Raw genomic sequence first — 274,591 nt, 5'->3', positions numbered from 1 at the left:
CCTGGTGGGACTTCACAGGCACATTCATGTACCCATAGCGGTGCTCATTGCACACGTGGACCGAGACTCCTGCAGAGAGAGGCTGGGTGAGTGCCAGGGGCAGGGCTCTCAGAACCCAGTCCTGCCAGGGTCCCAGTGCGAGTCCTCCCTGGGACTCAGTGTCCCCACCTGTGGGATTGGAAAGGACTTGGCTCAAAAAAAAAAAAAAAAATCTGAGGGAGGTTTCTGCTGAGGTGGTTTACTCATTTAGATGGTGTTTCTGGAACACCTGCTGGTTGCCAGGGCAATGGCGGTGAGCAAGACAGACAGCGTCTGTACCCTCAGGGGCCAGGAGCAGGCCAACTCCGTGCCTACAGCAGCGATACAGCCATGGGAGACCACGTGGGGGAGCCACGGCTTCATGTCCTAACTCTGCCTCTGCCCAGATCCAGCCCAGATCCAGCACCTTTGACCCAGATCCCTGCCCTTAAACCCACACCCTCTCTTGCTCCCTTCAAGCTGTCCTCCACTGGCCGCCTTTTTATTTCTTCAAGACTTGCCACCTTTATTATAATCACTATTTACTCTTTATCCTCTATAGACTGTGAACTCCTCAGGGGCAGGGGCACGGTATCCCGTGGCTCAGTGGTTGAGCATCAACCCATGAACCAGGAGATGACGGTTCGATTCCCGGTCAGGGCACGTGCCTGGGTTGTGGGCTCGATCCCCAGTGCGGGGCGTGCAGGAGACACCCGATCAATGGTTCTCTCTCATTATTGATGTTCCTATCTCTTTCTCCCTCTCCCTTCCTCTCTGAAGTCAATAAAAATATATAAAAACAAAGAAACAAACAAAACCACTGTTCACTAAACTCCTTCAAACTACTGGCCAATGAACCATGGCTCATAATCAAAGTAGTGGTAGCAATGAAAAAAGACATTTGCTTTTTCTCCATACATTTGTCTCTCACTTTTTACAAGTGACTTTTTTCCTTCCTGCATGTCTGCACCACAGATGTGGGCAACACCTCCTGCACACAAAAACCCCTGACAACGCTCCCCTCTCTGAACTGTAGAGTGGGAAGGGCATGCAAAGCAGAGGGAACAGCATGTGCGAAGGCCTAGAGGCTTCCAAGGAAGGACCAAGGAGAGCTGTCCTCACCAGCAGCCTGGCAGGAGTAGGCGAAGACGATGATGTCATCAAAGGGCCAGGTGTAGTTGGGGTGAGGGGGGTAGAAGGCAAGCTGGGCCGCCCCCTCCGCCCGCAGGGATACCAGGAAGGTGGAGTGGACCATGGGGACCCGGAAGCAGCCCCGGCGCTGGCGGTTCTTTGTGGGGAAGTACTCAGCTGTGCGGCGGTAGTAGCCCTGGGGAAGGGGGTGCTCTGGGCAGTGAGAGGGACCCTCCATCCCAAGAACACTGCTCCCTGCCAAGGCACACAGACCTCCAGGCCTCCAGGCCCTCTAGTCTCGGGGTCCCTCCTCCCAGGACCTCCAGCTTCCTGAGGTCCCACCCCCAGCCTCACCTGCGGAGTAATGCCGCACCAGAAATTGGAGTAGTAGGTCTGCGAGTCCAGCATTGGAGCCGCCACGGGCAGCCCCTGCTCAACCAGAAGCCGCAGTGTCTGGTTGTTGGTCAGAATGTTGTCTGTGTCTGCAAACTGTGAGGAGGGGGTGTCACTGACCCCAGCCTTGCCTGGGCTGCAGCCCCCAGAGATTCGCTGAGTGGGAGCCCTCCAGACGGCCAGACTCCCAGAAGTGGCTCTCAGAACCCAGTGGGGTTCCCTTAGAGAGGCCTAACTACAAACTAGTAGATCTCTTTCTGGACCAAGGATCTAGTCTGGAGCGCTGGCTCAGAGTTTGGGTCCAGAGATAAGAACTGAGTTGCTCGCCCAGACAGTGTGGCTCAGTGGTTGAGTGTCCATCCAGGAACCAAGAGGTCACTGTTTGAGTCCAGGTCAGGGCACATGCCTGGGTTGCCCGCTAGGTCCCCAGTAGGGGGCGTGCAGGAGGCAGCCGATTGGTGATTCTCTCTCATTGCTGTTTCTATCCCTCCCTCCCTTCTCTCTCTGAAAATAATACAAACATAAAATTAAAAAAAAAAAAAAGAACTGAGTTGCTGATCTAAGAACTTTCTCAGAGATCTGACTTGGGGAGTAGATACAAAGGCCTATTCTGAGCCCTAGTTCGGGGAACTAGACTCAGTATATACCCTGGAATCTGTCTCAGGAATCCAGGCTTAATATCTAGTCTGAGTTCAAGCACAGGGATCCAAGCTCAGGATCTGATTTCTGACCCAGGTTGCAAAGCCTACAGGAGGTGGTCACACCAGAACTTCTGTCAGAAACACATCCCAGTCGTAGGCCAGGCTTTCTTACCAGGATATAGTCTGCCCTCGAGTCCCTGGCAAAGGTCAGGGCTTCCTGCTTCAGCTCCATCAGAAACTGGTGCCTTTCTTTGGTCCAGTGCTTGGGACCCTCTTCGTCTGGGTAGGGCCTGAGGGGTAAAGAGATGAGATGTCCCAGGGGGTAGGCGCCTTCTCCTGCAGGACAGTGGACGGAGCCCTGGCTGGGAGCCTGTGGCTTGGGCTGTCCCTTTTTCTCTCGGGGCGGCAGCTATGCCCATCTCCCCCACCCTCCCCGTTCACCACCTGGACTCCCCCTCAGGCCTCCAGACCACAGCTGCATAGTCATCGCCCACAGCGGCCAGCCACTCCTGCAGCATCTCCGTGGTGTTGTCCACGTTGTGGTCCGTGGCACACCTGGGGACACAGGAGGAAGAAGGGTGAAGGCGGTGCAGCCACAGAAGAACCAAACCCCGAGGCAGCCTTGACCCCCGCAGCAACACCACCTGCGAGGCTGGCTTCTCCTGGGAGCGTGGCGGTAGGTAAGCTACAGAGGAGGGGCTGAAGGCAGGCAGCCAGGTGCCCATCACAGGTCAGTGACCCACGGTGTGACCGAAGGCAAGGCCCGCCCCTCTCTGGGCCTCACTTTCTTCCTCTCTAACTATACGATGACCCAGCAGGCCGAGGTAACAGCTGGAGTGCGTTTCGAAAGATGGAAAGTACCTCGGCGTTGAAGAACACACCTGCCACACACCTGGCTACCTTCCTGCCTTGCTGTGTGACCACAGTCAGCCCCTCCCCGGGTCGGGACTGGACAGAAGAGCTGATGCTTCTCTCTGCTGGAAAGCTGTAATAAGGCTCACACCACACTGAGTGTCCTGGGAAGAGCGGACGGGCCCAAGCTCGGCTGACACAGAACACGCTTCTCCCCGCCTGTGGAAGGGGCTCCCATGGCTGAGTCGGGGTAGGGGGCTTCGTGAAAAGCCAGGTTTTAGGTGACACTGTCCCTTTAAGCCAATTCCCCAGAAATGAAGACTAACTACGTGTCAAGTCCCCGCAGGGGTGGGAACTATGAGCTCCCAAACTGTGGTAATTGTGGGCGGCCTCCCCAGGCCACGGCTCCACCCCCGGCCCAAGTTTGGTGTGTTGTGAGGGGTAGTTTGTCGTTTCCCTCCATTTATCCCCAACCTCAGCGTGGGGCTCCTCCCTGTTCTGTTGCCACAGACTGTGGCCTCTAATCCAGTGCCTTGTGGGGACCCTGGGGGTGGGATAGCAGAGGGGGCACAGCCATCAGCTGGCAGGACCAGCCCTCTACAGTCTGGAACCAGCCCAGCGGGAGGGGGAGCAGGTCTGACTCCCCTGCAGAGCAGTCTGGAGCCCAGGGCTGACGGCACCCCCACTGCTACCCAGGAACCCCCAGTCCTGCTGATGCCTGCCACCTCGGGCCCCAAAGGGATGTCTGCTATTCCTGTCTGCTCCCTCCAAGTCAAGCAACCACAGGTTCCCCCGGGTTGAGTGTGGGCACTGACAGCAAGAGGGGCCCAGCCCAACTTACACCCAGAGGAGGTGGCAAGAGGAGGCGCAGGGGCCAGAGTGGGTGTCCTAGGTCAACCTACGGCCTCGGAGGTCAGTCTGCAGGGCCAGGGGGACGGGGTCCCGCCTGGGGCTAGGGGCTGAAGAGGGCCTGTCTGCCCGGGGAGGAGCCTGCCTGGGTGGTGTCTGGACTGGGCGCAGATGGCCTCATCTGGAGCTGGGGGGGGGAAGATGCCCAGTGGGTGCCAACGCCCGGGTCTCTCACCAGAGGGTCAGCCGGGCCCGGGGGTAGTCCAGCCGCTCCAGCGCGCCCAGGTAGTGGGGTAGCGAGTGCTCGGCATTGCGGGCCAGGATGGCAAGGACCACGGCGGGCGGCGGCTCCGCAAGGCCCGTGACCTGGAGCCGCGGCCCCAGCAGGAGCAGCAGCGAGAGCAGCGGGGCGGCGCGGGCAGGGCGCATGGCGAGCGCTCCGGCGGCGGCGGCGGCCCCCAGGGCTCCGGGCCCGGCCGAGGGGAGTGGGCGGCGCGCCTGGGCCGGGGCGGGGCCCGGGCCCGGGCCCCGGGTGGGGCCGTGGCGGCCCAGAAGGGAATGGGGGTAGCGTACCCCCCGCAAAGTGGGGTCCCACTCCCCACCCCTATACGGGGATTTTCAAGTGTCCTCTCCTCGGCCAGCGGGACGAAGGATCAGGGCCCAGAGAGCCGCCCCAGACGCGCCCCGGGAGCAGCCCCCTCCCGGCTGGACGCCCGAGGGGGGCCTAGGGGGAGAGGGGCGGGTCAGGGGTGACGGCATCCGAGCCTTCCCGGCGTCTGCGAACGCTCCTCTCCAAATCCCTGAGATGCAACCCCCGAAATCCGGCTTCGCCGAATTCCCGACGCCCCTAACCCGGATTCCTTGGCCCAACGTCCGACCCACGGACCTCAGCCACCCACCCACGGGACAGGACCAACTCCGCGCGGCCCGCCCCGGGCTCCCGGCCCCGCCCCCGCTGCGCGCCCCGGGCGCCCTCTGGCGGGCGCCGACGGAACTCCGCAGAGCCCGAGGCAGCGCGTGGGCCTGGAGCGAGTCCCGCTCCAGCGGCGCGAAGGGGTCCTCCTGACCTGGTCGCGCCGTCCCGCGGCGGTCGGAGCCTGGCGTCTCCCGCGCGTCATCGCCCTGGCCTCTGTCGCCGGCACCGGCGCTGCTTCGATCCTTTAAGAGAGCAAAGTTCACTCTTAGACGGAGTGCAGAGCTAGGAGGCACCACACAGCCCCTGGGAATACAGCCTTCCCTGGGGCAGAGTTGGGTTCTTAGGCTCCGCTGAGATGGAAAGGGGTCTCCAGGCTCTCTCTCTCTCTTTTTAAAAAAATATATTTTATTGATTTTTTACAGAGATGAAAGGAGAGGGATAGAGAGTTAGAAACATCAATGAGAGCCCTAACCGGTTTGGCTCAGTGGACAGAGCTTCCGCCTGTGGACTGAAGGGTCCCACGTTCGATTCCGGTCAAGGGCATGTACCTTGGTTGCGGGCACATCCCCAGTAGGAGGTGTGCAGGAGGCACCTGATCAATGTTTCTCTCTCATCGATGTTTCTACTCTCTCTCCCTCTCCCTTCCTCTCTGTAAAAAAACAAATAAAATATTTAAAAAGAAAAAAAAAAGAAACATCGATGAGAGAGAAACATTGATCAGCTGCCTCCTGCACACCTCCTACTGGGGATGTGCCCGCAACCAAGGTACATGCCCTTGACCGGAATCGAACCTGGGACCCTTCAGTCCACAGGCCGACGCTCTATCCACTGAGCCAAACCGGCCAGGGCTCTCTCTCTCTTTTTAAAAAATATTTTTATTGATTTCAGAGAGGAAGGGAGAGGGAGAGAAAGAAACCTCAATGATGAGAGACAGTCATTGACTGGCTGCCTCCTGCACGCCCCCTACTGGGTATGGAGCCCGCAACCCGGGCATGTGCCCTTGGCCGGGATTGAACCTGGGGTCCTTCAGTCCACAGGCCAAGGCTCTATCCACTGGGCTAGGGCTCCAGGCTCTCTTGAGATGAGCTGGAAGATAGGACTGGAGAGGAAGCCAGGTTTCCCTTCCATTCACCACCCCCGCCCACCCCACCCACCAGGAAAGCCTGCTTTCCTAGGACACCTTTGGGTCTCCCTTCAGCCTCTTCCCAGGGTCAGGGAGGAGGGCTAAGCCTGTGCACACTACGTCCACCGAGAGGCGAAGGGCTGGGGGCCCAGCAGGGAATGGGCTTGCCTAGCGATGGGCAGGATGTGGGGGCACTGAGCCCTGGAGCCAGGTCTCAGCCTGGCTGCAAAGCCTCCCCAGGGCAGTGGAAGCTTCCTCCAGGTGGGGCCACTCCCAGCCAGGGGCCCTGCGATGGAAGGCAGGAGGCCTCTCCCTCCTCCTACTTTTTGGAGAAAAGAGAAGCCGTCACCTGGGAACTCTCATTTCCAGCCTCCAAACCTTGCGCCTCCCGCCCCTAAGCCAGCCTCTGCTCTCACCGCCCGGTACGATGGAATAGGCACTCTTTCCTCATGACGGAACCAGCCCTGGGCTCCAAATGCCATCCCCTTGCCCTTCCTGGATCGCAAACCTCCCTCTCTTCTGGACTCTCCCTTCGACTTTCCAAAGGGCTTCGATCCCCCACTTAGAATACAGAGCACCAAGCTGCCTGCTGGCCCCAGCTGCAGCCCTGCCTCTCCTCCCAAACTTCTTTTTTTTTTTTTTAATATATTTTATTGATTTTTTACAGAGAGGAAGGGAGAGGAATAGAGAGTTAGAAACATCAATCAGCTGCCTCTTGCACACCTCCTACTGGGGATGTGCCCGCAACCAAGGTACATGCCCTTGACCGGAATCGAACCTGGGACCCTTCAGTCTGCATGCTGACACTCTATCCACTGAGCCAAACCGGTCAGGGCACCTCCCAAACCTCTTGGAGGGACTCTCTGCCTTGCTCCCTGTCTTGCTTCCTCATCCCCATTCAGGACTTACATAGGCCAAGGCTGCTCCTGCCAAGACCAGCCTCCTCCTGGCCACTCCCCCCAGTGGGCACCTCTTCCCCACCAAGAGGGCTCTCCTCAGCAGCCGATCTCATGGAGCAGCTACTAACTCCCTGTTTCTGGAAAACTGCCCACCGAGACCCAAATTCCATCTGACCAAACAGAACCTCAGCTGTTTCCCCAAACCTGCTCCCCCTCTGGCGGCCTCCCAACTCTAGCGAATGGCACCTCCACCCACCCAGTCCCGCAACTGCAGCCCTGGTGTCACTGATAACAAGCCCCCCCTCGGCCTGATCCCTCACCCCACCCTGGTAAGACCACCTCCCCAATGTCTCCTGCACGTGGCCACTCGCCTGGCTCAGGGCATCAGCACCACTCCCCTGGCCCCTGCGCCTCCCAGCTCTCCCCACCCCCTGGCCTTCTCCCTGGAAGCCACTCTGCACCCAATGGCCTGTTCTAAAATGCCTGACATTAACATTTATGATGGGGGAGGAGGGGTGCCCACTGCCCTCAGCAAAGAGCTCAAACCCCTCAAGGAGCAACAAGGCCCTGCATGGCCTCCTGACTTATCTAACTCCTCTGACCTCTCCTCCCACCCAATTTCTGCTCCAGCCACATTGGACTATGTACAGTTTCCAGAACACTCCATGCTTTAGGACCGTCTCACATCCTTTTTAGTTGTTCCTCTGCATGAACTGGTCTTTCTGGCCAACTCCTACAGGCCCTCCAATCTCAGCTTAAACTTCCCTCCTCTGGAACGTCTTCCCCAATGTCATGTCTAAGGGACATAGCCCTACATGGCGTCCCATATAGCCCCATTCATTCAGCAAGTACTTATGGAACCCATGCTAGGTTCAAGCAGAGGTACTGGGGCACATAAGACATTCTGCGGAGAGGAGATAGACAGGAAACACAGATGATCAATTAGTAGATCGTTTCAAAGAGCAGTAATGCTATGAACAAAACAAAACGGGTTCCTAAGAACAGAGAGCCGCTGGGGGTGGGAGGTAACGCTGAGTCGAGGTGTCAGTGAAAACATCGCAGAGCCTAGGGAGAGCCAGGGGTTCTGGGGGAACAGTGTTCCATGGAGAGGGAGCAGGTGGGGTCACTGTCCTGTGGTGGGAACAAGCTAGGGAAGTGAGCCAGGGGAGTGTGGTGAGAGGAGAGGACCACCTAGGCCAGCGGTTCTCAACCTTCCTAAGGCCGCGACCCTTTAATACCGTTCCTCATGTTGTGGTGACCCCCAACCATAAAATTATTTTCTTTTTCTTTTTTTAAATATATTTTATTGATTTTTTACAGAGAGGAAAGGGAGAGGATAGATAGCTAGAAACATCGATGAGAGAGATACATCGATCAGCTGCCTCCTGCACACCCCCCACTGGGGATGTGCCCGCAACCAAGGTACATGCCCTTGACCGGAATCGAACCTGGGACCTTTCAGTCCGCAGGCCGACGCTCTATCCACTGAGCCAAACCGGTTCTGGCTAAAATTATTTTCGTTGCTACTTCATAACTATAATTTTGCTACTGTTAATGAATTGTAATGTAAATATCTGTGTTTTCCAATGGTCTTAGGCTCTACAGCAGCGGTTCTCAACCTGTGGGGTCACCTAAGACCATCGGAAAACACAGATATTTACATTACGATTCATAACAGTAGCAAAATGACAGTTATGAAGTAGCAACGAAAATAATTTTATGGTTGGGGGTCACCACAACATGAGGAACTGTATTAAAGGGTGGCAGCATTAGAAAGGTTGAGAACCACTGGCCTAGGCCTTTTTAAAAACTGCAATGAGCCCTAACCAGTTTGGTTCAGTGGATAGAGCGTCAGCCTGCGGACTGAAGGGTCCCAGGTTCGATTCTGGTCAAGGGCATGCACCTTGGTTGTGGGCACATCCCCAGTGGGAGGTGTGCAGGAGGCATCTGATCGATGTTTCTCTCTCATCGATGTTTCTAGCTCTCTATCCCTCTCCCTTCCTCTCTGTAAAAAATCAATAAAATATATTTTTTTAAAAGTGCAATGAAGCCAAAACCGGTTTGGCTCAGTGGATGGAGCGTCGGCCCGCGGACTGAAGGGTCCCGGGTTCGATTCCGGTCAAGGGCATGTACATTAGTTGCGGGCACATCCCCAGTAGGAGGTGTGCAGGAGGCAGCTGATCGATGTTTCTCTCTCATCGATGTTTCTAGCTCTCTATCCCTCTCCCTTCCTCTCTGTAAAAAATCAATAAAATATATATATTTTTAAAGTGCAACGAAAAGACATTGGAAGCGATAACCAAAGGAGTGAGATGATTTGTCTTTTAAAAGATTGCTCTCACCCTGGCCAGTTTGCTCATGGTCAGAGCGTCAACTCCCTGTCAAGAGCATGTACCTCAGTTGCAGGCTTGATCCCCTTCCTGACGGTGCATGTGGGAGGCAAACAATCCATGTGTCTCTCTCACAACAATGTTTCTCTTTCTCTCTTTCTCCCTCCTCCCTCCCCTTCACTCTCTCTAAAAAAAATCAATGGAAAAAAATATCCTCAGGTGAGAATTAAGGAAGAAAAAAAAAAAGATCGCTCTGGCTGCAGCTCAGAGGGTGGCCAAGGGGGGCAGGGATGGAAGCCGGGAGACCCTGGCACAGGGAGAGAAGTGTGGGGGGCGGGGGACGGGGGAGGCTGAGGTGTGTAACCAGATTAGATGTGGAGATGGAGCAAGGAATCAGGATGAGCCACAGGGTTTACAACTGGGCTGGACGGTGGACTAGTTCCTGAATGGGGAAGACCCGAGAAGGCGGAATATATAGGGTGTACCGGTTAATAATGCGGATTTTTTTCAATAGATGGAGTTACACATATGTTGATATATATGCGATTTGATATGTATGCTATTTTGTTGTATTGACAGCAAGCTTCAAAACTTTGTATGTCAAATTTGCTGAAGGTGTTAACATCATAGGTATTTTTACGCTTAAAAATGTTGAATTTCGTGTCAAAAAAAGAGCATTTGCGGAAAGTTTTAATTCATTACTTTATTTTGAAGAAAAGTGCTGCTGAAAGTTATTGTATACTTTGGGAAGCTTATGGTGAACATGCTCCATCTCAAGATACTTGTGAACGCTGGTTTAAACGCTTTAAAAGTGATGATTTTGATGTGAAAGACAAAGAACGTCCAGGTCAACCGAAAAAGTTTGAAGACCAACAATTACAAGGGTTATTGGATAAAGATACGTGTCAAACTCAAAAACAACTTGCAGAAAGATTAAACGTTGCTCAGCAAACAATTTCCGATTGTTTACAAGCGATGGGAAAGATCTTAAAGGAAGGAAAATGGGTGCCACATCAACTGAATGAAAGACAAATGGAAAATCGAAAAGTCATCAGTAAAATGTTGCTTCAACGGCACGAAAGAAAGTCTTTTTTGCATCGAATTGTGACTGGTGATGAAAAGTGGATTTATTTTGAGAATCCCAAACGCACAAAATCATGGGTTGATCCAAGTCAACCATCAACATCAACTGCAAGGCCAAATCGCTTCGGAAAGAAGACAATGCTCTGCGTTTGGTGGGATCAGGAAGGTGTGGTGTGTTATGAGCTTCTAAAACCAGGTGAAACCATTAATACTGATTCCTACCGACAACAAATAATCACATTTTGATCCTAAAACAACCAGAATGTGCCAGAAGACACAGCAAAGTAATTTTGCTTCATGATGATGCACCATCACACACTTCAAAACCAGTTAAAGACACGTTAAAAGATCTTGCCTGGGAAGTATTAACCCACCCGCCGTATTCCCCAGACCTTGCTCCTTCAGATTACCACTTGTTCCGATCGATGGCACACGCACTTTCTGAGCAGCACTTCAAAACGTACAAAGAAGTGGAAAATTGGGTCTCTGAATGGTTTGCCTCAAAACAAGAAAAGTTCTATTGGGACGGTATCCACAAATTACCTGAAAGATGTGGGAAATGTGTAGCTAGCGATGGACATTACTCTGAATAAAGCACTTTTGATGTTTCTCTTGAAATTATTGTGTTTTCTTTGATTACAAAGTCCGCATTATTGACCGGTACAGCTGTATATTAGGTCCTGCTTGAGGCCTTGTTTTGAACTGACGTTTAGACTTCCGGGTGCAAAGATCAAACACCAGACCTGCCTGGCTGTGAGTTCTGAGGCAGGACCTGTTTGCCTTCAGCACCCTTTCATCCCCAGCCCCAGAACAAGGCCCGCCGGGCAATAGAGAGACGATGGGGACACTGTGTAGGTAGCTGATCAAGCACCTGTAACCCCACGTCCAAGCTTTCCCCCGCCCTCCAAAACAGAATAATAAGACATACTCTATGAAGGCAGCATTGGGCCACATTCACAGCATGACTAAAGCAGTGCTTCTCAAACGATGGTCCCTGATCAGCCAGCAGCAGCCTCACCTGGCAACTGTTAGAAATGCAAATTCCTAAGTCCCTCCCCATTGCTACTGGATCACAAACTCTGGGAGTGGAGGTTTAACCAGTGAGCTTCCTGGTGATTTTGAAGGCGGCTAATGTTTGAAGCTGCTGTTCCGTGGGGCCTAGACCTCGTTCTCCAGGTCAGGTAGGAGACATACCTGGGAAAATACTGGGCCCATCTGTCTGAATAGGACAGCGGCCCTCCTGGACGAACATCTGGCTGAGCTCAGGGTTTCTCCCCACCACAGCATCTTCACGCCTGTTCCTCGGCCACTGCAGTGCTGCCCAAGGCCAGCTGGTGGCGCCAGAGCCTTAGGCTCCACTCTGGCATCAGGAACTAGAGACCCCAGAGCTGCCCCCCTCCCCAGGGCCTTCTCCCCGCTGGGAGCCTCAGCTGCCAGGCCTGCCCACCGGCCCAGGCTCTGCAGGCTGGCCTTCACGGGCAGAGGAGCGCTGAGGTTGGCACACACAAGTGGGGACCACCCCCCTCCTCCTGGAGGTTAGGAAGGTGGGCTAGAGGACACCCCTTGGTCGGAGAGAAATGACGGGTGTCTAGTCTGTGGGACTTCGGGGTCAAGAGCCCAGGCAGGCGACTCCGGTCCAGTGGACTCTGGCCACACTCCCATTAACTCTCTGCCTACCCTGCCCAACCTCATGTGAGGTCTCAGGTGCCGCTTCCCTGCCCGTGGGTGGGGGCAGCCTGGAGGTACTCCATCCAGTGCCCAGACAGCTCAAGGGTTGGGGGTCCCAAGCAGGCTGGGAACAGGGCCCACAGCTGAGGGATGCTCGGATGGAGCTCTCTCTTACCAGCTGCCAGCTTCATGCCGCCTGGGTTGGGGGCTCTCTGGGCCGCTGTCCTGCTTTGTGGCCAGAGCAGCCCGCACCCCACTTCTGGTTCTGGTGCAGCTCAGCAGATAGGAGTCTAGGAGCCCCGCCTGGGCTCCCTCCCCCTCGGGTCCGAGCTCAGTTCCCAGAGGACCCAGGGCTGAGCACAGGCTTGCCCCCATCTGCTCCCCTGCCCGTCCTCTTCCCTATTTGAGGGGAGACCAGAGCCCCCAGTCCTGCTGGAGTCACCCTGTCCACTCCGGCTTAGACCTAGCATACCTTGGCCTCTGCTCCAGAATCTGCCTCCGCGCCCTCATCTCCTAGTCCCACCCAACACCCACACCCACTCAAAGGACTCCCTCCTGGCCAGGCCTTCCGCTCCCAGGCCCGAGATGAGGAGCTGTCCTCGGAGGCTGCCTCCGTCCTCAGGAGGCTGGGGCCAGGCCAGCTGTTTCCCCGGGCAGCCAGCTGTTTTGCCCATCAGGAAGCAGCCCTGGCTCCGGCTAAAACCGTTGCTGCAGCGTGGCAGCCTGGCTGGGCCAGGGCCTGGAGCTGTTAACTCCTCTGGGCCCAGGCATCCCCCTCCCCGCCCGGCCCATCCCTCTGGCCGCCCCTGACCCCCGGCCTGCAGGAGTATCCAGTCACATGACTTCTAGAGACCCCAAGAAAACCAAGCATTGCTATCCCCACCCCCATCAACAACTGCCAACTCCCCGCACCCCCTCAACAGAGCCTCGTCCTCAGGCGACCCCAGGTGAGAGGAAGGTTCAAAAGGATAAATGTTACCCCATTTGGAACAATAGTAATAACAGCTACCATTAAGTGACTGCTGTGTGCCAGGCACGGTGCTAAGGATTTAAATGTATCATCTGATTTAAATTTCACAAAAACCCTGAGGAGTAGGGAATATCTCCATATTAAGGATGAGGAAGCAGAAGTGTGGGACTCTCAGTTAGCCAAGCCCACACAGAGTTGGGGTTTGAAGCGGGGCTGCCTGCCTCTCTCTGGCTGACCCTGGTGGCTACAGTATCCCTGTTGGTGTTGCTATTTAAGTTTCCCCAAGCTCCTCACCCCAGACTATTTTTCCCTGGCCTGGGTCTCAGTAGCACCATCTGTGAAATGGGAACATGGAGGGATGGAATGGACACCATCAGCAGCTCCCACAGGCTGAATCTGCAGCTTTGCCAGGCTCTGCCTTCAACACCTTCCAAGTATTTATTAGCAGATCATTCCTCTCGGCGGCGGCGGTCAGCCTGGGCTAGGATCCCGGCTCTGTTGCTTCCTGGCAGCCTGACTTTGGGCAAGAGACTTTACCTCTCAGAGCCTCGGTGTCCAAAGCTGGAAAACAGATATAAGAACCAAGAACCATACCTACTGCATCCTCAGTTTTGTTGTGAAAAGAATGAGATAACGCGGAGAAAGTGGGTGGGAATGTTAACCCCTTACTATTACGTCCATTAACCACACTCGGCAAGGACAGAGTGGCGCACCCACCACTGAGCCCAGCCCGGAGCGGGCATATAGGAGGGCTGTGATTACCTGGTGAATGAATGAGTCCTGGTACAATGGTACCTACATGGGACAGACTTGCCCAAGAGCATAGTGACCAGGTGGACGTGTGGGGATCCCAAGGCGCCCTGCTCTTAACTCCTGCACCCCCATGGCCTTCCTTCCTGCACCCCCTTAACTCCTGCACCCCCATGGCCTTCCTTCCTGCACCCCCTTAACTCCTGCACCCCCATGGCCTTCCTTCCTGCACCCCCTTAACTCCTGCACCCCCACGGCCTTCCTTCCTGAGGCTGGACCCTGGCCTGGGGGAAAGGGAGGAGGGAACTGGGACAAACCCAGGACGCAGACAGCCCAGAAGGTGACTGGCCGTGGGTGGGTGGGATCTCAGGGTCTGGGAATGACCCCTCAGGATGCAGTGACCCGTGCTCCCCTCCTTTGTCCCCTCCCCCTGCCCACCATGGGTCAGCTCCCTGGTCCCAGCCTAGACATCTGGAACTGGGGCAGACAAAGGGCTGCAGGGAGGGACAATAACCTTCTGTCCATTTTCAGATGCCGGGGCCGGGTCTGGCCAGGGCTGGGGGCCGGAGCCCCGGCGAGGCGGTGCCAGGCCCCCCGTGGGCAGCGGACAATGTTGGCAGTGATGGAGAGGAGGCATTTCAAAGCGTTTTGTTCCCGCTGACCCCCTCCTCGCCACATCTCGACCTAGCTCAGGGTGAGGCCCCAGCCCCACCCCCAGCCACCCAGGCCCCTGCTCCGGGGCGGCTTGGGGACTGGCCACATTCTTGACCTCAGGGGAAAAGTTTAGACTCTTTGCGCCCTGGGCAACAATAACAGTGTCACAGACCTGATTTAGGAGCGGCACTTACCATCACAAAGCCACACACAAAGAGCCAGGGCTGAGAAGGCAGCCGGGGCTCCGAGCCCACTGCTCCGAGCTCCGCTCGCTCTCTCGCTGCTCTCCCGGGCAGGGCTCTGCCCGGTGGATGGGTGCCAAGGCCTGACCCTGGGCACACCAGAGGAGGACTAGAGGTGGGAAAGGAGCGAAGGAGCAGAGATGGGGATCCAAGTGGGAATTGGGGGAGCGGGGGAGAGCTGCTTCCTGCTCCACCACCAATTTGCAAGTTCCCCGTTCTGGACCTCAGTTTCCCTATCGGTAACAAGGAAGCTAAACGATCAGGCCCAAAGCTGCAGGCTCTGACCTTGCAGGCAGAAGTGGGTCGATGCTGATGGTGGAGATGGATGATGGAGATGAGTATTCACTGCTTCATCCTGAGCATGTCACAGGCACCAGGCACTCATCACTGACCCTTTTCCGGCCCTCATCCTTTTTACACTTCGATGGAGACCACTCACATGGCATCTCCCCCCTCTCACTCTCCCACAGGAAGAGGGGAACGATGACCTGTCCATGGCAAATGACGGGCAGAAGCAACGCCAAGAGCCAGCCTCACACTCAGGCGAGAAAGAACCCTGTGCCTCCTCCTCGCGGTTGCCGCGCTCTACACGTTCAGAGAAATTCTCCAGGAACAAGCTAGATAGCAATGACTCCTGGCAGTGCAGTCTTCTCTTTCCTTCTTCTTTTTTGTTAATCCTCACCCGAGGACTTTTTTTTCCCCCATTGATTTTTAGAGAGCGAGAGGGAGGGGGAGAGACACAGAGAGAGAAACATCGACTGGTTGCCTCCTGGACGTGCCCCAACCAGGGCCAGGGTAAACATATAAATAGGAAAGACTTCCACCATACTGGGCCCCAGAATTTGAGAAGCAAGATTTCCTTTGGGCCCGCTAGTGCTAGCGAAATGAAAAGGACTCCAAATAAATGTGGCTTATCGATTAAGGCGTCTTTTGATTTACAGTATCACGCACGTGCCCTTGACCAGAATCGAACCAGGGACCCTTCAGTCCTCAGGCTGACTCCCTATCCGCTGAGCAAACCAGCTAGGGCAGTAGAGTCTTCTTATCCCCCCCCCCCTTTTTTTTTTTTAAATATATTTTATTGGTATTTTACAGAGAGGAAAGGAGAGGGATAGAAAGCTAGAAACATCGATCAGCTGCCTCCTGCACACCTCCCACTGGGGATGTGCCCGCAACCAAGGCACATGCCCTTGACCGGAATCGAACCCGGGACCCTTCAGTCCGCAGGCCGACGCTCTATCCACTGAGCCAAACCGGTTTCGGCTTCTTATCCCCTTTTAACAATCAATCCTCATCAACCTCACAAAGCTGGTGTATCATTAACCCCCGTTCACAGTTGGTCGCTGAGGCTCAGAGAAGCTGAGTCACTTCCCAGGCGCACACAGCTGGAGGGTGTGGAGCCCAGCACGGGCCAGGCTGGTTCGCTTCAGTGGGGAGGAGCGAGAGGTGAGGAGGCAGCTGGACGCTGCTGAGTTCTGGGTGGGAGGGCCTCTTCCCCCAGCCAGAAGGCTATGAATACATAAATGTCTGATTACCCCCAGGGGGAATCCACCCTTGGAGCAGGTGCCTTTAAAGACGAGATTGATTCTTTGTGAGCAGAGGTGGGCCTGCCAGACACCCAGATGCAGGGGACGGACGGGGCACAATGACCTCTAGTGGAGACCTCTCAGGCATCAGAGCCAGGGTAGACAGCATTTAAGGACTCCGGCTCTGGGCTCGAAAGCCAATTCGATTTTTCTGGGGAGTGTGTCCTGAACAAGTTATCTCAACATTCTGTGCCTGTTTTCCGATCTGTACGACTGACCCCACCTTGTAGGGGGTGGTGACCATCAGCGAGGCACCTGGAAGGCCTTAGAACAGCACCGGCCTCCGTGAGGGTGGCCCGGTTTATTGGGCAAGGCCCTCCCAGCCGGTCCCACGGCCAGGACACCTCAAGGTGGGCACAGGGGACGCTGTGCAGACAGTCAGCTGTTGACCTTGCTTTCCAGGAAGGGCTGGGCTTTGATTACAGCAGGAGGGACTATGGTTAGACGCTGAGGGCAGAGGGGGCCTGTTCTTTGGGATCCATAGGCAGAGGCCACCCGTGGCTTCTCGTGGCTTCCCTGGGGCCTGAGCAGGAATGCTCGCCCTGCACATGGGCCTGGAGGGAGGACAGACAGAGAAGGAGGCCCTGGGAGGTGCTGTCCAGAGCCTGCCCGGCCCTCAAATCCAGAGGGACCAAGCTGTACGCGCAGAGGCAAGGAGCAGGGGCCAAGCACGGCATCCACTGCACACACTGTGCTGCCCTCGGGGTCTTAAGGGGGCCTGGTGGGTTCAAGTCCCAGCTCTGCCAACGGGCTGGGTCACCCAGGAAGAGAGGCTAACCCCCTTGACTTCACTCCAGAAGTCTTTTAGAATCTAAAGTGCTCAAAGGGACCATCACGGGACTCTCTGGGGTTCTACAAGTCTAGTCTGAAGGTTGGCTTGGAATCCAGAGTCCTGCTCTCCAGACTCCAGTCCCTCCTGCCTCCCCTCACCCCAATTTTACCTCCAGCTTCTCGAACCATCTCTTTGGCTCCCTCATCAAACTGCAAGAATCACATGTACCCCAGACAGACTGCAAGACAGTCCAGTGGAAAATATCCCAGATTCTCTGGGACTCAAAGAGGGTGCGGGGGTCCCTGGGAGCCCCAATAAGGACAGCCTCCCCTCCCTCACTGCCTGCCTGTGGGGCCAGTGTAGCACTCACCTGCGCAGAGCACCTTGGGGTCCCCCTTGTCCCGGGGAGGTGGATGGCACTGCTGGACCCGTCTCTGGCACAAGGTGACTTCCCCATCTAGTTCCTGCTGCTAAGAAGGCCCTCAGGTGCCAGACAGCCCTTCCTGGGCACAGACTTTCCTGGCATCTGGTGGGCAAGAAGGCTGGGGGTGGAGCAGAGGGGCAGGGAACGGGCGAAGGTGTCTCTTACAGAACTTGTCCCCAGCCCTTAAACCCACTCCCTTTCTGGACACTGTGGGGCAACAGTCCAGGAAGCCATGGGCCCTCAGGGCCCAGGAGAGGGGTGACCCAGGAAGGCTGAGATGCGCCAGGCCTCTGTCCCAGCCTGTCCCCCCCACCCCACCCCCACCCCCCACCCCGCCCCAACAGGCCAGCGTGGCCCAGGCTGCGGTGTTTGCTTTTCCTGTCTCCACACTGACTCCATTCAGAGCAGCCTTTCTCCACCCCCAGCCTGTGGCCAGTGAGCCAGGGCACCAGGGAGAGAGATCACCACCCCCACCCTCCCCCCTTCACAACCCCTCCCCTAGCTTCAAGGGCTTCCTAGTTTTTGTTTGTGTGTTTGTTTGTTCTGGGGGTACACAGAAGTAGGAGGACCGGGACAGAGGGGGCCCACCCCAGAGGAGAAGCGGGAAAGAGGGAAACCAAATGGAGAAGGGGGTGGTGGGGGAAGAGGAGCATGAGGTGAGGGGGGAGGAGACAGGGGATGTAGAAGGGGCTGGTGGAGACAGGCCTCCTAATGGAGAAGGCTCCAGGTAGAGGCGGGCAGGGCAGCCGGGGCACTGAATGGAGAGCCACGGGGCAGAGGCTGGCACAGGAGGCAGGGAGCGCCTTTCCAGGCTGACCTGGGCCCCAGCCTGGCTCTGCGCCGTCAAAGCAGGCAGGGCCTGAGGTGGACCCTGAGGCGGGGGCTGCTGGCTCCCCTCTGAAAACCAGCCTCCTCCTCCTTGTCCCTCACAGGGTCCAGGCAGGGCTGTGACCTGGTCTGGGGCCAGGGGGGAGGCGGGTGAAACGTTTCCCCGAGTCAGAAGGCCACGGGGGAGGCATCTCAAGGGGTCCTGCTCTTTGCTCTCTCTGACTGTCAGGTTGGTACATAAAGGGGGTAGAAAGGTCAGATGCGGCCTTTCAGGCCCGTGGGAAAAACTCTGCCCATTTCCCTAATCCATATTTATTGGGGTGAGACACTGGGGGGGGAGGAAGCCCCCGCCCCCGCCCGCCAGCCCAGCCAGGCCAGGTTAGCACTAAGAACAGGCTCCATGTCACCCAAATCCTACTCTTTGTCTCCAGATTGGCTCCAGAGTCCTCCCCCTTCCCTCCTCCCCTTTGCTCCCCCCACCCTCCTTTGGGGTTGCCAAGCAACTGTGGAAGGGTAGCTGAAATATTTTCTTTATTACAAGCAAAAGCAAGACAGCATCGTGGCCCCAGGAGGAGAGCAGGGTGGGGGCTGGGGAGAGGGCACCCTGTGCTCGGGGGAACCTGATGCCTCAGGGTGCCCGGGCACGGGCAGTGTGAGGACAGGGCCTCCAGGCCCAGGGAAGGCAGGAGATGGGACAGAGTGGTGATGGTGATGGGAGGGGGGGGGCACGGACACTGACCGTCTGCCTAATGCTGAAAGGAAAAGCAGTGCCAGGAGACCAGGCCCAGGCCCTCACCTGTCACCCACCTGCTGTGCATTCTGGGCCACGTCCCTCCCCTCCTCTGGGCCCGGTTTCCTCCTGGATCAAACGGGGAGCAAGGCGTGTATTATCTCATTTAATGTTCACACGAACCCCGGGAGGCATTTCTTTTTCCCATTTCACAGTTAGAAAGCCGAGTCTGGGAGACGTGAAGTAATGGGTCCAGCAGGTAAGTGGCAGAGGTGAGAGCCTTGAACCTGAACTCTCTTTTTTTTTTAATGTATTTTTATTGATTTCAGAGAGGAAGGGAGAGGGAGTGAGATAGAAACATCAACGATAAGAGAGAACTATTGATTGGCTGCCTCCTGCACGCCCCCCACTAGGGATTGAGCCCACACACTGGGCATGTGCCCTGACTGGAATCGAACCCGGGACCCTCCAGTCCACAGGCTGACGCTCTGTCCACTGAGTCAAACCAGTCAGGGCAAGAACTCTTTTTTTTTAAATATCGGCTTTACTGAAATGTAATTCACATACCATACAATTTACCCATTTAAAATGGACAATTTAAGCCCTAGCGGGTTTGGCTCAGTGGACAGAGCGTCAGACGCCCATGGGTCCCGGGTTCGATTCCAGTCAAGGGCATGTACATTTGTTGCAGGCTGGATCCCCAGCCCGGGGTCAGGAATTGATGTGTCCCTCTCACATCGCTATTTCTCTCTATCTCCCTCCCTCCCTTACACTCTCTCTAAAAATCAATGAAAACATATCCTCAGGTGAGGATTAACAACAACAAAAAATGGAGCTAAAATAAAGACATTTACAAATAAAATGGGCAATCTAATGGTTTTTAGTGTATTAGTATTCACAGAGTTGTGCGACCATTGCCACAATCAGTTTTAGGACATTTTTCATCACCCCCCGAAGAAAGCCTGTACTCATTAGCCTTCACTCATTTCTCCCACTTGCCCTCCCTCCAGCCCCTGGCAACCACTAATCTGCTTTCTGTCTCTATAGATTTTCCTCTTCTGGATGTTTCCACAAACGGGACCAGACAAAATGTCTGAGTCCCAACTCCTAACTTCCCGTGGTTCCGACCTCACTGGGTGCTGGGGTAACCTAGTGAGGTGTCAGCTGGTGGCCTGGTTAAGGACGAGGGCTTTGCTGTCTAAGCCCTGGGCGTCACTCAGTAGCTCTGTTCCTCTCTGAGCCTCAGGTCCCTGGTCTGCAGAATCAGGAGGATGCAGGCATTTCTCACCAAGCTGTAGTGATCCATCCAAGTGCTAGCCCTTGCCCAGTGCCTACCAGGGGTCCTCAAACTTTTTAAACAGGGGGCCAGTTCACTGTCCCTCAGACCGTTGGAGGGCCGGACTATAGTTTAAAAAAAAAACTATGAACAAATTCCTATGCACACTGCGGGCCAGGGATGAGTTGGCCTCTAAGCAGGACAGGCAGCGGCAGCCGGCAGGCCGGATAAATGTCCTCGGCGGGCCGCATGTGGCCCGCGGGCCGTAGTTTGAGGACGCCTGGAGACGGTATTGTTAACTGGGTCACAGTGCTCCACGTAGCTGCCTGTCTGCTTGTCTCTGCGCCCAGGCACTTGATAAAAGTTAGCCCCTTCTAAGGGTCAGGCATTGTTCTCGCTGCTGGGGATACAGCAATGGACGGGACGAGATCCCTGTCCACGCAGGGCTGACATTCTGGTGGAGAGACAAGTATGTCAGCCGGTCAGAGGCTTTCGGGGAGTGATGCGTGCAATGGAGACAATAGCACAGCATCAAGGGATGAAGCCGCCCAGGTGGGTGGGGGTGGCTGCTTCAGTTTGAAAGCTGCCCGCCCCTGCCTCACCTATCTCATGGAGAGGACCATCTTTTTTTTTTTTTTTTTAAATATATTTTATTGATATTTTACAGAGAGGAAGGGAGAAGGATAGAGAGCTAGAAACATCGATGAGAGAGAAACATCGATCAGCTGCCTCCTGCACACTCCCCACTGGGGATGTGCCCGCAACCGAGTTATGTGCCCTTGACCGGAATCGAACCCGGGTCCCTTCAGTCCGCAGGCCGATGCTCCATCCACTGAGCCAAACCGGTTTCGGCAAGAGAGGACCATCTTTATACACTGAAACACGTGTTGCAGGGCAGAGGGTTCTTAGGATCCCCTCTGCGTGAAGACAATGGCCTGGCTTTGTCATCTCCTGAGACTGGGGACGTGTCAGATTGTCCATTCACCTCTGAAGGCAGGCCATGCAGCTGGCCACCATGTAAGAGCACTGGCTACTCTTAGAGAACTTAGTACCACTGGGCGACTGGAGCCCGGGGCAGGCAGGCCTGGCCTGAGTGGTGGCAGAGTCTTTCTGCTACCACAGCTGTGTGTGTGTGGATAAGGATACAATTTGACTGCCGGCTTCAGCGAACCCGGATTGATGGGAACATTTGGGACAGGGCTCCGGGGTTGGAAATACCTGGCACGGTCTGACCGACCTGTGGCCACAGCTGCTCCCTGGGCACCTGCCTGCCGTGCTTTGGGCCCTGGGCCTGCCTTTGGAGCACAGAATTGAAGCTACAGCAAGAAGGAAGTCCCCTTTTCACCCCTCCAACGAGCCCTACCCACAGCAATGCCTCTAGTTCCACACCTAGAACCTCAGCTGATTGGCTGCATTCATGCACCCAGCAATTCTTTATTCATTCATCTTTCACTCAGGTTTCTCTACGTCTGTTTTTTTTCATCTATCCGTCTGTCTGTCCATCCACCCATTCACTTAGTTATTACTCCATAAGGCATTCATTCATTCATTTGTGCTGGGCACCGTGTTTGGTCAAATGCCAGCTCTAGGGGGCTGGGTGGAGGGAGGCACAGAGGGGAGAATGGGGGACATCTGTAATACCTTCAACAATAATAATAATAAATAAATAAGCCAGGTCTGGGAGGAAGAACATGCTTCACGGGCAGTGTGGACAACGCTGCTACCTTCTTCCTGAGACTTGGTGTGAGGAAGGGATAGTGGAGAGAGCAGAGCATGCATGAGTCTGAACGGGTATCTGCGTGTGTGTGCGTGGGCGTGTAGATGACACAACTTTACTGCAAGCCAACGCAAGGTGTGTTTGGATCCTCCTAATACCACAACCGTCTCTAGGGAGGCAGGACCGGCATAATGGCCCCATTGCACAGAGGCGGTAACTAAGGTTCAGTCTATTGGAGTCCACCTGCCCTGGAAGCCCAAGGCAATGCTGCCTCTTCCAGAAGTTTTCCCACGGTGCGCCTGTTGGAACAGATCGCTGACCTTCTGTAATCCCAGAGGACTATGCTAACACTTCAGTTATAGTGTTTTCCTGTGGCTCTGCTTCTTTTAAGTTTTTTTTTTTATTAATTTTATTGATATTTTACAGATAGGAAGGGAGAGGGATAGAGAGCTAGAAACATCGATGAGAGAGAAACATCAATCAGCTGCCTCCTGCACACCTCGCACTGGGGATGTGCCCACAACCAAGGTTCATGCCCTTAACCGGAATCGAACCCGGGACCCTTGAGTCCGCAGGCCGATGCTCTATCCACTGAGCCAAACCGGTTTCGGCTGGCTCTGCTTCTTTCATTGGCACTGGCTGTGTATTTGTGTGTCTGCTTGCCCAAGGGATGGATACTTCTAGAGAGGCAATATCAGACTCGTCATCTTTCCTTTCCCCCTCCCTCTCCCCTCAGCCTCCAACATACACACAATGCACCTCAGGTGCTCACTAAATGTTACTCATGGCCAAGTGGCCTGCCTAAGGCCACCAGGACTGTTAAGAATAGTTTTGGCCCTAGCCGGTTTGGCTCAATGGATAAGAGTGTTGGCCTGTGAACTGAAGAGTCCTGGGTTTGATTCCAGTAAAGGGCATGTACCGTGGCTGCAGGCTTGATCCCTGGCCTGGGTCAGGACATGTGCAGGAGGCAACCAATCGATGTGTCTCACTCACATTGATGTTTCTCTCTCTGTCTGTCTCTCCCCCTCCCATCCATTCTCTCTAAAAATCAATGGGAAAATATCCTCAGGTGAAGATTAACAAAAGAACAGCTTTGAACCCTGCTCTGCCATCACTTAAACCCAGGCCACCATCAGCTCTCACCTGCAAACCAGTCGTCCCCATTTTTAAGACTCCTATAGTCCAGCTTGCCCAACCCCCCTCGCCAATTCTTTATACATTATCCCTAGCAAACCTTTAAAAATGTAAATCTGGCCCCACCAGCATGGCTCAGTGGCTGAGTGTCAACTTATGAACCAGATCACGGTTCGATCCCTGGTCAGGGCACATGCCTGGGTTGTGGGCTCAATCCCTAGGAGGGGGCTTGCAGGAGGCAGCTGATCAATGTTTCTCTCTCTCTCTCCCTCTCCCTTCCTCTCTCTGAAATAAATAAAAACATTTTTTTTTTAATGTGAATCTGAACTTGGCAGACCCTTTAGGATCCCCACTGGGTTAGGAGAAAATCACCAAGTGTCCTATAGGGTCAGGCAGGGTCACTCTAGCATTACTGAAACTTCCTCTTCCTCTCTGTGCCCTAGCCCCGCCAGATTTTTCTTTCCCAGAACTCACCAAGTTCTTTTTTGCTCATTAGCTCTTGGGGCTGTTCCCTCAGCCTAGAACAGTGCCAGTGTCAGCGCCCCGCCCACTGTCACCTAACTCCCCACTTCTCAGGGTGGCTCCCCCCACCTCGTGTCCTGCCTCCCCTGTGCATCTCCTTTTGGGGACCTCTGCTGAGTCCCCCACTACTAGCACACAGTAGGTATTCTATACGTATTTGTTCAATAACTAGCAATAGGACCCCTCTTGTTTCCGAGGGTGAGAGTGAGTGAATGAGCCCTTTTCTGCCCAGGACTGATGGCTTTAAAGAGCCCTGACACTCCCCGGAGGCTGAGGAGCCCTCCTTCTGGGATGCAGCTGACCAACAGGGCCTGGGGCTTCCCCACTCATGCAGAGACCACCCTGGCCACTCCGACAAGGTGTGGTGCTGCCAGGCCAGGGCAAGACTAATTTATAAGGAGACACTGGGCGTTCTCCTGGGTCTGGAGCTCCTCCGCCCCCCGTTTTCCTTTTCTTTTTTGGGGTGGCATGGGTTCTGGAGTTTTGAGTATGAATTTACATTAGTCCCCTCTGTATCTGTGGAGTAAAGGCTGGCAAACTGTAGTGTGCAGCGGGTTCCAGAGACCTGGGTTCCAACTCTGCCTCCATCATCACCTGCCAGTTGCGTGGACTAGGAACTTAACTGCCACCAATCTCCGTTTCTTCATCTGCAAAATGGGACTGATAATGGTACCCACTTCCCAGAGCTGTGGGACTCAGCAGGCTACCACTGCCTTCAAGCACACTGCCTAAAGCATCGAGGGCATTGTTATTATCAGCCGACGGACAGATCCCCAGGTGAGGACCCGGTTAGCAGGGCGCCCTCTCTAAAAGCCCTCACTTCAAGAGTTACTCCCCAGAAGCCATATGTCTTCCACTTTTGTAATAAACTTCCAGAGGTTTGTGTGGTTCATTTTTAAGTCACCAATGGATATTCAATGACTGATTGAAGGGAGGGCACCATACTAGGCTCTGGGGGCGCAAAGATCAATAGGACCCACTTCCTGTCTCGGTGAGAATAGACACACCGATAATGACAACTCAGCGGGGGCACGTGTTGAGGCGGCCCACAGACTGTGAGGAAAGAGGATTGTAGGGCAGGGGTGCTTTGGGGTCTTGGGGAACCCTGGGGTGGATGGAGGGCAGGAGGTATGGAAAGGATGGCCACACACTCCCCTTCAGGGCGTGAATTCCCCGGGAAAGCGAGGCTGAGCTCTGCGGAAGACTAACTGGGTATGTATCCCTAGTAGACTGAGAGCCGTCTCCTGGCAGAGATGGGGTGAAGAGCGCCTCTGAGCCAGACACAGCCCCTGCCTCCTGGACGGACGGGTGGGTTGTCCAGTGGAAGAGACAGGACAGCAATGCTAGATTCCACGCCCCTCTTCCTCCCCTGCTCCATCCCCCCAACCCCCTCTGCGAGAGCTGAGGTACCTAGGAGCCTGCAGGAGGTGTCTTGGGAATCAAGCCTGGGTCCCTGCAGTCTGCGATTCCTAGTGGGGGTGTGGTCACTGGAGATGGCATCTTCAGCCTGGGGGTCGGGGCTGCATCCCCTCCCTTATGCTTCAGCAGAGCCTTTTAAGGGGGTGATCCTCTGACCTCCAGACTGTTCCCCCTCACCTCACCCTCCAGCTAGAAGCCCTTGGGGCAGGAGCTTAAGGAAGGAGGGCTCCAGAGGCCTCAGTTTAGATGCAGATAGGAGGCCAGGGTTGGTTGGGCATTGAGACTCTAGGGTCCCCTGGGCAGGCGAGGAAAGCTCAGTCAAGGCCAGGAGCCTGAGTCAGGTCCATGGGAGTGCAGGGCAGAGATGCGGGTGCCTAGCCCAGGAGGAGGGAGGGGGGCGGTGGGCAAAGGGTTCAGCGGAGGGAGCAGGCGGGGCACTGAGAGTCTAGGACACAGGGTGGGGGTGGGAGGGCGAGGGGTCCGGCCAGCGCAGGGGGGGCGCCCCGGGGAGGGGCACGCTATGTCTTTAAGAGCTGCCTGAGCGCAGGTTGCAGCTGCCTGGCCAGCCCGAGAGACAGCGGAGATTCATTACCCGCCGACACAATGACCATTGATGGCCCCGTGGCGTTATTCAAATCCAGTACCAATTGCAGCCGAGCCCCTTTCTCCGCGCCAGGCCCGTATTGTTGGAGCGGCCCACTAAAAGCCCGCCCCGGCCCCGAGCCGCCAGAGGCGCCCGCTCGGGTTCAGCCCTGCGCCTCGCCAGCCCGCCGGCTCCCAGCCCGGCTCACCGGGCAAGACAGGTGACCCGGCGGTGCATTCCAGCGCTCCCTGCCGCCACCGGCGCCCCGGCCGCGACTCAGCCACAGGGAAGCGGAGAGCACCCAAGCCGGTGCGTGCGCGGGGATGGCGGGGGCGGGGGCCCCACGAGTCCAGCAGTCCGACCCCGGCTCGGAAACGCCACCCGGCCTCGGCCCCCGCTCCCGCTCCCCGGATTCCTGGCGATCCCGGGAAGCCCAGGCTGGGGGCGGGGAGAGGGGAGTCGGGGTTCCCCGGGCCTGACGGAGGAGATTCCCCTAACCTGGGGCAGCGCAGAGACCCAACATGGGCCACTCTAGGGACCCCGGGCCGCGATCGAAGGAGACACACGCCTGGGGCGATGGGGATGCCCCACGCAGGGTCGGGATCCGCGTGTTTGCTGTCCACCTTACCGCGGCATGGGCCGAGACCGCCGAGCGTCTGCGAGGTAGTTGGACGCGCAGCGCCGGAGACCTCCTGGTCTGTTCCTCGTTAAGGAGCGAAGCGGAGCCCCGCCGGAGACCGGGGCTCTGAACTCAGGGGCTTCGCCACTGATTGTCCAAACGCAATTCTTGTACGAGTCTGCGGCCAACCGAGAATTGTGGCTGGACATCTGTGGCTGAGCTCCGGGCGCAACAGGGGCGGGAGCCGCAGGGACCGAGCTCGTGAGGGCGAGACCCTCGCTCGAGCGGCGGCTGGCTGGCCCCAGCGCCGGGATCGCGGCCGCCCAGCCGCCAAGGAGGGATGCCGGTTCCTGCTGCCAGCGCCGCCATCCTCATCCTTGTCGTCCTCCTTCTCCTCTGCGGGTGACCAGTCCTGGCTGAGGGGGTCCTCCAGTCGATCGCGTCGTTTCCCCTTTTTCAAATTCCGGCCGGAATGAAGCTGGCACGCGGCAGTGGGACGAATGTGGTCCCGGGAGCCCGCTGTTGGCGGGCCAGCCGCAGGAAGTCGGAGCGAAAGATGCCGATGCCGGCAGAATGCACTGACTCGTTTTGAATTGGTTCTCATCGATCCCCCACCAATATCCCAATACAAAAAAAGTCTCAACCGACCCCTAAATTCCCAATAAACCGACCCCTCCCGCCAGGCCCTCCAGAGGGATGGATGGGCTGAGCCTGCTCCAGCCGCTGCCAGAGTCGAAGTGTGGGGAGTGATGCGCCCCAGCCCGGCAATTGCATGGGCTTTGGAAACCGAACTTGGGTAAACGAATCCTTTTCATTAAAGACAAATCTTCGGAGATAGTGGGGCTTATTCGTTTATTTCCTCATAGGTGGGAGCCAGGAGATGCCTGGGGAAAGAGGCAGTTGGGCACGGCTGGGGCTGAGGTCAGGTAACCTGACCCCTCTCAGAGGCAGGACTGAAAATGACCCAAAATGCGGTGGACCCTGGCTCCGAGCTGGCATCCCTCGCTGTCTCCCTCCGAGGACGTGGTTTTCCCAGCGGGTCCTTCTGCCTTACTCCTCCTCCTCACCATTCACTGGGGTGCGTGGAGGAAGGGATATCCCGTATCTACCCCCCTCAGCCAGTCAAGGTGCGAAAGGAATCCTCACCCAGATTCCAGGACTTAAGAATCCTGGGTGGGACAACGGGCCACTCCATCAGGGCTGGAGGCAGGGAAAGACCTCCAGGTTACAGGGATCAGGCTGATCCTCTAAAGTTGAGGCTGTGGGGGGCCATTTCAAGTCCCTTGCTCTGTTCCCTACCATGGAGACCCTGACATCAGCACCTAGTGTGGGCTGTCGAACAGCCTCTCTAGACAGCACTTTGGACCCCGACACTGGCCTTCATGTGCACCCAGACCAGCTCCTACCAATAACCCCAATATGGCTGCCTCCACCCACACAGGTCCAGAGGCCCTCCACCTGCAGAGTGGAGGGGGCGTGGGTCCCTTATGCCTTGAGAGTGATGCAAGCACGTTCCCCACAACTCCAGCACCCTGCTGGGACAACCAACTGGCATTTCACCCCCATAGAGTGAGAGAAGTTTCACCATAAATTACTGCATTTAGTATTTGGGGCAGGATGATGTTACTGCCCTCGTATTTATTTATTTATTTATTTAAGATCTCCCTCCAGCAACCAAAGCTTTTCTCCAGGTCTTGGGAAGGAGGGGCTCAGCAGTCTTATCTATGCCACCCCCCATTCTGGGTTCTGGGGCTGCTGGCTGCAGCTGGTGGGACAAAGCCCGGCCTCAGACAGACATGTGAGGAAGTGTGCTTCCTGGGACCCAGACTGGTCAGCACAGACTGGCTCTGCCACCCCTTCTCCAGATGGCCTGTCAAGTCACCCCTGCAAGACAGGCTGGGTAGTCTGGGTTTCAACCCCTGTCCTCTTTTCGGGTGAAGGGCAGCTCTGAAAGCCCTGGGTGGGGGCAGAGAGGCTGGACCAGAGACCATGGCCAAGGGGTTGCGGGGTGCCATTGGTTTCTACGGATAAAGCTCCAGGCAAGGCTAGTAAACAACTTAGTCTTTTATTTGCCCAAGGCCAGCTGTTGCAGGCACTGAGGCCCCAAGACTTCCAGAAGGGATGGAGGGAGGAGGGGTGAGCCACCCTGCCTACCAGGTGCTGCCTGCCCCCATCCTGCTTCTTGCAGGCGGTGGGAAGGGAGAGAAAGTCTACATTTGTGACACCGGTATCAGCCCTGTTTTCTGGTACTATAATTATTCAGTTGTTGTTGAGGAGGAAACTGAGGCACGCTGACCCTTTCAGGCCTCTATTTGCTAGTCCAAGGTTAACCCTCCTCCCTCCTCCCCAGAATGAGCTGCAGGCAGCCTTTTGCTGGGGGAGGGTCTCAGGAGCCCATCTGGTGGCCTGTGGGGGGAGGAAGGCCAGCCAGGGTCAAGGGCTGTGGATGGGGGGGAGCAGAAGGAGGGGTGTGGTTGGAAGAGCAGCTGCTGGGTGGGGGGGAGGGGGGTTAGCTTTGAATAGGGGACCCCAGCTGGGGTTCCATAATGATATCGGTGGGGGACAGGCAGAGCCCTCTGCTGTCCAGATGGGGAAACTGAGGCGGGGACTCCTCCAATGTCTGAGAAGGGAGGGGCCTGCCACCAGCTATTAAGGCCATTCATCTTCCCCATGAAGACACTGTGACCTGGCGCTGGAGCACCTTGTCAGTGGTCACTCAGTGCTTAGACTGAGACACAGGAGTGGAAGGCAGCTGGGTCACCTGGCCCCAGAGCCCCTCTCTCCTCTTGACAAACCAGAGGGCACCCTCCCCCACCTCAGCTGCTGGGAGAGGGAGTGCTGGGCTCAGGCACCTGCCTGCCTGCCTGCCCCTGCTCACGTGCCTGCCTGCGAAAGGCTCATTTTAGCACCTGGCCTCTTTTCCCTGCATGGAGGGAACCCAGGGGACAGACAGATCAGGGAAGAAAGCAACGAAGGGGGATAGGGAGATCTGGAAGCAGGGTCCAAGGGCATGTCTGATTGTTCTCTTCTCCCCACTCCAAGGGGCCCAGCAGAGAGGGGTCCTTAGCCACCGTGCAGAGTGGATATGAAGAGGACGCTGTCCTGGTCCTGAAGCTGGTAGTCCAGCTCACCCTGGTCCAGGAGAGAAATGAGGAGACCATCAGGGCCACTTTCCCAGTTTCTCCCCGGGTGTCGGGAGGGCCAGGGGGAGGGTGTGTGTGTGTGTGTTGCTTTGGGATAGAATGTACCAGAAAACCAGATACCCTGTACTTCACTTTGCAAATATCCAGGATGGAGGACAGCTCACCATGTCCCCCAGCTACCCTTTTCTTCCTCTCTTGGGGTGGGAGACTGGAGTAGCCTCTGTTTGGAGGCTACAGTGGACAGAGGATTCTTCAATCACCCTATTTGGGCCTCATGAAAGGCCCCCCGCGTGCCCACTAAAACAGTGAGGGGAAGGGGTGGGGGAGGGATGTCCCGAGGTACTGACCAGCAGTTCCCAATCTGCATCGTTAATCAGCACCAGAATTCCCGGCCTCCTGTGGGAAAGATGGTGGTGAATAGCAGGGAAGGAAGGGCAGGGGGCAGCCAGTAGCAAGGACAGAGAGGCTTAGACATTTGGGCTGCAGGAGAGTGTGGGGGAGCCTTTCCTCCTGATGCTCCTGTTGAAGATCTCCCAGGAAGTAGAGGTGACAGTCTGAATCTAATGGCAACAGGGTCAGACAGTCACAGCCTTGGGGCCGCATGGAAATCCCAGCACCACCTCCCAGATCTCAGGCAGGGCATTTTGTTTCTCTGAGCGTCAGTTTCCTCTGCTGAGCATGGGGCAAATGACAGTGCCTTCCCCACGAGGCCTGTGCGAGGCTGAACTGGGATGATGTGTGAGGTGCCTCTCGCCTGAGCCTGTGGTGGTGCCCACTGGCAGCAGCCTGTTTCCAAGGGTCTGTCTCAGTCTTCCAAGCCAGGGAAGGCCAACAGTGGCTCCGAGCACCTGAAGGCCTACGGGCAGCCCTGCCTGGTGTAAGGCAGGGTAGGTTGATGCTTGAAAAGGTACCTTGCCTGGCTCCTGCTGGCAGTGGCCCAAAGAGCATTGTTGGCCTTGAGGGTCCACCCAGATCATTCTCCATGACTCCCGGACCATGATCTGAGCCAGGGGCTGCATGCCCCAGGACCTGCTGGTGACCTCTGCTTCAGGGCAGATGAACGAGTCCCACAAGCACCCTGCTCACCGCTTTTACACCTGAGGCTGGCCTGTTGCAGAAGTGACTTCTGTGCACTTGGAACCTGGCTCCTTGCCTAGGAGGCTGAGCTGGGCCTGGCGCAGGTATAGGAGCTGTGGGCTGAGGGTAGGGGTGTCTTCAGTGGGCACAAATGTGTGTGTGTTTGTGTGTGCACGTGCACTGAGTGACCCCCTAGAATCCTAGACCTCTGCCGCCCAATATGGTATCTATTAGCCATGTTTAAATTTAAATTACCATGAAATAAATGAATATTTAGTTCCTCAGTCACACTCGCCACATTTCCAGGGCTCAATAGGCTCACGTGCCCAGCAGCTACCCTATTGGACAGCACAGATATAGAACACTTCCATCATCGCAGAAAATTCTAGACTGTCAAGGAATGAAAGGGACCCTGGGCAGCTTCTTTTCCTCAGTACTTCTGAACAGAGCGCAGCCAAGGCCTGGAGAAGTGAAGCAACTTGCCTGAGGTTCCACAGCAAGTTTGTGGCAACCGGAAGGAGGTTTGTGACCAGGAGAAATTTATCAGTGTCCTGACCTGGGTGTTTAAAAAGTCCCCAACCATCGTGGGGTAACAAGAAAGTGAAAGCTCTTTCCTCAGAGGGTCAGGGGATGACAAAGCAGACAAGAGGAATGGAGAAGGCGGTGGCTGAACACACAGCGAGGGGCTCAGACCTCCTTCCCTCTGCCCACCCTCTCAGGGAAGGGAAGAAAGGGACTCACACACTGTCTCCCTGGATGAACAGCTCTGGCCGCTCTTTTAGCAAATTCTTCTTGATCCAGACAAGGAGGTTCCGGATGTCCCCTGGAGAGGAAGGCACAGAACAAACTACTGTCAAACCCAAATTACCCCTGCTGCCCGGGGCCTGGCCCGCACCAGAAGGGAGGGAACACGGGCTGTCCTAGGGCAGGCTGTCATGCCCCTGAACTCGTGGATTCCCAAGGTGAGGGAGAGGGTTAGCAGAGGCCAGCGACCTGCCAGGAAGGGCTCCAGAGAAAGTGTCACCTAGCTTACGGAAGGCTTGAAGGGGCAATGGGGACTCAGGGCAGGCAGCAGGAGGAACTGTCACATCTGAAGGGTTGGGAGACAGAGCCCCACCCACGAGTCCCGGAAACTGGTCTGAAGCTGCCACAGACCGGCTTCTGAGAGGGCCCCGAAGAGCCCCCTCCACCTTCCTCTGCCCAGCCAGTCCCAGGGGGGAGGAGTCCGCTTTGCTCCTGGAGGGGTCTGCATATATTTCCCTTTGTGAGGGGAGAAAAACAATTGCTGAGCTGATACCATCAGTTAATTTCCTCCAGCAGAGGGAGAGAAGGATCCTTCACCAGCAGAAGCTGACAAATCACTGCCCCCCAACTCCCCTTCACAGAGCCCTCCCCTCCCTGGGCTGTGGGCAGCACCCTGAAGAGGCAAGAGATTCAGGGCCGAATGGGCCTCTCCTGCTCCTCGGGACACGGACATCTGCCGCTTGTTGTTGTGGGACGGCCACCTAGCTCTTTGCACATTATGTGGAGGCTCAGGGCCACTATCCCCAGGTCACCTCTCCTTTCCTAGCACACGGAAACCTGGCTCTATAAGCTCCTCGGGTGCCATGGCTCTCAACTACCACTCCTCAACGGACTGTCTCCTGAGGCTGCAGGAGCTCCTTCTCTCCCAGAGACAACGCTAGGACTGCAGGCCAAGGAGACACCTAGTGTTGGAGAAGCCAGTGGAGGGCTTGGGGCTGCTAGTCACCCCCACCCTGAGTCAATGTCTCAGGCCAAGCTGGAGAAGGGCCCAGGCAATGGCTTGGTTTCTGCGCCTAGAGTCAGTCCTGGCACTTTGGTGAGGGAAAGGCTGCTGGGGCAAGGTAGGCCCAGCAGCATGTCACACACACAGGACAAGCGTTGCTCGGGGTTGTAAGACACTCTCAATGGCCTGCCTACCACCCTCCCTGGAAGCAGACAGGCTGCACACTGGTCCGACTGGCTCACTCTGCTCCATGCCAACTTCCCTGGATCATATGCCAGAAGAGCACGGGACCATGGGCAAAGTGTCCATGGACTGAGACTGCCACCTTAAAAATTCCTTTCAAACAAAGCAGACTGGAGTCCTCATGGTCCTCGGAGTGAGCAGGGGACGGGACGTTGCCTCCAACTAACTGCAGTCCATTTGGCTGTCTGGCTGTGCTCCCCTGAGGCCTGAGCTTCAGAGGTTTCCCCTTGGCCTCCATCTTGGCACTGTCTGGTGGGCCGCCAGCCCATACATCTTGTGGCCGCTCGATAGAGCCGCCGGAGTCTGACACATCCATCAGCCAGCCCTGGCGGCAGGGTTCTGCCTGTGTGTGCAGAGGCACTAAGAGGGACTGGGCAGTGCCTGGCCTGAGGGCCACCAGCTGCACCTCCACAACCTGGCCGTCCTGTACAGAACCAGCCCCAGTTGTGTAAAAGGAAGGGGCTTCTATTTCACTCTGGAGATGCTGGGGTGTGTGTGTGGGGGTGGCTAGTAGTCATGTCGGGGTCATCAGAGTGATGGCACCATCCTGGAGTCCCAGAGGGGTGGGCTCGGGGTGAGTCTGCTGCCGGTGCTGGCTCATTTATCATGATGCTCCTCTTTGCTGAGGTCATTCCCTCCCTCCACTGCACCCCTCAGGCCTGCCCACATTCTTGATAACCTGTTACCATGGTGAGGCCACCGCATCACCATTCTTATTGTTCCCCCATGCCTGGATTTGGGGGTGGGGGAGAGATGGGACTCAGAGCAGGCTGCAAGGGCCACTAGGCCTGGCCTCAAACACCCCCCCAGGGACATCTTGCTAGGCTTGCTGAGGCCCAGACAATATGCAAATGGCCTCCAAGCCAGATGGTCGGCTTCCAGAGGCACCCAGGGGAGGAGGAAGGGTTAAGCAGAGTCAGGGGCTGGTGGCTTGAGGACGGCTCTGGGGAATCTCACTTTTACCTTCCCGCTGTGCCCTCCTGCCTTCCCACTGCTGCAGAGGGTGTTTTTCCTGCTGGGATCCCGTGCAATCATTCTCAAGATAAATATTTACTGAGCAACTAGTAGTGCCAGGTGCTAGGGAGATGGCGGCGAGCAAGACAGACACGGCCTACCCTCATGGAGCTGACAGGCCAGCAGGGAAGCCAGACATTACTTATTTAATGAGTTATGACAAATGCTCCTTTGTGCAGGACTGGGGAACACTTTTCTGAGGATGTTAACATTGAAGCTGAGGCCTGAAGAATGAGTAGGGTAGGATGGGGGAGCAGAAGGAAGAACATATGGGAACTCCTGAGGCAGGAGGGAATTGGCAGGTTCAAGGTAACAGAACAGAGAAGGCAAGGAGATTGGCATGAGCAGCGTCAGGGGCCAGATCTGGAAGAGCCTTCACTCTCCCCGTGAACCCCAGGGGTATTCACCAAATCTCTGCTCCGAGGGCACAGAACCCACGCTGCCTGGAACTGTGTTCCGTGTTTCTCTGCCTTGACACACGTAGCAAGATTCAGCTCAAATGTACAGTCACCAGTACTAGAGTGTTCTGAGGACCCAGCACTGGCCATAGCACACAGCACAGAAGCTTACGAACAGCCCTGGACTCCATCACTTCCTAGTTATGTGACCTTGGGTAAAGATCTCACGAGCCTCAGCTTCCTTCTATGCAAAATGGGATTGGTAAGAGTCTCTTAGGGCTGTTGTGAGGATCGAATGAGATGATTCATATAAAGCCCTTGGCACTGTGCCTGGCATATCAATGCTGTAATTCTTCTATGATTCAGAAGAACCTGTACCTTTTGCCCTTCTTGATGCCCTGAGCTTCCACACGCTGCCCGGGGGTCTAGCACCCTGGGGATATGTTCAGACCACTTTAAAGAGTGGGGCACAGTCAGCCAACCATTAATCAGACAGTGCTGGGACTAGCTGGGATTTTTTTGTGCGATTCACTACCTTTCTTTTTTTAAATCCTCACCCAAGGATATGCTTTTATTGATTTTAAAGAGAGAGCAACATCAATGGGTTGCCTACCATACACATGCCTGAACTGGGGATTGAACTGCAACCTAGGTATGTGCCCTGAACCAGGAATCGAACCCACAACCTTTTGGTGTACGGGACGATACTCCAACCGAAACCCCCTCACCCCCCGGGGAGGATTCACTAACTTGGAGAGTGGTGACGGAGCCCACGACCCTGGCCTTCTCTCTATTTTAGATGTTCAGACCCCTGTGATGCTGCCAGGACAACCGGCTAAGGAACCACATGCCGAGGCCCTGCGTGCTAGAGGCCAGACTGCCCCTAGGCACGCAGCCCCAGAAGGAGAGGGCACCCTAATACAAGGCTGCCAGTGCAGGAGGCCTGGACCCGGCCTGCCCCCCTGGGGAAAAGCAGCGATAAGTGACGGGGGCTGCTTGCTGCTCTGTGGCGGAGTGGTTAAAGATTTGGTTTCTGGAGCCGGGAAGTGTGTGCTAGATGGCCTTGGGTAGGAAGTCACTTTACCCCTCTAAGTGTCATGTCATCCTCTGACGATTTGGGATAATAATGCAACCATCAAAGAGTTGCTGTGAGGACTCAGGCATAAAGGCTAGCAGCAGGCCAACACAGCATCACACACACAGGACAAATGGACATTTGCCCAGTGAGTTAGGAATCCTTATCCTCTGGGCGACCAGAACCTCCTAAAAGCTGCTGGCAATAGGGCACCATGCATGCCCCTTAGAGAGCACCTAAAAAGGCTCCCACCCGAATCCCTCACCCTGGTGGACTTGTCCTTGTCTGGGAACACTGGCCACCCACTGTGACAGCGCACCCCCCCCCCCCCCCCATAGTGTCAAGCCTAGATTCTCAGGCTGAAAGAGAACAATCTCAAGGTCTTATCAGATATTGAATCCTGGCTGCAACAGACCCTCATCCAGCCTCTCTGAACGCTTCAGGGAGAGTTTCCCCCAACCAGAAATCTATCTTCCTGTCACTCCCACTGAGCCTGGCTGGTCCACGGGGACCATGCCAACAAATGTGTCCCCTCATCCCCATGCCTGCCCTGCAGATTTGGGAGAGATGATCCTGGCTCCCCTGAGTTTTCTCTTCCACAGGTTAAACCACTCAAGTCCCCACCAAGTCCACTGGGCTCCACGACAAGGCTCTCCTGGGAGCCCACCCCAGGCCTTAGTTGAAAAGGGCAAAGAATGAGCTGGGATGGGGGGAATAAAAGAGAAGAGAGGGTAGAGGGAACATCAGAGGGTCCATTTACAAGTGAAAGGGGGTAAGAAAGGAGCAGTTTGTGGGCTAAACTGGCCTCAGAAGGAGGTTTACAGATGTGCAAAGGGACGCTCCTCATTGTTTAATTAAGCAGAAAGTGGATCTTTTCAAAAGCAATTTTGCACAGGGACTTGGGGGGGAGGGTGGTGGGGGAAGAGGATGGCAGTGGGGAGGGGATCTGCAAACAGGCTGAGAGCAAAGAAAGGAACAGCTGGCCCAGAGAGGCTGTGAAATGCATAATAAGCAGTTTAAAGCCCAGGGAGCTCTCTCCAGCTCCTACCCTCCCTAGTCAGCCAGCCTTTAATACAATGGCAGGACAGAGGAAGAGGGGCAGCGAAAGGTGAGGCCAACACGTCTCCTCGTGGGGGTCAGGGCAGGTAATGCCCCTGGTGAGGCAGCCTGTCCACTGATGTTTTGGGTTTGCTCCAGGCCACTGACCACCATGCATAGGCTGGAAGCCTTGAGTTGAAGGGATCCTTGAAACATAAAAGCCAGCCCCCAGCGGCCACAATGCCCAAAGCTGGTGGGTGCCCAGATGACCTGTTCCATGGAAATGGCTATGAAGATGTCCCCCTACAACAGTGGTGGGGAACCTTTTTTTAAAAAAAATATATTTTATTGATTTTTTACAGAGAGGAAGAGAGGGGGATAGAGAGTTAGAAACATCGATGAGAGCGAAACATCGATCAGCTGCCTCCTGCACACCTCCTACTGGGGATGTGCCCGCAACCAAGGTACATGCCCTTGACTGGAATCAAACCTGGGACCTTTCAGTCCGCAGGCCGACGCTCTATCCCCTGAGCCAAACCGGTCAGGGCTGGGGAACCTTTTTTTCTGCCAAAGGCCATTGGTATATTTACAACATCATTTGTGGGCCACACAAATTTATCAACTTAAAATTTACCTCTTATATTTGGTCAAACATTTAATTAACTCACTCCTAATGCCTTGGCAGGACCAGACTGAATGATTTCCTGGACCCTACATGGCCCACAGGCCAGGTGTTCCCCGCCCCTGCTTCCCAGAATTGTATACTTGCTTTGAAAGTAATGTTTCCAAAACGCAGGTGTCCAATAGATAACCAAGTCAATGCAGAGGAAACTAGCCCAGCCTCCATCTCACAGGTGGGAGCCAGGCTCCCGGAAAGCAGTGACTTGCTACTGTGCAGCGCCAGGGCTACTCTCTTGCAGTTTCACCCACGTTGGCTTTGCCCATCCTCTTCTCCCAAACTGGCCGCTGGGTTGGAAGCTGTCCCCTGGCCCAAGACCCAGGGCCCTGGAGTTCCCTTGTTTGTGAGACTTGTCACAACCCATAAACTTATGGCTGCTATTTTCTCTGCTGGAGTCTCCAGGACCTACTTGGCCAAGTGGCAGCCCCTGGGCTGGGAAGGCTGCCAGACAACAGATCTGGGCACGGGCCTGGGAGAAGAGTAAGACTCTCCCAGTGGCAACTGCTGGGCTCCCGTGTGCCAGGGTAAGGCCTGGCCGCTGCCAACCAGCTCTGTGGCTGCGATGTGACCCAAGCCTCTGGGCACAGCAGGGCAAAAATGGGAACCAGAAGTAGAGTAACAGCCAAGGGCTCAAAGACTGAGGAAAGGGACCGTTTCCGCTTCCCTCCCGTCTCCTTTTCTTTCGTTCCAGAGAGGGGAGGCGAGGCCCCACCTGCCCTGTAAGCAGCAAATGGAGGATGAGGGATCAAAAACCTGGTTAGCCCACCCTCCCTACTTGAGTAACTCTGGACAGGTCTCCTTTCTCTTGGTTTGGTTTCCTTGATGATGGATAATATTTACTGGGGTCATTATGAGAATCAGAATAAGTAGCTGTTGAAAGCATGAATATAAACGAATGAAAGTGTAAAAACTGGAAAGTACACTGCAGGTGTGAGATGTTATGTGAGTCAGGGAGCCTCTTAGGGTAAATGATGATGAGTTAGAGGCACTATGCAAGGACTCTGGGGACATTGAAATCTGGTTCTGAATCCCAGCTCTGCCATTTAAATAACTGTATGGCCGAAACCGGTTTGGCTCAGTGGATAGAGCGTCGACCTGTGGACTGAAGGGTCCCGGGTTCGATTCCGGTCAAGGGCATGTGCCTTGGTTGCGGGCACATCCCCAGTGGGTGGTGTGCAGGAGGCAGCTGATCGTTGTTTCTCTCTCATCGATGTTTCTGACTATCTATCCCTCTCCCTTCCTCTCTGTAAAAAATCAATAAAATATATTTTAAAATAAATAAATAAATAAATAAATAACTGTATGACTTGGAGTAAGACACGTGAAACCTGAGTTTGGGAGGCCACTTTTAAAAATGGAATGACAGCTACCGCCTAGGAATCTGTGACAATTATTTGCACAACCAACTGGGGCTTTGCCACCACGCCAAACTCAGCACGTGCCCCTCATGGCACTGGACTTCTTTCCGTTCCTTGACCATTCTGAGGCCTTTCCCCAGGGGGTCTTCCCAAGTGCTATCTGCTTTGCTTGAAGCAGGCCCCAGATCCTCTGCTGTCCCTCCCATCTATTGGGCTGGCTCCTTTTCATCCTTCAGGACTTAGCCTCCGGGTCACCTCTTTAAAGTGGCCTTCCCTGACCACCTGTTGTCTAATTCAAAGCACCCTTTTGCTCTCATGCCCGTGACAACCACTTGTACAGTTATACATGTATGTATTTACTTATTTATTGCCTGGCACCACTTCCGTAAGCTCCATTATTAGGACAAGAACCTTATCTGTTTCACTAGCACCGAATACCCAGTAACTAGTACTATGCCTGGCACAAAGGGGGCACTCAAAATAATACATGCCAACTACAGGAAAGAATAAAGTACCAGCATTCGGTGAACATTTGGCCAATGAATGAATAAAAAGGGCTGGAATTATTAAACTTGGGGACATTCGTGCCATGCAAATGCAGAGGAAAATAAATAATCATTTGTGGTATTTTAATCACTGCCCAGCCAGGTCTTTAAGGGTTCTTCTGAAAGCCTCTTCTTCCCTCCCAAAGTTGCATGGCCATCTGTCAAACTAAGAAACAGTCACCTTCATCACCCTGGCTCTTTCCCTACCAAGGACACACACAATCCCACAACCCTGACATTTAACCCCAGCCTCATACCTACCACCAGCTGCAAGGGGGCAGTGCCCTGTTCTTTGGTGAGTGTTCCCCAACCTCTGAATGTGGCACATAGACCTACCTTGTGCCACTGCTCTCAGACCCGAAGGATCAGAGATAGCCTTGGCAGCCAGGGATTTTGGGGAATAATTGTTTGATTCCTGGCAGATGAACATCCAGTTCCAGAAGAATCCTGTCAAACCTCACTGACCTTTTCCTCTGCCTGCCTCCAGGAACTTCATTCCCCTGCCTCCTAATGACTGATTTCCTCTTCTCCCCTGAAGCGCCTCGGCCCTAGGTAAAATGGGCTCTCAGTCCTGAGCATTCTTCTCTGGCGAGGACCCACTGCTAGGAATGTGGTGTATCTCCACGGTGATACCACCCTGCCTCTAGGCTACACTGATATTTACCCAGCTGGACCTCTTCACGCCCCCCCCCCCCCCCCCCGCCCGAGTTTGAAGGCAGGGACTGGCTCTCATTCATGGCTGTCTCCCCAGTGCCTGGTACACGGTCTGCCACACAGGAAGTGCTCAGTATATGTTTGTTAAAGAAAGATGAACAAGTATTTAAATGGACAAATGAAAAAAGCCCATTGTCTCCCTCAGTCATCCTCCCTCCTCCAGCCTCCTTTTTGGCTGGGTATCTTCTTCTCATCTAAATCCTCTTACCATAATGAGAGCCCATGTGCATTTTCCCATTGTTGGTGAAGATTACCCACCTTCATGAGAACATTTCTCTGCTGCCATATCTATACTAATAAAAGGGTAATATGCTAATTAGACCGGGTCGACCAGATATCTTCCTGGATGTCCGACTTCCTTCTGGACAGTTATGGGGCAACCAGGCTGGCAGTGGGGCAGTTATGGGGCAACCAGGCCGGCAGGGGGGCAGTTATGGGGCAACCAGGCCGGCAAGGGGGCAGTTATGGGGCGACCAAGCCGGCAAGGGGGCAGTTAGGGGGCGATCAGGCCGGCAAGCAGAGGCAGTTAGGGGCGATCAGGCAGGCAGTGAGTGGTTAGGGGTGATCAGGCAGGCAGGCAGGCGAGCGATTAGGAGCCAGCAGTCCCGGATTGCAAGAGGGATCCCGAATTGGAGAGGGTGAAGGCTGGGCTGAGGGACCCCTCCCCCCGCATGAATTTTGTGCACTGGGCCTCTAGTAATAATAATAAAGATGCTCCTTTAGCCCTGGCCAAGTAGCTTGGCTGGTTAAAGCATTATCCTGATACACCAAGATTGCGGGTTTAATTCCTGGTCAGGGCACATACAAGATGCAACAAATGAATGCATTAAGTAAGTGTAACAACAAATCGATGTTTCTCTCCTCCTTCCTCTCTGTCTCAAATCAATAAAGGAAATATTTTAAAAATTAAATTAATAGAGATGCTCCCTTTAGCAACTGTGAGAGCTAGAGATTACCATGCCCACTTCACAGATAACAATAAATCTAAGAGAGGTGAGGGCACTGGCCTAAGGTCCTACGGGGATACACACTTAACCTACATTCATAAAGATGTAGATAGCCGAAACCGGTTTGGCTCAGTGGATAGAGCGTCGGCCTGCGGACTGAAGGGTCCCGGGTTCGATTCCGGTCAGGGGCATGTACCTTGGTTGCGGGCACGTCCCCAGTGGGGGGTGTGCAGGAGGCAGCTGATCGATGTTTCTCTCTCATTGATGTTTCTGACTCTCTATCCCTCTCCCTTCCTCTCTGTGAAAAATCAATAAAATATATTTAAAAAAAAAAAAAAGATGTAGATATGCCACCACCCTTCTGCAAAGCTGGCTGGTCTGAGAGAGGATGGCGAAGGGTACTCTGGTGATCTCTCTTCCTCCTTCCCTGTGGCCAGGAAATCTGACCTATTCCCACTTGAACGGGGTTGAATGACCCTGTAGACGCTTGCCCCGTGTACCCCAAGAGGGGCTCAGATACCCATACTCACAGGGCTCCTCCTGTCCAGGCAAGGTGACCTGATGTTTTTTTACACCGTCGAACAGGAGCTCCGCGCCACCTCTGTAAAGGAGGGCCAGAGAAAGACAGCCAGGTCAGTTCCTGCAAACACCTAGCTGAGAATAAAAACTGAGGAGGGGGCTGGCACCGAAGCCCACGAGATGCCGAGATCCAAGGTTCAGGAACACCTTGGGTACCAGTGACTGATTTCTCAAATGTGACTTCCTGATGTGGTAAAGTAGGATGTAAATCATTTTTACCAATAACCAAGTATCCAATTTGCAGACTCTTGTTTTTACTCCTCTGCTTTCTCAAGAGGCAGCTTAGCATACAGGTTCAGGTTGGGTGCTTTCCGCCTCGAGATGGAGACCAGCCTCCACCCCTGCCTGACACCCAGACCCCGGCATGTGACTCCATGTCCTCAAGCCTTAGCCTTTCCATCTACAAAAATGATGAGAAGCCACCATGAGTCACACTGCAGACCCTGTGTGCTGAGGGGTTCCCTCTGGCCAGGTGAGGGTTTGAAATGTCCCTGCTGTGCCAACCATTGCTGGCCTGGTGGCACACCACAGTGCCAGAGGGTAAGAGATTTCACCAGGCTTAGCAATTTACAAGACCATTCTTCATCTCATTTCATCCTCAGGGCATGGCAGGGAAGGAAGAAGGGAGGCAGACATTATTAACGCCATCCAATGGAGAAGCAGAAGCCTGAAGAAGTTAAGAGACTTGTCTAAAGTCACAGAGGCAGTGGCTGAACTAGGCTTTGAAGTTTAACTGGTTTCTGCTTAGCTCTGGCAGCCTTAGCAGAAAAAAAACCAAGACCCCCCCAAAGGTCAGAAAGCCCCTTGAGGGCAGAATTTGGTTCACCTCTGTGTACCAGCACCAGACAAGGGAAGGCTGGTTCAGCAGAGATGCTCAGAGACAACTCCAGGAGCCTGGGCTGATGATGTGGACACCAGGACTCTTCCGGTGCCCCACACTGCTCTCCCCCTGGGTCTCCTGATTCCATCGCAGACTTCATGTGGATCTTAACCGAGAAGGCCTTAACAGGCCTCTGACAAGATGCAAGGCCTCCCACCCTACCACTCTTTCCCAATTTCAGAGAACAGAGATGTCCTGAGACATTCCGCTGAGAGGCAAAGGCAAGGCAAGCATTGTCATGGGGGAAACATGGGGCGACTGTCATCCAAACAAGGTTATGCTTTGTTGATGCAGAAATGTGGAGGGGGAGAAGAGGCCCATCTGTGGCCGCGCGCAGGGCCATTTCAGCTGCAAGCCTGCACAGAGCCTCCATTTATCCCCTTCCAAGAGCCTCGTTCTCTCCTGGGTGGGGGCTGGCACATGCAGCAGCTGGGGTGGGGGAGGGCCACAGGCAAGGGGCTTGGAAATTGGGGGGTCAGAGAAAAGGGGTGGGAGCTGGAGACATTGGGACCCAGGCAAACAACCAAGAATGGCCAAACCTGGTGGTGCCAGGCTCAGAGGCTGCGTCTGTTTTTCCCTTTACAAGCAGATGAAGAGAGAACCAGAGGGTGACCTGTCACCGCTGGGTTCACTAGCTCACCAAGAGGGGTTTCTGCTGTCAGCACACCTGGAAGGGAATAAGGTGTGTGCCCAGCCCCTGGAGTGATACAGAGAGGCAGGCAAGAGACCTGTTTTGGCCCCATTAGAGAACCAAAGCCAGACTCTTTTCAGTCTGACAGGGTTTGCTCTTCAGAGTCAATTAAGGAATTGTATCTTAAGACACCTCATCTTTCTTCCACTCCCCAATTCTTGGTGGGAGTGTTTCTTGGTACCAGTGACTGGTATAGACATTCCCAAAATTGCCTTCACTTTTTCTAGCTTATCATCTTCTTATCATACACACACACACACACACACACAAATATACATATATGAACATGTTTTTATTGATTTCAGAAAGGAAGAGAGATGGAGATAGAAACATCGATGAGAGAGAATCATTGATCAGCTGCCTCCTGCACCCTCCTACTGGGGATCGAGCCTGCAACCCGGGCATGTGCCCTGACCAGGAATCGAACCATGACCTCCTGGTTCATAGGTTGATGCTCAACTACTGAGCCACACCAGCTGGGCTTATCTTATATTTTTTAAATTTTATTTCCCCTCTACCAGTTGGAATGCAAACTCTGCCTAAAACAAGGCCTGACACACAATAGGCACTCAGTTTGCCATGAGTGAAAATGCCCATTTCTCCCACTTATTCTCTAACTCCGTTCCCTCCTTTTGTCAATACCTCCAGACTCAAGAAGGAGGAAAAGAGAAGAGGAGGGAATCTCACATCTGCACCCTAGGAACAAAACACACCTACACTACAGACTGTGAATCCTGTGTGACCGAAGAAAATGGTCTGCTAAGGACAGTTCAGGAGGGAAGACAAAGGATGGCAGAACTGGTAAGAGTGAGAAACGTATGAGTGGTCTTCTGGATCAGAGCTGGTGGGACTGGGAGGACATCTGCCCAAGGGGGAGAGGCCAAGTCCTCACCCAGACTCTTCAAGGATCACAGTGGCAGCTTCTAAGCAAATCTGCTAAGGTTCAGAGTGAAGGGTGAAGGGAGTCTGCTAAGAAATGTAGAAAATTAAAGAAAGGCCAGGGACAAAACCAGGCACTGAGAAAAGAACGAAGAGAGAAGGTATCTGGGTTTGGTATGCATCTTGGGCATTCCTGCTTTCCTGAGAGGCTGTGATTCTCATGGGACACTGTGGTGGTGGATGGAGGTGTTAGGAGGTGGGTAAAAGGGTGCAGGAATGTTGTCCTGCCTTTGGGGCTCACTGTTGCTCTTGGGGATAAGGGAGGCTGAGGCTAGACATAGTCCGGCCAGAAAAGAGGTAATTGAGCTAGTCTATAAGCTCTGGAGGGCAAGGACCATATCTTCTTCACAGGAATTCCCTACTGCTGACAGACAGAAGACATTTTTGATCAACAAATACCATGTCTGACTCAGTGAGACTGAAAGGTTAGGTTGGCTGTAGATAACCCTTAAATTAACATTGGCAGTTGGCAGCTTTCCCATTTTCAGCTCTGCTAAGGCCTGTCGAAGCAGTAGGGATCTCCTAGAACCATGCTGTGGGGGCCATAGCTGGGCCAAGGGTCGGTGAAGCAAAATAGTCAGGAGTCCAAACCAGTGTGGTTCTAACTGGATCCAAGGGACTAGACAACATCATCAATTAAAATGCATTTAACATTCATGAGACTCCCTCCTCCTAAGGGACAGAAATGCTGAACACTGGAGAACATGGACAGAGTTCTATTTATCTTTGTATCCGCAGTGTCTGGCTCACTGCCTGGCACATGGTAGGCACTCAATAAATGACTAGTGAATAAACTACCCAATGAAGGGAAAGCAGGAAAGACACTGGGGATCTCCAATATAAGAAAAGGCATTTAGGGACAGAGGTTTTAGATTCCCATTTCAGACTTTTCCTTTCACATAAGCCTTGGCTTGTTTACAGCCCCCCTACCCACCCCCACAGCTTCCATATGACTGGAAATTACACCACCCATCTCTTTGGGTCTCAGTTCCTTTGCCTTCTAAGCTCTGCAGTTTCTCTGAGCTCTGAAATCATATATAGAGGACAGAAAATAGTGGTTTGAGGAGACATCCTCCCTGATCAGTGTTTCTTCAGCTATTGTTATGCATACTCCAATTCCTGTACTTTTCATCTGTGCATACTGTACTGTCAGGGTTAGTCTTCTCCACTGCACTACCATATCCCTATATCTCCACCTGACTGCAGACAGACTCAGTAAATTTAGTGAACGTCCTAAAAGGGGCTCAGGTATGTTTAGCTCCCCAAATCTTGCGAAAGAGAAGGAGTCTCGTCTTGGCCACACATCCCACGAGAATCAAGGCTTCAAGAACCGTGTAAGTGGACTTGCTGCCAGAAAAAAAGAATGCAGGAGTATAGGGTAGTCCTTCTCGGCTCTAGATCAGGTGCCAGACACATGGGCCTGGTCCAAAACGGGACTGGCAAAGAAGGTGGGGAGCCCGCCTGCTAACCATCACGCCTTTTGAGTCCGGCAGGGTAGAGGGCTCTGAAGAGTGTTCGGAGCGCACCTCCACGCCCGGACGTGCGCCTCTATTCCCGGACTTACGGCCTCGTCGCCAAAGGAGACCGAGCCTTTCAGACCCTCCGAGGCGGATGGCGTAGCTCAAAGAACGCGCCAGAAACCTCAGAGATTCGGTCATGACAGGCCCCAAAGCAGAGGGAGAGGAGTTCTGGGCCTGAAGACTTCAATCCATCCCCACGGCGCCCCCAACTCTGTGACTCACCCGAACTCCACCTCCACTGATAAGGGCGCTGCCATGTTGAGGAAGCCGAGGTCGCAGGAAACTCCCTTCAACTTCCGGCGCTCCCGCCACACTTCCGGTTCCGCGGACGGAAGAGGCGGTGCCCAGGGAGCCGTTGTCCCCAGCTATTGGAGAAAGGCCCGGAGTGGGCGGGGAAGGTCACGGGGGCCGGGGCAGGGGGTGGTCCTTTGAGTTGGTCCCTCTCTGTCTTTTAGGGAAGGGGCTCAGACCCCCAAGGTGGACAGCGACCTGTGAGCCACAGCCAGGCGGAAGAGAGCCCGCCGCATATTTGCGCAGCGACTGTGAGCCACGTTACTGTTTATCTTGGGATTATTTACAAATATCTTGTCCGCACACCGCTTGGGCGAGCCCGTCCACTCTTCTGAATAAGTGACCCCTCCAATCTTTATTTACAGCCCAGAAATCTCTCTCCTGGGCTATCGACTCGCCATCCAACCACCTCCTTCGCTGTCGAGTTGGATTTAACTCAATCTCCAGATATTTATTGCACGTCCTCTGTGGACCAGGCATCTTGGTGGGTGCTGTGGGTGGGGTGGTGAACCGGATGGACAAGATTCCTGCAATGGCGCACTCACAGTTTAGTGGGGGAAACTAAGGCTGATCATATAAACATATCAGCCTTCCTAGTAAATGTAAAATCTCAAAGAAGTGACTCAGAGTTTGTGCTGAGCTTTAAAGCCTGAGGAGAATTATCGAGGTGGATGTCAGGGGAGAGAAACCTCCGAAAACATTCCAGTGTGGAGAACAGAAGGTGCAAAGGCTGTGGGTGGGAGAGCATGCTGGATCAACAAGACAGGAAGGTGCAAATTGGGGAACATCGGACCTGATAAGAGATGAGGCTAGCCCTAACCGGTTTTGCTCAGTGGATAGAGCGTCGGCCTGCAGACTGGAAGGTCCCAGGTTCGATTCCTGTCAAGGGCATGTACCTTGGTTGCCTGCACATCCCCAGCAGGAGGCAGCTGATCGATGTATCTCTCTCATCGATGTTTCTAACTCTCCCCCTCCCTTCCTCTCTGTAAAAAAATCAATAAAATATATTTTTTAAAAAAGAGATGAGGCTAGAAAAGTGGACAGGGACCAAATCATGCCCTGTGAGCCAGGTAAGAATTTCAGTCTCTATTCTAAGAACAATGGGTGGCCTTTGAAGAGTTTTAAGAGGGGGCGACATTAGAACTGTTGTAAAATATCCTTTCTGGCTGCAGTGTGGAGAATGGTTTGGAGAGGAATAAGGAAGAAGATAGGGAGACCACTGGAGCCTATTACAAAAGCTCCGGGCACAAATGGAGTGAAGTGGCTGTCTCAGGGTATGTAAACCACAACACTTCCAAAATCGAACTCAGCATTGGTAGAGTAGGGTGGTGTAGTCTGCTGGTTAAGGGCAGAATGATGTAATGGTTAAAGGTTGAGTTCAACTGCCAGCTTAATATCTAGGTCCCACCACAGATTCCTAGCTGTATCTTTGGGCAAGTCCCTAAACAGTTTCCTAGTCTGTAAAATGGGGATAAGAACAGCCCCTACTTCATGGGGTTTTAGTGAGGACTAAATGAGTTTTTGGCTCAGAGCCTCTTTCCCTAAAAAGGCTCTCGTAGCCAAAGCCGGTTTGGCTCAGTGGATGGAGCGTCGGCCTGCGGACTGAAAGGTCCCGGGTTCGATTCCGGTCAAGGGCATGTAACTTGGTTGCGGGCACATCCCCAGTAGGAGGTGTGCAGGAGGCAGCTGATCGATGTTTCTCTCTCATCGATGTTTCTGACTCTCTGTCCCTCTTCCTTCCTCCCTGTAAAAAATCAATAAAATATATTTTTTTTAAAAAAAAGGCTCTCGCTTGTGTTCCCCATCTCAAATATGCCACTGCCCCCCACTGAACCACTCAAACAACAAACCTTGGACATTGTTCTTTTTTTTTTTTTTTGAAATCTGACTGCATTCTTGCTGATTTCTTTCTTTTTCTTTTCTTTTTTTTAAAATATATTTTATTGATATTTTACAGAGAGGAAGGGAGAGGGATAGAGAGCTAGAAACATCGATGAGAGAGAAACATCGATCAGCTGCCTCCTGCACACCTCCCACCGGGGATGTGCCCGCAACCAAGGTACATGCCCTTGACCGGAATCGAACCTGGGACCCTTCAGTCCGCAGGCCTACGCTCTATCCACTGAGCCAAACCGGTTTCGGCCTTGGACATTGTTCTTAATCCTCTCCTACATCCAGTCACCAAATTTGGACAAATGAGACACAGCCCTGGTTCTCACACAGTGCAAAGGAATCCTATGGTAAATGGAGAGGCCCCTCATTCACCATGCTGGATATAGGTCACTTCTCCTCTCTGGAACTCAGTTTCCCCAATCTGTAAAAAAGATTTAGGACCAAAGGATCTTAAAGTCCTTTCCACAAAAATATTATTCTAAGATTATTTCACTGGATCCAACTCCCCCAGGGTACAGACCTTGCCTGATTCATCTTTGATCCCTAGCTCATGGTACTTATACTGCACATTGTTTGGTGTCTGGTAAGTGCTTGATGACTGAATGAATGAATGAATGAATGAATGAACGAACACATATCACACCCCTGCTCAAAATCATTTAATGGGCTTCTCTTTGCTAACAAGACAAGGGCCTTCCCAGAAGTCATTCAAGAGCCCTTTGAGCCTCTGACCCCAGCCTACCTCTGAGTTGAAGATCCTCTGACCCTGGGAACTCCCACCGCTTGGACTGGAGAGTTGAGGAGCATTTGAAGGGCTTCATCCATTTCACAAACATTCACTGAGCACCCATTAAGTGCCAGGCCCAGTGCTGGTGCTGGGAATACAATGGTGAACAGAACCAGTGGGGTCCCTGCCCTCAAGGGCTGATGTTCTAGGACAGCGGTCGCCAACCGGTGGTCCGCAGACCACTGGTGGTCCGTGAGGTCCGAAAGCTTGGCAACCACTGTTCTAGGAGACACAGATGAAAAAATGTATAAAATGGCCCTGGCTGGTTGCTTAGTGGTTAGAGCACCGGCCCAGGGACCAAAGGGTCAAGGGCATGTACCTCAGTTACAGGTTCCCCAGCCCCTGTATGGACACGTGCAGGAGGCAACCAATTGATTTGTCACTCTCACTTTGATGTTTCTCTCTCTTTCTCCCCCTCCTCCTTCCCTTCTACTCTAGAAATCAATGGAAAAAATATCCTCAGGTGAGGATTAAAAAAACCCACACACACAAAAAACCCCAGACTCAGTTGTTGAGCATCAACCTATGAACCAGGAGGTCACGGTTCGATTCCGATCATTGGGGACACATGCCTGGGTTGCAGCTCGATTCCCAGTAGGGGACATACAGGAGGCAGTTGAGCAATGATTCTCATCATTGATATTTCTATCTCTCTTTCCTTTCCCTTCCTCTCTGAAATCAATAAAAATATATTTAAAAAAACCAGAAACGGACCACACAGTGCAATCAGTGTCATGAAGGAGGAACACGAGGTGGGGGGGACACTGTAGGAGCAGGAGGAGGCCCCTAATCCAGCCCCGGAGGTCACTTCTTTTTAAAAAAAATATATATTTTATTTATTTTTTACAGAGAAGAAGGGAGAGGGATAGAGAGTTAGAAACATCGATGAGAGAGAAACATCGATCAGCTGCCTCCTGCACACCTCCCACTGGGGATGTGCCCCCAACCAAGGTACATGCCCTTGACCGGAATCAAACCTGGGACCTTTCAGTCCGCAGGCTGATGTTCTATCCACTGAGCCAAACCGGTTTCAGCCGGAGGTCACTTCTAAACCCAAATCCAAAGGAATTGTGGGAGGTGGGGGTGGGGAGGGAGAAGGTGCTGGGAAAGCCAGAGGCATTCCTTCCCTCCCTCCTGGAGGATGGGAACCCTTCCCACATCTCCACAGGCAGGGCTCCACCAGTTTCTCCCGGCATAGCCCCAGCACGGGGAGCTACCTCCTGGGTAAATCAGCCATCCTGTGAGTGCCTGGGACTCATTCTGCTCCTGAGCCTACGCCACTCCATGCCCACTTTGCACCTGCCAGGTGCTTTACGTGAATTACCAGGTTGCTTTCTCCCAGGGACTATTATCCCCATTTTCGAAAAAAAATTTATTGATTTTAGCAAGAGGAAGGAGGAAACAAACATTGATTTGTTGTTCTACTTATGCGTTCACTAGTTGAATCCTGCATGCGCCTTCATGGGAGATCAAACCCAAAACCTAGGCGTGTAGGGACGATGCTCTAACTGAGCTACCTGGCCGGGCAATCCCCATTTTTCAAATGAGAAAAGCTGAGGCTCAGAACCAGTGGCTTGCCCCTGGGACCCCTAAATGTCGGGCCTCATCCCAGGCTGCTGTGCTTCAGGATTCCTGCCCTTACTCCCTGAACCTCTCTCTGGTTGGGCCCAGCTCACCCAAGGGCCTTCCCCTGGGATCCCACAGAAGAAAGCTTCCATTGGACCCAGCTCCCCCAGGGCCCCATCCCCAGTCCTCTCCAGCAAGCCGGCCAGCCCGGGCGTCGGCCTCCATCCCTTCAGAAGCTGCTAGAGAGACAATGGCGGGGTCTGCGGGGGAGGCGAGGGCGCGGGTGCCCCCTGCCCGCTGCCCTTTGTCTTCCCGCCTGCTCCCCTCGTGCGACCGGGGAGGCTGGGAGGCGCCTCTCGCAGGCTTCCTCCTCCCATTCTTGTGCTAATTGGGTGTCAAGCTGAGATCAGTGAGAAAGAAATCCACCCCGGCTCGGGTTAAACTGCCGCCAAAGACCAGGGCTGAGCCAGAATATCATTAGGCGGGGAGGAAGCAGGGCCCCTCCTCGGGGGGAGGGGCCAGCCGCTCATTCAGATCCCTTTGAAAGTCACTCGGTTGCCCCCTCCTTTGCCGCCGCTTCAATGGGCCCCTCGGAGGTATTTAACCTTCTTCCCAGGGATTGAAAGCGATAGGCCATGCACTGGCTTGGGCGGCCACTTGCCTGTCCCGAGGGCGGTAGGACCTCCGGGATCGCTCGAGGCAGGCCTCCCGGGCGCAGGCTGCAGATGGGAACACTGAGGCTCCCAGAATGGGGCCTTGCCTCCCAGCGCCACCCTTCACCGGCTCTGTAGTTAATGGAGAGACTTTGACTCTCTGAGCATCAAAATAGCAGCTGCTTTGTTACGGATTTAATGAAGTAACGCACAGGAAGCACTATGCACAATTCCTGGCACTTAGGAAGAGTTCCCCACGTGCTGGCTATTAGCAAGTCTAAGGAAGCGTTTGCACACTAGGATCTCCTGGCGGGCTCTGGAGGTGTGCAATTACAAGTGCCCACAAGGCACTCATTTTCAGATCTTGCCTCAACTCTACCCACTCCCCCCCCCCCCCCCCCCCCCCGGTAGCCAGACTGCACTTCTTTAATCTGCTCTTCCCTCCAGTCTTTACATTTTACTGCTCTTTCTGTTCAGAACACACTTCCCCTCTGATTCTTGGAGCTCTTTGAAAAGTCTCTCTGACCTGGAAACACGACCCCCCCCCCCCTTGTGCTGTCAGGAAGCCAGATGAGGTTAGCTCAGCACATACCCTTTGCTGCTTTACTGCCAGCCTCCTCTGCCTTCCCCAGATAAATCTAGGGCCTGGGTCTCTATCTTGCTCACCCTGGGCTCCCTCACCCCCATTCTACCCCCTGCACAAACTCCTTTAGAATCTGTTCCATAGATGAAATTACTTGGTGCTCTGTAAACTGTGAAACACTATATAAATGTCAGGAAATGCCCCATAGACACTGCCATTAACTTCACAAGCACCTACTGTGTGCATGGAGACATCTCACACAGCCATGTGTGCATGAGGCTGCAAGGCCCAGAGGCCCACCAGTCCCACCCCTTCATGGAGGGGCTGATATGGAAGTGGGAAACTTAGGCCTAGGCTGGGGTCTTAACACCTGAACATATATCCCTTTTTAACTATCATATTCTGAGCAGATATTAGCACCAGACCCCATGCTAAGAGATTTCCATGCATGATCTTATTGCATGTTCACAAAGACAGCAATGTAGATTCCTACAGGAGAGGAAACAGGCTGAACCTGACTAACCAACTGGACTTGAACGTAGGCCTGTCTGACTCCCGAGCTGGAGCTGCCACCACTCCAAACTGCCTTTGGTGTCTGTGTTCAATCTGGAGAAAGGCTTACGCTCCTTCCCATTGGAGAGCACGCATTGCTGAGGGTTAAAGATACAAGGCCACATAGTCCTGTACACTGAAAGGTTTTGGGTTCGATTCCCTGTCAGGGCATATACCAGGTTGTGGGTTTGACCCCTGATTGGGGTGCGTATGAGAGGCAACCAATAGATGTTTCTCACAAATCAATAAAAAATAAATACACATATATATGAAAAGAAAAAAAGATACACGGGCGTGCTCTCAGGCAAGCCCAGCTCCTTGGAAGCCTCGAAAGCCCACCGCAGGGTCTTCTGGGATGGGTACCTGCCCGGGGATGAGAGGACTCAATCCCTGCTTCCTACTTGCATGGGTGAGGGCCTGGAGGGATTCTGCAGTCTCTGCACGCCCCCTGCTGGTCACATTAGGGCACTGCAGCCATGCCTGCCACAGCCCGCACGCCCCCTCCCAACACCACTTAGCATCGCTTTCCACCGGGCCAACTGCCACCCAGCCCCCACCCCATTTGCCCCCAAGAGAAGCACCAGACTCCTCTTCAAAGGTCACTTCCCCAGAAGGCAACCCATATTCTCCTGGCCACCCTCCCCCTGAACTGTCAGCTGCTGGCCTAGGGCGTGGCCCATAGTCTGCTCGCTCCACAGGCATGTGTGGAATGGGAGTGCTTCTGGCTTCCCTGTTGTCTTCTGCACCCGGCGGTGGGTGGAGCAGTGGGAAGGGCCCCCTGGCCTGGGGTTTACATTCCAGCCCCCACTATTTGCTATGTGACCTCAGCCAAGTGACACAGTGAAGACAAAAACCAGGGATGCAGTGCCTAATGCTCTGGGCTGGGTCGGACTCCTTTCCCATCAGGCCTTGCGTTCCTAGCCTGGGTGTAACTCCAGTGATGGGGCCAAGGGCATTGCTGACTCTGAAGCCCCAGTAAGACTGCTCCAGGGAGCTTTCCTGAACTCTGCTAGAACTGGTTAGGCAACCCTGCTCTGCCTCAGCAGGGCCTGCAAACCCCTAGGGAAACGCACCCCAGGAAAAGGGAACAGCATGAGCAAAGGTCTGGAGGTGGGACCCTGCTCTGGGTTAGGTTTTCTCTTTCCACGGCTGAGCAGCCCTTTCCTCATAATGGCTACCTTCAGTTCTCTGAATCCTCCTTATTCCCATTTCACTGATAAGACCGAGTCACTTGCCCAAGACTCAGGTGGGAGCTGAAATGGGGGGCTGTGACATCTCACCTGCCCTAAGTCCAAATGAGTGAGTAGATTGGTGCTTGAGTGAAGGGGCCAGAGGGGCAGCAGGTGGGGCCTGAGTAGGCTGGGGATAGCTCAGGTGGCATGCACACAGGCTGGGGGGAGTCAAGGCAGAGTTTATTGGCCCTTGAGTGCCCCCACCCCTCCTCTCAAAGCCAGGTCAGGACTGAGATGGAGGTGACATGGACAGACCCAGACAGAACGGCCCTGCCTGAGGGACAGCCAGGCAGCCACCCACCAGGGAGAGGGTAGGAGGGAGGATGCGCAGTCGGGCGGCCTGCTGCAGGTCGGGGTCCTCTCCCATCCTCCTGGAGGCGCAGGCAGAGCAGAGACTCACACTAGAGCAGCGCCAGGGCAGGATCCTCTTCGACCAGCTGATCGACGGGCACTTCTGCCTCTGCCCACTCTACTGGCTTTTTGAGTCTGGGGGCTATGCCCTGGTCCCATTTACAAACTCCCTGGCTCTTTGAGGAGCGCTTGGCGACCCTCACCTCCCCCTGACCTGACCCAAGACATCATCCTGAGGGGCCCAGTCAGTCTCAGCCCGGAGCCCTGCCTGGCCTCGAAGACATAGGGACATGAGGCTTTCACAGAAAGCCACTGGGGAGGGGAGAGGCGGCAGTGAGTCACTTGGCAGTTTGAAGGGGGAGGGGGTCAGCACCTCACAGTTGAGGTGCTGGGCCCTGCTTGCTTTGGTCTGGCATTACCCAGGACCCCTTTGGGGTGTGAGCTGGGGCTCTGGATCCAGTATCTGCTGGCCCTGAGAGGAACTCAGGGCAAATCACAGCTTCTCCTCGCCAGCCTGGATTCGGGTGTAGGCCTCTTGGTCCAGCGGTAGGTAGCGGCCCTTCCGGGCATCCAGGTAGAACAGCGGGTCTTTCACGACTGCAGGGTTAAAGCCCTCCTTCCGCAGCTCTGTCTTCTGTAACTTAAACGTCCCTAAGGGAGCAGATGACGGGGAAGGAGAATCAGAGGGTGCAGGCAGGGGCTGAGCTCCCGGGAACCCACCCACTGACAGAGGAAGACCAGAGAGACATAGGAAAGGGCACATGTGGGGCAGCAGATCCCTTTCTAGTTTGCAAAGAAGGCTCCATCCACCTCATTATGTACATTTCTCAGAGCAGCCCTGCATTACCCACCCCCTTTTTACAAAAGGAGAAACTGAGACCCAACTAGGGAAGCTATTTGTCCACAGCCACATACTGAGTGACGGCAGAGGTAGCAGAACTTGGGTCTCTGTGATGGCTTTGATCTGAGTACCTCCCAGGTACAGGTGCAATGGCATTTAATCTGCTCATCAACCCGAGTGTTCATCCGTCTTCTATGGATTTTAAGATGCACATGTTTTCAGATTTTAACACCTCTGAAATAGTGTAAGTGGCAGTGGCTTTTTTTTTTTTTTAAAGTAATGTGATATTCTTTTTTTTTTTTTTTTTAAATATATTTTATTGATTTTTTACAGAGAGGAAGGGAGAGGGAGAGAGAGTTAGAAACATCGATGAGAGAGAAACATCCATCAGCTGCCTCCTGCACACCCCTTACTGGGGATGTGCCCGCAACCAAGGTACATGCCCTTGACCAGAATCGAACCTGGGACCTTTCAGTCCGCAGGCCGACGCTCTATCCACTGAGCCAAACCGGTTAGGGCGGCAGTGGCTTTTTTAATAGTATCAAGCAGGGCTGACATGATAACCCTGTGGGAGGTGACCAGGCAAGTGAGACCGGAGGCTGAGCAGCCAGGGAAGGGCCGAGAAGTGGGGAGAGTCAGGGCAGGGCAGCGGGGACCGAGGAGAGCAGGGTGGGGGTCTGGTCATGGATTTCCTGCCCACCAGGTAACTCCTGAGTCGTCAGTGTACCAACGACAGAAGAATGGCACCACCCTGTCACGCCATGGTAGACCCACAACTCATCTTTTCCCGGATGACGACCACGCACTCATTTCCCCACGCCCCGCCCTGGCTGCCTGCTACCCCCGCCCCCCCGCTCCATGCAGCAGCAAGAGGGCCTTGCAGAACATGAATCTGACCAGCTACTACCCTGCTCAAACAATTCTGTGGCTCCCTACTGCCCCCACCCCAGCCCACAAGGCTCTGGGCTTCCAGCCCTGCTAGCCTCGCTTCGCCCACTCATGCCACTGCCCACCCCTCTCACGGACTCCAACTTTGGGGGCCTCCTTTTACTCCTCTAGTGTCCAAGGTCTTCCTGCCTCAGGCTTCACACGTGCTGTTCCCAGAGCCCAGAATGCCTCCCACACTCACACAGGCCTCCTTCTCCTTCAGGTCTCAGCTTAAACGTCGCCGCCTCAGGGAAGTCTCCTCGTCCTCCGAAAGCCCTTCATTCTCTTTTCTGTCAGTTTGATCTGAATTCCGTTCTTAATCTTGGAATTCCCTGTCCTAAGGCTGTCTCCGCTACTGCTCTAGAAGCTCCAAGAAAGCACAGGTCCTATCAGACACCGTTACGTAGGCCCCCAAGGCCTAGCACAGTGCCTGGCACACAGTTGGTACTCAACATTTCCTCCATTAATGAATGGATGAACCTGCTCTCTCTGAAGGCTCCACCTGCTCACTTGTATACAGGGAGGTCAGCTTATCAACTACCTGGCTAAGCTATGGGTGAAGTTCAAGGGACAGCCACCCGGGTCTCTCAAGAAGGAACCGGGAAAGAGCCTAGGCCTGCAACTGCACGTTGGAGCAGGGGAGGAGACAGACCTGTTTTGTGAAGCTCAGGCATGAGGCGCAGGAAGATGGGACGGGCATAGAGGGGCAGCTCTTTCTCCAGCAGCTGTGCAAAGTGCTCCAGGTCGCAACTGCCAGTGGGGTTGGCCACAGCAGCCATTCCGGCTCTGCCCTCGGTTCCTGAGGGGAGTGGAGTGAACAGTGAGCGGCTGGCAGTGCCCCCTGGTGGCACCTCCCCACACATACCTGGTACTTCCCACCTGCCCATAAAAGATACCTGGCACCTCGACACCATATACTGCCACATCGGCCATGTCTAGCAGGCGGCTAAGTGTGCCCTCCACCTCCGTGGTGGACACATTCTCGCCTTTCCAGCGGAACGTGTCCCCCGTGCGGTCTCGGAAATACAGGTAGCCCAGCTCATCCATCACCAGTACATCACCTAGGAAGGGGATGTGAGGTAGGGCTTAGGCCAGGTAGTCCTCGCTGGATCCCAAGAATTTGCTTGGCTGTAGGGGATGGGATTGGGGAATCCTGGGGAGGTGTCCTCTGAAGGTGGGAAAGACCCCTTCATATCTCTCCATCCCTACCCTCTGATGGGGCTGTGAAGGGCTAGGGAGAGGTGCCCACTCACCGGTGAGGTAAGCCTGGTCCCCCTTTTTGAAGACATCCTTGGCGATCTTCTTATTGTTGGCACCCTGGTTGAGGTAGCCATCGAAGCGCCGCAGAGGGTCTTGCTGAATGATGCGGCCCACCAACTGGCCCGGCTCACCTGGGGGTGGGAAGGCGGGGCCAGATTTGCCATGGTGGCCTCTTCTACTGGTCCCCCTGCCCCCAAATGCACCCTACATGCTGATCTGACCCCTGGTCATACTACTTCCCACAGAAATTCCATCCCCCCCCCCAAGTCCAATCCCCCAAGGCAGGAGCTTCTCTTGGCAGGTCTGACACACGTAGGCACTCAGTGATATCTCATCAACTGAGCCGAAGGAAAGATGGACAAATAGATGAAAGGGTGGCTGAACTCTACACGGACAGTCTGGCCACAGCAGCATTCCCTGGGCTCCTGGCTCAGCTCAAAGAGCTTCATGTTCTGCACCACATGATCCTCCGGGCCACCCCATGAGGCAGTGCTGCCATCAGCCCCGTTGCAAGGTGGGGGACTCGGGCCCAGAGCTACAGGGCTGAGCTAGGCGGCCTGGACCCAGGGTCCTCAACACAAAAGAGAAGAGATCAGTGGTCGGCAAACTCATTAGTCAACAGAGCCAAATATCAACAGTACAATGATTGAAGTTTCTTTTGAGAGCCGAAAACCGACTTCTGCGCATGGGCCACGAAGTTTCAATTGCACTGTACGTGCGCGCCCGCATGTGGTATTTTGTGGAAGAGCCACACTCAAGGGGCCAAAGAGCCACATGTGGCTCGCGAGCCGCAGTTTGCCGACCACTGGAATAGATGATCTAAGGGAATAAACGACTAAGAACTGACTGATGGCCACTGGTCAGAACAGGGTTACCTCCCACCCACCCTGTCCTGTTCTCCTCCTGGGCCACTCCCTCCCCTCTGACCCCCAATTCCAACCCCAGGACAGACCTGGTTGGCACGGAAGGCAGACACCATTGGGCCCCCGGATCAGCTCCATGGTGTCCTCGTTGACACGTACTAGCCGGATTGGGTACACGAAGGACAGGATGCGGCTGTTGAAGCCACAGGCTCCCACCTGCAAAGGCCAAGACTTGGGCCTGGGCTCCCCCGATGCGCCCCAAACTGGGCAATGTGTGCGGGAGGACACTCCAGCACCCTCTCTCCCTTGCTGGAACTCTGCCCTCCCTTCTGCTGCCAGTGCCTTCCGTGACCCATCCATGTCCCCAGCCTGAGTAGTACCTGGCTGTCAAAGTTGCCCAGGCTGCAATTGCACTCAGTGGCCCCGTAGAACTCAGCCACCTGGGGGATGTTGAAGCGACCAGAAAATTCGGTCCATATGGACTGTCGGAGGCCGTTGCCCAGCGCCATGCGCACCCGGTGCCGGTTTTCCACCTCCCGGGGCGGCTGGTTCAGGAGGTAGCGGCACAGCTCGCCGATATACTGCACAATCTGGAGGTGGACTTGGGGTGAGTTTGGGTCCCTGAGGTTGCTCTCACCTCCCGCCTCCCAGCTAGCTCTGTCCCTCCCCACCCGGCAATCCTTTTCCTCTCTGGGCCTCAGTCTCTCCACCTGAACAATGAACAACTGGCTGCCTTAGCTGTAAGACAGGAGTCCCCGAGGGGGGCTAGTGGGAGGGTCACCAGGGGACAGGGATGGCTCATCTCCTTCCCTCTCACTCACTGTGCAGTTGTACTTGATACAATCATCCCAGAAGCGAGAGGCTGAGAACTTCTTCCGGATAACCACTGTCATGCCATGGAGCAGGCACTGCCCGATTCCCACGATGTTTCCTGAGGCAGAGTGAGCCCCGGACGTCAGTGAGATGGGACACCCTTCCCTCCAGAGCCTTGTCTTACCCAGCCCAAAGGTCCTCTCCCTCCAACACTAATGATAATCACTCCCCTAGTCAGACATCTTCCATGGCTTCCCTGTGCCTATTGGGTCAATTACATGTTCCCCCAGAGCCTGCAGAGCTGACCCCAAGTTCCTGTTCTGATAACCGTAATGATGCCCTTCAACTGGGGGGACCAAGTTAGCCCGCCTGGCTTCTGCACCGCACATCTGCCTGCATTGAATACACCTCTTCCAAGAAGCCTTCTAGGCCAGACCAAGCTCTTCCCTTGAGCTGAGCTCCTGTTCCCTGGCCCTCCCGTACTCACCATGCTATTTCTTGTATCATGTAAGGTAGGCTTCCATCATTCATCCTGCCCCAACACACACCCAACTCTAAGCACCTTGAGGACAGGAACTATATTTATTCCATCCCTGTCTTCCCCTAAGACCAAGCAGCAAGGCCACGTATATCCACGGGAACAAACTGAAGTCAGACCAGCCCAGGTGCCCTGTGGGACACGGCCATACAAGCAATCAGACTGGAGTGGCCATCTCGTTTTTGTTGTTTATTTTATTTTTTGGCCATCCTTGTTCAGAGCTCCAGTCAATGGCCACATCTGGATTTGAACCCTGATTTCACTCGAAAGCTCATGTGTTTCAACTGCAACCTGCTGCCTGCCAAGAGGGACAGGGTTCCTGAGGCCCTAGGGCAGCCGTGGGCAAACTATGGCCCGTGGGCCGGATCCGGCTGTTCTATCCGGTTCTCTTGCTCTCCCCTCCGCTCCTTTACTTTGAATTTATATTAGTTCACACAAACACTCCATCCATGCTTTTGTTCCGGCCCTCTGGTCCAGTTTAAGAACCCATTGTGGCCCTCGAGTCAAAAAGTTTGCCCACCCCTGGTCTAGGGGTTCTGGAGACGGAGGAGCGGCCCACGTTACCGGCAGAGTGGTAGAGTGGGAGGCAGTCATAGACAATGTCATCGGGACGCATGCGAAATCCGTAGTACACCAGGGCAGCCATGCGGTAGTACCTGGGAGGGCAGAGGGCGGAGAGCTCAGTGGGCCCCTGGGAAGGCAGAAGGGGAGGCTCCTGGGCCCTGTCACCCCGGCTCTCCCCCCAGGCACCTGTCCCTTACCTGCTGTGCACTACGATGGCAGCTTTGGGCAGCCCCGTGGTGCCCGATGTGTAGATGTAGAAGAGCTTATCTGAAGAAAACAGACACATAAGCATCTGTGAGAGGGCAGCAGAGGGCCGAGTACAGAGTCAGACGGACACCTGTGTGTGTGTATCATTCAGTGCCTATTCCCATCACACCTCCTCCAGAAGGCCCACTCTGATGACCCCAGACACCTCTCTCTGCTCTAATGCCTGCGTCTGTTCCATCAACAACCTTTTTCTGGGCCCTCCCTCTGTGCCAGACCCAGAGAGACATCGGTGACCAAGAGGAGTACAGGCTCTGCCCTGGTGGAGACTGCAGCCATGGGAGACAGGCAGATGCAGACCGGCATTCCAACATGAGTCCAAACGGAAGCACAGGGCCGGTCAAAGCCCAGTGGCAGCACCTGACCCGGGCTTCAGGGAGGGGAGGGGGCCACAGGGAGGGTTTCCCAAGTCTTAGAGCGTGAGGAGGCACTGAGCTGCAGGAAGCAGGGTGCTGAGGTCGCTCCTGCAGCACTGGTCATTTCTTTTTCCCACCCTGCAGCCCCGTCCAGGGACCGTCACATTATGGTTTCTGTATGAGGCTCAGCGCCCCCAGGCTGGAGGCTCCAGGAAGTCCGGAACACCATGGGGTGACTGCATGTTCCTTATCGACCATCTCCTGCTCTCGTGGGCCTGCCGTATGCCAGCCTAGGCTGCACACCGTGAGGGCAACAGGCTGAACCAGCCCGGGTCCCTGCCCTCAAGTGGCTTACAAAAGCACCAGGAGATAAGATCCGTATATGACAGATTAAATGACTGTAATGAGGACAATGACCTGTTACTGAGCCCTTCCTGCCACACCCTAGCTTCCCAGTGCATCTCTTTCAATCCTTAGTCACTACACAAAATAGGTTCTGTTACCACCCCCAAGTTTATGGCTGTAGGAACCCAGGGCTCAGAGGGGCACCTCAGGTGTTCAGGGTCACACAAGGGAAGCAGCAACAGAGCCAGAATATGAACTAGTCCAAGCTCTAAGCCACCAGGATACACAGCAAGCTCTGGGCTCCACAAGGCAGTATAGAAGAGAGGCAAAAGAGTCTAGGGGGCTGCCTGGAGGAGGGGAGGTGGAGACAGACAGCCCAGTACAGGTGCTGGATGAATATTTAAAGGGCCCCTGGCCCAACTCCAAACAAAACTTAGAAACAGCAGGATCCTGGGCTCCGCATGACCCTACACATGTTAGGCATCCATGAAGTCTTGTTCAACAAATCAGAATCAGATTTTGTGAGCTCCTATGTACTCAACACCATGCCTAACACTTTCCTACATACCAGCTCATTTAACCTGCACAGTAACCCCAGAGTTACTGTACCCATTTTCCCAGATGGAAAAGGGAGGTGACATGACTCACTCCAGGTCACACAGCAAGTATGCAGAACACAGGCCTCTGGCCATAAGGCCAGTGATCTGTCCTTGGCCACCTTAGGGTTCCTCTGTGGGGGGTGGGGGACTCACCTGTGAAGCCCTTGTCAGGGCAACTGGGCAGGTGCTTGGGGGCATCTTCCAGCAAGGGGTCCAGGTGCTCTGTGCTGGCAGGCACTAGGCTGGGCTCCCACGGACCAGAGCAGAAGAGGCTGATTGAAGGGTCCAAGTTGGCATGGATCTCAAAGACAGCTGCGGGGGAGACAGGGCAGATCCCAGGAACTCTGCTCATGTCAGGGCTGGGCATGCTGTCAGGGGAGGCTGGCTGGGTAGGTGGAGAGAGAAGCAACCTGGACCTCATAATAAGAAAGATGCTGATAGGAGCAACAGCTCCTATTAGCTTCTGGCTAACTACACAGTGGGCTCTTTATATGCATTCTCCTGCTCACACACCCTAGGACGTAGGTACCAATATTAGCCCATTTTACAGATGAGGAAATTGAGGCTCTGAGAATAAGAGGGACTTGCTCACAGCCAGAACATGCTAAAGCTGGGAATTGAAGCCAGCTCTATCTCACATGAAGGTTTACTCTCTTACCCACTGTACTAGGCTAGTCTGTGGGGGTCTGGTTAGAAGGGAGGAGTGGGGCTCAGAGGTTAGCAGCCCTCCAGCCTCTTCAGACAGTGGGAACCTTCTCAGGCTCCCCCATGCATTACAGATGTCCACCTGCCCTAGGCATGGGCCAGTCCTGGCCCACTTGGCCCCATTTCCTCTGGCTTCCTCTTTTTTGTCCAAACACCTCCACTCTCCCTGCTCAATCTGTCCTCTTCCCCTTTCAACTTCTCAATAACCTTCCCTGTCCATTACTCCACAAACCACAGCAGTGTGGGGAGAAAGAACAGGAACACTGTGGCCAAGCCCAGATCAAATCTGGGTTCCACCACTTACCAGGTGCATGAGTTCCTCACACCACTATGAACCTCAGTCTCATCTACAAAGCTGATGACAGTCCCTTCCTCAGCAGGCTTCGTGAAGGTTAGAGCTGCACTTGTAAAGTACCATGCTCAGCACCCAGTTAGTACCCAATGTGGCAGCCAAAAACTGTAAGCTCTGCAGGACAGCAGAGAATGGACTCTTGTTCCATTTTTACAGATGAAGAAATGAGGCCTAATTAGTCACAAGAATGGCTACCAATTTAATCTGAGAACTCACCTAGCATCAACCACTTTGTTAGTGCTTCAGGTGAGGTATTACCTTGAAAACAGTATAGTGAGGAAACTGAGGCACAGAGCATTCTGGTCTCTTACTCAGGATCACCAGCTTCCCAGTGGCAGAGCCCAGGCTGTCTGACTCTAAGGCTCATGCTCTTAACCTCTGAGCTACACAGCTTCCCCAGGGCTGGAAGAGGTCTGTGCAAGGTCCCATGAGACTTCCTGCCTGTCCCTGCCTCTTCGGGGCTCACCTGGGGCCATCTCACTGCCAAAGATGAGGGCCCGGGCCCGGGAGGTGGTCAGGCAGTGGCGCAGGGCATCCCGCCGGAGGTTGGTGTTGATCAGGGCCGCCTCCACACCCAGCTTGGCCATGCCCAGCCACAGGCCCACGAACTCATTGCGGTTCTCCATGAAGAGGGCAGCCACATCGCCGGAGGCCAGGCCCCGGGCTTGCAGGAAGTTGGCCACACTGCTCGAGTAGTCATCCAGCTGACGGAAGGTCCAGTGTGTGTCTGTGCCCTCAAAGATCAGGGCTGTCTTGTTAGGGTGGCGCTGTACCGTAGAGGCAAACAAAATGGGCACTGTCCGCCGCTGCCGCAGGTACCGCCGGACCTTCGCCTTCACCTTCAGGAGCACTATGCCGCCACTGTGTGGGAGCCAGCAAGGGAGCTGTGACTGCTGGGCTGCGAGTGGGGTTCCCTGCACCCTGGCCCAGGGTGCTGCCCCATGGGCCTCAGGCTCCTAAGCCCCATCACTTACAACACTCCCCTTGTCCAGCGCCTGTATGCTGGGCACCGTTACACACACCAGTTTGCTAATGTCCTACAGGGACCAGGGCAATTACTCCCTCCCCTGTACAGAGGCGGAAACTAAGGCTCTGCCAGCAGATGGCTTGCCCTGGCTTCATAGGTAAAGATCTGAAGCCCAGTCCTCTCTGGCTCCAGAGTTCAACCCAGGGGTGGGCAAACTTTTTGACTCGAGGGCCACAATGGGTTCTTAAACTGGACCGGAGGGCCGGAACAAAAGCATGGATGGAGTGTTTGTGTGAACTAATATAAATTCAAAGTAAAGGAGCGGAGGGGAGAGCAAGAGAACCCTCCGCTCTTTCGGCTCTGCGGAACAGCCGAAAGGGCCGGATCCGGCCCGCGGGCCGTAGTTTGCCCACGGCTGGTTCAACCCCTACTACCATCCCTGTCTACACTGAGTCTGCTGCTCCGTCAGAGCATTCTGGGACTCCAGGGCCCAAGTCAAGATCTCTTTCGGGGCCTCCCACAATGCCATATCATACCTCCCCCCACAATGCCCCAATAAAGGATGAGTTTGCGATTTGTCCAGTCTTCCTCTCTGTGAGCCCAGCAAGGAGAGGGCTCCATCCCAGTCACCACCTTGTCCTCTGGGCCCTGCTCAGTGCCAGGCAGAGATGTTCAGCACGTTTTGTGGAATCGCTGGCCACACCCCCCTCTCCTGCCCTGCCCCTGCCACCTGACCCCTGAACTGTCTCAGCTTCCCAGCCTCTATGCCTTTGGTGATGCTGTGCCCTCTGGCTGGAATCCCTTGATCTCACCACCTTGAGGTATCTCTCAAGAACAACTACTTTGGCCCTAGCCTGTTTGGCTCAGTGGATAGAGCATTAGCCTGCGTCCTGGGTTTGATTCCGGTCAAGGGTACATGACTGGATCCCCAGTGGGGGGCATGCTGGATGCAGTCAATCAATGATTCTCTTTCATCATTGATGTTTCTATCTCTCTCACCCTCTACCTTCCTCTCTGAAATCAATAAAAATAAATTTTTTTTTTAAAAAAAAAGAAAGAACTACTTTGCCTCCAGAAGGCCTTCTCTGATTCCCTGAGGCCCTGGCCTAAGCCATCTCTCCCTGCCCCGCTCCCACAGCTCTCTGCTGCTACCACCCTTCTTGCAGTGGCCACTCTATACTTCCTTTTGAAATCAACTCAGACTGACAAATGCTGAGCTGCCTGTTCTGGGTGTGAGTCACTGTGTTGGGCACTGGGACACTACTGTGAGCAAGACTGCCAGGGTCACCCTAACAGGTTTGGCTCAGTGGACAGAGCGTCGGCCTGCGGACTGAAGGGTCCCAGGTTTGATTCCGGTCAAGGGCATGTACCTTGGTTGCGGGCACATCTCCAGTGGGGAGTGTGCAGGAGGCAGCTGATCGATGTTTCTAACTATCTATCTCTCCCTTCCTCTCTATAAAAAATCAATAAAATATATTAAAAAAAAAAAAAAAAGACTGCCAGGGTCTCTGTCCACATGGCACTGCCAGCTTAGGGGTTTACTGTATCCCCTAAATATCTCCCAGACCAGGCCAAGCGTGGCCCGGGACTGGGTCTGCCTTCCTCCTCTCTGGGCTCCAGAGCCTCGCACCTGGCACAGAGACGGCAACAGCAGGTGTTTCTGGTCCAGGAAACCCTGTGGAACACACCTGACATTCTCTGGGGAGGTTTTCCCAGATGTCTGACTCGGGGCCCTGTCAGACGCATGCCAACCCAAGGACAAGGCCTTTGCCACAGGATTCTTATTACCACCTACAGACCCCTTTCAGATGGCTCCTCAGCACCTCTCCCTAACTTAGTGTTCCATGCTATGTCCCAGGCCCCCAAGTTGGCCCCAGGCTAAGGAGCACCAAGTCAGGGAGATTCCCCAGGAGGAGACTGTGGCCTTGGAGGTGGAGGTACTAGTGCCAGGGAAAGGGTGTGGAGAAGAGGCTGCTGCTTTGGGGCCCAGCTGCCCTGTGCTGGTAGAGGCCCCGGGTCTGTTCTGGGGAAGTTTTGTGGACTAGGCGCCCAGAGAGGTGTGGGAGACTCCAGGCAGGGCTAAACCAAGTACTCACAAAACATCGCGCCTGATGGTCTTGATGAAGATCCGGACAAAGCGCCAGCCACCAGATCCCAGATAGAGGAACAGCAGGGAAAACACCACCTGAGTCCAGGGCAGTTTCAGCACCAGCTTGGAGAATAGCAACACTCCCAGGAGAGACGCCCCGAGCAGCATTGTGGCCTGTGAGCACAGGGTCGTCAGTGGATTCAGATGTCCAAGTTCTCCACTTCCTGGCCCAGGCAGCCAGGCCACTATGATCCCATGGGGTCAACCTGTAGTGTGTCTTGGCAATACCGAGTGAGGTGGCCACTGACGGGTTCCCGTTCCAGGGCTGTCTGGAAGGGGCAGGCTAGGGGCATTGGAGGAGAGGTGAGGAGTTCCAGAGGTGACAGGCAGGAGGCTAGGTTCTAGGGCCCTTGTCCCATCTCTGCCCACAATTCTCCGAGTGACCTTGGGCAAGTCCCTTTCCTACTTTAGGACTTAGTTTCCTCCTCCGTGCGATGGGTGTAGTGAGACTTGCTCTCAGAAACCTTTCCAGCCAAAATAGGATAGTCCACTCTCCTGACATCTAGGGTCCCTAACCAAAATGGCTTGGGGAGGGGTACTAACGTAAGCACCTCTGGCTCCACCCCATACCCAAAGACCTGGGCAGGCTGTGTGGATGACCAGGCCAAACCACAACACCCCAAGGGGCAGCTTCCTGGGAAGGGGCCCTAGCCCGGTCCCTGCCCAGAGGCTCCCGCAGCGCCATGGCTCTGCTGGCCCATAGGGGGCGACAGAGCAAACCGGGTAGAGTCCGGCGGTGCCTGAGAGGTGATAGCCCGAAAAGAAAAGATGACTGAGAGGAAGAGGGCCTTGAAAGCACCGCCACAAACACACTCAGCGAGCCACTCGGATGAATATTTGGGGATTGGGCTCAGGGGGAGGGGAAAAACTGGCTGGGCTGAGATTAGAGCACTTGGGTTCTATTCCTGGCTCTTCACGGATTTGCTCAAGAGGGCGGCAGGTAGAGCTGAGTTTTTCTTCAGGTCCTATTCCTGGGGAGGGGGTGAAGGTCATGGCTGTAATGTAGCCGGAGAGCCTCCAAGCCAGAATGAGGACATGGTCTGGACCACAGGGAGCCCTGTAGACCATCTCCCGCTCCTTCACGCGGAAAGGAAAAGCCGGTAGTACTGAACTAGCGACCCCAACTCCAAAGCCAGGATCTATCTCCAAGGTCCTCAGACCTCTGGCCTTCCAGAGCCGCCAGAGCAAAGGGTAGGAGCCCGTCCCGGAAGGCTGGGAGATGGAATGTGGAGGGAAGAGGATGCCTAGTTCCTTCGGGACCCTATCTCAGGTCGGTCACTGCATACAGCCCTGGCCCCTAAAGAGCCAGGGTAGCAGCAGAGCAGCCGGCAAGGAGACAGCAGCAGGGCGCGCCTCTCACCCAAGGCCGGCACCGTCACACCTGCCTCCGACGGGCCGGGCACATTCCCCGCCCAGGGACCCACTCGCCTGGTCTATGCTCACCCAGCGTCGGCCCCGCCGCGCGGCGCCCCTTCCAGATACGGCCTGGCAGCGGAGTGGAGAGCGCGAGGGGCGTCAGCCGCCCCTGGGCGCGCAGAGCCGGGTCTCAGGAACCCTTCGCCAGCTCTGCGCCCTGCATGGCCCGGACAGTCCCTCCCGCCGCTCAGCACCGCCCGCCCGTGGCGCTCCTCCCCCCGCCTGCCTCCAGCAGCCCAAACCGGCTGCGCCGGCCGGCAACAACGCGAGCCGCAGAGCAAGAGGCGCAGGGCAGTGCCAGCACGCTCGACGCCACCTGGCCCAGCCCGCTCTGCGCGCGCGACGGCCTGAGGCGACGCTTCCCGTGGCATTCTGGGAATTGTAGTCCGTGCCGCAGAGACCCGTGCTTTCTTCTCCCCCTACCCCCCCCACCCCGCCCTTTCCGACCCGATCCCGCCTCTCCCCCCTCCCCTCCGCACCCAGTACGGTTAAGAGACTGGCGGGCTCTGCCTGGGCCCCGAACTCCCAATCCTCCGGCATTCGGATCTGTGGGAGAGCACCCCCCACCTGCCACATTGGCGGAGAATTGGAGTCCGCGTTTAGACCCGGCAGAATTCGGCAAAGGCCCAGCACCACACCTGTAAGAGAGCTAGAAGTGTGGTTTCAGACAGAGAAGTCTAGTAAAGGTTCTGCGGCAAAATGGCTAGCGCATTGGACTTCTATTTGAATTTGGAATGGTTATTCTAAAGTTTTGAATTCGAGGTCCTCCCTCAATTCCATTTGTGGTTGTTTTTTTTATGTTCTATATATTTTTTTTCTTTAATGATTAAGGTATTACATATGTGTCCTTATCCTCCCATTACCCCGCCCCTCTCCCCCCCGCCCCCAGCTCGTGCCCTCACCCCCCTAGAGTCTGTGTCCATTGGTTATGCTTATATGCATGAACACAAGTCCTTTGGTTGATCTCTCCCTGGGTATTTTTTTTTTTTTTTTTTTATGGACACAGTACCTTTAGAAGGTTCAGAAGACCTGCAGATTTGAGCACCTCTCACCTCTGCTTCTGGGACAATAAACTTGGTGCCCGGATTACTGAGTAGGAATCCTTTCTCATCCATGGTAGTATCTTGTAAGCAATCTGGCACACCTGATGGTACAAAGGGCACAGATCTGGAGACCTAACTTTGGCTTCTAATCACTGAACCCTGCAGGAAATGAACCTCCAAGTCAGTGACCATATTTGTCATGCCACCTGCTGCTAAGCCCTGGGCCATTGGCCAGCTTCCCAGCCCTGTGCAGCTCTGGGCCTCTGAAAACTTGGTTCCTTGATAATCAAAACATGTTGGTCATCCACAGTTGCCATCTGTCTTTGAATAGATCCCTTAATCTCTTAATCTAGTAGAAGTCCTTAAAAAGGGGGTAGGGGCAGTTTTCAGGGTATATTCATAGGGATTAAAAATGAAAATTTGGTCTGATAAGTATTTGGACCTATTTCTTCCAGAGTATAGGGTGCATCCTTTTGGGGGAGCTAGGTAAATTGAAGCACCTCCTTCCCCATGGGTGTTACAATCAGGAGGCAGTGTTGCACTGGGTGCTTATGGGTGTGGACATCCAACAGACTTGGGTTAACTCAATTGAAAGTCAAAGTCTCCATTTCTTCTTATATGTAAAAATGAGAACATACTAATAGTGATTATCTCACAGGGTTTGGGCGGAGAGTCATGGGGAGTTTTTGAATTAGCACTTGACATACTTGCTTTTGTAGTTTACAGGCTCATTGACCACAAAGCTCCCACAAAATCTAGGCATGAAGATGATCTCTGATTGTATCCACAGGGCTTAGTAAATAACAGAAGCTTGATAAATGTTTGATAGGGAGAGTGATTTGGAGCACTGATCTTATCCACACCAGGATCCAGGGAAATAATTATGATTATTTCCACGTCAACTGCTGAGGTCATATGCAAATAAGGCAAATGAGAATTTGAAGGAGGGTGGTGGTGACCAGCCCCCCTGTTCTCCTCCACCCAGGCAGGTCACGTTGGTGAAGCCAAAGCAGTCAGCCCACAGCCATGGGGCCAGGCCTGAGGGGTAAGGTGCAAGGGGACACAGAGGCAACAAGACAACCTGCCTTCAAGTTGCTTATAGTCTAGTTGACACACAGAGAGGGCAGGTGGAGATTAAATCACTAGACTAGATTGCTCACTGCGCTTCTGTAATACCCTTTACACATTATTGTGATGTCTTCTTTGCTTTGTAGTCAGATGCATCTGGGTTGCACTTCCATCCCCAACTATGAGACACTGAGCAAATCACCTCTCCCCATGGAGCCTCAGTGTCCTCATCTGTAGAATGGGAATCCAGCCATCAGGCCCCTGCTTCGTGGGGCTGGGTACTGATTCAATGAGATATGCATGTCAAGCTGTCAGCCCAGGGCTGGCACATGGAAGGCCTCAGCTGCCATAAAGTTGCTCATCCAAGAGGGTGGGGATGCAGCTGTCTTGAGCACTGAGAACCCCCAGCAATCAGCAAACACTTAGAAGACACTGGTGGGCCCTAGCCGGTCTGGCTCAGTGGATAGAGCATCAGCCTGTGGACTGAAGGGTCCCGGGTTCGATTCCGGTCAAGGGCACATGCCTGGGTTTCAGGCTCAATCCCCAAGAGGGGGTGTGCAGGAGGCAGCCAATCAATGATTCTCTCTCATCATTGATGTTTCTATCTCTCTCTCCCTCTCCCTTCCTCTGAAATCAATAAAAATATATTTTAAAAAAAAGAAGAAGAAGACACTCGTGGGCTTTTGCATCAGGGTGCATGGGCAGGGAAGGCCACGTGGTGGGAAGGGATTGGAAAGGCCTTGGTGTGCCAGGCTGAGGTTTGTCCTGGTGCGGTGAAGAGGCAATGCAGGTTCTTAGGAAGGGCAGAAGCTGTACGCTGTCATTTGTGGGACAGGCTCAGCCTAGGCCAGTGGTCGGCAAACTCATTAGTCAACAGAGCGGCAAACCGTGGCTCGCAAGCCGCAGTTTGCCGACCACTGGCTTAGGCTGACCTCACATTGGGCTCCTTTCCACAGACATGACCCCCATCTGCCCTGCATTAGGGAACATCAGCACTTAAATCTCTAGATTTACCAGAGCCTCACATTTGGACTCACTTGAATTAAACCTCTCTAGAGTGGAGTGGTTTGACCCCTGGCACCCAGCAGGCACTTACCCCACAGATATCCAGTTGTGTGGTGTTAGTGACCTCTGAGTTGTGTAAGTCCACCCACTCTGGCTGTGTGCAAAATAAACACCTCTGGTTTCTTTGTACATGATGACCTCAGAGGCCTCCAAGGGCCTTCCTGGCAAATGACAGCTTCCACTTCCTAAGTGTTTACTATGTGCTAAACTGCATGAGCACATGGCCCTGTTGTGGGACAGGCATGTTACTCTCCCTCCCTATTTTACAGAGAAGAAAACAGAGGCTCCAAGGGGTGCCCTAGTCAGGGGCAGAGCTGGTCAGTGGCGAGTCGGGTCTGTCTTTAGCGCCTGGGCCCCAAACACTGCTCTGGATCAGCTGCATGTGGCTTTTGTGGGGCAGAGGGAAAGGGAGCTCCCCTCGGCTTCTGGGAGAGGACTCAGACCTGTGCGTCCTGAGACAAGCTCCACCACCCCCCGGCGTGGGACCCAGGACACTCTCTGAACCTGAGACCCAGGGTCTTCACCATGAAGCGAGGCTGTGGTGGGGGCTGAATAAGGTCTTGCATGTGGGGTGCTCAGCATGGAGCTTGACATCCATTCCTTCCACAACGTGTGTGTGTGTGCCAAGCACTGTTCCCAGCAGTGAAAGAATAGGGTCCCTGCCCTCCTGGAGCAGACATGGAACTTGTAAGTCAATAAACAAAATAATTTCAGAGTGCTCTGGCCCGGTAGCTCAGTTGGTTAGGGCATCGTCCCCATTCATCAAGGTTGCAGGTTCGATCTCTGGTCAGGACACATACAAGAAGCAACCAATGAATGCATAAATAAGTGGAATGTCAAATCAGTGTTTCTCTCCCTTCCTCTCTCTCTCTCTGAAAAATAAAAGTAAAAATAAATAAAAAGTTGAAAACAATGATTTCTGAGTGGTAAGCACTCTAACAAGGTGATGCGGAGTAAAGGGGAGGGGGCTGTTTCAGATGGCATGGTCAGGGCAAGCCCCTCTTGAGGTGACATCTGAGCACAGGTGTGAATATCAAGAAGCTGACTATGTAATGACTTGGGGACAAAGACAGGAAAAAGGTCAACATGGTTTATTAAGGTGAATATAAGTTTTTAGGCAGAAGTTGACAGGGCCTCATGGCCCGTGGTAAGAACTCAGTACGTGGTAGCTATAGCCAGTATAATTTTCCTCCAGCTGGTGACAAAAATGCCACCCTATGATCTGGAAAGAGGACTCTGCCTGGTACCCAGCGCCCATCTCTTGCGTGCTGCAGAGGCCCAGGGTTGTGCAGGCACCAAGAGGCTGGAGCAGGTGAGCTACCAGGCTGGGCAGAGGCCATCTCGAGTCTGACCTTTCTCCCCTGATCTTGGCACTGTTGACTTTTACTGCTCTAGGGACAGTGCATGGGACCCTGGGAAGCCATGGAAACAGCTGGCAGGTCTGGAAAGGCCTATCCTGCAAAGACCGATGAGGTCTGAGGCGCTCCCTCCAACCTCCTCCTCTTTCTGCAGAAACTCCAAGAGCTCAGGAAAAGACTTCCCTCTTGAAAAGACGATGGCTCCGAGGTCAGCCTCCAGCCTCCCATGTCCTCCCTCTGCCACTGGGAGCCCTAGACTGGGATGTGGTGGGCACAAGGCCGACACACAGGCATGGCAGTGCTGAGCAGGTCTTCTGACAACCCCCGTTCCAGCCCCAGCTCTGTTCCTGTGGCCTCATTAGGAAAATACAATAAATAGTACCACTCCCCCCATGATTGTTGGTGTCAATGTGATAATCTACAGAAGTGTTTGGTACTGCTTAGCACACAGTACAGTTATAACTACACTGTAGTTGTTATTATCCATAGGGAAACTGAGGCACAGGAAAGCCAAGCAGGAGGCCTTGCAACCTGTGTTCCAGTTACTCCAGCCAAGTCCTTGCCCGTTCTGGGCCTTTGCTGCCCTGGCCACACAATGAGGAACTAGTCCCTCAAAACTCTAAAGGCTCTGCCATTCTCGCAGAGTATCTGGTTCTAAATCCAAAGCCAGGGCCACGTACTCTTCCACGATCCCTTTTACTTGTCTGTCCCCACTCCGTGGCTCTGACCCAAGGACAATGCCTGGTTGCTGCTCTAAGAAGAGCCTGGAGTCTCGCAGCTGCTCCTCCACCTGCGCACACAGTGACGCAATCGCTCCTGCCTCTCGGTCCTTTCCCGGATGCTCTCTGAAGCATCACCTCATGAAACCTCCGCAATGACCAGAGGAGGTGCTGTGTTCATTCCCTTCACTGATGAAATGGGCCGAGGGGAAGGGTTTGCCTAGGCCCTCTGCTAGAAAACCCTAGAGGAGTTAGGAGCTTGAACCTGGCCAACCTCAGGCCAGAGGTGGGCCAAGCGGCTGAAGCGCAGACTGGAGAGGGTGTTTCCTCTCGGGGCTCAAAGGCCCAAGGCTGCCAGTCAGCCAGCACTGGGCGAAGGCAGGGAAGCAGGCGCTCGACCTGATGGAGCCTTTCTTCAGACACTGGAGACTCCCTTCCCCTCTGCCTCCCTCTTCTCTGGCCGTTGGGATGGGGTCGCATCCTCACTCCTGGGAGGACACCCAGCCTGGCACCCAGAAAGCCCTGGCTGGCAGGGAGGGGTCTAGAACGGGTGTGGACCAGCGCGAGTCCAGATGGCTGGTTCCTGTCCACGTGTGGTTCTCTTCGGGCAGCTCCAGGCTCCCTGGGAGCCGCACTGCACTGCCTGCTCCCGCCTGGGCTGGCCCTGAGAGCCACTCAGCAGTGTTACGACAAATTCTGATAAGTAATATCCAAGGGTCAATGTTCAAAGAAAAGGATATCCAAGGGTCAATGTTCAAAAGGAACAAAGGTAGTGGCCACGGAGCCTTCTGCCTCCAGGAAGTGGGTGGGGTGAGGGTGAGGAGGGCCTAGGCCTTGATGTGCATGGGGGGGTCCGTGATGCCCAACTCCTCCCGCAGAGCCTTCAGGGGCTGCTCCCAGCGCCGCTCGTAGTACAGATTGAGGACACACGGGGCCCTGCGCCCGTTCTGAACTGCCCATGGGACCAGCTCCGAGACCAGCACTTGCAGTTGCCTGTGGGGCAGCAAAGGGAGAAAACAGAGGGTCCTGACAGTGTGCCCAGCAGTCCACGTGCATTTTCTCAGTTGATCCTCACACAGACCCAAGACGAAGTAGTTATTATCACCAATTTTCCAATGAGGAAGCAGAAGCTCAGCGAGGTTAGAATCCCGTGTCCGGAGCCACACATCCTGACCGCGCCAAGCCCAGGTTTAAATTGAGGGCTACCTGGCTCCAGAAACTAATGCTAGATTGCCCCCAGACGCAACTGCATCATTCTGCCCTGGCACCGAGGCCGGCCCAAGAGCCTTAGGGTCCCATGAACTGTCCAGGCTTCATTTATTGCCCTGGAGGCCCTGGGCCAGGCCCCATTCTTTCCACCCTGGCTTCCTGGAGGACCACCGAGGCTGCTTAGGAAGGCTGCATGCTCTTCCTTTTCTGGAGCCTTGGCCCCTTTGACATCTCCCTTGACCCCTCACCCCTTGAGAACTTACTGGGCACTGAGTCGGATCGGTCCAAAGAGCGCGCCCAGGATGCACATGGGCAAGCCAGTCTGGACAGCCTCAAACCACTTCACCACGATCTCCCCTGCGGGACAGGGTAGGGATGGAGGTGGGAGGTGAGGAGGGGCCAGGAAGAGAGGCCGGGGATGCTCATGGCAGGGAACAGTGAGGTGTCTGCTCCTCTCTAAGGTGTCTCTTCTCTACAAGGGGTCAGCCATACTCAGTCTGGTCTGTGCTGTGCCAGGCACTTGGCTTGGTGGGAAGGACAGGGCCCAAGAAAGAGCCAGAGGAAAGAAGGGCTGGAGAGGAAGTTCGGGGTCGGAATGCAGAGGACTTGACAGCCAGGCTAGTTCCTACAGGCCTTAGGGAGCTCCTGAGGGTGTCGGGAGAGGGAGCCTGCTGCTTGGATGCTGCTCTATCTGTGTAGGAGCCATGAGAGGTACTGGGGATGGCACAGAGGCTACCAAGATGTTCGGATAAAGCAAAAAATGAGGCACTATGTCAGCTAGTTGGTGGGTGGCAGAGAGCGGCGAGCCCTGCCCCGGCCCTAAACACAGACCCTGATGGACAGGCTTGCTGGAGCATCCCGCCCTGCCCAACCCCCACTCTCAAGGCAGCTGGCACTCACCCAGGATGTTGGTGGGCATCCCCAGCAAGGTGTGGAGCATGTCATGCACCTCCCGGTACCGCTGGATCACGTACGCTAGCTCCTCATCGTCCACGAATCGGGTGGGTGCCCGGGTATCTGGGGAGACCCTCTGACAACCATGAGCCTCCCCTAGACCCCTTTCCCACAGTTCCCAAGGCCCTACTGCCAGCCTCTCCTTGACTCTGTCAACCACTCCCACCAAACTCATACCCTCAAGACTCTCCGGGGCCTTTGCTTCTATCTATACCGGCTGACAGGGGAATTCTTCGTGGTATTGGCAACCCCTCAGCCTATGCCAATTCACACATAAGATATGTAACCTGTTGGAATGTATGGTAAAAAAGCCCCAGGGAGAGGGGGAAGCAGGATTTTAATGGGGATAGAATTTCAGTTGGACAAGAAGAAAAAGCTCTGGAGGTTGGTTTTATAACAATGTGAGTATACTTAACAGTACTGAGCTGTCCAGTTAGAGATAGATAAGATGGGAACATTTGAAAAATTTTCTTTATTGATTGATTCATGTTAGAGAGCGGGGAGAGAAACATGATTTGTTGTTCTACTTATTGATGCATTTATTGGCTGATTCTTGCAGGTACCCTGACCGGGGATCAAACCTGAAACCCTGGCATATCAGGACAATACTCTAAGTACCAAATGAGCCTGGCCAGGAAAAATGGGAAATTTTATGTGTGTGTGTTTTACCACAATTAGAAATTGAGGCGGGGGGGGGGGGGGGGAGGGGAGGTCCTTAGCATGAGCTAAGGATCCTAGCCTGTTCTCTCCCACCACCCTCATCTTCACCTTGATAATTCCTGCTCATCCTTTATGACCCCGCTTAAGTGTCCCCTCCAAGGGCAGAGTGTTCCTGACCTTCAGACTGATCAGGCCCACAGTATGGTCTCTTGTAGCATGCTGTACCTCCCTATGGCACTTGACATGATTGTGGCTTTATCCTGTTTAACGCAGGTGCTTTTTGTTTTTAATGCATGTGCTTGTTAATGTCTCTTTTCCTAGACCTGGCTGTCCCACACAGCACCACTTGCCACAAGTGGCCAATGAGCTGGCAAGTTCCAGCTGAGACATGCTATACATGAAAATTACACACTGGATTTCAAAGACTTAGTATGAGAATAGTGGCAAATCTCAAGAATTAAAAAATACTGACTACATGCTGAAACGTATTGTAAATACACTGGGTTAAACAAAATGTTATTAAAATTGATTCCACCTCTTTCTTTTTGGCTTTCCTAGAGTAGCTAGCAGCAGGTTTAAATTTCCTACGCGGCTTGCATTCTATTTCCGTGAAGAGCGCTGCAGCAGTCTGGCCTTCCTGTCCCCAAGCGTGTCAGAAGGCTGTCCCTCCCGGGGTGACTCTAGGGGCAGGTTACCTTGGTGCGTTTCCCGGAGGTTGAGCGGTTTGTGTCTTTGCAGCTTTGGGCTGCTGGTTCAGTGCTATGCTCGATGTGTGGCCTCACCGGGTCCTACTTTCTTCTGCAGCGTTCTACTTGTGTGAAGCTGAAGGTGATCACAGTAATAGCAGCTGGACTTACTGAGTCCCTACTATGTGCCTGCACTGTATGACGCCCTTTACATATATGACCATACTTCATCTTCATGAACATCCAGGGGGTGGATACTGTGATGAGCCTCAGATACAGATAAGAAAGATGAGCCCGCTGGTGTGGCTCAGAGGTTGAGCGTGGACCCTATGAACCAGGAGATCACAGTTCGATTCCAGGGTTGCTGGCTTGATCCCTAGGAGGGAAGGGTGTGCTGGAGGCAGCCAATCAATGATTTTCTCTCATCACTGATGTTTCTATCTCTCTCTCCCTTCCTCTCTGAAATCAATAAAAAAAAATATATTGGAAAAAAAAAGAAAAATGAGGCTCAGAGAGATAAGGTAACTTGCCCAAGATCACACAACTAACCAAATGGCTGAGCCAGGATTTGAAACAAAGTTTGCTGGATTCCAAAGCCAACAGCTTTACCATCCATTATTTAATATATTTTTTTTATTGATTTTTTTACAGAGAGGAAGGAAGAGGGATAGACAGTCAGAAACATCGATGAGAGAGAAACATCTATCAGCTGCCTCCTGCACACCTCCTACTGGGGATGTGCCCGCAACCAAGTTACGTGCCCTTGACCGGAATCGAACCCGGGACCCTTCAGTCCGCAGGCCGATGCTCCATCCACTGAGCCAAACTGGTTTTGGCTACCATCCATTATTGATAAGCCTTATAAGTGTCCCGGAAGATAAACATTAGGTCCCTTTTCCTCAGATGAGGAATCTCAGCCTCAGAAAGGCCAAATGACTCAAGAGGCTGGATTCTAACTCGCCTACTCTTAACTCCAAAGCTCATGCCTTACAATCCTGATGCCTCAAGGACAACTGACCACATTCCTTACCAATGTCCACTCAGGGAGGGAGACTTGACTTTGAACCTTGAACTAAATCTCTGCTGGTAACAAAGGTGTTACTTCACCTTTTGTGGGCTGCTGGTTCCCATCCTCTGGAAGTGTCACAATTGCTAGGTCTGTTACCACAGCTGGGGCTGTGGGGGCAGGTTATTTTTTCAAGGATAATAACCTAGAGCAGTGGTTCTCGACTGTCCACCAGGGGACATTTGCGAAGTCTGGAGACATTTGTGGTGGTTAGGACTTGGGGAGGTGCTACTGTCATCTGGTGGGTAGAGGCCAGGGAGGCTGCTAAACATTCTACAATGCACAGGACAGCCCCACAACAAAGAATTATCCAGCCCAAAAAGTCAATAGTGCCAAGGTGGAGAAACCCAATTCCAAAGGAACCTTCACTCACTCCATCACCTCCTCCAGCCTGGCTGGCTCCTGCGCTGGGCTGGATAGCACTTCAGAGGTCCTTTGGGGGGCGGGGGGGATGTGTACATGTTGGTGGGTGGGGGGAGGGGCAGGCGCTGTACCCTAAAGTGCTTTTATAAATCAGATGTTACTCTCCTGCTTGAAACCCTCCGCGGCTTCCTATTGCTCCTATTACAAAATGCAGACTCCTTCCCATGGCTGGCAGGGCCTGGCCCGGCTGACCTCTCCTCTGCGGCCACGTGGGTAGGTCTCCCTCTCCTCAAACTCACAGAGCCTCACACTTGCCAATCCCTAGGAATGGTCCTCCTGTGTTTCCTCAGGGCTGGCTCCTCCTCCTCTTCTTAGTCTCCCATGACCACCGCATCAAAGAGGCCAACCCCACTCCCACCCTTGTCCTGTCTCGACGATTGCTGTCCTCATAGCACCACCTGCTAGAATGGAAGCCCACAAGGTAGGCTCTTGGCTGGTTTTAGTCACTGTATCCCAGTTACTATGAGCCGTGTCTGGTAAGTTCTAAGTACTCAATAAATATTTTACATGACTTTTTATATGACAATTTCTTTCTTTTACTGTTTTATTTACCTCCCCAACCAGAATATTAGCTTCCTTAAGGGCAGAGATCTTGCCTGGCTAGTTCACTATTATGTCCCCAGGACCTGGAACAACGTGATGACACATGCCAGATGCTAAATGAATGAGTGCCTCAGTAATTGGGACCCTCCCCCCCACTCCTCCACCTGGGGCTGGAGAGTGCCACGACTTGCAATACCCTAGGGCAGTGGTCGGCAAACTCATTAGTCAACAGAGCCAAATATCAACAGTACGACGATTGAAATTTCTTTTGAGAGCCACATTTTTTAAACTTAAACTTCTTCTAACGCCACTTCTTCAGAATAGACTCGCCCAGGCCGTGGTATTTTGTGGAAGAGCCACACTCAAGGGGCCAAAGAGCCGCATGTGGCTCGCGAGCCGCAGTTTGCCGACCACGGCCCTAGGGAAGCATATTCTCTGGAACTGGGGGCACAGGGCAGCAGTTAACAGCATGATCTGGGTGTGTATACCCCGCACTGCTTCCATTAACACTGGCTGCATGAAGTCAGCAAGTTGCTTAAATCCTCTGAGCCTCAGTTTCATCTATTCAAAGGGGATAATAAAACATATCTGACGGCATTATTGGGAGGATTCAGCAAGATCATGTGAGCCTGGCATCTGGAACGCAGTAAGAGGTTAATAAATGCTAGCCAGAATTCTCAGTTGGAGCGATGTTACTGGCCCATTTACCTGTCCCAGAGAACATGGCAAAGCCTTGGCACAAGAGACTGAAAAGCACTCCTGCCCATGGTGGCACCTTAGGCCTCCTCCTTCCTTGGGACGTCACTCCCATGCCACTCATCTGACCTTCCTGGTGGGGGCCAAAGGCACAGACCCTGGACACTCACATTCACATCCAGAAAACGGAGATACTCGCGGCCGAGGGAGCCCTCAGGTAGGCTCTGGAGCTTGTCCAGGTCAAGGGTGGACAGAGAGATCCGGGGACGCTCCCTGCAAGGCAGAAGGCAGGACCTAGGTATTGGGAGGGCACCAGCTAAGGCAGGTAAAAGGCTCAGCTGGAACAAGGGTGAGAGAGGTGAAGGGGCAGAGCAGCAACGGGGCCACCAAGTCCTGAGGGAGCTTCTAGGTGGCAGGGACTGAGGAGACTATAGCAAGAAGGTCGTGCTTCCTGCCTACAGGGGCACAGTCTATGCAGGCAGACCTCAGAGGTGGGCAGGGCACTCACCAAGGGCACTGGAGGAAGGGGTGAGGGCACAGCGAGCACGTATTATGGGCGCTTAGAGAGGGTATAGAGCCCTGTGGCTGGAACTGGGCCGAGGCCAACAGATGGCACTACCCAGGGGTCATCGTAGTATCTATATGAATTGCATCCCTGGAGTTAAGCAGTGCCCAGCCTGTGCAGCCATCCACAGCCAGGATATGGAGAGCTCCCTAGAGCAGTGGTCGGCAAACTCATTAGTCAACAGAGCCAAATATCAACAGTACAATGATTGAAATTTCTTTTGAGAGCCAAATTTTTTAAACTTAAACTTCTTCTAACACCACTTCTTCAAAACAGACTCACCCAGGCCGTGGTATTTTGTGGAAGAGCCACACTCAAGGAGCCAAAGAGTCGCATGTGGCTCGCGAGCCGCAGTTTGCCGACCACTGCCCTAGAGGAACAGGACTGACACAATGTGACTCGAGAACCCCACAGAATATTCCCAACCAACACCCCCAGGCAGAGCTGGCACCTACTGCAGGATCTGGGCGCCCTCTGAATCCCTCTTCATCTGGTCCCTGAGGACCTTCAGGGCATGGCATCCTGTGGTCTCCCCTAGAACTGCAACCATGTCTGAAAGGAAATTGGGACAAATACGGGAAATGATTAGGTAAGTTACTTGACCTGGTCTGAGTCTTACTTTCCTAACTGATAAAGATCTACCTCTCAGTTAGGAGGATTCATGTAAAACACTTAGCAAATCATCCTGCACAGTTAGGGCTCAATATACCTATAGTTACTAGTATTGCAGTTATTAGTCTACTGCAGTGGTTGGCAAACTGCGGTTTGCCGCTCTGTTGACTAATGAGTTTGCCGACCACTGGGATAGGGGCTTAATCACAAGGAACAACAACAGCCTGTAATTATTGGAATCGAGAGCCTAGGTCAGTGGTCGGCAAACTCATTAGTGAACAGAGCGGCAAACCGCGGCTCACGAGCCGCATGTGGCTCGCGAGCCGCAGTTTGCCGACCACTGGTCTACTGGGATGAGGTGGCTCTGGTTAGCACAGTGCTTTCCGGATCACTGTCACATCCATTATCACAACACACTATATAATGTCTCCATTGACAGGTACAAGCTTTGGGATCAGAGTATTGGGTTTGAGTCCAGGTGCAATCCCTATCTAGGTGATCTTGTATAAACTGCTTCACATTTCCAAGCCCCAGTGTCCTAGTTTGTGAAGTGCAGATAACACCTTTCTAATAGGGTTAATTTAGAAATCAAAACCATCATGCATAATAAAGCACTTAGCACAGGGAGCAGCCAGAATGTGCTCAGTGAGCAGTCAGCATTATCGTTTTTATTAGCAGGAGTAATAGTACTCTCCAGACGTAAGAAGCCTGGGAGGGATGAGAAAGGCATGGCAGAATCTTAGGATGTTCTAGTTATGCACCCAGGAAACATTTATCGAGCCTTTATTACGGGCCAGGCACTATCCAAAATGCTGCCGATACAGTGGAATGGGGCAGTCATGGTCCCTAACCTTACAAAGTTTAATTTCTGGTGGGATGTTATCATTCAATGGTGCTTATAAATCACCTGTTTAGTCCAGAGGTTGTCATTGTGGCTGGATGACAGAATATCCTGGGAAGTAGTTTCAAAGGGGAGAGGCTCAGTTTCCAGGCCCCTTCCTCCTGCGCTCTCCACACCTGACAGGTACGGAACCCAGGCATCTGCATTTTTACGAGTGTACCGGGTGATTATGAGCTACAGCCACCAGCCTTGGGTGCCCGGACCTAGTCTATTCCCCAGTTACCCGTAGAAAACGGAAATTTTGACAGCGGTCGGGGCCTGCCCAGGCTTCCAAGGCAAGGGCCCCCCCGGGGAGCGCGGGGCATGGGCGGCCTTACCGTGGCGATACGGGTTGTAGAGGGCCATGCCCGCAGAGCCGGCGGTCAACAGCACCTTCTGCAGCAGGGACGTGGGGATGTGTTCGGGGTAGAGCAAGCCGGTGCCATGGCTCGCAGTTCGGAGGGGCACATCTACGGGGCAAGAAAAAGGCCCGGGTCAAATGCGTGTGTGTGGGGGGGAGGGGGGCGGGGACCCCCAAGACTTCCCTCCGTCTCCGCCACTTGCCTGCAGCAGGGCCAGGGAGAGCTTGGAACAGACGGAGGGGACGCAGAGTCCCGCGCAGCAACGTCACCATGACAGCACGCGATGCCCTACGGTGGCGGGAGGACGGCCGGGCAGGGCCGCTGCTCCAAACTTCTCTGGCGACGGAGCGCCCGGAAGGTCAGAAGAACTCGATCCCTATGACTCTGAGTAGGGCCTTTGGAAGGCGGGGGAGTAGGGCCGAGGAAAGGGCCCTATCGCTAAATATGAGAAGTAAACCCAGGCGATCTGTCTGCCACCTACTCTACGGATTAAAACTCCCCATTTCACTTCACCCCGGGAAGGTTCTCTCAGTCAGACCAGCTAGCACAGGGCTTCGGCGACGGAACACACTTCCTTTTCCACACGTCGTTCCCCCGAGGATGTTAGGGGGAGAACCACTTCCGGCTGCGAAACCTGCCGGCGTCCATTGTAAGGACTCTATTTGGTGCGGGACCGTACGGCACTTCCGTCCGCCCAGGTTTGCCCGGAACCTGCGCCGCCGGCTGCAGACATGGGGGCCGCCGGCGTGGCCCGGTTGCATGGGCTCTTTGCGGTCTACAAGCCCCCGGGGCTGAACTGGAAGCACCTGCGGGATACGGTGGAGCTGCAGCTTCTGAAGGGTGAGTGCCTCTAGCCAGACTCCCGATTGCGCGCCCGTTCTCCCGGGAATCCTTTTCCGCTTCTGATCCTCTAGCAAAATAAAGTCATGTGATCTAGTCGGCTGGGCAGAGCGCGTTTCTAATCCTGTGTTACGCCTCACCTTCCCTTGTGTTCAAAAGGGTAAACGGACTCGGTATTGTCCGTTGTCATAAGCAGTAAATAATAAGGTTGGGATTTGAACTCGTCTGTTTCCTAACTACTGTTCTGTTCGCTGATGCGCACCGTGGGTCCTCGTCTGTCTTCCGCATCTCCATGGGACAGAATTGACAAGATGTCCTTTACCTGTGTATGCACAGGTCTCAATGCTAGGAAGCCTCCTGCCCCTAAACAGCGTGTTCGCTTTCTGCTGGGCCCCGTGGAAGGCAGCGAAGAGGAGCTGACCCTCACAGCCACCAGTGTGCCCACCCTCACCAACCATCCGCTGGGTAAGGCACATTCAGGCAGGGTGGGGGTCACTTCGCAGGAAATCGCTGTCCAGAGTCAGTGTCCCAGTCAGTACTCAGACTCCAGTCCCAGACCTTTGGAGGGCCACAGTGGAGTTGAAGTGTTTGGCAAGGAATATGCAAATTTTAGTAAATACTTCAGCCTTTGCAGGTTCAATTCTGCCATTGTAGTGCAAAAGCAGCTGTAGGCAGTATGTAAAGCAATGAGCCTGGCTGTATTTCAATAAAACTTTATTTATGGATACTGACCTTTGAATCTCATATAATTTTCATATGTCACAAACTATTATTCACTTGATTTTTTTTTGAATCTGTGAAAAATGGGGGGAAAATTTAACTCATGGGCCATTATAAAAACAGGCTTGAGGATTTGTCCTGTGGACTGTAGTTTGTTGACCCTTTACTGTCTCAGACTCCAGGTAGGAATTGAGACCCTCGGGTAGAAGTCCTAAGGAGGTAGAAGATGTTGGGAGGCTTGGGAAGACCAAGGGGAACCTCTAAACCTCTTCAACAGTGATAGTCAGTGACTCTACAGTATAACAATCACAAGTATGGTATCTTAATGGTCTACTTCAGCCGTGGGCAAACTACGGCCCGCGGGCCGGATCCGGCCCGTTCGGCTGTTCTATCCGGCCCGTGGAGCCGAAACAGCGGAGGGTTCTCTTGCTCTCTCCTCCGCTCCTTTACTTTGAATTTATATTAGTTCACACAAACACTCCATCCATGCTTTTGTTCCGGCCCTCCGGTCCAGTTTAAGAACCCATTGTGGCCCTCGAGTCAAAAAGTTTGCCCACCCCTGGTACTTTGTACTAGATACTGTGTTAAGCTTTTCTCAAATACCATCTCATTGAAACTTCACCACAATCCTATGAGGTCCAACCTATATCTGTAAGGCTACATACTAGGAATGAAGTCATCACACAGCCCAGAGCCATCCTTATTTGTTGAGGAAAGGTACCGCATTTGTTTCTTTCTAGTACGTGGACCAGCATTCACCAGCCTGAAGATTGGCATGGGACACCAGCTGGATGTCCAGGCATCTGGGGTGCTTGGTAGGTGAGGGGGTGCAGTCCTATAGGCTTGGGAGAGGATTGGGAGATACCAGGAGCCCAGCCCACTTCTCACCTGACATCCATTTCTTACCACTATTCTCCCGATTCTCGCCCCAAATCTGATCAGCTGGTGGAAGGGGGTGGGGGGAGTCACAGTCGCCCACCTATATCAAGTGACCTCTGCATATGATGTGGTACAAAGGCATTTGTGCACATGTATTCACCACAGCAGCCTTACTAGGTAGATATTGTATGATTTTGTGAATGAAGAAAGTAAGGTTCCACTAGCTTAGGTGACTTGTCCTAGGTCGCATGGCTAGTGAATGCCCTTGTCCCGGAGAGGGGAAGCCATCATCGCTTTCGTGGGGTAGCCAAGCATGTGACTGTGGCCTTACTAGCGAGGGCCTGGACACACAAAGCCCTGAGTCATGAGCCATCTGTGTCCCCAGGGTCAGGCGGTATCTACATCCATATGCGACAGTCACTCCCCTTGTCTTGCTTCCTGGGGCACTGGCAGGCAGACATGATCTCATGCCCGCCTCCCTGTCTAGGAGTGAATGAAGGATCATTCTCTCCTTCAGCCAGAGGGAGAAACAGCCGGGGAAAGGCAGGGAGTGGCCACAATGCCCTCATTTATGGGGCCCTTCCTTTGTGCTGACTGCTTCCTGTGCATTGCCTCAGTCTTCACGACAGGGGCCAGGCAATGTTTTCATCCCCACTTGACGGATGAAGAGCCTGAAGCCCAAGGAGGTTAAGGACATGCTTAGAGCCTCCCCTGGTTTCAGTGCCGGTCTGTGACTGGGCCAGCGGTCTCTTGCTTTTGAGTGCATCAGAAACCCCTGGAAAGCCCTGGCCGGTGTGGCTCGGTTGGTTGGTTGTCATCCGGTACACCAAAAGGTTGCTCGTTCAATTCCTGGTCAGGGCACGTGCCCAGGTTGCAGGCTTGATCCCAGTAGGGGGCATGCGGGAGGCAGCCTTTCAATGTTTTCCTCTCATATCCATGTTTCTCTCTCCCTCTCCCTTCCTCTCGCTCTAAAAATCAATTTAAAATCCTTTTTTAAAAAAAGAAAGAAAGAACCCCCTGGAGAGCTTGCTAAGCATCCTAGGCCCCTCCCCACCACAAGTCAGAGTCAGTGCAAATGGGTGGGACCCAGAAATCCACACGGTTATATATACCCAGAGGAGCTCACTTGCTTCCTGTAGAAGAAGCTGTCCTTGCCCCCTGCTGGCTTCAGCAGCATTGGAGGTGGGAGTATTCTGATGGCAGGTGTGGGGTTGGGGTCCCAGGGAAACGGGAAGGGGGGACCAGATGTGAGATCAGCCTGGGTTCCTTTCAGTGCTCGGCGTGGGACAGGGATGCAGTCTCCTCACCGACATGTACCACGCACACCTCACCAAGGTACAGGGGGCTGGGGACAGCCTGCTTATCCTCTGGTCCTTTCCCTGGGGGTCACTGGCAGGATTCTGAAGCTGAGAGCATCCCATTGGGAACATCCAGGTCATAAGTAAGCATGTTTTTATGGTCATAGGCTGTGGAAGACGAACAGTAACGGAACAATGACAGCTGGCATTATTGCATGCTGACTGCCCTGTGCTGAGCACTGTATGTGGACTCCCTCGTGAGCGCCTCACTACTTCCCTGCAAAGTGGGGTCTGTTAATCCATTTTGCAGATGAGAGAACTCAGAGAGAGGATGTCACTTGCTCAGGGACAGAGCTGGAGTTTGAACCGGGATTTGTCTGACACTGGAGCCTGATCATGACACCACTTCATTCTCTCCTCAAGACTGAGAGGTGGATGTCACCGTCTAGGCATCAGGGCGATCTGGCACCACGAGTGTGTGCAATAGGAGTCATGTTAGAAGGTCCATGTTTTTAATGGTTAAGAGCACGAATTCTGGAGCCAGAACCAGCTTCTACCTGTGCCAGCTATGGGTCCTGGCGTGGATTACTTAACATCTGTGTGCCTCCGCTTCCTCATCTCTTAAATGGGAAGGATAATAGTACCTCTCCTGTATTCGGGTCACTTGGAAGATTAGATTAGTGACTACATGCCACGTAGCCCATGGTAAATGCTCCGTCAGTGTCACTGTCGCCATCATCTCTATCATCGTTGTCATCTTTACTCTGAGTTGTGGCAGAGGCGTTCAGCTGCCTGGGTCCTACTTCGAGGGGGTGGAAAGAAGCCCACAGGGCGTGCTAGGAGGGGGCCAGCATGACAGATCGTCAGGTTTGCTGGAGTGGAGAGGCGTGGAGTGGTTGCAGTATGTTGTTCAGTGCCCTTTGTGGCTGCCAGTCCTGACTGTCATAGGAAAGTCCAGCATCCTTCCCCTGGGGGCAGTGGGTAGCCAGGCAGGGACTGAGCGCCTGAGCTCCCTGAGGACCTAATGGCCCCAGCCTCAGCCTAGCACCTCCCTCCTCAGTGCTGAGGCTCAGAGCAGGGACACAACTGGACCTTCCCCTCCCTGTCCTCGCAGGATTACACGGTTCGCGGCCTCCTGGGCAAAGCCACAGATGACTTCCGCGAGGACGGGCGGCTGGTGGAGAAGACAACATATGGTGAGAGCCCCTGGGAGCCCAGGGCGTGTGGGAGGAGCAGCTGAGGCTGCCTCCGCATTGGCTTTCCCGTGATTTCTCGCCCCCAGTCTCTTAGACACACCAAGCTTGGGCTACTCTTGGGGGGGCTTTGGACATACCGTTCTGTCGGGAGGGCCCTATGTTCCCTTGTGCCTCTTCACCTGTTTTAAATGTCACTTCCCCAGGGGAGCTTTCTAGCCCTTACACTTGGACTAGATGGACTCCCAGAACAGTAATTAACTAATGATTACTAATTATTTAAAATCCATCTCCCCACCAGACTGATACCCATGAGTAGAAACTAATTTCGCTCCTGTGATCACACACAGCTCAGGGTCTGGGACGTGGGAGGTGCTTGTTAGATGGGGGATGGGTGGATTGTGGATAGGTAGGGATGATGGATGAATGAATGGTTGGATGGGGGATGGATGGATGGATGGATGGTCGGTCCATTCTTCACTTACTCTCACCATGTTCTAACACCGTCTATAATTCATTGTGTTTGTTCTGGCCAGATAGCTGGTTAGAGTGTTGTCCTGACATGCTAAGGTTGTGGGTTTGATCCCTGGTCCGTGCACATTCAAAAATCAACCAATGAATGCATGTAGAAGTGGAACAACAAATCGGTGTTTCTCTCTCCCTCTCCTTTCCTCTCGCGCAAAAAAAATTTAAAAAAATGTATATACATATACATATATGTATATGTATATATAATCATTGCATTTGTTTATTTGGCATGTGTTTTGAGCACCAACCATGGTCTAGGCACTGCGAGGACATACAGTACTAGTAAATTAGATGGGTCTCCAACTACAGTGAACTCACAGTCTTAACAGGAGAGCAGACACACCTACACCTTCTGGGGAAGGTTAAAGCCTGGCAAAGCAACACTGTGTATGTGTCGGTGTGTGTCAGCATCCAAAACACATCTAAAGACAACTACCAAGTTGACACGTCTGGGGAGAAGGAAGCCCGAATTTGGAGAATAGAGGATGGACGATGATAGAAATGATAACAGTGATAGAGATGTTTGTTGGTGCGGATCTGAATTTCTTTTTGTTTGTTTAAGATTTTTTTATTTTATTGTTGTTGTTTTTTCTAAATATATTTTATTGATTTTTACAGAGAGGAAGGGAGAGGGATAGAGAGTTAGAAACATCGATGAGAGAGAAACATCGATCAGCTGCCTCCTGCACACCCCCTACTGGGGATGTGCCTGCAACCAAGGTACAGGCCCTTGACCAGAATCGAACCTGGGACCCCTCAGTCTGCAGGCCGATGCTCTATCCACTGAGCCAAACGGGCCAGGGCTATTTTTTGGTTTCTTTTTTTAGAAGGCGAGGAAGGGAGAGGGGGAGAGAGAGAAGCATCAATGTGGGAGGGAATTGTCCATCAGCTGCCTCCTACACACCTCCTACTGGGGATGTGCCCACAACCCAGGCATGTGCCCTGACCGGAATCAAACTGGCAACCTTTCAGTGCACAGGATAATACCCAACTAACTGAGTTACATTAGTCAGGATGCAGATTTAAATTTTTTAAATAAGATTCATATATCAATTACATAATTAAAAAATAATGTAAAAACCAAAGAAAATTAATTGGGAAAGAGACCCAGGTGCAGATGACAGAAGCCAGGAAGAAAAAGCCACATGCTCCAGGAGGGCTTCCTGGAGGAGGCAGCGTTTGAGTTGGCTATACATGAGAGGAAGGGGCAGTGGTAGGGGCATTCCAGATAAGACAACAAACAGCATGAAATAAGCCAGGCAGAAGGGATGAGAGGCCTAGGCCCTTCCAAGCTGGCAAGCCTTCAGCTACCACACCTGCTCCCTAAGCTTTGGCGCCATACGTTGGCACTTGCCCCAGCTGGGCCACAGGATCAGCCTGCCAGCAGAGTTTGTGAGTGTCCCCAGGCTTTGCTGCTGCCTGCCCCATAGATACTCGGTGAGACCAGCAGGCAGAGCTACTCCCACTTTTGCCACCTGTTTCTGCATTTGGACAGATGGCACCATCCCTGAATACTAGGCAGAAATCAGATTTTATCTTTGAGCTCCATTTCCAGAAGAAAATGTTTGTAATCTAGAGTCTCACAGCCCCTTGAACGTGTCCTTAACATGCTGAGTTCATGTGTATCTTTCTGAGAAGAGGGGCCCACACTTCCATAAGCTTCTCAAAGGCCTCTCAACCCCCAAATGGACCAGATGATGTTCTGGGATGCCCTTCAAATTCTGAGGCTGGTTTGGGGGAGGGAGTTTGTCAGGTTGCTGTTGCGCAGCCTTAGCAGGCACCTGTGTGCTAACCATCCCTGTCCTTTTTCAGACCACGTGACCAGAGAGAAACTGGAGCGAATCCTAGCCGTGATCCAAGGCTCCCATCAGAAGGCCCTGGTGACGTAAGTGGGGCCCCACCCACACCTCCCTGAAACGGCCCTTTAGGAGGTGCTAGAAGAGCAAGACTTGCGTCCTACAGGGCTCCCTTAGCCTCCCTCAGGGGCAGATTCCACAGATCTTTTCAGAGCCTGAAACCAGACATGAACCTTCCATTCCTTCCACAGCATGCAGAAGTGCTTCTGTGTTGGGTCATAGGCCAGGCCTTGGGGAAACTGAGGGCCCAGTTCCCCACCCCACGCCAGCCACCCAAGTCTGTCCACCTCCTGATCCCAGGTACTCCAACCTCGATCTGCGGACCCAGGAGGCCTACGAGATGGCCGTGAAAGGCTTGATCCGGCCCATGAACAAGTCCCCGATGCTGATAACCGGCATCCGATGCCTCCACTTTGCGCCTCCAGAATTCCTCTTAGGTAAGTTGCCCCAGGAAGTTGGAGCAGGGAGATGGGACTCCACGGAATGCCCTTGCAGAGGCCGGCACATGCCAGCCCCGAACTCTGCTGGCCAAGGCAGCAAGGACTGACTTCCTTCCCAGCCTTGGGCTGGACTTGGCCGATCATAGGCACACAGAACAAATGCTGTCCTGTCTTCTGCCAAGTCACCCTTTGAAGCCAGAACTTAACAAGCAACTGTTATGTTTAGCGGCTCACTTCCAGAGCCACCCGCTGCTTCAAGTAGATGTGGGCCATCACACAGCATTCTCACTTCCCCTGTCGCACCAGACCTAGCCCCCTCTTCCCCCCCGCCACACACACTGCTTTCTTCTCCACTGATCATATTAACCAGGGCTCCATTTCTTGGGCACTAACCAAGATTCTCCCCGTGCTAAACACCCGATAGTATCGATTATCCCTTGGACCCCTCATAGCCACCCATTTTACAGATGAGCAAACCAATTCTTACAGCAGTGCTTTGACTTTGACCTGCCCACACATCACCTGGGGGTCTTCTTACAAGGCATATTCTGAGTCAGCAGGTCTGGGTGGGGCCTGAGATTTTGTCTGTCTAACAACCTTTCCCTACAGGGTGGCCCTTAGTCAACACTTTGAATAGCAAAGCCCTGGAGAACTAAGGTGTTTTGCTAAGGTTATTTCACAGCGAGGAGGTACCAAGGGGCGTGGATCTAGATTAGCTAACACCCAAGGCTGTGCTCCTGACAGCCGTGTCTGTTGTTGCATGTCGCTGGCAGAGGTGCAGTGCATGCACGAGACGCAGAAGCAGCTGCGGAGTCTGGTGCATGAAATCGGCCTGGAGCTGAAGACCACCGCTGTCTGCTCCCACGTGCGGCGCACGCGGGATGGCTTCTTCACCCTGGACGATGCCCTCCTGAGGACCCATTGGGACCTGCACAGCATCCAGGACGCCATCCAGGTCGCAGCCCCCCGGGTGGCAGCAGAGCTGGAGAAGAACTTGGGGCTGGGCACCCAGCAGCTCCAGGGTCCAGGCTGGCAGGGGGACAACGAGGGGCAAAGCCCTGCCTTGGAAGGCTGGACGGCTGTGGGGCAGCGGGTGGGTAAAGATCAGAGCTGTTCAGGAGCTGGGGTGGATGACTGCAGAGAGAGTAGTAGAAGCTTTATTAAATGTGACGTGAACCTTTGAAGCTGTAGGAGAAAACACTTGACCCAACTGAAAGGAAAAACTTCTACATGGAGAAAAAGACAATACACGCATGACAGACTGATAAAAACACTTGCAATGCTTCATGAAGAACTGATATCCATAATGTAGAAGGAGCTCTTATAAAACAAACTGGGCAAATGACATGAATCATATGTATATATTTAAAAATAAATCTAGCCTGGCCGGCATGGCTCAGTAGTTGAGTGTCAGTAAGGAACTGTTTAAATATAGCATAAAAAGGATCAAAAGATCTCTTCTAATACCATCAAGAAAATGACCCCGCCCTAACTGGTTTGGCTCAGTTGGCCTGCGGACTGAAAGGTCCCAGGTTCGATTTTGGTCAAGGGCATGATGTACCTTGGTTGCGGGCACATCCCCAGTAGGAGGTGTGCAGGAGGCAGCTGATCGATGTTTCTCTCTCATCGATGTTTCTAGCTCTCTATCCCTCTCCCTTCCTCTCTGTAAAAAATCAATAAAATATATTAAAGAAAAAGGAAATGACCCCTCCCCCATTTTCTTAGCCATTTTTTCTGCCAGTTTTATTTCTCTAGGTTTTGGATGCTAGCCCCTGTGCACTTTCTTTGTTTGGCCTAGTTGTGTTCACCTCTAGGCATGTGGGTATTTGCCGCTGAGAACACTCAGACTGGAAGGAGTGAGTTGGCCTCTGGCTAGAGCTCCGGTTTGGGCCGAGGGGAAGCATTGCTTGTCTCTTGTCTCTGCTGTCATCGGGGGAGAGGAGGCCCCAGTCACCAGGGCCCCCTCACCTTCACTCCGGGCACCGCAGCTCAGTGCTGAGAGATGTGGGCTCCTGGCTGTGAGGCCTCAAAAGCTCCCTTCTCCCTAGCATGAGCATAATGATTTCGCCCACCTCCCCACCCCTTGGGATTGTTGTGGGGACAGATTGAAATCATGGTCAGGTGCTTGTCACAGGCCTGGCACATACGATGCTCTCTGTATGTGAGCTGTCTGCTTGCTGTGGCTACACCTCTGAACAATGACCTTAAAGTGTTGTCACAGGTAGGGTCAGAGGCCTTCCCTCCCTTACATTGTTTCTCTGGTATAAAAATCAGTTGGAAAATGGGCAAACACGACCTCAGCCAGGTGATTAAAGGTCAACATCAGCAGTGATAAGTCATGTGCTAGTATGTACTCTTAAAAAAAATACACACACACACACACACATTGATTTCAGAGAGGAAGGGGGAGGGAGATAGAAACATCAATGATGAGAGAGAATCATTGGCTGTCTCCTGCACGCCCCACACTGGGGATCGAGCCTGTAACCCGGGCATGTGCCCTGACTGAGTAAGGAACTGGCTACCTCCTGGTGCATGGGACAAAGCTCAACCAACTGGGCCACACTGCCAGGCCTCGATGTGATGTGATGAAAATGGCCCTTTACATCGGAGGGCTTCCTCCCAGTAACCGATAACAAACATATCAAACTCATGTAAGATGTTAATACAATAATACGGGAAACTGTGCTGAGTATATGGGAATGCTCTGTACTCTCAAGTTTTCTGCAAACAACTTCAAAAAAAAAGTCAATTGAAAAAACACACAAACATAGTCTGGAGAGATCTTTGAGAATCCAGATTCTAACCCAAACTCTCAGATTCTGACTCAGTAGGTCTGGAGTAGAGCCCAGAAACCTAAGTGATGGGGTTCAGAGAGCTCCGGGTTAGTGAACATACCTCGGTGCTGAGGATGGCACACCCAGAGAGCGCCCCTCACCCCTTCCCTCCTACCCTGCCCTGTGCGTCGCTTCCATTCTCCTGTTCTGACAGTACCCTTTATAATAAAACTAGAGGCCCGGTGCACGAAATTCGTGCACGGGGAAGGGGGGTGTCCCTCAGCCCAGCCTGCACCCTCTCCAATCTGGGACCCCTCGAGGTATGTCCGACTGCCCGTTTAGGCCCGATCCCACCTGGATCTCACAATCCAGGACTGCTGGCTCCCAACTGCTCGCCTGCCTGCCTTCCTGATTGTCCCTAACCGCTTCTGCCTGCCAGCCTGATTACCCTCTAACCACTCCCCTGCCAGCCTGTTTGCCCCTAACTGCCCTCCCCTGCAGGCCTGGTCCCCCCTAACTGCCCTCCCCTGCAGGCCTGGTCCCCCCCAACTGCTCTCCCATGCAGGCCTGGGTCCCTCCCAACTGCCTTTCCCTGCAGGCCTGGTCACCCCCAACTTCCCTCCTCTGGCAGCTTGGTCACCCCTAACTGCCCTCCCCTGCAGGCTTGACCGCCACCAACTGTCCTCCCTTGCAGGCCTGGTCCCTCCCAACTGCCCTCCCCTGCTGGCCTGATCACCCACAACTGCCTTCCCTTGGAGGCCTGGTCCCTCCCAACTGCCCTCCCTTGCTGGCCATCTTGGGGTGGCCATCTTATGTCCACATGGGGGCAAGATCTTTGAACACGTGGGGGCAGCCATCTTGTGTGTTGGAGTGATGGTCAATCTGCATATTACTCTTTTATTAGATAGGATAGAGGCCTGGTGCACGGGTGGGGGCCAGCTGGTTTGCCCTGAAGGGTTTCCCGGATCAGGGTGGGGGTTCCCTTGGGGCGTGAGGCAGCCTGGGCGAGGGGCCTGTGGTGGTTTGCAGGCCGGCCACGCTCCCTGGCGACCCAAGCGGAGGCCCTGGTATCTGGGGTTTATTTATCTTCTACAATTAAAACTTTGTAGCCTGGAGCAGGGCCAAGCCTTCTGCTTGCTCCGTGGCAGCAGCCATTTTTTTTTGGATTTATGTATCTTCTATAATTGAAACTTTGTAGCCTTAAGCGGAGGCCTGGGCCAGCCAGGGTGCAGAAAGCTTGGCTTCCTCCATCACCGGGGGCAACCCTAGCTTCCTGCTCTTTCCAGCTCCGTGGCTGCCACCATTTCTGTTTGGATTTATGTATCTTCTATCATTGAAACTTTGTAGCCTTGAGTGGAGGCCTAGGCCGGCAAGGACAGGCGGAAAGCTTGGCTTCCTCCATTGCCAGGGAAACCCAAGCCTCCCTCCTGCTCTGTGGCCATAGCCATCTTGGTTGGGTTTATTTGCATATTCACTCCTGATTGGCTGGTGGGTGTGGCTTATGGGCGTGGCTTGTGGGTGTAGCAGAGTGATGGTTAATTTGCGTATTACTCCTTTATTATATAGGATGGTAAACATAAGTGCTTCTTTGAGATCTGTTCAAGCAAATATCAAACATGAGGAAGCGGTTGTGGGAACTCTCGATTTATATAGCCCGTTGGTCAGCAGTACAGGTGACCGCCTGGACTCATGATTAGCATCTGAACCTTGAGCTGTGGAATCTGTTGACTCCAGGCAGTGTCAGATTTGAGTTAAACTGTAAGGCACGGTCTGGGCCCACCGAGAGCTGCCGAATCGCTTGGTGTGGGAAACGCCACGTGCCTGGTGTCAGAAGCACTGCTTGCAGAGGACACAGTTTCCCTTCACCTGTGTATGTGTTTAGCATATGTGTGTTGAATGAGCCCAAATGGTTAATTTTTTTTAGCCAAGTGGAATTATACACAGTGTGACAAATGGCTTCATTCCTTGAACAACAGAGCGTGGCCATTTCTCCCTGTCTGCCCATCAGGTATGGGTGCTCCTTCCTGCAGACCCTGTGGGGGTGGCCAGGTCACAGGGCTCTCTGAGGAAGGCCCAACTGCCACCTGGAGCCAGGACTCTGGTGAAGAGCTCAACCTAGGTTTTGTCATTTTATTTAACCTCTCAGGGTGAAGAGCCAGCGTGTTCAGTGTTTGTTCCTGCAGAAGGGCCCTTAGCCCTTGGCCTCTCTGGCACTTACAATGACAACTTCAAGAGGAGGCAGAAATTAGCTGCCACACTCTTTTCCTGAAAGGCTAGACTGATGCCATCGCTGCAAATGGCTCCCAGGGCCCAGTGCCCAGCCCGGAGCCTGGGCAGGTTTGGTGGTCAGCAGGCCAGGTGACCTGAAGGGAAGATGATGTCAGTGATATGAATAACAGCAGCTGGCACTTACTGAGGACTTCTGTGCTAAGAGCTTTACATTCAATGACCACCTGACATGAAACTAATGATTATCCCCCTTGTATGGGCAAGGAAAGCTGCTAGGAAGCGCCATCCTGCCTGGCAGAGGGCATCTTCGTCTGCATAGGACCTGCCCCTCCATGATTTCTGACCCAGTAGCTGCTGGACATCAGTTTAACCGGCATGCCTCCTGAATCTCTGCCCCAGAGGTGATTTCAGAGCTGTCTTCCCCTCTTCGGGGTCACCCTAACCATGCGAGGCTGAACCAAGAGCAGGTACCTCCACCTGTGCCTACTCAAGCCATATTCACTGCCACCCCTTCTTCTTGTTTAGCATCTCCAGATATCCGACTACCACCCCCCCTTACACTGGCCCTCCCTCAGACCAGAACCCCCAGGGAATTTAATCCCCATTTTACAGATGGGGAAACTGAGGCCTAAGAAGGTAATACTTGCCTGGGCCTCACAGCCAGTCAAGGGTAGATTTGAACTGGGTACTCTGGCTCCAGAGCCCATGCTCTTAATCTCTCTTAACCATGACCTCCCTACCTTGACCTTGGTGGAACCTAGGCCCAGCCCTGGGTTGTGTCCCTAGTGAGATTTTCCTTTTGAGACCTTGGAGTCAGGGGTGATATGTATAATCAAATCCCATCTTAGAGTTGTGGCCTTGTTAGATAGGAAACATGGATATATATATTTCTGCATGTAGACAATTCAGAATAAAATCGAACAATACTTGGATTAGTGGAATGTGATCCAAAGGAGGGGAAAACTGGGTGGGGCAGGGGGGGGGTTGGCAAATCTCAATATGTAACTGGAACCCAGGCTACATAGGCAGTCACACTGAGACGGGCTAGTAACCTGGGAATAGGGAAACTGAGACGGAAAGTTAAACAGCACTTTACAGCTATCCAGTAACCCTATCTTCCCTAAACCAAGGACACTTGAGAGTAAATCATTTGCACTTCTCCCCAACCAGAGGGTAAGTAGCTTAAATCACCCTACTCAGGGAGACAGATAGCAGAAATCCAATTAGTGCCATGTGCCAACCACACCCAAGGACAAATGAAGTTAAGAGAATAAATCTTGCCCTAACTGGTTTGGCTCAATGGATAGAGCGTCGGCCTGCGGACTCAAGGGTCCCAGGTTCGATTCCAGTCAAGGGCATGTACCTTGGTTGCGGGCACATCCCCAGTAGGTGGTGTGCAGGAGGCGGTTGATTGATGTTTCTCTCTCATCGATGTTTCTAACTCTCTATCCCTCTCCCTTCCTCTCTGTAAAAAAACAATAAAATATATTTAAAAAAAAAGAATAAATCTCATTTTGGTATATCAGCATAAATCTGATGAATATTCTATTAAGATCCCCCCACCAAGAATTCCCCTAATGTCCAGCCTTAAAAACTCCTCAAAATGAAGGTCATAGGGTGAGCAAGCCCTTGCCTTCCTCCCCCTCCCACCTTCCCCCATTGGTATGCATCTCAGGCTTGAAACCAGGGGAGCGATGGGCAGTGGCAACCCTCCCCCCCCAACCTGTCCCCAAGGTCCCCTTTTCTGAGCCAAAGCAGATCAGCCTAGGCTTACTTCCCCAGCCCCTCCTTGTTTCACTGTCCCCAGCTTTAATAAATGTCCTCTCCAATTCACCTGGGCTTGTATTGTGAAAGTTTTTTCTACACAAAGTCAAGAACCCACACCCTACCGGCCGGCTCTAGGCAGACTCACTAAGGGCCAGGTCTCCTTTCCAGTAACAATATCACCTCATTTGGAGTCCTTATTGACACAGAGATTATAAAAGAGGTCAGAGTGGCCTATCTTGATCTCAGGATTGTGGGGGGCAGGGGTACCCCTGAGTCATGCCCAAATATTTGGTCAACATGCAGCCTCAGTCTGCTGGGGAAAACCACTCCAAATCCCTTGGGATGGTAAAATGTTTTCCTTAGTAGGTGTTTTTAACCCTGAAAGGTTAGAAAGGAACAATGGTTGTTAAATTGTGCCAAATGTGTAAGCAACTTGAGATTTGTAAGTTGAGCTTTAAATTTTCAAGTTAAACTATTGGGTTGATTTATTTCAAGAAAGACTTTTTAAAGCCAAATAAAGTGCAAATAATTATGTGTACGAAATGTGCTCTCAAGAACACTAGCAACTTCATTAACAAACCCACAGGCGCCCACATTTGCCAGTTGCCTGCCTGGCAACTGATTTATTGTCTGTCTCCCCTCCTGAGAATGTAAGCTCCACAAGGTAGGGATGTTTGTCTGTTTTCCTTACTATTGCATCCTCATGGGTTAGAGCAGTGCCTGGAAAAATACTTGGATGAATGAATGAATGCCCAAATAAATGAATGAATATCAATGCCCAAATACTACGGCTTTCAAGGCAAAAGTTTTCTCTTCATACACTCACAGCCTACTCCCCACTTCCACTCTCTTTTTCCTTCCCAGCCCTTCTCCCTCCCCCGCCTCCCCAGAGGCCACTGCACCCAGAAGACTGGCTCATTAAGGCCCCACTTTAAGCCAAAAGGACCTTCATTCCCCAGGAACCAGACATGCTTAGAACACACAAGCATATCATCATCATAATGAGCTGACATTTGTCTCTGCCTCTGTGATCATTAAACCAGCCTTCATATCTGTGATCACTTGTGAAGTGGCCACAGTGGGTATTATTTTACCTCCTTTATAGATGTGGCAACTGAGGCCTGGAGAGGAGGAGCCCAGCCTCCTGGATCTGTCTGTGCTTGGCATACCATGCTGAGCTTTCTCTGTGTGGCCACAGGATAAAAAACCAAATCCACCACCTTCTTATCAACATCCGGATCTCCCCTGCATATCCCGTCAGTCCCTCCTTTGAGCACCTCCCTCCGCAGGAGACGTGGGACTCATCTGAGGATGGGCTGGATAACAGGAGGGACTGATATTAGTCACACAAAGCAGTTTCTGCGTGGGTGAGACTGGGCTCAGGATGCTGCGGGGGTGGTACAGGTTGATTAAGAGAGACAAGCATGGGGGGGGGGGAGGGCGGCTCAGGTGTGATGGGAGGAGTGGTGGGGCTGTCCTGGGGCTTCCAGAGCCCCTGTGATCAGCAGAGAAGCCTGTGCTCAAAGTGACCCCCTGACCAGAACTTTTTTCCATGTGGTCCCCACTCCCAACCTCTCCAGGTCCTATCTGAGCCCCTAATAAACCAGGACCTAGAAGAGCCCTAAGAAGGCAAACAGGACCAGCTCCTCCCTGGCAAACCAGCCGGGTAGGTCTGCTGGTGCCAGGGTGGAGGGTGGAGCAGCAGGCAAACTCCAGCCCAGGAACAGAGCTGACAAATGCCTGGGCCTCTGAGGGCTCTGGGGAGCAGCCAGAGGAAAGCCACCTGGGTTTGGCCTAGAGCTGGCTCTGGGGCCCGTGGCTCTGGAGGTGGGTTTAGAAACAGCTGGTTTGGAGGCAGGATTTGATCAGACATTATTACTTGTTATTAAAAGTTATTAAAAGCAATTTGTCAATTGTTAAGGAACACTCACCGGAGAGGCCAGGTATCAAGACACCTGGGTTGCTCATTAAAAAATATAAGTCTGCCTCAGGCCTGCAAAATCAGAATCCCTAGGCAGGGGTAGGGACTCCAATCTTTATTTATTTTATTTTTATTATTCTTTTGTTAATCCTCACCTGAGGATATTTTTTTCCATTGACTTTTAGAGAGAGTAGAAGGGGGTGGGGAAAGAGGGGAACATCGATGTGGGGAGAGACACATTGATCGATTGGTTGCCTCTTGTACACTCTCCAACTGGGGCAGGGGATCGAACCTGCAACCCAGGCCCTTGACCGGGAATCAAACTGTTGATCCTTCAGTTCACAGGACGACGCTCCAACCACTGAGCAACACTGGTCAAGGCCCAAAAATTATTTTAAAAAGTCCTCTCGGATAATTGTGATGCTCAGAGGTTTAGAAATTATTCCCAGGTCTTTAAAAGAACATGTCCTTGGAGCCCTCAATCTCTGAGTCCGCTATTTACCTGTGTTTCTTTGGGAAGGTGATTTAACCTCTCTGAGCTTCATTTGCTTCATCTGGAAGATGGGGATAACCATATACCCCTTAGGGCTGCCATTAGGAATACATGCAATCGCCACACTGAGCGCTACGTTTGGGGCCTGGCAGAGAGCATGTGCTCAGCGTGTTAGCTGCCCGGATTTTTATTGCAGCTGAGATCCTTTGGGATTCTGGGATGAAACAAGAAACTGAGAGGTAAAGGTCAGGAGAGGATCTGCTCCTGTTCAGAGTTCCCGATGTTGGGAATGAGGGGCTCACTGAGAAGAGAGCAAAGCCTCCTACTCAGAGAAATTAGGAGAGGGGCCAAGGCCACGCCCAATGTCAAAGCTGAGGCTGTTCATTTCTGAACACTGGCCTGGCTGCTCGGTCGGGGCCATGTGCAGATGCAACTTGTAAGAAGCACAGCAGAGATTTGTGGTTAAGACCTTGGGCTTAACTCAGAGTTCTGGGTTCAAGTTCTGACTCCTTTTATTAATGCATGACCTTGGGTAAGATACTCAAGAGAGGATGAGCCTCTGCCGGGGTGTAGAACAGCACAGGGCAGCCAGGCCCTGAGGTTTGGACCTGTGATCTTGAGCAGATGGCTCCACCCCGAGCTTCAGTTTGGGGATCCTGAACTGGGGATACATGGGAGTACCTCACCTAGCCACGTTGACCCACAGTGTTTTCTAAATGTTGGTTATTACTACCATCCAACCCTCCTCTGGGGAAACCTTTGCTTGTAGTTGGGCCCCTTGCCTGGCTTTCCTCCTCTCTCTCCCTCCCAAGGTGTCCCCTTCTTCTGAGCAAAGCTAAAGTGGGGTGCTGGCCTGGCTGTAGTGGGTTCCACCTCCAGTTAAGGTGCATACGAAAGGAACTGAGCGATGTTTCTCTCTCTCTCTCTCAAAAGCAATAAACATATCCTCGGGTGAGGATTTTTTAAAAAAATTCATGTTACTGTAAAAACACCATTAAGAAAAAAAAAGAAAAAATAAATAATGTGAGGTGCCAACCGGTGGCACTCCCTTGGTGAGGTCAGGCTGCCCAGAAATGACCCTTCGGTTCCCAGGGACGAGAATGCAGGAGGTTTTGAACTTGTGTTTTGAACTTCTGTCTTGCCAGGTGATAAATATTTTCAGGGAACTTTGCCCTGGATGTGATCAAACAGACGGCCGCACTACAAGGTCAGAGTTACCCCGGGTGGCCTGTTTTCCGCAGGCCCTGAGAAATGTCACTCTCTATCCACACCTCACAGCCAGTTGGCTTCTTACTGACTTGGGGCGGGGAGAAGTCTCACTCCATACTCCTGGGAGGAGTCTGCCAGAGAAAACCCTCTCTTATCTAAGGGGCGCTGGGAGAATCTAGTCTGTGACTTCCCAGCGAGGCCCTCCAGGGGTAGCCTCCTGGCCGCTGGGCTCAACTCTGAGCGGACACTGCCCCCTTGGGGCAGCCTCTCGCCATGACATCTGGAAGAAGGGACTTGCAAAAGAAGGAAATAGTCCCGGATGATGCTTTCCTTCCAAGCGTACTATTTTGTGCCTTAAAATTGGACCCTGACCTAACCGGTTTGGCTCAGCGGATGATAGAGTGTCGGCCTGCGGGCTGAAGGCTCCTGGGTTCGATTCCGGTCAAGGGCATATGCCCAGGTTGTGGGCTCGATCCCCAGTGTGGGGTATGCAGGAGGCAGCCAATCAATGATTCTCTCTCATCATTGATGTTTCTATCTCTCTCTCCCTCTTCTTTCCTCTCTGAAATCAATAAAAAATATATTTAAAAAAGATATCTTGCTGTAAGATTTTATTTTTATTTTGTTAATCCTCATTCGAGGATATTTTCCCATTGATTTTTTAGAGAGAGTGGAAGGAAGGGGAGAGACAGAGAGAGAGAAACATCGATGTAAAGTTTGATACCAAAAAAGGGATGGGAGAAATAAAGAAAGTATCAGCTACAGGAAGGCCAGGAGTAATTAAGCTAGACTGAGAACTCAGTGAGCTCAGAGGTGCTGTGGTGGGGTGTGCAGATGTGGGTCCCACAACCTCTGTATTGCCAACAGGATGGTAACTTGGAGTGCTGTATAGAAATACGGGGGAAAAAAGAAAAAACCCTCAATAACCCTACTATCTTAAATAAGCATTATTACTATTTTGGTGCATTCCCTCTGTTACTTTTTCCTACATGTCTGCCTTACATGTCTTTATTGGATTAAAATTTTTATTTATTGATTGACTTAGAGAGAGAGAGAGAAGATATGTTTCACTTATTTATGCATCATTGGTTGCTTCCTGTACGTGATCTGACTGGGGATGGAACCCAAAACCTTGGTGTATTGGGACAATGCTCTCACCAGCTGAACTACCTGCCCAGGCTCTTTATTGGATTTTCACATCCTAAGAGTTAACTCATCAAGCATGTGAGTTGCAGGAAATGAAACTACACCCACTCCCTCCCAAAAAAATATTGGTCACCACGCAGAGCTGCGCTGGAATGTGTTTGGGTTCCTTTTCTAATCACTCCCCACCTGGACTCAGTCTTTTCGTGCCCTGGACCCACGTTCTCTGCTTCCGGTCCTTTGCAAATGCCACATCCCTCCTGGAACACTCTCCCACATTCCTGCTGGCTGACTCCTTCTTTCTAACAGCAGGCATTGAGCATTGATGTCTCTTCTCCCGGGAAGTTTCTCCACGTCCCAAGTTGGTTAGGTGCCACTCAAATGTGCTCCTGTAACCCCTTTTATCAAACATGTCATTGTTTCTTAGCTCCCTGACTTCCTGCTGGCAGGTGAGCAGAGACAGAGACCGTGGCTCCCTGCTCCTGGTATTGACTTTTTAAATTTTTTAAAAAATATATTTTTATTGATTGGTTTTTTTTTTATTATTATTGATTTTTTTTACAGAGAGGAAGGAAGAGGGATAGAGAGTTAGAAACATCGATGAGAGAGAAACATCAATCAGCTGCCTCCTGCACACCCCCTACTGGGGATGTGCCCGCAACCAAGTTATGTGCCCTTGACCAGAATCGAACCTGGGACCCTTCAGTCTGCAGGCCGACGCTCTATCCACTAAGCCAAACCGGTTTTGGCTGATTGGTTGGTTTTTAGAAACGATTCTTACTTCACCTCATGACAGCCTGTCCCCAAGGGCTGCTGTCACATCTGAACTCTAATGTGAAGGTCCAGCAGGACAGGGCCAGAGCGGCAGCTGGAATAGTCAGGACTCTTAGCAAGTCTGGTGGGAAATGCTGCCGTTCTGGATTGCACTGAGCAGTTGCGACACTCCAGTTTCACCCCTGCCAGTGATAGCTGGTCACGATAAGCGACACCCAATGAAGAAGTGACAGCTCACCCTTGCTTGGCAGAGGTTCCAATTAGGGATCGGAACCCTCATTCTGCAGATCAGTTTACAAGGTAAGAAATCTTCTCAATGTTGCTATTTCACTCTCAGCTCTTACTTGCTTGTCCCCAACCCAGAAAGGCAGTACTGCAAACCAACAGCTTCAGAGTTAGACTTGGGCTCGAATCCCTGCTCTGCTACTTACTGGCTGTGTGACCTTGGGCAAGTCACTTTGCCTCTCTGACCCTCAATTTCCTCATCTGAAAAGTGGGGACAGCAAAACTAAATCCCCATAGGATGGATTTTTAGCATTTGAGATAATAGACGTAAAGCACTTAGCACAGTGCCCGGCTCACATAGATTGTTCTAACAAAGGCAGGCTGGCTCCAGGGTGAGATGGGGCTATCAGAGAAGAGGGGCAGCATCCAGATTCACATCAAGATTATCTACATGCTCTGCCCTCGCCAGATTGGCTCAGTGGATAGAGCGTTGGCCTACAGACTGAAGGGTCCCGGGTTTGATTCCAGTCAAGGGCATGTACCTTGGTTGCGGGCACAACCCCAGTAGGAGGTGTGCAGGAGGCAGCTGATCGATGTTTCTCTCTCATCGATGTTTCTAACTCTCTGTCCCTCTCCCTTCCTCTCTGTAAAAAATCAATAAAATATATTAAAAAAAAGATTTTCTACATGTTTATTTACAAATAGGACAACATACATACATACATACACAGGTATCACTGGGCCACCTCGGGAGTTCTGGAACTGGAAACACACCTTCTGCCTCCCGGGCTCCCTCCTGCCTCAGGTGGGCTCTCTGGAAAAGGGCTGCTGACACTTCATCGCCTGTCCCAGTGGCCGTGGACAAGGCCGCTCAGTCACTCATGTCCAGGCCAAATTCTGGATACAACTCTTTGGTGGCGACACCTCGGATCACAGCTGAAAGGAAGGATGAATGTCCAGTGGGAGAATGGCCACGTCCCTGACCACCCAGCCCCCTCTCCTACACCTTCTTCCTGCTCCCCCAGTTGCCAAGATAACCCTCCTGCCTGGCCACCCCAAACTAGACTCACTGATCCCTCACCCCACTTTGCAGAGGAGCCAAACAAAGCTCCCCTCGAATCTTTTCTCCACCCAGAGCAGCTGGAGCCATCTGCTGAGAATGGAAATGCACATTTGCGTCTCTGCACACCTGGCCTCCTTAGCCTGGCCCCGCTGCCGTGCCCTGGCCATGTGGCGACACTTCCTCCTGCTCCCTCAAAGGCCCTCTTCCCTCCAATGGGATGGGCTCACCTCAGAGGCCTCCGCTGACCTCCCCTCGCCCCCACTTGCCACCTGTTCCTGCCTCTCCATCTCTGCCCTTTGATTCATTCCTTCATGGCACTTAACATGTTTTATAATTCCTTTGTGTTCTTTAGTTAGTGACCATTCCCCTCCCCTCCAACATGGAAACGGAAGTCACATGAAAACAGAGCCTTTCACGTGTCCACTTCTCCTTGTAGAGCAGCACCGGGTAGGTGCTCAGTAAACACTCACTGAACAAGTGAAAGCGGACAGGCCTCCCGCTCGAGCTCCTAGGACCTAAAGGACAGGTCTCCAGCTGGGGTCTATCTAGCGAGCACATGTCCTAACCACTAGGCCACAGTCACCTTGCATTCCTTTCTCCCTGGCCCTGCTCATCCTCCTCTCTTCACCATCGATAACTCCCTCATCCCGTTTTCTCCTTCCCCTCGTTTGGGACCCACTCCTCACTGAAACAGAGAAGCCCTCCCTGGGGCAGGGGCATTCAGGGAGCGGGGCAGCTGAGAAGGACGGGAGGGTTGGCAAGTTAGAATGCCCAGGAGATGGCCATGGCCGGGTAGCTCAGTTGGTTAAGCGTCGCCCTGATACACCAAGGTTGCAGGTTTGATCCCAGCTCAGGGAACATACAAGAATCACTGGTGAATACATAAATAAGTGGAACAACAAATCGATTTATTTTTTTCTCCCTTCCCCCTGCTCGCCCCTCCCCCCCCGCTTTCTCTCTCTCTCTCAAATCAATCAATCAATAAAAATTTTAAAAGAAAAAAACAAAACTAAACAGTAGCCCAGGAGGAAAATTCAACCACCGATGGGGAGTAGGGACTCCTTCTAAGCCTGTTTGCTCCCCGGAGTCCTGCCGCTCACCTAGTTTGCCCAGCAGCATCTGGCCCACATCTTTGATGTCGTTATACTCGTGGAGCTGGGAGATGTGATCCTCCAGTTCATCCACACTGTAGCCTCTGGGGTGAGGGATGGAGAAAGAGAAAGCTGATGAGGATCCAAGGTTCAGGGAGTAACATCTATTTAACAAATGTTCACAAAGGGCCTACTAGGTGCTCAACACTGCGGCATAGAGATGGCAGGATAGACCCTGCCCACTAAAGCTGACAGTAACGAGATCAGTCCCTGGCAAATGCTCCCTGTACCCATAGAGAGCCGTCCCAACCACACTGGTACTGTGTGACCCTGGCCACGGCTGAGGGATTCACAGATGGGCACATGAGTGATAGTCAGAAACCCCTCAAGTGGGAAATGCATTCAAAAGCTGCTCAAGCCGTGCGGCTGGACCAAGGGGCATGGGAAACTCAGGAGCTGTGGAAAAACCAGCTTCCCCCAGGCACTGAAAACCCCGCTTGCAGGGAGGAAAGCAGGCTGGGTGCAGACAAAAGCAGAGGCAGATAATGTGGGCCCCGAGAGAGGCTGCTGAGACAGCCTGAATCCAGCGGTGCAGTTCTGTCTTTATGCTGAGCTGGAATGACTGGGCACTAGCTGTGTTAAGTACGCTGAGGACCCCAACAAGACTTACTCAGATATTAACCGGGAGATCTCCTTGTCCAGCACGTCCCTCTTCTCCTTCAGCTTCTGAATGTCAAGGTGCAGAGAATCCTCGCTGGCCCCATCAGCCTGGCCAGCCTTGGAAGATGGCCGCTGAGTGGCACCAAGAGTCATTAGCGGGACTGGCCATTTCCACAATTCAGAACCTACAAGCTGTCCCCCAACAGCCACTCCCTGCTTCTGCTTGGTAATAGACACCACCTAACGCCAAAGAAGACCACATTTCCCAGCTTCCCTTGCAAGTAGATGTGGCCCTATAACTTAGTTCTGATAAGTGGAACTTAATCAGAAAAGGTGTATGCTACGCCTGGGAACTGTCCTTCAGGGAGAGGGCAGCCTTTCCCGGCCTTCCTCCTTCCTGCCAGCTGGAATGTGGAAGTCACCCTGGAGCCGAACAGCATCTTGGATGATGAGGTAGAAGCCACGTTGAAGATGTGGTGGAATAAGACAGAGGCCTGGCTCCCTGATGACTGTTTAAGCCACCACTATTTTGGGTTTCCTTTCACTCCCAGCCAAACCCAGTTCTAACTAAAGGGCCTATCCTGGCCCCCAGTCTGACCCCAGAGATTCCGCCTCAGGTCTGTGTGGATTCTTCTCTCAAGTCGGCGAAGTCACTGGGTTTATAATCTCATTAGCTAACAGAGGCTACAGTCTGGGGCTGCAGTTCATCTTTGCCCCTTTTGCTTCCAAAGGCTGCACAGGCCAGTGCTGGGCACACTGCGTATCTTCAGGAAATGTGTGTTGGCTCAACAGTTTGCACATGATGCAAAAAGAGACAGAGGAAGATGTGGTTCCTATTCTTAGGACGGGGCAGTCACCAAAGAGGGGAAAGGCACCATCTTCCTGGCTCCGGGGGTTCAGCGATGGAGAAGACAGCAAGCCGGACCCCCTGCTTTCATGGAACGGATAGCCTCATCCCAAACAGAAAACTCCCAACAATTATGCTTTTCCTCCAGAGATCTTCACTGGAAGCCCTACTCACAGGTCATGCTTCATCAGGAAGGGCTTCTCTGACCACCCCATTTAAATGGGCTCTCCTCGCCTGACTGGTGTGGCCTAGTGGTTGAGCGTTGACTTATGACCCAGGAGGTCAAGGTTCGATTCCCAGTCAGGGCACAAGGCCGGGTTGTAGGCTTGATCCCCAGTAGGGGATGTGCCGGAGGCAACCGATCAATGATTCTCTCTCATCATTAATGGTTCTATCTCTCTCTTCCTCTCTGAAATCAATAAAAATACTTAAAAAAAATAAATGGCCTCTTCACTATCCCTTTGTCCTGATGTTTTATGGCATCTGACATGTCATGCCTTTCATTGATAATACGAGGCCCGGTACCCGAAATCTGTGCACTGGGGGGAGGGTCTCTCAGCCTGGCCTGCGCCCTCTCGTAGTCCAGGAGCCCTCACTCCTTACCGCCCCACCTGCTTGCTGCTCCTTACTGCTCAGCTCGCTGCATCTTAGCCCTGCCTCGGAGGCGGGAGAGGCTCCCGCCATGCTACCACGCCGTGAGCCCAGCTTCTGGCTGAGAGGCGCACCCCCTGTGGGAGCGCACTGACCACCAGGGGGCAGCTCCTGCATTGAGCATCTGCCCCCTGGTGGTCAGTGCGCATCATAGCAACCAGTCGTTCTGCAGTAATGGTCGCTTAGGCTTTTATTATATAGACTAGAGGCCTGTTGCACAATATTCGTGCAAGAATAGGCCTTCCTTCCCCTGGCTTCACTCCCAGCCGCCCAGGAGCCGGCAAGTCCCCGCTCCCTGGCTGCCCAGCAGCCGGCAAGTCCCCGTTCCCTGGCTGCCCGGGAGCTGGCACCTCCTCGCTCCCGGGCCGTCCGGAGCCGGCAAGTCCTCGCTTCTGTCTGAAGCACCACTGCAGTAGCTCCCTCCGCTGCCCCCCTTCCCCTGATAGCAGGCTTCACTCCTCTCTGCGCCTTGCATAAGCAAATTACCTCCATCTTTGCTGGGTTAATTTGCATACTCACTCTGATTGGCTGTGGGCGTAGCGGAGTGATGGTTAATTTGCATGTTTCTCTTTTATTAGGTCAGATTATTTTCATTGTTGGCCTTACATCACTGGAGTGTAAACTCCATGAGGGCAAGGACTTTGTTATATTTACTGCTGATTGCACTGCGTCTACAACCGTACCTGGCACATAGTAGGCACTCAATACAATTGATCAAATGAATGAGTGAATGACCAATTAGTAATCAACTAACTACAAGGTTGAAAAGTGCTTTGAAGCTGGAGTACAGTGTGCTAAGGGGATATCAAACAGGGTCACTGGATTGAGCCAGAAGTGGGGGTGAGGCCGCTCTGAGGAAACTCAATTGTAAAGGATGTGTAGGCATCCGCTTGGCAAAAAAGCTGAAAGAAGAGCATTCCACACAGAGGACAGTACATCCCAATGGCCTAAGACAGGAGGGAGCGCATGTGTTTGAGGGAACCCGAGTGCTTTATGTGTGGGTGGGGTGGGTGCGGGAGGGGATAGTGGTGTGAAAAAGGAACCACCATCCGTGGTGTGTCGGGGAGGGGGAGAGACAGAGCCCACTTGGGGTGCCACTGACAAGGACAGCACATGCTTCTTCTTTGAAGCTTGGTGGGCACAAGGAAAAGGGGAAGGACGGAGGAATGACCTGGAGTTTCTCAGCAGAACAAGTTGGCTGGGGGAAGGCCTTACAGAGGGCTGGGAGCAGCAGTGACTTACAGGGCGGAGGGCAAGAGTGTGGGGACGGGGGCACAGGCATACTCACAGGGGATCGGAAGGCCCCGCGGCAACTTTTGGAAAGTCCTGGTTGAGTCCTGGAGAGGAATCCGAGGGAGAAATGGCTGATTGGGACAAGGATCCGCTCCGGGAAAAAAGGGGTACTGTGGGGTGTGGGAGGAGCGACGGGGACAGTCGGGAAGGGAGAAGATATGCTCCCGGGGTCAGGGTAGAGATCCTCGAGGAAGGGGAGATCCTGAGAGGATGGAGTGTGTGGAGGGCTGATTGGGGTCTCTGGAAAGTGGGGAGTCAGGAAAGGGATGTGAAGGGATGAGCTTATCCCCTGCTGTCCGCTCCTAGCCCACCTCCTGAGTCCTGGGGTCCGGGGCCCCCGTTGTGGGGGGGTCTGCAGTGCAGGAGGGTCCAGGTCGGGAGCGGGAGAGCGGCCTCTCAGGTCCGCCAGGTAATCAGAGTCCTGTGATGGAGACCGGGAACCGCCACACAGCGAGCTGCGCGCGCACCCGGCGAGGTCAGGTCCCGCCCACCCCAAGGTGGGCGGAGACAGCTTTCATTGTGACTCCGCCTGTTCCTCCCGTCCTGAGCAGGCCTGGCCACGCCCCCTTCGCTTTCATCTTTCTCATAGACCAATGATATTGAAGAGTTAAGGCCACGCCCACACAGCTGCTGCCTGTAATCGCTCTGATCCCTCCTTTTCAGCTTCAATCGCCAAGATGCGCGGTGGCTGCCGGAAGCAATTCCGAGGTGGTTTCCGGGATCGCGGTGATGTGGCCCCCCCGTCTCCCTCCCCTTCCAGAGATGTCGGAAGAAGTCCGACAGAAAAAATTGGCGGAGGCCAGGAAAAAGGTAAAAGGTGCCGAGTTGTGGCTCCCCGACTTAGCCTAAGGTCCCTTGACGGCCGGACCGTGGTCAGAGCCTGTGCTACCTCTAGGGGCACACGGGATCAGACCCCGGGCGCCCCTAGGCGTCCCCCCGAAAGTCTTCTCACCAGCCCCGCCCCCCACCCCCCCATCCCCGGCAGCCCAGCTCCCGCCCTCGCTTGTCCGCTCCGGGTGACTTTGGGCTGGTGACCCCCGAGGTTCCCGGCTCCAGGCTCGGCCCTCGCCTCCTGCCGCTCAGAACCGGACCTCCTGGGCTCCCTGGGCTCCCAGGGCTTCCTATCTCCAGGGACCTGGATCCGGGCCCGGCGCTCCCTTCCCCCAGCGCGGAGCGGCGATTCGGGCGTCGGTTGGGAGGAGTGGAATGTAGTCATGTCACAATCCCCCTGGAAACTGTCATTATCGCCCTAAGCCCCGTGTTTGATGTTACGACCCAGTCTCCTAGTGTGTTCATCCCCTTTCCGGTTCTCTGGTCACGGCCCAAATTTCCAGCTTCAAGGGGACTCGGGACTATGGGACTTAGGTCAGAGAGGTTTCAGGCTCCCTTACTAGACTGTACGTCATCCATAGACATTGTAGCGTAAAAATCCTGCATTGCACTGCTGAACTAGAAACATTGACCATATCTCTGGGTGTCAGTGGGGAGAATGTGTTTGGTTTGGTTTGCTCCCAGGTTTCTACTCTCCAGAGAGACTTTGAAATTTTTCATCTGAATTCTCGTAACTCATGTTCTAATTTCCTATGATTCTGGAATCAGATTGGCCCTCAGTGCTCTTTGGAGTGAGACCTGCTTATCCCCTGTGGAGCACTGCACTTCACAGCTGGGAATCCTTCCCAGGTCTCATCTCAGCATGGAGTGCTGTGAGTGCCACAGGAGAAAGAGCACCAGTTTTGCTGGATTCTCTTGAGAGAGAAAAAGCCTTTAATGTTACTTAGGGATGACATTTGCATAGATTTGTAAGATTATAATAGACTTCTCTGAAATGGTGCTTGGGTTGTCTTATTTCTGTTACCACCCCAGATTCTGTAGGGGTGCGCCTTCACTGCCTTCTGCCATTAAGCTACATAGATGTAGAAGTTTGAGAAGTAGTGCTGTACATCTCCAACAGATACATAAAGAAGGGCCCGTATGTCTGATCACTTAAATGTTAACCCCTTCTACCTCTGGTTTTGTCCCCTGGCAGCTACTGCTTTATGGCATAACCCCCAGAACTCAGAGCCAGAGACTTAGTTTAAATGCTATTACTGCTTTTTAAAAAAAGTTTTGTTATCAGTCCATTTCTTCAGTCATTATGTAAAAATTGCAACACCTTGTAGGGTTGTTGTGGCATTAACTCAGATGGCGAATATGAATATTTTTTAAACTGTTAAGATGTAAATCCACGGGTTTGTAGTCATGAGTCTCACCGCTTCTCCTTTTTGCAGTTGAGAGAATTCCAGCAGCAGCGAGGCATTGGTGCTCCTTCAGGAGCTAAGAAGAAAAAGAAGGTTAAAAATGGCAGTAGCCCCGAGACAACCACTTCTGATGGTCACTCGCCTGAGGATGTGAGTCCTGGCTTCCGGGGGTAGGGGGACTCAGGGGGCAGTAGAGGGTAGAGGTTAAGATTGTGGAAGAAGTATTCAGTACTGGTTAAGAATTCTGGGTTTGAATTCTTTTTATTTTTAAATTAATTTTGAGGGTATTACAGATGTCCCCCATTTCCTCCCCCTTTTTTTAAATTCTCACCCGAGGACATGCTTAGAGCGAGGAAGGGAGAGAGAGAGAGAGAAACATCTATTGGTTGCCTTCTGTATGTGCCCCAATCAGGGATCGAACCAGCAACCCAGGTATGTGCCCTGACCGGGAATGGAACTTGCAAGCTTCCATTGCACAGGATGATGCTCAGCCAACTGAGCCACTGTGGCCGGGCTTGAATTCTTAATTCTGCCCCTCCCTCTGCTAGGAATATGGTTTGGGGCAAATTGTTTAAGCTATTTGGGCCCGTGTTTCCACATCAGTAAGATCAGGGTCATATTATGAAGTTTAATTGACATTGTTGTTTTTATATTAATCCCTTGATACAGGGCCTGGTGTGGGGTAAATATCCAATAAAGGGTAGTTGCTATTGGTCCTGCTTATCTGGTGGCTTTTCTCATCCCCCGTCTCCCGGGGAAGCCAGGCTGTGAGAACAGCCAGCAAAAGAGCCCCAGGGCATGGTGAGGAGAGCCCCGGGGGTACAGTGAGGAGAGCCCCGAGGTACAGTGAGGAGAGCCCCAGGGCATGGTGAGGAGAACCCCAGGGTATGGTGAGGAGAGCCCCAGGGCATGGTGAGGAGAACCCCGGGGTACAGTGAGGAGAACCCCAGGGCATGGTGAGGAGAACCCCGGGGTATGGTGAGGAGAACCCCAGGGCATGGTGAGGAGAGCCCCGGGGGTACAGTGAGGAGAGCCCCAGGGCATGGTGAGGAGAACCCCGGGGTATGGTGAGGAGAACCCCAGGGCATGGTGAGGAGAACCCCGGGGTACGGTGAGGAGAGCCCCGGGGCATGGTGAGGAGAACCCCGGGGTATGGTGAGGAGAACCCCGGGGCATGGTGAGGAGAACCCCGGGGCATGGTGAGGAGAACCCCGGGGTACAGTGAGGAGAGCCCCAGGGCATGGTGAGGAGAGCCCCAGGCACTGGATTAGGAATTTTGAGCGGGTCTCTGGGCAGCCGCAGGTAAATCACTTCCTCCTCCTGGCCTCAGTTTCCTCATTTGTGAGATGATGTTATTGGATCAGATTAGTGTCTTTCAAACTTATTTTTAGCTGTAATCCCTTTTGTTCAAGCAACCCTTTACTTGGAAGCCTGGTTTTTAAAGTGGAGGTGGGGGTCTGGAGCCCTGCCAGATTCGTCCCCAGCATCCTGGGCCTGAGGAGAGGGTCTGATGGGCGTGTTCAGAGCTGCACTGGTCAGGTGACTCCACTCTGTGTGACTGCATCGCTCAGGGGCTTGTCCATCTGTTCATTTGCATTGATTTCTGCCTGTGGCAAGCAGCAAGTGTCTGTTTGGAAAGATGGCACCGGCCATGGTATTGATCCCCTTCTCTCTTCTCTAGCATTGAATTCCCCCGAACCCATCTCTTCTTCCTTCCCTGACTCTCTTGCCTCTCTCTAAGCCACTTTTCTATTTCTCCCCCTACCCTTGTTTTTGCCTTTTCGCTTCCTGTAGATTCAGGATATTCTGAAGGTGTTGGTGTCCGACCTTAACCATTCCAATGGGGTAGCGCTCTCCCCATTGGACGATTGGAAGGTGAGGCAGTGCTGAGACCCCTCTGGCTTGTTCTCTCCCAGCTGTGCATGTCCCCGAGGCTTCTCTGGTTTGGGGGGGGGGTTCTTTAAACTCTGGCTTATTTTTATGTTGCTTTCATTAGCCCTCAGCCTATTCATGTCTGCTTTTCCACCTGCTTGGTTGATTGGGTTTGTTTTCTTCCCACATCTCTTTTATCATCTTGGAGCAGGTGAAATGCACCTTGAAGGTTAAAGGTAATTTGGGAATAGCTTCCAGAACAGGTGTGTGGGATTTGAGTTTTTTGAACCTCAAGTTTTTTTTTAAAGATATATTTTTATTGATTTTTTACAGAGAGGAAGGGAGAGGGATAGAGAGTTAGAAACATCAATGAGAGAGAAACATTGATCAGTTGCCTCCTGCACACCTCCTACTGGGATGTGCCCACAACCAAGGTACATGCCCTTGACCGGAATCGAACCTGGGACCTTTCAGTTCGCAGGCCGATGCTCTATCCACTGAGCCAAACCGATTTCGGCTGAACCTCAAGTTTTTGAATGGCCACTGGTGCTCTCAGACTAAGAGGTTAAATAAAACCAAACCTTCAGTTCTTGCCCTGTGGGCATCTGTCCCCAAAAGAGCAATAGACTGCGGAGCAGTTTGTAATTTTTCAAGTAGATTAATTTTGCTTTGAGAGTCAGCTATCTAGGGTTAAGAGAAAGGGAGTAAAAATCAAATATGGACACAGCCATATTCACTGGGCCCCGGAGAAGATAGGGGAAGAACCAGGTAGAATGCCCACTGAGGGAGGCAGGCTGTGCTGAAAGGGGCAAGATAGAATGTGGCAACCTTCCACATGCTCAGCTGAGAAGAGGTTGGTTTTACATGGACTTGAGGCTGGAGGGGGTGGCGTTTGAGTCTGGTTTGAAGATCAGAGGTGGGTAACATCCATCCATATGGAGAAGGGAACATGGAAGATCCTGGCCAAGGGTGTGGTACAGGTAACGGCCAGGATTATGAGCTCACAGAGCACATTCCAGAAAGGCGGGGAGCCTGGTGTGTGCCGGGCCAGGAGATGACGACGTCCTCCGGGTGTGATGTTGGCACTTCCTCCTCAATTCACTTCCTTGGGGGACCTCTGCCAGGCCAGAGGAGGAGGGCTGAAATGGGGCCAGATCCTGTTGGAGGGGGCATGGGGTGGAGGCCTGGGACTAGCCCTGCCGGCCGGTATTAGAGTATTTCAGTCATCAGGACTACTCACACCCAGTTGGTCAGGTCTCCCCAGGTGCTGTGACTCACCTTGTCAGCTCCAGTGGCATGGGGAGGGCAGCACGGGCCTAAAGGAATTCTGAAGCTGGGTATTTACACTAATGATCGTGCCCATGTCCTTCTGTCCTTCTGGAAATGAGGATGCAGATTCCCATAGTCCCTTCGTGCTTTTTTTTGGTGTGTGTTTTTGAAATATTTTTATTGATTTTAGAGAGCAAGGGAGAGGGAGAGATAGAAACATTGATGATGAGAGAGAATCATTGATTGGCTGCTTCCTGCATGCCCCCTAATAGGTATTGAGCCCGCAACATGGGCATGTGCCCTTGACCGGAATCTCTTCAGTCCACAGGCCAACGCTCTATCCACTGAGCCAAACCAGCTAGGGCTTCTTGTTTTTAAATCCTCTCTTTATCAGCAACTGTTTCCCACTTAAGTTTTCTACTCCATTCATGCAGGCCTGTGATGGCAGTATCCAGGCAGAAATATAGGAATAATGGAAAAATAATGGGGGAATAGTGGAAAAATAAAAAAAAAAATATTTTTAATGGAATGGGACATTTGAGGGGAGTAGATAATGTTGTTTTTTAAAGAGTTTTTTAAAAATTGATTTTTCGACAGAAGAAGGGAGAGGGAGAGAGAAAAAAAACATCTATGTGAGAGCCAAATATCCATCGGCTGCCTTCTGCATGCCCCCCCGGGGATCGAGCCCAAAACCCGGGCATGTGCCCTGACCCGGAATCGAACCCACAACCCTGCACTGCATGGGACGATGCTCAACCAACTGAACATATTCTTTATAAGTATGGACTTATAACTCCATACTTAGCTATAAGACTTAAAATTGTGAAATAACTTGGTTGCTCACAAATAGTCATGTTTACTAGTATATATTTAAGTCTTTAGAAAAGTACTTTTTCCTCTTCTGAGCTTTTTTGTGTCTAATGCTAGGGATGAGTGGGAATCCAAGATGCCAGGAGGGACCTAGAGCTTGCTGGGTCCCATGGCCGGGAGGGTGCCCACCTCCCCCAAAGTCTTCTGTCCGGTCAGCTCAGAACCCCTGCTCTTACCTAGTAGAGTCAGTTGTACAGGTTGGCAAGGCAACACCAGGTTCCAGGGCCAAAGGTCACAGAGTGGACAGTAATGCAAATAACTCGACTCCACTGCAGCTCCTTCAGGTTCTGCAGCTCTTGCTCTAAGGAGGGTGGCAGATTGGGACTTTCAGAGGCCAGAGCTGAGGGGTCCAGAGAGCAGGCACAGCTCCCCCCGCCCCCAGAGGTGCAGCCTCTTCCTCTGGGCCCCAGCTTCGCTGGACAGCTCATGGCTCCCTAGCACTGTCCTTCGTCAAGCTTCAGCTCGTCACCCATCTTCCTGTCTCTCTGCCCATCTGGCCTGTTGGATGTTAGCTCTCTAGAGCCAGAGTCTTGGACCAGGTGTCAGGCCTGAGCCCGAAGAGAGGCTGGGTGGGGCTCTGGTCCAGCAGGTGGGGCCAGTTGGGGAAGAGAGAGCAGCTTCTCCATGGCTCCTGGTCAATCCAGGATGCTGTTCGGGAAGCCCAGGCCGCGGGTAGATATCTTACCTCCGCTTTCTCAGGTGGCTTCTTGGTTAGGTAGTTGTGTTGGAGCTAGGAGGTTGGGGTGGGGTTACTTTTTACCCCAGGAACAGGGAGAGGCTTCCAGTTGGAAAGCCTCATTCCCAGAAAAGACCTGAGTCAGGCAAACGCAGCCAATGGTTGGTGGGAGGAGGGGAGGGAGGAGAGGAGAGTGAAAGAGGAAAGCTGTGTGGCCAGCTGTTGATCCGCTGCTTCATCACTGCGCCCTCTGCCCAGCAGGGGCCCAGGGTGAGGGTCACTGAGGCTCAGGCAGGCTCTCCCTTCTCCCTGATTGGCCCGCCTGCCTTCCACCTGCTGTGGCTGCCACAGGTCAGAGCCTGGTACTGTCTTGCTGCACTCCAGGGGAACAAGGCCCCTGTGTCCTTGAGAGTCTTGCAGTCCTGCTTTGAGCTCTGGCTGGCCAGAAGGCTGCAGAGTGGCCCGAGCCCGGGCGAGCCATGGCCACACCCCAGAGTGGCTCCCAGCATGTGTGACTGTCACTCTGTTGCAGCAACACCTGTCCTACCTGCTCCGCACCCCTGCATCCATGGCAGCGAGAAGCCTTTCCCGCATGTCCCCCTAACCCCCTGCTCTTTTCTGCGATAGGCGCCCAAAGACCACACGGCCCCTGCGGCACTGCCTTCGGATGACACCATGTCACCTGGCGGTGTCCTTTCCCCCAGTGCTGCTTCATCAGCTCAGGTTCGTGCCTCTTCCCCCTCGTCCCGCTGCTCCCTCTGCGTTCACCCCTCTTCCTTCCCAGAGGGCTGGGCCCTCGTGGATCTTCCCTCCTTTCTTCAGGCGGCTTGGTTCCAGGACTAGGGTGGGGGGGGCCAAGGCCTGGTTTTCCCTTCAGTGTTGGGGAGCTGGAAGGTTGTCAGAATGAGCTTGGCTCACCTCACCCCTGGGTTGTTCTCACCTCATGCGTTTCTTCCCAAACAGAATTATGATCCTGAAAATGTTCCTTTTGTCCTGTCTGAAAGCACGTGAGTGTCTCCTATGGGGGCAGCAGTTGCTAGGCTGAGGGGAGTCGGGGCAGGCCACTGCCCGTGACCCCTTCTTTCCCATCGAGCCTCCTGCACCCCTGACTCCTGTGTTCACCCCCAGATTCTCTTCTACTGAGAGCCTGCGTCAGCTTTCCCAGCAGCTCAACGGTCTCGTATGTGAGGTACCCCAGAAGTTGGAGCCCAGAGGGAGCTAGAGGGGGGAGGAGAAACTGACAGAAACTGAGGCAGAGGTTCCCAGGAGAGAGGGAAGATGCTGGGAGCAGGCCCGCAGCTGGGTGAGACTGAGCTAGCTGTTCCTTCGCTGAGCCTCTTCTTTGAAGCTGCGCAGATGAAGGAGTGGGACCAGGAGATCGGTTACATCCTTTTATCCTGCTGCAGGAAGCACAGGAGGAGAGCTGCTGGGGAGGGGGGGTGAGGGGGAGAGAAGAACCAGGAGAGGTTGGCACAAAGGGGTTATGGGAGGAGGGGGCCAACTTAGGAGGCAGGAAAGGAAATTTTGCCAGTTGCCAGGGAAGACAGGAAGTCGGAGGCTTAGGCCTGGAGAGGGCCAGAGAGCATCTCCATGTGAGCTCTTTCCTCTCTCCTAGTCTGCGTCCTTCGTCAATGGGGAGGGACTAGCATCTCCTGCTAATATCAAGGCTCTGGAGGTGAGTGGCCCTGGACTGTGGCCCAGTGACCCTGCAGGCCAGCCTCCGGACCCCAACAGAGGGGGCTGGGTGCCCTGTTGCCAGCTGAGACCGCCCGGATACCCCCAGCCCTAATGATTGCTCTCTCTACCTCTCCCCCCACCCTCCTCCAACTCCTCCTCTCTGCATGCGCCTCAGAGCCGGTACCAAGAACTATCCCTATCCCTGGATTCCAGCAATCTAACAAACAAACAACTCAGTAGCGAGATAGAGGAATTGGTAAGAGTCCAGTGGGGGCCCCTGATTCCACGCTGCCAATCTGGGGCTCTGGAGAAAGGGGCCGGGAGCCCTAGTGCCAAGGGAGAATGGGGTGCCGGGGGTCTAGGCCTCAGCTGGAGGGACCCCAGAGTGCGGAGCATGTGGCATGGCTCTTTCTGTGGCTGCCCTCTTTGCCTGCTCTCTGTCCTCCTTACACCACCGCTTGTCAAACCTTCTCCACACTTGCCCTGGGGGCACTATTTATCTAGGGAAAGAACTAGCTTGACTGTTGTGTTCTGGCCCTGACTCTGCCCCTAATTTGCTCTGTCTTTGACCTTGAACATGTCACTTCTCTCTGGACTTCAGTGTCCTGAGGGTGTAGAAGTAGAGGGTATCTAAAGTCCCTTTTAGCTCAAAAAATCCAAGATGGAAAGGTCCTTTTCATTCCTACATCTCTGCTATTGAGGACAGAGCCTGTCTCGTGGTGTGTGCTCAGTAATATTCGTTGAGTGAGTGAGTGAATGAATGAATGAATGAATGCCCCCGTCCACACCACGAGCTGGCAGGGTCTTTCCCTCTCAAAGCCCATTGCTAGAGTTTCATGTCATTGTCCACTCAGGAATCCAGGGAACAAAACCACCCTAGACCCAAAGTCTCTTTGCTTGGGAGCTTTGAAGTCTCCCTTTAAGAGCCATTCCTGGTCCCTGTCCATCCCTCCTTGGTCCGGGGAGCATAGTCAAGGGGATATAACCTCAGTCACCTTCCTTTGACTCTTTCCACAGAAACGGCAGAACCAGGAAATTGCAGATCAACTAGAAAAAGTAATGTGATTTCTTTGTCTACTCATTACACGGCTGAGGGGCTCGGAGGAGGACTCAGCCTGGAAAAATAAAGAGTCCACCCCTCCCTCCCCTGCTCCTGCCCCCTACCAGCCTGGCCTCATTGGTGGGCTTGTCCCGGGCCATCGGTGGCGTTCTGGAGCGTGTGCTTTGCCGTTCCATTCCTCCTCCCAGTAAGAGGTGTTTCCTCTCTCCCCGCAGGAGAAGCAGGAATATAAGCAAAAGCTTGCGAAGGAGCAAGGGGCCCTGAGAGAGCAGCTGCAGGTGAGCCCGCTGGAGCGTGGGCCTCATGTTCCCTGGGTGTGTGTTTCCCTCTTCCTCAGCACTCGTTTGGCTTTTCTCCCAAAGATTCATATCCAGACCATAGGGATCCTAGTGTCTGAGAAGACAGAGCTGCAGACCGCGCTGGCCCATACTCAACAAGCAGCCAGGCAAAAAACAGGTGGGAATCTACGCCCTGCCCTGCTTCCTGCTTCAGCCCGGCACACGGGCAGGCCTTGAGGGGCCATCCTTCTTTGGACGTGGTTTCTGTCCTTCCAGGAGAGGCGGAGGATCTTGCTGGTCTCCTGCAGTCTTCCCAGCAGCGCGTCGGAGATCTGGAGCGGACGCTGTGTGCCGTGTCCACGCAGCAGAAGCAGGCGGACAGGGTGAGCCCAGCAGCCCACCCAGCCACTGGAGGCGCAGCTTCTCCGAGGCGGGAGTGAGCCTCAAGTTCCTTTTTTTTTTTAAAAAAGTTTTTTTTCCTTTTTTAAAAATCTTCACCCCAGGATATGTTTTCCGATTTATTTTAGAGAGGGAGGAAGGGAGAGGGAGAGAAACATTGATTGGTTGCCTCCTATATATGTGCCTGCCTAAGGGATCAAACCCGCAACCTGGGTATGTGTCCTGACCAGGAATCAAACCTGCAACCCTCTGTGCACAGGACAGTGTTCCAGCCAACTGAGCCACACTGGCCAGGGCCCAAGGTCCCTTCTTTAGCATGGAGTGTGCTGCCAGCAGGCAGCCGGGCCATTTCCCACTGCTTTAAAGTTGTGTGGGTTAGAGGCAGCCTGTGGATGAGTTGGTTGCTGTGACGGTTGGGAGTGTACTGTCTAGAGCAGGGGTGGGCAAACTTTTTGACTCGAGGGCCACAATGGGTTCTTAAACTGGACCGGAGGGCCGGAACAAAAGCATGGATGGAGTGTTTGTGTGAACTAATATAAATTCAAAGTAAAGGAGCGGAGGGGAGAGCAAGAGAACCCTCCGCTCTTTCGGCTCCGCGGGCCGGATAGAACAGCCGAACGGGCCGGATCCGGCCCGCGGGCCGTAGTTTGCCCATGCTGGTCTAGAGCGAGCACTGGATGTAGAGCCCAGAGCCTACGTGCCAGCCCTGCCCTTAACTGGCAGTGGGCCTTGGCCAAGTCCTAGGCACAGAACAGTATTTTTAATGTGTTATCCTGTGTGTAGAAAGGGGAGAAGTGTGTGTGTGTGATGTAAGTCATGTCTGAAAGGACTCATAAAATCCCAGGCGGAGAGGAACAGGGTGGCTGGGAGACATGTCACTTCTGTGCCTTTTGAGTTTGGGGCTGAGTCAGTATCATCCATTAAAAAAATGAAAGATTACAATGAAAACTTAATCACCCGCCCTCATATTGTGCCCCACCCCAGACCTGAGTGTTCAGTCATAACTCTTAAGTGATTTTAGGCAAGTGACTTAACCTCTAATGCTCCGTGTTGCTCACCTGTAAAATAGGAACGATAATAGTAACTGTTTCCTGTGGTGATGGTGAGGATTCACAGGGTTAGCACAGTGCTGGGTAAAGTGCTCGATAGGGTGCAATGTGACGAGGCTGGTAGTGGTGACAACAGCACGGTCCGCTCTCCTGGGCCTCTGTCAGCCAGCTGTGACCCTCTCTGCCTGCCTCTTCCACCCTCACCCAGTTCTCACTAAGAGCAAACGAGAACATGGGCTCGGAGGTGCTTTGGAAAAATGTAGTGCGACTCCAGGTGGGAAAGTGTTGCTGTTCCTCTTCGTCTGCCAGCCCACCTGACCTCACCTTTCTCTGTTTGCAGCACAACAAAGAACTCACCAAAAACCGTGATGCCCTAAAGCTGGAATTATACAAGAACAAGTAGGATTTGGGGGGGGGGGGTGCTGGGCTGGGCTGGGCCGGGCCGGGCCGGGTGGTGTGCTGGGAAGTGGGAGGGATACAAGTAGCATGGCGAGGAGGTTGTCCAGGTTGGACACGTGCAGCCTGCTCTAGTCCTTGCTGTGCTGACTCATGCTTAACCTCATGCAACTCATGTCCTTTTCTCTGGCCGGTCACTTGTGACTCTTGATCCTGGGGTCCCTTCCCATGCCACTAGTCTGCGGTTCTATGGTGAGGGCCGTGGGTTGATTGCCACGGTGATCCTTTCTGTTCTTTATTTATGCCTTTCTCCACTGCCTCTGGCCACAGCAAAACGAATGAAGACCTGAAGCAGGAGAACTCGGAACTGCAGGAGAAGCTTCGGGTCTTGGTGACCGACAGAGAGGCCTCGCAGCTCAGGGTGGAAGAGCTGCAAAAGAAGCTGGAGATGTCGGAGCTGCTGCTGCAACAAGTGAGGGACTGGGCCCAGGGAGTCCCGGCCCCTCCAGCTGGGGCCAGGCCTCTGCGGTCATTGTGGGTGACCCCCAGCCAGGAACTGAAAACTTGGATCCTTGTTCTGGTCCTGCCATGGAATCCTCTAGAGTCTGATAAAAATCTACAACTTGGGGCCCTGCCCTGAACTGTGGAATCAGAATCTCAGGGATAGGGATTTCTCATTTTTGTTTTTAAAAGCATCCTGATTGAAAACCATTGTTTTATAGATGACATTGATCAGGCTGGCCCCTGAGTCTGTTTTCTTCCTTTTGGGGGACCGAGCCACCAGGTAGTCAGGGTGCCCGGGTCAGAGAGCTCCTCCTCTTCATTTTCTCCACACTGAGCAATACTCTGCCTTCATGGAACTAACTTCCTTCCGCTGGGGTCTGTCTGCCCTCCGGAGCAACACAGGAAAAGTCTCAACTCCTTCCCAAGACAGACCTGCAGACACTTTGAAAGGGGGTGTGTGTGAGTTCCCTGTCTTTCCTAAGATCTTTTCTGAGCTGAACACCCTCCTGATTGCTGTCTCCTGGATGTGACCTGGTTATCAGGGACCCCAGAGTGAAACACCATTCTTCAAATCTGGTCTGGCCTGGGCAGCAAGCAGACTGCCTGTTCCCGAGATAGGCAGTCTAGCAAGTGGCCGGCTGGAGATATGAGAAGTTAGAGCCTCAGGGTGCTCTGAAGTTCAGATGGCTGCTCATACTTTTGACCCAAACACTCCATCTTTTTTTTTTTTTAATATATTTTATTGATTTTTTACAGAGAGGAAGGGAGAGGGATAGAGAGTTAGAAACATCGATCAGCTGCCTCCTGCACACCCCCCACTGGGGACGTGCCCGCAACCAAGGTACATGCCCTTGACCGGAATCGAACCTGGGACCTTTCAGTCCGCAGGCTGACGCTCTATCCACTGAGCCAAACCGGTTTCGGCCAAACACTCCATCTTGAGGGCTGGCCCCATGTGTAATCTCACTCGCTATAGCCGTCTAATTCTAAAAGGCCCTCAGGAAGGGTGTGACGAACGTATGCTATATGCATATGTTGGACTGCTGTGCACCATTACAAGATTAAATATATCTTGTATGCAGCAAAGTGAAAGTAAGTTGCAGAACCATATGTGAATGAATCCCAAGACAACACCCCTGGAATAGGCACACCAGATTGGGGGGATTGAATCTGGCGGAAAGGTTGGGAGGACTTCGAACACTCATTGAATAGCTTACAATGAGTATTTAGTAAATATAAGCCTATGGACATGGTACTAACAAAATGAGGCTAGAGCTCTTCATTGACCCTGAGTTGTTCAGACCCTTTTGGGGAGCACTGTGTGGAACCGCCGGGGCTCCCCAGATCTAACCTCATTTTCCACCATCCAGTTTTCCAGTCAATCTGAAACCCCTGACAGGAAGGAGCAGTTACAGCAGGCGCTGGAAGAGCGGGCGCAGCTAGAGACACATGTGGAGCAGGTGAGGCTTTGCAGAGGGCGGGGTGTGAGGAGAACGACTCCAGGTGACCAGGAGTGGGAGAGGCTGGTGCCAGCCCTGGCTGACTTCTGCGCCCGTTCTTGCAGCTGAAGGAGTTGCTGAAGCAGCTACAGATGGAGAGAGACCAGTACGCAGAGAATCTGAAAGAAGAGAATGCCATCTGGCAGCAGAAGATGCAGCAGATGTCAGAGCAGGTGAGATGTGACCTCGGCCCCCACCTTAGATAGGTCACTTGCTCATTCTGGGCATCTGTGAAATGGGAATCATATCACCTGTGTGTGCAGGTAGATGTGTATGTGTCCTTTTTTTTTTTATTAAAAAATATATTTTATTGATTTTTTACAGAGAGGAAGGGAGAGGGATAGAGAGTTAGAAACATCGATGAGAGAGAAACATCGATCAGCTGCCTCCTGCACGCCCCCCACTGGGGATGTGCCCACAACCAAGGTACATGCCCTTGACCGGAATCGAACCTGAGACCCCTCAGTCCATAGGCCGACACTCTATCCACTGAGCCAAACCAGTTAGGGCTATGTCCTTTTTTTAATCTTTAAAAATTTTATTAATTTGAGAGAGAGCGAGAGAGACACTGATTTCCACTTATTTAGGCACAATTGGTTGATTCTTACATGTGCCCTGACTGGGGATAGAACCCACAACGTTGGCTCCTGGGGACAATGCTCTGACCAGCAGCCACCCAGCCAGGGCTGGGTGTGTGTGTTGTGTAGGTGGGGGCAGAGAGGGAGATGGTCGCGTGGCCATTGCTCCATCCCTCCCTCCATCCTCTCCGTGCTTTGGGCAGGTGTGCAAGCTGAGGGAGGAGAAGGAGCAGAGCATGAGTCAGGTGCAGGAGCTGGAGACCAGCTTGGCCGAACTGAGGAATCAGATAGGTAAGCTGAGGCTGGAGTGATTTGGGAGCAGGACTCATGTCGGGGAGCCCGAGACGCTGGCTAGAATGCCCCCGAGGAGGGGGGCGGATGTAAGGACATTGTGACACAGGGAAAGAGGTGTGTACCAGGAGCTGACAAGCCTTGCAATCTCTCTGAGCCTCAGTGTCTCCATAAAAAGGGTGGAGTGTGTACTGTCAACCCAGAGTTGTCTTGAGCATGAAAATGTAGAGAACTCCATTGAAAGTATCTTGAAAGATTGAACATCATACGAGTGTGGGAATTACTAGCAGGAAGCCAAGATTTGGGGTGAGGAACCCGAATTAGCTGTGAACCAAGAGGCGAGAGGCCCTCATAGTCTGCTTGCCTCCCCAGCTGTCCCCCCACCCCAGGAGCCCCCGGCAGGGCCCTCGGAGGCCGAACAGCGGCTACAAGCCAAAGCGGAACAGTTACAGCAGGAGCTGGAGGTCCTGGCAGGGCAGCTGCGGGCCCAAATTCAGGACAATGAAAGTCTGAGTCGCCTGAATCAGGAGCAGGGGCAGCGACTGCTGGAGCTGGAGCAGGAGGCCGAGCGCTGGGGCGAGCAGGCGGAGATGCGCAAGCAGATTCTGGAGGACATGCAGAGCGACCGCACCACCATCAGCCGTGCGCTCTCCCAGAACCGCGAGCTCAAGGAGCAGCTGGCTGAGCTGCAGGACAGCTTCGTCAGGCTGGTGCGCGGCCCTGCTTGCCAGCCTGCCCGCCCCCTTGCGAAGTCTTTCCTGCAGGGCAAGACACTTAACCCCTCTGGGCCTTTGTCTTCCCACCTTTAAAATGGGGTGCTATGGTCCTTACGTGAAGTGGAGCCTATGAAGGCACCCTATGACCCAGAGAGGCCATGTCGATGAATGTGGGGAAGCGGGGAGTGGGGGGTTCCCTCCTGCTGCTACCCTTTCCTGAACTGTGTGTGTGTATTGGGGCGGGTGGGGGGAGGTCATCAAATTCTGGTGTCTTCAGCTGCATTGGGTGGCCACTAATTGCTTCTCTCTCTGTCCAGACCAACGAGAATATGGAGATCACCAGCACGCTTCAGACGGAGCAGTATGTCAAGAAGGAGCTGGCCAAGAAGCTGGGCCAGCTGCAGGAGAAGCTGGGGGAGCTGAAGGAGACGGTAACGCTGCCCCAGCTGAGAAGGGCTCAGACAGGCACTGGCCTCTGGGGCGGAGGCACTTGGGCAGGGATGAGCTGGGTGCCAGGGCCAGAGCTGAGGCAGCTCCCGCCTGGAGAGACAGGCGGTCCCAGAGTTCTTCAGAGCCTGTGACTGCATTGCCCCCTGCCCTCTGACCTGCACAGGTGCATAGCCCTGTGCTGCAGGTCATCTCCAATGGAGGCACTGAGCTCGCTTTGAGGGGAGGAGATGTGGTATATGATGGGCGGCTCTTTGCAGTCAGCCCTGGCTTCTGACCTCAGCCCCACTAGTCCCTGTTCACGTGACATCTCTGAGCTCAGTTTCCTTAACTTGAAAGGGAGATTAGCACTTTCCTCATAGCGGTCTGAGGATTAAACGAGAATCATGCATGTAAAGTCGCAGGCATTTAGTGTGCAACTTAGCAGATACTTTGCTTTTCCACAAGCCTGTGGCCTAAAGTGAAAATAGAAAGCAGGTTGTGACGAGGTATGAGCCTGGGTGAAGGCGGCATGGGACTCTGGACAAGGGAGGCAGTCACTGAGGCCCTGGAGTGAGGAAGCCAGGGGCCTGGGCAGAGGCCTGGGCAGGAGGTCCGTGCTGATCTCCTCCTCGGAATCGGGAAGCAAGCCACCACTTGCCCTCACGCCCAGGGACTTCCCGCAGGTGGAGCTGAAGAGCCAGGAGGCCCAGGGTCTGCAGCAGCAGCGGGACCAGTACCTGAGCTACCTGCAGCAGTACGTGGCCGCCTACCAGCAGCTGGCCACTGACAAGGAGGCCCTGCAGAAGCAGGTCCTGGTGCACTCCCAGCTCATGGAGCAGCAGCAGCAGGAGGAAGTTCAGAGCCAGGAGGAGGCCAAGAAGGCCCGCCAAGAGTTGCAGGAGACCCAGGTGAGGGAGTTAAAGTGCTGGGCCCCTAAGCCCTGAGTGGGGAGGCCTGCAACCTGTGTCCCTTCTCACGCTCTTTCCTGGCCCCTTAGGGGCTCCTGGCAGCTGTCAACCAACAGAACCAGCAGCTACAGGCCCAGCTGAGCCTCATGGCTCTGCCTGGGGAAGGTAATTGGAACTACCCAGAGGGAGAAGCCAGAGCCCGAGGAGGAGGGGGACTTTCAGCAGCAAAGAGTTGAGTTAGAAGAGACCTTTAGGACAGCGAATCCTTTTCCTCTGGGGTCAGTGAGGCGGGCAGAGCTGGGTCCCGAGCTGTCTTCCTGGGCTGCTCCACTGCCCTGTGGGGTTGTCTGAGGCCCCTTTGGCTGCCCCCAACAGGAGATGGACTGGATGGAGAGGAGATGGAGGAGGAGGCTCTGCGGCCAAAGCTGAGCATGCCAGAGGACCTAGGTAGCCAAGAGGCCATGGTGAGCTGACCTCCCTGCCTTTTCCTGCCCCACCTTCCTGCCTCCGAGGTCCCTTCTCACCTCTTGGTTTTACCCTCTAACTTCTCTTGATTCCCAACCTCCCTTGGGAGCCAGTGGTCAGACACCACCCCATCCTTGAACCACAGATGTGTCCACAGAGGCCCTGTGATGGGGAGGTCCTCGCTGCCTCCCACTGTCCTGAGCATTCCCCCGCAAAAGCACACACGCACCTCTTGCCCGCAGGTGGAATTTTTTAACACGGCCTTAGCCAGTGCTGAGGAAGAACGGGCACAGCTGCGTAGGGAGCTGAAGAAGCAAAAGCTACACTGCCGGCACCTGGCGCAGCTGGCAGCCCCATCCCAGCGCAGGCTAGAGGCGGAGACGCCAGCCCCGAGCACTGAGGGGGACAGTGTGCCTGCGGAGACCCACCAGGCCCTCCAGGTGGCCATGGACCAGCTGCAGGTGAGTGAGTGTCCCCTGGCCAGGGCCAGGGAGGGTGGGGATGGGCGGGGCAGGTGGCTGCTGAGCCCTGACCCTGCTTTGTGGCTGCAGAGCCGCTTTACAGAGGTCATGCAAGAGAATGTGGATCTGAAGGAGCGGGTTGAGGAGTTGGAGCATCGCTGCATTCAGCTGTCCGGAGAAACAGATACTATTGGTGAGCGGGAAGGCCAGGGCCCGGGGCAGGGAGCACTGTATGGTGGGTGGGAATCCGCAGCAGCTGAGCCCTGTCCACCGGCTGCCCTCCCCCCTCTTCGCAGGAGACTACATCACCCTGTATCAGAATCAGAGGGCAGTTTTGAAGGAGCGCCACCGGGAGAAGGAGGAGTACATAAGCCGGCTGGCTAAGGACAAGGAGGAGATGAAGGTAGGGCCCTGACCGCCTCTGTGGGCGGGGCCAGGACGGGGCGGGGCTGCTGAGTGCCTCTCTCTCCAGGTGAAGCTACTGGAGCTGCAGGAGCTGGTGGTGCGCCTGGTTGGTGAGCGCAATGAATGGTATGGCAGGTTCCTGGGGGCTGCCCAGAACCCTGCTGGGGAGCCCACGACAGCACCCCCGACCCCCCGGGGAACGGGAGCTGCTCTTAGCCAAGGCGGTGAGTAGAGCTCTCGGAGAGGGTGAGTGGGCGGGTGGGTGGGGGAGAGCTCTCACAGGAGAGCTCTCACTGAGCCCTGCCTTCTCAAAAGATCTTCACGAGGTGAGCCTCGCGGACGGTGTGGAGCCGGGCCCTGCTGCACTTGAGAACTCCACTGCACAGCAGATCATGCAGCTGCTGTGTGAGCTGCAGAGCCCCCAGGAGTACCCAGGCTTGAGCAGAAACCCCTGCATCCCCTTCTTCTACCGGGCCGATAACGATGCTGGGGTGAAGATCATGGTGATCTAGTAACTTGACACTACCCCTGGAGAATTATAATAGGGGCGGCAGGGATGGGGTACAGGGGCTGGGTGGGGAGAGCCCACGCAGTCCCTGCACCCCATCCCTGCCGCTCCTATTATTATTATAATGCAAGAATAAACTTATTTATTGATAACATATGACAGAGGAAGGAGGTGGGGATGGGGTTGATTCGACTCTATTTGTTTTATTTCGGAATAAATGGATTTAGCCATACTGCCTTGTGTGTGTGTTTGTTTGTTTGTTTGTTTTTTCACTTAAGAATCTTTGTCTTTCTTTATTACCAAGCAACCTTTTGGGCTGCTGTTTCGTGTGTTTGTTTTTAAAATATGTTCTTAGTGATTTCAGAGAGAGGGAGAGGGAGAGAGAGAAACATCAATGAGAGAGAAAAACTGATTGGCTGCCTCCTGCATGGAGCCCACAACCTGGGCATGAGCCCTGACCGGGAATCTAACCGTGACCTGGTTCATAGGTGGACGCTCAGTCGCAGCCACGCCCACCAGGTGCCTTGTGTGTTTCTGTTTCGGGTCACTGGGTCTCGGATTCTGTCTGGGTACCGAACAGGAAGTGGGGCCTGCTAGCAGAGGGCAGGCTTCTGCACTGTGCGGAGCCCCAGGGTGTCTGAGCATGTCCAGTGGGGGTGTTAGAGATCTGGACCTGTCATACGCTGCTTGGTAAAGCCTGGGGGACTCCACGGGGTCAGCCACAGGGCTCTCAGGGGCAGTCCTGCCTGAATGGCCGACAGACTCCGGAGACTGATCTAACCCTGGGGAGGGAAAGCAGCATCCCAGCACCCAGAGAGCCAACCTCCAGGCCAGGTTTCCATTCCATGACCCTGCCCTTGGGCGGCCTGTTTGTTCAGTCCCTCCACCCTGCGGGCCCACACCCCACCTCCTCCCTCCAGGCTGATGGTGCTCCTGCCCCCTAGTGGTCAGAGCAGGATTCACAGGACGAGGACCTGCTAATACCCAGGTGCTTTCCCAGTAGCCGTGGAAAGGGTGGGGCCTGGTTTTATCATTCCTTACAGCACCCTAGCAATGGCTGGGTCCCCCCCACCCCTGCACCCCAATGTTAAACCCTCACCTCTCTCTGAGTGCCGCAGACAACACAAGCCAGCAGAGGACACACTTTCCCCATTGTCCAGAAATGGGTTTTATTCTCAGCCAGGAGACAGTAAGACTGGTAGCGGTCAGAGAACCACGCACTGCCAATACAGCACCCCTGCGCAGGAGGGAGGGATGGGATGGCAGCAGAGGGGGCTGGCTGTCACAGGCTGGGCGGGCATGACAGGGAAGCTCATCGGAGGTGGCACGCTTTGGAGGAGGATGTCAGGGTGACAGTGTTCCCTTATAGTTGGGCCACAAGACTCCTCAAGGACAGCATGGTAATTCCCAGCACTAGCAGTGAGGCTGTGGCAGCCATGTCTGTGTGCATGTATATATATATATATGTATGTATAATATATGGTTATTTATAGATATTTATAGAACGGAGCGGGAGAAATACCACAGAGGGGCACAAGTTTCACCAACGTCACGCTGGGTGTGTCAGCTCACCACTACAACAGACTAAGTCACAGATGAAGGGGGAGGCCTTGGGGCTGGGGAGCCACTGTCAAGTCACAGAACAGCCGTCCAGGCAGGCTTGGAAAGAGAAGTCTCCGAGGAATAGAGGGATCTGGTTAGAGGTCGAAGGGGGGCCTGGGGCTCTCAGGACGGGATGGACTTGCCTGACCCGATCGGCTGGCAGTTGGAGAGGAAACAGAGAGAACAGGAGAGAGGAGGGAGAGAGCTGGTAAGGCAAGGGCAGCTGAGCCCGCAGGGGTGTGAGGGGAGGGCAGGGGAAGAAGATGCAGGTGAAGGTGTGGGCAAGGATTCTGGCAGAGAGGGGACAGACAAGAAAGGGAAGGTGGAAGGGAGGAGCCGGAGATGGGCGGGGGCCAGAGCTTTGTGGGGTCTGGGCTGGAGGCTGGGGTGGCCCTCCCCTTGCCACGCACGCTGGTCTCTCACACACCACCAGGCAGTGCACCCACAGCTCCAGACACATGCTCAGCCCCCTCTGGCTTCCTTCTTCTGTGGTTCCCTATCCTCGACCCACTGGCCCAGGCCACCACTAGCCTCAGGGAGGATGGGGCCATGAGCCCCAGGCAACAGCCACCAGGCCTGATGGAAAAGGCAGGAGAAAGAACACTGTTTGAACCAGGAGGCAAAACTACAAGGATGGCTGGAGGGAGCCCTGGAGGCCTCTGGGTGGGCAGAAAGCCCAGGAGTCCTCTGAAGGGTCCCTGGGGAGGTGGAGGACAGGCAGCTGGATGCCAGTGGCCACAGGCTTATAAGTCTAAGAGGGGAGCCTCAGGTGGTCGGGGGACCGCAGGTCGCGTAGGTGAGGCTGGGCCCTTCCTGCTGGGGAGAAGCAGAAGAAGGAGAGTCAGCGGCAGGGACAGAGTGGCAGGCGGGTTCACTGGGCGAGTTCTGCGGCCCAGCTGGGATGCAACTCCGAGAGGCTGACCTGCCCAGGTCAGCAGCCACTGCCGTCCCCCTGGCTGAAAAGTGTAGGCCACCGCTAGGAGCAACAGGCCCAGGTCTGTGAGCCCTTGGGCTGGCTGGCTGCTTCACCTGGGGCTGAGAACGCTGCCTTCCGTCGTGCACTCCCAGGCGTGACAACACCAAGGAGGCAGGGGAAGGGGCTGCGGGACCCTGCCTCGCCTGTGAGGTGTTCTGGGCTGATGGTGTGGATAGGACCCCCGAGGCTTTCAGAAATCATCAAACAACCAGAGCCTTCTCCCGAGATCACTGCATAAGAGAGGTGGGACTCTGCCCTCCTCTGGTGGATTCGGGTCCTAGAGCTCCAAGGCTGCGAGCTGGCCGTCCTGCCCCAGCAGCATGGCTGACTGGGGAACGAGTGTGGCACCCCAGGGTGACGTTCCAAGGCTGCCTGAGCCCAAGCTCCCTGCCCCTACACCATAAAGCACGAGCTCTCTGCCTCTGGCAGCGCTGGAGAACACCACGTCTGCCAGCTCGGTTGCGGAGCCTGTCCCAAGAGCCCCCGAGGCTCAGCCACGGAGATCCTGAGCAGTGGCACTGAGTCCCGAGGCTCGCTGAGAAGGGAGATGAGAGAGCAGCTGGCAGTGAGGACAGAAGGAGGAAAGAATAAGTCTGGAGCTGCAGAAGGGAGAGGGCGGGGAGCCTGGCTCTGAAGGCCCCGGTGTGCCCCCCAGTGTGGAGCTGGTGCAGCAGGGGCAGTCACACCATTCATGCAGCAGGCCAAGAGGCATGTACCTACCGTGGCTGACGCTCCTCAGGGGTCACTGATAGTGATTCTGAAAGACAGCACGAAATCAACATGGCAGTTCACACGCACGGACAGGGCAGGCCTGGGGGTGGCGGACACACTCACGCACACGCACGGGCGTGCACACAAAGCTGTGAGGCCCCACAGCCCCGCATGCACACGCTGACACACATGCCCACAAACAACACGCATACACCTCTCCCACCTCCCACTGCCCAGCACCCCCACTGGCTGGCACGTGCAGCATGGATCCGGGGCATGCAGCCACTTGGCACACTGAAGCACACGCGTGGCCTGAGTCACAACACAGAAGCTCGCCTGCATTCAGGAGGCATTTGCACCAGCTCCTTGCACACTCATGCCTGGCGTGCTCAGAGGGCCATCTGCAATGCTCCATAGAATAGGTTTTGCTTTCTTAGGGTCCAGTTGTCATTTCTCTGCCCAAGAGCCTTCCATGGCTCCCTGTTACCCACCGTGTTGAGTCCTAACAAGTCCAACTTTTCTGTGGACGCTGAGGGTTCTTCAAGCTGTCCCATTGTACCTAGGGCAACCTTTGCTTATTCTTCCTCGTTCTATCTGCACTCTGCTCTGGCCAGCGGCTCTCCTCAAAGCATCCCACACCAAGCCTTTGCCCACACAGCTCCCTACCCAAGTGCCCCCCAACTCCTGACAACCTGAGCCTTCTCAGTCAGCACCCAGACCTCACTGATGTCAAGCTGCCCTGAGACTCCCTGAGACTGCTCTCGCCCCTGAGGCAGGGCCATGATGTGCCAAATGTTGCCTGTATGTTAGCAAAACTGAAATCTTCAAGTTCCCATATGTCAGACCTCAGCACAGACCTGGGCACCTGGGCATGTCAAATATCCTCAAGAATCTGAACTCACGTTGGAAGTTAGCCAAGTGCTCGTAGAGCCACATGTGTAGTTAATGAGGCATTCCTCTAGCCACTGTCTCCCTTGATCCCCACACCAACCCTGGGAAAAAGGCAGAATGTTAATTATCACTTGGTAGAAGGGAAACTGAGGCCTTGGAAGGGAAATGACTTGCCTATCAGCCAGAGTGAACCAGAACCTCTGAAATGCTCTTGATCAGTACCATGCTGCCTGCTTTACCCCATCCGCTCTGATCACAGATCACCGTAGAGCAAGCCTCATCGCTGCTGCATTTTGGGTTCATGAAGGCTGGACCCATGACCCTACCCTCCAGCCACCTGGAAACATAAATAGACGCTGTTGGTCTGATTTGTGCTTCCTCAGACAACATGTCCAGTGGGAACAGGGCAGACTGTGTTAGAAATCAGAGTGAGCTTCCTTAAGAGGGTCATGGATCAAGAAGCAAAGCCAACGGATGAAGTAGAATCCTTTTCCCTGAAAATCTCTGGGAAAGGGTCAGCCTTCACCCACTCCTGTCCAACACTCAGCATGTTGGCCCAGGACAGGTAGGGCCAGAGGCAGGGGGAAGGAAGAAAGCCATCAGGTGGTCCCATGGCTCCCAGAGCCTTTCCCAGCTGCTCCATGTCCTACCCCTTGCCTGGGTGCCATTCTTACACTCTCACACCCGTGTGCACGCCCACACACATCACACACCTCACTGGTCACAGTCACAGCCTGGCCTCTGTCCTTGTGAGTCAGAGGCGGGACATCCTCCTGGGACAGCTCAAAAGAGTCAGGACTGGGAGGTGGGGACATCAGGGTAGCCCTGCGTGTAAGTGAACAAAATCTACACATTCCAGGAAGACCTGGGTTCATATCCTCAGACCTAAGGTAGGCGGCTCACTAGGGACTGGGTGAGAGAAGTGGAGGCAAATGGAGAAAGGGAAGGAAGGAGGAATGCAATATGTGACAGAAAGAGTGAAAAAGGAGGGAAGCGCCATGCAAGTGCTGGAAAGAAGGGGGCAGGTGGGATGAGCCCCACCGCCCTCTCCCCAGAAACGACCACCTCCGGGACTCAGCGCTCCCTAGGGGGCAGGCTCCGCCAGCCCTCGGCCACACCTCCGGGCTCTGGCACCCTCGAGGGCCGGCTCTGGCGGCCAGGGCGGATGCTGCAGAATCCAGCCACATCTCCCTCCCGGCCACGCCCGCCCGGCGGTCTCTTTCGCGGCTTTCAACCCCTACTCACCTGGGGACCCCGGGCGGGGCGCGGTTGGGGCGCGAGGGCACCTGGGGGGGAGGGCCGAAGGGGTCAGGGGAAGCCCCCGGCCTGGAGGGCACGGGGGGCGCCGCCCCCAGGGCGGACCCAGCAGGCGGAGGCCCAGGAGCAGGGCCCCGGGACCCGGGCCGGGCTGGGGGCACGGCGGGGGCTCGGCGCTGTGGCGTGGGGCTGGACGTGGGTGACCTGCGGGAAAAAGGGAGCCGAGGACAAGAGGCGGGCGATGAGCGGCTCCGCCCCACCCGAAGCCCCGCCTCAGCCCCGTGCAGGCCCCGCCCATGCACGCAAGCCCCGCCCCACGTGGTCGCCAGAACTTAAGCCCCGCCCCCAGTGGCTCCCACGTTCCAGCTCCGCCCCGTCCCGCTTCGCAGCCAGCGCTCCACGGCAAGCCCCGCCCCGCGACAAGCCCCACCCTCTCTAAGACCCGCCCCTCGCTCCAGTGGGAGCCGCCCCGGTGACGCGGGCGCGCCACTGCCCGGTCCCGGCCCTCCTCCCGCGGGCCCCGGGCTGGGGGGCTTTGGGGCCGTGGGGGCCGGCCCTGGTACCTGCGTCCAGCCGGTACACTCTGCACCTGCAGCCAGGAGTCGTCCACGGGCGGTGGCATGGGCGTGCTGACAGTGGTCGTGTTGATGTCGCCGATGATGCTGAGTGCCTCCTTCAGTGCGTGGTACATGCGCAGCATCTCATCGCGCCGCTGAGCTTGCTCGGCTGACTCCTCCATCAGTGTGTTCTGGTCCCCGCACGAGTACAGGTTGGCCAACAGCTCCGAGAAGATGAATTCCTTGGTCTGTGTGCAGGCAGGCGAAGAGAGGAGAGGAGTGGGACCTGACGCCTTTTCTGCCCGCCTCGCGGGGCCCTGCTATGACCGTGCCCTGGACTGGAAGTTTTGGGGTGGGGTCTCTGCCTAAACTCTCAGCCCTGGTCCCTTGCCCTTTTCTCAGATGATCCAGAGAAAAGTGACCTGTTCAGGATCACAGATCTGGGAGGACACTCAGGGACTATCATATATCTAGGAAAACGCTTATGCAGCATTTTTCTGTCTCACTTTCCTCGCCTGTAAATGTGCTGGTTAAACCCTTTCCAAGGACTTGCATGCTCCACTGGACCAAAATAAGGAAGATAGTTTAAAATGTTCTGAGCCCTGGAGCAACAGGTATAAATGTGCTTGGATTGGGAGAGATGTGAGTCTCGGTGTGTAGGGGAAGGGTACCTGGCCTAGGCTCTGGGATATTCATGGAGAGATGCTGAGTTTTTTACACCAGAGGCCTGCGTCTTGTTATTCAAATATCTGTTGAACAGCTCCTACATGCCAGGCACTGTGTTGCTATGCCCTTTATATTAATTTATTCCTCAACTCTATTATTATCCACTTCCTATATAATAAAAAGCTAATATGCAAATTGTCCCCTCCATGGGGAGTTCCACAGGGAGTTCGACCAGGGGGCAGGGCCAACCAACCTCCGGTGTCCCCCCCTCCCATCAGCCTGGCCAGATCGGCCCCCACCTGTGCATGAATTCATGCACCAGGCCTCTAGTTTTACATATAAAGAAACAGGCTCAGAGAGGGTAGCTCAATTGCTCAAAGTCACAAAGCGAATCTGTGGCAGGATTCAAACGCAGTTCTAATTCTCCGGGGTCTATGCTTTTTCACTGAGCCGCAGGTGGTAGTGGTTCTGTAGAGTGTGTATTTTAAAACATGGTCTGGGTGTTCTCAAAAGATGCAGATCCTAGCCCCTCCTGAAACGCTTTCAAGCATATTAGGGACTTAGGTATGTGAATCACATTATACGGTTTTCCTCTGGATGGCTCTGGACCTAACCCTCCCTCCAGGCCAACCTGGCTGCCCACCTCCCTGGTCTCACAAGAGCACCCGCCCCCCATGGGGGGTGGTGCACCCACATTGTTAATCATGAGGTGCATGATGGTCTTAGGCATAAGGTCCCGCACAGTCTTGTTGACGATGGCCATGTACGAGTCCACCAGGTTCCGGATGGTCTCCACCTGTCGCTCCAGCTGTGGGTCCATGGAGTGCATGAAGTTGTCTGAGCCATTCTCCTCCGACTCGCTGGCCTGCCATTGGGAACAGAGGGCATCAGGGTGGCTGGACCCTCAAAGCCAGGTTCCAGGCACCCCAAGGTCTCAGCCCCTCCCCTGCAATGGTCCCTGGAACATTGAGGCACACGGAGAAGCAATTGGCCTGAACACATGGACACTAGCTCCCCCATATGCTCTGGGTCTCTGGGCTCTGCCCATCCCAAAGCCCCTCAGGACCCCGGACCCTCGTTTAACCTTATCTCTGACTCTAGAGCTTAGAATTTGCCTCAGTTTCCCAGTCCATGAACAGGGAAAGGACATCTCTAAGGTCCCTTGGTGATTCTAAAGACCTGGCCAGAGGTGGTGCCAGGCTGGAGACACATGGCAGAAGGGGAGGGAGGGGCACACTCACTTTCTCCTTGTCCTGGGAGGCCCACACCAAAACCATAGAGGTCACCACAGCAGCATGGCCACCGCCAGCAAGCACAGCCGAGACAGACACACAGAGGAAAAGGGGAAGGATTGAGTGAGCCCAGAGCACGGTACCCCAACTCTAAGGCAACTCAAGACACTGCCACAGTGAAAGAGGGGCGAGAAGAGAAGGCAGTCACAAGAAACCACGATCACATGACGGGGATGCAGGAAACGCCATCTGTGGCAGCGAAGGGGACACAGAAATCCGCTGTTGGAGGAGGGTGGGAGGTAGGGGAGCGATGCCTGTGATTTTTTAGCTTCGTGAGGGCTCGGGAACATGGTGTCACTGGGGATAGGGCCCCAGACTCCCCATTATAAGCAGCTTGCCCCTCCCCTGTCCTCCCTCCCCTGCCACTCACCCCAACACGCTCGGGGTACACGCCAGCCCTCAGGAAGGAGGCCTTCCAGCTATCCACCTCCTCCTGTGTCTCGCAGGCCAGCTCCAGCTGCCGATAATCTTTGTAGACATTCCTGCAAGGAGGGGCAGGCGGTGAGGGGATGGCAAAGCCCATTCGCCCCGGCGCTTCAGGGCTGGGGTCAGCACGCCTGGAGTCCAGTCCCGGCTTTCTTGTTTCCCAGCTGGGCGACGCTGGCTAAGTCCCTTCTCTCCAATCCTCAGTTTCCCCTGGGCCAGTCCCTTCCTCGCTCCAAGCCTCAAATCCTCATCTGGAAGGCAGTTGAACAATAATTCCTGCCTCCTGGGGTAATGCGAGGATTCAGTGAAATGAGCGCTAAAATGTTCAATGAGAAAGGGACCGGACCCTCCTTAAAGGACTCTGTGACGGTGCGGCCTCTTGTGGGTCTCAGCCGCTGGCAGCTGTACTGAACCCTTGTCTCCGAGTAGGAGAAAGCCCATTAGAATGAGCCCCGGGTTAGCAGGTGAGAGGCTGGGGATTGCCCGCCCTCCCCCGGACACTTACCAATGTGAGAAGGCAAGACTGGGGCTCCCTGTATTTCCCAGTGCCTAGCAGAGTGTCCTATGCAGAGCAGGCACTGACAGGCTGAGTGTGTGAGGACGGGGGAGGAGGGGGAGAGGAAGGGAGGAGGGAGAGAGGGAGGGAGGAGGGAGAGAGGAAGGGAGGAGGGAGAGAGGAAGGGAGGAGGGAGAGAGGAAGGGAGAAGGGAGAGAGGAAGGGAGGAAGGGGAGAGGAAGGGAGGAGGGAGAGAAGAAGGGAGGAGGGAGGAGGGAGAGAAGAAGGGAGGAGGGAGAGAGGAAGGGAGGAGGGGGAGAGGAAGGGAGGAGGGAGAGAGGAAGGGAGGAAGGGGAGAGGAAGGGAGGAGGGAGAGAGGAAGGGAGGAAGGGGAGAGGAAGGGAGGAGGGAGAGAGGAAGGGAGGAAGGGGAGAGGAAGGGAGGAGGGAGAGAGGAAGGGAGAAGGGAGGAGGGAGAGAAGAAGGGAGGAGGGAGAGAGGAAGGGAGGAGGGGGAGAGGAAGGGAGAAGGGAGAGAGGAAGGGAGGAGGGAGAGAGGAAGGGAGGAGGGAGAGAGGAAGGGAGGAAGGGGAGAGGAAGGGAGGAGGGAGAGAGGAAGGGAGAAGGGAGGAGGGAGAGAAGAAGGGAGGAGGGAGAGAGGAAGGGAGGAGGGAGAGAGGAAGGGAGGAGGGAGAGAGGAAGGGAGGAGGGGAGAGAGGAGGGGGGTGGCGGGTGGGAAGATCTTGACAAAATGCCCAGCACAGAGTAGGGGCTCCGTAAATAATTATCAGATGAATGACTTGCTGTGGGGCTTGGGGCAGGTCCCTCTCCTTTCTGTATCTGTGGACCCCGCTTCTCCTCAGTAGGGGTGGTTTGGGGCTTGCAGGGTCTGGGGCCCCAAACCCCTGGTGGGGCGCAGGCAGGCACCTCTGCTCCGTGTTAAAGAGGGCGAAGATATGCTTGCTCGACATGAAGCCCTTCTCCACGTCCCGCAGCTTCAGGTTGTCCACGGACAGCATGTACTTCTTCTCTTTCTCCTGTGGGTAGAGCCAGGGGTGAGGTTGGCGCTGCTCTCTGCTACGCCTCGCTCCCTAAGAGAACTCTACGCTGGGGGTGCCTGGGGCTGGGGGTCCTCAGAGTGGCCCTGGCTTCTGGCTCCAGCCCCCTCACACTGCACAGATGCTGTCTGACCCAAGTGCCCTGGGCTAGCTGGCACCCCTGTTCCCAATGGCATTCAAGCCATGCCCACCACCTCTGCATACCTGCCAGAGCCCAAACGCCCAGGGTGGCAAGGCTGAGGGTGGCTCCCATATCCCTCCCCAAGAAAGCCCCGGAGGCAGGCCAGGCCAGCCCCAGCCAGGGGACCCCCCGACCCCACACACACACCCTACCCTCCACCCCCACCCTGGAGCCTCTTTCGCCCCTGGCCTGGCTGCTGGGCCTGCTTTGGATAAGCCTCTGACTTCATTTCCTGACTGCAGAGACAGGAAGGGGGGCCACCAGCCCCTCGGCTTCAAAGGGCTGGCTCAGCCCCCTCCCCGCAGACGCCCATGTGTTAGCAATCAGGCACACAGCGCAGGCTGGAGATGGCGAGTCTGTGCGCAAACACATCTCCTCTCACCGCTGCGGGCGTGCCCATGAGTCTGTGCTGCGGAGATGTGTGTCTGAGGAGGTGCCCGGCACAGCCGTGTGTCCATGTGAGCATGTGTGTGTGCCCGTGAGGATGTGTGCACATTTATATAGATGTGTGTGGCAATCGTAAATGTCTGTGTGTTGGCGTGAACGTGACTGTAGGACACGGATGTGCGTCCATGTGTTTCTGTGCACACAGTTTGTGTAACGGGCTGGAGGTGCTTAGTTAGGCGTATCCCTGGATGGGCATGTGAGTGCCAGGCCCACGTGCACATGTGTGTAAGTCTGGTGGGGGCTGACATGTCTGGAGGATGCTGTGTTAAGGGGAGGGGCCCAGAGATTTCTGGAGGGGGGGCTCCAGGATGGGGCTCCGGGAGGAGAGGTCTCTGCTGTGTGTAACCCACTTGCCCACCCACCGCCACGGACCCATGCTGGGGGGGGAGGTCTATGTGGGTCTTGGGGACTCAGGACTTGGGCAGGGGCCTCAGCCACGCTCCCAGGTGGGGGCTGGGTTCAGGAGAACCCTGCTCCCTGTCCTGGCCTCATCCTGCCCACCTCCCTCTGCCCCTGCACTCGCCTGGCCTGTCCAGCCACATAAAGCCCTCTTTATGCCAGGCGAGTGGCCCGGTGGCCGGGAGCCCCAGAGGGCGGCTGGGGGAGGAGAGGAGGAAGTTGCACATGAGGCCAGGGAACATCTGGAAGCATTCGAGGGAGGCCCCGCCGCCACAGCCCTGAGCTCTGGGGTTGGACACTAGGCAGGAGTGGCCGCCTCCCCCCACCCCTCCCTTCCTGCTGGCCGGCCCCCTCCCCAAGCCCCTCCTTCCCAGCCACAGCGCCTGCTCACCCCTGCCACGTCAAAGGAGGCAGAAGGGGAGCCGAGAGCAGAGAGGGGACGTGGGCTGGCTGGGCTGGGGCTGGGGTCTTGGATCTCCGGGAGACGGGCCGAATTTCCCACCCGACGACAGCCGCCGCCGCCTGGATGGACCACTCCGTCTACCCAGTGTTTAGACTATCTGTTCAGGACTCCCAAATTGTACAGTAGTCTGCACATTGGTTAGGCTGGCTGGGTTAGACCCTCGGCGCCGCTGGAGCTGGACCGACCGCCATCCCAGAGCCGGAGCTTGGAGCTGGGGCCGGGGGCGCGGGGCGCAGAGGGTGGGCTGGGGGGAGGCGCAGAGGGAGGGGGTGCCATCCTGCTGTGAGATGGGGTGGGGGTGCTGAGGGGGTGGTGAGGGGAGTCTGAGAAGATGGGGGAGTTGATGAGGGCTGGGGATGTGGGTAGCTGTCTGAACCTGAGGGTCACCCCAATCCCAAAGACCAGAGGGCCGGCGGCTGGGGGAAGAAGGGGGACAGATCCCCTTCCCCCTCAGCCGGGACCACTTCCCTGTCCCCAGATGTTCTAGTGCAAAATTCCACTCACATCCAACACATGCACACCCCACACACACCCGCACTTTAAATCACACATCCATGTCCCAAGCACAGAGCAAGTACACACACACACACATACACACACAGCCTTTCAACAAAACACTGGTCCTCTCCCATCTTACATCCCAAACACATACATATTCTCAGACACTGCACACACACACTCTCCCTCCTTAAGCACCCCCAACACCACACACTTACACTGACACACAGAACACAGCACACACGCCTGAGTCATGCTCCAGGCACACACAGTCTGCCCCCAGATACACATAAGACCCTCAAATAACAAATATACCCAGATGCTTACACCCCAAACACTCTCCTACGAAACACTCACACACAACAGCCACACGCCTCCCCTCCCCCTCCCAGCACTCCTTCTCCCCACATCTCCCTCCCCCCATGTACACTCAGGGCCCCTTCCACACAGCTCAACTCAGATGTACACACAGAGCCCAAGAAAGACCCCTTTATGCACAGGTATGAGGACAGGGCCCCCGATACACGCCCTTCACCCGCAGGGCAGCCGGTCAGCCCCAGGTCACACTGTCAGTTGTGGGGCCTGCAGTGGGCACCCCCAGCGCATGGGAGCCGGCCTGGGCAACAGAGCAGCAAGCAACGCCCCCACACCCGCCTGCCACGCCACCTCACACTCCATCCCTTCCCGGGGCCCCTGTGCTCTGGGAGAGGCCCGGCTTGAGGTAATGAGGTCCAGATGGCTTGGCGCCCCTGCTAGTGACGACAGAGGGTCCTGCCCAAGGTGGGGATGGGGCCTGTCCAGGGCGACTTGAAGGGGGCAGAGAGCAGCAGGGGGGGGGGTGACTGGGAGACCAAAATCCCCCCCCTTGAGCCCTGCTTCCCCATTGAGAGTGGAGTGCGCCCCCTTCTCCAATGGCCCTCTCAGGGAGAAGAGGGTCCCCTCCCCCACACGCGGCCAGCTGGAGTTCATTACCACAAGCCCCCCCCAGCCCTCCCCGCTCTCTCTGGTCACCTCTGGAATCCAGATGTGGAAGCCAAACAGACTCATTCTTAAAGGAGACCAGCAGCAGGGGAGGGCGGTGGCTGGTGGAGGGTCTGTGTGCCCCACTGGGCAGGGAGGGGTTTTGAGGGGCGCCTCTGTGGGATCCCGTCACTCCTGACCCCTCAGCCTGGAGGCGCTCTGGGCATCTCCCCTGGACGCTGGGGTCTGGGGGACTGGGGTGCAGGGGTTAACAGGGTGGCTGGCAGCTGGACTGTGTGTGTCATGGGTCTGTGGGGGCCACAGAAGAGGTGGCGCGCCCTGGAGCAGAACAGGACGGCTGCAGTGCCGGGGTTTGGGGTTAGGGGGGTGCCCAACACCCTCGCCCACCCTCTTTAGGGTGCTCAGCCCAGGCTCCCCAGTCCTGCCACGCCACCTTCTCTGCCCAGCCCCGATGAGCCCCCAGGATTGCCTGCCCCTGATCTTTGCGGCCCTGCTCCACCCAAGGGTCTTTGATGGGGTTTGTAAAACCCCCCGTTGGGTGGTCCAGTCCATACCAAGCCAGGGATAGGGTCTGAGCCTGACTCTGGCCACAAGTCAAACCCCTTCACTCACCTCATCATCCTTGTACCAGGACAGATTCTCGGCAGTCAGCACAAACCAATACTCCTTGGAGCCCCCCTTCATAATGCCAATGTTGTTAATGGTCAGCCAGCCCTTCCGGATGACCTGGAGGGTGAGGGGGCAGGAGGTCAGTGGGCAGCGTCCTGGCTTCCCCGGGGAGGTCGGGGGAGGCAGAGAGAGGCACTAGAAAGCCCACCCCTCCCCCAGCTCTTGGAGGCCTGGCCGGTCCGGGAGGGTGGGGGCCAGACCTGGCCTGGTTTGAACCACCAGTGAACGGGTTGGAGGACAGAGGAAGGCAGAGCTCAGGATACAGAGCCTTCTGACAGTCAGAGCCACTGAGCAGGGCCCTGCTGGCCCGGGGAGGAGAGGAGCCCCCTCCACTAACAGTGCACAGCGGAGCTTAGGTGGCCGACTGGGCAAGACAACGCTGAGTGCCTCTTCAGCTTAAGAGCCGCTTTATTCGAAGACTTGTCTCCGACCTCGGGGACTTTGCACATGCTGCTGTCGCCTCTGCCTCGAGAGCGCTTCCCCTCCTGTTTGCCTGGCAAATGCCTACTCACCCTCTGTGTATCGGCTCAGAAGTCACCTTCATTCTCAGGCAGGCCCTCTCTACCCCGCCACCCTCCCCCCAGTAAAAGTCAGGACCCCCATTATAATCTTTTATCACTCCCTTAAATCTTCTACTATGACAACGACTGGGATCTTGAATTAACGTGTGTGTGTGTGTGTGTGTGTGTGTGTGTGTGTGTATTGATGTCCCTCTCTTGCTGAGTTTTCAACTCTCTCGATCATTGTATCCCAGCACCATGCAGAGAGCTCAACAGACAGTAAGTGATCAATAAATACACGTGACATGAATGCTACAATAGAAGGGTTCTAAGGGTCTTTGGCCCCAGGCCCCAGACACAGGTTGGGGTGGTAGGGAGCGGGGGCAGGGGGAAGGGGCTGAGCATGAGACGCCCAGGCCCCTTCCTCCTGGGGGCAGCTCGGAGCTCCAGGCAAAGGTCTCCTTCCACAGCAGGAAGCAGCAGTCTTGAGCCATCGCCACAGGCCAGGGCCCCTGCATTGGGCTCCAAGGGCAGAGCCACTGCCCAGACCCTGGTGGAGGGCCAGACTGAGAGGACAGGGAGCTGCTTCCCCCTCCCTGGCCCTGACCTCCTTGGCTTCTCTTCTGAGCGTCCATAGAAGATCCAAGGATCCTGGGGCCGGTGGGAAAGTCCTCGGGGCCAGGCCCACCTCCGAGACCCTCGAAGCCCTCCTTACCCTCTCTGGCTTCCCCCAGAGTCTCGAAGAGAACCCAAGTCACATGGCGGGTCAGCAGCTGAGGAATGGCCTGAGCCATTAACGGGGCACGACAGCCAGGCGCCCTGTGACTCCTCTCCCACCCGGTCCCAGTCCAGTGAAGACCCGCTCAGTGTCTTGTCACCACCTTTGGAACTGAGTCCACATGCCACACCCGGCACTGTGTATCTCAGCATCTGACCAGCAGGCTTTGCCACCCTGCTTCTTGCCTCACTTGCAGCCTTGGTCCCCCCTCGGCATCCCCAGCCCTGCCCTCCTCCCTGCTCACCCAAACCCCTCTCCAGAGCCCCTACACCAGGACCACCCACTCCCCCGACTCCCACCCTCCCTGGGCCCTGCCTGCAGGCCCGGGTCTCCGAGGTGCAGGGCCAGGGTCTGACTCCTGTCCCGGGGCCAGCACCGTGCAGGCACCAGTGAGTGTTCGCTGAACTGAACTGCCCTGGGATAATCCATTCATTAATTACTTTATCCTACTGAGCACCTATTGTGTGCCAGGCACTGGGCGGGGCACTGAGGATTTACCGATGGACAAGACAGACCCAGCCCTTCCCCTGCTGGGTTTGGGAGGGAAATAACCACATAAACACCTCGATTATTACAAAGAAACTCCCGCCTCTGTGGCTCGTGTGTACAACTGCGGTGGAGAAGCGATGTGTCCACAGAGATCTGAAGGACACAACAGACGAGGAGGGACTTGTCTCTTGACATGTCACCCATCTCTTTATTTTCTGGTAGAGATGGCTAGCTTCAAAGCATGCTTCTTTCCCATCCGTCCATCCGTCCAACAGACATTTAAGCAGCACCTACTAAGTGCCAGGCCCCTGCCAGGCATTTCCACCCGCCCCAGCCCACATGGTCTGCCTCTGCCTGAAGTAGCACTTAGCTCATAGATTGATGGACAGGTGGCTGGGATCCTGTGTGTGGCAAGGCCTTGCCTCTGGCCTGAGAGCATGTGTGGGCAACCTGTGCTGGTGTGTGCAAGCAGCTCAAGCCAAAGGGTCCCCTCTTGCCCATCCCCACTCAAATGGGCCCCTTCCTCCCCCTCGCTACACAAGCCAAGAGCCCCAGTCCTGGTACTCACCAGAATCTCATCCTGCAAAGAGGTAACCATATCAACCACGAGAAGCATCGGGAGAGAGGAGAGAGGGTTACTGAGGCAGAGTGGGAGGCTTGTGGCTGGCAGCTGACAGGCTCCCTGGCCCCGTGGGACCCTTCCCCTCAGGGGAGGGGGCTCTCAGAGCTTGGCGTCCATCCGGCACCCTCCATCCCTCGGGCTGGGGCACCGGGGCTCACTCACCTGGTTCCCTGAAGCCTTCTTCTTGTTCATCTGGCTGCTCCTCTGCTGAGCACTGAAGGGGAGAGAGGGAAGAGTCCCATCTCAGAACTCCTCCACTGCTACTGCTCAGTGGGCGCCAAACACAGAGGTTAACCCAGAAGGCCTGGGTCTCTCTCTCTCTCTCTCTCTCACACACACACACACACACACACACACACACACACACGTCACCTTCTCTGCCCAGGGAGCACTCACTTGGCAAAGCCGATGAAGTCTTCATGGTTGGTGTTCATGTAAGCCAGCTCAATGTCGATGAGGAGCATGACCTTCCGGGGCATACCGGTCAGGGGGCAGGTGGGAAAGACACCACAAAGTTTTAAAATGCTTGACATACTCACAGCAATACAGGGTCCATAATAAATACATCCACAGTCTATGATAAATGAATACATACATACATAACGGTACCCATAATAAATGAAGAGTTCCTACACAGAAGCACGAATCAAATGGTCCAAGAATGGGAATGGGGAACTCAGAGAAGAAATACATGTAGCCAATAAGGATACATAAAGAATGTTCACCCCCAGTAATAAAGAAATGTAAATTAAACCATGAGGCCCCTTTAAACCTATCGGTTTAGTGCTAAATATTGATAATGACCAGGGTGGGCATAATTGTGAGAAGATAGATTCTCTCATCAACTATTGGTGGAAGTGTAAATTAGTATCAAATTCTTGGAGGGCAATTGGGTAATATTTAACAACTGAAATGTACAGATGGACTTCTAGAACTACAGCTCATAGATAAACTCATCAAGTGGGCAAAGATACATGTGCCGGGGTGTTCAGTGTGGTGTGTTGCAGTAGAGAAAAATTGGGAACAGGCCAATGGCCATCAAAAGGTGAAATAGCCAGGCCGGTGTTGCTCAGTGGTTGATCATCGGCCAGGAGGTGGTCAGGTTGCGGGATCCATCCCCATTAGGGGGCGCGCAGGAGACAACCGATCAATGATTCTCTCCCATCTTTGATGTTTCTCTCTCTCTCTCTGTATTTAAAAAAAAAAAAAAGGTGAAATAGATGAAGATACCCTTTAAACAATAAAGCTGTTCAAAGGATGAGGACAGTGTCTAGGCTCCGGCTTAGGGAGACCCTTTCTGTAAACGATGGAGAGTGATGGGATGCAGAGCTGGGTCGCGATGAGAGTGACATTCCTGACGCACACTGCAAGGTGCAGCCCAGGACCTGCTGCCTCCTGTGAGCCTGGGGCCTGCCTGGCCGAGCCTCAAGTTCCACAAGGAATTGCTTCCGTCTCGTAGGCGTGGGGAAGACACCAGGAGGTGAGGCCAGTGACCTGTCTGAGATGGACTAGGTGTTTGACCGATTGTGTTCTCTTAGATTAAGATGGAACCCGGAGTCTGTGTGTGCCAAGGAAAATGCCTGGGAGGGGACACACCACGCTGGTAATAGTGGTTACTTTGTGGGAGAAACTGGGAGCAGGGAAGAGTGATGGAGGGACACTTACTTGTAATCACATCTATTTTTTTAAAAGAGTTATTAATTTTTTTACAGAGAGGAAGGGAGAGGGATAGAGAATTAGAAACATCGATGAGAGAGAAACATCAATCAGCTGCCTCCTGCACACCCCCTACTGGGATGTGCCCACAACCAAGGTACATGCCCTTGACCGGAATCGAACCTGGGACCCTCCCGTCCGCAGGCCGATGCTCTATCCACTGAGCCAAACCAGTTAGGGTCACATCTATTTTTTCTTGAGTGTTTATCACTCTTGTAATTAAAGAGACCAAGAAGAATTCATAAATAGCATCAAACACAAAAGTGGGAGGGAGTGAGGACAGGAAGAGGGATGTGTAAAGATAGAGGCTGGGAAATGGGAGCCAGAGAGGGGCTTGGACCGAAGATGCGAGACGGACCAGCAGAGAGGGCTAGTCTGGTAGCTTCCTGAGGGCCACAGGGAGGGCCTGCTCGTCTCTGCTCCTCCCAGCTCCGAGATGGCATTCGGTAACACGAGTGTGAGTGAGTGATTGAATGAATGTTTGATTAATGACTCCATAAAAGGAAGAGAGGTGGCTAGGACAGGTATGGGTCATCCAGAGAAACCACAAATAGAGAGAGAGGCCCAAAGAGAGATGCCAGAGGATAGACTGCCAGGAAGTTGAGGAGCAGGTGTGTGTGTGTGTGTGTGTGTGTGTGTAAATGATACAGCTGCTTTGGGAATCAGTATGGTGGTTCCTCAAAAAATGGTCATACACAGAATTACACAGAATTGCCATATGACCCAGCAATTCCATTTCTAGGTATCTACCCATAAGAATTGAGAGCAGGGTCTCCAAGAGATACGTGTACACCTATGTTCATAGAAGCACCATTTGCAATGGCCAAAAGGTGGAAACAACTCAGCTTGGTTTCCCCAAATGGCTAAACCACGTGTGGCATACACATACAATGGAATATTACTCAGCCTCCGAAAGGCAGTGCTGACACGTGCTACGACCACATGGATGAACTTGAAAACGTTATGCTAAGTGACATAAGCCAGACACAACAGGACAAATGTCCTACGCTATCACTTATGCGAGGGCCCTCGAGTTGTCAAATTCAGAGAAACAGGAAGTAGAGTGGTGGGTCCCAGGGGCTGGGGGAAGGGGAACGGGAGCTAGTATTTGTGGGGACAGAATTTCATTTGGGGAAGATGGAAAGTTCTGGAAAGGGATGATGGTGATGATCGCACAGCAGCGTGAATGTGTTTCCTACCACAGAACTGCACTCTTGAGCAGTAAATTTATGTAGATCTCCCCACAGTAAGCAGCAGAGATTTGGTATGAGGACAGAGAGCGGGAGGGAGACAGAGGCTAGGGAAGAGGGGCTGTGGCTCACCTGCTCCTTGGTGCGCCCCTCGCGCTCCCGGATGTGGGTGGTCACGATGCGCTCCATCTCCTCGCGCAGCCGGGGGTACTGCTGGAGCTGGGGGCGGGCGGAGGGGAGAGAGCCACGTACACAGGGGGCACGGGCAGGAAACACCCCCAGCCCACCAGAGTCCAGGGGTCCAGGGCGTGGGGCGGGAGGCGCACGCAGAATGCCAGAGCGGGGGTGGAGGGTGGGGTGGGGAGAGACCTGGGGTCCCAGGAAGCCGATGGCGCCAAGCCATGGCCACCCCTTTCCTCCAGGTTCGGGCTCCAAATGGCAATTCCAGGGTCTCCCCGGCTCCAGGCCTTCATCCCTGTCCTGCGGAGGCCCTCGGATGGGAGGGCCGGTCCAGGGGCGGAAACGCCGTGGGAGTCAGCTCGCTCCCTGGCCCCATCTTGGAAACAGACATGGGCCACTGGGGCCTTTGCTTGGAGGACCGTGAGCTCCCAGAGCGTTCACCGGAGGGACAGCGAGGAGGGGCCCCAGGCAGGGAACCCCGATGCGGGAAGAATCTGGGAGGAGAGGCCTCCTGACTCAGGGCAATGCTCCTTGTCAAAGCTGGGAGGCGGGGGAACCAGCAGTCACACATGCAGGAGCCACAGGCACGGACATGCGGGGACATGGGGGGCATGCGGAGGGGTGCAGCAGCATGAGCAGTACCCCGCGGGGGCCCCTGGCCCTCCTGGTAGAACCCACCCAGTTTGCCCCTCTCTGCATGCTCCGGACGGGCACTGTCATCCCCAGCCATGTCTGTCTGGCCCCGAGCTGGCGGCCAACCTGTCTCTACCTCTCCTTTGGGGTTCGGAGCTCAGCAGCACCCCTTCCTCCCAGTTTTTATCAGCGGAGGCTGAAGGGCCAGTGGCTCCAAGCCCGCCCCCTCTGCCGGTGAAGTCTGCCCTCGGCTCAGCTGGGCTCTGGACCAAGCCCAGGGGGACTCACTCTCCTTCAAGACACTGTTGGATGTCACCTCCATCGAAAAGCCTGCCCGACCACCCCAAGAGCTGGATTGGGGGTCTCCCTGTCATCTTTCCTCGTCAAACAGTATTCCACTCGCCCCGAAGGCAGGGGCGGGGCCAGGCGCACCACCAGTGCTGGGGAGGGCACATGAAGGAATGAGGGAATGAATGAGGATGGATGCCTGCCCTCCTTGCCAAGGTGCAGGGACACGGCTCCTCTGCCCTCTGCCTCGTGAGCCTGCAACGCCTCGGGAGGGAGACTCTGAGCTGCTGATGGTGGGGGCTCACCCACAGGGACCTCCAGTTCTGCTCAGTGGCCCTCCCCGCTCAGGGCCACATGGGCCAAGTAGGCAAAGCTAGGGCCACTGGTTGCCCCTGGGTCAGGGCGCTCAGGTGGGCCCCCCATGTGGGAAGAGAGCTGGATGCTAGCATGACTAGTTCCCGGGGCGGTGGGGGCGGGGGGCGGTGACTCTGAGGGCGATGGAGGTCAAGGAGATGGGGTGGGGCAACAGGGAGGCAGCAAGATGGGGAAGGAAGCAGCGCCCTGGATGCCAGCCCAGGGCGGCAGATGTGAGATGTCACATCCTCCCACCCCCACCCCCCGCCCCCCACCCCATTGTCCAGGGGCTGTGCCAAGGGTGTGACTGATGTGGCCAAGCCCAGGGGACTTGGGGGAGGGGCAGCCGTGAACCAGGGGCTTAAAAACAAACTCCTGGAGAGGCCATTGGCCCCTACTGCCCCGAGGGGCTCAAGGGGTGGTTCCCACTCCTTCTCGAAGGAAGCCTCCGAGTTGGAGCAGGGATTCGGGACTGAGTCACCACCACCAGCAGGCCTCCTCTGAGGTGGTCCCCAGTGCTCCCTTCCAGGGTGGGGTGCCGGGGAGTGGGGGAGGGTGGGCAATGAGGGAGGAGGAGGGGGCAATTTGCCAAAGAGCATGACCAGTTCTCCCACTAACCGCCTGCATGTTACATTCGTCAAGTTTTCCACGTGTCACACACGGCGGGGCGGCCTCAGCCCCTTGAGTTCTCTATTCCTTTTGAGCATCTTTTTCCATTCCGCCTGCCTCTGAGCCTTCCCAGAACTTTCAGCCAGTTTTTACAAACGGAACTGTTCTCTCTCAGGCCTTGGCTGAGCAGGGCGGTCAGCTGGAGACCACCCGTGGGTGGTGAGGGACACAGGCCCGGGAGCCGCAGGGATCTGGGTTCAAAGCCAGCCCCTGCCCTGCCGGCACTCCAGGCAAAGTGGCTGGACCTCTGCGAGCCTCTGTTTCTGCTGGTGGAAAGGGTGGGGGAATGGCGCCTTCCCTCTGAGGCCTGCACCCCGCATGCTGACATTCAGCTCTAGATTTCCCAGGGAGAAGAACGGATCCCGGCAGGGCTGGGGGTAATGACAGTTGACTATTTTTCAAATCTCTGGCAGGAGTTTGGACGCTGGGACATTTGGGGAGGGGAAAAAAAAAAAAAAAAGACAAAGATGGGTGAATTTTGCCACATAAAGAAAAAAGAATTACTTTCCATGAAATAAACCAAAAGGGAAAACTTTTTAAAAGTAATATAAAAGCTTTCCTTTGTAAACTTTTTGTTGATCATTTCTTTCTGCTCACAAAAATCATACAGACTCACTGTAAGAAATTTGAAAGTGATTAAAATGTGTGCAGTAAAAATGGAAAAATTCCTACATTCTTGCCCTCTCTTAAAGTAATAGTTAGCAATTTGGTGGATATGTCTTTGGAACTTTATCATTCATATATATTGTTCCCCTAAATACTATACATTCTTTTCTGAAACTGCTCCCCCTCTCCCCCACATTATGTTGTGGAGGGACATTGAAAGGAAATAAGTAGGCATGGCCCTTTAAACAGCTGTAGGCATACCTTGCTTTATTGCGCTTTGCGGATCCTGCATTTTTTACAAATTGAAAGTAAAACCCTCCACCAGCAAAAAGATTATGACTCGCTGATGGCTAGATGATGGTTAGCATTTTTTTTAGCAATAAAGTATTAAAAAATTTTTTTTTTATTTCAGAGAGGGAGAGAGAGAAACATCAATGATGAGAATCACTGATCAGCTGCCTCCTGCGCGCCCCCTATTGGGGATAGAGCCTGCAACCCTGTCATGTGCCCTTGACCGAAATCAAACCTGGGACCCCTCAGTCCCCAGGCCGATGCTCTATCCACTGAGCCAAACCAGCTAGGGCAGTGGTCAGCAAACTGCGGCTCGAGAGCCGCGGTTTGCCGCTCTGTTGACTAATGAGTTTACCGACCACTGAGCTAGGGCAATAACGTATTTTTAAGTTAAGGTATGTACATTGCTTTTTTAGACAAAACGTTATTGCATACTTAACAGACTACAGTCTAGTGTAAATAGAACTTTTATATGCACTGGGAAACAAAAAAAAATATCGTGTGACTCGCTTTATTGCGATATTTCCTTTACTGCAGAGGTCTGAGACCAAACTCCCACTATCTCTGAGGTATGACTGTGTAGTCTTTGTCGGTGTGATATTTTATATAGTCAGTCTCCTCTTGATGGACCTATGGGTTGTTTCCAAAATTTTAGCATTTACAATAATTACTTTCTTTTTTGGAATTCAATTCAGCAAAGTGTGCCATGGTTTTTAAATGTTTATATCCAGTAGTCAGTCTTCTAGGAATCTATCCTAAAGAAATAATTCTAGAGAGAAAAAATAAAATTCTTTATAACAAAGATGTTCATTGCCAGGTTATTTTATAATATTGAAAAACTGGAGGCAATTTAAATGTTCACCAATAGGAAAATGGGTAAGTAAACTGTGATAAGTCTATTCAATGGAATATTAGGCTAATCATTAAAAATGTTTATGTAGGCCCTGGCCAGGTAGCTCAGTTGGGTAGAGCATCGTCCTGATAACACCAAGGTTATGGGTTCCATCCCCGGACGGGGCACATATAAGAATCAACCAACGAATGCATGAATAAGTGGAACAACAAATTTATGATTCTCTCTCTCTCTCCCTATCTCCCTCTTGCTCTCTCTCTAAAAGCAATCAACTTTAAAAAAACATATTAGGTATCCAGGGGTGGGCAAACTTTTTGACTCGAGGGCCACAATGGGTTCTTAAACTGGACCGGAGGGCCGGAACAAAAGCATGGATGGAGGGTTTGTGTGAACTAATATAAATTCAAAGTAAAGGAGCGGAGGGGAGAGCAAGAGAACCCTCCGCTCTTTTGGTTCCGTGGGCCGGATAGAACAGCCGAACGGGCCGGATCCGGCCTGCGGGCCGTAGTTTGCCCACGGCTGGATTAATAAGTACAAAGTGGTAGTTACAGAATAGTCACGGGGACGTAATGTACAGCGCAGGGAATATAATCAATAATATTGTGATAACTATGTATGGAGTCAGATGGGTACTAGATTTATCGGGGTGATCTCTTTATAAATTATATAAATGCCAAATCACTGGGGTGTATACCTGAAACTAAAATATGGTACGTCAACTGTAATTGAAAAATAAAAATTATTTTAAAAATTTCAGTTATATCTGGACTTCCTGTGTAAAGGGATTTGAGGCAGCTTTTTCAAAGTTTGACAAAAGATCGTGTTGCCTGGGATTCGCGATGCCCTGGGCTCGTGACCTAGATGTCACCGTACATGGAATGGGAGAGTCCAGTCCAGGTTTTATTATTGCACCTGCACTGGGCACTGAGAGGATGCTCATTTGCTGAGTCTCTCCCCATCTGACACAAAAGTGGGCTAAAAGGAGACGGGGTTGTGAAAGGGGTGCACGTGACTAATTGTGTGTGAGCCACAAGCACTGTGATGCTTATCTGAAAAGGGAAGTTAAGGCAAATGTGCCCCCACCTCCCCAGCATAGGGAGTTTTTCAAATACAGGCCAAGCTGGGCTCTTCCCCAGGGATTCCGGTTCAGCCTGCTTGGAGGGGGGGCAGCATTTGCGTTCTGGAGAGGCTCCCCCAGACAGCTGATGCCCAGGCACTCCCCTGGGAAGAACTGCTTCAGGCAATCTGGCTAAAAATCCTCAAAAGGCTCAAAAGCAGACAAATAGGAAAAAGGCATCTAAAAGGTCACAGGGGACTCCAAAGAGGCTGACCCTGCCACATGCGTATGGATTCATGTAAAAGGAGTCATCCAACAGGCTTTAAGGCAAATTGGTTTTGAGGGACTGGGACAGCTCCCTTACGCCAGGGGCCCTGATCCCAGATCTCTTCCCTCCGCCTCCCAATCTGAATCCCACGCTGCTTTTCCTTACGGAGACTCCGTGTCATCATCGGTAAAGGGGGGATAATACTCCCACTTCTTAGGGTTGTTGAGAGGATTAAGTCAGGTTAACAGGCAAGCACTTAGCTTAGCAATTGCTCACTTAATAGCTGCCTGTTCCTGATCATCAACGCTATTGTTATTCTTCCTGGTGGAAGAGGCCACTGCATTGAGGATGCTTGGGTTGGAGGGAAGACTTCTGGGCGAGATGGAGGCCTGAAGGGATTGTGAGTGCAAGTAGACCCAGGGTTATAAACTGACACGAAACCCCAGGCCAGAATCACCTGGCAGCGTGGGCGTCCACGTGGGTGGCTGAGAGGCTGCCAGGCCTGCTCAGCAGATGGTTCTGCCCACGGGAGGCCAGGCCCAGCCCCGCCCAGGTGGCCGCCGTACCTTTTCACTACACTTTCTGATGGTGGACGTGAGCTCACTGACTACCATGTCCACACACTTGATACTGGGCTCTTTGAGCTTCTGCACCTGCTTTTTCACTGTGGCTTCAAAAGCGAGGTCAGGTGTGAAGAGGCCCGTCCTGCACCCAGGTAGGAGGAGGGGATAAGAGGAGGAGCAGCCGCAGGTGGGGGCGGGGGGGCGGGGAGAAGGAGGAGAGTGAAAGCCAAGCAGGACCAGGGTCAGGGTCAGGGTGGAGGATGGCACAGGCATGGGGAAGAGAGAGAGACACCGACACAGAGAGAGAGAGAGAGAGAGAGAGAGAGAGAGAGAACAGAAGACAATGTGAGCATGGGACCCGGCCCTCCCTACCGCCACCCGGGTTGGCGCCTCCCAGGTGCTGCCAGCATCCCCCAGGCTCTGTGGGTAACAGGGGGGGGATGCTTCTGAAGGACCACCCCCCCCCCTGCTCCGTACAAGGCCCCTGGGTCCCTCGCTCCTCAGCTGCACTGAGCCTGCCCCCTCTCTCTTTTCCAATGCCATCTTGGTCACAGCCTAGGGTCCTCGTAAGGGGCTGACCAAGGCGAGAACACCGCCCACCCATTCTGTTCAATTCCAGGTTTCCCAGCACCTCCTGCATTCACTCCACCTTGACTCCAGAGCCCAGCACCATCCCCTACTTCCACCGGGGGTGCTACATCCGGCTGCCCAGGCTGTGCCCTGCACAACTCCAGGGGCTCCATGTGCATGGCCATGGCCAAGGTGCAGACGGTGCCCCCTGGGGTTGCGGTGTAGCTGCCTGACCTCAACTCTCAGCTCCCTGCTCTGCTCCTGCCCTCCCCTTTCTCCTCCAGGGGCACCCTTTGCCTTTCCTCCAAAGGGCCCTGGAGGCACTCAGCTCGAAAAAACAGAGAGAGAGAGAGAGAAGAGGAAAGACAGAAAGAGTGGAGGTGGTGATAGAGGGGGGCCAGGGCAGCAGTGGGGAGAGGAAAGGAAGGGAGGTTGGGGGTGGAATCGAATGAGCACTGGACTTGGAGTCCAAAGCCTTGGCTTACAGTAATAGCTCTGCCACCTCCTAGCTAACATGGCCTGGATCTCCTGAGCCTCGGTTTTCCTGTTGTGAAATGGGGGCCGTCCTCCCTGCCCTGCCCTCCTTGGTGGTTCTGCGAGGCTCGGATGGCATAGCAGATGGAAGGGGGCGCTGTCTCTGGAAGGAGATGTGATGGAAGGAAAGGCGAAGGTCCTGAGTGGGGGTCCTGCGTGAGGGCGGGGTGGGAATGGGGAGGATGAAGGACAGCGGGGAGTCAGGGGACCTGCTAGACCCGGCTCCTCCACACCTCTCTGGCTGACCAGGCCCCTAGAGCAGCACCCAAGAGGGTCCTGTCCCTCAACTGTCTCCAGGGCCAAGGCTTTCCCAAGACCCCTCCCTGGAACCCCCAAAGATGGCCCACCTGTGAGGGCAGAGAGGGGGCTCAGGGTCCCCTCAAGCCCTATTCTCCCTGAGCTGGGGAGCTCTTGGTGGGCTCTCAGGGTAATTAGCCACGATCATTGCCATCTCACCAGCGTCTAATCCATTGGTGTCCTGGGCCCAGGGGGCCAGGAGGGTGGGTGAGGCCCCCTCAGAGAGCTCCCCTGTCCTGGTCTGTGGTGGCCGGCCTTCCTCACCCCGCCGAGGTCTGTACATGCTACCAAGGAGGCAGTGGGGGCGTGGGGAGGGGCGCCTGTCAGCAGTGCGGGACGGGGGCAGAGGCGGGGGCTGGCCGGGACGCGGGGTTACCTTCTTGGTGCACTGTCTAACGGTGTTGATTAGCTCCGAGATAACCATGTCCACACACTTGAGACACGGCTCTCGGATCTTCTTCACCTGCTTTTTCACAATGGTCTCAAAGGCCATGTCTGGGGTAAAGAGCCCCGTTCTGAACGCCCGGAGCGGGAGAAGGGCAGGGTCACAGGCCAGCTCCCGCCAGGAGTGCCCCACCCCCCTGAGCTCTGCCCTCGGGTCCCCCTACCCCTCTCTGGGCCTCAGTGTCCCCATCTGTAAAATGGGAAGGATTCTAAGGAAGGACTTCCAACCGATGCTCTTTGGGACAAGGTAAGGTCTGCTTGTATCTGCCTTCGTGTCCTGCTTCCTCTTACGAGTCTGTTCATACAAAAGGCTCGGTGGCCAGGAGTGGTTTGAAAACTGCTGAGCTGGGTTCTCTTTAAGAGCCTTTCCAGGAATAGAGCGTTTTATTTTAGGACTAGGACAGATTTCTTTTTTCTGTGCCCCGGCCAATGCAGTTATCAGTCTATCCCTGCCAAACCTGGAATTGAACTTGCTTGAAAGCCAGGGCAACTTGGTCTCTCACTCTCTGGCCTATAGCAGGGGCTTCAAATGTCTTTGTTGTGTAGATCTGGGTGCCCAAAGGGGGTCTAAGCTTTTACGGAACCGTCTATTTCCCAGGCCCCCTTCCTGCTCCACAGGCCTGGGGTTAGCTAGAAGGCTAGAAGGTGAGAAGTGGGGTAGGATGGGGCCCACTTAGGGATCCTGGGACTACAGAGGGTCTGGAGGATTGAGAGGCCCCATTCCATCCTAAAAGGACACAGGCCAATACCGGGATGCTCCGCCCCAGGGCCTACCCATTGCTGGGAAGCTTTGTGCAGCCGCCTGGAGAGAACTGGGGAGCTGTCTAACCCTAGATGGGCAGGGAGCCCAGGCCCAGAGGGTGCTACCTGGCCACCTGTGGCCTGGGCTCTGCCCAGCTTGTCCAGCCTCCAGGCCCTGCTCCCAGGGACAGCAAAGGAGGGCAGCAGGCTGCAGGGAGCGGGTGGCCCAGGCCTCCCATCCACCTCCCCGCCAGAGCCTGTCAGAACTGGGAGCCAGAAAGTCGGGGTTGAGGGGATAGGGGACCAGGGCTCTTGGTCTTTCCTGAGGGAGGCTCACTTCATCACTCGCTGTGCCTCTGCACTAGACCCCCTGCCTTCTGAGGTTCGGCCCCCCTCCCTGGTCCCAATACATGCCTAATGCCATGGATGTTCTTGATGGCATAGCTGATCTCCCTTCGGAGTTCCTTCTCGTCAAACTCCATCTGTGTAGGGGATTGAGAGATGGCCAGTCAGGGCCTGTCCCAATACCTGGGAGGTCAAGATGGGGCCCGCCCCACTCCCAGGGCTGGGCACCTGGACCCAGGTATCCATGGGAGAGGCCTGAGCCCCCCACCCGGCCCCCGGGGAGCCTGTCCTACCTTGACCAGCTCAAAGGGGAAGCGCTCGTGGAAGATGCGATTGATGCGAGCTCCCCCTGACAGCTCATAGGTGTCGATCTGGTCCCCTGAGCCCTCAATACGCTTCTCAAAGTCCACGGCGAACTGCTGGACCATCCTGCGGGGAGAGTGGTGTGGCCTGAGGGGGTGCAGCAGCCCAGCGGAGGGGGCCCCGAGAGAGGAGAGGCTAGGGGGAGGCACACTCAGGGATGGGGTGTGGAGAGCTGGGGAGACCCTCACTGCAATAGGGCCTTGGTCTTGCGCGCTGGGTCGTCAGGACGGAAGTTCTTGTACTCGTCCACCTCCTTCTCAATGGACAGCAGCTGGCTCTGCAGCTTGTTCCGCAGCCCGGGCAGTGTGTCTCGGATGTGGTTCGTCAGTTGCTGGGGGTGGGGGTGAGACAAGGGTTAAGGCCAAGGTCACAAGTCACAAACCCCAAATGCCCACAGGGCCAGGCAGGGACCAGGATGCCAGGGGGGCTGTGGCTGTGGGGAGGTGGAGGGCTAAAGAGGGGCCTTGGCCCTGCCCACCAGAACAAAGGCTGTCTGAGGGCAGGGTCTGGCACTCAGCAGTCCTCACAGAGGTGTGTTAATTGAATTAATGAGTGAGGAACTCAATTGTCAAAGAAGCAGAAATCTAGATTTTATTTGAGATTACCTGCTTTTTGACTGATTTAATATTTTTATTTTTAAAAATATTTTTATTGAATCATCCACTGAGGATCGAGCCCGCAACCCAGGCATGTGTCCTGACTGGGGATCGAACCTCGACCTCCTGGTTCATAGGTCGATGCTCAACCGCTGAGCGACGACAACCAGGCTTGACTAATTTAGTATTTTTAGATACCACGAGGGCCACACAAAATGATTAGGGGCGCCCTGGCTGGCTGGCTCAGTTGATTGGAGCATTGTCTCATACACAAAAGTGTGGAGAGCGGCTACAGCGTCTGGACAGGTTCAAGCCTGGGGCTAATGAGAGGGCACGATCCTCTCATGGCAAAGCCACATGCAAATCCCAGCACAATCATAGCCAAAGGCTATGGTTGTAAGCTTGACCTTGTGGTCTGAACCTGTGGTCCCACGTGGCTGAGTGATATAGGCTGCGGGAGGTGCAGCAAGTAAACAAAGCTTGAGTAGATTCGAAACCCACAAGAACATTGTAAACATCTTGACCACGCCCTTACGTTGCCTGGAATCTGGCTATAAAATAAAGACTCGGCTTGCAGGCCATGGCGCTGCCTCTCTATCAGAGAGGGCAACGTCCCACCTAGCCCCAGCTGTATTGTCTTGTCTGTCTTCTCTATCCTTCACCGCCCCCTCTCAGGTTCACCCATGGCCAGGCTGGCTCAGCACATGGAAGGGTCTCAGGTTCAATCCCTAGTCGGGGTGGGTACATGAGGCAACCGATCAGTGTTTTTCTCTCACATCCAGGTTTTTTCTCTCTCTTTCTCCCTCTCCCTCTCTCTCTAAAATAAATGAAAACAGCCAAAACCGGTTTGGCTCAGTGGATAGAGCGTCGGCCTGCGGACTCAAGGGTCCCAGGTTCGATTCCGGTCAAGGGCATGTACCTTGGTTGCGGGCACATCCCCGGTGGGGGGCGTGCAGGAGGCAGCTGATCGATGTTTCTAACTCTCTATCCCTCCTCTCCCTTCCGCTCTGTAAAAAATCAATAAAATATATTAAAAAAAAAAAAAAATAAAATAAAATAAAATAAAATAAATGAAAACAACTGGCCGGTGTGACTCAGTGGTTGAGTATCAACCCATGAACCAAGAGGTCACTGGTTTGATTCCCGGTCAGGGCACATGCCGAGGTTGTGGGCTCCATCCCAAGCAGGGGGTGTGCAGGAGGCAGCTGATCAGTGATGTTTCTCTCTCATGGATGTTTCTATTATCCCTCTCCCTTCCTCTCTCTCTCTAAAAATCAATAAAAACATATTTTTAAAAATCAATGAAAACATATCCTCAGGTGAGGATTTAAAAAAATGCAGCAGGGGCAGGGATGACAGGCAGGCTGCCCCTTCTCAAGCCCTGGGGCTCACTCTGGCTAGGTCCTCACACACAGTACCTCCCTGAGCCTGCACAGTGACCCGATGAGACAGGGTCTTATCACCATGTACAGATGCAGAGATAGAGGCTCAGAGAGCTGGACAGAGTCTCGGTGGGTGAGTGACAAGCTGGGATTGGAACCCAGGTCAGTGGCCTCCAGACTCCCAAATCCTGCCCCATGCCACACTGCATTCCCCACTGCCTTCCTCCTGTCAACACACACATGCTTCAGCTCTTGAAGCCCCAGTCCAGATGGTGAAACATCCTAGGGGAGCCCCTGGGATGGCCATCCCCATTTCTAGACCAGCCTCCCCCCGTTTCAGAAAGAACCAAGGTCTTCAGCTCGAGTACATGCCAATCCTGGCCTCCCAACCCAAGCCATGGCCAGTGCCACCCTCCACACAAGATCTTGGTCTTCTCTCCATCCTGGGGGGTTCCAGGGCTCCCCTCCCAGGCCCCAGACAGGGAACGGTCAGCAAAGCTCTGTTGCCACCTCACTGTGGGACTGTGAGCAAGCTCCTTTACTTTCTGCGTCTCAGTTTGTTTATCTGCATAATGGGGATGCTAACCTCGGCGGGTCACCCTCACAAAGCACACTTAAGTGATTCTGTTCTCATGCTGCTTTCCCCGGGTCTCATTCTGGCCTGAGCCCCTACCTGGTTGAGGACCTTCTGCAGGTAGGGCGTGCCCATGCGGTCAGCCAAGTGGCGGTAGGATGGGTGGGAGAGGAAGAACTTGCGTTCGGCGGCCAAGGCAGCCGTGATGTCCTTCTTGCCATCAATGTCCTTCTGGCTCCGGTTCACCACCCCAATGTAGCCTGTAGATGGGGTAAGGTCAGGGTCAAGCAGCCTTGTAGGGCGTGGGGGTGAAGGGGAAGGGCAGTGAGATGAGCAGGGGCGTGGGCGGACTACCTCTGCGCAGGGGGAGCAGCTTGTTCTCCAGCACATCGCGGGCGTCTGTGCCCTCGTCCATCAGGTCCAGCTTGGTGATGACCCCGATGGTGCGCTGACCTGGAGGGCAGCGATGAGAGGGTTGTCTACACCGGCACTCGCCCTCACAGAGGAGGCCCTCTGTACTCCCACTCGTATCCGGCTGCCCCCATCTTCCCCACTCCCTCCATTTATTCTCCACAGAGTGGCCAAAATCATTTTTAAAGGGGTAAGTCGGACCCCCGAAGCCTTGCGCCTTTGCTGGCTATGGGCAGAAACTTACCCTGGGGGTCCACCTCCTTGGCGATCTTGAGGGCATCGGAGTTGGCCAGGTCAGAGTTGGCTGGGGACACGGCCAGGATGAGGCAGTTCTCCTTGGTGACGAACTGCATAAGCATGTCCCGGATCTGGAACTCGATGTCTGCAGGTTGGTCCCCCACAGGGACCTTGGTCATTCCGGGCAGGTCCACCAGGGTCAGGTTCAGCACTGGACAGGGCGGTTAGGTTAGAGGGCGGGCTCAAGGCGAGTGGCGTGGCCGTTTGTGGGCCGATTCAGAGGATCCCCAAGGGAGCGTGGCCGCAGGTGGGCGGGGTTAGGGAAAGGTACTGGGCTGAAGCGGTGGTCCGGTGAAGGCGTGGCCAGGGGTGGGCGTGGCAGGGGTGGGTGGGGCTTGGGGTAGGATGCTCGGAGGACAGCTGTGGGGGCGGAGTCTGCCGGAGGAGCGTTGCCAGCAAAGGGGTGGGGCCAAGAAATTGGTCCTAAGGGGCGTGGCTAAGCAAGGGAAATCCCAGAGGCCCGACCCTGGCAGGTCTTCTCACCGTGCGGCGAGTAGACTCGGAGGTTGATGGGCACCGGCGAGATGCCTTTGTTGGTGCCGGTGACCCGGTCGGTCTCAGCCTCGATCTCCAGGCGCACCTCCTCGAAGTCGGTGAATTTCTTCCCCTTGCAGTGCAGGAACTCGGCATATTCTGCTCCAAAGGCAGCGGGTGGAGGTGTTGGAGAGGGAGAGGGATTGAGCATCATAGGCCGGAACCCACCTAGGTCCCACCTCCCACCAGGAATAGAACTCCCTCCCAAACACGGCCTGCTCCTCCCTCCCCATAACAACGCCTCCTGCCCATTATGCATTGTTATCCCCACTGTCCAGATGGGGAACTGAGGCTCAAAAAGGGGGAGCCCCACCCACAGTCACCTGGCAAGCTGTTCAGTGGTTATGCTGGGCCTCTCCTTGGGGATGGGGTGGGGGGCTGGAGAGGCCAGCCTGGCTGAGGAGGGCACGTACCTGTGGTGGCATTGACCAGCTGCAGGACCAGGGGGCGTCTGGTGACAATGCCAGATCCTCGGGGCAGGAAATCTCTGCAGTGAATTAGAGGTGAGAGGCGGGTCACTTGTCCTGCCACTCAGAGCTCCAAACATCCCCTAGCGCTCCCTACCGCACTTAGCCCGAGGGCCTCAGGTCGCTCATGGCCGCCTGCGGCTGAGAAAGGTGGGAAAGAGCTCCCCCAGCTCCCTGGGTCACATCTGAGCCGCCAGGAGACAAGACCGAGTCCCCAGGCCTGTCTCAGGTCTGCCCCAACCCAGCTACTGCCTTTCAATCCAGAAGAAACTGAGGCACAGGGTGCCCCACATGCATGTGTCCAGTGGCCACAGAGTGGATCCCAAGGATACGGAGCCACACCTTCTCCCTTCCCTTCCGCCGTGGGGATGGGCGGCATCTCACTTCCCCTTCCCGGCCCCATCTGGCTGGGGTGAGGATGAGGGGGATGGGGGGAAGTAGAAGGCAAGGAGAAGAACTCACGCTTCTTCAGTGCCTACGGCATGCCAGGCTTTTTGTGGGCAATCTCTCATGGACTCCACACAATAGCCCCGGGGGTTGGGTCTTATCATTATTCCCATTTACAGATGGGGAAACTGAGGCTCAGAGGTGTTCAGGTTGCACAGCCTGTGTCTAACAGCACAGACCCTGGGCCCAGATCTGTTTGACTCTGCAGTGGAAGCTCCCTGCCCTCCAGTCCCATGCAGACCCAGCTCCCTAGAAGAACTGGACTGAGGGGGCCCCCAAATCACCCCCTGCGCCCAGACCTGATGTCTGCACCACAGGGATCTGCCTGTGCTCATGGCAATCTCAGCAGTCCTTTCGGCTAAGTCTTGTGGGTGCAAACTCACTCTGTCTGGTCAGCTCTTCTCAGCCCTGCCCTCTCCACCCCCTGGCCCCACCCAGGCTGGCACAAGCATGAGGGTTAGAGGCCTCTCAGGGATCAGGCTATTGGAACCCATAGTCATGGCACCACCAGGACCCCGAAAAGGGGGGAACGGGCTGGAGCCTGAGGGACTATGTTCAGCCCCCTCATTCATGGAGAGGCACAGGAAGGGGAAAAGACACACTCAAGGTCATACAGGGCTGGGACAGAGCCGGAGAAAGAACCCCAGTCTCCTGCCCCCCAGCCCAGAGCCTGACCTAGATTCACCCAGCTTCCTGCACCCCAGGGTTGGGGCAGAGAGTTCTGGGGAAAACAGAGTAGGCCCAGGCTCCGGGGTTCAAGGCCTCTTCTTGGAGCCCTGCGGAGACCTCCTCCATCCCCTGCCCTCACCCCGCCCCTCCTCCGGGGAGAAAGCAGGAGGAAGCAGCCACTTTAATGAGGAGGAGAAAGGATGAGAAGTCCTGCATTTATTCATCATTTCTAGGTGCCAGGCAAGTACTTTTCACCTTTGCAAACCTGAGCTTCAGGTCCACCCTGTACCCCAGTGCCCAGCACAAGGCTTAGCACACAGGAGGCCCTTAATGTTGACTGGAACCCCAACTCCCCCAAACAGTGCTCTGGTATGGAAATTACCATTTAAAAATATATTTTTTTATTGCTTTCAGAGAGGAAGGGAGAGGGAGAGATAGAAACATCAATGATGAGAGAGAATCATCGATTGGCTGCCTCCTACACGCCCCCTACTGGGGATCAAGCCTGCATCCCGGGCATGTGCCCTGACCGGTCATCAAACCGTGACTTCCAGGTTCATAGGTCAACGCTCCACCAGTGAGCCACACTGGCTGGGCAGGAAATGATCATTTTGCAGATGAGACAACTGAGGCTCAGACGTGGAGTGACTCGTCCCAGGTTACCCGGGTAGGGACGGCAGAGCTAGGGTCCAAACCCAAGTGTCTGTTGGACCCCAGAGGCTGGGAACTTCCCTGTCAAACCCTGTTGCTCACTAAACGCAAAGAGCCAGGCTTGGCTTTTTACGTAATTCAATCCAGTTCCGTCTAGGACATATTTGGGAGCAGCTGCTCTGTGCCAGGCCCAGTGCTGGGCCCTGGGGAGGGGAGGTGATGAGTCAGACCGATCCCACCCCAAGGAGCTCACACTGTGGTGGGAGAGGCAGACGAGTAAACAGATAATGCAATGCAGTGTGATATGTGCTGGAGCAGAGGTGCACCAGGCAGCACAGAGAAGGGGTGATTCACTGGGGGTGGGGGGATGGGGGAAGGGGGGTTTCCTGTCTCTATCTTTCCCTCCCCTTACTGACTCCTGTGGGAGGGTGACCCCCTAGTATTTGGGATCTCCCAGGGTTGTGAAGATAGGACATCTATTTTTATAGAGCTTAAGGTGGGTAGGCGGGCCTGGGGTCCACCATCTTCTGCACTAGCTCTGCACCCAGCAATACCATGGCAACAGTAGTTGCCATGGAAACTTCAGGAGGGGCTGGAAAGGATGGGACTCCCCACAGAGAACCCCCCACCCAGAGACATGGACTTTCCCTGGAGCTCTTCCCTGAGAGGCCTCACCCTACACAGATGGGCCCACTCAGCCCTGGCAGGCCCGAGGGGTAGAGGGGTCTGAGAAGAGCCACAGGGGGAGTGCAGGGAGCCCCGGGCTGGGCTGAAGGGGGTGGTCAGGGGTCTGGGCCAGGCTGCCCCAAGTCACTGGATCCCCAGGGCTACTTAGAGGACAAGCAGCTTATAGGAGGGATTAGAGGGCAGGGCCACGTGTGGGAGCTGAGCCCCTCAGACCAGCATCTTCAGGGCCAGGTGGGGATGGGGGTGCCTGGGTGGGGAGGGGACTCAGCCCTGCCCTGGCCCAGGTTCTCCAAGCGAGGCCCTCTCCAGGCCTGCATCAGGATTCCCCGGGCAGCTGGTTAAAATGCACATTCCTCAGACATGCTGCATTAGCATCTCATGGGGCGGGGTGCAGGGCAGGGGGGGAGAGAATCTGGATTTTAAACACGATCCCTCCACCAACAAACACGGTCTCCATGCAACTTCCATGTTCCCTTCCAAGTTTAAGGGCCACTGGCTTAGTGGTAGGGGCCAGTGCCAGGCAGAGGCTCTGGGTTCGAATTCCGCTTGGCCATCCCGAGCCTGGTGACCCTGGGCAGGTTGCTTCACTCTCCGGATCTCAGGTCCTCAGCTGTGAGCCAGTATTATCGAAACCGGGTGCCGTGCACCGACTACCCCCCTCCTGGCTGCGGGGTAAGATGAGTGGCTAAGACGGGACCCCGGAGGCCTGTTTCTCAGCCCCACCTGGACGGGCAGTGAAGAGCGCCTGCTGGTTCCCATGTCTAGACTGAGTGCCTTGCTCCCTGCCCGATTCCCTCGCTAGGCCCAGGCTCAGCACATAGTAGGTGCTCTGGCAACTCGAAGGAGGCAGCACAGCTCAGGCCTGGCAGCTCCTCAGCTCCAGCCTTTCACCTGGACACACTGCCCCTGAGCTCTCTGGCTAAGAGTCCTCTATCGCACCCGGCCGGTGTGGCTCAGTGGTTGAGCGTCGACCTATGAACCAGGAGGTCACAGTTCGATTCCCAATCAGGGCACATGCCCGGGTTGCAGTCTCGATTCCCGGGGTGGAGGGTGTGGGGGAGGGTGTGCAGAGGCAACTGATCAATGATTCTCTCTCATCATTGATGTTTCTATCTCTCTCTCCCTTCCTCTCTAAGATCAATAAAAATATAGGTATATCGCTTCCTGCCTGGGGACTCAGGCCTGATCCAGCCTCCAGCCAGTGCCGCCCCTGCACCTCCCACCCAAGTCCTGGTTCGCCTGAGGGAGGACAGAACAGGTGCCCAGAGCAAAGTGTGCTGGGCCCACCAGCCTCGTGGCCGCGTGGGTGGGACGGATGGTGGCGGGCCAGCTCTCCCTGCTCATTCTGGGCAGATGGTGGTTTCCCAGGAAGGCCTCGCCTTGCCATCTGCAGAGGCACCTTCAAACCTGAAGCACCGGGAGGGAGGATGAAATAAACACCTCCCAGGCCCTCCATACGCCACATGCTCCCTCTGAATCAGCACTGCCACCCAAGAGGGGTCTGGAGAAAGTATGCAAAAAGGTACCCCTACTCCGGTGCCTGAGATCTGGGCCCAGAGCTCCGGGACCCTGGTTCCCAGATCCCATTGAATGCAGGCCACGCCAGAGAGCACCATGCTTGGCCTGGCGTGGACCCAGTGGCGGTCATCCTTAAAGTCTCCTATTTCCCAGGCTCTGATGTCAGACAGGCCTGGCATTGAATGTCAGAGCTGCCACTGAGGAGCTGTGTGGCTTAAATGACCATACCTCCCTGAGCCTCAGTTTCCACATCAGTAAAATGGGTTGCTGTGAGGCTATGTAAGATAATGCCTGATAAATGGTAGCCGTTAGGACTATAAAGTCTGATAACTTGCTGAGAACACAGGCTGGGCTCCCACAACCAGGTCACCCAATGGAGTGGCAGGGAGGGAGCTGGCAGGTGGGCCTCCTGGGGGCTGGCTGGAAGAGTGGGCCAGGATATTTCCAGCCAAATTTGCCCCAGGAAGTGGGGGACAAAGGGCCCAGCAGGCTCTGAGGTGCCCTCTAAAGCAGGGAGCTGGGGTGGAGGCGAGGGTGTAGGTGGGCCAAGAAATACAGTGGGAGGAGGTGAGGCTGCCTCTGGGCAACAAGTCCCTCTCTGTTCCTGCTGCCCCGGGCCGGGCGCGCCCACACCACACAGCAGTGGGTGTCCAGCGGAGGCCTGCTGGCGTTCCCTCATCTTCTGCTGTCCTGAGAGCAGGGATGGGGCTGGTCCTGTTTGCCACCGTATCCCCAGCACCTGGCACGGAGCCTGGCACCTCCCGGGCACTCCCAGCACCCCTGTTGGCCGAAAGAACGATTTGAAGATGAGCTCGTCCAGTTTCCCACCATCGCTCTCATTGTACGTGTGGAAACGGAGGCACAGAAAGGGAAGAGTGGAAATGTTAATGCCTATTGCCTGTAACATTATTATTTGTAAGAGAATTTTTCTCGAATAATCCGTGTTTATTGCATGTAACGTTATCATATTTAAAATCGTTTTTCTTGAGATATTAATGTTTATTGCATGTAACATTATTAGATTTAAAATCATTTTTCTTGAAATTAAAAAAAAAAACACTGGAAAAATAAAAAAGGGAAGATGTTGCCCAAGATCATAGTGTGAGTTGTGACAGGGACCCAGGGCTCTGACTCCAAGTTCGGGCGGTCTCCACAACAACCATTTTCTCCACTAAAGAAAATCTGTGATCTTTCCTTCCACTGAATCTTTCCATCCTTCCTGCCTTTCTTCTTTGCCTTTCGTTTCTTCCTTCTTTCTTTTTTCCCTTCCTCCCTTCCTTTCTTCCTTCTTTATCTTCCTTCCTTCTTTTTTTTTAAAATATATATATATATTTTATTGATATTTTTACAGAGAGGAAAGGAGAGGGATAGAGAGCTAGAAACATCAATGAGAGAGAAACATCGATCAGCTGCCTCCTGCATACCTCCCACTGGGGATGTGCCCGCAACCAAGGTACATGCCCTTGATCGGAATCGAACCCGGGACCCTTCAGTCCGCAGGCTGACGATCTATCCACTGAGCAAAACTGGTTTCGGCGCTTCCTTCCTTCTTTATCTTCCTTCCTTCCTTCTTTTCCTTCCTTCCTTCCTTCCTTCCTTCCTTCCTTCCTTCCTTCCTTCCTTATCTTCCTTCCTTCTTTATCTTCCTTTCTTCCTTCCTTCTTTACCTTCCTTCCTTCCTTATCTCCCTTCCTTCCTTCCTTCCTTCTTTATCTCCCTTCCTTCCTTCCTTCTTTATCTCCCTTCCTTCCTTCCTTCCTTCTTTACCTTCCTTCCTTCCTTCTTTATCTCCCTTCCTTCCTTCCTTCCTTCCTTCTTTATCTCCCTTCCTTCCTTCCTTCCTTCCTTCCTTCCTTCCTTCCTTCTTTACCTTCCTTCCTTCTTTATCTTCCTTCCTTCCTTCCTTCCTTCCTTCCTTATCTCCCTTCCTTCCTTCCTTCTTTTCCTTCCTTCCTTCTTTACCTTCCTTCCTTCCTTCCTTCCTTCCTTCCTTCCTTATCTCCCTTCCTTCCTTCCTTCTTTTTCTTCCTTCCTTTCTTCCTTATCTCCCTTCCTTCCTTCTTTTTCTTCCTTCCTTCTTTACCTTCCTTCCTTCCTTCCTTCCTTCCTTCCTTCCTTCCTTCCTTCCTTCCTTCTTTACCTTCCTTCCTTCTTTATCTTCCTTCCTTCCTTTCTCCCTTCCTTCCTTCCTTCCTTCCTTCCTTCCTTCCTTCCTTCCTTCCTTCCTTCAGGTATTGATGATTTTATATTTTCAAAATGGAAGTAGATTTCTTTTGTGCCCCCTACTTTTAAAAACCTTATGTTCTCCCTTTAAAAAATATTCAGCCTGGCCGGCGTGGCTCAGTGGTTGAGCGTCGACCTATGAACCAGGAGGTCAGGGTTCGCTTCCTGGCCAAGGCACATGCCCAGGTTGCGGGCCCAGTGTAGGGCATACAGGAGGCAGCCGATCCATGATTCTCTCTCATCATTGATGTTTCTATCTCTCTCCCCCTCTCCCTTTCTCTCTGAAATCAATAAAAATATATTTTAAAAAAATACTCAGAAAAAAAAAAATACTCAGAAGCGGAGATAAATGGTGATGGGAGGAAACTTGACTTTTGGGGTGGTGAACACACACTACAATATACAGATGATGTATTATAGAATTGTACACCTGAAACCTATATGATCTTATTAGCCAATGTCACCCCAATAAAGTCAATAAAATATTCAGAAAATATATAAAAATGTTTTAAAATGACAACGCAACCGCCACCCTCACACCGGGGGCCACCACTGTAAACATGGAATCACTGAGAATAACCACCATGGCCAACGCCGATGGGCGCTGACTGCCGGCCAGGGATGCTGCCGGGGGCTTTCAAATCCGCAGCCTCGCGAGGTTTCTTCCTGGGGTGATGGAAGTGTTCTAAACTTAGATTGTGAGGATGGTTGCACAACTCTGTAAAGATACTCAAAACCATTGAGTTGTGCACTAAAACGGGTGCATTTCCTGGCATGTGAGTGTTACCTCAGTGAAGCTGTTTAAGAAATCTGCACCCTCTTGACTGATGCTGGCAGGGCTGTGTGGGGCTGCTGTAACCAGCGTCCCTGCCTTCAGTGGGAAGAAACTGAGGCTCAGAGAGACAAAGGCAGGGGCCCCTCGCCTGCCCACACCCCCGGGGCTCCTCTCCACACTAAGGTAGCAGCCATCACGGACATTTCCCGTCATTCACCCCAGAGCTACATCTGGGTCTTCTTATCATTAGCTCCACCACTAAAATATTCCCCTGCTCCAAACCTCAGTCTTCCCATCAGTGAAATGGGACACAGGGCACGGAGCAAGGGATCCCCAGGGGTCCCCATGTACCCCTTCTAGGCCATATGAGAGCCCCGGTATTCCCTCTCTCGCAGTCTCAGGCCACGGCTAGCACCTGCCCACATGCTGTCCTCCCTGCCGGGAGGCAGTCCCGGGGCCAAGCGGGGATCCTCTCTGGGGCCAGGGATGGAGCTGGGATATGAGGGCTGGGGGTCCACCTGGGGCCCAGGAGGCCCCCCGTGGGACAGGATGGGGTGGGAAGAGACAGGAGCAGCCTCCAGAGCCGGTCCCGGAACTCCGAGGGTCAGAAATTCTACGTTCAGACCAGCCTGCGGGTTGTTATGAAGGTGTACGGGTCAAGGTTGGAGGGCAGAGTGCACTGCACTGAACAGTCTGATTGATAACTGGGATGTTTAGACATGTGGCCCGTGGGCCTCTGCTTCGGCTCTTGTTCCACTCCTGACAACACTGTCCACGACGCTTCCTCCACTCCTGCCCTGTCCCTCTGTCCCTATCAGCTCGCCTGCGTCCCCTCCCCTGAGGCCCTGACCCTCTGACCCTGGCCAAGGCCTGGGAATTCTCCTGGCGCCAGGAACAGATGCAGAGGCTGATGGCGGCTGCCAGCGTCACCTTTCACATCCAGCTCCACTGGGGGGGGGGGGGGGCGGGAGCGGGGAGGTGTCCTCTGGCCAGGCTGGCGCAGGAGCCCAGCGAGAGACGTGGCTCAGCATGAGGCAGGTGCAGGCTCCGAGCACGGGGAGGCCTGAGCAGAGCGTGGCTGCCCCGGAGGCAGCAAAGGGGCTCTCTGGGGCTTCCTGGTCCCTCTGGTCCCTGGGCCTCTGCTCAGGTGTGTTCACTCCTTTGCCTAAACCAAGGCCTCATGTTTGCTGAGGTCCAGACCTTAATGTCAGATGCCTTCTCTGGCCCCCCAACGACTCCCCTCCCTCCACACCAGGCTCCTTCAAACACACGACAGGGCTCTTGGTGTGCTTTAGGGTTTGTCTGTCCTGCTTGGCTGTGAGCCCACCGAGGGCAGGGATGGGCTGGGCTTGCTCAGAGCTGTGTCCTGAGGGCCTGGCATGCTGTCAGTGTCAAGGAGACGTCAGTTCCCTCTGCCCCTTACAGTCAGTGACTATCTACCTATAATGTTTCAGTTATCCCCCCGTTTCTCTTTGGCCTCAGTCTCCAAATCTGAGAAATGGGACCACTAAGGTGTATTTCAAAGTAGTGAGGATGGGCTGTCCCCAATGGGAAGGGCTGGGGCTAACCAAGACAGATGCTCTCAGAAGCCAGAGACAGGGCCAGGCTGTGATGGGATGAAAATGTGGAGGAAGGGGCAAGGGCCTTGGTAGGAGCAGGGACCTGAGCGGGGCTGGCAGAGTCACCAGGAAGCCCAAAACCTTGCCTCCCAGGCTGCCGCTTGGGCTCCAGGCAGAGGCTCCCTCCCCAGGGCCCCTGCCACACACCCGGATGGAGATCCCCGCCCCCACTCCCACCCCCACTCTGGCCCCCTCTCAGCCCGCACCTATGCCCAGGCAGGAACAGAACGGGCACATCCTCTCAGCCAGGTCTTCCCTGGAGCACTTCCTGGGCATTATCCCAACACTCCCCACAATCCCGTGAGGGAGGTGCTAGATTATCCCCATTTTACAGACGAGAAAATAGCAGCTGAGTGGGCTCAGCTTACACGTGGAGAGCTGAGCTGCAAACCCCGGTCTGGTTCCAGAGTCTGAGCTCCCGGCCCCTCTGCCACATTCCCACGGCCTTGGTCTCCCCAGGGGCCAAGCGGGCAGGGAGGGTGGGTCCTACCCATTTGTCGACCTGCCTGGGCACCAGAGTGAGAGAGACCTGGGCGCTGTCGCCTGGAAGTCTGTCCCAGGACTCCCCACTCTTGGCACTGCACGGGCATCTGTTCGTGAAATCCTGGGGTGTCTGGGGGCCCACGCACACTCCTCCATCTGAATATCCTCAAGATGAGCTCATCTACTCGACAAGAATGACTTCCAAATTTATATTCCCAGCCCCCTCCCCCCTGAGCTCTGACTTGCATTCCCACACTGCCTACCCCACTCCTCAGACTCAACATGTTCAAAACCAGACTCCTGTTCTTACCCCGCTCCCAAGCCTGCTCCTCCTGTACTCCGTTCATGGCACCAACACCCACCCGGGTCAACGACGCCACAGTCGTCTTCGATCCCTTTTCCTCACCCTCCACATCCCATCCACAATCAAGATGTGTCCTGAACCCCACCTTCCCCCTCTCCACTGCCAAAGCCTAGTGCAGGGGCGTCAGCCTCCTCATCTGTCTCCCGCCCCTCTGCTGCCCCCCTCCCCAAGTCACACACTTGCTGGAATCAGCTCAAGTTACTCCACAACTTAAAAGCTTCTGGTAATAAAGAAAACAAACCCAACTCCTCACCACAGCCCAGGGCCTCGTAGATCCAGCCCCTGCCTCCTCCAAACACCAGCCTGGCTCCTGTCTGTTCTTCACACACACCAGATTTATCACTGCCCCAGGGCCTTTGCACGTGCTGACCCCTCAGCGTAGAATGCTTCTCCCGAGTTAGCCACATGCTTCTCCTCCCTTAGGGCACATTTCAGATGCCATCCCTTCCTGGAGACCTGGTCTGATTCCCCGGGGACAGCAGCCCTTCTTCCCTCCCCAGCGTTGACCACATTCGCCAGTCTTCCCGGACATGCTTCTGGGCTCACGATTCAGTTTCCTGGCTGGAATGCAGAGCTTTTGGCTTTTCTGCCATAGGATCCCAGGAGGGAGCCATGTGGACACTCCCTGAATGTTGGCTGCATGACTGAACAAATCAGCCTCAGTTTTCCCTTCGGGAAAAAGGGATGAAGAAATAGCACAGAAACACCCAGACAAGTCCCAGCAGGGGCCTGGGCTGCTGCTGGGCCACCTCCGTTACAGAGCTGACAGCAGGGTCCGCCTCGTGCCAGGAGCCCTGCTTCCTCTGATGCCTTTTCCACTTCCTCTCCGTGGGGGGTTGACTCCTGGGGAGCCCCAGGAGGCAGAGCAGCTGTTACCATGCTGACGGGTCTGGGGACCCAGCCCTGGCTGGAAAGGCAGGGAGCCCATGAGGGAGCAGGCCGGGCTGACTGGGGGCTCCACTGAACCTCGGTTTTCCATCTGCTCTACCTGGGCCTGCATCTGAACACCTGTGCATCCTCCTGCAGGACCACCTTCACAGGGCATTGGGGTGCGGAGGGCAGCGAGGGGGCCCCCACGGCACCAGTAAACAGCTGTGGCCAGGCTGGCCTGCCGTGCTGCCAAATGCTGGCACCTCTCTCTGCTGGACAGTGAACTCCGAGAGGGTGGTGGTCAGGTCTGCCCTGGCACACAGGCACCCAAACCTAACTGATTACCAACACCCCGCTGATGTGTTTACAAAGGGCCTTTACACACATGCGCTCACTGCAGCCCCACAGCCACCATCTCAGGAAGGTAGGGCGGCAGAGCAGCTGTCAGTGTGCCCATTCTACAGATGGGGAAGATGGAGGCCCACACCTGCATACCCTGTGCCCAGTGCAGGGCGTGGCTCTCTGAGGCTGTGCAGGGCCAACACTAGAAACTGGGCTCTGTAGTCTAATAGGCACTGTCCTTCCTGCTGTGTGACCTTGGGCAAGGCACCTAGCCTCAGGGTCTCAGTTTCTTCATCTGCAGGATGGGCACCACGGCACCTGCCTTACGGGGCTGTTGTGAGCCATCCTGTGCAGCATGGTGTGGGCACCCGGGAAGGGCGAGTAGATGGGAGCTGAGCCCTTCCCCTCCATATCCCTGCCCAGAGTCCGCGGCCTGGCACAGAGCAGGCGCTCGGCAAACATTCAGTGCATGGAAGGCAGGGATGTGGTTTGAACACGGCAAAGGGCTGGATATCCCCGAGTGCCCTCTAATGCACGAAGGCCTCGGGGCTTTATTGTCTCAGGGTTCCCCTGGCCCCCTCACTCTGCCTGCGTGGCCGTGGGCAGCGGCCCATCTGTGTGTCCCTTGCCTGTGTCTCTGCAGCTCTTAGGGTCACGTGAGCAGGAGGAGGATTCTTTGGAAGCTGATCCCCAAGAGACAGACGGCCGCCCCCTCTGCTGACCAGATGGGCCCAGCCACCCCCACGGTGGCTTTCCAGCCTCCCACAGATACGTTGCTCCTGTCAGGACCCTTCTCTCTGTCCCTTACAGCTGGCACTGCACTTCCCAGGTCACTGGAGGGGAAGCCACGACCATCCAGTCCAGGTGGGCACGTTAGAGACGGAAAACTGAGGCAGGCTCAGAGAGGGCACGTGACCGGCCTGAGGTTTCACAGCAGAACCTGGCTCGGACCCAAGATGTCTCTCCCCAGAATGGAGGGAGGGGCCTCTGCCTCCCTCTCCCACAGGCCCCTCTCTTCCTTGGCCATGAAGGTCATTGGAAGAAAGCTTGGGTTTCCGAAGGGGAGGGAGGGAGGTCAAGATCAATTCTCTTGCCTTCTCCCTCAGGGAGCCCAGCCCCACATCCAGCTCTCTAGCACTGGGGGGAGCGTCACCCTCTCTCTTTCCTTCTCAGCACCCCAAAAGCCATCTCTGCCTCCTCCTTCGTGGGGGAGTCTAGGGGTCATGACCTTGCGCCCCTTCAAACCCAGGACCTTCTGTCTTTGCGGTGGCCCCCCGACTCCCTGCCACCTGGCCCTCCCGGCGCCTCCTGGGATCAGAGGCAGGAGGGGGATTAGGTTCTGCAAATGGCTCCCCCCTCCCCGGCATCCTGCTTCCCTGTCTTAGTCATCTCTGTCCTCCGCCTTCTCCCTCCATTACCATCCCGCTGCCAGGCCAAGGGGGGAACGACATTGACAGGCGCCCTCCACCCAGGGGCGGCGGTGAGCAAGGGCCCTGCTGGTCAGAAAAGAATCAGAAGCGGTCCCCCCCCACCTCCCGCCGCTTCCCTTCCTCATCCTGCAGCCCGCGCTCCCCCCGCCGCCACCAACGCTGCGCACGGATGGAGGCCGGAGCCGCAGAGGTGTGTGTGAGGGCGGGAGGGAGGCTGTGCCCGGTCCTCGATGCCCACGGGGCTATGTCCTCTCCGGGGGGCTGTGACGGGTGTCCCCTGCCCCGGTCTAGGAGTTCCCAGGGTGGGAGGGAGCTGTCCTCCATGGAGCCTAGAGGTGGGGGGCACTGCCCAGGGGTGCTGCCCCTCCAAGGGACTCCCGGAGTCGAAGGGAGGCGCTGAGTAATGCAGGCCCCTCAGTGCCCATGGGGGTGGGGGTGGGGGCAGCCCTGTGCAAGGGTCTCCTGGCAGAGCGCTGTCCTCCCTAAAGGATGGGCGGAGGAGGGGGCGTGATACCGTGGCGATGGCCTGAGGCGGACAAGCTGGGGGCGCTGCCTCCCCTGAGGGACTCCCATGGACGGTGAGGGCCGCCTCCTCTGGCTGGAGGTGGGGGGCGCGCGGTCCGCGGGTGCAGCGCCAGGGGCTTCGAGGTCGTGGCGCCGTCAGGGACGGGGGCGGAGGTCCAGGGGACTCAAGCGTCTGAGTGCGCGCTCCAAGGCGCGCTGCTCCTACCTGCCCACGAAATTCTCCAGCACCGAGCTCTTGCCCGCGCTCTGGCCGCCCACCACGGCGATCTGCGGCAGGTCGAGGTCAGCGTTCTGGCCGATGGCGGAGAAGGCGTCCTGCAGCCGGTTGACCAGCGGGATGAGATCTTCCATGCCACGGTTACCCATGGCTGCGGCGGGCCCCGCGGGCTGCGATCCGGCCGCGGCTCCCGCTCCCGGCTCTGGCTCCGCCGCCGCAGCCGCGCGCTCCGACTGCCTGCGCCGCTGCCCCCCTCCCCTCCGGGATCGCAGCGGAGCGCTGCAGCGATCTGCCGCCAGAGGGCGCCCGCGGCTGTACAGGCGGGCTGCCGTGCGCAGGCGCCGTCAGCAGCACTGTGGGGATTGTAGTTTTCTCCTTCTGCGGGTTTCGGGGCGCTTATGTGGCGTCTGGGGGCGCGGATGCTGCACCAAAGATATCATTTCTGGGAATGGGCGAGGGTCTCACGCCTAGTACCGGGCCTCTTGGACAGTGGTCATGACTGCCTCATCCATCTGATAGATGGGGAAACTGAGGCTTGGCGAGACGATGGGCCTCCTCCAAGGTCACTCCTGAGCACCTACTGTAAGCCAGGCCTGTCCTGGGCCCTGGAGATACAGCCGTGAACAAGACTGTCCTAGATCTGACATCCAGGTGGCAGACAGTAAATGACCAAACGCGTAAATGAAATAGTAAAAGTGAAAATAGTTTATCCGAAGAGCCATGGAGGAAAGAAACAGAGGCTGTGAAAAGAGGTGCCAGTGTGGGTGCACAAAGTCCACAGCCTTGGAGGGGCGTTTGTGTGGGGGGTGTTCTCTGAGGAGGTGACTTTTGAGAAGAGACCTAAGTGAGGAGAAGAAACAGCTACAGGCAGATCGGGGGAGAGCATGCCAGGCTGAAGGAACAGCAGGTGCAGAGGCCCCGCCACTTAGAAGGCCATTCTCGGGAGAGTTGGGACTTCCTGTCCTGAGAGTAATAGATTTTGCCCCAACTCATCATCGTGGTGGTAAAACAGTGGGAGTTGAATCAGGGACTCTTATAACCCTACCTGTTTATTCCTTTCACACCAAGAGGCCACGGGGCCCCAGGCCTAGCCCTCACCTCTGCATTTAAGGAACCTAATTTGGACTCCCTACAAGGAGGCTAGGACAGGGAGGCCAGCCTGCCCTGTGCTGCTGGGGGCCAGTGGGTCGTTTCCTATGCATAAACTGGAGGCCCGATGCACGAAATTCGTGCAAGGGGCTTGACCCTCGCAACCCCAGCTTCGTCCGGAAGGACATCCAGAAGGTTGTTCGGCTGTCTGGTCTAATTAGCATATTACACTTTTATTATTATAGATAGGGTGGGGACAAAGTGGGGAGAGCAGTGGCCTGTGAATGGGAGTATCATTTATTCACCCATTTAATACATTTTTATTGAGCCAGGCACTATACTGGATCGCAGAGATAAAGCAGGGAGCAAAATGGACAAGAAATCCTTCCTCACATGTGGCTTATAGACCAGTGCAGGGGTGGGCAAACTTTTTGACTCGAGGGCCACAATGGGTTCTTAAACTGGACCGGAGGGCCGGAACAAAAGCATGGATGGAGTGTTTGTGTGAACTAACATAAATTCAAAGTAAAGGAGCGGAGGGAAGAGCAAGAGAACCCTCTGCTCTTTCGGCTCCGCGGGCTGGATAGAACAGCCGAACGGGCCGGATCTGGCCTACGGGCCGTAGTTTGCCCACGGCTGGGAAAAGAGAAACGAAACATAAATAAGCCGGAACTGGTTTGGCTCAGTGGATAGAGCGTCGGCCTGCGGACTGAAAGGTCCCAGGTTCGATTCCGGTCAAGGGCACGTACCTTGGTTGTGGGCACACACCCCCGGTAGGAGGTGTGCAGGAGGCAGCTGATCGATGTTTCTCTCTCATCGATGTTTCTAACTCTCTATCCCTCTCCCTTCCTCTCTGTAAAATATCAATAAAATATATATTTTTTTAAAAAGAAACATAAATAAGCTAATACTACGACTTTGTCACACGGTGCTGAGTGCTGTGGGACGCAGGGAAGCTGGGGGAGAGGCTGGGAGCAGTAGTGTTGCTATTGTGTGATCAGAGTGGTCAGAGGAGGGCTCTGGTAAGGTAAAAGCTGTTTTTTGTAAATAGTTGTATTGGTCAGGTAAAAGTTTGGGCAGAGGCCTGAGAAAGTGAGCGAGTGACACAGGTGGGCATGTTTGAGAGATTTTTCTAGGCTGGCAGAGGGGAATAAGCAGGCCCTGTCCCAGGAGCCTGGCCTGGGTCTTAGACAAGCTGTACTGTACGATCCAGATCTCTCCCCGTCTCTAAGCCTCAGTTATCTAATCTGGGTAATGGGGACAAGGATAGATGTGAGTGCCTGTGAAGGGCGTGGCCCTGGCCTGGCGCTAAGGAGACTCATTGAACCGCCAATGATGACAGCTGGGGCATCAGCCACACACAAGGCACATCCTGAGCGGCTGCTCCCAGCCAGCCCGTTAAAATGCTCCGAGAACCAGAGAGAGCGGAGATGAAGCCTGGGGTGGAGCCATTCACTGGGGGAGGGGGTGCAGTTTGCAAATGCCTGCCTAGGGGGTGCCATCACAGCTGGGCTGTTTTTCCTAATGAGGATAGTGAAGCTTATTGTCAAAATCAGACCTTACACAGTGCTTGAGAGCTTCTGACCACCCTCCCAGCCAGAGATAACCACTATTATAGTTCAGTGTTTATTCTGTTTTTCTCATATATGTGCATTTCGCACAGAAGTGGGATCAGACCACACACCCTGTCCTGCTGAGCCACTGATGTCAGGCCGGCAGCCCCCCCGCACCGAGTCTGTCGGAAACGCGGGAGGACAGGCCCCACTCGTGACCTGCTGGGTCATAACCTGGATCTAATGAGAACCGAGTGCCCAGGAGACTCCTGTGCGCAGCTCAGCGGGAGACGCTCTGGGCCACCTCGCTGTGTGCAACTCTTTCAGCAACAGCGTGTCTTTCAGCCTAAGAGCAGCCAGAGGGTCCCGCTCCGGGTTCACGGCTGCATAGTTTCCCCCTGTTTCTCCCTCATCTGCTCAAAGTGGTTGTGTGGAGTTTGAAGAACCGATGAATAAAATGCCACGGGGGGGGGGGGGGAATGTAGAAAGGGCTGATGTTCTGGGCGGAGGAACCAGCATAAGCAAAGGTGTGGCCTCAGAAAGGAAGCGAGCCCAAACCGGTTTGGCTCAGTGGATAGAGTGTCGGCCTGCGGACTGAAAGGTCCCAGGTTCGATTCCGGTCAAGGGCACGTAACTTGGTTGCGGGCACATCCCCAGTAGGAGGTGTGCAGGAGGCAGCTGATCGATGTTTCTCTCTCATCGATGTTTCTGACTATCTATCCCTCTTCCTTCCTCTCTGTAAAAAAATCAATAAAATATATTAGAAAGAAAAAAAAAAAAGAAAAGAAAGAAAGAAAGGAAGCGAACCTGAGAGGTGCACTGGCCTCGTTTCCCTCCGGTTTTGGTGAGGATGGAGGACTGCCGATGGTTCTCTCCAAGCACCGAGAAGCCGGGGGCCACAGGGGCCATGAATTCCATGAGAGTCACAGAAATGGCTTTGAGTCTACTGTGAGCGCCCCGAGGGGGGATTCTCTCTGGACCTCCTGCAGCTTTACCACCAGTTGTGCTGGGCAGAGTAACAACAGGCACGCTGGCCGGCACTTCCTCCTGGCCCGGTTCCTGCGCTGAGAGATCCACCCGCAGGAGGGAGAAGTTTTTATCAACTCCTTTTTTTAAATATTTTTATTGATTTCAGAGAGGAAGGGAGAGGAAGAGAGAGAGAAACATCAATGATGAGAGTCATTGATCGGCTGCCTCCTGCACGCTCCCCACTGGAGATCGAGCTTGCAACCCCAGCATGTGCCCCTGACCGGAACCGAACCCGGGACCCTCCAGTCCGCAGGCTGATGCTCTATCCACTGAGCCAAACCAGCTAGGGCTTACCAGCTCCTTTTGATAGATGAGGAAACCGAGGCACAAAGAGGGCGGTGAGGAATGAGTCTAGACTCTAGACGCAGGGGTGGGCAAACTTTTTGACTCGAGGGCCACAATGGGTTCTTAAACTGGACCGGAGGGCCGGAACAAAAGCATGGATGGAGTGTTTGTGTGAACTAATATAAATTCAAAGTAAAGGAGCGGAGGGGAGAGCAAGAGAACCGGATAGAACAGCCGGATCCGGCCCGCGGGCCGTAGTTTGCCCACGGCTAGTCTAGAGTCATTCCTTCATTCCTTCGCTCACTCCTGTAGCCGACCTTCCCCAGGCAACCGCGCTGTAGCTCCGAGCGGGGTCCCAAGGACATGGGGCCCAGTCAGCAGCTGCTTTCTGCCATCCAGGGGCACGTGCCACTGCCGAGGGCAGATGTAATGCCAGGGAAGGAGGTGGCAGGTTACAAGATAGTGACACCGTGATCAAGAGCTGCTTGGAAAGTGGGGAGATGGTGACAACAGCCACCACCCGGGGCAGGTGCTGGATGAGGGAACTGGAAAAGCCCTAATGCCCCCCAAGGCTCCAATACATGGAGACCTTCACCCCACCCTCAAACTGGCACACTCCGGGGGAAGATGTCAGTTCTTCTCCAACCGGAACACGTTTCCTGCAACACCAGTAGAAAGTCTGATAGGATTTTTTTTTTTTGAGGGGGGAGGAGAAGATGGACACAATCATTCTATAATTTACCTGGGAAAAAAGTACAAGATTGAGAATTGGCAAGACCTTCTTTATAAAGCATAATAATGTCAGGGGCCCGTGTTGTCAAGCATGAAGATATATTCCCAGACTGTAATAGTCACACTATGTGCCATCGTAGAGACAGGTGGATTCCTGGAGCAGAGTAGGTCTGGACGTAGATCCGCACGAGCAGGGTTTATTTCCTGATGAAGATGCTTCTCAAATTAGAGGCAAGGGAGAGGCTTCGGACTGTAGCCTCAGACTTCGCTTGGGATGTACAGAGGTGGGGCCTCTCTTCCCTCCCCCCCAACATATCCCTTCCAGTGGGAACTTTGCCTGCACTGGGATTCATTAAAACACGCGTCTGGCCCCAAACAGCGTCCCCAGAGCATATTCCTATCCACGATCCTGTCTGGTCTTCAAGGAGGCAGCACAGGGTCATACGCATTCTTTAAAACGCTCCCTCCCTCCCCATGAGTCATTCAAACCAATCATAACAAATTAGGGGGGGGGGAGGAGAGAAAGTGAAAAAAAAAAAAAAAACACCCATGAGTCCACTAGACACATATTTATTCTTTCCAAAACCGGGATCATAATGTGTATGTAGTTTTGTCACCTATTGAGTTCACTTCACATCGTACGGGGAGTGTTTAGCCTTTGAAAACACCATGTCTGATGGCTGTATGTGCTTCTTTAAGAAACAGACGCCATGCCCTGGCTGGTGGCTCAGGTGGTTAGAGCTTCATCCCAATACACCAAGGTTGTGGGTTCCATTCCCAGACAGGGCACATACGGGAATCAACCAATGAATCCATAAATAGGTGGAACAACAAATCAGTGTTTCTCTCTCTCTCTCTCTCTCAAATTAATAAATAAAAATTTTGAAGAAGAGAAAAGCAGACACCGTGATTTATTTAGTTGTTCTCCTAACGTTGATTACTTTCCAGACAGCTATTATAAATGATGTTCCTGTAAGTGACCTGCTGGTTTTAAGAACTCCCCTTTCTATTATTTCCGTTGGCTAGATTCCTCCAAGTTACCAGGCAAAGGGCAGAACACCTTCGTGTCTTGATGGAGAATTTGCCAATTGCTTTCCAGAAAGCAGGAAACACAGGGAGCCAGCGCTGTCTTCCCTCCTTCACCCTTCACCAGCACGAGCATTATTCCCAGTGGTTTTCTGTCTTTTTTTTTTTTTTACTTTGGCAATTTGCTAGACTCACTTGGTGCCGGGTGCCAGTGCTAAGCATTATGTAATATCCTCCTCCCCGCACCCCAGAGTGGGAACATCCATTTTATAGGGGAAGAAGCGGGCTCCCAGAGGACTCCCCCAATGGCCAGGGTCGCCTAGGCACAGGCAGTGAGCCCTCATTCAAGCCCGGACTTCTCCAACGCGAGCGCCCCGATCAGGTGTCAGTGTGCTTGGACCCGCTGGGAAGCCAGGGCGACCTCCACTCGCCTCTCCTCTCCCTGCCAGTGCCTGAGATTTTGAGATTTCTAATCGGAGAGTATGTAATGCTGTGGCGCCCTTCCCCAGCGCTCCCGGCCCTTCCGGGATAAAGCCCACCCCCTCAGGCCCACCCTCAAAGCCACCAGCCTCCAGGTGGCCCCTTCACTCAGTGGCGCGACGTCTCCCGACCCCGGCCTGGCCCGCGCTTGTTCGCGTCCCTAAGTCCAGGCGGAGTTAGGCACCTGTGCCGCCCCAGCCCCGCGGGGTTGCCGTAGGGCGGTCCTGAGCCTTAGGCATCACCTGTCACCTGACTGAGGATTGCTAGACACCGAGGTCTCTCCCTGAACGCGCGGGGTCCGCCCCAGGTCTGCGCGTCCCTAGCGCCACCGCGCGCCCGCCGCACAGATCGGCGCCCAAGGCACCGGGAGCGAACCGCCCGCGGCGGGCTCAGACCCGCTGAGTAACCGCAGCGGGAACAGGGATTGCTTTGGAGTAACCACGGGTTGTTTGGCTCCGTGACTCGTCTAGGGACAGAGGGAGGGGCGTAGGGACGCGGGACAGAGTCGTAAAGAATCCCTCCCGGGAGGACCGTTTCAGGGTCAGGATGAGTTTTTATCATGAAACTCGGCCCTCCGCACCCGCTCCCGAGTCAACACTTCCGAAAGCACAGTAGCTGGTTGGAAAGCGGGCACATGCTTTCCCCAGGCTGCGCCCCCCGTTCCGGGCTCCCGAATGTCCAGCAGTCGGCTGCACGCCCCACCCCTCCCAGCGCCGCGCGGGGCCCCAGGATCGCGGGATAGTGGCGGCCGCGGGGAGGTCGGTTGGTGACGGTGCTCCTCGAAGTCGCCCGCTATGTCCTTCCCGGACCACAGACCCTTCCGGGCGACAGACGGACCTCGGGCTCAGAGCCGCCCCTTCCGGATGCGGAGGACGCGGGTCGGAGGGTCCGCGTTGCCCAGGGCCCCCTCGCAGCGCCGAGTCGCGCCCACCCACACCCCGGCGCCAGGTGAGCGGGCGCCGCCCCGCAGCGTGACCCGCGCGCGGAGCTGGATCTCGCGACGCTGCCCGCGGCGCCGGAGCCTCCGGTCCTCCAGGGGGCGCTGCCCGGCGCGGCCCGTTGCCCGGCCTTCCGAGCCGCAGGCCTGGGTGGACTTGCGGGAGCCCGGGAGCCGAGAGTCCGAGCCCGGCCCGCGCGCGACCCGCCCTGCCCCTGGGGGAGGCGCGGCGGTGGCGGCGGCGGCGGCGGTGGCGGTGCGCGTGGTGACTGTGCGGTTCCCGCGGCCAAAGCCGCGCAGGAAAGCGAGGTGTGCGGGCCGAGGACGGCGGCGGGCACGGGCGGAAGTCTTGGGGGGAACACTAGAAAGGAGGTGCGGGCTGCAGGCAGTGGGGTCCCGGGCGGTGCTGTGTAACGCTGCCTGCTGCTTCTGCAGAGGAAGGGATAGCGGAATGGGGCGGGGGGGGGGGGGGGAGCTTGTTCCTACTTTGTTCATGGGCGCGAGGGAAAGGCTGAGGCTCGGTGGGGGAGGTGCTGCTCTTGCTGACACCAAGAGGCACAAGGGAGAGGGTGGGAGTGTCAGAGGGGCGGGGGGGGGTGTCGGGGGGGGGGACCTGGCCTCCGCAGAGAAAGGCCGCAGGGGGTGGTGTATTGGGGTCGGATGCTCCCCCTGGACCCTGAGAGTTGGAGAGATGGAGGATGGGTTGGGCCTTTGAAGTGGGGGCTGTTGGCAGGATTTAGGGGACATTGGCGGGAGGGTGGTTGGCTCCTGCTGTTGGGAGAATTGGGGGCGTGATGATGGGGCAGGCAGCAAATGTGGCGCGGTCTGGGCAGGATTGGGAGAGTAAGCTCAGCTGGCAGTGCTATGGTAGTATTTGAGGGCCGGGGTGGGGGTGGGTGACCATGGACGGAGGAGAGCTGGCCGGGCCTGGGGTGGGGAGCCCACACTTCCTCCGCTTCCTCCCCAGCCACCATGTTCAACCAGCTCCAGCAGCAGCAGCTCCAGCAGCAGCTCCAGCAGCAGCAGCAGCAGTTGCTGCAGCTCCAGCAGCTGCTCCAGCAGCCCCCACCGCAGGCCCCCCTGCCCATGGCCATGAGCAGGTGAGTTCCCCCGGGAGGGGTGGCGGCTCTCGTCCTGCTCCTCAGACCCAGGTCTTGGAGACCCCTTCCCAGCCCTTTCTCACAGAGACCTGCCTGTTTGAGTCCTGCAAGTTATTTCCCATCCCAAGGAGGGCAGAGAATGGAGGGGAGGGTTTCAAGAAAGAGACTCTGCCGGTAACACTCTGACACCCGCTCTCAACACACAGGGGGCTCCCCCAGCAGCAGCCACAGCAGCAGCTTCTGAATCTCCAGGGCACCAACGCAGCCTCCCTCCTCAATGGCTCTGTGCTGCTACAGAGAGCTTTGCTTTTGCAGCAGTTGCAAGGTATGGCCACAGGCCCTTCTCACTCCGTCTTAGTGCCAGCTTCCCAGCAGCCCCCAAGTCTCACCAGATCCACAGAGTCACCCTGAGAGGGAGCTACTGGCGGCGTCCTAGTTTACAGGCGGGCCACCCAGGCTCCAGGAGGTACAAGTTGCTCAGCTGCATGCGGGTCTATCTGACCGCACACAGTGTGTGCCCTTGGCCATGTTGCTGGCTCTGTGGACAGCATGCAGCACACTTCACTGGCGTTCAGATTACATGAGGTGCTTATGGAAAGACCTGTGTTGACCACCCTCCCCCACATCCCATTTGACAGATGAGGAAGCTGAAAGTCCAGAGAAGGGAAGTCATTTGCCCTGGGTCACACAGCACCCGCAGCGGCTGAGCTAGACCAAGGCCTGAGCCTCCTGAACCCCTGGATCTCTGAGTGGGTGCTTTAAGCCTGTGCCCTTGCCTCCGTTTCCCCATGTGGAGAGCAGTTTTTCAGCTCTTCTCTCCGAGATGCTGCTCCTCATACTTTCCAAGCCCCTTTGGGCGTAATCCAGGGGCCCAGTGACCTGGGGCCAGCTCACGTTCAGACCCAGACCGTCCCATGGGTAGGTGTGACTTGCCAGCCTGGACTCTGTGCTGAGGCCTTTACAAACCCAGTTCCTTGACTCTGCTAAGGAGAGGGTCACTCATGACCCCATTGTACAGGCCCAGAGGGGCCACGTGCCCAAGGTCACACAGTGAGTAGGTGTGGAGAGGGAGAAGTCGAGCCCAGATCTTACCACAGAGCTGTGTGCTGAGACACTAGACTGTCCCGCCACCAGCAGGGTTTGCAGCCAGGGCAGATGTGATGGCCGTCACTCTTTAGCCCTGCCAGGGCCACCTGGGTGTGATGGTTCTGGGGGCTGACATGTAAATGACAGGCAGCCCTGGCTGGTGTGGCTAAGTTGCTTGGATGTCATGCCATGCACTGAAAGGTTGCTGGTTGGATTCCTGGTCAGGGCACATGCCTGGGTTGCGGGCTTGATCCTCAGTGGGGGGTTTTGGTGAGGCAGCTGATTGATGTTCTCACATCGATGTTTCTCTCTCTCTCTTCCTCTCTCTTCTCACATCGATATTTCTCTCTCTCTCTCTCTCCCTCCCTCTCCCTCTCTCCCTCCTTTTCCCTCTCCCTCTCCTTCTCCCTCGCCCTCTCCTTTTCTCTCTCAAAAAAAATCAACTAAAAATCTTAAAAAAAGAAATGATAGAATTGTACACCTGAAATCTATATAATTTTATTAACCAATGTCACCCAAATAAATTCCATTAGAAAAAATCAACAACAAAAAGAAAGAAAAAATGACAGATAGATGAGTGGAGAGAGAAAACCACACACAGGGACCCACAGTAGATACATATATTTTCCCCATTTTAAACGTTACACTCTTCAAAGACAAGTGAAAAGAACATTTTTAAAAGAGGGTAAGAAAACCCAAATTACCGTATGTACCTCACTCACCTCCTGAAGAAAAGAACCACCTGTCAAGGTTTGGGTGTGTTTCCTCCCATTTTTTTCTAGGTGCAGCCGTGGGGATGTGTATGTGATTGTGGTTATTGATACAAGTGAACGGCTGCATCTTGTTTTTTCTCACTGCATAGAATAGCATGATCATTTATCATGTAATCTGACTTCTCTGGAAAGATTATGTTTTAGCAGCTGTTTAATATTCCGATGGAGGGATGTGCCCTTGCTTACCTCAACCTTCCCAGCCATTTCTTTCCCTTTTATTTTTTTCTATTTTAAATAACACTGGGATGAATATCCTGTTTGAGACTATTTTCTTAGGATGGATTCCCAAGAGTAGAATAACTGGGTGGGGGTGGGGGGAGTGGGTATTTTATGGCTCTTGATAAGTATTTGATAAGTATTGCCAAATTGCTTTCCTAAAGGACTGGACCAGTTTGCAATGTCAACAGCCACGTATGACAGTACCGGTCTCACCATGCCCACAGCAACACTGGGTATTATATGCTTTTTTATATATATACGTGTATATACATGTAACTTACTAATTTGGTTGGCAAAAAGCTATATTATTGATGTTTTCGTTTACATTTCTTGGAGTGCTAGTGCAGTTTAACATTTTATAATGGTCTGTTAAGCGTTTGTATTTCTTTTTGTGACTTGTCCATGTCCTTTGCCATTTTTCTTTTTATTTATTTTATTTTATTTTTTTTTTGCATAATCCCTTCACTTTTTTCATCCGCCCACAAAGGCCCCCTACCTCCCAGCTTTCATCCTGTTCTCTGTATCTGTAAGTCTGTTTCTGTTTTGTTGGTTAGCTTATTTTGTTCATTGGATTCCACGTATATGAGTGAAATCATATGCCTTTGTCTTTCTCTGACCGGCCTGTTTCACTTAGCACAACGCCCTCCACGTCTGTCCACGCTGTTGCAAAGAGTAGAATTTCCTTCTTTTATACGGCCGAGTATTATTCCGTGTGTAATTGTGCCACAGCTTTTTTTTTTTCATGATGAGATATCATTTTAACTCAACATCAGCTTTCTTACACACAAAAATTATAGTTTAGTTAGTTACTCTGTGTTTCCATTAAAAAGTTGTAAATTTTAACAGCTGCTGCTTCTCTTCAAGTGATAGAACGTAACAGAGTGTATGAATATAAAACAAATCAAAGGCATCACAACTAATTCCAAAAACTATTGCGGCTCCACAGTTTTTTTAATTTACAAGGAACATAGTTTGTTCCACAGTGATGAGTTCCAGCGAACACTGCCTTCAGCGCTGTGCCACCGCTTTTTTATCCATTCATCCATCCCCTGACGGCCACTTGGGCCGCTTCCGGATCTTGGCTGTTGTAAACAATGCTGCAGCGAACACAGGGGTGCACATATCCTTTTGAATTAGTGTTTTGGGTTCCTTCAGATACATACCCAGAAGTAGAACCACTGGGTCATGAGGCAATTCCATTTTTAATTTTCTGAGGAAACTCCATACTGTTTTCCACAGTAGCTGCACCAGTCTGCATTCCCACCAGCAGTGCACGAGGGTTCCCTTTTCTCCACATCCTCGCCAGCGCTTGTTGTTTGTTGATTTACTGATGGTAGCCATTCTGGCAGGCCTGAGGGCTTTGTCATTTTTCCTTGGGAGTGTGCCATCTTTTATCTCACTGTAAGAGCTGGTTGGCATTCTGTTCTCTCCCTGCACATCTGTGTACATGTATTTGTGTTAAGTCCATGTTAATTGAACCCTTACTATGTACAAGGCACACTTGTATATCTCCTTGGATCCTCCTAACAACTGTGAGTCAAGCACTATTATTATTCCCATTTCACAGATGAGGGAACTGAGGCTGAGAAGGGGGAATTGATTTGCTCAGGGTCACAGCGCTTGTACTGTCGAGTCTGCATTTGAATAAGCTGTCACTGCACATCTGACATATGCCCTGAACCCTGTGCTTTTCCTCCAAGCCTTGGGGCAAGAATTTGAACCGTCTGTTATGGCTCAAATACTCCCCACCACTGGGATGCTGAGCCTGATGAGGTGTCCCCCGTGTGGCTGGGGGATGGGCAGTGGGAAGTAGACAAGGCAGTTGTGCAGCTGGTCCTAGAACAGGCAGGCTCGAGCCCCTGGGGACTGAGAGGCTCTGGCGAAGCCTCCAGAGGAAAACACCTACACGGAGACCTGAAGGGTAAGTGGGAGGCAGTGGGGGCAGAAGTCCCAGGTGGAAGGAGCAGAGGCCGGAAGAAACCAGGCTTGTTTGAGGGATCCATGGGAGCCTATAGCTGGAGTCTAGTGGGGGCACGTGTGGGGTGAATGGAAAGAAAGGATGTCAGGGAGGAGGGCAAGGCGGGACGTGGCACGCTGAGCAGCCGGGAGCTATGGCAGGGTTTAGGCAGGGGGAAGGGCGAAGTGAGAATGTGGTTTTAAAAGATCACCCTTGGCTGCTGTCCAGTGCGGAAAGTGGCGGACATGCAGGGAGGAAGGGGCTTTGGAAGGGGCTGGGAGTGGAGCTAGGAAAGGGGAGTCAGGCTGGCCTGGGAAGAGGGGGAGGGGATAGGTTTGGTGGGGGCTTGGTGGGGGGATAAAGAGAGGGAGGAGTCAGGAGGACCTCCCAGAGACCCTAGATATCCTCCACTTGGTGTCTTTTGTGTCATCAGTAGAAACCATATCTACCCTGCTGATGGCTGGGCCTAGTGTCTGGGGCCATGCCTAGAAAGCTTAGCCTCTACCATCCAACCAAATGTTGAAGTGCCCTTAACGTTTATGTAAAACACTATGCAACATGAAAACACGGGAATGCTCCGCCCACCATGTGTTATAATCCCTCTTCTCCATCTTCTTGCCTACAGGTAACCTTCGCAGCTACAACCTGGCCACCCCGAACCTGACAGCCCCTAGCCTCACACCCCCGCAGATGGCCACCCCAAATCTACAGCAGTATTTTCCCCAGGCCACTCAGCAGTCCCTGCTGGGCCCCCCTCCTGTCAGGGTCCCCATAAACCCCTCCAAGCTCATCCTTTCAGGGCGGAACCCCCAGAAACAGGCCCGGACCACCCCTGATCGCAAGGTAAGTGGTGGCTGGGGGCGGAGCAGGTAGGGATGGGAGAGGGCTGGCCTGGCTATCTTCCCAGCTCCCCACTCTGGCAGGCCACACCCCCCTTTATGCCTTAGTTTCTTCATCTGTAAAGTGAGCAGGAGGTAAGTTGGACTTGTGTAGTGTTTCTCAAACTTGAAATATTCCTGAACCCCTGATGGGATTTTTGCCATGTCCAAATATCATCAGTATTACTATTTACCTAAAATTTCTCTTTAAAAAAAAATTTGAGCTATCATTGACATATAACACTGTATTAGTTTTAGGAGTAATCTAACAGTTCTCCTTAAAATCAGCACTGCCCAGCCCTAACCGGTTTGGCTCAGTGGATAGAGCATCGGCCTGCAGACTCAAGGGTCCCAGGTTTGATTCCGGTCAAGGGCATGTACCTTGGTTGCGGGCTCATCCCCAGTAGGGGGCGTGCAGGAGGCAGCTGATCGATGTTTCTAACTATCCCACTCCCTTCCTCTCTGTAAAAAATCAATAAAATATATTAAAAAAAAAAAATCAGCACTGTCCGGTGAAAATAAAATGCAAGCCATATATGAAGTTTAATTTTTTCTAGTAATGATATTAACACGTTGCGCACCAGTAGTTTTATTGCTAGCTTTATTGCTACCCAGTGGCCAGATGAGTTTCTATTGAACGAGTACAAAAAACGTTTTACAAAGTCTCATACTTTAAAAAGATATTAGCTTGTAAGAACATGTAATAAATAACTTCAAAATGCAATGGGTATTTAATTTTAAGGCGTGCCTTTAACGTTTATGTGAAACACTGTGTAACATGAAAACACGAGAATGCTTGTGATCCACCCACAGTGTGTTAACAAAGCAAAACAAAACAGGTGAATTTAATTTTAGTTAAATATATTTTATTTAATCCAATATATTTAAAAATTATCATTCCAAAATGTAATCGATATAAAAATGAGGGAGGCGTTTTACATTTCTCTTTTTTTTGGTACTAAATCTTTAAAATCTGTTGTGTACTTTATACCAAAATCTCAGTTTGGCTTTCCACATTTCAAGGACTCAGAAGCCCCCACCTGTGGCTAATGGCTCCTGCCTGGGATAGCACAGCTTGAAGTGAACTAGTCTCTGCTCAGTGATTGATTGCTTGATTGATTTGAGAGAGAAAGAAACATCGACTTGTTGTTCCACTTATTTATGGGTTCATTGGTTGATTCTTGGATGGGCCCTGCCTGGAGATCGAACCCGCAACCTTGGCACATCAGGATGATACTCTAACCAGCTGAGCTATCTGGCCAGGGCCTCTGCTCAGTTATTTAAAAAGGAAACATATTATATCACTACCTAAAATATATATATTTAAAAAAACAGTAGAAAAGAAAGGTAATGGGGGTGAAACCATATTATAAAGCCCTGAGCTCCACACTGGCCACCCGAAGGTTCTGGGCCGGCACCCCTGCTCCTTCCTGTCTGAAAGGGGTGAACGCTTCAAAGCGGGGAGGGTCCCCTGATAAGCAGAAAGGCTCAGAGACTTGCAAAGGGAATAACGTACTCCCCAAGACTGTCCTGGCAGTCTCCCCTGAACGTCCCAGCAGCTCCTCACGCACACCATGCTCCTCAGAGAGGATTCTGGGGTGGGGGCAGTACCCCCTTTCTGCCTGCTCCCAGGCAGCCCCCCTCTGGAGGTGAGGCATTTCCCTCAGAGAGGGGTCCTGGCCTCTGACTTACACTGGGCCTCTCCTCACATGGGCTTGTCTGTGACCCCCCCCCCCATTTTACAAATGGGAAAACTGAGGCTCAGAGTGGGGTGGAGGTCGCCTTGGGTGAGAAGGACCCAGAGCTGGGCTTCCTGACTTGAAGGCCAGCGCCATGTCCTGCAGTAGCTGCCGAAGGGCACGGAGGCCTGATGTGGTGCGTGGTCCCGCTTAGTACTGGCTCCCAGGGGAGGTGCAGGACCAGGTTTGCCCTTCCTCCAAGCGGGAGGCCAGTGCCCTTTCCTTGCTCTGCTCCCCTGAAGGGTCCCCTGTAAGAAGTGCGTTTGGGGCTCTGGGGAAAGGCCTGGGGCAGGAAGAGGCCTGGGGCTTTGGGGAAAGGCCATGGGCCTCTGGCTTGAGGGGTGGGTGTGGGGGCAGAGGTCGTTTTGTACAGGAAGTAGGGGAGGTGGTGTCAGGCTCGGGGTGAAAAGAGAGTGCTCCAGGCTATGAGTGGTCACAGGAGGGATTCAGCCTGAAAGAGACAAGAGACATGATCAGGTGTGTGTTTGAGGGGGATCTCTCTGAGGCTGCTTTTCAGGGAAGAGGGTGGGGAAGTCAGCACGCAGCACCGTGGCCAGGAGAGGGCTCATGTCCCCCAAACCTGGATTTACTTGACGTCAGCAACCAGATGGAACGCCCTAGACATGATTCCTGGGGAGTTTCAGATCATCCCTTGGCAGCTCTGGGGCCAGGCCCACCAGAGGCCCCCGGTCCCCTTCATCTCCTGGGGCCACTGCAGCTGCTCTTGGGCAAGGATGTATTTGCAAGGGGGGGCGGGCGGTGGGTGTCAGAAACGGTTTCTGAAAGGAAGCAGGACTCTTCTTCTCAGACGATGCCTGTGGAAGACGAGGCAGACCCCCCAGAGGGGTCTGAGGAAGCTGCAGAGCCCCGAACGGACACACCAGGTGAGGGAGCTGCTGGTCCTTCAGAGGGGATGGGGTTGGGGCACGTGGGTGAAGGGTTGGTAATGGAGGCAGGGATCTTGGTACGGGTGAGCCCAGGCCTTATCTCCAAGAGTTTGTTCGTGCTTTACCTGTCCCTGGCAGCCACTCATCTGCCCTTCATTCTAGACCAAGGTTCCCCTCCCTGCCCGGATGATGCTACTAAGGAGAAATGCACTTCGGCATCTGAGCCAGACTCCTGTGAGGCGTCTGAGCCACCAGCTAAAAGGTCGAAGAGGTAACTGATGCTGAAACCCTGCCGGGGCCCAGGAGGCCTGTACTCTCATTCCTGCAAAGGTGGGGGGGGGGGCGTGTAGGTGGGGGAAAGGACTCTTCAGGGGAGTTGGAACAAGGAAAGGGCGTTGGCTTCTGGCTTGGAGGAAGGTCAAACCTAATTCTGCATCTCACTTGGGAAGGCCCCAGGCCAGACAGTCTCTGATGTCTTCACTGACTGAGCCACCTGGAGACAGACGAAGTGGCCAGGTTGGAGGGGTGAAGATGTGCATCTGGGACCTAGGGTGGGCGGGGGTTAGGGTAGCTCTGCAGGGCCTTGGCTGCATATTAGCGAGTTGTGGGAGGTGGGAGCAAGTGATCCCACCGTTTTATTTCGGTGAGACTGGAGCCCTGAGAGGCAAAGGGGCTTGCCCAAATGCCCAGCTCGCATGCGGTAGGGTGATGGTTGGCACTGGGTCTTAGCCTTTCTAGGGAGCCAGTTGGAAGACATGAATTTGATCTCCTTTGATCCTTCCTAGCTCAGAGGAGCCCACAGAAAAGGGACCCCCAGGGCAGCTGCAGGCGAAGGTCCCGCCACAGGCCCGGATGACAGCACCGAAGCAGACGCAGACACCCGAGCTGCTGCCTGACCCACTGGAAGCCCGAGTGCTGCCACGATTCCAGCCACGGGTTCTGCAGATCCAGGCTCAGGTGCAGCCACAGGCTCAGCCACAGATGCCGCCCGTGGACGCCCAGGTGCAGCCAACGCTGCAGAAGCAGGCACAGACACAGACCTCTCCAGAGCACTTAATGCCGCAGCAGGCACAGACGGAGGCAGAGCCACAGACGCAGGAGCAGCCACAGGTGCAGCCACAGGCACATGTGCAGCCCCCAAGGCAGGTGCAGCCACAGCTGCAGAAGCAGGCACAGACACAGACATGTCCACAGGTCCAGGCGGGAACACAGCCCAGGGTCCAGCCAGCGGAGCAGACCCAGGGGCAGCCTCCGACCCAGCCACCGGTGCCGGCAGCAGGGCAAGCTCCAGTTCCGGCTGATTCCACTCTGCAGGAGACACCGCCCAGTGCAGTAGAAGCCGAAGCAGGTAAGGGAGCGCTGGCTCCCAGCCGGCCCGGTGATGGGACAGCTCTGTCCAGACCCCTCTGTCCTCCCCCCCTGGCACTGTCCAGCTCTGCCTGGGCGCTGCCTGGGACCAAGCGTTGGACCCAGAACCAGGTTTGGGGCCATTCCCACCAGAGGCTTAGAGGCCTTGGCTGTGAGCACAGACGGTGGCCCTTGGGCCCCGGTCCCTCTGGGTCCGGTGGGAGATGGGCCCCGGGAAACAGCACATGTGTCGTTCCAGGCCTGGAAGAGGCCTCTCCGGAGCCGGTGGCGGCCCAGGTCAGCATGGAGGAGCGCCAGGAGGAGCTGACCGCTGGCCTGGATGTGGGAGAATGTGAAAAAAGAGCAAGAGAGATGCTCAGGGTGGGTAGAGCTGCTAATGTGGCAGCACGAGGACCACAGTGCCCAGCGGGGGGAGGGCCTCTTTCTATCCCAGGCCCCCTCGGGGCCCCCTCGTGTTTCCCCACCTGGGACATGTGCCTGCAGCCTGGGCTTGTGGGCAGAGCAGAGTGGGTTTGACCGTGGTTCGTCAAGCTCTTCATCTGTCGAGCTGCCTTCACATGCCTTTGCTCTGAAGATCTGATGCTATTCTGGGGACAAGAGTCCCTTCCAGCCTGCTCATCCCAAAACTGGAGCGTCTGGTCCCCTCCCCATGAGTAACGTTGCTCTTTGGAGAAAGTGGATTGTCAGCCCGTGCCAGGGGTTCGGGTCCCAGCTCTGCTTCACAATGGATTGTGGCCAAACGCATTTCCTCCTTTGTGTCTCAATTTCTGCATGTCATGAGGGTGGGTGGGCCTTAGATTTAGGGGGGCCTGGCTTTGAATCCTGACTGCAGTGCTTCCCAGCTGTGTGAGCTTGGGCAGTCATCGAACAGCTTAGAGCAGCCGTGGGCAAACCACGGCCCGCGGGCCGGATCCGGCTGTTCTATCCGGTTCTCTTGCTCTCCCCTCCGCTCCTTTACTTTGAATTTATATTAGTTCACACAAACACTCCATCCATGCTTTTGTTCCGGTCCTCCGGTCCAGTTTAAGAACCCATTGTGGCCCTCGAGTCAAAAAGTTTGCCCACCCCTGGTAGAGCCTCAGTTCCCCCATCTGCAAAGGGGGCTCTCGGGAGGCCTGACGAGACCACGCTCATAGGTCTTTAGCACTGGGGCTGGCCCACCATAAGCGTCCAGCTGGTGGTAGCTCTGCTCCTGCTCCTGGCGCAGGTGTGGGGTGCCGGGGGCTCCCTGAAGGTCACCATCCTGCAGAGCAGTGACAGCCGGGCCTTTAGCACTGTATCCCTTGCACCCGGGCCACGTTCCAGCGACTCCGCCTCCGCCACCCCTGCTGCCGCCAGCGTGCCCTCCAAGCAGGCGCTCCAGTTCTTCTGCTACATCTGCAGGGCCGGCTGCTGTAGCCAGCAGGTACTGCCACCCTGCCCTGGGCAGTGGGTCGGTCGGGTGGAGGGCCTGTGTGGGATGCCCAGCCTGCCCGGTCCACGGCTGCCTGCGTGGCCACATGGGGCCCCGTGAGCCCCGGGCCTGGCAGCTGAGCATCGCTCAAGAGCCCATGTTCTGAGCAGCCACGAAGGGAGGATTTTACATCCAGGCAGAGCTGGTTTGAATCGGCCCTGCCCAGCCCTGTGGACCTCAGAAGGGAATTCATCCTTTGAGCCTCAGCTTCCTCATGCGTCAGATGAAGAAACATTTAGAACCCACCACATCGGGTGGTTCTGAGGATTCAGCGACTCGACATTGAAGTCATGAGCCCCAGGCCCAGCCCGGAGCGGGCATCGCATGAGTAACAGCATTATACTCGTATTACCACCCCGGTGCGGTGGTTACCCCTGCTACTCTGTGCCTTGCCGGAGCAGAGCCCGGGGACCTGAGAGCTCATCAGACTGCTCCTGGTCTTTGAGGCGCTCACACAGGCTCCAGGAGGAGCGGGAGCTCTGGCTGCTGTGTGCTCGCTCTGTGCCTCAGTTTACCATCCTTCTGTGGCCCACACAGGGTTGTTGTAAGAGAAATGGCTTCTCGGTGGTGTTGGGTGGCCGTGAAGCCGAGGTTGGAGGCCTCCTCCCTGGGCCCCAGGCCTGACCGCCTTCCGGGGCTCAGTCTCATGCCCATCCCTCCCTCCGTCCTGTTGTAGGAGTTCCAGGACCACATGTTGGGGGCCCAGCACCAGCAGCGGCTCGGGGAGATCCAGCACATGAGCCAGGCCTGCCTCCTGTCCCTGCTGCCTGTGCCCCGGGATGTCCTGGAGAGAGAGGACGAGTGAGTGCGGGATCTCAGAGGCCCTGTGTGGGGGGTGGGCCGCCTCCCAGGCCAGGCTAGGCTGAGACGGGCCCTGAGTCTACCATCTGCGAGGTCTGCCTTTGTGCTAAGCATTGCCCTCCCCCAGAGGCCTCTTCACACCATTAACTGTGTGACCTTGGACCTCAGTTTTCCTTGTCTGTACAATGGCCTCGTAAGGGGTGTAATGCAGGAACGCATGAACTAGAGCGTTTCTCAGGGCTCCATCGGGGCAGGAACAGTGTGGCCGTCCACGTGGGAAGGACGTGGGTTGTGGGGCCGCTCCCCTGGCGCATGTGCTGACCCTGCCGCAGGGGCATGGCGGTGAGGGGCCAGAGCAGCTCTGGGAGCCACGGGGCGTCACACTGACGGATAAAGAAAGGTTTTCAGGGCCAGGTACCCTCCGTGGTGTCACTGTCCTGGTGACCCTCTGGCATCCCAGATGCTCCTAAATCTCACTTCTCCCCCAGCTCTCCTTGTTCGGATTCCTATTTAAGTATTCTTCCCCATGAAGTTCCAAAGCGTTTCGTTACGTTTGCAAAAGAGCTCCTGTCGGAATGGCACCGCATTTACAGAGCACCTGGGAGAGAGGCTGTCTTTCCAGGAGCGTGGTGTCACGCTGCCCTTGTTTTGATTGTCGTCATTCAGAGAGCCGCCTCTGAGGCGCTGGTGCAACACCTGCCGGGTCTACTACATGGGGGACCTGATCCAGCACCGCAGGACGCAGGACCACAAGGTGCGAGGCCCACACGCTGCCAAGGCACCTGGATGTGCTGTCTCCGTGCCGAGGGCCGGGAGGGAAGGAGTCCAGGCTGGAATGGAAAGTCAGTGTCAGTCGTTGTCGCTGCGTGGCCATCCCGCGGAAGTGTGGCTTCTCAACGAGTCAGTGGTGTTTCTTCTTTGGGATTCCGTTTTCCCACCCGTCCGGCGCGGGCCAGGCACCATCTCGCCCTGCCGTTGAGCCGTGGGGCTCGGGGGCTCCTCTTAGCGCGTATGCTCCCTCCTGTCTTCTCTCTGTTGCCATCTGCCATCCCATCTCGGAGCCAGTGGCACAGGGAAGGGACGTGCTTGCCCATGCTCTGGGACGGGGGCTGAGTGGAGCCAGCTGATGACAGAGGAGGTGGCCTGCAGCAGGGAGGCGAGGCCTCACTGGAGCTGCCAAGCTGCACCTGGGGACACTGCCCGCCACCCACTTGGTCTGCCCTCCTTCCCCCCAGATCGCCAAACAGTCCCTGCGACCTTTCTGCACCGTTTGCAACCGCTACTTCAGGACCCCCCGCAAGTTTGTGGAGCACGTGAAGTCCCAGGGGCACAAGGACAAAGCCAAGGAGGTAACCCCAGCTCCCTCAGAGGACATAGGCTCAGAGAGGTGCAGAGTCTTGGCCAAGGCCACACAGCAAGTTGAGATTTATCCCAGCCCGAACTCATAGCAGGTCCAGAGCGACAGGGATTCCCAGGGGTGTGGGGTGGATGGGGTGTGGCACCTTGGCCACCCAGAGCTGACCTGAGCCCTGACCCACTTCCTGGGCAGCTGAAGATGTTCGAGAAGGAGATAGCTGGCCAAGATGAGGACCACTTCATCACGGTGGATGCCGTGGGCTGCTTTGAGGACGATGACGATGAGGAGGAGGAGGATAATGAGGAGGAGATCGAGGTTGAGGAGGAATTCTGCAAGCAGGTGCTTGGGGGGAGGAAGGAATGTGGGAGGCAGGCTGGAGGCTGGACTCCCAGCCCAGGGGGGACCGCGCCCCACCTCCCGGGGCCAGGAGGCACTGTGCCGGCCTTTATAGGCACTAATGCTGGCTCCAATTTAGTATTAGTAGTAACTATATTCTGTAGGACTAGGTAAAGACAGCACGGTGACTACAGGCGGCAGTGAAATCTGCGAGGGAACAGCATCAGTAAGGGCATGGGCGGGGGACGATGCAGCACCTATAGAAAAAGTCCGCGTAAGATGCTGCTAATGATGGTAGCTAGCGCAGTCGGCGCTTTTTGGGTGCCTGCCTGTGTACCAGGCAGGTACCAAGCACTTTGCTGGCAGAATCTCACCAACTTGGATGCCAGGTTGTGCTCGGAATGCCCCGCTACTCTGTCTCCCATGAGCAAGGAGCTAGAGAAGCGTGGACTCTCTTCCGTGTAACAGATGTTTCCGGAGCAGCTGTTCTGGGCCACACCCTGGTGCTGGGATATGTGGGGACGAAGGCCTGGCCCCTGGCAGAGCTCACCCGTTACAGCCCAGGGTGGGGATGGGGCGGCAGAAAGGACGCAGAGGGACTTGTGGATGGAGGGTTGCCAGGGTGGCCTCCAGCCCCTAGCAGGTTAGGGGTGAGGCTGGCCTTGCTTTTCAGAGTCAGGAGTGGTGTCCTGGGCAAGCCCCATGGCATCTGTGAGCCTGTTTCCTCTGTTCAAATAGTCCCCACTCAGGCTCTGAGGGTCCCAGCCCCGGCTGGCAAACGGGCGTGGTTGTCACTCTGAGAAGCCACGTTTGCTTGCCTGGGGTGTGGGAGGCACTGTTCGGCATGGTGAGGCTGACATGGCTGGAGCCAGGTGGCCTCATCTGGAAGGGGCTTACGGCCAGGTGAGACGAGGGGTCCTCGGTCACCTGAAACCCATCCCCCAGGACTGAGGTCACTGCAGCAGCAGGTGGGAACTCATGGGCTGGCAGGGGGCTCACGGTGAAACGTGAAAGCAGGACTTGGGGCCTGGCAGGGTTTACTGCCCTGGCTCCTCCCCACACCAGCTGTGTGACACCAGGCAAGTGAGTTAACGTTTTCTCTTATGTAAAATGAGTGAACATAGGTGTTGGTTGTGAGGATTCAATGAGATGACATGTGTGATGTGTTGGCACCTGGCATGGATTATGGCCACTGTGGGAGCAGGAGGGCTTCCTGGAGGAAGGGACTGAGCTGAGATTACAAAATACAGATTGGGAAGGGTACTGTGGGAGGCAGGATCGGCATGTGCGAAGGCTCAGAGAATGCCATCCACGTCCTCCTCAAAATCAAGGGGACTGTGTTTAAGAGCATGAGTGAGTTCCAGGATCCCCCCTCTTACCTGCATTCATGGGTGGGGAACTCTGGGGGAAGTCAGATCTGAGGCCCACACTTGCATCTTTCCAGGTAAGGTCCAAAGGGATAGCCATAGAAGAGTGGAAAGACTCAGAGACCCACAGCCCCAACACTGCACCTGGTAAGACCTCAGCCTCCAGGTGACCCCCCAGATCCTGGCCACAGCATCCTGCCCAGGTGGCCTATCCTCTTGTCCCTTTCTCCCACCTGGAAGGTGGGGAATAAATGGACCCCTAAAGAGGGCGGCACACCTGGCGGGTGTGGAAGAACGTGAGTGCACAGACCCCGCTGTCCCACAGGTGCGGACGTCATGGTGCCGGTGATGGGCTATGTCTGCCGCATCTGCCATAAGTTCTACCATGGCACCTCGGGGGCAAAGCTCTCCCACTGCAAGTCCGCCGCCCACCTGGAGAACCTGCAGGTGAGCTGGGCCTCCAGCCCCACCCCACCCTGCCCAGGACTCACTCCATCCAAGCTGGGAGTGATGGCCAGTGGCCACCTCCCTCCTGTGTTTGACCTCAGCTCCCAGACACACACCCCGACAGGGAGGACCTGCCCACAAAGGGGAGAAGAGCCAGGGCGGGGCTGGGCTCTTCGTTCTGGGGAGGAGAGGTGCTGAGGGCCAGGCGGTGGCCCGGGGAGGCTGAGCACAGCACACAGGGTCCCACAGCGCGTCCAGTGCCGTCTCGGCTGGGCTGGGGAAGCAGCTGCTGGCCAGGAGTGCACCAGGCAGGGAGGGCCCTGCCTCACCTGCACTCTCTGTGTCCAGAAATACAAGAAGGCCCAGGACCCCAGCCCTGCCACCAGGCCCGTGAGCCGCCGGTGTGCCATCACTGCCCGGAACGCCCTGACTGCTCTGTTCACCTCCAGCGGCCGCTCACACATCCAGCCCAGCATCCAGGACACAGCCAAACCCCCCAGCAAGGTGACAACCCAAGCTCCCCCGCCACCCTTCCGGCGCTCAACCCGCCTCAAAACCTGATCGGAGCTCCCACAGCCACCTGGTGTGGGCCCAGATCTGTGCTTCCTGGGAGGCTGCATGGAAACCTGACATGGTGTTTTCACCCAGAAATCCAGTAAAAGAAGGTAGCTTGGTTGTCTAGTCCCCACCAGCACTCTGTCTGGGCGGACGGGGAAGGGAGGCACCCAGCCAGCTCTCAGTCTCTCTAGGCACAGGGTGGGGGCAAACCAGATAGCCAAACAGGTTCCCAAACCAGAGATTCTGGGACCACAAGGCGCTTCACCCCTCTGAGCCTCAGTTTCCCTCTTAATAATGTATCAGGGCCAGGAAAATCGTCAAGTGAGATCTCATTTAATCTTCACAGTGACTCTAGGAGGGAGGTCTTATTACCCCAAATTATAGATGAAGAAACTAAGGCCTAGCAAGGTCAAGTGACTTCTCAAGGTCATACAGCTGGTGAGGGGCCAGGATTTGACTCCAGGCCTGAGCGCTGGGCCCCAGCTCTCTGCGGCCGGATTCTGTGGAAGCTGGAGTACAGGAAGGGGGGCCCTCGCTGCTCCTCCGGTTCCGAGTTCGCGGCGCACTCACGGTGACCCTGCCTTCTCGTCAAGTGACCTGCGATGAGTCATCAGTGACTGGAGCCCAGGCTGAGTTGGATCTTTAGTTCTGCTATTCCCCCATTTGGAAAGCCCCTTACAGATAAGACCAACCCTATTGGCCAGCGGGGGAGCCCGAGGCCAAGAGCAGGAGGGCGGTGCCCAGGCTCCCCCACCACGCCTGGGAGTTGGCTGTCTTAGTGGAAGCCCTAGTACCCAGAGAAGCTAAGTGCATCCCACAGGTCACACAGCACGTCCACTGCTGTCTCAGCCTGGCTGGGGAAGCACTGCCGGCCAGGAGCATGCCAGCTGGGGAGGAAGTCCTGACCTCACCTGTACCCTCTGTGTCCAGAAATAAAGACAACAAGAACCCACCCCCACCTCCAGGCCCATGAGCACGCCCGGAACGCCCCGACTGCTCTGTTCACCTGTCGCCCCTGGGGTTCTCACCCAGGATCCAGTCAGAGGCGCAGTGCTGTTGGAGACACGTTTAATGTGGACATTCAAGGCCTGGGCGGAGTGGGGAGTGCCCAGGAATGGGACAGGCAGGGGAGATGGGATGGTTGCAGGCCCACACCTGGCCCCAGGAGGGAAGGCTGGGTGCGGGGAGGTGGCCCATACACGCCGAGGGGAGTATCTGAAGAGTGGCTCAGGCAGGCAGAGCCGCCAGGGGACCTGTAGGCCAGCCCTTGAGAAGGCATCTAGATCAGGTGGTGAGTGCCCAGGCTGGAGCCCGGCCCCGGGAGGCGGGGTGAGGGCCTGCTTGGAGCCTAAGGGCTGGCGTCGTCGTCGTCGTCGTCCTCGTAGGCGGCTTCGTAGGCGTCATAGTAGTAGTCGTCGTCGTCGTCGTCGGGGTCCTCCCCCAGCTGCTGCTGGAACTCCAGGCGCGTCTGCCGGTTGGACTCAAGCAGCTCCTGGAGGCGGGCGTGGAGGTGGTCGTTCTGCTCTTCCAGGTGGTCCAGACAGGAGTTGATCTGGTCCAACATGGAGTTGATGGCAGCATATTCTGGAGTAAGGGGAAAGAGAGCCAAGATCCCATGTCTCTCCGGCGCTCACAGACACCCCTCACCCCCAGCCGCCATCCCCCAGCCTGACTCCAAAAGGGCTTTGGCAAGTCTGTCCTCCTTCCTGAGCCGCAGGGTCACTGTGTGGAAAGGGGGCGGATATAAAAAGAGGGAAGGCTTTGGAGAGAGAACCCCTTAGCACACCAGGGTCAGCCAGGGTCCTGCCTGGGAAGTCCTGCCAGATACCAATCTCCTTTCCACTTCCTTCACCTGAGAGGCCAGAGCCCCCATTCCTGAGTCAAGCAATCCAGGCCTCTGGCCCCAGGCAAGCCCATCCTGCCAGCTCTTCCATGGCCTTTGCCCTCACGATAAGGCACCCAGAAGACTCCAAGACCCACTCCCCTGTCCGGCCCTGCCTCCCACCACCTTTTCCTCTCCTCTCTCACATCTGCCTTTGCCCACCTCAGGCCCCTTGAACATGCTGTTGCCTCTGCCTGGAATGCTCTGTACCCCTTCCTGTCTTCCCTCCCTCCTCTCCTCCTGGATGAGTCCTACTCATGCTTCAAGTCTCAGCATGGATGTCACCACAGGGAGCCCTCCCAACACCCCAGACCAGATCCCCTCTATGCCTGATCCCCTTGCGTACACCTCGGGGGCCCTCCCTCCGGATGTGATGATCTGTGTGCTGGTCTGCCTCCCCTACCAGGCCATAGAGCTCTGTGAGAAGTGGAATGGTCTCGTGTTCACTGCTGTGTCCCCGAGGCCCTCACTGACACACAATGAGCGTCTGCTGAATGAGTGAATGAATAGATGAATGAATGAAGCCTCTAACTTTCTAGCCCTTCTGCCTTTGCTCGACTGTCCCTGCCACCTCAACAACAGCCATTTAGCACCTAGCTCAAAACACCTCCTCTGAGAAGCCTTCCCTGGTCTCCACCAGAAATCGTCACTCCCTCCTCCACAACCACTCCTGACCTGCACCCAGCAACACAATGTCCCTTGGGGCCCAAGGGCTGGGCCTGTGCCCACTGCGGGAGCCAGTTCTGAGCCAGCCCATGACTCACACTCTGCTGCCAGCTGGGGACAAAGGGAAAGTGGCTGGCAGTGTTTGGAAAAGGCCAGCGCTGGAGGGTGTCTGGAATATGGATGCAAATCTGTCTGCATTCTGGAGGAAGAGCGCCCATCACCCAGAGCTGGCACACCTCAGAGGCCAGAGGCCTGGAAAGTCTCTGCTGGGCTTTACAGTCCAACCACCTTGTGGTACAGGAGGGGAAACTGAGGCCCAGGAAGGAAAGGAAAGGACTTGCCCAGGGTCCTCCAGCTAGTCAGAGGCCAGAGCCAAGATTCAGACTTGGAAAGTGGGGCCCTTGGGCTTTTCAGCCCCAGCTCTGCTCCATCCCAGGAAGTTACTGCAGCCTCTCTGGAAAAGGGGGATACAGTACTGGCGGCTGTGAGGACTCGAGTATATCAAGAACTCAGATAGGGTCTGGCTGCAGCAAGTACTTAATGCATGGTCATTATTATCAACATTTCACATTGTGTGTCAAGAGACACAGCCAGGAGAAGGATGGGGGAGGCATTGTCTCCACAACACGGAGGCCAGGCTTCATCTGTGTCAAGGTGCTTGCCAGTTCCAAGCCTTTGCCTCCCTCCTCCCCACTGTGCTAAGTGCTGTGAATCTGCCAGCGACCACTCAATGCGACTCCTGGGAGGCCTGTCTTGATGCAGCTTAACACACATCTGGCCACCGTTCAGGGCAAAGCGGCCAGCTCACCACTTTTCCTGTGGGAGGTCTACCTCTATTAAACGCAGGCCCTGGGTGATGAAAGTGCTCTAAAACTATTGAGGTGATGCCCTCGCTGGTATGGCTCAGTGGATAGACCTTCAGCCTGCAGAATGAAGGGTCCTGGGTTCGATTCCAGTTAAGGGCATATGCCCAGGTTGCAGGTCGACCCCCAGTAGGGGGCGTGCAGGAGGCAGCCGATCAATGATTTTTTCTCATCATTGATGTTTCTATCTCTCTTTCCCTGTCTGAAATCAATAAAAATATATTAAAAAATAAAACTATTGAGGTAATGGATGCACACTCTGGATACTGTGAAACCCACTGAATTGTACAATTGAAATGGACGAGTTGTATAGTATGTGAATTATAGCTCAATAAAGCTGTTACCAAAACAAAACGCAGACGCCATACCCTACATTTACTAAGTCCTGCACTCTAATAACCCAATCTTTATTACACTAAGGAGAATAATAATAACCATTTACTGAACACTTGCATTTCGGGACCTACTAAGGATTTCTCATTCATTTTCTCATTTAATCCTGACACATCTCAGTGCCGAGGCATTAATCATTATTATTTTACGGATGAGGGAACAGGCTTCAGAGGGTGCGAAGGGAGTCGATGGTTCTCTCTCCGCACCTCACCCACCTTCCCTCCACCGCAGTGTTGTGCACACAACAGGCTGCTTTGTAAACAAGTCACATTCGCCAGGGCTCCAGGCCACACCATAAAAGATGGCTGGGGATGCTGACTTAGCAAGGGCGCGCGCCCACCCAAATAGCCCTTGGGCTGGGCCAACGAGGTCCGCCGTCCCCACAGGGCCTGAACTACGGACTGGAGCAAACCCCAAAAGCGCGGGTGTCCGTGAATCGGCCTCGGTTTATGTAAAATGGGGCCCGCTGCTCACAGCTCTCGAATGCCGAGATTTCCAGAGACCCACTCGCAGGTGCTCGCCCTGAACCTGAAACCCACCCAGGAGCGGGGGATGGGAGGGCTCCTTCCTTCCAAACCCCTATCCGGGCCCCATCCCCCTTCCCAGGAAGGTACCCCTGAGAAAGCAACGGTCGCTTCCGCAGTCCCCCTGAGTCACCTGCTTCCCCGAAGCTGTCATCTTCGTCTTCCGTGCTCGGCACCACCGGCATGCCCATATTGGGGCCCGACATTGCGGGCTCGGGCGCCGCAAAGGCCACGAGACGCTGAAACGCCGCGACCGTCACGCCGTAGCCCGCGCCGGGCGGAAGGTGGAGGGGGCGGGCGTCGCGCGGGGCCGGAAGACTGGAGCCGCGCTGATGAACGCAACCTGCGGGCTGGGCAGCCGGGACCCCGCCCACAAGGCAGGGAGCCCCACCCCAATCATAACTCCGCCCCCACCCACAGTCAGACCCCGCCCCTCCCACAACCAGAACCCCGCCCCGCCCGCCGTCAGGCCCCGCCCCCCGCCGAGCCCCGCCCTCTCAGTCGAGCTCCTCACTCTCCCGGCCCAGCCATCCCCAGGCTGCTGGCCGAGAAGCCTAAGCGGTGGAGGCTCGGGCAAGCGAGTTGGGTAGAGGAGCAGAAGCAGCCTGGGACCTCTCCTCCCCCATTCTATCCCCATTCTGCCCCTCCTGACGCTGGCGACCTGTGGGTGGGCCAGCCAGAGCCTCCGCGTGGGCGAAATCGGAGATGCGTGGTTTCTCAAGACCCCCTAATGGCTTCGGGAACATTTTCGTTCACAGCCTCCTTGAGAGTCAAGGTTGGCAGAGTGCTGCGTGTGGCTGTCGCTCAAGAAAAGCCGTGGGATACGACTGGCCCAGCTGCCATCACCCCCACCCCTTTACTAGCTGGGAAAGGGAGCCCTGCTCAAAGTCACCAGCTAGCAAGTGTCGCTCCTGAGCTGGACCCACAGGTGTGATCTCCAGCTGAGAGTGACTTGCATACGGTCAGTGCCACTGCCTTCTCTCTGGACCACGTTGAGTTGAGTGGAGGTGAGGCCTCAGCTGAACCGTGCCTGAAGAATTTTCGTGACCTGTTCCTCACCCAGGTCAGCTGACACCACCCCCATCCCGGACTATAAAGTGTGGGCATCCTTTCTCCTGTCCCCCAATCGGCCACCCTCCTGCCAAGCCTCCACTCCTCCCTGCTGGGGGCCAGCCACACCCTCACAGTCGCCTTGCGAAGCACCTCTGCCCCTGGATGGAGCAGGTGACAGCACTTGGACCATTCCTGGAGAGGGATAAATCTTTGGGTCCGAGAGGGTGCTAGGAGCATGCTTGGGGGCAGCTGGGTGTCCTTCCTGTGGTGGCCCCATCCCTCTCTCAGTCCAGGCTCCACTAAACTGATCTTTCCCTGGAGTCTGGCCCCGAGCTACAGTGGCATCTGGTTGGGCCTGGGTCCAGGTCTGTCCTGCTCCCTGGTGGCTGAGGCTGGGACTGCTCACAGCTCCAGTATCTCCCCGTCCCCCTGCCAAGGGCGAATGGGATAGGTGTGCAAGCCTGTGAGGTGGAGGAGCCTGGGTTCCTTCAGAAGCCTGCCTCCTCTGGCCTCTGACCTCTGACCTTGCAAGGGGAGAAGCGGCCGGAGAGGGAGCTCCTGTGTGTGGCACAGGGGAAGAGAGGCTACAGCTGCAGCCTGTGGGTGGGCAGGAGCTTGTCAGGTCCAGACACCGGCCCGCCAAGTGGTGGTGCAGGCCTGGAGCCCTCAAGCCTTCCGGAATCGGGATCCCTGGCAGCATATCCCCCTTTCCCGCCTCCCCGCAGCCCTGCCCCTGGTGGTCCAGACATCGTCATAGAGGAGAGGTATGGCTGAGGGACCGTGCTCTGAATGGGCTCGGCATGGACACTGCCACCCACCAGTGGGGACAGGAGGGCGAGCACTGGACCCACAGGAGGCCGGCAGAGGAGCAGGGGACTACCCCTGGTGACCCTCTGTGCCTGGCACAGCCTCAAGCTGGGCATTCCTCGGTCCCACCTACGGTTGGCTGCCATCTTCTAACATCACAGGGATCCTGGTGAGTTGGGGGTGACAGCACTCAGCTTCCCCTGTTCCCTCCAGCTCCCCGGCCGGCCCTGACATGAGGTGGGACCTCATCAGTGTTCCCATTGGACGGGGCACCCCTCAAAGGCAAAGACATGTGAGGGCTAGCATTGGCTTGGGGGCGGGCCCAGGATTGGGAGTTAGGAAGTGTTCAAAGATGGACTCAAGTTCGGTGACCTCCATCCCTCACTGAGGGCCTCAAGGCGGCCTGGGCGTCATGCTGAGAGCCACCCTTGCCCTTTGCCCTCCCAGATGGCCCGGTGGGCAAGGAACACAGACTGGGGGTGTGGGGCCTGTTTATTTAGCATCAAGGAGCAACTCCATCAGCAGCGTGGCTAGGAGCAGAGCTGGGCCGAACTGAGAGAAGGCTCCTGGTTCTCAGGGGCGTCCGGCTCGTGGGGGCAGCTGGGTGGCACCTTGGGCAGAGGCTGATATGAAGGCAACGGGAAGGAGAAAGACAGGAGGCACCTGAGAGGAACGCAGGGGAGTCACCATGGCGACAGTGCCGGGTAGGGGAGCAGCCAGCCGCTGCACTCTGGCTCCCGTCAGCGCCCTCCCCATCCATACTCACCGCATGCTCACTGGTCATCGATGCACTTGTCTGTGGGGGAGACAGTTCGTCACAATAGGCAGGGATGTGTGTGTGTGACCCCTCACCACCAGGACCCGTGCCCTGCCCCCCGGCTGCCCCAGGCCCCAGCCTGGCCCAGTAGCAGCAGATCTAGAGGTTCCCTTCAGGGCTGGGGCAGCAGAGGGACAGATGATGGGGGAGGGGGTCTAGAGAAAGGCCTGAGATCACCTGGGGGTCACTTGTTCTCAAGGACTCAAATGAGGCCCAGCCACCTGCTAGGCACCGAGGTCTCCTGCCCGTTAACCCGATGAGCCCTGGCAGCCCCTCAGCCTTGGGGAGGCCGGTGGCTCTGAGTGGCCCGGGTCCAGCCCCTGCCTGGCCAGGTCACCTGAAGACAAAAGTGCCTCCCAACTCAGTGGTGAGCAAGCCCCAGGGGGAGGGGGAGGTGGCCCAGAACAGCAGGACCTGGGCTATAGGGGAGGGGGCCCAGGCAATGAGACTGGGAAGCTTGGACCGGCCTGAACCTCTCATCTGGGTCGGCCCAAGCCATCTCTCAGGGAAGAGTCCTTGGGACCCAGACCCCGGGGGGGCCCGCAGACCCCTGGGCTGGGGCATGGTCTTTCTGAAGCCAAAGTGGCTCCCAGGGGGCTCCAGTGACTAGAGGGGAGCAGGCCTCCTCTCCCCATTTCCCTGGTGGGATGTCACCAGGCCTGGACAGTCCCCATGCCCCTGCCTCCTCTCCCCAACTGGCCATTACCGATTGGGACAGGGAAGACGATGTTGTCATCGGTGAGGCCCAGGGATTTGGCAAAGCGGGTGAAGTTCTCCTGCAGTTCAGAGGGCAGTTCCTTGGTCCTTCCTGTGGCCAAGATGGCCGGCGAGGGGCCGGGAGACACTCCATGAATATTGTTGAATGGATGAACGAGCCCAGACCCCTTCCTCGGGGGGGTCTGCGAAAGTCCTCTCTCCCTGGCCTCCGGGGACTTGGGGCAGAGATAACACTGGAGGGGCCTTGGGGGATGGGTGGGGATGGGCCCCTCCCTCCCTGGAATGGGACAGGAGCGGGGTCCCCGGGGTGGGTGAAGACCCACCGTAGAGGGTGATCTTGAAGTACTCCCGGTTTTGGAAAACCTTCTTGAAGAACACCATGGCGAACTGGTTGTAGTTGGTGGCCGCCACTCGCACGGCGTAGCGCTGCAGTCCAGGGTAAGCTGCGGGGTGGACAGCGCGGGGTCAGCCCTGGCTGATTGGACAGAGCAGTTCCTTCCTCCCCCGCCCCACACAGGACGGCATCTGTGTGGAGGCGCAGGGGGGCCGGTTCCCCCTCTGGGAGGACCCCACGCCTGGGACCCCAACCCCAGGGCCCACATCACTCAGGACTCACCCTGAATGTTGCCCAGGCCGAACTGGCCGGGCTGGGAAGTTTGGACAAACGTTCTGACAAAGTAGTCGCAGAGCTGGTTCCTGTGGGAGTGGGAGAGACGTGTGGGCGAGGGGGGGACACTCAGGCCTGGACCCCCTGGGCTGGACGAGGTGGGAGCCAGGGTTGCTGCGGGAGGGGCTGGGATTCCGAAGCCCTGGGTGCAGCCCAGCCTAGGCCCCCCCGCCCTCACCTCCCCCCCCCCCCCGCAGCAGGAGGCCTGGTCTTTCCCTCTCCGCTCTCCCGCTGCCCTGCCTCGCCTGCCTCCAGCACCACTGTCCTTCCGTCTTCAGGGCTCTCGCCCTCGGTGGCCTTCTGCACCGTCCGCCCCACCCTGGGCGTCTGTCCCCTCCTCTTGTCTTGCTGTTTCCCTCTGTACCCTCTCCTGGGCAGTTCATCTCACCATGGCCTTGGCACCCGAGAGCCCATCTCCCCAAACCCGTCCTCATGCCCCTTACTGCCCCAAGGCTCCAGCCCCCCGCCCCCAGGTACCAGAGCCAGAAACCCACAGGAGCTGGTGAGCCTGGCACCCCACCATTCCTCTTCCCCCTGCCGCCAGAGGGGCCCTGTGCTCCTCACCAGATCCCTTGGGTGCCGGTGCCTGAGGCCGCAGCAGTGTGGTGCCCACCCCCCCCCACCCCCCCGCCAGGCTGCTCATGAGCTCACCCCCAGGGCACCTACATGATGGCTTGCGGCTGCCCGAAGGAGCGAGTGAAGGAGCGGCTCTCTTACTCAGAGGCTGCCGGCCCCTGCTGTGAGCCCCCTGCCCCTCCTTCCAAGGCAGATCCGTTCCTCCAAGGCCCAGCCGAGAGGCCACCTCCCTGGAAGCCCCCAGTGAGGTGCTGGCGGGGTTCCAGGCTGGGCCCAGGGACCCTCCTCCCACTCCAGACGCCCCTGCTCTCTGTCTCATTCCCCGAGGCCTATCCGTGTGCATCCCTGCTGCTGTCTGTGTGCGCACAGAAGTGATCAATAAATGCTGACGCAGTGAATGAGGGAGGAGGAAACGAGTCTATGGATCCAGTACTGAGTAGAGGACGAGTGACTACCTGTCAGCTTCGGTCACCCCTTGGCCGTGACATCAGTCTGCCTCTCAGAGCCCTTCCTCCCCGCAGCCCCCCCCGATTCCCATGCTCCCCAGGAGGTGGCGGCTCTCACCTGAGCAGGATGGAGGTGACATTGTAGCTGCCGTCTTCTTTCAGCTCGAAGTTGGTGGTGTACATCTTAAGCTGGCTGTCCTCTTTCTTTGAAATTGCATTTCCCGCCAGGCCCACGACGTACCACTTCCCCTGGAACTGCAGGGGGCTGGTGACAGGCCGAGTGGGCCGCAGGGGTCCCAACGGCTCTGTCCCTGCACCCATCTCGGGGCGGCTGGCTCCGAACCAGGAGCGCCTCCACCAGGCCCGCAGGACTCCTGACTGGGATCAGGCCTGCCCTGGGCCTGCACTGACAAAGCGGCAGGAGCTGGAGGCTGCGGGCCAGAGGGAGCCCGGGGTCCGGCAGGGATGGAGTGACCGTGGCCAGTGGGACTGAAGATGTCCCCACCTTGCATGGACTATGGAGATTATGGGAGAGAATGTGGACCTAGCAGGTCAGCGAGGCTAGGGTGGGGGTGGGGGTGGGAGTGGGGGCACGGTTTCCATCAGGAGTCGGAAGGACAGGCTGAGCTGAAACGTGGGCCCGCCCTGTCCAGAACCTTCTCTAAGACGCAGCCTCAACGCCCTTCGCTCCCACTGCTCCTGGCGTCCTCCCCACAGCTGCCCGCCAGGTGCCTCACCTGGTCATCCTGGAAGTTTGGCTGCAGCGGGACCTTGGACAGAAGTGGGGCTGGGATCAGGTTTGGGGTGGAGTCCTGGGCCTGGGTCTGCAGGGCCCCCAGCAGGGTGAGGCCCAGCCACAGGAGTCCGAGGGGCATGGTTTCAGGGCTGAGGCAACCGGGCAGCTGCTGAGCCAGGCAGGTGGTGAAGGAGGAAGAGCGAGTGAGGAGGCTGGCCTGAGGGGCCCTATTTATGGTCCCCGTTCTCCCGCTCACCCTGGGGTGGAGCGGTATGTCCTTTGCCAAATTCAGGAAAGGTGAGGTAACTGCCAGCAACTCCCGCGGAACATTTGGTAAGATTTCTGCCCCTTTCCCCGCGGTCAGGATTGTGCAAGACGGAGGGGCAGGAAGGCCAGGGGGGACCCGGGGGACTTCCCCCTGAGCGCCACACCTCTGCGGGGACAGGGGCTCCCTGGCACACTCTCTGTGCCCCTTCCCTCCACTCTGTTTGTGTTCAGTGGCCCCGATTTGGATGAGCTGGCATCTCTGACCTCCAGGAGCCCGTGCTCGGGCCAAGGCGGGGGTGACGGGCGGGGGAGTATGGGTGCTGAGACCCTCGTGATCTGTTTCCTCGTTCTCAGAAGGCGCAGGGAAGGGTGGGGCACTGGAAGTGAACATTCCTGGCAGGGAAGGACATAGTGTTCTGAGTTCTCCAAGGGCCCCCCCCAGCCCTGGTGCAGGGGAAACCCCTTCCTCAGACGCCCATCTGGAAGGGCCCCCGCCTTGAGTTGCCCCTCCCCTCCTCCGTGCCCCATGTGCAGGAGTGGCCCTGGACTGAAGCTGATCCCTACAGACGTGGCCCCTCCTGTGGGCCCCGAGACCCCAAGCTGGGCACTCCAGCCGCACATGGAGTGGCTCAGCTGCACCTGGAGCGGGGACAGCGAGGGGTGCGCACTGCGTTGGCTGGGGGCTGGGCCTGAAGCCGCTCTGCACCCTACTGCTCTGACCCCTGGTGCTTCGGCTCCCAGGGAGTGGAGTGCAAGGACTTGGCCTTGCCTTTGAGGGTCGCTGAGACCACCCACCACCTGGACCCAGTCCAGTGGTCCAGGCCTGCGTCCCCAGAAGTGCTCCTGCCATGGCTGGTCCCAGCTTTGTCCTGGCGAGCAGTTTCCTCACTGGGGCTCTGGCTGTCCCTGGGAGGGGGTGACGGGGCTCGGCCCCTGGGCAGTGCCTCCTGATGCCACCCTGAGGATGGAGGCTGCCTGGAGTCTGACCTGAGGTGGAACTGAGGGTGTCCTGGCCTCAGGAAATGGACAGGGGCCATTGGCTCTACCCCCCACCTGCCGCTCTGAAACCAGCACCCCAGCCGGGCTCAGGGGCAGCGGTCCCCGAGGGAAGGGGCTTTGGGCAGGGTTCTGAGCTGGTGGTGGGCTGCTGCCTTGGTCATCCTGAGGCAGAGAAGCCCCCTCAGGCCCTGGCCGGGCTGCCTGTCTGGGTGACGAAAAGGCAGGAAGTGGAGATGAGCAAAGCTTCCACGATGTGGCCACCAAGCCCACATGCCCTCCAGGCGCCACGGCCACCCACAGCCTCCCCCCACCCCGCCCCGCCTCTCCTCCCACCAGCAGGCCAGGGCTCCCACCAGCAGGCCAGGGCTCCACCCAGCCACTCTCTTTGACTTTAAAAGGGATCTTCGAGCCTTTGGTGGCCGTTGGATGTGGGGGAGACTGACAGTGGAGCCCCAGAGGATTGTAACTAGGGGAGGGGCAGTGCCCTGGATCAACCAAGGAGCCACTGGGTGGACTGAAAGCCAGGGAGTAGAGTGGCCCATGCTCCCTGGTGTGACTGTGGGAGGGTGGGGCAGGGTCTGCAGGATGCACAGCCGGGGGCCAGGTGCTGCGAGTCCCTGCCCACCCCTCACCCCTGTGCCCTCTGCCCATGCCCAACTCTGCGAATCCCTGCCCACCCCTCACCCCCTGTGCCCTCTGCCCATGCCTAACTCTGCGAATCCCTGCCCACCCCCACCCCCTGTGCTCTCTGCCCATGCCTAACTCTGCGAATCCCTGCTACCCCTCACCCCTGTGCCCTCTGCCCATGCCTAACTCTGCGAGTCCCTGCCCACCCCTCACCCCTGTGCCCTCTGCCCATGCCCAACTCTGCGAATCCCTGCTACCCCTCACCCCTGTGCCCTCTGCCCATGCCTAACTCTGCGAATCCCTGCCCACCCCTCACCCCCTGTGCCCTCTGCCCATGCCTAACTCTGCGAATCCCTGCCCACCCCCACCCCCTGTGCCCTCTGCCCATGCCCAACTCTGCGAGTCCCTGCCCACCCCTCACCCCTCTGCCCTCTGCCCTCTGCCCATGCCTAACTCTGCGAATCCCTGCTACCCCTCACCCCTGTGCCATCTGCCCATGCCTAACTCTGCAAATCCCTGCCCACCCCAATCCCCTGAGCTCTCTGCCCATGCCTAACTCTGCGAATCCCTGCCTACCCCCCACCCCTGTGCCCTCTGCCCATGCCTAACTCTGCGAATCCCTGCTACCCCTCACCCCTGTGCTCTCTGCCCATGCCTAACTCTGAGAATCCCTGCTCACCCCCCACCCCCTGTGCTCTCTGCCCATGCCTAACTCTGCGAGTCCCTGCCCACCCCCCACCCCCTGTGCTCTCTGCCCATGCCTAACTCTGCGAATCCCTACCCACCCCTCACCCCTCTGCCCTCTGCCCATGCCTAACTCTGTGAATTCCTGCCCACCCCCCACCCCCTGTGCCCTCTGCCCATGCCTAACTCTGCGAATCCCTGCCCACCCCCCACCCCCTGTGCCCTCTGCCCATGCCCAACTCTGCTAATCCCTGCCCACCCCCCACCCCTGTGCCCTCTGCCCATGCCCAACTCTGCTAATCCCTGCCCACCCCCCACCCCTGTGCCCTCTGCCCATGCCCAACTCTGCGAATCCCTGCCCACCCCTCACCCCGTCAGTGCACAGCCTTGAGAGAGCCGTGTTCCTGAGCCCTCTGATGGCACATATGACTGAGCCCATGAAGGCCTCTCTGTAAATTAAGATTCTGGCGGTGCCTGTGGAGATCTACTTGTCTCTCGGCGCCCAAGGCCAGCCTGGTAAGCTCCCTTGCCGATTAAGCCTGCCGCCTACCATCTGGAGTGGCCTGTTTCTTTCTCTGGTCTCTCCTTGCCCTCCATATACGGGGACCAGTTTGGGAAACAACAGGGGTCCCAGGACAGTCATGGCCATCGCTGGGGCAGTCCGTGCTGGGCTGGCTGAGCTGGCGGCCAGGGGACCGGCTGAGGGTGCTTCTTGCAATCTGCCTTAGGCCGGCAGGGGCCCTGCAGGCTGTGCGGGGTCAGAGGTGAAAACTGCCACCTCCTCAGAGTCCAGCAGGGCTTTTGGGGCAGGGTCAGCTCAACAGGCACCCCGCCTGGCACAGCTGAGTCAGCACTGGGGGCTGGGTGAGGGGCGCGGGGTAGACTCCTGTGCGGACTCAGGCTGACTCCAGGGCTCCAGGGCGGTCGGGACCCTGGTGGCCCCACTCCTCGTCCACCCGCTGCCCGCTGGGCCTGGGCACCTGGTCAAGGAGGGAACTCTCAGGTTCCCCTGCCCAGAGCTGGGGCAATCCCTAGGCACAGGGGCTTTCAGAGTGGCCTGCGCCGCGTGAGCATGCCAGGCCCTTGCCCACTTCCGCTTGGCCCATAAAAAGCCACACAGAAGCTTTTGGGCCACGGTCCTCCCGGGAGAAGCCAGGGCTAGGCCTTCCAAGTTCCACCCCGGGTCCGTTTAGCAATGGCAGGAACTTAAACGCCACCTACACGTGGATTTCCCTGTGGCACGAAGCCAGGAGAAATCTGGCTGCTCCAGACCCCCTCCCGCCCCCACGGCCTGGCAGGTGGCTCTCCCCTCTCCACAGGCCCAACACCCGGGGCTCCCACGGACACCGTGGCCTGTTCTCCCGACCACAGGGCCCAGGCCCCGTGCCTGCTCTAATCCCTCCAGGAAGGCAGCGAAGTGTTCCCTGTGCTGATTGCACGTCAGGAATCCAGTCTAACCCCCTGGACCGGTCCCCGGAGACGTGTGAGCCGTGTTCAGCCCAGCCACGGGTGGTTGGGGAACAACAATACCCTCTGACTTGCCTGAAAGCTGGGCAAGGGGTCCCCTGGCAGCGGGTGACGAGGCTTCTAGGAGCCCGGGACCACGTCGAGGAGACGCCCATGCCCCAGGAGGCCAGTCACAGCAGCGGGGCCTCTTGGTGTCTACGGATGGGGCCCCCTTGGCCACTGCAGGTCCAAACACCCAGGAGGGGGAAGGCCTGCTCCTCTCGGGCCTCGGCTGGACTCTCAAGTTTCTAGAAGCAGCTTTCCAGCCCCCGTGCCCATCTCTCAACTCGGGACTCACCTGGACTCATCGAGCATTTCCTGGCTCCTGCCCCTTCCAGCTGGTGGGGGCCCTGTTTATGGAAAAGCTCTAAAAGGCAGTCCCTCCCCCCGCCCCCCGGCCACATGCCCACTGGATTCCTCCCTAGAGAGGGGTCCATGGGGCAGGGGGCGGGGGGCGGTAGGCTCTGCCACATGGTCTGGGTCCAGGGCAGTCTCCTGGTGCTCGGTGCCTGGCCCAAGCATGGCCCTTAGCTGGGTGCGCCTGCCTCTCACTCTGGGGCCTGGACTCATACGCAGTGAGAGGACCCATGAGGACCACGATGGGGACCCGAGGCCACGGCTCTGGGCAGGGTCTGCACCGGGCTCCAGGCACCCAGCTGGTGGCGGGCGGATGCTGGGCTCCGTGGAGCTGGACAGGCCTCTGGAGCTGTCATGACCTCTGCTCCTCGCAGCTCGGCACCGCTCCGGCCTGGGCTGTAGCCCCAGCACCTAGGGAAGGGCATCGCCACTTGGCTACTGCCGGGTCACTCCCTGCTCCCTGCTCCCTGGGCCCACGGTTGGGTGTCTGTTGGGCACCTTCAAAGGTGGCTTGTGTGCGGATGGATCGGGCTCTCACGAAAGGCTGTTTCCATCTTTGTATCCTCCGTGCCCAGGACACAGCAGGAGAGTGCCCAGCCTAGGGGGCAGGGTTAAATGAGAACTGACATCTGAGAGGTACTCAGGTTCCTGCCCGAGTCCTCCCTGGGCGCTGGAGACTGACCAGGCAGCGCCCCTCTGCCCCTCCCCATTCATCTCAGTGGTTGAGGAAATGGGGGGTAGGGATGGGGGGCGGTCCCAGCTGCGCTCCTCCTCCGGCTGGGAACCATTATTTCAGATGTGGTTGGTTCTGTGGCTGAGCCTCTCCCTCTGGGGGAGGGGGTCCTGAGCAAGGCTGTAACAGGCAGGGAGGACAAGGTCAGGCTCCGAATGGACAGTGGACACCTTCGGAAGGAGGAGGGGCCTACCTGGGCCAGTGGAGTGGGGCGAGGACGGGCTGGAGAGCAGAGAGGGGGGGCTGCCTGGAAGGGGTACTGCTCTGCAAGGGCAGGCAGGGAGGGGTGACTGGTCTTCCTGTGGCCTGAGGGGGTCTTGGGGAGGATCCATCTGGAAAGCAATCCTGGCTGAACAGTAGTCTACACTCTGAAGCTCCCCGCCCCCCACCAGAACACCGGATCTAGGAGAAACAGGCTCTTAATGCCTTGTCCAGCTCACAGTAAACGAGGCACATGCACAGCCTTAAGTGTGTGTTTTATAAGAAAAGTGTCCTGAGCAAAGTGTCCAAAGTGAAAATTTAGAAAAGAAACCACAGAATAAATCCAAAGAAAATAGAAGGCAGCAGTAAATGAAGAGCAGAAATTAATAAAATACAAAGATACATTAGGAATATCAAAGCCAAAAGATGACTCGTGAAAAAGACTAATAACATAAGTAGAAATTTGGAAAAAAATTCTCAACACAGAAAGGTGTAAGACACACATAAACAGAAGTAGAAATTTTTATATCTATAACTATAGATTTTACTGACATTAAAGGGTAAGAGGATGCTATAGGTAATGAAATGGGAAATACTTGAACGTATGGATTCATGAAGTAAAAGAAAGAGTGGGTGGTCCTATAACATCACAGAGTTGACAAGTTATTAACAAATCTTCCCACAAAGAGAACACCAGCCATGCAATATATTCCAAGTGCACAATTAGACAAGTTTTAAAAAATGAACTTGTAATTTTGTTTCAGATTTATAGGAAAATTGTGAAAATAGTTTGCAGAGCTCTCATATATCCTGCATTGTTTCCCTTATTATTAACATCTTATATTACTGTGACGTTACAATTAATGAACCACTTTTGATACATTATTAACTAAAGTCCATACTTTATTCAGATTTCCTTGGTTTGTACACAATGTCCTTTTCCTGTTTCAGGATCCCATCCAGGATACCATGTTGCGTTTTTGTTTTTAATGACCAGACAATTACATATGAGAATACATACTTTTAAAATATATATATGTATATTATTGATTTCAGAGAGGAAGAGAGAGATAAGAAACATCAATGATGAGAATCATTGATTGGCTACCTCCTGCACACCCCCTACTGGGGATCGAGCCCGCAAGCTGGGAATGTGCCCTTGACCAGAACCTGGGACCCTTCAGTCTGCAGACCAACGCTCTGTCCACTGAGCCAAACCAGCCAGGGCAATCCCCTGTTACATTTAGTTGTCATGCCTCATTAGGCTCTTCTTGGCTGTGACACTTGCTCAGACTTTCCTTATTTTATTGATTTCAGAGAGGAAGAGAGAGGGATAGAAACATCAATGATGAAAGAGATCATTGATTGACTTACTCCTGCACACACCCTTCTGGGAATCGAGCCCTCAACCCCAGCATGTGCCCTGACCTCCAGGTTCATAGGTCGATGCTCTAACACTCAGCCACACCAGCAGCAGACTTTCCTGGGTCTTGATGACCTTGACATTTTGAGGAGTACTGCTCATGCATTTTGTAGAATCTCCCTCTACTGAAACTTGTCAGGCGTTTTTCTCATGACTAGACTGGGGCTATGAGTTTTAGGAGGAAAACTACAGAGGTCAAGTGCCATTTGTACCACATCATACCAGGGGAACATGCTATCCACATGACGGATCACTGTTGGTGATGACTTGATCACCTGGCTGAGGTGTGCTGTCCCACAGGGGCTGAACCAGGCGGCCGGGGCAAATCCAGAAGCGCGAGTGTGCATGAAGCGCCGTTCCCCCTTCTGTAAAACAGCTCGTGTGTGAGGTTTCCAGAGACCCACTCGCAAGTGCTCACCGAGACAGGAGTCTGCAGCGACAACCCACCCAGGAGCGAAGGGTGGGAGGGCTCCGCGGCCCCTCACAAACCCCTATCCCGGCCCGGATTCCTCTTCCCAGGAAGGTACCCCTGAGAGAGCAACAGGTCGTTTCTGCAGTCCCCCTGAGTCCCCGGCTTCCTGAATCCGCGGTCCTAGCCTTTTGCGCCCGCCTCTACCGGCAAGCCCAGGTCCCCGAGGGGGCCCGACGTTGCGGGCTCAGGCTCTTCAAGGACCGCGCGATGATGGAACGCGGCGACCCCCGTGCAGACAGGGGGCCCTGGTGGAAGCTGAAACGGAGGAACCTCGCGAAAAGCGGGGGAAGCCGCCGGGCCCGCTCCAAGGCCGGGAACTTCAGGCCCGAGCCCCGCCCCGCAGCCAAAACTCCGCCCCGGCCGCCCCCAGACCCCGCCCCCTGCCAGAGCCCCGCCCCCGGCCAGCCGTGTACTAGCCGCAGTCCGGCTATCGCGCCTACACCAAGAGAGAGGTCCTTGCTGTCCCCGCCACCAGACTCCGCCCCTTCTCACCCATAACCAGTCCTGCCCTCGGACCTTGGCCGCAAGGCGGGGCCAACTCGGGTCTGCCCGCGGAGAAGCCTGGATGGCGGGGGCTCGGGCCCCCAGCCAGGGCGACCCAGCGCGGCAGAGGGTCGGTGCAGACCGGGACCCCCATTCCTCTCCCATCTGCCCTATCCAACCTCTGGGGACTTGCGGGTGGGAGAGCCGGCGCCTCCGCGTGGGCGAAATCTTAGACACGTGGTTTCCTAAAGGTCCCCAAATTGTAGGGAAGATTTTATGGTTCAAGCCATAGGCGACATGGTGCAGCGGAGCGGGAGGGCAGAAAGAGCTGAGTCTCTGGCACCCTCCTGCCGTTAGTTGGATGTGGCGGTTTCGCGACCCTCAAGGACCCGAAGCCGTGACTCCCTGACACTCCGAAGGGTTCAGTCTCTTTCGATTGGGTGCTTGAGGCAGAAATTACTAACCACATGTTACGGGCAATGTTGGGACTCAAGAGCCCACACCGGGAGCTGTGAGGCCGAGCAGAGGCTGGCGCCCGGGTATTCCCTCCATTCGACCCGGGTCACCACCGAGAACCGTTTCATCTACGTGTTGAGGAGCCGGGGCACTTAGCGACTCCCAGACATCCCGGAGGTGTTTCTGCGGCTCTGCGGAGTATGAAAGGGGGGCCCAACCTACAACTGCTGTGCCTCTGTGCCCGCTCGCTCGGCGTCACTATTACCCCGGCAACCTGCCGGTCACCAGCCACCCGGCCCTTTAAGGGAAGCCTAAGCCCGGCGGTCTTGGTTTCGCGCGCCCGCCCGCGGTGCCGGTAGAGAGAACATGGCCCAGGCTGCACGGGTGCTGTGGCCCAGCGGGCGCGCTCTGGCCTGGAGGCTGGGCGGTAATCCGGCGCCCCGACTCCCAGTGCAGAGCCGGGCTGGCTTCGCAGGGGCGGCGGGAGGCCCGAGCCCCGCCGCCATCGCCCGCAAGGGGAGCCGGCGGCTCCTGGGGAGGGCGGCTCTGGCCCTGGGAGGCGCTGTGGGGCTGTACTACACCGCGCGGTGGCACCTGCGCGCCCAGGATCTCCGTGCCCAGCCCTCCGCCGCGCAGGTAAGCCCGGGCTGGACCGAGCTCCACGCGGGTAGGGGCGCCGGGGTCAGCGCGGAACTGCGGGACTTTGGAAGGCGGCCGGGTCCGGAATCGCCTCCTCTGTCCGCTCGCGACCTTGGGCGAGTGACTTGGTTTCGTCTCCAAGTCCTCAGTGTCCTCATCTATGAAATGGGGCCGCTACTGCTGCCTGCTAACCGGAATCGTCTTTGTCTTAAAGTTGTGTTTCTAACTTGTTTAAAGACTTTATAATGGGGAGATGTTGAGATCACAGAAAAGAGAAAGAAAGCCTCTTTCAGTTTATCCCATTCCAAACATTTTGTCGGCCCCCCATCGTCTTCAAATCCTGAGGTTGTGTATTTATTTATTGATATTATTATTATTAGCATTTTTTATGGAACCGATGACCCTTCGATTCGGAGGGACATGGACGTGTTCCCCCAGCCAGGTGGTGGCCCAGCTGCCCTTGCAATTCTTTGTAACTTGCACCAGCACAGCCTTTCTCTGCTGTGGCCCCCCTCCTCCCATTCATCCACATATTCCTGCACCCAGGGTGTCAGGGGTGGGTGGGAGGGGAGTGGAGTTCTCTGTATCTCCCTGCTCACTTCCACCGGTCCAGCCTCAGTTTCCACCTGAACATTGAGGGCAGTGGACTGCAGCTGTGACTTTCAAACTAGAATATGCAGCAAGCTCACATGGGGCTTTCCTGCGGAACCAGCAGGATCCAGATCCTGGCCCAAGGCCCTGATACAACCCTTTCCCCTTAGAGACTGGAGGTAGAACCCACTCTGGCCACGCTGGGGGTGGGGCACTCTGGATTGAGGCTGAGCCTCGGCTCTTCATTCCTCCCCGCCACCTCCCTGTTTCTCCCCATTTTCTCAGGGTCATCTTAGAAGGCTCCCCTGGGAAACAAGTTTGCTTGGGGCAGGGCCTGGGTTTGGGGGCAGGCCGGGGAAACAGGCCTCAGAAGCCCCTCTCCCTCTGCTCCCCATCCAGCTCTCCCTGTCCGACCGCCTGCAGCTGACTCTGTACCAGTACAAAACGTGTCCCTTCTGCAGCAAGGTCCGCGCCTTCCTGGACTTCCACGCCCTGCCCTACCAGGTGGTGGAGGTGAACCCTGTGCGGAGGGCTGAGATCAAGTTCTCCACCTACAGGAAGGTGCCTATCCTGCTGGCCCAGGAAGGAGAGAGCCTGGTGAGCTTTGGGAGCCCCCACCATGTCCTGGGGTGTCCTGGAGTACTCCCCGGGTCAGCCCTGGAAGGAACGCGGGCTCTTGGCCTCAGCTGAGGACAATGAGGGGAAAGTAGCTGGTATACAGTAGATGCTCAGTAAATGTAGGCTGCCATCCTTCCCCACCAACACCAAACACCAGCCTGGTCTAGGGATGCAGAGCACCACAGAGCTTAGCAATGTGGATTCTGAAATCAGGGTGGTCTGGGTTCAAGATGTGGCTCTGCCCTCACCGCTGTGTGACTTGGGGCCAGTCACTTAGCCTCTCTGGGCTTGCTTCTTCATCCGTCAGCAGAGGACCATACTCTCCAGGTTGTAGGGAATGCCTGGCCCATGCTTGGCTCCCAGTATGTAGCTTCTGGCATCCACCCTGCTCCTCAGTGCCCTGGAGGCCAGGGAGGTGGAGCAGGCAGGGCCTAGACCAGGGGTGGGCAAACTTTTTGACTCGAGGGCCACAATGGGTTCTTAAACTGGACCGGAGGGCCGGAACAAAAGCACGGATGGAGTGTTTGTGTGAACTAATATAAATTCAAAGTAAAGGAGCGGAGGGGAGAGCAAGAGAACCGGATAGAACAGCCGGATCCGGCCCGCGGGCCGTAGTTTGCCCAAGGCTGGCCTAGACCCTGGGTCCTCCCCACACCCTCCTCCCCATTAGCCACACTTGGGTTTCCCTTCTGATCGGCTTCCCTGAGAGTGGGGGCTGTATCCTGGGGGTGGGGAGAGCTCAGTGGACATGGGTTATAGGGGTAACCCCCCAGGAGTGGACCAACTACCCTGGTTCCCCCTGACCAGTGTCTGAGGAACGCCTGGGCACGGTGTTGTTTAGAACCCTCCACCCCCATCCCCATCTAAATCACCCTCTTCTCCTCCAGCAACAACTGAACGACTCCTCTGTCATCATCAGCGCCCTCAAGTCCTACCTGGTGTCGGGGTAAGGAGCTCCTTGGAGACGGTCTCAGGGAGGCCTCCCCCGAGTCCTGCATGGGAGCGGGTGGGACTGCTGCTTCCATTTCCTGAACGGGTCACGGGTGTCCTACTCAGAGACTCCCCTTCCTCTCCCCCGCACACCTGCCCCCGTCAGGGAAGTTCTTGATGTCTGCCCCGGATCCCTCGTGCTGCACTTTTATGGGTCGGTTCTGGCTTCACCCCGGGGCTGGGCCAGGCCGGGGTGGATAGTCACCCTAAGGAGGCGAGGGCGGGGTCTCCTGGAGGAGGAAGGAGTTGGGGTGAGACTCTGGATGTACCCTGAAGGCAGCCCCTGGATGTCATCATCACCTACTATCCACCCATGAAGGCCACGAACGACCAGGGCAAGGAGGTGACCGAATTCTGCAACAAGTACTGGCTCATGCTGGACGAGAAGGAGGCCCAGCGACTGTATGGTGGGAAGGAGGCCAGGACGTGAGTGGGGCTGGGGCTGCCTGGGGGAGGTGGCATGGTGGGGGGAGGTGGCATGGCGGGGGAGGGGGGCCTTCCCCAGAAGGGGCCAGGCTGAAAGAGATGCTGTGCGGGGGGAGCAGCTTGGGAGGCCACAAGAGCTGGGCTGAGTCTCTATGAGGACCCGCTGCTTAGGCCTCAGCTCCCCATCCAGGCACTGGGAGGGCTAGATAGTGGGTCTGCCCCCCACCTCCCAGGCCCCAGCTTAGGAAGCCCACCTGGCCAGCCCTGTCCCCTGCTTACCCGCAGGGAGGAGATGAAGTGGCGGCAGTGGGCGGACGACTGGCTGGTGCACCTGATCTCCCCCAACGTGTACCGCACGCCCACCGAGGCCCTGGCCTCCTTCGACTACATTGTCCGGGAGGGCAAGTTCGGGGCTGTGGAGGGCGCCATGGCCAAGTACGTGGGCGCAGCTGCCATGTACTTCATCAGCAAGCGGCTCAAGAGCAGGTGATGGTGCATGTGTGTGCGCGTGCGTGATGGCCTTTTCACTGACCTCACCTGGGCCTAGGTGGGAGTTTCCCTGATGGACCACCCCTATCCCTGCCCAGGCACCACCTCCAGGATGATGTGCGTGAGGACCTGTATGAGGCTGCCAACAAGTGGGTGGCAGCTGTGGGCAAAGACCGGCCCTTCATGGGGGGCCAGAAGCCCAACCTGGCTGATCTGGTGAGTGTGGTGGTGGGGAGGGGTGCCCACACTGAGGGTCCTGTCTTTGGGTCGGGGCAGCCCAGGCAGGGAGAGCGCAGATGTAGGCAAAACTGCATCTCCGGCTCCCTCACATCAGAGGCAGCTGGCTCCATCTGGACCAGGGGCTTCAGGAAAACCAGCTACCAGGAACTGCCTTGGTTCCCATAACTGACAAGTTTAATGGAGGGGTTGGCTTCAGGCCTCGCTGGATCCAGGGGTCCAAGTGGTATTACCGGGGCTCAATGCCCTGTTGCACTCCAGCTCCTTGGAGTTGATCTCAGCCCAAGGCCAGCCTTGGTCCAGTGCCCCAGGCTCCCCCAGCAAGAGTCCTGGCTTCCACGTCCATGGCGAAGCATCCCTGTAGCCAGTGTGAAGCCCATTGATGGGCAGGCCCAGCTCTGTGGGGGAGGTCTCGGGATCGGAGAGCCGGGGGAGGCGTTTTCTCAAAGGAAACTCTGGGTGGGGCGTGTTACTCAAAAACGGGGTGTGTGTAGGGGGCAGGCAAAATCTACAGTTACCCCCGTGCTTCGTTCAAAGCCCCGTGGCCAAATGAGCCCTTCGGTGGGTTGTGGAGCTCACAGAGGGGAGACGGGCCCCGGACCCTCAGCTGGCAGGTGGCAGGGCAGGTCTGGATGCCCCTCTGTGCCCACCCCAGGCGGTGTATGGCGTGCTGCGAGTGATGGAGGGCCTGGAGGCCTTCGACGACCTGATGCGGCACACCCGCATCCAGCCCTGGTACCTGCGGGTGGAGAAGGCCATCGCCGACGAGGCCCTCCAGTGAAGGAGCCGCCCCGGGAGGAACCGGAGACCAGGAGACACCAGCTGCCGGCACCAGGGCCACTGAGCCAGCCCTCGGCGACGCTGTGCAGGGTGACAGGGTCATGCTACCTCTCGTCCACCCCCACCCACAGCATTCTCTGTGTCTAACACTGGACACCTGCGGGGGCCCTGGGCTGCTGGGGGACACAGCCCCCTGAGGGGCGCAGAGGCTACCTCCCTCCTCCCGGCCCCGGGCTCTCAGTGGCTGCCCTGCCTAACCCTGTGGGTGGGAACTGGGCTGGGCCCCCGCCCTGGACAAGGGAAGTCGGGACTTCCCGGGTTAGGGAGAGCCCCATCCTTGGCTCCCCATGTTCCTGCTCGTCCTAAGCATCCCCGCTCCCGTCCCCCACCCACCCACCCACCCAGACTCTGTCTTGTTTGAAATAAAGAAAAAGATTCTGCCGTGAGGTCTGTGGCTGCTTCGGACGAGGCCACGCCCAGCCCCGTTTGTCCAGTGTTACTAAGTGTCAGGCCTGGGGTGAAAGGCTTAGTGGCTTCATGTCTCAGGATCCCTGGGACACCAGAGGGAGGCTCAGAGATGGCCCAGCGTGTGGTCTCAGAGACTGACTGGGACTCTGGGTGGTGGTGCCCCTCTCTGAGCCTCAGTTTCCTCATCTGTTAAATGGGCATAATGATAGTCCCCACCTCGGGGAAGTGGTGAGGGTTCGATGACAAGATGTGGGTCAAGTGCTCAGAAGGGGACCGGGCTCAGGGGGGGCCGGGAGGGCGCCAGTCCTGCTCTACAGACCAGACACCAAGGGCCAAGGAGCACAGCGCCCCCCAGGGCCCCTGGCAGCAGTGGCCACCCCGGTCTTTGATCCCAGGCCTGGGGCTTCACAGGGATGGATGCTGGGACGGGGTCTATAGGGAGAAGCCAGCTCGGAGTGAGGGGGGCTGTGGGTGGAACCCCCTTCTGAGCAGGGTGCCCTGGGCCAGGGACTTCGTTCCCCTGCTTTTGGCAGATGAGTGGCCCGGTGGCGGCCATGGCAGCCCTCCCGAGGCCAGAAGGGCGGCTGGTGTACCCAGTTTCACCCCCTGGGCCCTTTGTTGGGGTGGGGGGTGATTGGGCAACCCTCCCAGGCCCACTCTGGAGTCTTGAAATTTTATTCTTTAAAAAAAAATAATGCATGCTCCCTATAACAGCTTAATGTGAGCGCAGTGGCCTCAGTTTCTCCCAGGGCACGATGCCGCCTGCTGTCCTGGTCCCCGTGGTGGGCATCTGTCTGCCGCGCTGGCTCGTTCCTGGCTGCAGAGTCCTCCGCTGCACATAGGACACAGCCCGCCAGCCGGGCCCAGGTCGTGGAGTATTGGGGTGGCTCCCCTCCCTGTCCCCCGGGAGTGTTGAGCGTGCAGGGCATGTGAGAGGCCCAGGCCTGAGGCCACAGCAGTCCGGCCTGAGGAGCCACAGAAGCTGCCTCCGAGGGCCGATAGGTGTCGCAGGCCCCAAGCCACCACTGTGTCCAGAATGCTGTTCCTGCGTCATTGGTCAGACCTTAAATCCCAAGGGGCCTTTGCTCCAGGGGCCCAGGGTGGCCTGCGGACCCCAGAGCCTCCCTTGGCAGGACAGGGGCGCCGAAGGAGGCTTTCCTGCATCCCTGCAACCCCCGCCCACTCCCCCTTCCCAGCCAGCCTTTTCCTGCCGCCCGCAAACCTCGCCCGGGGTTGCTTGGTACCTTCCCGGCTGCTCAAGGAGGCAGACTCACCTCTCCTTTGTCTCAGCCCCAAAGGGAGCATCTGCTGTGCCTGGCGTGGGGCAAGGTGTCCACATCCTGTCCTTGACAGCGTGGCCAGGGAAGGGTCTCACGGCCACAACCCACCCTGTGCTCCCAGCCCTTTCTGCTCCTGCTCAGCCCAGCGATTCTGTCTCCCAGCCTTGGCTTTCCCTTGGGGCCCAGTCCCACCAAGGAGGCTCGGGTGGTGGGGGGGAGGGCAGGCTGGGTCCCTGCCACCAGTCTTCTCCCCTCTCCCCGTTTCCATATATCACATGCTCTACCGTCTCCCCAGAGGAGGTTATGGCCGGTGGCTGAACCATGCTGGGGACAGGGCCTGACTCCGGACCTGAGCTTTTGCCCTGGGGCTGCTGCAGGCCCAGGGAACACGCCTGGGTCATCCTCACTCTGCTGAATGGTCACCTTGGTGAAAAGTCTCAGGACTGTCCTAGCTAGACCCCATCTCTGTGCCTGGGGCTGGACACTGGCTAGTCAACCCAAGGCCACCATGTGGCACCAACTGAGCCGTGCTTCTTTCACCAAGTATCCCGCCCTCCACCCGCAGCAACTCTGCCTCAATTTCCCTGTGTTCCCAGGCCTGGCTCCCTGGGCATGTTTTCCCATAGCCACCAGAGGGCGGTAGAGGCTGCGAAACCCTGTAGGAGATGGACACAAGGTCTGGTGCTGCCATCTTGAGGTCAACTCTTGCATTGCACCTTCTCGGGGCAATCTTTATTATTCAGGGACTCTATTCGCCCCTCTGTAAAATGGGTTTAGCACTCAAGGGTCTGAAGATGGGCAAGTAGAAAAAGCCACACCTCCCAGGGATAAGGGCCTCAAGCCAGTAAACCCTGCCCCATCTTGGTCATGTTCAAGTTCCCTGTGGCTTTGATGGTAGCAGAAGGCCTGAGATGGGTACCCTGCCACTGCTCCCTGTGACCTTGGGCAAGCCCCATCCTTGCTCATCCTCCAACAAGCCCTTGGAGGTCAGTTAACCTCCATGGGGTTGGTGCCATCAGAGTCAATGCACCCAGGAGTCAACATGTGAGGGGCGTTTTTATGCAGCCAGTGGGTCTGCTGTCTGTTCTCAGGGGGCAGAGACAGAGAGAGAGAAACATCAATGTGAGAGAGACATATCAATTGGTTGCCTCCCTCGTGCACCTTGACCGGGGCACCCTGACCGGGACCGGGGACGGAGAACACAACCAAGGTACACACCCTTGACTGGAATCGAACCCGAGACCCTTCAGTCCTTGTGCCGATGCTCTAACCACCGAGTCAAACTGGCTGGGCTGTGTTTACTATTTTATATGTAATATAAATATATATATATATTTACATATCTAACAGTTAAATTTGGTGCAAGCACTGTTTTAAGCTCTTCACACACGTTACCTCATTTAATTCTTATGACATCCCTATGCAGTAGGTACAGATATTTCACAGATGAGGAGACTGAGGGAGGCAGCGGAAAGGTTCAGTGAATTCCCTGGAATCACACAACTAGCAAGTGGCAGAGGGAGGATGTGAACCGGACCTCCTGGCTCCAGAGTGTGACCTTCCTCACAGTGTCACATTGCTCCTCTCTCTCTAGAGAACTTTTTCTTTTATTTCTTACAATATATTTTTATTGATTTCAGAGAGGAAGGGAGAGGGAGAGAGAGATAGAAACATCAATAATGAGAGAGAATCATTGATGGGCTGCCTTCTGCGCCTCTCCAGCCCACAATCTGGGCATGTGCCCTGCCTGGGAATTGAACCATGACCCGGTTCTTGGGTTGATGCTCAACCACTGAGCCACACCAGCCTGGCAGTTTTTCTTTATTTTAAGTAAAAATTCAGGTCACACAGTAGCTCTTCAATCATTAACGTATTTCAGATTAGACACTGTCCTCCCTCATCATTATTGATGATGGTGTAGAATTCCATTACACAGTGTTCCATTGGATGACTGTTCCCTGGCTAATTTAACCAGCCGAGTGGGAAGGATTTTGTTGGGCCGAAGTGTCTAGAAGGGAGCAGGAGTTGTAGTGGCCTCAATAATGCCCCCAAATACATCCAGGTCCTAACCCTGGAACCTGTGCAAGTGACCTTACGTGGCAAAAGGGAATTTGTAGATGGAATTAAATTCACGACTTTGAGGTGGAGAGAGCTTCCTGAATTGCCCATTCCTCAAATGTAACCACAGGTGTCCTTAGAAGAGGGAGCCTTGACTGCAGGAGCCAGAGGCTGGGGTCCTGGGAGAAGAGGCATGCAGGGCCCTCCAGAGCCGGGAGAGGCAAGGCATCGGGTTCTCCTTGAAGAGAACCGAGGCCCCAGCAGGAACCACCCCCGGACACCTTGCGTTCCGCCAGTGACCCTGATGTTGGACGCCTGGCCTCTAGCACCGTAAGAGGGCGCATCTGTGTGTTTTAAGACACCACGTTTGTGGTGAGTGTGACGGCAGCCACAGGCTACGAATACAAACGGTGCCAGAGAAGAGAAACGGCTACAGCATCCTGAGCCCTGACTGTGGATGGGCAGTCCCCCCACCCCCACCCCCCGGGTCAGCATCCTCTGTAAGGTGAGGGGGTGGGGCTCTTTGGCAGGTGCTGGCGAGGCCAACGCCCTCCCTCCTCAGCCTCCACAACTGCTGTGGGAGATAAAGTTCCTCCTGGCCACAGGGGGGCGGGGGCAGCAAATGGCCAAAAGTGGCCGTCCCTAAGAGCAGGAGGCCTGGGGCTATCTTGCTCCCTGGGGGGACTGGGACAGGCCTCTGGCTGTCACACGCCTCAGTTCCCTCATTCTCGGTTCCTCCCTGCCCTACTGCATCACCCGCCCCACCCCCCGCCCTTCTGCTGGCCCTTCCCATCCAGCCCTGGCTGGCCTCTCGAGCCACTGTGACTGGGCCTCGCTGCTCTGCTCCAGCTTCCTCGTCCGCCCTGGAGGCCAGGGAGCAAAGTCCACACCTGGGCCCCGGGCCCAGCTCAGGGCTGCTGGTCCTCTCACCCTTCCCCTACATTCCAGCCCCATCAGACTGGTGAGATGGGGCAGCCCAGCCAGGAGCTGAGGTTGAGAACACGGCCTCAGCGTCAGCAAAGCTGGTTTGACTCAGCTCAGCATTTACCCGGCGTGAACCCTGAGGAGTCCTTCCCTCTGAGCTGTAAGGAAGGTGCTGGGCCCTCTTGCTCGTGAGGAAACTGAGGCTCAGAGCGCATGACATGTGCCCAAGATCCCACTGCCACGGTGCCAGCATTGACTCAAGTACAGGCTGCCCCCACGTTCTCTGCAGCCCCTGGCACAGGAGAGCAGCCAGGGGCCAGGGGCCCCTCAGGGAAGGTCCCCAGAAGTGGATCATGGCACCGTCCCAGCCCCTGTGCAGACCCCTGCCTTCACCCCCAGGCATGCAGCACACGGACGGATGGACGTGGTGGCGGAATTACCTCCTAGAACTGCCGAGGGCTAACCCAGCTGGTGCTCCATGAATGTCATTCCCAGGAATTAGAGGTGACCTTTCACCTCTAGTTTCCGGAAGGAGGTTGACGTGGCTCCCCCACCCCCAGCCACCCCGGCTGGACTTCCTTTCAGATGCCGGAGATCCGAGGCCCACAGGACCCTCCTCGCTGGGAGGCTGGAATGAAAAGCATTTTGGTGGAAATGACTATCTGTGTCTGGAATCCTGGGTGGGAGGGAGCTGGGAGATGAAACTGCTTATTACCGACCAGACATTTCCACTCAGCCTCCTTAGACTTTCCAGCAGGCAAGGCTGGAGGTCAGACCTGCAGTGCGGCTCACTGGGCTCAGCTCCAGGTGTCGGCGGGGGGCAGCGTTCCTTCTGGATGCTCCAGGGTTGAATCTGTTCCTGGCCTTTTCCAGCTCCAAGAGGCGCCTGCAATCCTGAACTTGTGGCCCGTCTCCCTCTTCGAAGCCCGCGACCCGGGCAGAGTCCTTGCATCACCTCTGCCTTTCCCCGCCTCCCTCGGGGCCACTCAGGCAACCCAGCCTCATCCCCCTATTTTAAGGTCAGCTGATTAGCACCTTAACTCCACCTGCAGCCTTGACTCCCTTGGCCGTGTCACCTAATTCACTCGGACACCCTTGGGAGGGGGTGTGATTCTGCCTCACACACACCGTGGAACACCTGGATGTGTTTCCGTCAACCAGTAACTAACTCCTCATTAAGCACCGAGTGGGCGCCCAGCACCTGCTGGGAACAGCAGTGAAGAAAGCCAGCAATACCCACCGAGGAAACACACTAAGCCAAGGAGTGAGAGCAAGCAGCAGAGCTGGTGGTGAACAACTAGGGAGAAAGCTAGAAGGACGTGGGACTGGGTTGGGTGGGGGAACAGGTTACCATTTAAAAAATTGTTTTTGATTATTATTATTTTTTTTTAGAGAGGAAGGGAAAGGGAGAGAAACATTGATCAGCTGCCTTCTGCACACCTCCTACTGGGGATCGAGCCCGAAACCCAGGAATGTGCCCTGACCGGGAATCCCACTATGCGAACCATGACTTCCTGGTTCAGAGGTCGATGCTCAACCACTGAGCCACACCGGCAGGGCCAAAAGGTTACCATTTTATTTTATTATTTTAAAAAATATATGGAATGCTTCATGAATTTGCATGTCATCCTTGCGCAGGGGCCATGCTAATCTTCTCTGTATGGTTCCAATTTTTAGTCTATGTGCTGCTGAAGCGACCACCAAGAGGTTACCATTTTAAATAGGGGGGCTGAGGGAAGGCTTGGTAAGAAGGTGACATGCGAGGAGAGACTGGAGCGAAGGAGGGGTGAAGGAGACGACTGGAGGAAGGCAGGCTTGGTGGGGCTCAGAGCTTTGGCCACATCAGAGCAACTCCCAAGGTTAACTTCTGTGCTTGAGAGAACTGAGCATAGCAGGTTGGAGGGGTGGGGCACCAATGTGCCGATGACTGGGAAACGATTTATACCTGTAACCCTGACAACAGCTGAGGCAAATGGCATATGTTTCCTAGGACTGACAACTCACCACGAAGTCGGGGCCCAAAACAACAGGAAGCCCTTCTCTCATAGCTCAGGGGCTGCAGTCGGAAATGCAGGTGTCGGCAGGGCCGGTGGCCACCAGCACGTGATCCTTCCTGAAGATGCACCGCTCCGACCTCTGCCTCTGTGGTCACGTGGTGTTCTCGACCTCCCCTGTGTCTGTGTCCGAATTTCCCTCTTCTGTGACACCAGTCATTGGGTTTAGGGCCCACCCTAATAAGGTATGACCTCATCTTAACTGGGATACATTTGCAAAACCCTACTTCCAAATAAAGCAACATTCTGAGGTTCCCGGTGGACACAAATTGGGAAACAGATGCTAAGTCAAGGAGAGCAAGACACACTATTCAACCCCGTACGAGTGCTATGTGCCAGCTCACCCATGGGCACACTTCTGTGCCTCCCCACAGCCTCTTGCCACTGTCCCTGACCCAGGACTATTGGGACCAGAGCGTGGACCGTTATTTAATGAACATTTTATTGAGTACTTTGTGCATCGGGCACTCCCTTAGGGCTGCAAATACAACCCTGCCCCCAGTGGCCTCATCCTCTCCTGGGGTGACAGGCAGAAAGCAAATAAAGCCAGGTGGGGCCCTCCGACATCTCCAAGCAGGAGAGACTGGCAGGAACCAACTGGGAGGCTGGGGAGGGGCAGGCAGCGAGGGGAGGCGGTGGTGGCCAGAGCCGCTTCAAGCAGGAGGGAGCTGCCAGCTCTGCAGGAGAGGGGCTGAGTCGGAGTGCGGAGGGGGACCGCCAGTGGACCTCAGAGCACCCTAAATCCAACGAACACCCATTTTAAAGGAGGAGCATCTCAGAGAAACCCGGGGTGGGGGGGTGGGTTTCTTGTTTTTTTTTTTTTTTTTATGATGAAAAAATTGGGCTCGTTTTCTAACATGGGAACACCCCTACACCACCCAAGCCCAGATCAGAAAAATCATGCTCTGCCATCGGCTTTCAAACAACTTTATTAGAAGGCTGTTTTAAATGACAACTCCCAATTCTTAATTGGCTTTTTCACAAATTCCAGTTAGAACTATGTTTATACATGACAATAATTTTTGCATTGATCTTTGCACCCTATTTAAACTGTCCATCGGGCCATTCTGGTAGAATGAAAAGTGCAACTGTGAGGCTGCAGGTTGACCAGCACTACTGAGCAGAGGCAGCGGGGGCGGCGGGAGGGGGGGGCCCTGCGAGGGAGAAGCCCACTTCACAGGTGGGGGGGCGCTGGCCACCCTCTCCTCTAGCCCCACCCCAAACTCACAGTGATAGGCACCTCGCTGCCTTGTCATTCAGAAAGGGTGAAATAGAGACCCTCCTGGTCCAAAAAAGGGTTTGGACTTCCATCTTCAACGGAATTGAGGTTTCTCCCACTCTTCCCACCCCCCTGCCGAACCCTCAGGTCCTAAGGCGCCCGCGTGCACGCGCCGCCCCCACCTGCCAAGGACACCTCCCTGGGACCAGGGCCCCTCCCTCCGCTCCTGGCCCCTTTTCTGTCCTTGGACAGATGTGACGCCGGTGTGGGCAGTGGCAGGAAGGCCACTGCCACTTTCTCTCCTCACCCCACCTCTTGGGTGTGGGAAGGTACAACCAACCATGAACATAAATATGAATAAAAAATGAACTTGAAAATGACAGGTTATTAATTAAACAAATCTATAAAAATAGTTAGGACATAACTCTGTTCAAATAAATACGAAATAAATAGGCTCCAAGCAGTGTGATACGTGGCATCAGTGGAATGTGAGGCTGGTCCCACTTTGCCCCAGTTGGGATTGGACATGAATCCCCGGGGGCGTCAGGAACAGACTTTAATGCAGTCAGCCAAGCTATCTACTTGCTTTGTCTTCCCTCTGGAAGCTCAGAACTTGCACATTTGTCCAGTTTGTCTTTCTGAACAAAACCCTTTTCTCAAAAATACCTAATTAAGGCCCTCAACCCCTTTTCCTTCTCAGGGCACGCAGACCCGGGGCAGAAACTGGCCTTCCCGTTACACCACACCCCACTGCCTCATGCCAGAGCAGGGACAGGGAACTGGATCTGAGCTGGTGCCAGTCCCGACAGAGCCTAGAGCCAGCTCAGAGCACCAGGAGGCCCCCAGCAGCACAGGGCAGAGGCCTCTGGGCTCCGGGGAAGCCATGCGCCCGGGTGCCAGGCAGCCAACGGCGGGGCTGGGCCTTCCCCTGCATGCATCGGTGCCCCTCTGCTGGTGAGCGCAGATGAGGGTGGGCACACTCCCAGGCTCCTCCCTTTCCCTGCACAACCTAGCCAGGGGCCATGCTGCACGTCGGGAAGTTGGGTGTGAGGTCAGGTGGAAGCACCTTTCCCTGCGGACTGAGGGGGAGAAGCAGGCGGGCATGGGAGTGGGCTGGTGGCCCTCCTCCTACCATATTCAAACAGCTGTGAGGAAGAGGCAAAGTGGGCACAGGGCAGATGCCCAGCAGGCCAGAGGGCAGGGGCCCGTGGCCCATGGTCTGGGTGGGAAGAAGAGATGGAAGAACTAAGCCGCCTCCAAGCCCCGCTGTCTGGCAGGCACTGCAGAAAACGTCCGGTCTCTACTGTGCATCAGCCTGAGTCCTGCTGACCCTGGACCCGAGGGATACCCACGGGCCTTCCCTGGAATTGACACGAGGGTGGGCCACGGTCAGCAGGACAAACCCGGTGGGCCTGCCAGCTCCCCCACCCTCCCTGCGGTGCGTCCCAGGGGTTTCACAGCTTGGCTTAAGTCAGCTTAGTGTCGGCACATTCACAGAATGAGATGGCTACACATCCCGGGGCTGCAGCCCAGGATCAGGAGTCCGCCAGGCGGGGCTGTCCCTCCCGTCACCGAGACTGCACGCCCAGGGTGATCTTCAGGTTCTCGTACACCACATAGCTGATGCTCACGGCTGGGATCACCTTCATGAAGTTGGGGGCCAGCCCCCGGTACAGGCCAAAGGCGCCCTCGGTCCGCAGGATCTGTTTGAAGAGGCTGCTCATGGTCACCTCGGGAGCGCCCTCAATGGAGGCTGCAGTAAGAAATAAGAAAGGTCGTCCCATCAGAGGCCTTTCGCCGGCTCCTCTCTGGATCCCAATCTGCCCAGGGAGATGGGCCCCTGGGGACCAGCCTAGGACCAGCCTTACCTTGGGCCTGCATCCGGGTCCTGACCAGGGCCAGTGGGTAGCTGGCCAGCTGGCCACAGGTGCTGGACATGGTGCCACAGGCCAGGAGCACAAACACTCCCGGGTCTGCGCTGTTCACTGCATAGCGCTGCAGCCAGGCATTCTTGAGTGTCTGCAAGGGGAAGGGCGCAGGGATGAGCCGAAGTGCCAGCCAGCCCCAGCGAGAGCTTGCGAGGCCGTGAGAGGCTGGAGTGAGGGGGGGAGGGTGACGACAACGTTATTGGATCCCATCACATGCATCTGTGAGGCCACTGTACCCCAATTTGCTTGGCCTGGGCTGGCTGAGCTCCTGGCCCGCCTGCCTTTGTTTCTGCTGTCCCTGGAGACTCCTGGGTCAGACAGGAACGGGGATGAGGCAGAGGCAGCGCGCTGCCTCACCACCAGAGAAACTGACTTCTGTCGCCTGGAGTCTGCTGGGGCCCATGAGCCCCCAGGGCACCGTGCTCTGGGGATCTGCCTGCCAAGTTCCTGGGGCGGAACTCGGGGCTGCCAGGGAACCCTTGCAATGAGTCTGAGTGGATGAGACACTCTTTGGTGCTGTTCCTGTCCCACCATCCCCAGCGGTTGTCAGGCCTGGAGACAACAGGCGGGGACATGTGAGGAGGGGGTTTCTCAATCTTTCCTGCCAGTTCCAGGGGCCTGAGCCCTAGTGCCTCACCTCGTACACAGCCAGGTCTATCCCCGCGTAGGGGATGATCCCCAGCATGTTGGGAACATAGCCTTTGTAGAAGGCGGCCATCCCCTCTCTGGCCAGGATCTTCCTGGCACAGTCCAGCATGCCCGAGTACTGGCCTGTCTTGCGCAGGGCCATCCGGGTCTTCAGAACCTGCAGAACCCAACAGAAGCGACAGAAGTATGAGCACGGCCCACCCCTCAGCCTCATCCCCACGTGCACTGCCCGCCCCATTGCACCTTGGTCCGCCCCAGGACCAAGGGGCCCCTCACCTCCATCGGGTAGATGCTGCTCTGAGCGATGGCCCCTGCCAAGGACCCTGCCACAAGTCTCTCGTGAATCCTTAGAGCCTCCTGGTCACTCCCAACAAGACGCTTGATCTACAACAGGGAGCAAACAAACTGATACACCCGAGACCAGCGCACCTCCTCCTGCCCCACCTTCCTCCCGGAGCCAGTCAGGCTTAGCCGAGACAGGGTATCCCTGGCCCATTTGACACTTCCCAGAAACGGAAGGAACTGGCCCACAGTGGAAATGGCAGCAGAGATGGGGTCAGACCCAGGCCTCCCTTTCCCACCCCACCCTGCTGTCCCTTGCCAAGTGACAACGGTACCTGGGGGGCCGGGTCCTCACCTGCTCATAGGCCATGAATTTGATGGCCGATTCGGGGGCAATTTTGATGACATTGATGCCGTTGCCCCGCCAGAGTGACCTGGCCCCTCCCTCTCGAATCATCTGGGTGAACCCGCCCACGATGCACATGTTGTTGCTGCGGGAGGCGTGGACCTGAGGAGGGAAGGACAGGGGTCAGAAAGAACTCGGCCATCATCCGACACAGCCTTTTCTCCATGGCCAGCCGTCACGGTTGGCAGGAAGGCTCTTTCCCCTCGTATTCTGAAGACTACCTCAGCACTGTGAGAATCAAACACAGCCATGCTAGGCCCAGCTAGATCTCTCCATGCACCTACTGTGTGCCCACACTGTGCTAAACACCTCCCTCCACAAGGACCACTTTTTAAAATTTAAAAAATTGAACTGCCCTGGCTGGGCGGCTCAGTTGGTTGGAGCGTCGTCCCGAACACCAAAAGGTTGCAGGTTCAATCCCTGGTTGGGGCGCATAGGGAAGGCAACCCATCGATGTTTCTCACATCGATGTTCTCTTCCGTCTCTCACTCTTCTGCTCTAAGAGCAATAAAAACATCCTTGAGTAAGGATTTAAAAAAAAAAAAGGTCGAGCTTGAGCTTTTTATTATGGAAAAATTTCAAATATGTACAACAGTACAGAGAATTATGTAATGAGCTCCACGAACCCGTGATCAGCTTCCACACGCATGAAACCACAGCCAGTCCGTTCCCCGCACTGCCCCACCCCTGCTGGGTTACTTTAAGGTACCCATTAGGACTGTGTCATTTCACCCTCGTGAAATGCTTTCAATATCTACAGCATCCCTGGGGATTCGTGAGGAATTCTGACAAGGAAGGCAGCGTGTCATAAGCCTCTTCGGCTCAGAGCCATGAAGTCCTGGGCCAAGTGACTTGCCCGAGGTCACACAGCCCTAGGTCTGGATGGGGTCAGATTCCAGGCCTAGAGCTCTCCTCCCTGAACCACTCCACTTCCCTGTTTCAGGACAAGAAGGAGGGGTCACAGTATTCATCAGCAGGCTTCAAACGCAGGCAGGCCCAGGAGGGCAAAGGGGGAGGGAGAGGGTGACGTCTTTTCGGAGCAGGAAGGTGCCAGAACAAACAAGGGGACAAGGAGCGACTGGCCACTGTTCAGAAGACGCTAAAGTCCAACAGTGAACGCTTGTGCGGGTGGATGAAACCCTGCCCCTGACGTTGGTCTAGCTTATCTCTGTCCTGTGGACGTGGAGTCGGGCCTCTGGCCATGATAATGGTGCCTGGGTCAGGTGACCATCTGCTCACACCTTCCCCCATGTGACACCTACCCAGAAGTGCCTACAGAAAGGTTCCTGCCACACCCCCACCCTCACTAGCTTTACCAGTCCATATTATGGCCCTGTAATGTGACTCCTGGCTAAGGGCCTCGGATAAAATTAGATCAGCTACGTGCATTGCCCGGGCCGGGATCTAATGTTGCCCTGTCTGAGCAAGAATTCCAATCTAATTTATTGGGACAGAAAAAATATGGGTGCAAAGCAGGGCCCCAGACAAGGGAGGGGAGGGGAGACCAACCCACCAAAGCTGCCCAGGGGTGGAAACCAGAGGTTTGGGGCCTATTTTCCTGCGTACCTGCATGAGCACCTTGAGTCTGTCCAGGGGGGCCGTGCAGGTTCTGGATACGGCCCCGGCCCCACCTCCAGCCACGAGGTGTCTCCACCACATCCCCGTCTGCCTCTCCTCCACTGTGAACTCATCGGGAACGGTCAGATTCTCACCCACATCAAAGATCTGCAGGGAAGACCAACGAAGATCAAACAAGCAGGCCCTGACGCTTGTGGCCAAGCTGCTGGTCCATAAGCTTCCACCGCCAGAAGGGGCCACCAGGTGGTCAGATTGCCAAGGACTCTGGGTAGGAAACTGATGCACAGCCTAGTCCTCTCCCCCTCCCATGTGAAGGTGGCAAAGCTCTGGTCCCTGTCTGTGGTCTTTGGGAGGCCCAGGTATGCAACGTGAGAGCCGGCTGGAAGGAAGCAGCTACAAACCCCCAGACAGCCTTTCAATGGCTGCCAGGGAGCTCCCGCAAGAAGCGCTTACACAGGATTTGAGCGGAGGGTTGCCAGGCTGGCTGTGCTGAACCCATCAAGCCAGGGGTGAAAATTCTCCTGCAACCTGATGTGTCATCAGATTGCGCTGGCAGAACATTATGTAAGGCCTCGGCAAATACGAGAGGGTGCAATGCCTGCGCGTCACCCTCTCTTCTGGGTGGCATCCTGGCTGGTCAGACAGAACCAGCTCTGCTCAGACCTGGGCTGCAGGCCAGACCCACAGGTCAGCAGTCCACATAACTTCACCCAACAAAGATGCCAGGTGTCCTGAGGGTGAGGCCCTGGCCTGGGCACTGCAGAAGACTGACCAGGAGGTACACCTCGGCCTCCGCTCCCAGAGCTGACAGCCGGGGGTGAATCACACTAAAATCGAGGGGGTGCTCAGCAAGGACCAGCAGAGAGGGACGCATCCCGCATGGAGGAGGCCGGAGGACAGGGAGTCAGTGTGGCCACTACCAGTGAGGGTGCAGATCTGTATTGCTCAACGATAGCTCTGACGAGACGGAAGAGCATACGCGCGATGGTGGGGACGTATTCTTTTGTCACAGAGAGAAACAGCCCACAAAATGGGGCAGTGCGGGGAGAAGCCAACAGCTGTGCCATTTGTTTTCTGCAGAGCCCCGCCCACTGGCTCACACTGGCTTTGGGAGAGCAAGTACGAGCAGGGGAGGTGTCTGAAGTGGGCCTGGAGGAACAGGCAGCCCATGGGGACAGGCGGGCACTGCTGGCAAAGGAACCCTGTGTTTGGGGAATGGTCAGGCCATCCAGGTGGGCAGGCGTGTGGGGAAGGGAGGAGGCATGTGGAGGGCTCTGCGGGGCTGGCAGAGGAGTGGACGGTCACGCTGAGGAAGGGGAGGCAAGCTGAGACTCCCACCCCACCCCCACCCCGGGAAGGGGACTGAGGCCGGCAAAGGGACCCAGTGGACGGACAGGGAGGAACGGCCTCCAGGCTCTGGGCACGGGCTCACCGTGGAATGCTTCCAGTACAGGATGATCTCGGGGATGTTTTCCACGGGATGCAGGAGGTGATAGTCTCTCCACTCGTTCCAGTCGATGGTCATCGTGCCGTTTTTATCCATGCTGCAAGAGGAACGCACGGTTGCCCAAGTGTAAACAGGCCCCAACTGTCAGCCGCACTTCCCTCTTCCAGGTGAGCCAAAGGCAGGCACCTGGCCACCGAGGACACCGCAGAGGGTGCCTCTGCCCCGAGGAGAAAACCAAGGTGGCTCCACACCTCACTTGGCACAAAAATGGGCTCTAATGACCCACAGGAACCCCATTGTGATCAGGCACAGAGGTTAAGGAGGGAGGCGGTCACCGGGGTGATACAGATACTTACTAGGTGACAGGGCCCCAGAAGTGGCCCGTTCGTATTCTGACAGACAGACAAAGGAGGACGCAGAGGAGAGAGGAGAAACAAGACAGTAAGTGCTCTGAGCAGATGTCACTGAGGCAGACACACAGCACAGCACCACGATGCGCCCCACAGCAGCCGGGGAGTGGGCGCAGGGATGGGGAGAGGCCCGGCCAGGAGAGGAAGCGCTCCTAGGGCTCTTCTGTGCGACTTCCCAGCCCAGGAGCAGATCTGCTCCCCCAGGACCACGGCTCACCTCAGACCCACCTTTCGGGGCAGTGCATCTGATGATGGCGTTAAGTCCACCTTAAGTGGAGGGCTGCCACGGGAGCCCCTCCCCTTCCCCACCAGGCAGAGAAGGGTGCTCCCTGCTCGCCTTTCACCTACTTGATCCCCCTCCCCCACTAGTCTTTTTCTTTGGGGTCACTGTGAACAAGCTCACTTCCAGGGGATTAGGGATTCTTCAAAGGAGAGCGGACCTGCAAGCTGGAGAAGGGTTACTCATTCATCCCTTCAAACTACCAGAAGCCAAAGTTCAGAGAACAGTGTCAGTACAGAGAATGCCACCAGAGTTAGCCCAAGAGCGTTTCTTTCGTCATGCTGTGTTTGAAGTGGGCCAAATACAGAGACCGGCCAAGCACTCACCTCTTGAGAATTTTTTCTGCCTGCTGCTCGGATATCTTGACCCCCAGGTCCCGCAGGGACTGCACGATCTCCTGAGAGTCGATTCGCCCTGCAACAACAGAGGCTGTGAGCGGGAGCCAGGCCCACGGAGAGCCCAAGGCGGCCAGCCGCTGGCTCCAGAGGCAGCGCTCACCATCGTTCTTTTTGTCCAAACTCTTGAACACTAGCCTCAGTTTCTTCTCGTGATCTTGGAGGTAATGGACGAACTCTTCAAAGTCTAGCTGCCCATCAAGGTCTTTATCGCCAGCTTGTACAATTTTCTAGGAAACAAAAGTGAGGTTTTATCCTTTAGCTCATGCACCAGCTTGTCCCTCGTGATGGCCTGTCCCCAGGAAACAACTGCACTAACCCGTGAACAGAGGTGGCCCTAAGGACCCAAGAGGCTTCCCAGAACCCAAGAACCCACCTTGCAAAGAGAAAAGGGTACCCCCTGCCCCCGGCCCCACACACACACCATGAGGAGCCCTTCAGGCAGAGGCCAGCAGTGGCAGGCTTGGTGAGTTCTCATTCCAAGTGTTTTAAAGACCAACTTGCTGTACTGCCAGGGTCAGCTGCTTGGGTCCCCTGGCGCCAGGCCTCAGCCACATGCTCTCGGCCCAAATGTGTGGAGAGCCCTGGAGCTCCAGATTGCACCAGAACTCCGCAGCTTGCTCTTTTTATCCCTACAGTGGCAGTGGCCCAGGGACAAGCGGGTGGCCAGGGTGAAGGTAGGAGGCAGAGCTGGCCCCTGCCAATACCTACTTGACACAAATACAGCCAAGAGAATTCTGGAGGCTGGAGAAGCAGCAAGAGCCCCAGGGAACTATTTTGGGGCATATGCTGGATGCCACGGCCAGTGTCTGATCTCAGGGGAAACTGATCATATAACCAACCCCAGCTCCCTCAACCAGGTATTGAACAAGAGCACTACTTAGCTTCGTGACCCAAGAGGCTTGAAGAGACCCTGAGGTTCTACGCCATGGGTCCTGCTAAAAGCATTACCTCTAGTAACCTGCTGAATCCTCACAAACAGCTCTAGGAACGAGGTACTATCATTTGCTCCATTTTACAGAGAAGGAAAAAGAAGCTCAGAGAGGTTAAGTCATGTATCCTGGATCACACAGCTAGGGAAGTGGTAGGCAGCATTCAAGCCAGGTTTGTAGGATTCCAAGGCCGCCTCCCTAGAGATCCTGCTGCCACCCGAGAGGTTAATCTCAAGAAGGTGGAGCACATATATGAGTCACTCCAACCCAGCAACTCCCCAAAACTAGGAACAAAAATCTCCCAGGGAAAATGGTTATAGTCTTCCTGTATTGCCCAATGCTCTCAGTGCAAGCATGTCAAACTCTCGACCCACAGGCCACATGCCTCGTTTAATTGGCCCGTGTTAGCCTTTGAGTTTGACATGCCTGTCTCAGTGAGAATCCATTCCCTATCCACAAACCAATATGGGTTCCCAAGTCTTCTGACCAATGGGTTTGGAAATTGACAGATCACTGGCTAGCTGGCACTCTCCAACGATTGCAATCCATCTCTGAAGTCACCGGATAGCTCTCTGTGATTGCTCAGACACCAAGGGTGCTAGGAGGAGGCCTGGGCAGATCCCAGGTCACCTAACAAGATCCCAAGAGCATCGCAGTGGGTGTGGCTGAAATGTGAACCCAAGGCTGGTATTTTATCTACTATCTGAAGTTATGCTAACTTCCTGTAGGCTTCTGTGCTCTCAGCCAAGAATTACGTATAGGATTGTCACTGTAGATTTACGGCAAGAGCGGAAATAGAATCTACATAACCTACATGACATTTAGGGAGGAGGTGAATGGTAGGCATGAAGCTCTTTGGTATCTGGCTGCTCGGCCACCAACGCAAACCATGTGCCTTACTGGGGTGGGTGCCCTGTGATACAGATGTGCTCAGCACAGCTGATTTCAAAATAATCTCCCAAGTCCTTGCTCCCACCTCAGAACCACTGGGCCTACTTTCTGTCTCCTTCCCAAGATATGCTAATCCCCACCCCCTGCACACCATCCGACCTCCTCTGCCATCATGAGCGCTGAGGGACAGCTTGGGATAGGATTAACAGAGAAGTTGGGGTACCTCTTTAGGAAGCAAGCAGTCTCCACAGACTATAGCTGCTTCCCCATCTATAAGATGGTAATGATTTCTGCTGCCTCCCAGCTCCAGAGGGACATCTGGCAGGCTTCCCTCACCTCACACACTGGCTTGTTCCACCCAGGCACAGCCTGCAGCTCCAGCCTGGGTCTGCAATGAGAAGCCTCTGCCTCTCCCTCCTGTGTGTCCTCCTGGCCGCTTCCCTCCAGCTCAGAGAAACAGCCCCACAGCAGCTGGACTGTACCTCCCTTCTCAGAGTCCCCCCTCCCACCCCTCAGCAGGAAAATTCCTTTGCATTCCTCCCACAAGTGCCTTCCCTAGAATTCAAGCCTTCCTTGGAAGTCACGTGAAAGCTAGTCATTCCTGTGAAGTAGCCTTTTCGCTGGCTGTCGCCACATGACAACCGGGGGGAAAACTCGCCCATTTCACGGGTGTCACCACTACCAGCCCTCATCCATTCGCTCAGCCAACACTGATGAAATGCCCGCTGCCTCTCCCCGCCCCCCGCACACACCTGCTTCCACTGCCGGAAGGTGGAGAACTCCTGGGAGGGGATAAAGACACTGAGTTTGAAGATGGACTTCAGCTCAGAGGGAAGCCCCTTGGACTCGAAGTACTGGAACTCGGTCTGAGCCTCCCCGATGAGCGGTACATACAGGCACAGGCAGAGCATGCTGACAGGGAGAGCCGGTGTTCAGCTGCCAGCCGAGCAGTTCTGGCGTGGAGAATGGAGAATGCTGCCGGCCGGCAAACTCGCGCAAGATATGCTGGGGCGCAGCTGTCATTGGCTGCTCAAGCCCCGCCCTTTGACTTAATTGAAAAAAAAGCCCGCCCACTCTAAGTCCGTGTAAAGATCAGGACTGACGTCACCCGCTCACCAAGTTAACTCTTCCAAGACGGGCAGAGTCCAAACAAACGTTCACCCTCAGGCTGCTGACCCCTCCAAGTGAACAAACAGCCGTCAGCCTGTTTTTTCACAAGGTCCCCAAACACGTCACACAATACAGTGATTCCCCCCCTTAGTCAATCATTGCCAACACAAAATAAGTGGCTATAGAGATTAAATCAATGCTCACTGACAACGGGCCCAGTTTGGCTGTGAGAGTGAAAGTGGCGTGTGGGGTGGTTGAGGTCCCTAGCCATCCATGAAGTGGCCACACCTTGGGCTCATTCATGCCCAGGGGAGCTGCCCCAGCTGGCTGAGCCCCGGATTCGGGCTGCATTGGCTACAGGGCAATCTAGGCACAGCCCTGACCGGCTCCAGGGACCTTCCCAGGCCTCTCCGCTGTGAGCACCTCAGAGCCCACCCATTCCCCTGCAGGCTTCCCAGGGGCACCCACAGCACTAAGGCGCTGGGACAGGAAGAGGACACTCTAAGTTCGTTGTGTAAGGGACTCCCCAGCAACATCAATGTGGGGTCAGCCAGGCCTCACTTAAGACCCACAGAGGTAGTCCTCAGAACTCAGCTTCACTCAGAACACGTGACACGTTAGTGTAATTGTAGCTTCCTAACTGAGAACTGTGCTGTTCAACAAGGACGTTGCTAAACTTCAAATTAGTTGCAATGAAATGAAAAATCCAGTTTCTTGGTGGCATAGCCACAGCTCAAGTATTCCATAGCTGCATGCACTCAGCATGTCCACCATCACAGAAAATTCTACTGGGCAACGCTGCTTTAGAACGCCCCTTGGAGGTGAGGATGAGAGAAAAATGTCAGGTCCTGGAAAGTCAAGATTTTATTTTTATTTCAGGATGATCCTATTCAGGCCAGCCTGCAATCACCACCTCATTCCTTCCCCACAGAGTCAGGGATTCGTGATGCGGAGGAAGAAAGCACGTCACAACGATGAAACGAAAGCTGGTCTCGCTTGTTCCTGCTCCAAAGTGCCACTTCCTAATATAGACCGAATCGCACTACCGGGAGGGATAAAAATGGAGGGCTATTATTTGGAGATCAATTAAGTAAAAGGAATTTCTTAATTTGCTAAAGAGCTTTTTTGTGAGGAACTTGGAAAAAGGATTTTAAAATAAGATGTTGACGCTTACATCGTATAACATAAAACAGATTTTATTAACTTATATGACATCTCTGCTTTTCTAAAAGAGATCTGATGACGAGTCTACATAAACACGTCTTGGGCTTCAATTCATTCAGAGGCAGCTCAGGACTATCCAGATTCCCACTTAGATCCCATGACACTCGGCTGTCTCTTAAACTGTCCAATCCAGAATGTTCTGCTTTGAGGTTATTTTTATCTCTGCTGTTGGGATTGTTGAAGGCAGGAGGCTATTGTTTCAAACGTTTGTGAAGCCCTTGCCTTGACCCTGGAAGGTGCTGGATATAAGCAGTTCCTGAATGAATGAATGAATGGGGCCTGGCAGGCCTCTAAGACCTCAATCTCATCCACCTCAACAAAATAATGTATTCTTATTTTTATTTTAAAGGAGGTTCACAGCTATAATAATAAAAGCGTAACATGCTAATTAAACTGGATGTCCTTCCGGACAAAGCCGGGGCTGCGAGGGAAGACTGGGTCCCGGGTGCCAGAGGGAAGCTGGTGCCAGCAGCCAGGGGGAAGGCCTACTCTTGCTCGAACTTCAGGCCTCTAGTTTATAAATAAAAGGGCTGAATTTCAAAATGCTGATGTTCCTTCGCTAATTTATTCACATTTGCTTCTGAAACAAAAATAAATTACTCAGATCTGTTGAAGTATCTCATTTCAATGATGACTGCAGTTATTCGAAAATGGTAAATACTTTGACAATAATAAGTTGTCAACTGGAGATGTTCATTTCCATGGAATTATTCTTCTTTTTGTATCACTGAGTTTGATGATGTATTTATAAGACAAATCTGAGAAAAGATTTGAAAACAATACCAAATAAAAGTGAAATCTGCCCTAGCCGGTTTGGCTCAGTGGACAGAGCGTTGGCCTGCAGACTGAAGGGTCCCAGGTTCGATTCTGGTCAAGGGCACATGCCTGGGTTGCGGGCTCCATCCCCAGTAGGGGGCGTGCAGGAGGCAGCTGATCAATGATTCTTATCATTGATGTTTCTATCTCTCTCTCCCTCTCCCTTCCTCTTTGAAATCTATATTTAGTGCCTAAGGAAAAATTATTAAAATATCAACCAGCCCTGGCTGGTAAGCTCAGTGGTTAGAGTGTCATCCACGCACAGAAGGGTCTCTGGTTTGATTCCAGGTCAAGGGCACGTATCTGGATTGCAGGTTCCACCCCTGGTGCCTGTGGGAAGCAACCAATCAATGTGTCTCTCTCATTCCCCCCTCTCTCCCTTCCTTCTTCCTTTTCACTCTCTCTAAAAAGCAATGGAAAAAATACCCTCAGGTGAGGATAAATAAATAAATAAATATGTTAAAAAACATTAATCAAATAAGTTCAACTATTTTCTAGAAAAAAATAATGGAATTACCCTGACTATAACAAAGCGCATTACTTGACAGATCAACGATATCAGGCATGTGTTTGCCAAGATATTATTTTACAATGTTAACATTAATTCTATTCCAATGTTATTTTTTTAAATATATTTTATTGATTTTTTACAGAGAGGAAGGGAGAGGGATAGAGAGTTAGAAACATCGATGAGAGAGAAACATCGATCAGCTGCCTCTTGCACACCTCCTACTGGGGATGTGCCCGCAACCAAGGTACATGGCCTTGACCGGAATCGAACCTGGGACCCTTCAGTCCGCAGGCTGACGCTCTATCCACTGAGCTAAGCCTGTCAGGGCCCAATGTTATTTTTAAAAGTGGTTATAACTTATTTTTATTTTGCAACTGTGATCAGGTCCAATAGAATGTCTTCACTGGACAAACTTAAATTGCCATTTAACTACCTGTCCTCCTGAGTTCCCCAGGTCACACTGCTGCTGGCAAGCACCCGGGACCCAGTCTTCCCTCGCAGCCCCGGCTTTGTCCCGAAGGACATCCAGTCTAATTAGCATATTACGCTTTTATTATTATAGATGCAGAACTCCATTTTTACATAGAAACTGGCTGGGGATTCTTTCTAAGTAAGCCACTCTCCCGGCACCTAGAGTCCAAAGTTAATGCTTTACCCCTGGACTTACAGATAGAGGCCCCAGAGGGGCTCTGGAGTCACCCCCTAATCTCCGAGATGAGCAAATAGGCCAGGAGAGGTTGACCAGGCCCCAGAGTCTGTCTGTAGATGGTGGGGCTGAGCCTCACCTGGGCCTGGCTCTTGTTACAACAGCCATTCAACAGCGCCCAAACCAAACCTGATACTGCCAAAAGGAGATGCAAAATCAGTTTCCAAAGAATGCTTGTCAGCCCTAGCTGGTTTGGCTCAGTGGATAGAGCATCAGCCTGCGGACTGAAGGGTCCCGGGTTCGATTCCAGCCAAGGGCACATGCCTGGGTTGCAGGCTCAATCCCCAGTAGGGGATGTGCAGGAGGCAGCCGATCAATGATTCTCTCTCATCATTGATGTTTCTATCTCTCTCTCCCTCTCCCTTCCTCTCTGAAATCAATAAAGAAATATATTTAAAAAAAAAAAAAAAGAAACAATGCTTGTCAGACTGACACTGAGAACTCCTACAAGCAGCACCTCAAACTGGAAGGAACTCCTACAAGCAGTACCTCAAACTGGAGGGTGGCAGGTGTGTGGGAAAGCTGTAACCAGAGCAAGTTTAAGCTTAGCCTTAGTGAAAACAACAACAAATGTATTTGCGTTACTGCTTCTGAACACATGTGAGAAACACAAATAAGGAAGAAGACGGAAGCAGGGCTCCTGTTTGGTCCTGATGCTTCACACCAGCAGGCTCTGTAAAATCCCTGTACCTGGCTGTCTCCCCTTCTGCCATCCACCGTTCTTCTCTGCCCTCTTATCCTAATTTTGTGGCCCAGATCTACTTTTGTTTCTTCTCTGAAACAATGAGCATTGGGGAACAATGACAGCAACTCTAAAGCCCATCGAATTCAGTGGGATCAGATTCCACCTGCTCTGTAAAGTCCAGTTCCCCCCAGAGCATCTTCTCACCCTCAAATTGGCCAATGCCACCACAAGCTTTCCTTGTTCTACCACTCTGCTTCATGCCTTCAAAACAGGTGCTTCCTGTACCAGGTAAGTGCCAAAATACCATGAGTAAGACCAGGGCAGGTAGACTACTTCAGGGAGTGCGGCATTAGGTCATAAAGTATTCCCCCTCCTCTGCAATGATTCAGACCAAGCCAAATATTAATAGGCGAAGGAGCCTCGCTGGCATCCGGCTGCTCTAGCCCCACCCACCCCTAGGGCTCTGGAACCTCATTTGCTGCTGTGGCCACAGTGTCATTTGATGATCAGGTTGCCATGACAGCCCAGTGTAGCTGAAACCTGCCTACACTTGGCAATCAGACACACAATAAGCAAAATTCTCTGGGCTTCTGAGAAGACAGCCCCCCGGGATCTGAAAGCTTGGATGCCGCTGAGGTTACCTCCCTCTCCAAACTAATGGCTTTCTGCTCCAACAGCAGATGAACTGTCCGCTGAAGATAAAGGGGAAACTGGAACAGTTCCTAGAATAAAAGCTCAAAGGGACCTGACTCACGGCAGACATATTTAGACAGAGGAAGTGAGAGCCAAACAAAGTCGTGCTGCTGGGAAACTGAGAAGCCTGAGAACCATCAACTTCTAAGGTTTCCATAATGTTTGGGGAGCCTCCTCCTGAGAGAAACGGGGAGGCCAGGCCCCACTGGCCGGTGATCGCAAACCCCAAAGCCTGCCTTAGGAGCAGCTGCGCAGGGAGAAGGACACGGGCTGCAGCAACGCTCCTGCTATTCCAATACTCAGTTCTTCTGCTTTTCAGAGTGCACACCACCCAGCTGTGCTTACTTTCTTGCTTCAAACCAAACTGCTGACCCATCTCCTTCTTGTGGCTCCCCGCTCCCTCCAGCCGGCTGATCTGTCTCCCTTCTGAGCCAGTGAAACTTTGCCATGACAGCCCAGTGTAGTGGGTCTCTGGCTCAGTCCCCCTCAATCCTGACGCTGCAGGCCATGAACTAAGCTGTTCAGAACAGAAAGTCCCGATGCCAGGCCACCCTAGGAGAGGGCTGGCAGGAGGTGCCAGTCTGAGTCTAGAAAATGGAGCAGTTAATTATTAAAGTCAAAAGTAGGTGACTTTGAAAGGGAGCCAGCCAACCTCTTATTTCCCTGGCCACACGGCAAGCTGGTCTGTAGATAAATGTTCCTCACAAAAAAAGAGTACCGCTGCCAGTTTTGAGCTCATCTAGAACAATCGAAAGGCAGAAAGTGATGCCTCTCGGAGCACACCGCAAGCACACGACAGACTCGGAGTCCCAGCCAGCCGGCCAGGACCAGCTCGTTACAGTCTAAGAGTTCTGCTCAATGCTTAATCTTAAAAGATTGCGAAAGTTGTTGCATCAAAGGTCCCTGCCACTTAGCAAAGGAAAAACGAACATTTATTAAACATAGCAATTCAACGAACATGTTTCAGGAATCTACAATGTGCCAGACACAGGGCACAATCTCCTTCTCTAGTTGATTTTTATTCTGAGAAAGGAGAAAAGATCCCAAATAACCAAAGCTCAGGAAGTGACAAGGTCACTTCTACTGCAGCGGGAGAAATCTTAGCCAGACGGCACTTTCCGTTCTAATCCTGAGAACTCCACTGGTCCCACCGGAAACGGCTTTTTTAAGGGAAAGGGAGACAATACAGGGTGAAGTTCCAGGCTGATTTGGGTGAAATCTCACCTCCACCCCTCCTTAATTGTTTAACCCTGGGCAAATTACTTAACCTTTCTGCACCTCAGTTTCCTCATCTATGAAATGGGGATACGCCCACTTACCCTGGCTCTTGTGTAGATCAGATGAGATAACCCACATTCAGGGCACCAGTTGGAGGGAAGGCCTGGCACTCAACGGACCCCCAGAACCCAGAGAGGCACAGGCCTCTGCACCTGGAAACTCCAGCCTCTCTCTGACCACTCTCTTCTGACCAAAAGCCCTCCACCCGCCAAGGCACAGGGTCTGAACTTCGGGATGCAGGGCAGGCTGGCCCTGCCCAACTCCAGGCTGTTTGGTTCAACTCTGAAGGTCCACTCTGTTGCTAACTTAGCTCGTTCATCTCTAAATTGTTCAGATACGCTAAGATACAAGACACACTCTAGTCATTTGCCCTTTACTTTCTAGTGACTTTCTGGAGCCAAAATGACAAATCGAAGGCAAATCTTCTATTGCATTCAACCTCCCTCCCCCTAATGGCCACACTGAAGTGGTCATAATAGGGTCATAAAGCTTTTGTAGTGGCCACAGGAAGATTCCCGGCTGAGATTTGGGTTTCTTTATTGTCTGACACTCCTCCCCCGCCCCAATACCAAACTGATTGATTTTTAAGTCCTCACTTCCGCCCCACACGCCAGCCTTTTTCAGAAAAATGTTCCTACACCAGTCCCTAAACTCGGAGGTTGTCTTGAGGTTGCCATTACCTTAGGAAACTGCTCTGCAGGTCCGACCACCAGCAAAATGGTGGGTCTCTTTTCCGTGGCCTCAGCCCTGCCGTCTTGTTTCCCCAAAAAGCTTGACATCTGGTCTCCCCGAGCAGGGGCCGGGGTGCCTCTGACTTCTTTATCGTTCCCCTCTGTGGAGCCTTGGCACCCAGCCCTAGGGGAAAAGCTAGACAGAAAATGCCACAGCATCTGCAACATCACGGCTTTCTCCCAACGTCGCTGACGGTGAGCGGTCACTTTGCAGGAGGAATGTGACAATACCAAGGGTCGCTGGCTACACAGCTGCTGGGAAGACTAGCCTGGGAGCTGTAAGGCTGACGCTCTGCATGCAGTGGCTGTTTCCTGCTCTTTCAGATTTGCTAGCACTGCTGTCGTGCCTGGCCTGAGAAACAGCTCGCTCTCAGAGAGCCCGCCGGGTGCTGGCAACGAGCAGAGAGCAGCTGGAGCTTCTTCAATAGAAACTCACTTCTGCAGGTGGATGATTCTCAAATGTTTGGCTTTTTAAAAAGAGGAAAAAGCAGTAAGCCCAACAGACCTCTCCCGGAGGCAGAAGTAACTTCGAGCTCCCAATTATTCATCTGTCCTCGCTCAACTACTGATCATCACACAAGCGAGAACCTGAGCATCCAGTCTGCATTCTCACTGCAGCAGGGCGCGGCCAATCACCTCTGCCGACACTACCAAGTTCATTATCCTAACCCGCAACATCCCTCCAATCACAGGCGGCCGATTCCCTGCCTGCAGCTCAGCACTTCTGCGGGGAGGTGCCAATGGCAACCTACAGGCTAACTGAATGCACCCAGCGCTGGCTCGTCCCCAGGACCCCAACTTCCTCCTCTCCACCTGGGTTGCTTCTGGGATGACACTCACCCCCAAGTTTTACATGATCGAGAGTCCCTGATAACACTTCCAAGATCGCTAGCAACACTTTTCCTCGTTCCATGATCCCCTTCTCTCCAACCGTGCGTAACACTACGCACATCCTATCATAGCTGCTTCTTCTCCCATGCCTCCCTGTACAAGGTGAGCTGCTTGGGGACAGGGACCAAGTGACAGATCTTTCTACCACCAGCACCCAGAACCAGGCACAGATTAAGTCTTCAGACGGAACTGAGTAAATTATTAAGAATACAAGGGAATTAGTCTTTGCTCATTTGGTTCTTAATTTCCTAGCAGATAAATACAGGGACCAACTATTGCCATCCCTCACAAAGGTGACCCTTTGATACAGTGTTCATAATCATTATTTTTTAAAATAGCATGAAAAAAGTTTAATAAATCTTGGGAAGAGTAGGGGGAACTGAACACCCTCATAAACTGCTATGAGCGTCTGCATCAGAACAACCGCTTTGAAGAGCAAGTTAGTCACAGCTACCAACATTTCAAAAGCACAAGCCCTTCGTCATTGCAGTTCCACTTTAAGCAATGTACCCTGTAGACACAGGTGCACATGTGAGAAGCTACATGCCCATGTCTATGATATATGTGTGACACATATATGTGATCAAACTTAAGGATATTTTTTGCAGCCTTGTTTATAATAGTACAAGTTTGGAAACAACTTCAAAGTGCTCTAAAAGGGAATGGGTAGATAAATCTTGGCACAGCCACACAGTGGAACCCTATGCAGCTGTTCAAAAGAATGAGGCAGCTTTTTACCTACTTTGAAAGAAATAATATAAATGGAGCCACTTGAAAATGGAGGTGGAGCTGCCCCCCCCACCCCCCCCAGAGGAACTGCCTTGCAGGCCTTACTCCTCAAATCTTTGTAATGTTAAAATTGGGCAAATTAACCTTTACACCGGGCCTAAAGCAACATTATCTTCCAAACAACTATTTGTTCTGACTCCCAGACTGAAAATTAAAGACATCTTTAGACTTAGCTTGTAAGCTTATCTGTAGATAGAGAAGTGCCTTCCTTGGCTTATTGGTACCCATAGAAATCCTTCCTTCTATTCCTGTCATTATGCTCCTTCCCTTTCTCATAAATACCCTTTGCTTTTACCTCTGAATCAGCTCACTATTTGGGTTTCTGCCTGAATCAGTGCTTCTTGAATAGCTGTGCTTTTGGATCTCAAATAAATACCGTATTTTTCCATGGATAAGACACTGTTTTTTTTTTTCTTTTCTGAAAATCGAGGGGCGTCTTTTACATGGAAGTCAGCCTCAGCCAAGGAGGGAGCCATGTGGGTGTGTAGCTGCCCATACCTTGTCAAACAGGCTTCCTCCAATCTCGAGCCTTATTGTTACTGACCTCAGCTGATGCTATAATGGAGGTGGAGGTGGAGAGGGCCCAGATGCAACAGGGACCAGAGTGTTCTGAGCCCATAAAGATGTCAAAAAATAAAAAGATAAATACTGGTAAGCGATTGTCTTACTCTGCAAAATTCAAACTGAATGTAATCAGCTATGCAAAAGAGCCTGGAAAAAGAGCTGCAGAGACCTCCTCCCACAGAGTGTATGATCAGACAGTGGAGAAAACAGGAAGAACAATTCCTTAAGATGCCAAAAAAGAAGGCCTTCAGAGGAAAATCAGCAAAATGTTTAAAATATTGATTTCTTAATTTAGGGTTGGTAAAGTGGGGGTGGGGGAGCATCTTATACATGCGGATGTCCTATACATGGAAAAATACGGTACTTGTTGCTTCTCACTTTGGCTTTTATTTTTAAGTTAACACTCTTAATGAATGATTTGAAAATATCTTGCTAAACGAGAAAAGCAGGATGGTACAATATCCGCAAATCAATAAACGTGATACATCACATAAACAAATTGAGAGATAAAAATTACATAGTCATATCAATTGATGCAGAAAAAGCATTTGACACAATCCAACACCCTTTCTTGAGAAAAGCAAGGTGCAGAAGAAAGGGGATAGTATGCTGCCATTTATTTCTAAGCTTGTATATGTGACAAGTATTTCTGGAAAGACACTAAAATTGAAGAGATGGTTTGGGGCAGGGAGGGAACTTGGGGGTTTGAGGGGAGAAAAGCAGATGGGAGATTACTTTCACTGAACATCATTATGTCATGTGAAAACAAATCATGAGCATATATGACCAAGTATACATACATACATACACACACACACAACAATTATTTAAAAGGAAAACACAAGAAGCGACATCAAGATGGCCAAGCTAAGAATGACCTTATCTAGAAGCAGTTTTGTATGTTGATTAAATGTATAGTCTCTGGAGCCAGCCCCCAGGTTCAAGTCCTGGCCATGACTTGTGTGATCTCGGTCAAGTTACTTTTACCTCTTTGCGCTTTAGTATCCTTACGTGCAAAATAAGAATAGTAACGGAACCATGTTGTTACTTCATAGAATTGGTAAAAACGAAATTAGATAAAATGTAAAGCTCTTGGAGCATTGTGAACAAAAATGGGGCTATGTAATAAACCTGACAATCTCAGTGGTCAAAAGTAACCACATTCCCCGGTAAGTTTAAGAAAGGAATAAAAGATAAGGTAAAAAAAAGTAACCACACAAATGGGCTGAACATAAACATTCCTAACCGGGCATGCCATGGGGGGCAGTCACATCCCAGGACTAGAACTTCCTTAGCAAAGATTCATCTTGGGCTTAAGCGAGCTCTGTCCATTGTTCTTTCATCCAGGAGAACATCCCTTTGAAATGTCAGAGTGAGTTTCTTTCCCAGACCCCTTGGAGGCACAGCCACTGGCACCAGAGCACAAACCACAGGACATGCCCGCCCCATTATTATCTGTTGCCCGCATACTATCTCCATGTGCTGTAAACATTAATGATTAACTAGCCTGTATCCTCCAAATGGAAAAGAAGCATGTGTTTCTCCATTCTGCTTCTTGTCCAGTCCTAGAGATTTCCTTGCTTGGCTTTCTCCTGCCTCCTTAATCTACCCCCAGTGTTTTTCATGTAACCCTCGGTAGGCCTTTGCCTTTAGTGTATAAAATAAGCTGCAAAACTGTAATTCTCCAGAGCATTTTCTCAATCTATTGAGATCTTGCTTCCAGGCATGTCCCCCAAAATTTGACTCAAATAAACTCCTATGAAACTTTTCCATAGATTTGGACATTCTTTCATAACTACTAGCTACCCTATATAATAAAAGTGTACTGTGCAAATCTACTGACCGGTTGCTATGACACGCACTAGCCACCAGGAGGCAGACGCTCAATGCAGGAGCTGCCCTGTGGTGGTCAGTGTGCTTCCATAGGGGGAGCACCACTCAGCCAGAAGCCAGGCTTACTGCTGGTGAACGTAGCGGCAGTGGCAGGAGCCTCTGCCACCTCCGCTGCAGGAGGGTGGTAAGGAGCAAGGGGTCCTGGACTGCGAGAGGGATGTCTGACTGCCGGCTTAGGCCCGATCCCTGGGGCCTAAGCCCAGGCCTGGCTGAGTGACCCCCCCTCCCCCAGTGCACGAATCTCATGCACCGGGCCTCTAGTTTTATTATCATTATCTAGAAAATGATTGTAAGCTCATGCAACTAGTTTTGTTTCCTTTGTTTTTAAATTGGGTACTGTCCCAATTAGCCTTTATTTTTGGTCTGCCCTTAATTTTGTAATCTTTTCAAGTGTTTTTTCCTTCAGTTTATGAGTGTCTCAGTGTATTTACGTCACTGGCTCCTTTAACAGAAGAAACCCAGAAGGATCAGAAACACAGTCGGCGAGAGGGAAGTAGTTTTAATACTGTTAAAGAGAAAACCCACAGGCCCTAAATGGTGTCACTCGTGCTAAAAGCCCATGATACTAAACCTAGACTTACTACCTGATCTAACTGCAGTTTAAGCCTCTCCCACAAACATAATCTTTTGTAGTCATCCAGTCTGGAATCTTCTGGTCAAACACTAGTAAAGTACTCTGTCACGTGGGTCCTCTCCATCCCCCATAGAAAGAAGAGGCAAGAGACAATCCTATATAATAAAAGAGTAATATGCAAATTAACCATCACTCAGCTACACCCACAAGCCAATCAGAAGCGAATATGCAAATAAACCCAACCAAGATGGCTACGGCCACAGAGAGCAGGAGGGAGGCTTGGGTTTCCCTGGCGATGGAGGAAGCCAAGCTTTCTGCCTGCCCTTGCTGGCCTAGGCCTCCACTCAAGGCTACAAAGTTTCAATGATAGAAGATACATAAACCCAAACAGAAATGGCGGCAGCCACGGAGCTGGAAAGAGCAGGAGGCTAGGGTTGCCCCCAGTGATTGAGGAAGCCAAGCTTTCCGCACACCCTGGCCGGCCCAGGCCTCTGCTTAAGGCTACAAAGTTTCAATGATAGAAGATACATAAAACAAAACAAAAAAAAATGGCTGCCGCCACTGAGCAAGCAGAAGGCTTGGCTCTGCTCCAGGCTACAAAGTTTCAATTGTAGAAGATAAATAAACCCCAGATACCAGGGACTCCGCTTGGGTCGCAGGGGGCGTGGCCAGCCTGCAAACCACCACAGGCCCCTTGCCCAGGCCGCCTCACGCCCCAAGGGAACCCCCACCCTGATCTGGGACACCCTTCAGGGCAAACCAGCTGGCCCCCACCCATGCACCAGGCCTCTATCCTATCTAATAAAAGAGTAATATGCAAATTGACCATCACTCCAACACACAAGATGGCTGCCCCCATGTGGACACAAGATGGCCACCACAAGATGGCCAGCAAGGGAGGGCAGTTGGGAGGGACCAGGCCTGCAAGGGAGGGCAGTTGGGGGCGATCAAGCCTGCAGGGGAGGGCAGTTAGGGGTGACCAAGCCAGCAGAGGAGGGAAGTTGGGGGCAACCAGGCTTGCAGGGAAAGGCAGTTCGGAGGGACCCAGGCCTGCAGGGGAGAGAAGTTAGGGGGGACCAGGCCTGCAGGGGAGGGCAGTTAGGGGTGACCAGGCCTGCAGGGGAGGGCAATTGGGAGGGACCCAGGCCTGCAGGGGAGAGCAGTTGGGGGGTGACCAGGCCTGCAGGGGAGGGCAGTTAGGGGTGACCAGGCCTGCAGGGGAGCAGTTAGGCATCAATCAGGCTGGCAGGGGAGTGGTTAGGGCAGCTATGGGCAAACTACGGCCCGCGGGCCGGATCCGGCTGTTCTATCCGGTTCTCTTGCTCTCCCCTCCGCTCCTTTACTTTGAATTTATATTAGTTCACACAAACACTCCATCCATGCTTTTGTTCCGACCCTCCGGTCCAGTTTAAGAACCCATTGTGGCCCTCGAGTCAAAAAGTTTGCCCACCTCTGGGTTAGGGGGTGATCAGGCTGGCAGGCAGAAGCGGTTAGTGGCAATGAGGAAGGCAGGCAGGTGAGCAGTTGGGAGCCAGCAGTCCTGGATTGTGAGAGGGATGTCCGACTGCCCGTTTAGGCCTGATCCTACCGGGATCGGGCCTAAACGGGCAGTCGGACATCCCTCAAGGGGTCCCAGATTGGAGAGGGTGCAGGCTGGGCTGAGGGACACACCCCCTGTGCACGAATTTCGTGCACCAGGGCCTCTAGTTAGTAGATAAAATCCTTGCCTGACACCCACCCTCTCCTGCCAGCCCCCCAAAGATGTCCTGGTCTAAAAATAACCATTTTCTTCTCTTGTTAATAGCCCCCTTGCCTCACCCTTCTTCCTATAAAAGCCTTCCATCTTGTACAACCCCCCAGTGTGCCCTTCTAATTGCTAGATAGCACATTTAATAAAGCCAATTAGATCTCCAACTAGATCTCCACACTTACTTGGTTGACTTTTGTTTTTTAAAAATACTAAGAACCCATCCAGAGCCAAAACCCTAAGTAAACAAGTAATCCTTCCATGAAAATGAATCTTGTTTTTATGCACCAAAAATCTGGTGAAATGGAGGAGACGTAAGAGAAATCTCACATTTGGTTGGTTACTGGCTTTTAATTTAACGGACTCCTACGTACCACAGAACTGAGTTATAACTCAAGATGGAGTTACAGGGACCGATTCACCTTCCTGCCAATAACAATTAAACGTCCAGACGAAAGATATAAAACGATGGTTTTCAAGACACTGGACTTCAGGTGACAAAGGACAGTGACTCCTGGGAGATCTATACAAATGAGCTGAGCCCATGATTGCTCCAGCTTGCTGGCTGGGGTTTCCAGGCTACAGTGTAGAGGATGGGTACAAGCAGAAGAAAGAAAATAATAAACTAGGGGAAGAAGAGATGGTGTTTTATTTATCCTAAAATCTCCCTTGTTCACCATTTAAGCCAGAGGTCAATGAAAACGTGTGCAATTGCACACTTTGCTAATATTTTTATTCTAAAGTCCCTTTTTCTTGAATCTCTGATTTCCTCAAGGGTGAATACAGTATATGTCTCTTTCGTTACCGCAGCATTACCTAAACCAGCAGTACTGAACAGACTGTTAGTTTCTTTTGGATTACATGCAATTACTATACTATAACCCTACAAGGCTTAGCTTTCTTGGGGTTGAGAGACCACCCATGTCCAACGACAGAGTGGGCAAGTATAACCCTCCTGCAAGTGAGCTTATAAACATCAACAGAAACTGGTTAATATGGGGCTAGTCACCTGCAGAAGTAAGAGACCTGCTGAATAAAAGTGAGTCACAGGATCTCCCATAATTTTCAGAGAAAACAACAGGTTCTACTGGGATGGACCCCCAGTGGGAACCCATTCCAAATTAACCTGATAAACTGCCCAGGGGATAAGTGCCCCCAGAGCATCACACAGAACCTTATAAAACAGGGCAGAGAGCTCTCCCACGCCCCACTCCAGGGCAACGCTCGCCGTCTCACGTCCACCCATGTAACTACGCACTACCTGTCTATCTTAGAATCATTCTCTTCAGAAGATCTGCTGTCAAAGGGACGGCTATTAACACTTTTTTTTAAAACTGAGAAATGAAGCCAGGTTTGATTTGACAGAAAACCAGACTGATTTGATTTGAAAGTGAAGACTGGCTGGGCCAATTAGGTTATGTGGAGGGCACTTTCCATAAATTGAATGAGTCAAATCTGCAAAACTAAGGTTTTGAGCAAAACCAGAACCCAACCTGACAATTAAAAACATTTACAGCAGATATACAATATGCCAGTAATTATATCTCTGCAGCCATTAAACTTATAACAAAAAGTTTTGGATGTCAACTTGAATATGTTCAAGGGGGTACCTGTTCCCTAAATTCTTTTAGGACAGTATAGGAGCAAGAGTTTGAAGGGTCTCTTTTAAATATTGTTACGTGGTAGTGATTTATTATTTCAGAGGCACAACTGCAGCAGGTAACCATCCCTCTCCTCTGCTATGAATCAACAGGGGGATGTAAATGCTTAGATGCTACGTGCGGCCCCGTGCAGCCCTCTGGCAGCTGGGTTTCTGGATGTAACGTAGGACTACTGAACACCCTTCTGCCTGTGGCTCAGTCCACAATTAGACAATGAAGAGGAGCCGGGCACTTGCATCTAATTTGGCACAAATGAAACCAAGGCATTGAAGATGACGACTGCCGTGATAAAAAAGGTGAAATCCTCTTAATCTATTTCCATTTTAGGAAATAAAACCAGAAATTCTAGCTTTGGCAAAAGCTCCCTGAAAAAAACTCCCGTAGATGAGGAAGAGAAAGAGTAATGTATTACAGAGAAAAAAGATTCTTGATGGCTTCTGTTTACCTGTGGTGAAAAGCCAGCCTCCATCGAGTCCCAAGTTCAAGGTCAATGCCTACTAACAAAGACGGTTTTTCCTTCTATCTAACAGGAAGTTAGAAGTGTACAAAATTAACCCAAATTTAGTTGGGTTAAATGTAGGATTTCGAGGTGTAGCAGGTAAACTAAAGTTCTGCAGAAGCAAGAAGAGACCACATAGCTTCTTTTTTTTTTTTTTTTTAAATATGGAACGCTTCACGAATTTGCGTGTCATCCTTGCGCAGGGGCCATGCTAATCTTCTCTGTATTGTTCCAATTTTTATGTGCTGCCGAAGCGAGCACCACATAGCTTCTTTTCCTGCTCGTGTAAAAGCTTGATTCTCCTTCAGTTAAACATGCTCCAAGAATAAGGGGCAGGGGATGAATATGGTGTTGAGGCTGGCATGTAAAAACCCAATCACCTAAAATGATCAGAATATGTTCAACTGATCCAAAACTGATCAGTGGGAGCCAAAACACTGGCCCATGTTCAGCCTGCTTGCTGCAGCCCCTTTATCCTTATTCATGCCTTCCCTTCCTCCACAGGAAAAGGCGAATCAACAGACTCATTACTTGTAACACCAAATGTTTTCAGTTTCTTAAAAGTGATTTCAGAATCACAGGCTAAAACTGAGATTGTTTGAATGAATGCAAACATAGCTCTCAGCAGCTGCTTGCTCCAGATTCAGGGAGGGCAGAGAGAGAAGGGCCAGGACAGGGGTGTGAAACCCACCCAGCAGCTGCCTGCAGGGTGCGAAGGGCAGGCCAGAGAAGTCTGTGTAAGAATAACTGGTTTAGCAGGAAAAGGAGACATATGTAATACTTTCAACAATAAAGAATTTATTTTTAAAAAACCACAAACCACTACATTCCATACACACACAAAAAAGAATAACTGGTTTACACCAAGCTGGCTCTTAGAAACAATTCAGGTAAGGCATTTTTTAGCTATAAAACTATTTACCAGATACTATCTTTACCTTTGATATAGGTTAAAGAAGAGACTCTAGCAAAAAGAATATACCCGAGATATGAATAAAAAAGGGAAAAAATGTACTGTCTATAAATGTAGCCCTAACCGGTTTGGCTCAGTGGATAGAGCGTCGGCCTGCGGACTGAAGGGTCCCAGGTTTGATTCTGGTCAAGGGCATGTACCTTGGTTGCAGGCACATCCCCAATAAGGGGTGTGCAGGAAGGAGGCAGCTGATAGGTATTTCTAACTTTCTATCCCTCTCGCTTCCTCTCTGTAAAAAAATCAGTAAAATATATTTAAAAAATAAAGAAAAATAAATGTAAAAGGCCAACAGGTTGGCAAAGGTGGGCACTGTAGCTGGCTGGTTTTAACCAACAGGACTATTCACTTGTGTCAGGCCTACAGACAAGGATTTCACTTTGTGCTTATTTATTCTTGGTGATCTAACCTACCTTTCCTCAGCCCACTTCCCTCCCCCGCTCCACTGACATTTCTGTGGTTTTTGAGAGTTTTCTCAACACTGTAAGTGGATGGTTTTTGTGTGTTTTAGTTACACATCAGATCCAGGGGAGGGAGGGTGGACTGGGGGAAAGAAGGCATGAGGCCAGGGTTGATGGAATGTGGAAAGCTTCACTAAGCAGCAGCAGGAACAGGAGCAGCCACCATCTCTAGTTTCCCCTTTGACCTTGGGAAATTCGAGCTCCAGGAAAGCCATGCCAAGAGTTGAAAGCAGATAAGAAGCTCCTTATGTTCTACCTTCGTAATTTATTTATTTCAAAGAAAGGTGCATCTTTAAGACAACAAAGCCTTACTTTTAGACATGCATGGAGTCTTTCGCATCCCATACTTAGCAAGAGTGTAGCTATCATTTCAGTGGCTGCTTCCTGAGCACCATCAGAGGGTCTTAAATTGCTAGCTGGCCCAGTCAGCGTGGCTCAGTGGTTGAGCGTGGACCTATGAACCATGAGGTCATGGTTCGATTCCCGGTCGGGCCCGGGTTGCGGGCTCGATCCCCAGTGTGGGGTATGCAGGAGGCGGCCAATCAGTGATTCTCTCTCATCATTGATGTTTCTCTCTTTCTCTCCCTCTCTCTTCCTCTCTGAAATCAATAAAAACATATTTAAAAAAACAAAACACAAAAGCTGAGCTGGTGTTAGGCACAGATGTGGCAATGTCATAAACTGTGAATGTCAACCTTGCCAAATTTTAGGGGCTAGTGAAGTATCTACAGCAATAGTAGGAAGCAGTGTATGTTGAACTAACTCGAGCAAAGTCAAAATCCTGGGTTCTGCTATTAGCTTTGCCTTCAACCAACTGGAAACCTAAGCCACAGCCCCACTTCCGGGAAATAATGCAGTTAGTGAGATAATCTCCAAGGGTTTTAACTAAGCTCTGCTTGAAGCTTCCATTTTCACTTCAAAGTGAACTCTGCATTGAGAAAATGGCCCATTTCCATCCCAGAAACATACGGGTGAAAGACATTGTTATGTGAAGAGTGACTCGATCACTGAACAACTTTTAGAAATCTCCTTCCTTTTTTTTTTTTTTTTTTAACAGATCCTGCCACAGGTTTATTTGTACAAATAGCACAGGAAGACACCAGCCCATGCAGACAGTGGTCCAGGGGCCATACCAGGCCTCCCATCCTCACATCAGCAGACAGAGACCTCTACTGTGGAGCCTTCATGGGGGCCTGGGCACCGTTAGAAGCCTGAGCCGGAGCTGCAGCTGTAGCCCAGGGCTTGATTTGAGGCTTGGCCTTGGCCTTTGGCCGGCAGAGCCTGAGACCCTTGGCTATGCAGCACGATCTCATTTCCCAAGCTGGCGGTGAGCGATGTAGGCAAGTCAATCGAGCTTGTGGCTGTGCCCTTTGGAATGTTGGGCTTGGCCTCCTTGGGCTTTACAAGGGCCTTAATAGCCTGGGCACATGCACTCATGGCCTTGCATTGTTGGCCTGCATCTTCCGAAGGCCCTTCTTGTTGAGCCTCTTGGCACAGCACATGTTCCTCAGGAACTTAAGAAATTTGTATCTTTGTGATCAGGGTTCCTTGAAGCCGTTTCTGTGCCATTTTTGTAACTGGTTGCGCGTGGTATGGCTCTTGGACTTGGCCATAGTCTGCACTGAAGCCTGTGGTTCCATAAACCTCTTTTAAAAACATATATATTTTATTGATTTCATAGAGGGAGAGATAGAAACATCAATGATGAGAAGGAATCATTGATCTGTTGCCTCCTGTATGGCCCCTCTGGGAATTGAGCCTGCAACCTGGGCCTGTGCCCTGACCAGAAATCGACCCTCCTGGTTCATGGGTCAACCATGGAGCAACACCAGCTAGCGGAAGCCTCTTTTTTTATTTGTTTTAATTTTCCTAATGTTTATAGGGTCCAGGCTCTCTGCAACCTCCATCCCTCCTCCCTACACTGCTGAAGGCCCTGTCAGCTAACAAGAGACTGCGCTCTGCTGGGTGCTACACACCTTTACTACGGACATCCCCAGACTTCCTACTTCTTTCTGTTGCACTTCCCCCTAAGCGATTCAGGAAAATGCAGATGGTTAAGACCAATTGTGGCCTAGCCGGTTTGGCTCAGTGGATAGAGCGTCGGCCTGCGGACTGAAGGATCCCAGGTTCGATTCCGGTCAAGGGCATGTACCTTGGTTGCAAGCACATCCCCAGTAGGAGGTGTGCAGGAGGCAGCTGATTGATGTTTCTCTCTCATTAATGTTTCTAACTCTCTTTCTCTCTCCCTTCCTCTCTGTAAAAAATCAATAAAAAAATTTAAAAAAGACCAATTGTGGACATGTTCTTTTCAAAGACTCAATGGAGGAAAACGTCACTTTGTGTTAAACACCTAAGTGTCAGACGCTGTACCAGGCTCTTTATATATTTTATCTAAAATTTAATCCCCACCACAACCTGATGAAATAGGTATTCATATCATGTATCTGTTAAGGAAACAGACTTGGGCAGGTTGAGTAACTTGCTTAAGGTCACATGGCTAGCAAGTTGCAAAAACAATATTTGAACCCAGGTTTACACCATAAAGTCCGTACTGCACTGTTTTTTAAAAACAAAAACACATTTTGGTCTGGGGCGAAGGGCAGGGGTGGGCTAGAAGGGGTCTATGATGGGTGAGGGGAAAGGGACATATGTAATACTTTCAACAATAAACATTTAAAAACAACAAAAACAGTTTGGGAAGTGATATCCACATCAGGGTGGAGTGAGAAGACTTCATTTCTCCCCTTAAACTTACAAGTCAGACAACCAGCACTCCACAAGGATCGCCTGCTCAATACAGAAACCCACCTGAAAGACCCACGCATTGGGAAGGTGGTGTACTGGAATGAGTAGGGAAGGTGGGATGGGGGGAGGACAGAGACAATGGCTGCAGACACAGTTCGGTGCCCACTGTGACCCCAGCTGGCGCAGTAGCGGGGAGAGGTCAGGCTGCAGCCCTCACACGATGGCCTGGAGCATAAGAGGGGCAGAAGCAGTTTCCCTCACCTCAAAAAGAAACCCCAAACCCTCACCTTCCTTTCTCTCCATTCTCCTCCCTTCCCAGGCCGAGGCAACCACTAATCTAGTTTCTGTTTCCAGCTTTCCCTGTCCTGGAATTTCACAGAAATGGATCATATACACGAAATGGCCAGATTATCATAATCTCTGAATCATAATAATTTGGCCACTCAGAGAGTGTGTGTGTGTGTGTGTGTGTGTGTGTATTAGAGGCCTGGTAAATGAATTCGTGCATGGGTGGGGTCTGGCCAGCCTGGCCAGGGGGAGGGGACATGGGCGGTTGGCCAGCCTGCCTGCTGGTTGAAGGGACAATTTGCATATTAGCCTTTTATTATATAGGATATACAGAGTGGCCAGATTATTATGCATTCAGAGATCATAATAATCTGGCCACTCAGTGTAATATATGGCCTTTTGTGACTGGCTTCTTTCACTTAGTGTAATATTTCCAAGGAAGGACTGTCCTCTGAACTCCCATGGCACTGCCTCAGATGAGGGACTATGAAAGGTGTGGACAGCTTGTTGTGTGAGAAGTGCATAATAAAACCCAGTTTTATAGCAGCAGAGACTATAAGATAAGGTAGTTTTCAGATACTTAAAGGGCCCGTGGGTCACTTTTGTGTATTGCTCCTGAAGGTACACTTGAGGCAAATGGGAGCAGATACAAGCAGACAGACTTCAGTCTGACATAAAGTACTGTACTCACAAGAACCCCAAGTAGGTCCACAGTGAAATGGGCTGGCTGGCCACCTGGGAAGGATGCCCCAGAAGGAATGCTCCCCACACTGGTCTGAGGCTGGCCTATGATGGCCAGTGACCCATCAAGACCAAATTCTTTGGTCCTGGCAAATTCACATCAGTATAAGAAATGGTTAAAATGGGAAGTCTGGCCTGACTTACCAAGACTGACCAGTCCTTTCTGAAGGACAGCTTTGTTCACTGAATTTAACCTGCGGCTGTACTCAGCTGGACTAGAAATGAATACCAGCAAAATATTTCTTTCTTTCATTCCCCTGTGCTTTCTGTGAGACTTCAGCAATTAATGACTCTTTCAGCATCAAAGGAATTCATCCAAATGAAGCTCCAGGTCAGGCCTACTCAGGCTGTATCCTTATTTTTTACCTGGTTTCAATCAGGGGACTGGATCCCACCTTTCCAAATATCAACTCATTTTTTTTTTAAATATATTTTATTGATTTTTTACAGAGAGGAAGGGAAAGGGATAGAGAGTTAGAAACATCGATGAGAAACATTGATCAGCTGCCTCCTGCACACTCCCCACTGGGGATATGCCCGCAACCAAGGTACATGCCCTTGACCGGAATCGAACCTGGGACCCTTCAGTCCGCAGGCTGACGCTCTATCCACTGAGCCAAACCAGCTAGAGCCCAACTCATTTTTTTTTAAGCTTCCTTAAAACACACACACACACACACACACACACACACACCACACCAACTTGTTTGTTTGTTGTTAATCCTCACCCAAAGATATTTTTTTTCCATTGACTTTCAGAGAGAGTGGAAGGGAGGGGGAGAGACAGAGAGAGAAACATCGATGTGAGAGGGACACATTGATTGGATGGATCCAGCTGACAACCAAGGTAGGTGCCCTTGACGGGAATTGAACCTGCGACCCTTCAGTCCAAGGGCCGACACTAACCACTGAGCCGCTGGCCAGGGCTTTAAAAAAAAAGAATATCTTGGTAATTACTTCGAGCCAGGAACCAATTTTGCAACAATATAACAATCAGGTTAATATAGGAATTTAATCAAGCTGCAAATAGCATTTTTCTTTTTCTAATGGGCCATTGTATTATGCCAAATTACATCTATCCCTTTTCTATGAAAAAGGCTCTCTTTTTCTGTAGACTGTCTTATCTAAGTCTAGCTTCCCCCACCAATGACAACACATTTAAATATTTTTAAATATGTTTTTATTGATTTCGGAGAGAGGAAGGGAAAGGAGAGAGTTAGAAACATCAAACATCAATGATGACAGAGAATCGTGGACTGGCTGCCTCCTGCACACCTCTACTGGAGATGGAGCCCACAACCCAGCTGGGAATTGAATTGTGACCTCCTGATCCATGGGTCGACACTCAACCACTGAGCCACACCAGCTGGGCCAAATGACCACACATTTAATAGGTACACAGTTTAGCAGTACTGTCTGGTTAAGCAATACTACCAGCCTGACCCTAATGATCTTCCATTCATTATTTCAAGTCAGTAGAGATTGCCTCTTGCACACTGCTCAGGTCAAGGAGAGAATTAGGGCAGGGTGGATTCTCATTCTTTGACAGGATAATCTCTGGATAATCTTGAACCTACTTTGGGAAAAAACAGATGTGGCTCTAAACTGATCTCTCCTCATCTTTCTCAAATTCTCCCAAAAGCCCAGGGAGAGGCTCTCTTAATGTCCCTCAGAAACAACTGGTCTAGTTAAAGAGTGGAGCACACATCGGAATTTGGTTCCAGTTCTTGCTCTGGTCTAATTCCTTAGTGGTCCAATGAGTTTTGAGGTTGTTTTATAATCTTTTTGAACCTCTGTTCCTCCCCCTGTAAAATGGGGTGAAATCACTGTCTTGCCTATTTCACAAAGTTATTGTGAGGCCTAAACTAGCTCGTGCATATGCACATCTCTAAGTCAGCAAACCACTCCATCGTCTAAAACCCTCACCTGCATTAAACGCCAGCCCCACACCCTCAGCTAAAGGGACACTGTTTTTACATCTAACCCAGCTTGCGTTCTTCCTCTAATTAATTGGCTGCGTAAGTTAGAACCTATGTTTTAAAACAAAATTGTTTGGTCACATGAAAATGCCTTAAGGAGGCAATGCTATAATTAGCTCCAGCTGAAGCCTCATTTCCTCAAGTCACTACCGCTGCCTGCCGTCATCTTTTTTCTTTCTTTAATAAACCCTTCCCCCCCCCAAAAAAAAAATAAAAATAAATAAACGCTTCCCTTCCTTGTCTCAGGATGGGCTTTTTGCTCACATGTCCTTTACAAAGGAAATTTCCCTGGCTGGCTGCCCGCTTCTATTTTAAGTAATTTTTCCTCAATTGTCCCAATTTCTTCTGGACCAAAAAAAAAAAAAGGCAGATGCCAAAAATTGCTGGTTCATTTCTAAAGAAAACTTGACCCAACCTGTTGTAAAGCTAGCAAGAGGCTTTGATAGTCACATGGCTTGGCTCACCCATCACCCACTGATAAGCACTCAAAGCTGATTTCTGAGCAAACCCTAGCACTTCAGACTGGTCCGAAGGGTCACAGGAAGCAGCTGCCGAAGTTTGGCGTATTTTTCAATGCCTATTCCCGTGGCAGACGACCCATTTCTAACCTAAGGGCCCCCAACTTCTCTCCTGGCTTTGCTAGTTCTGCAAAACTGCAGCACTACTTTTTCTGTTCGTAACTAACACCGATATTATTTCAACAGGAAGTGGTATGGGGGTTCATGCGGCAGGGTGTCTTCCTGTTGCCTGGTTATTTACAACAAAGATTTTCTCTCTCTTAATACTTAAAGCATTCACCAGAAGACTAGCATGTACTCCTTTATAGGTAATAAACAAATACAATGCATAATTCCGAGCCTCAACCCTGTATAATAATTTAACTTATTCAAAAAAAAGCTGAAAGAGTTACAGAAATAGAGTCCGTACTAAATCCCCACACCGCAAGAATAAAAAAGAGTCCTAGCCCTAGCTGGTTTGGCTCAGTGGATAGAGTTGGCCTGTGGACTGAAGGGTCCTGGGTTTGATTCTGGTCAAGGGCACATGCCCAGGTTGTGGGCTCAATCCCCAGTCAGGGGTGTGCAGGAGGCAGCCGATCAATGATTCTCTCTCATCACTGATGTTTCTAACTCTCTCTTTCTCCCTTCCTCTCTGAAATCAACAAAAATATATTTAAAAAAATAAAAGAGTCCTGGCCGGGTAGCTCAGTTCATTAGAGCATTACCCAATATGCTAAGGTTGCAGGTCCAATCCACTGTCAGGACACACACAAGAGTCAACCAGTGAATGCATGGATAAGTGGAACAACAAACTCAAGTTTCTTTCTCTCTCTTCCCCTCTCTCTCTAAAACCAACAAATAAAAATAAAAAAATAAAAAATAAATAGAACTTAGATCAGTCACAGAATCAAAACTCTTAGAACCAATGTGACCAAGGGGCCAGGCAACCTTTGGTTAATCAGAAAGGTTTCTTTTAACACTGGAAAGAAAAATGATCACTTTCTCCTTATTTGCCCTTAGAAATTTACTGCCAGAAAAATGGATTAGGATCAATGTCAGATGTACCGTGAATCACAAGAACATTGTGACTCTAGTTTAGCACTAAGCATAGTGTAAACACTGAATGCACTCCCACAACCAGATGCCCTCGATGTGCCTGCAGCATATGCCAAGTAGGTGCAAAGAAGCAGAAAGGTAAACCTGGGCCCACACCTCCCTGAGCCCATTCGGCATAAAAGACTCTCTGAATGTAGCCATACTATCTTTCCAAGTGACTCACTCCTCAGATATGTACAGGAAAACATCAAGCTCACACTACTATTTTGTGTAAAACTTGCTTAAATTTTATTTTTGTTAATCCTCACCCGAGGATATTTTTCCATTGATTTTTAGAGAGTGGAAGGGAGAAGGAGAGACATCGATGTGAGGAAGACACATCGATTGGTTGCCTCCTGCATGGTCCCCAACCAGGGCTGGGGATGGAGCCTGCAAACCGGGTATGTACCCTTGACTGGAATCGAACCCGGGACCCTTCAATCCACGGGCTGACGCTCTATCCACTGCGCCAAACTGGCTAGGGCTACTTAAATTTTTTTAACTTTTCTCTATAAACATCTTGGATTTAACCCATTGATTCTATTCTTACATAGTGCTACCCTTGGTCTTCTTCCCAGGCAGATCCCAAGTAGGTTAAATATCTTAGATCAGTGGTCGGCAAACTGCGGCTCGCGAGCCACGGTTTGCTGCTCTGTTGACTAATGAGTTTGCCGACCACTGGGATAGGGGCTTAATCACAAGAACAACAACAGCCTGTAATTATTGGAATCGAGAGTCCAGGTCAGTGGTCGGCAAACTCAGTCAACAGAGCGGCAAACCGCAGCTCGCGAGCGGCATGTGGCTCGTGAGCCACAGTTTGCCGACCACTGCCTTAGATTAGATGTTAATCCAAGATATCTTGGACATGAGTTAAAAACACTTTATGTACATACCTGGCCTACCAAAAAATTGGTTTAATTCTCTGGTATTTTACCAGATTTCTTCATACTTGGCTGTGAGATTCTGTACAAATGGACCAAATGGAACTAGCTTAGAAGAAAAACAGGTTACTAGGTACACAGCGGTCCTCCCCCAGCTTGTAAATCAGGCTAAGCCACACGTAAGTGAAATATTCGGGAAAGGGAAGCTACAGCTACAAAGTCAGATGGAAAAACATATCTTGAGATTCTTATAAAGAAAAGACAGCACTGCTCTTTCCGGCAGGCCTGGAGATGGGCCATTCTCCATACCCCCTTCCCCTTGGCCAAGAGCCACTCCCGAACAGGAGGAATGATATTCCCTCCTAGATATGCAACACGCCAACACTCACTGTTCGGAAGTATTTCCCCCTAGATTATTTTATCACCTGCAACGCTGCAAGGGATCATCATCCCATCTTCTGGATAAGCATGTCTATGGGAATGAGCCTAAATCAAGAGAGCTGTTAGTCCTCACCACCCACACCATCACAGATCTGTCTACAAGCCCAGTTCCCTTTTTTTTTTTTGCCCCCCCGCAACTCCCACATGCTTCTGAGAGGAACCAGATCCGGGCCAATGGCTGGTATGGAAACCAGAGGGGAAGGAGGGGGGCACTGGGGGAGGATAGCTGAACTTGTCAGTGGTGTGTAGGGAGATGCATCAAGCTTAGCCTTGAGGTCAGGAGGTGAGGAAAGGCAGACTTCTGAGTCTTGGCCGCTACTTTGGGGAAAGCCGGAGCAGACAGGGACTTTTCGCCCATCAGAAGCTCCCAGAGGGTGCCCACCTGTGCCCACGCAGAGCATTTCCCTCTAGCTTAAGCGCCCACAGAGGTCAAGGAGCTCCACTCAGACCAGCACATAAATAGGGTACCCACCAGTCACTCCGGGGTCCCACCAAGACCAAGGGGCCATCCAGCAGACCTGCTACGCTCCAAGGGGCTGCCCCCATAAGCCAGGACGTTCAGACCTGCCCCCCACTCCCTCCCTGGACCTCCCTGTAGTCTGGGACACGCAGGGCCCCCTCCTCGCCCGCGCGGACGGTGCGCGCCGCCTACCCGGAGTTCGCCCTCGGTGCGGTGCAATCCCAGGCGTCGCAGCCCCACGGCCAGGTCGTTGACACACAGGCCGCCGTCGCGGTTGACGTCGAGCGTCTGGAAGAGGCTCCACAGGCGCAGCCTGTGGTCTGGGCCCCCGCAGACGGCACCGCCGCACGGGTCCACAGACGCCGGCGACGAGGCGGACGAGGCGGCGGCGGCGGCGTCCGACGGCGGGGAAGCCACGCAGCGGCACAAGACACTGCTCACCATCGGGCGCGAGGCAGGGGCGCCGGGCGGCGAGGAGAACGCAGAAGACACGCGGGTATCAGACTACGAGCGCGGGTTCCGAGATGCCGGCAAACGGGCGGGAGGGGCCGCTTCCGGGAGCCCCGCCTCTCTGGCCACGCCCTAGCTCGCCTCCGACTAGTCACAGGCCGGGACTGCCACCCGGAGGGGCGGGACTTCTCCAAGGACTGCCCACATAGTCCTTGACGGCTTGGATCAATAGAGTGGGCGGGGCGATTCCGGCTCAGCCTGGGACCGATTCAAACTGAAGGAGGCAGGGATTGGCTGAACCGGGCCAAACAGAGGAAATCGCGCCGCTATAGGCAGAAGTCATGTGATTGGCAGGCGGAGGCCCCGCGTCCAGTTTCCATTGAGTAACTCTGGACTTCAGAATCGTAAGAATGGGAGGAGAGGTCTTGTCTTCGGTGGGAAATAGGATTTGTGTGAGGAGTAATTGTGAGCTGCATCTCAAACCAGTTTGCGCCCGTGGGTGGAATTATAAATTAATTGGCCAACGGCCAAGCTGAAAGCACTAGGGATGCTTAGGAGGCCGGGTTTTGATAATCTAACTCCCTAAACCAATAAAATAGCTGAATTTAATAGGATAATATTCGTAATGCTACAGATTGAACGACAACGAATTTCCAATGAAGTTAATAAAGACTCAGTGATCGGAGCACTCTGTAGAGACAGGCATACCTTTAGACCAATGATCAAGTCAATCCCAGTAAGTGGGCGTGCTCTGTAGGTGAGCGACAGATCCAAAGAACCAGTGAGTGTCCTGATATTGAGCCTCGACCAACCGGGAGGGCGGGTTCCCCCGGAGCAGCGCTGGGAGGCGGGAGGAGGGGAAGTGGGCGGATCTCCTCACACCCGAGCGGAAGAGGCAGATTCAGGAAGCCATTACGCCGCTGGCTGGCAGCGGCTGGGCCGGTCGGCGCCGGGCCCTACGCACTTTGCGTAACGGGGGGGTTACCAAAGGCCTGGTACTTGGCCTTGGCAAATTCGGCCTATCCCATGTAGGGGGGTGGGTGAGGGGCGAGGCTAAGGAAGAAAAAAAGGGAAATTGGACGGTTGAAGGGATTATAATTTCTTTAAAAAGAAGGGTAGGGAGAGGCCATGGCCGTCCCAGCCAAGAAGAGGAAGATGAACTTCTCTGAGCGAGAGGTGGAGATTATCGTGGAGGAGCTGGAACTGAAGAAGCACCTGCTGGTGAACCACTTCAACGCCGGGGTCCCTCTGGCTGCCAAGAGCGCGGCCTGGCACGGCATCCTGAGAAGGGTTAACGCTGTGGCCACCTGCCGCAGGGAGCTGCCCGAGGTCAAGAAGAAGTGGTCTGATCTCAAGACCGAGGTCCGTCGCAAGGTGGCCCAAGTACGGGCGGCTGTGGAGGGTGGCGAGGCCCCAGGGCCCAATGAGGAAGATGGAGCTGGTGGGCCAGGGCCAGGTGGTAGCAGTAGTGGCGGTGGCCCAGCTGTAGCCCCCGTACTGCTCACCCCCATGCAACAGCGCATCTGCAATCTGCTGGGTGAGGCCACCATCATCAGCCTGCCCAGTACCACAGAGATCCACCCTGTAGCCCTTGGACCCACGGCTACTGCAGCCGCAACCACGGTCACCCTGACACAGAGTGAGTGACCTCTCCTGCCCAGTCCAGCGTGCATAAATGGGAAGGGCCAGCAAGAGATGGGGCAGCCGGGGGAAGGTTGACTGTAAAGGGTCAAAGGTCAGCTAGGAGTCTTGGAAGACCTTGAGACCTTCCAAGAGCTCCCCAGACAGAAATGATCTTGTTCTCTCTGGGACTTCCTCAGCACACAGTCTGGACTTCTGATGAGCTGGATTGCTCTCAACTGTGTTTTGCCGCCATTCATGTCCATGACTGAACTGTGTGGTCCTTGAAGACAAAGACCATGTTTATATCCTCACAGAACTTACTACAGGGCCTGGCACATACTAAGCAGTCAGAATATATTTGTTCAGTGAATAGATAGATGGGAATGATCATGCCCAAGTCAAACATGAATTCTGGACAGAGAGACAGTCTGGGTTTTCAGTGTGGCAAACATTCATCAGGCACAGCTGAACCTCATGGTTCCTGGTGTTAATCTACTCATTCATTCACTCATCAAACAGTATTTATTCTGTGCCAAACCCTGTGCTTGGCACTGGGATTACCCAGGTGTCTAAAACAGAGGCCAATTATAATCTAGTAGGACAGATAAGACGTATCTGAGTAACTGCAGTGTCAGTTGGGAGAACATAAGAACTCAGAGGAGAGAGGGGGGCTTCTTGGTTGATGGGGACACACAGTTGATTTTGGCATTGAAGGGTGGGGAAGATTCACCCTTCCTCTATGCAGGGAGGCCCAACAGCACACCTAGAATCCTCTCAAAGGCTCTCAACTGAAGAACAATGGAACTGGCTTGGGTTGAACTTTGTAGTTCAGATAAGGGTTTGCACTGGTATCCGTTAACTGCCTCTTTGTGCTAGGTTATAAACTGTACCGATCAGATCAGTGATTCTCAGCGGGGCTTTGGGAATTGGGTATATGTGAGTGCCATCCCCTGCAGTGTCGTATTTCTCAGGGATATTGAGGTAGGAAAGAGGATCCAACACCGGCCTAAATCAGTTCTGGAACAGGAGGAACTCTTAGGTATTCCATTGACCAACGTGATCAGAAGACAGGGAAGCATTTATTGGACACTTTGCCAGCCCCCTCCTATCTCCTTTTCTGCTTGGCCGTAAGAGACTAGCAGTCAAGAAGGCACTGAAGGAGGTAGGACTAGTGTAACTACAAACAGCTTACGTAGAGGTTCCCACTCCAGAAGCCTGCTGTGTACCGGTGCCACGGGGGACATGTGACCATGCCTGTATTAGCAGAAGCAGCCGAGTGGGGTGGAATTGAGCACTGTGGACTCTGGTGTTGGGGAGACCTGGGTTTGCTTCCTGCACCTGCTGAATAAGCTGTGTGACTTTAGGCAAGGCACTCCATGTTTCTGAGTCTGTTTCCTCATCTCTGAAAATGAACATGACAGGACTTACTTCTTGATGTCATGAGGATTTGTTGAGCTATTGAGTGCAAAGGGCTTAGTACAGTGCCTGGCACATACATAGCAGGTACTCTAAATTTTTTGCTAGCATCATTATTAGCATCTTTGCTTTTGCCAGATCTGAGACTGACCCTTTGGTTACCAAATAGATTAAGATTCTAAACCTGCTAGGTTCTAGATTTACTTAGGTATATGCATAGCTATAAAGCCAGAGGAGGCCTGAATTCCCCAGAATAGGGCTTAATATGGCCCATCCCACATAACCAGCTTCACTCTTTCTAGAAAGTGACCTGACACTGCCTTTGCTCTTTCCACAGTCCCCACAGAGACCACCTATCATGCTCTGGAGGAGGGGGTGGTCGAGTACTGCACAGCTGAGGCCCCCCCGCCCCTGCCAGCAGAGGCCCCTGTGGAGATGATCGCCCAGCATGCTGACCCCTCGGTCAAGCCACAGGCACTCAAGAGCCGCATCGCCCTCAACTCAGCCAAGCTGATCCAGGAGCAGCGGGTCACCAACCTGCACGTGAAGGAGATAGCCCAGCACCTGGAGCAGCAGAACGACCTGCTGCAGATGATCCGCCGCTCACAGGAGGTGCAGGCCTGTGCCCAGGAGCGCCAGGCTCAGGCCATGGAGGGCACGCAGGCAGCCCTGAGTGTCCTCATCCAAATCCTTCGGCCCATGATCAAAGATTTCCGCCGCTACCTGCAGAGCAACACATCCAACCCTGCCCCCGCCTCTGACCCTGGACAGATGGCCCAGAATGGACAGCCAGACAGCATCATCCAGTGAGGGCAGGGGTCGAGCCAGCCTTCTGCTGTGATTGGATGACATCGGGTGGTCTTGTAAGTGGGTTCCGTAACTGGCCTTTGGCTAGGGCCGGCCACACGGACAGCTCCCTCTTTAATAGACACACAGGAGGTCCACTATTTCTGAGAAAGGAGACTGGAAAGAGGAACTGGTTGGGGTCCTGAGACCCAAACTCTTACCCCCACCACTCGAGCTGCCTCGTTAAGAACCTTGTTAAGACTGGTTAGCTGGGGGTCAGGCACTGGGGGGGTGGGACATGTGTTGTCACGAGCCTGGGCTTGTGATGTGACCCAGACTCGATCTGGGACCCTTGTAAGGAAGGCTCTCCCTGGGGAATGATCACACAGCCGTGGTTCTGTGCTCAAGTGCCCCACCCTCAGGTACCATCTCTTCAGTAAGATATTGTCAGTGGTGCTGGCAGTAGCACAGTGAGATCTTCTTCCTCCCTTGGGAGGCAGAGTGACAGCGAAACCCCACCCTTTTCTCCTCACGGCGCCTCAGTTCTCAGGGGACTCGAATGCCACGCTCTTCCCCACCCACTCTGTGCACAGCAGGGGCCTTTGGTCGTGCCCTGGGCTGCCTCTGCAACACACCTAGGATATGGCCCCCCGGGCTCAGGAATGCTGTGTGGGGTGGGGGTGGCTTGGCCGCCATCTGGTCTTCCACTGCGTCCCAGGACAGCCCTTTAGTGGTTTGTCCCAACAGCTCTTGACTCAGCTCAAGCTTCAGGCTTTGGGTGCTGGAAAGTTTAGAGAAAGCAAACCAGTGGGGACACCTGTTGCCCCACTGCAGTGGGTCTGTGGTGACCTGTTGGCTCCTTCCAGAAGGTTTGCTTTAAGACAGTTCTATTTATTCTGTCCATGAACCCCTCCTGGGAAGACCTCCAGGATCTTTGAGGGCCACTCTGGCCACGCCCTTCCTTCCTTCCTCTCTGCTGACTGTACCTTTCCAAACGCTGCAAGAAAACCTGCTCAGCATTACACCCTGGACTCCCTTCACACACTATTCAGAGCCTTGAGTTCTTCTGAGAACCCCAGTGGCAGGCTGGGTGAATCCGCAGGCCTGATTGGCCCTGAATGTGTGAGGTGGGAGCATTGCTGACCTAAGATGTGGGACCTTTGATTTCTGTGCTTCGGAAGAGCAGACAGACCTCGGAGTCCTGAAGGAGGTGGTGTTCCCTGTTCTGCTTTCTCCCATTTGTACGGAGTTTACCCAGATGGCATTTGTCTGTTTCATTTTCAGAATGAAATCTGTTGAATCCATTACTGAGACCTTGCATTTTTTTCCAGATCATTTCCCAAGTTTGCCATCTTGCTGCTGGTGCCTTGACCACACATGACTGATGGTTACAACTCAAGGCTCCAGATCTCAGCTAAACAACGAAGGTGCTGCCCTGCTGGGCATGTGCATTCAGAATTGCTCAGCTCCACTGTTGCAGTCACAGGAAGGTGCCCCCACAGACAGTTGGGAGGTGACTCCTGTGCCACCAATCTCTCCGTGGAGGACATGCAGGGCCAGCTACAGAGCAATGGAGAGGAACCGGGCCTGTGAAGGGGGTGGGTGGTGGAAGAAAAGCTCTTCTCAGTGTGGCTGGAAAGCAGTAGCCCCTGGCAACCTGGGCACCCTCCCTCCCAGGAGCCTGAGCGCCCCAGCAGGGTAGCTGCGGGGACTTCCTGAGGAATTTTTATTTTGGTTTGGTTTTTCTCTGGGGTTAGCAACCTGAGCCAATATTGTGTCTGTTCCAATTGGGTATAAAGAGGAAAGCCTGGATCACTTAAACTGACTGGTTCTTTCCAGGTCATAATTTTAAATTAAAGAAATATCACTTTTTTTTTTACTACCCATGTCTGTGTCTTTATTGGTTATATATAGAAGAGATGTGTGCTGGCAGAAAGCAGGGACTGGCACACTATGGCCCACAGGTCAAATCTGGCCCCTACCTGTCTTTGTAAATAAAGTTTTATTGGAACATAGTCACACCCCCTTCACTTATTTCATGTCTTTGGCTGTTTTTGTGCTGCAATAACAGAGTCAAGCAATTGTGACAGAGACTTTTGGCCCACAACGCCCAAGTATTTACTCTACGGCCCTTTACAGAAAAAGTCTGTCTACTCCTGGTGTAGGGCAGTGTTTAGACACCGAATGAGAATTGCTCGAGGTGTTTGTCTGACATACCCAACCTTTGGCCTCATCCCAAACCCAGAAGAGACTCCTGGAGAGAGAGCTCTAAGAATATTCATGGTACATAAGCTCTCTGGGTGATTCTGATATTTCCTGGAGGTTAAGAAATTTGGCTCAGAGAATGGAAGAGTTAAACTCAGCTGAAATGCCCCAGGGAGAGGTGGTTCTCAGGAGTTTCTCCATGCAGAGATTCTCATTGAAGAGTGGCCTTTATTCTGGAGGGACCCCAGCCTTCCTGGCCATAGTCATCACTCTGTCGGGTATTTAGTGATAATAAAAACTGACAGTTATCCAGCCCTCCTCTCCAGGTCTTATAAGCATTACCTCATTGACCCCTTGCAACAGCCCCATGAATTAGATACTAGTATTGTTCTCAGTTTGCAGGTGAGAACACTATGGATCAGAGAGGTTAAACAATTTGCCTAAGGTCACACAGCTACCTTATTCCCTGGGGTGGTCCATGCTCTTTGCTCTTACCTCTTAATTATTCTAACCTTGCAGCCTGTAGAGTGAATCAGCTAGAAGTCGTTTGAGCCTAACACTGAGGAGTTTCTAAGTCAAGGGAGGAGGCCGAGGAGATGGTTTATGTTTATTATTCTTGGCACTTGAAAGGGAACACTGACCTCTCCTACTCGCTGCAGGCTTTGGACTTACTCATATTAAGAGAGAAAAGGGGCCCCTTTCTCCACCATCTATCTCCTTCAGTCCTAAGCTCGAGCTAGTTGCCCACCGGCCTGGCATCGCTTTCACTATGGCCCTCAGCGATGCTGATGTGCAAAAGCAGATTAAGCATATGATGGCTTTTATTGAACAAGAAGCCAATGAAAAAGCAGAAGAAATAGATGCAAAAGCAGAAGAAGAGTTCAACATTGAGAAAGGTCATCTTGTGCAAACCCAAAGACTGAAGATTATGGAATACTATGAGAAGAAAGAAAAGCAGATAGAGCAGCAGAAAAAAATTCAGATGTCCACTATGATGAATCAAGCAAGACTTAAAGTCCTCAGAGCAAGAGATGATCTTATTACAGACCTACTAAATGAAGCAAAACAGAGACTCGGCAAGGTGGTAAAAGATACAACTAGATACCAAGTGCTGCTGGATGGACTGGTGCTCCAGGGTTTGTACCAGTTATTGGAGCCCCGGATGACTGTTTGTTGCCGGAAACAGGATTTCCCTCTGGTAAAGGCTGCAGTGCAAAAAGCAATCCCTATGTACAAAACCGCCACCAATAAAGATGGTGATGTCCAAATTGATCAGGAGGTCTACCTACCTGAGGAGATAGCTGGTGGAGTTGAGATCTATAATGGGGATCGTAAAATAAAAGTTTCCAATACCCTAGAAAGCCGACTGGATCTCATAGCTCAGCAGATGATGCCAGAAGTACGAGGAGCCTTGTTTGGAGCAAATGCCAACAGGAAGTTTTTGGACTAAGCCTTTGGGAGGTGGAATTCATGCACTGCAATGATATAGAAGTTTCTGATATCTGAAGAAACAAGATGATCTATGTAGCTTTCTCTTTGCTGTTCTAATACACTATATTCACTCGTGGATATCCTTCTATACTAATGCCCTTAGCCTAATTGTTAACAATGGGAGAAAGTTTCATTTAATATGATCAGGAAGCCTACCTCTAGCTTATCTAAAAGTAACACAACTTTCAGTTGGTTCTGCAGCATGAAGGTGATTTTTTTACAGAGATGAAGGGAGAGGGATAGAAAGTTAGAAACATCGATGAGAGAGAAACATCGATCAGCTGCCTCCTGCATACCTCCCACTGGGGATGTGACCACAACCAAGGTACATGCCCTTGACCGGAATCTAACCTGGGACCCTTGACTTTACCCAAACTTTTGTTCTTCTTCTGCTTCTAGTTATCTAGTCTAGAAGTTATGTGTATGGTGTGCTCTGCTGGTAACTCTCTGCTCTTTAGGCTTAACATACATGTGGGGCATGCATTCCTTCCAGCAGTAGTAGCTTCACTGTTAACTGTTTGGGCTTAGAAATGCTCCTTATCTGTAAATGTGATTTAAAATCTAAGCCATGATGCTTTATTTATTAAAACAAAACATTTAAGTGGAAAAAAAAAAAAAAAAAAGAGAGAGAGAGAGCCGAAACTGGTTTGGCTCAGTGGATAGAGCGTCAGCCTGCAGACTGCAAGGTCCTAGGTTCGATTCCGGTCAAGGGCATGTACCTTGGTTGCGGGCACATCCCCAGTAGGAGGTGTGCAGGAGGCAGATGATCGATGTTTCTCTCTCATTGATGTTTCGAACTCTCTATCTCTCTCCCTTCCTCTCTGTAAAAAATCAATAAAATATATTAAAAAAGAGAGAGAGAGAGAGAGAAAAGGGGAGGCTGGCCAGCGTGGCTCAGTGGTCGAGCGTCAACCTATGAACCAGAAGGTCAGGTTTGATTCCCGGTCAGGGCATATGCCTGGGTTGCGGTCTCCATCCCCAGTGTGGGGCGTGCAGGAGGCAGCCAATCAATGATTCTCTCTCATCATTGATGTTTATATCTCTATCCCTCTCCCTTCCTCTCTGAAATCAATAAAAATACATTTTTTAAAAAAGAGAGAGAAAAGGGTGCCCTGGCTAGTGTGGCTCAGTGGTAGAGTGTTGGCCTGAGCACTGTAGGGTCCAGGGTTCGATTGCCAGTCAAGGGCATGTACCTGGGTTGTGGGTTAATTCCCTGTAGGGGCAGATGTGGGAGGCAAACAATCGATATGTCTCTCTCACATCAATGTTTCTCTCTTTCTCTCTCTCTCTCTCTCTCTCTCGTCTTTTTTGGAGATCACAATGGAAGTTTTGTCACAAGTGGTTTGAGTCAGTTTACAATTACCCTTTTCTCTCCCTCTCCTTCCACTCTCTCTAAAAATCAATGGAGCCCTAACCAGTTTGGCTCAGTGGATAGAGCGTCAGCCTGTGGACTGAAAGGTCCCAGGTTCGATTCTGGTCAAGGGCATGTACCTTGGTTGCGGGCACATCCCCAGCAGGAGGTGTGCAGGAGGCAGCTGATGGATGTTTCTCTCTCATCGATGTTTCTAACTCTCTATCCCTCTCCCTTCCTCTCTGTAAAAAAAAATCAATAAAATAAATTTAAAAAAAAGAAAAGAAAAAAGCTATCCTTGGGTGAGGATTAACAGAGAGAGAGAGAGAGAGAGAGAGAGAGAGAGAGAGAGAGAGAGAGAAAAGGGTAATTTAACAGAATTAAACCTACCACATCTTGATGATGTTAGTAAAGAATTGTTGCTTATATTGCTGGAATGTGGAGTTTTACCTTGTTAAAGAGAAAATTACAGGCCCAAAATGGCATCACTTTTGCTAAAAGCCCATGATACAAAGCTAGACTTAATACCTGATCTAATGGCAGTTTCAACCTCTCCCAGAAATGGAATCTTAATCAAGCAATCTAGAATGTTCCGGTCAAGCATGGGTAAGATCACCGGTCACCTGGGCCCTCTCCATTCCCCACAGCCCCCGCAGAAAGAAGAGGCACTCTGCCTGATAAAAACCCTTGCCATTCCCTTCCCCCAAAGATGTCCTGGTCCAGAAATAATCCTTCCTTTTCTTTTGTTAATCGCTCCCTTGACTCCGCCTGGTTTCTATAAAAACCTCCCATTTTGTACCACCCCTTGGGGCACCCTTCTTGTTGCTAGGTGGGATGCTGCCCTACTCAGGAATCACTTAGTAAAACCAACTAGATCTCCAAATGGATTTACTCAGTTGAACTGGGTTTTTTAATAACGGAAAAGAAAACCCTCTAAGCCACGGAAGCTTGCTATTTCAAGCATGGAAACCTTTTACATTTCAAACTACTTTTTAAAAGACGTCCTTTGTGAACTGTATTTGACCCAGCGGCTTCTTATTCCATAGAGTTTGCACAACAGGCCCGAGAGGCAGTGCTGCCTCGTGGGGAGCTAGTGGGCTCAGGCAGGTTTGGGCTTGAGATAGGCTCCACCTATTACTCTCTCAGCATTCCGGGGCCCCAGTTTTCTCAATTCCAAAATGAGGATGATGGATAATAGTACCTAGCTGACAGGGTGCAGAAGCACTATGAGGGCTGGGTAGAAAGAGGTACCCCTTACTGAGCGATTGCTATGTCCATAGCAGGTGTGCAATAAGTACTGGCCGCTCTCCTCACTATCCCAGTGTCTGATCCGCCAAAGGGGAAATAGGGAGTCTTTTCTGGAGATCACAATGGGAGCTTTGTCACAAGTGGTTTGAGTCAGATTACAAAAGCCTTGACCCAGGAAGTAGAGGGTGCGGGGCCCAGGGAAGAGAGACTGGGATTCAGGGTAGCCTGGGGCATGGGAGCCCAGGCCAGCACAGGGAAGAGCTGGACACTGGGAGGCTCTTGCTACAAGTACTCTTTTTTTTTTTTTTTTAAAAAGATATATTTTTACTAGATGCCCAATGCATGAAGATTCATGTAAGAATGGGCTTTCCTTCCCCTGGCTGCCGGCACCACTTTCGCTCTGGCCCGGAGCCGCCTTTCCGCCTTCCCATGCTGCCCAGAGGCCCGGAGCGGCTGGGGGGTGCGGAATGCCTGCGTCCCACCCCGGGCCACTCGGCACCTGCGTATGCAAATTAACCCACCATTTTTTGGTTGGGTTAATTTGCATAGCCACTCCTGATTGGCTGGCGGGTGTTGCAAAGATACAGTCAATTTGCATCTTTCTCTTTTATTAATGTAGATTGATTTCAGAGAGGAAGGGAGAGTAAGAGAGAGATAGCAACATCAATGATGAGAGAGAATCATTGATCGGCTGCCCCCTGCCCACCCTCCACTGGGAATCCGGCCCACAACCCAGGCATGTGCCCCTGAGTGGAATTGAACCCAGGACCCTTCAGTCCTCAGGCCAACGCTCTATCCAGTGAACCAAACTAGCTAGGACCCAGTGCTCTTAAAGAGGTGGGTTGAGCAAGTTGTCAGAAGCTGACCTGCCACCTGTCACAGAAGTCCATTAAGACAATAAGCCAAGCCTGGCCGCTGTAGCTCGGTGGTTGAGCATCCACCCATGAACCAGGAAGTCACGGTTTGATTCCCAGTCAGGGCACATGCCCAGGTTGTGGGCTCGATCCCCAGTAGGGGGCGTACAGGAGGCAGCAGATCAATGGTTTTCTCTCCTCATTGACGTTTCTCTCTCTCTCTGAAATCAATATAAACATAACTTTTTTAAAAAGACACTAAGCCAAAATGAGAGGAACAGTCAGGCCTGTGATCACTTACTGTGATGCTATAAGCAAGAGGAGAAAGTGGCAGCTCCCTGTGTGTTCCATGCCCCACGGGACAGCGCCAGGCAAGGGTCAGATGTGTCGCAGATGGGGCGTCACTGCTGAAGGAACCCCCAACAAAACACGCCTGCTGTTTTCTGGACTTGTGTGTGTGTTGGGGGTGAGCAGAGGGGGAAGGGTTAGGGGTGGAAAAGTACTGAATAATGAGTCAGAGCAAAGTCTCCCCCGCCCCAGCTCCCAATAAGTAGGTCTTGGCAAAGGAACCTGGGGAAGGCTTTGTATGGAGGCACCTGGGCTAGGAATGCAGCTAGGCATAAGAGCTTGGCCCGCCAAAGGGCCTCCTCCTTGACTGTAACTCCCCTCAGAGACTGCAGAGGCCTGGCTGGGCCCCAAGGCTGTGTGGAGAGGGCGGGGCCCCGCTGTGAGGCCTGTCAGTAAAACCTCTGTAACAGCCTATGGCCGGGCCTGAAACAGGGGTTTGTGCCAGGAGCTGTACTTCTCACAAGTACGTGCCAGGTCTTTGGAGTCCGCCGGCTTCTTACTTACTGGCTGTGTGCCATGGCACGGGGTCATATAATTTCCCCAAGCCTTGGCTCCCTCATCTGGAAGTCCCTCTCTAATGAGGCTGATGTGAGAAGTTAAGTTAGTGCCTACAGAACACTTAGCATAGCTTGGAAATCTCTCTGAAAAGACTTCCTGACCCCTGGAGAAATGCTAAACAGTTGGCAGAAGGTGGCCAGGGGTGTGCTAAGAGGAACAGCCAGGGACACACCCACTCCTTGGTTAGAGCTGATGAGCTAAACTTGGTATGGACATTGACAAAGAGGGATGTGGTTCTGGAAATGGCCTGTCCAGCATAAGCTTGTGCTGGAATGTGCCAGTTCTCGCCAACTCAGGTCACTTTCTCCGCCCGCTTCTTCCCCCTGGCCAACTCCTGGGCAGCCCTCAGGGCTCAGCCTGGACATCACTTCCTCAAAGACTCTTCCAACCACCCGCCAGCCCGGTAGGCCCGCCCCTGTGGTGCATTCACACGGCTCCTCCAACAGCGTCTCCCTCTCATCCCACGTGCACTGGCTTGGCTTTTAATATATTTTATTAATTTTTTACAGAGAGGAAGGGAGAGGGATAGAGAGCTAGAAACATCGATGAGAGAGAAACATCGATCAGCTGCCTCCTGCACACCTCCCACTGGGGATGTGCCCGCAACCAAGGTACATGCCCTTGACCGGAATCGAACCCGGGACCTTTCAGTCCGCAGGCCGACGCTCTATCCACTGAGCCAAACCGGTTTCGGCTGGCTTGGCTTTTAAATGATCCCCTCACTGTGAGCTGCGTGGCTTCAGTGACCTCTAGCCCAGCTCTGTGAATGGCCTCTTCATTCCCCACTTGGCCAAGCCTGAAGCCCACTGCCTCAGCCCCCACATCCACCAGTTGTGACTCCTCCTCCTGATATCCCTCAAATCCCTGCCCACTCAGTTCCTTCTTCCCCTAGTCCAATCTCACCCCTCTCTCACCTGGGTTACCCACAGCAGCCCCCTCACTGGCCTTGCCTGCCTCCAGGCCCTTCTGAGGAAGGTCCTCAGGCCCCACTCCCTGTTGATCCCTGGAGGGGGAGGTGTTACTGGCATCCCATCTCTTGACTCAAAGCTATTGAAAATGGCAGTAGCTTCAATGGGTTCTTTTTCAAAATTTAGAGGAGGTCCCAAATTTCCCTTGCCTCCTGATTGATGGACTGGAGGGAGTCCTCCCTCCCCCAGTGACTTCCCTTAGTCTCAGGGGGAAGTATAAGCTTTGAACGTGACCTACAGAGGCCTTTCATTCGTGAACGTGACCTACAGAGGCCTTTCATTCGTCCCACCTTGTTCTCTGGTCAGCCACACTGAAAGTTTACTTCCTTGTCGATTATATCACTAAAACTGGAGAACATTTCCCATAAAAGAAAAAGAATAAAGTTTACTTTCTTAAAGATGTCAGGCTCTTTTTCTACCCTCCAAACCTTTGCCTTTGAGGTTCCCCGTACTGAGAACAACTTTCTTCCTCATCACTTTCCTAACTCCTATTAATCCTTCACATCAGCTTGGGCATCACTTCCTCCAGGAAGCCCTCTTGGGTCACACCCTGTGTTTCCTCTCTCACATGTTCATCACAGCCTACTGTAATCACATGTAAATGTCTGGGTCCTGCTATAGGAGGGTTTCTCAGCCTCAGTGCAGGAACCCTCTGGGGCTGGATCATTCCTTGTCATGGGGGCAGTTGTAGAATGGTTAAGACTGCAGGCGTCCTCAAACTACGGCCCGCGGGCCACATGCGGCCCACTGAGGACATTTATCTGGCCCTCCGGGTGCCGCTGCCTGTCCTGCTTAGCAGCCGACTCGTCCCGGGCCCGCAGGGCGCATAGGAATTTGTTCACAGTTTTTTTTTTAAACTATAGTCCGGCCCTCCAACGGTCTGAGGGACAGTGAACTGGCCCCCTGTTTAAAAAGTTTGAGGACCCCTGGTTAGGAGTATGGCTGACCTCTATACCCTGGATGCCAGGAACACTTCCCCCTCCAGTTGTGGAGATCAGAAATGTATTCAGACATTGCCTAATGCCCCCTGGAGGTAGGGAGAATCCCGCCCCCCCCCCCCCCCGCCCCCGTGAAGAACAAAGGTCCTACAGCAATAGCATCTGTCTTTTGCGTAGTTACTTTCCAAGCGCATAGCGCAGTGCCTGACCAGGTATTTAATACCTTGATGGCGGTTTTGGTTGAATCGAGGGCCAGTAGCATTCCTGTAAGATGTCTTTCATTTGCCCCATTTGATAGATGAAGAGACTGATGGCGATGCTCACTTGGCGGCACGTCATTTGTAAAGACCGGAGCTGGGAGTCCCCCCCAGGTGAGCTTGGCAGCACAGCCCTCTCTTTGTGAGTCAACCTCCTGGGACCGTGAGCATGAATCAGGCTTCCAGAGCTGCGCCTGGACCCTGGACCTGTGTCAGGTGCCTCGGGTGCCCCACCCTGAGCGGCTCTGCCTCACTGGAGTGCTGTGACCTTGGGCGGGTTGCGCCTCCCCACTAGGCCTTGGGTGTCCCTCCTCGGCCGTCCTTGCTTCTGAGGGTGCAGAGACATTAGATAAGATACGTGAAGTAGATGAGTGATGTGAGGGGCTGTGCCCAGGTGACATGGAGCCCCAGAACCGCACACAGGGCCTGGCCCCAGGGAAGGCAATGCAT

General features: G+C 54.2%; 15 protein-coding genes across 54 annotated transcripts in view; 6 read left to right on the top strand and 9 right to left on the bottom strand.

Annotated features, from left to right (window-relative positions):
* The window catches only part of CERCAM (cerebral endothelial cell adhesion molecule), a gene marked incomplete at its 5' end in the record, with an annotated part of 33,958 nt that extends 7,001 nt beyond the window's left edge, over positions 1-26,957 (bottom strand). The window contains 7 exons of one of the 4 annotated variants that reach the window (XM_080670955.1): positions 1-69; positions 1,141-1,345; positions 1,504-1,638; positions 2,356-2,473; positions 2,628-2,738; positions 4,952-5,042; positions 26,139-26,957. The exon at positions 1-69 is cut by the window's left edge and continues 51 nt beyond it. In XM_080670955.1, coding sequence (XP_080527081.1) covers positions 1-69; positions 1,141-1,345; positions 1,504-1,638; positions 2,356-2,473; positions 2,628-2,701 — 601 coding nt within the window. Of the gene's footprint in view, positions 70-1,140; positions 1,346-1,503; positions 1,639-2,355; positions 2,474-2,627; positions 2,739-4,119; positions 4,314-4,951; positions 5,043-12,078; positions 12,327-17,247; positions 17,589-26,138 lie in introns of those variants that run through there. The other 3 variants (XM_080670954.1, XM_080670956.1, XM_080670953.1) reach the window with 3 other exon arrangements.
* On the bottom strand, positions 4,772-45,018 carry URM1 (ubiquitin related modifier 1; the record flags this gene model as incomplete). 2 transcript variants are annotated; one of them, XM_080670958.1, is made up of 5 exons in its annotated part: positions 44,939-45,018; positions 40,638-40,708; positions 31,091-31,172; positions 29,620-29,668; positions 26,966-29,261 (listed from the first exon to the last, which is right to left on the bottom strand). In XM_080670958.1, exons 1-5 carry the CDS (start codon positions 44,971-44,973, stop codon positions 29,193-29,195), a joined length of 306 nt encoding a protein of 101 aa, XP_080527084.1. In that variant the 5' UTR covers positions 44,974-45,018. The 2 variants fall into 2 exon arrangements, with proteins under 2 accessions (XP_080527083.1, XP_080527084.1); XM_080670957.1 differs by lacking the exons at positions 26,966-29,261; positions 29,620-29,668 and adding an exon at positions 4,772-5,042.
* A 7,413-nt stretch (positions 45,019-52,431) lies between these two features.
* SLC27A4 (solute carrier family 27 member 4) lies at positions 52,432-65,907 on the bottom strand. Its single transcript, XM_080670839.1, has 13 exons — positions 65,611-65,907; positions 64,115-64,281; positions 61,518-61,912; positions 60,148-60,306; positions 58,628-58,697; positions 58,431-58,522; positions 57,337-57,446; positions 56,896-57,105; positions 56,605-56,731; positions 55,646-55,783; positions 55,289-55,453; positions 55,045-55,191; positions 52,432-53,275 (listed from the first exon to the last, which is right to left on the bottom strand). Exons 2-13 carry the CDS (start codon positions 64,273-64,275, stop codon positions 53,118-53,120), a joined length of 1,932 nt encoding a protein of 643 aa, XP_080526965.1. The 5' UTR covers positions 64,276-64,281; positions 65,611-65,907; the 3' UTR covers positions 52,432-53,117.
* A 3,927-nt stretch (positions 65,908-69,834) lies between these two features.
* Positions 69,835-80,185, bottom strand: COQ4 (coenzyme Q4). 2 transcript variants are annotated; one of them, XM_080670837.1, is made up of 7 exons: positions 79,695-80,185; positions 79,469-79,600; positions 78,094-78,190; positions 77,244-77,346; positions 72,946-73,075; positions 72,309-72,402; positions 69,835-71,829 (listed from the first exon to the last, which is right to left on the bottom strand). In XM_080670837.1, exons 1-7 carry the CDS (start codon positions 79,762-79,764, stop codon positions 71,664-71,666), a joined length of 792 nt encoding a protein of 263 aa, XP_080526963.1. In that variant the 5' UTR covers positions 79,765-80,185; the 3' UTR covers positions 69,835-71,663. The 2 variants fall into 2 exon arrangements, with proteins under 2 accessions (XP_080526963.1, XP_080526964.1); XM_080670838.1 differs by lacking the exons at positions 72,309-72,402; positions 72,946-73,075 and having other exon boundaries at positions 69,836-71,829; positions 79,695-80,072.
* Positions 80,186-80,188: 3 nt separating this feature from the next.
* TRUB2 (TruB pseudouridine synthase family member 2) lies at positions 80,189-88,591 on the top strand. Its single transcript, XM_080670836.1, has 8 exons — positions 80,189-80,332; positions 80,669-80,797; positions 81,793-81,867; positions 83,205-83,266; positions 84,344-84,425; positions 86,763-86,835; positions 87,107-87,243; positions 88,020-88,591. The coding sequence occupies exons 1-8, from the start codon at positions 80,224-80,226 to the stop codon at positions 88,427-88,429; spliced, it is 1,077 nt and encodes a 358-aa protein (XP_080526962.1). The 5' UTR covers positions 80,189-80,223; the 3' UTR covers positions 88,430-88,591.
* An 11,862-nt stretch (positions 88,592-100,453) lies between these two features.
* Positions 100,454-105,967, bottom strand: SWI5 (SWI5 homologous recombination repair protein; the record flags this gene model as incomplete). Its single annotated transcript, XM_080668340.1, has 6 exons — positions 100,454-100,720; positions 101,948-102,042; positions 102,609-102,730; positions 105,385-105,433; positions 105,701-105,844; positions 105,948-105,967. The coding sequence occupies 6 exons, from the start codon at positions 105,965-105,967 to the stop codon at positions 100,656-100,658; spliced, it is 495 nt and encodes a 164-aa protein (XP_080524466.1). The 3' UTR covers positions 100,454-100,655.
* A 100-nt stretch (positions 105,968-106,067) lies between these two features.
* On the top strand, positions 106,068-123,957 carry GOLGA2 (golgin A2). 3 transcript variants are annotated; one of them, XM_080669885.1, is made up of 27 exons: positions 106,068-106,199; positions 107,657-107,776; positions 109,421-109,501; positions 112,941-113,036; positions 113,277-113,320; positions 113,442-113,502; positions 113,929-113,988; positions 114,166-114,246; positions 115,008-115,046; positions 115,266-115,328; positions 115,413-115,506; positions 115,605-115,711; positions 117,117-117,175; positions 117,503-117,644; positions 119,047-119,136; positions 119,241-119,348; positions 119,957-120,044; positions 120,417-120,754; positions 121,078-121,191; positions 121,873-122,097; positions 122,187-122,262; positions 122,473-122,561; positions 122,805-123,023; positions 123,114-123,216; positions 123,320-123,426; positions 123,496-123,652; positions 123,744-123,957. In XM_080669885.1, the coding sequence occupies exons 1-27, from the start codon at positions 106,119-106,121 to the stop codon at positions 123,938-123,940; spliced, it is 3,039 nt and encodes a 1,012-aa protein (XP_080526011.1). In that variant the 5' UTR covers positions 106,068-106,118; the 3' UTR covers positions 123,941-123,957. The 3 variants fall into 3 exon arrangements, with proteins under 3 accessions (XP_080526011.1, XP_080526010.1, XP_080526012.1); XM_080669884.1 differs by having other exon boundaries at positions 122,187-122,328; XM_080669886.1 differs by lacking the exon at positions 114,166-114,246 and having other exon boundaries at positions 122,187-122,328.
* A 1,129-nt stretch (positions 123,958-125,086) lies between these two features.
* On the bottom strand, positions 125,087-169,194 carry DNM1 (dynamin 1). 19 transcript variants are annotated; one of them, XR_013960704.1, is made up of 23 exons: positions 168,925-169,194; positions 156,063-156,136; positions 155,599-155,748; positions 155,063-155,266; positions 154,762-154,860; positions 154,507-154,667; positions 152,044-152,186; positions 151,786-151,921; positions 151,562-151,629; positions 150,339-150,477; positions 142,932-143,018; positions 140,290-140,360; positions 140,056-140,107; positions 139,840-139,851; positions 137,448-137,561; positions 133,736-133,845; positions 132,259-132,370; positions 131,838-131,849; positions 131,291-131,461; positions 129,963-130,178; positions 129,362-129,577; positions 127,235-127,271; positions 125,087-126,354 (listed from the first exon to the last, which is right to left on the bottom strand). XR_013960704.1 is itself a non-coding variant. In XM_080670579.1 (23 exons), exons 1-22 carry the CDS (start codon positions 169,083-169,085, stop codon positions 127,250-127,252), a joined length of 2,556 nt encoding a protein of 851 aa, XP_080526705.1. In that variant the 5' UTR covers positions 169,086-169,194; the 3' UTR covers positions 125,087-126,354; positions 127,235-127,249. The 19 variants fall into 19 exon arrangements, 13 of the variants coding, with proteins under 13 accessions (XP_080526705.1, XP_080526706.1, XP_080526695.1 ...); XR_013960705.1 differs by having other exon boundaries at positions 125,087-125,694; XM_080670579.1 differs by having other exon boundaries at positions 129,937-130,178.
* CIZ1 (CDKN1A interacting zinc finger protein 1) lies at positions 168,282-193,384 on the top strand. Of its 9 annotated transcripts, none has more exons than XM_080670559.1 (18): positions 175,996-176,078; positions 177,035-177,167; positions 177,374-177,492; positions 179,407-179,478; positions 181,828-182,045; positions 184,613-184,703; positions 184,869-184,977; positions 185,492-185,828; positions 185,901-186,054; positions 186,313-186,434; positions 187,282-187,479; positions 188,204-188,328; positions 188,995-189,082; positions 189,564-189,677; positions 189,878-190,024; positions 191,466-191,535; positions 191,714-191,835; positions 192,184-193,367. In XM_080670559.1, exons 2-18 carry the CDS (start codon positions 177,040-177,042, stop codon positions 192,394-192,396), a joined length of 2,427 nt encoding a protein of 808 aa, XP_080526685.1. In that variant the 5' UTR covers positions 175,996-176,078; positions 177,035-177,039; the 3' UTR covers positions 192,397-193,367. The 9 variants fall into 9 exon arrangements, with proteins under 9 accessions (XP_080526689.1, XP_080526687.1, XP_080526686.1 ...); XM_080670565.1 differs by lacking the exon at positions 175,996-176,078 and adding an exon at positions 176,189-176,376 and having other exon boundaries at positions 185,492-185,816; positions 192,184-193,365; XM_080670564.1 differs by lacking the exon at positions 175,996-176,078 and adding an exon at positions 176,204-176,376 and having other exon boundaries at positions 192,184-193,384.
* Positions 193,385-193,444: 60 nt separating this feature from the next.
* BBLN (bublin coiled coil protein) lies at positions 193,445-197,569 on the bottom strand. The gene is made up of 2 exons (XM_080670582.1): positions 196,855-197,569; positions 193,445-193,977 (listed from the first exon to the last, which is right to left on the bottom strand). Exons 1-2 carry the CDS (start codon positions 196,925-196,927, stop codon positions 193,742-193,744), a joined length of 309 nt encoding a protein of 102 aa, XP_080526708.1. The 5' UTR covers positions 196,928-197,569; the 3' UTR covers positions 193,445-193,741.
* A 1,486-nt stretch (positions 197,570-199,055) lies between these two features.
* LCN2 (lipocalin 2) lies at positions 199,056-203,048 on the bottom strand. The gene is made up of 7 exons (XM_080668619.1): positions 202,542-203,048; positions 201,923-202,059; positions 200,732-200,811; positions 200,439-200,558; positions 200,105-200,206; positions 199,348-199,377; positions 199,056-199,244 (listed from the first exon to the last, which is right to left on the bottom strand). Exons 1-6 carry the CDS (start codon positions 202,677-202,679, stop codon positions 199,355-199,357), a joined length of 600 nt encoding a protein of 199 aa, XP_080524745.1. The 5' UTR covers positions 202,680-203,048; the 3' UTR covers positions 199,056-199,244; positions 199,348-199,354.
* Positions 203,049-210,580: 7,532 nt separating this feature from the next.
* Positions 210,581-215,964, top strand: PTGES2 (prostaglandin E synthase 2). Its single transcript, XM_080668112.1, has 7 exons — positions 210,581-211,384; positions 212,378-212,575; positions 213,484-213,542; positions 213,863-214,012; positions 214,298-214,498; positions 214,600-214,717; positions 215,394-215,964. The coding sequence occupies exons 1-7, from the start codon at positions 211,115-211,117 to the stop codon at positions 215,517-215,519; spliced, it is 1,122 nt and encodes a 373-aa protein (XP_080524238.1). The 5' UTR covers positions 210,581-211,114; the 3' UTR covers positions 215,520-215,964.
* A 7,249-nt stretch (positions 215,965-223,213) lies between these two features.
* SLC25A25 (solute carrier family 25 member 25) lies at positions 223,214-260,207 on the bottom strand. 6 transcript variants are annotated; one of them, XM_080668564.1, is made up of 11 exons: positions 259,841-260,207; positions 230,999-231,125; positions 230,827-230,914; positions 230,167-230,202; positions 229,796-229,907; positions 228,352-228,510; positions 226,735-226,887; positions 226,374-226,481; positions 226,087-226,254; positions 225,390-225,540; positions 223,214-225,274 (listed from the first exon to the last, which is right to left on the bottom strand). In XM_080668564.1, the coding sequence occupies exons 1-11, from the start codon at positions 260,090-260,092 to the stop codon at positions 225,090-225,092; spliced, it is 1,539 nt and encodes a 512-aa protein (XP_080524690.1). In that variant the 5' UTR covers positions 260,093-260,207; the 3' UTR covers positions 223,214-225,089. The 6 variants fall into 6 exon arrangements, with proteins under 6 accessions (XP_080524690.1, XP_080524694.1, XP_080524692.1 ...); XM_080668568.1 differs by lacking the exon at positions 259,841-260,207 and adding an exon at positions 240,422-241,048; XM_080668566.1 differs by lacking the exon at positions 259,841-260,207 and adding an exon at positions 233,471-233,695.
* Positions 260,208-260,391: 184 nt separating this feature from the next.
* NAIF1 (nuclear apoptosis inducing factor 1) lies at positions 260,392-265,932 on the top strand. Of its 2 annotated transcripts, none has more exons than XM_080668570.1 (3): positions 260,392-260,502; positions 261,210-261,737; positions 263,475-265,802. In XM_080668570.1, the coding sequence occupies exons 2-3, from the start codon at positions 261,227-261,229 to the stop codon at positions 263,945-263,947; spliced, it is 984 nt and encodes a 327-aa protein (XP_080524696.1). In that variant the 5' UTR covers positions 260,392-260,502; positions 261,210-261,226; the 3' UTR covers positions 263,948-265,802. The 2 variants fall into 2 exon arrangements, 1 of the variants encoding a protein (XP_080524696.1); XR_013960618.1 differs by lacking the exon at positions 260,392-260,502 and having other exon boundaries at positions 260,977-261,737; positions 263,475-264,000; positions 265,255-265,932.
* An 896-nt stretch (positions 265,933-266,828) lies between these two features.
* LOC308249687 (V-type proton ATPase subunit E 1-like) lies at positions 266,829-267,812 on the top strand. The gene has a single exon (XM_080671412.1). It carries the CDS (start codon positions 266,898-266,900, stop codon positions 267,576-267,578), a length of 681 nt encoding a protein of 226 aa, XP_080527538.1. The 5' UTR covers positions 266,829-266,897; the 3' UTR covers positions 267,579-267,812.
* Positions 267,813-274,591: the final 6,779 nt, after the last annotated feature.

The sequence above is a fragment of the Plecotus auritus genome (genome assembly GCF_963455305.1).
Source record: "Plecotus auritus genome assembly, chromosome: 5".
NCBI classification, from domain to species: Eukaryota; Metazoa; Chordata; class Mammalia; order Chiroptera; family Vespertilionidae; genus Plecotus; species Plecotus auritus.
Note: the sequence above shows the minus strand (reverse complement) of the source record. Positions and strands in the feature narration are given on the sequence as shown.

What these genes read in the sequence shown, in the direction of transcription:
- LOC308249687 (XM_080671412.1), top strand. Translation starts at nt 266,898, where the DNA reads ATGGCCCTCAGCGATGCTGATGTGCAAAAGCAGATTAAGCATATGATG.
- PTGES2 (XM_080668112.1), top strand. Translation starts at nt 211,115, where the DNA reads ATGGCCCAGGCTGCACGGGTGCTGTGGCCCAGCGGGCGCGCTCTGGCC. An exon ending in CCCAGGAAGGAGAGAGCCTG is followed by an intron (nt 212,576 to 213,483) that starts GTGAGCTTTGGG and finishes CTTCTCCTCCAG; the next exon opens with CAACAACTGAACGACTCCTC. An exon ending in AAGTCCTACCTGGTGTCGGG is followed by an intron (nt 213,543 to 213,862) that starts GTAAGGAGCTCC and finishes TGTACCCTGAAG; the next exon opens with GCAGCCCCTGGATGTCATCA.
- TRUB2 (XM_080670836.1), top strand. Translation starts at nt 80,224, where the DNA reads ATGGGGGCCGCCGGCGTGGCCCGGTTGCATGGGCTCTTTGCGGTCTAC. An exon ending in ACCACGCACACCTCACCAAG is followed by an intron (nt 83,267 to 84,343) that starts GTACAGGGGGCT and finishes CTGTCCTCGCAG; the next exon opens with GATTACACGGTTCGCGGCCT. An exon ending in CATCAGAAGGCCCTGGTGAC is followed by an intron (nt 86,836 to 87,106) that starts GTAAGTGGGGCC and finishes TCCTGATCCCAG; the next exon opens with GTACTCCAACCTCGATCTGC.
- COQ4 (XM_080670837.1), bottom strand. Translation starts at nt 79,764, where the DNA reads ATGGTGACGTTGCTGCGCGGGACTCTGCGTCCCCTCCGTCTGTTCCAA. An exon ending in TCTCCCTGGCCCTGCTGCAG is followed by an intron (nt 79,601 to 79,694) that starts GCAAGTGGCGGA and finishes CTTGCCCCGTAG; the next exon opens with ATGTGCCCCTCCGAACTGCG. An exon ending in TCCGTTTTCTGGATGTGAAT is followed by an intron (nt 73,076 to 77,243) that starts GTGAGTGTCCAG and finishes CATGGTTGTCAG; the next exon opens with AGGGTCTCCCCAGATACCCG.
- BBLN (XM_080670582.1), bottom strand. Translation starts at nt 196,927, where the DNA reads ATGTCGGGCCCCAATATGGGCATGCCGGTGGTGCCGAGCACGGAAGAC. An exon ending in TGACAGCTTCGGGGAAGCAG is followed by an intron (nt 193,978 to 196,854) that starts GTGACTCAGGGG and finishes CCCTTACTCCAG; the next exon opens with AATATGCTGCCATCAACTCC.
- LCN2 (XM_080668619.1), bottom strand. Translation starts at nt 202,679, where the DNA reads ATGCCCCTCGGACTCCTGTGGCTGGGCCTCACCCTGCTGGGGGCCCTG. An exon ending in GTCACCTCCATCCTGCTCAG is followed by an intron (nt 200,812 to 201,922) that starts GTGAGAGCCGCC and finishes CCACTCCCACAG; the next exon opens with GAACCAGCTCTGCGACTACT. An exon ending in CTTCAAGATCACCCTCTACG is followed by an intron (nt 200,207 to 200,438) that starts GTGGGTCTTCAC and finishes TCTTGGCCACAG; the next exon opens with GAAGGACCAAGGAACTGCCC.
- DNM1 (XM_080670568.1), bottom strand. Translation starts at nt 169,085, where the DNA reads ATGGGTAACCGTGGCATGGAAGATCTCATCCCGCTGGTCAACCGGCTG. An exon ending in GACTTCATCGGCTTTGCCAA is followed by an intron (nt 140,108 to 140,289) that starts GTGAGTGCTCCC and finishes TCTCCCCTTCAG; the next exon opens with TGCTCAGCAGAGGAGCAGCC. An exon ending in AGTGTACCGGCTGGACGCAG is followed by an intron (nt 129,578 to 129,936) that starts GTACCAGGGCCG and finishes TTTTTCCCGCAG; the next exon opens with GTCACCCACGTCCAGCCCCA.
- GOLGA2 (XM_080669884.1), top strand. Translation starts at nt 106,119, where the DNA reads ATGTGGCCCCCCCGTCTCCCTCCCCTTCCAGAGATGTCGGAAGAAGTC. An exon ending in TTTGTCCTGTCTGAAAGCAC is followed by an intron (nt 113,321 to 113,441) that starts GTGAGTGTCTCC and finishes GTTCACCCCCAG; the next exon opens with ATTCTCTTCTACTGAGAGCC. An exon ending in AGGACAAGGAGGAGATGAAG is followed by an intron (nt 123,427 to 123,495) that starts GTAGGGCCCTGA and finishes CTCTCTCTCCAG; the next exon opens with GTGAAGCTACTGGAGCTGCA.
- SLC25A25 (XM_080668564.1), bottom strand. Translation starts at nt 260,092, where the DNA reads ATGGTGAGCAGTGTCTTGTGCCGCTGCGTGGCTTCCCCGCCGTCGGAC. An exon ending in TGTACTGGAAGCATTCCACG is followed by an intron (nt 228,511 to 229,795) that starts GTGAGCCCGTGC and finishes TCTTCCCTGCAG; the next exon opens with ATCTTTGATGTGGGTGAGAA. An exon ending in TAGACCTGGCTGTGTACGAG is followed by an intron (nt 225,541 to 226,086) that starts GTGAGGCACTAG and finishes TTCCCCTTGCAG; the next exon opens with ACACTCAAGAATGCCTGGCT.
- NAIF1 (XM_080668570.1), top strand. Translation starts at nt 261,227, where the DNA reads ATGGCCGTCCCAGCCAAGAAGAGGAAGATGAACTTCTCTGAGCGAGAG. An exon ending in CACGGTCACCCTGACACAGA is followed by an intron (nt 261,738 to 263,474) that starts GTGAGTGACCTC and finishes CTCTTTCCACAG; the next exon opens with TCCCCACAGAGACCACCTAT.
- CIZ1 (XM_080670560.1), top strand. Translation starts at nt 175,925, where the DNA reads ATGTCCTTCCCGGACCACAGACCCTTCCGGGCGACAGACGGACCTCGG. An exon ending in GCTTTTGCAGCAGTTGCAAG is followed by an intron (nt 177,493 to 179,406) that starts GTATGGCCACAG and finishes GCTTTCCTAAAG; the next exon opens with GACTGGACCAGTTTGCAATG. An exon ending in GGACCACCCCTGATCGCAAG is followed by an intron (nt 182,046 to 184,612) that starts GTAAGTGGTGGC and finishes GAAAGGAAGCAG; the next exon opens with GACTCTTCTTCTCAGACGAT.
- SLC27A4 (XM_080670839.1), bottom strand. Translation starts at nt 64,275, where the DNA reads ATGCTGCTCGGGGCGTCTCTCCTGGGAGTGTTGCTATTCTCCAAGCTG. An exon ending in GCCATCGTAGTGCACAGCAG is followed by an intron (nt 58,523 to 58,627) that starts GTAAGGGACAGG and finishes CTGCCCTCCCAG; the next exon opens with GTACTACCGCATGGCTGCCC. An exon ending in GGACCAGGCTTACCTCACCG is followed by an intron (nt 55,454 to 55,645) that starts GTGAGTGGGCAC and finishes TCCCCTTCCTAG; the next exon opens with GTGATGTACTGGTGATGGAT.